The 288,358-nt window shown below is 42.2% G+C and overlaps 3 protein-coding genes and 2 pseudogenes across 28 annotated transcripts; 2 read left to right on the top strand and 3 right to left on the bottom strand.

The window, feature by feature from the left end:
• Positions 1-14,035: 14,035 nt before the first annotated feature.
• On the bottom strand, positions 14,036-43,583 carry Nxpe1 (neurexophilin and PC-esterase domain family member 1). 6 transcript variants are annotated; one of them, XM_027412079.2, is made up of 8 exons: positions 43,278-43,583; positions 25,653-25,945; positions 24,870-24,969; positions 24,461-24,569; positions 22,794-23,584; positions 20,107-20,168; positions 15,438-15,653; positions 14,036-15,210 (listed from the first exon to the last, which is right to left on the bottom strand). In XM_027412079.2, the coding sequence occupies exons 4-8, from the start codon at positions 24,557-24,559 to the stop codon at positions 14,675-14,677; spliced, it is 1,704 nt and encodes a 567-aa protein (XP_027267880.1). In that variant the 5' UTR covers positions 24,560-24,569; positions 24,870-24,969; positions 25,653-25,945; positions 43,278-43,583; the 3' UTR covers positions 14,036-14,674. The 6 variants fall into 6 exon arrangements, with proteins under 6 accessions (XP_027267880.1, XP_027267879.1, XP_027267882.1 ...); XM_027412078.2 differs by having other exon boundaries at positions 25,698-25,945; XM_027412081.2 differs by lacking the exon at positions 43,278-43,583 and adding an exon at positions 42,796-42,918 and having other exon boundaries at positions 25,698-25,945.
• Positions 43,584-51,045: 7,462 nt separating this feature from the next.
• On the bottom strand, positions 51,046-283,007 carry LOC100768856 (NXPE family member 4). Of its 21 annotated transcripts, none has more exons than XM_035443658.1 (13): positions 282,747-283,007; positions 280,763-280,900; positions 94,207-94,424; positions 90,532-90,699; positions 81,494-81,640; positions 81,290-81,401; positions 60,189-60,262; positions 59,487-59,661; positions 58,625-58,727; positions 55,064-55,797; positions 54,542-54,603; positions 52,926-53,132; positions 51,046-52,504 (listed from the first exon to the last, which is right to left on the bottom strand). In XM_035443658.1, the coding sequence occupies exons 9-13, from the start codon at positions 58,709-58,711 to the stop codon at positions 51,969-51,971; spliced, it is 1,626 nt and encodes a 541-aa protein (XP_035299549.1). In that variant the 5' UTR covers positions 58,712-58,727; positions 59,487-59,661; positions 60,189-60,262; positions 81,290-81,401; positions 81,494-81,640; positions 90,532-90,699; positions 94,207-94,424; positions 280,763-280,900; positions 282,747-283,007; the 3' UTR covers positions 51,046-51,968. The 21 variants fall into 21 exon arrangements, with proteins under 21 accessions (XP_035299549.1, XP_035299547.1, XP_035299546.1 ...); XM_035443656.1 differs by lacking the exon at positions 280,763-280,900 and adding an exon at positions 81,965-82,068; XM_035443655.1 differs by lacking the exon at positions 280,763-280,900 and having other exon boundaries at positions 59,487-59,673.
• LOC100770283 lies at positions 73,971-79,820 on the bottom strand (annotated as a pseudogene).
• LOC100769133 (NXPE family member 2) lies at positions 109,154-132,646 on the top strand. The gene is made up of 6 exons (XM_027412062.2): positions 109,154-109,219; positions 110,946-111,054; positions 123,778-124,514; positions 127,747-127,805; positions 130,706-130,921; positions 131,555-132,646. The coding sequence occupies exons 1-6, from the start codon at positions 109,197-109,199 to the stop codon at positions 132,088-132,090; spliced, it is 1,680 nt and encodes a 559-aa protein (XP_027267863.2). The 5' UTR covers positions 109,154-109,196; the 3' UTR covers positions 132,091-132,646.
• On the top strand, positions 162,017-162,758 carry LOC100765322 (annotated as a pseudogene).
• Positions 283,008-288,358: the final 5,351 nt, after the last annotated feature.

Raw genomic sequence — 288,358 nt, 5'->3', positions numbered from 1 at the left:
TGTCAGCCTCTGTCCCTCCACCTTACTCAGAAATCAGAGCATTAAAGAACGTCCTGGGCTAGCGAGATGCCTCAGTGATTAAGTGCTTACTGTACAAGCCTGATGATCTGAGTTTGAGCCCCACACCCCAATCCATGCAAAGGTGGAAGGGAAGAGCAAACTCCACAAAGCTGTCCTTTGATCTCTACAGATGTGCCCATGTCCAATATTAATCTCTCTCTCTCTCTCTCTCTCTCTCTCTCTCTCTCTCTCTCTCTCTCTCTCTCACACACACACACACACACACACACACACTTATACTAATAAATACAAATTTAAAAAGCAGTTCAAAGGACCATCCTCATTATGAACACAGAACTTTGTTCCCGGTTCATAGGTGTTACTCTGTTTTGAGTCCTCTGTAAAATGTGCTGTGTCCCTGCACAAATTATTTATTATTATTATTGTGTGTATGTCTCATAAGTGTGAGGGGATGCATGCCATAGTGGCAAACTTGATGATCTAGGTTCGATCCCAGAGATCTACATGAACCATTGCCAGTGCATTGATTTTTGACGGCTGTACATGCACTGTGGTACATATAGGCTCCTCCTTCCCTCCCCTACCCCATATGTAAATGTAATACAAGAACATTTTTCTTGATTTCTGCAATGACCCACTGTTCAATGGTGTATTGTTCAATCTCTGTGTGTTTTAATAGTTCTGTAGTTTTTCCTCCCTCTTGATTTCTAGTTTCATTCTATCATAAGTAGATGAGAAGTTATTTCTATTTTTTTCCTATATTTGTTAAGACTTGTCATATGGCCTAAAATATGGTTTGTTTGGAAAAAGCACCCCAATGCTCATGACAAGATTACGCATATTCTGCTGTTGGGTGAAATATTCTGTACATATCTGTTAAGTCTATTTGATCTACAATAGAGATTTACAAGTAGTTTCTTCTTTTTTTATTAATTTTTAAATTTATTTTACATACCAACCACAATTTCCCCTCCCTCCTCTCTTCTATTTCCTTCCCCACCTTCCTTCTACCTCCCCCCATCGACTCTTCCTCCATCTCCATTCAGAAAGGGTAAGACCTCCCATGGGCATCAACAAAGCATGGCATATAAAGTTGAGGTAGGACCAAGCTCCTCCCTACTGCATCAAGGTTGAGTGAGGCATCCCAACATACGGAATAGGTTCCTAAAAGCCAGCTAATACACCAGGGATAGGTCCTGGTCCCACTGCTAGGGGCCCCACAAACAGACCAAGGTGCACAACTGTCACCCACATGCAGAGGGCCTAGGTCAGTACCATGCAGGCTCCCTAGCTGTTGGTTCAGAATCTGTGAGCTCCCACTGGCTCATGTCAGCCGTCTCTGTGGGTCCCCCATCATGATCTTGACCCTCCCTTGCTCACAGTCCCTTATCCCTCTCTTCAACTGGACTCCTGGAGCTTGGCTCAGTGCTTGGCTGTGGATCTCTGTATCTGCTTCCATCAGTTACAGGATAAAGGCTCCCTGATGACAGTTGGGGTAGTCACAAGTATGATTACATGAGAAGGCCAGTTTGGGCATCCTTTCCACTATTGCTAAGAGTCTTAGTTGGGGTCAACCTTGTGGATTCCTGGTAGTTTCCCCGGCACCAGGTTTCTCCCTAATTCCATAATGGCTCCCTCTATCAATATATCTTTTTTATTGCTCTCCCTCCCCTCTCTCCCCCAACTTGACCATCCTCATCCCTCTATTCCTTCCCTACCCCCCATTCCCACCCCTCTAACCCCTTGCCCCCAGTTTACCCAGGAGAGCTTATCCATTTCCCCTTCCCAGGGTGATTTATGTGTCCCTCTTAGGGTCCTCCTTGTTACCTAGCTTCTCTAGGGTTGTGGATTGTAGCCTGGTTATCCATTGTTTTACATTTAATATCCACTTATGAGGGAGTACATACTGTGTTTGTCTTTCTGGGTCTGGGTTACCTCACTCTGGATGATATTTCTAGTTCTATCCATTTGCCTGCAAATTTCGTAATGTCATTGTTTTTCCCTCCTTTGGAGTAATATTCCGTTGTTTAAATGTATCACATTTTCTTTAGTCATTCTTCAGCTGAGGGGCATCTAGGTTGTTTCCAGTTCCTGGCTATTATGACTAAAGCTGCTATGAATATAGTTGAGCAAGTGTCCTTGTGGTATGATTGAGCAACATTTGGGTATATGCTCAAGAGAAGTATCACTGGGCCTCAAGGTAGATTGATTCCCAATTTTCTGAGAAACCACCATGCTGATTTCCATAGTGACTGTACAAGTTTGCACTCCCACCAGTAGTGGAGGAGTCTTCTCCTTACTCCACATTCTTTCCATCATAGGCTGTCATTAGCATTTTTGATCTTAGACATTCTGACAGGTGTAAGATGGTATCTCAGAGTTATTTTGATTTGCATTTCCCTTATAGCTAAGGATGTTGAACAATTCTTTAAGTGTATCTTGGCCATTTGAGATTCTTCTTTTGAGATTTCTCTGTTTAACTCTGTACCCCACTTTTAAATTAAATTATTTGGTATTCTGATGTCAAACTTCTTGAGCTCTTTATGTATTTTGGAGATCAGTAGTCTGTCAGATGTGGGGGTGGTAAAGATCTTTTCCCATTCTGTAGGCTGCTGTTTTGTCTCATTGACAGTGTCCTTTGTCTTACAGAAACTTCTCAGTTTCAAGAGGTCCCATTTATTAAGTTTCCATCTCAGTGTGTGCTACTGGTGTTACATTTAGAAAGTGGTTTCCTATGCTAATGCGTTCAAGGCCACTTCCCATTTTTTCTTCTATCAGGTTTGGTGTAACTGGATTTATGTTGAGGTCTTTATCCACTTGAAGTTTTGTGCATGGGGATAGATATGGATCTATATGCATTCTTCTACATGCCACATTTGTTGAAAATGCTTTTTTTCCATTGTGTATTTTTGACTTCTTTGTCAAAAATCAGGTGTTCATAGGTATATGGATTTATGTCAGGGTCTTCAATTTGATTCCATTGATCTATGTGTCTGTTTTTATGCCAACCAGACTGTTTTTATTACTATAGCTGTATAGTAGAGCTTGAAGTCAGGGATGGTGATCCCTTCAGAAGTTTCTTTATTGTACAGGATTGTTTTAGATATCCTGGGTTTTTTGTTTTTCCATATGAAGTTGAGTATTGTTCTTTCAAGGCTTGCAAAGAATTGTGTTGGGATTTTGATGGAGATTGCATTGAATCTTTAGATTGCTTTTGATAAGACTGCCATTTTTTTACTATGTTAATTCTACCTATCCAAGAGCATGGGAGATCTTTCCATTTGTCTGACACCTTCTTCAATTATTTTCTTCAAAGACTTAAAGTTCTTGTCATACAGGGTTTTCTCTTCTTTGGTTAGCGTTACCCCAAGGTATTTTATGTTCTTTGTGGCTATTGCAAAGGGTGATGGTTCTCTGATTTCTTTCTCAGCCTGTTTATCATTTGTATATAGGAGGGCTACTGATTTTTTGAGTTAATCTTGTAGCCTGCCACATTACTGAAGGTGTTTATCAGCTGTAGGAGTTCCCTGGTAGAATTTTTGGTGTCACTTATGTATACTGTCATATCATGTGCAAATAGCAAAACTTTTGATTTCTTCCCTTCCAATTTGTATCCCCTAGATATTATTTTGTTGTCTTATTGCTTTAGCTAGAACTTCTATATTGAGTAGATAGAGACAGCCTTGTCTTGTTCCTGATTTTAGTGGCATCACTTTGAGTTTCCATTCATTTGATATTGGATGTTGGGCTTGCTATAAATTGCTTTTATTATGTTTAGATATGTTCCTTGTATCACTGATCTCTCCAAGACCTTTATGTTAAAGGGGTATTGGATTTTGTCAAGGGCTTTTTCAGCATCTAGTGAGATGATCATGTGTTTTTTTTTTCTTTCAGTTTGTTTATATGGTGGATTACATTGACAGATTTCCATATGTTAAACCAATCCTGCATCTCTGGATGAAGTCTACTTGGTCATGGTAGATGATTTTTTTTTTTTTTGTGGTAGATGATTTTTGATGTGTTCTTGGATTCAGTTTTCCAATATTTTATTGAGTATTTTTGCATCAATGTACATGATGGAAATTGGCCTGTAATTCTCTTTCTTTGTTGCATCTTTGTGTTATTTAGGTATCAGGGTAACTGTAACCCTATAAAAGGGGTTTGGCAATGTTTCTTCTGTTTCTATTTAGTGGAACAATTTGAGGAATATTGGAATTAGCTTTTCTTTGGAATTTTGGTAGAATTCTGCACTGAAACTATCTGACCCTGGGCTTTTTTGGGGGGGGGGCAGCTGGGAGATTTTTAATGACTGCTTCTATTTCCTTAGGGGCTATAAGTCTATTTATACTGTTTATCTGGTCTTGATTTAATTTTGGTATGTGGTAAGTATCTAGAAAATTGTTCATTTCTTTTAGGTTTTCCGATTTTGTGGAGTACAGGTTTTTGAAGTATCACCTAATGATTCTCTGGATTTCCTCAGTGTCTGTTGTTATGTCTCTGTTTTCATTTCTGATTTTGTTAATTTGGTTATTACCTCTCTGACTTTTGGTTAGTTTGGATAAGGGTTTACCTACTTGTTAATTTTCTTTGATTATTTGATTATTATTATATTTGATTAATATTGATTATTTTCTGTTGTGTATTCCTTGTAGGTGAGTTTGCTTCTTTTTTTTCACTAGAGCTTTCAGGTGTGCTGTTAAGTTGATAGTGTGAAATTTCTCCAAATTCTGTATGTATGCACTTAGTCCTATAAACTTTCCTCTTAGCACTACTTTCATAGTGTCCCATAAGTTTGAGTATTTTCATTGAATTCTAGGAAGTCTTTAATTTCTTTCTTATTTCTTCCTTGATCTAGTGGTGATTCAGTTGAGCATTGTTCAGTTTCCATGATTTTGTAGGCTTTCTGTTATTTGTGTTGTTGTTGAATTCTCCCTTTAAGCCACAGTGATCTGATAATGGAGTTATTCCATTTTTTTTTTGGTCTGTTTGTTACTGAGTATGTTGTCAGTTTTAGATAAGGTTCCATGAAGTGCTGAAAAGAAGATATATTCTTTCATGTTTTGGTGGATTGTCCTATAGGTATCTGTTAGTCCATTTGAGTCATAATATCTGTTAGTTCCCTTATTTCTCTATTAAGTTTCTGTCTGGCAGACCTATCTATTGGTGATAATGGGATGTTGAATTCACCCACAATTAGTGTGTGGGGTTTGATTTGTGATTTAAACTTTAGTAGTGTTTCTTTTACAAATGTGGATGCCCTTGTATTTGAGGCATAAATGTTCAGAATTGAGACTTCATCTTGATGGATTTTTCCTGTGATGAATACAAAATGTCCTTCTCCATCTCTCTTGATTAATTTTAGTTTGAGGTCTATTTTGTTAGATATTAGTATAGCTACATTAGCTTTCTTCTTAGGTCCATTTAATTGGAGAATCTTTTCCCAATCCTTTACTCTGAGGTAATGTCTGTCTTTGAAGTTGAGGGGTGCATTTTCATATCCATTCTGTTAGCCTGTGTCTGTCTTTTTATAGGTGATACTAAATGATATTAATGACCAGTGATGTTGATTCCTGTTATTTTTTGTTTTGTTGTTGCTGTTGGTAGTGTGTAGTGTGTTTGTTTCCCTCATTTTGAGATTTGCAGGTGTGAAATTATCTATTGCCTATTTTTGTGCAGCTTACTTCCTTGGGTTGAAGTTTTCCTTCTAGTGCTTTCTGTAGGGCAGGATTTGTGGTATTGTTTAAATCTGATTTTGTCATGGAATGTCTTGTTTTCTCTGTTTATGGTGATTGGAAGTTTTGCTGGCATCTGTGTTCTCTTAGTGTCTGCAAAATATATGTCCAGGACTTTCTGGCTTTAACAGTCTCCATTGAGAAAATGGGTATAATTCTGATAGGTCTGCCTTTATATGTTACTTGGCCATTTTTCTTTGCAGCTCTTAGTATTCTTTCTATATTTTGTATGTTTAGTGTTTTGATTATTATGTGACAAGGAGATTTGTTGTTGTTGTTGTTTGTATTTTGTCCACTCTATTTGGTGTTCTGTAATTTTCTTGTACTTTAGGTTGGGAAAATTTTCTTTTATGATTTTGTTGAATATATTTTCTGTTCCTTTGAGTTGGTACTCTTATCTTTCTTCTATCACTATTATTATTAGGTTTGGTCTTTTCATGGTGTCCCAGATTTCCTGGATGTTTTGTGTTAAGGATTTGTTGGATTTAAGATTTTCTTTGACCAATGAGTCTATTTCTCTATTGTATCTTCAATGCCTGGGATTCTCTCTTCCATCTCTTGTATTCTGTTGGTTATGCTTGCATCTGTAGTTCCTGTTTGTTTACCCAGATTTTCCATTTCCAGAATTCCCTCTGTTTGTTTTTTCTTTATTTCTTCTATTTCAATTTTCAAGTCTTGAACTGTTTTCTTCAGCTGTTTGTTTTTTCTTGGCTTTCTTGAAGAGATTTATTGATTTCCTCCATTTTTTTGTTTGTCTTTTCCTCAATTTCTTTAAGGAATTTTTCATTTCCTTTTTAAGGGTCTATATCATCTTCATAAAGTTATATTTAAGGTTGTATATTTCTGCTTCATCTGCATTGGGATGTTCAGGTCTTGCTGTTGTAGAACCACTATGTTCTGGTGGTGCCTTATTGCTCTTTATGATGTTGAATGTATTCTTGTACTGCCATTTACCCATCTGGGTTTGAGATAATTATAGGTACAGGTGTTGATTCTTTCGGGATCTTTGTTGGATGGTTCTTTTGTTCCTTTATTGTCTGTTTACTTTATTGTCTTTTGACCTAAATGGCCAAGGGTTCTGGTGATTGGTTGGTTGTCTGATCGCGTAGGGTGTCTCAGCTGAGGTTTGTGGGGGTTTGGTTTCCTAGATCCAGTTCTTCTGCCTGGTATGGGCTTTGCTTGTGCCAATGGGGTCTGTTGGTTCAACTGGCGTGGATTGTGCCTATGCCTACGTACTCTGTTCTTCCAATTAGTGTAGGTTTTTGCCTGTGCCTGTTCTTCCAACTGGTGTGGGTGGTGCTTGTGCCTACAGGGTCTGCTGATCTCGCTTGAGAGGGAGGTTGCTGGGACAGGTGGGATTGGGCAGCAGAATAGGGCTCTTCTTCCAACTGGTATATGTGGAATTTGTGCCTCTAGAGGCTGTTGATGTTGCCAAGGATGGTTGGCCAGGGGGAGATAATGAACAGGTTTGGTGAGTTTGGGCTGAGGAGTGGGTCTTAGAGGTCACAATGGGTTCTGATGGTGGTGGAGCCGCCTGCCTTTGGGATTCTGACCTGCTGGCCCACTGCTGGGCATAAGTAGTTTCTTTGCTGATTTTGTTCATCCACATGATTCAGCTATTTGTGAGAGTACAGTAAGGTCACCCACTGATATTGGAGTGGAAAATAATTATCTATGTCCCAAAGTGTTTGTTTTACGAAAATGGATGTCTATATATCTACAACTTTTTTTTCCTTTCTTTTTTCCCAACTGGATTTAAACTTTGTAGAAACGATGCATCTCTTCTTAGCTAGCATGCGGGCCTGGGACTGATGCTATTATTGGGCCACCTGCACTCTCTAGGCTCACTCTATGTTTGGAACATGGTGTTCTCATCCCCCCAGGGAACTTGAGTGGAGCTAACAATATACCTAGTACCAAGTGGTCAGCTCTGAAATCATATACATACAAGTTACTTCTTATGGACTGAGTGGGTTGTATTTATATATTGAGATGCACATGCGAGCACACACACACACACACATACACCACCACCACAACAACAACAATTAAAGAAAAAGAGACCATAAATTTAAGAGAGAACAATGAGAGGGTACATAGGAAGAGGGAGGAAAGGGTTGGAAGAGAAACAATGTAATTATATTTTAATCTCAAAAATAAATTAAAGACCTTTTAACTTGCATCTTTTTACACTAAAAATCTAATTTCCTTAATATCATTAAGATAATCATTTATTCTATCCAACAAAATATAAAAACACTTGCAAAGTAATACTAATATTGGGGCTGGAGAGATGGCTCAGAGGTTAAGAGCACCGACTGCTCTTCCAGAGGTCCTGAGTTCAATTCCCAGCAACCACATGGTGGCTCACAACCATCTGTTATGAGATCTGGTGCCCTCTTCTGGTGTGTAGATATACATGCAAGCAGAATGTTGTATACATAATAAATAAATAAAATCTTTAAAAAATAATACTAATATTATTTTTAATAAGAAGATTACTGTGGAAAGTTGGTATTTTTCTGTTCTGTTTTTAAAGATTTTTTAGAAGTGTGTGTGTGTGTGTGTGTGTGTGTGTGTGTGTGTGTAGGTGTCAGTGGAAACCAGAAGAGGGTGTCAGATCACTTGGAGCTGTAATTGAAGGTGGTTATGAGCTGCCTGAGATGGGTGCTGGGAATTGAATTCTGGTCTTCTAAAAGAGGAGGAAGTGCTCTTAGCCACTGAATCATCTTTCTAGGTCCAAGTTCTAGTTATTCTGAAGATATATTTCACTAGAGGAAGTATTGTCAAAGTGTCATTCTTAAATATGTTAATTCCAGAGAGAAAACCAACGAAGTGTTTTGTGTCAGCACACTAATTTGCATTGGATTTGTAGTCACACTGCACATAATGTGGTCCCATCAACAATTGAGTGAATGTACTACAGTGGTCCCACCAGATCATAATGGGGTTGAGAATCTCCTATTGCTACTGATGTTGGTGCTATCATGCAATTTTAGCCAGACATTGGTATCTGTGGTGATGGATGCCCTTATGAACATACTCTGCTGTTGGTCTTACAAAAGTCTAGCAGTTAAACACAGATACAACTCACGATGATAGTACTAACCATGTTACTGGCTTATGTGGTTAATATGCTATCATTTGATAGTATTTCCTTGTATTTATGAAAAATATAGTTTATTATAAAACAACACATGTGTTGTACTGGCATTGGCCTCAGGTGTTTCATGCTTACCAATTGCATGAAGAGGCCATGCTGACTGACTGACCTACACCACCTTGGTTTCTGTGTACACTCTGATGCTTGTGTAGCACAAGCACCCCTGGAAACATTCCTCAGAGTGTAAGCCTGTTCTTAAGTAGTGACTGTATTTATTTTTCTTTTTAAAAAGAATAATGTACTACATTTTTATGTATTTTGTGTGTAGGGGCGGGGGCACCATGGTGCATGGGTTGAAGTCAGAGCATAACTCTGGTTCCCACTGTCCATCATGTGGTCAGATACTGAACCAGTCTCTTCCTTTTTTAAAAAAAATTCTTGATTTAATTTGTTGACTATGTAAGCCATGAGGTTCCAGAATGAAAACTATATAACTGTGTATTGAAGATGTCTTATTTCTACTCACAAATTCTCCAAGTTTTTACAAACTACATTTTATCCATTTCTCGTTTGTTTCCCATTGTTTCTTGTTGTTAGTATAAGCAAATGCATTTAATTGTATCCTTCCATTTTTATTACCCAAGAGGTTGCACAGTACACACTGCAATATTCTTTCCCCTGCTTATCCTGGAGGTTTCATTGTTACAGTTTATAGAGTTTCCTATTCTCTTTTTATACTGCACTGTGTCGTTTGGAAAGATGCATCATAATTCATTTCACTGGTCCTCCATCAGATGCACATTTGATTTGTCTTCCCATTTTTTTACGATCACTAATCATGCTCCAATGGATAATCTTGCACATAGTCATTTCGTGGCTTTGCTAGTAGCTTTCCAAATGCTGGGCCAAAAGGTAAACAAATACATATGTAATTTTTCTTAACGTTCCCAAATTTCCCTCTATAGGCATCATGCTGTTTTGTGTTTCCATCAGCAATGCTTGAGAGCACCGGCTTCTCCACAGGCCCATCAGCACAGTGTATATTCAAACTTGGATTTCTGCCAGTCTGATAGATGAGAAATCTCTCAGTTCAACTTTAATGTACATTTCCTTTTTTAAAAAAAGTGCATTACTTTTTCTGTGCATAAAGGCCATTTTAATTTCTGAGTTATAAACATACAGGGCTAACACATATTTATTGTATGGTTAATTTTTCTCTCTGGATCTTTTTCTTAAAGAGATCTCTAAATGACAGATATATTTGCTTATTTTTAAGGAAATAAGTTACAAGTGCTTCCTGCTCCACTTGTCATTTATCTTTTGGTTGCTTGTAGTTTTCTAAAGGCTTTATACTTTTTTTTAGAGCTATTCATTCCAATTTATCAATCTGGATTTCATGTCAGTCTGGAAACAGAAAGTGCCCTCTATTCTGTGTTTTACAGATGTCTCTTCTTACTTTCCAGCTTGGTGTCTTCTTCTTCTTCTTCTTCTTCTTCTTCTTCTTCTTCTTCTTCTTCTTCTTCTTCTTCTTCTTCTTCTCCTCCTCCTCCTCCTCCTCCTCCTCCTCCTCCTCCTCCTCTCCTCCTCCCCTTCCTCCTCTTCTTCCTTCTCCTCCTCTTCCTCCTTCTCCTCCTCTTCCTCCTCCTTCTTTCTTCTTTCTTTTTTTTTCTTTGAGACAGGGTTTCTCTGTGGCTTTGGAGGCTGTCCTGGAACTAGCTCTTGTAGACCAGGCTGGTCTCAACTCACAGAGATCTGCTTGCCTCTGCCTCCCAAGTACTGGGATCAAAGGCATGCACCACTGCTGCCTGGCTTCTTCATTTCTTGATACAGAGTCTCTCCATGTAGCTCTGCCTGTCCTGAGGCTGGCCTAGAACTCACAGAGATCAGCCTGCCTCTTCCTCCTGAGTGCTGGGATTAAAGGCCACCACTCCTAGCTATGTTTTGTTCTTTTTCATAAACAGTTCCTAATTTAATATACTCAAACCAATGAGTATTTTCCCTTTTGGGGACCAAATCTAAGAATATAGTCTGCTTTGAGGCCACTGAGATACTGGACTATTTTATCTTCAACAATCTGAGAATTGCTTCTTTTCATTCAAGGACCTGTGTGAGTTTGTCGACTGGTATTTACCAGTCCTTGAAGATCTAAGTATCTGTAGGTGGTGTTACTGTGACATGGCAGGGTGAGATTGATGGTTTGGGTGCTGTCAGGGTTATGTGGAGAGTCACAGTGACTGGAACTGCATTGTTGTCACGTGCAGTGGGGTGAAACCTAACTCCATGGACATTTACATATTCTTAAAAAGCCAACTCTTTGCCTAGGATGTGACACAATTTAGTAAGCTTCCTTGCTTTGTTTTTCACAATTACAGCTTTATTCTCCCTGAAATTTATTTCATTTTTGGAGAATAGTGTAATGTAGGAAAACTTCCTTGTGTTCCACTTTCCAGAACTTTTACTTACTTATTGATGTGTTGGTGTGCATATGCGTCTGTGTGGGTGTGTGCATACATGTGTGTGAGGGTGCATATGGAGGTCTGAAGTTGACATCAGGTGACTTCCTCAATCTCTCCCCACCTTATTTTTTGAGACAGGGTCTCTCACTGCATCCATCCGTAGCTCACCGATTTTGCTAGGTTGGCTGGCCAGTGAACTCCAGGGATCGTCCAGTCTCATCTTCTTCAGCACTGGGATTACAGACATGCACTATTACATCTGGCTTTTGATGTGGGCTCTGAGGATCCAAATTCAGGTTCTCATGCATGCATAGCAAGCACTTTGCTGATATGTTCCCAGCATCTTCCCTGAACTTCTAATTCAGGAAACAGCCTTCCTCATTGCTCACCAGTGCCCTGTTTATTACTATGGACAGGGCTGCTCCTGCCCTTCTGTTCTGCCATATTGGCACAGTCACACAATTCAATAACTTTAAACAAATCTTGGTATTTGGAAAGGAACTTCTTTAACCCTATTGTTTTTCAGCAATATCTTACGTTTTGGGTTCCTATATTCCCTTAGAAAATTTAGAATGATTTCACACACACACACACACACACACACACACACACACACACACACACACACACACACACACACACATCTATTCAGACTTTGACTAGAATTGCATTTAAACTATAGGAGTGTCTAATTCTTTTGTTTGGGAATAGTGTGTACCCAAATCTTCTACACCTCCCTTTGTATGTATTCCTCACCGTTGAGTTACTCAGGCAGACAGTTTTTTTTTTTAAAGATTTGCATTAGTTTTTAAGTTTTGTGCATATTTATAAGCATAATGTATGGTTCACCATGCTAAATATTTAAAAGATAAGTTACCATGGGTCAAAAAGTACTAAATAACTATGATTTAATACACTGAAAGGTATGCATAATTGCTATGCAGATACCATACAATTTAAGTCATATTGTCTGATCATCTGTTTCTACAAGGATAACAATGTTAAATTTCGTGTTGAACTTGTGTTAAGCTACAACCTGAAAATTTCTATTTAGCCTCTTTTTTTTTTCTGAGAAAATAACCAACTAACTTAGGATTATGACTTCTGTTTGTCCTCTTTTGTCCACACTAGCTTGGAACTCACTTTATAGATTGGGCTGGCCTTGAATTTGTTGTTATCTGGGAGGAGTATTAGCTGACATCTGTTTTTCTCAGCCTGGATTCCCTAGCTTGATTTCTTATTGAGGAGCAACATCCAAAAGTCTGTCTCCTATTTCCAACCTAAGAAATGATCTAGAGGTGCTCTTGATGATAGAGGACCGTACCTAGGATGTTTGAGGTCCTGGGTTTTCCAGCGCTCTGGACAGAAAAACTCATCTATACTCCTTTAAATAACCCCCCCAAAACTTACCTGTAGACTCAGTAGATTTGTGTGGAATCACATCTTTCTTCGTGTCTCCCCAGAAAAAGCCTAACACAAACATCCTAAGAAATGACTGTTGTGTTTCATTCAGTAACACTTTTTATGGTGTTTATTTTTTAAGTGCCTTGAGTTTTCTCCTATTTTCAGCTTCACACTGGTTTCCCCTTTAGTCTTTGAGCATTTTTCTTTGTTCAATTCTACCTATTTTGTTGTTGCCGTTTGTTTCAAATAAGGTATCTGCAAAGCGTGACCTAGAGGCTGAACATGTTGCTCTGTGTTTAATTTTGCTTACTTATTTATTATTATTTATGTTAGTTCCTGTGGTCTAAGAATGGTTTCTACTTTTTAAAAACAGTTGAGGAAAGGCAGAGGGAGGCAGATCTCTGTGAGTTTGAGACCAGCCTGGTCTACAAGTGAGTTCCAGGGCAGCCAGGACTGTTACACAGAGAAATCCTGTCTTTTTTTTTTTAAACTTTTTTATTAATTTATCTTTTACATTCCAATCCCAGTTCCCCTCTCTCCTTTTCTCCCACTCACTCCACTCCCCCTCTCCTCCCATCTGTTCCACAGAGAGGGTAAGGCCTCCCCTAGGAAGTCTATTAAGTCTCCCCCATCACCTAGTTGAGGCTAGACCAAGGCACCTCTCCACCCCCACACCCCTGTGTCTAGTCTGGACAAGGTATCACTCCATGTAGAATGGCCTCCACTAAGTCAATTTGTGTATTAGTGTTAGATCTTAGACCCACTGCCAGTGGCCTCATATATTGTCCCAGCCACACCATTGTCACCTATATTAAGGGAGTCTAGTTCAGTCTTATGCAGGTTCCCCATTGGTCAGACCTAAGTCAGTGATTTCTCACTACTCGGGTCAGCTGATTCCCTGGGTTTCCCCATCATGGTCTTGACTCCTTTGTTCATATTTTCACTCCTCCCTCACTTCCATTGTACTCCAGAAGCTTGGCCCATTGGTTAGTTGTGGGTTTCTGCATCTGCTTCCATTTGTATCTGGAAGAGGGTTCAAGCTTCTCTGGGGTTAGGGATTATAGGCTGGGTACCTTTTGCTTTATGTCTGATATCCACTTATGTGTGAGTATATACTATATTTGTCTTTCTGGAAACCCTACCTTGAAACCCCACCCCATATCAATTTTTAGTATTCATTACTAGTTTGTTTTTCAGATTTCATTTATATATCTATTTATACACACTCATATGTGTGCATATATAACAATAATAAATAAAAAGAGGTCATGAATTCAAGAGAAAGCAGGGGCATGTGTGGATTGAAGGGAGGAGAGAAAGCAGTGAATGATATCATTATATTTTGATTAAAAATAAAATACATTAATAAAAAGTGACAGTGTCTAGATAGTATATAGATCTGAACAAATATTATTTTAAAATGTTGACCCAAATTTTAGTTCGTTTTATTTTTTATATTTTATTTAAATAACATTTTTCATTTATTTTATATACCAACTAGTTTCCTCTCCCTGCTCTCCTACCATCCCCACCCCTTTCCTATCTGCCTCCTCCCCATCCACTTCTCCTCCATCCCCATTCAGAAAGAGACAGGCTTCCCATGGGCTTGCACATTAAGTTGAGGCAGGACAGAGCTCCTCCCCTTGTGTTGAGATGGGACCAGGTCTTTAATCAAGGAACTGTCTCATGTAGCCCAGGCTCTCCTTGACCCGACTATGTAACTAAGGATGACTGAACTTCTGTCCTCCTGAGTGCTGGAATTACAAGCATGTGCCACTGTGCTCTGCTTGTGTGGGCCCAGGGCTTCATGCATACTAAGCAAACACTCAACCGAGTTGCATCTCTATTACAAGGCAGATTCTTTTAAATTTGATTTTCCTGAGACCCTAAATTGAATAAAACTTCACTGATGAAACTCATGGCATGTCTGGTAGACATTGGCTTCTAGTGATGTAGCTTTAGCAAATGTAATTTAAAAACATGACAATCTGATTTCTAATCACTTCGTCAGGTGGGTGGAGAATATTGCTGCCACATGCAATGGTCATGTCCCAGGCATCAATGAAACCCACATGAAGGTCTTTGAAAATATCCTTCATGGTTAGATACTGAATATAACCATGGAAGTCTCCGAATTTCTCTGTATCCAGGTACATCTCCCTGATATTCTCTGCCTTAATGATGACTTTGGTGTTAGGGCCTCTGAGGAAGAGTCGTTCAATAGCCTTTTGGATGCTGATGACTCTACGGATGAAAAGTTCCATGGGGAAGGGTCTGAAGTGCTGGCCCAAGGTGATGACGATGACAGTATCTTTGTCACCTGGTAGGCGGTCAATTTCCTGAGGAATATACCCATCATCTATCACAGAGTAGAGCTGGACCGTGATAAAAGGATGGCTGTGTTTTTTCCATTCAACCAGAGTGTGCCTGTCAGCATCCAGAAGCAAGTGTTTCTTATATAGTCCAGTCCCATGAAGATCAAAAGGCTTCAATGCTGACAAGAAAACAGAGAGGATCTTTAACTAGAAGGTAATGATGAATAAATGTTAAAAGGAAGAGCAATATTTATGAGAGGGAGATTAAAATATATATCTAAAGATGCAAACCTAGAAGGTAAAATAAAATAAAAAACAAAGCAGCCCTGGCAGAGGAGGGAGCCCACACTCAAAGCACTGTTGGGTCAGCTTGGATTTCTGAAAGAATATGAAAATAATGACATACTGTTTGCAACTTTTGGAAAGTAGTTGATCCATTGGCGAAGCGTCGAGTCTCCCAGGAGGTAAATGAGTTTTCCTTTTAAACAGTCATTTATCTGACTCGAGTTTAACAGATTCTGCTTGCACTGGGCTGTTATCCACCTTCCTTGGAAGGTGTAACCGCTAGGTGTGGGAATCTCTGTCCCCATCTGACATTTCTGTGTCCTGTTTTCTTCACTCTCTGGTAAAAGATATTTGTGGAAAGTAGTTTTAATGGCATGAGTCAAACACCCAGTTCCCCTCCCCCTTTCTTTATCTTTTTCTTTTTCTAACAACCATTTCCCATGCTACTTTATTTTTTGACTACTAGTATGTTTTAGGCACCCCAACTCGTTTCTTTTTCTCTCTTTCTCTCGTCTTCCCTTTTTCAGGCAGGGTCTCACTATGTAGCCCTGGATGGCCTGGAACTCACTGTGTACCAGGCTGGCTTTGAACTCAGAGATCTGCCTGCCTCTGCTCCTGAGTGCTGGGATTAAAGTAGTGCACCACCATACCAGGCTCCTCTTTTTTTTTTTGTAATAGTAAAAAATATTGCAAAGTTATTTATTCTTACAAACAATGGAAAAAATACTGTGATATGAAAATTCTTTTCATTCTGCTACTCAATCTTTTGAGAGATTCTGGATCATCTCAACTCCTCTCTCCTCATTTTCTCCTAAATCTAGTCATTAGTTCAGGGTAATGTTTTTTCCATTTCTTTGCCATTCCCATTGGTTCTTTGGTGACAAAGTCTTTTCTCTAAACCCGAGTAATGTGATAGATGCCAGGCAGTTGATATCCTCATCAGCAAACCTTATCATTACCTCTGTTTCATTAGTGAAAGAACAATGTTATTTAACAAAGGCTTGATGCTCAATACTTAACATCATGAGTGCATTTGAATGCTTTAGAATGAAGTGCCCCAGCTCAACAGGGTCTCAGTAGGATTTTGCTAAAAGTGGCAAGTTGTACCTCACATGGACTAATAACAATATGAGCTGCTTTCTCAAGTTCCATTTACATGACATCACGTTCTGCCTTGCTAGACATCCTGGAGGCGGGGCACTTGATGTTTTATCATAGTACAGCATGGCTGCTCACATCATACTTTCTTGCCATTCTTGAGTGCCTTATACATGCACACATGTTTGCAAATATATATATATATATATATGTATATACATATGTATATATATATGTATATATATTTGCGCACACATGTGTGTGTGTGTGTGTGTGTGTGTGTGTGTGTGTGTGTGTGTGTGTGTACAGATACTAGGGTTGGATCCTAGGGTATCATGCATGGGAGTCAAGCATTGTCGCACCCAGGTACATTCTTATCCCATAGCCTAGGTTTTGTCACATCAGCATCCCTGTACTAATATCGATGTTTGTGTTAGTCAGGAATGCTATAAGAAAGGTCAGCAAGCATGATTTACATGTAGAAATGATTTCCTACTCATGGAACGGTTTCCAAGTGATCAAGCCCGGGCTAATGTACAGTGTTGGGGATCACAGTTTCTTTTATCTCGTTGTTCTGCTCATTCGGATACAGTGTCATCCCAGGCTTAATGGGGCAATATTTTCTCACATTTTAGATGCAGTCCAACCAGGAGGAAGGAGAGAACTAACAGAGGAAGAGAAGTTGCTTTGCTTTTAAACACAGGGCCTAGACTTTTCTCGTATCACTTCTATTCATGCTTTTAGAAAAAGTTTAGCCATGGAATTCAGTAGCCATTAGAAAGCTGACCATGAGCTGGGCTGGAATAATGGTTTCTATTACCAAGCAAAGTGAAAGGAGTACTGTTATCTCTCTGCATTACCGTCCTCATGTAGTACTTCCTTCAAGGATCTGGCAGTTTCTGATTGTCTGTGTCCTCAAAACAGACTGTTATTAAATGGATGGACTATATGGTTAGCCCTCTGTGGCATCTAAAAATTTGCATTTATTTATTTTATATGTGTGTTTGAATGTATGTGTGTGTATATGTGCCTCAGTGTGATGTGTCTGTAATGGTCAGTGGTCAACAAGCAGGGGACAGTTCTTTCCTTCTACTATGTTGATCCCAGGAATCAAACTCAAGTGGCTATGATTGGTGACAAATGTCTTTCCCTGCTGAGCTATCTCACTGGTCCCTGCTTAGCCTGCTCTACCCACAGGCTCTGTGTCCATGGATTGAAACCATCATGCACGAAAGATAATCAGGAAAAACATCTGCATGTAAATACTTCTTTTTCCTCATCAGTGCTCCCTCAACAATATTGAGGTGTGACTACTTACCGCATTTTCACTACTGCAGGTATTAGAAGCACTCTAGTGCTGATTAAAGTCCATAAGAAGTTGTGCATAGGTTATATACAACTGAACCTATGTAAGGAATTTGAACATCTACATATTTAGGTATCTAATGTGGGTCCTGAAACCCATACCCCAAGGGCAGCTGTTATTTGTAACCTATGGACAAAGTGGCAGAAGGAATTTTCCAGATGTAACTGAGTACGTGGGCTCATGATGAGGATTGTTCTATGTTATCTGGGTGGGAGGCCAACCCCATCTCATCAGTTGAAGATGGAGGCAGCAGGATGTACAAGAGAGACATAGCACGAACATTTGACATGGTTGTGGCTCTGGCGACTGAGGGTAGGCTACAAGGAATGTGGGCAGCTTCTATAGACTGCAGAGGGCACAGTTTCTTTTCTTGATGGAGAAAGACATGCAGTCAGCAGAGTCTTGACTGCAGGCAGTAGTGTGGTGGTTTGAATAGGAATGACCCCCATAGAATCATGTATTTGAATGCTTGGTCCATAGGAGGCCTTGCTGGAGGAAATATGTCACTGTGGGTGTGGACTTTGAGGTCTCACATATGCTCAAGCCATGTTCAGTGTGGCAGTCTCTTTCTGTTGCCTGTAGATCAAAATGTGGAGCTCTCAGCTCCTTCTCTGGCACCATGTTTGCCTGTACTCCACCATGCTTCCCACCACGATGACAATGGACTAAACCTCTGAACTGTAAGTCAGCCCTAAGGAAATGTTTTCCTTGATAAGAGTCAAGACACTGTGGTCATGGTGTCTCTTCACAACAGAAACAGTGAGACTGACATTAAGCATCTGAAACATCAAGCTAAAATAGTATGTTTCCCCCTTAGTTTTCACCACTTTGTTATAGGGGCACTAAGAAGTGAATGCAGAGAAACTGCCATCTTTTCAACGTGAGGTCATTATAGATAGATGCAGAGAATTTTCTTCTATTTCCATACACTATGTCCCTTGGTGACATCTCTAAGCGTCCTCCCCTAGGTCACAGTTGTTCAGTTGTGGATGAACTTTACTCTTCAAAGCACTTCTTCCTCATTTGGACTGTGGCTTTAAAACTCTACCAAAAATGCCACTGAAATCTCTACAGTGATGTTTAAGAATTACAGCAATTTAGGCTCTTGCTGCTTCTAGCCTCATCCTTGGTTATATTCAGCAATATGTCTGCCAGACTAGCCTATTAAAGATTGCTCATGATAATTTTGCTCATTACTAGAGTTTATCTGTTCAAAAGTTGTTGATGAAAAAGTGCAGGATAACACACTAAGTATCAATCGCTCTGGCAAAGAGTACTTTGTTAGAGAGTGCAACACAAGGTATTTCTCCTTCATCTCAATTAACATCTACAGAGGCAATTTGAATTTGCTCTAACAAATTCCTTGCATGAATGATTATTCTATCTGGCAACTCTCCCATGGTCTTTATGAGATTTCTTTCTTCCTTTCTTCCTCTCCTCATCCTCTGACTGCAGATATCTTTCTGGGGTTAGCCAGACACTCATTTGGAGTGGAAGTTCTGAATATGGCTTCTTCTCAGAGTTAGTAGGTTGAATGGCTTTTACATCATTGGCTTTCCAAGTCTTTAGTTTTCTCCATTTTTCTACGATGTCTCATTATCCGCCAGACCCTCAATAAGTACTTATTGAATAAATAAATGAATACTGGCAATAAATCCGTATGTGTTGCCAAGTGTACTGGTGTTATTGATAAGCTAAAGTGGGCTTTGTGGGAAGTTGTTTTGGAGATAAGGCAGTATAAATATTCTTTCCTATGTAATGTTGCTTTGTTTTTGCCACTGAACATTTAATAAGGTGAAAATACCACACAAACTTGGTAAGTGGTACAGCTAGATTTTAGAGATCATGCTAATGGAGATTTAGAAACTAAATGTACAATGCTGAAGCCACCATTATCCATCATAGACATCTGCACAGTAGCTAGGGCTCTACAATATGAATCCTTAGGTGAAAGTACGAATGGCCACTTCTGATATTTTCACCTTTGGGATGAATCTAGATGAAGTCTGTTATCAAAAGGATATGAAATAATTTCTTTGAATTGATTTCTATCTTTAACATCCAGCTTGTTTAGTATAATGGATACTTATTAGGAATTATATTTGGAAAATTACCCTTAATACTGAAAAAAAAAACCCATACCCATTGCAAGAGACAAGCATCAAGAAGCACCTCCCACTGGGTGTGGTGGAGCACACCTCTAAAGCACTCAGGAGGCAGAGGCAGTTAGACCTCTGTGAGTTTGAGGCTAGTCTGGTATATACAGTTAGACCCTGTCTCAAAAAACAAGAGAATAGAAAAGGAAAAGAGGGTAGCAGAGACTTACTGTTACATTGAAAGACACTAATATACTTAGGGTTCTTCATCATTTCAACTCCTATGTTGGACCTTTAAAAAACAAAACGACAAATTAGCCTGTCATCTGTCATAGAACACAGGCAACATGAATCACCCGTTTGTAAGGGAGCAAGAGTCCATTTGGAACTTCTGATAATATGACTACAAACTATGATTTAAACGGACTCTGATGGGGCTGGAGAAATGGCTCAGTGGTTAAGAGCGCTTGGCTGTTCTTCCAGAGAACCTGAGTTCAATTCCCAGCACCCACATGGCAGCTCACAATTGCCTGTAACTCATGTTCCTGGGGATCTGACACCAATGCACATAAAATAAAGTTAAATAAGTTAAAAAAAATAAAAGGTCTCTGAGGTATTATAAATGAAGTAGGATTTGGGAAGACTGTACCTATTGAGGGTACCTGGAATCCAAGGCATTAGACTCATTTGCCACATGCAGTCAATGTATGTCTAGAAGCTTTAGATTTTGAAAATAACCATAAAATCTGCAATTAAAAATTGCTTCCACATCATCTACTCAAGTGTATATAGTCTTATCCTTAAATCACAATGAGCCTCCTCGTGTCAGTTTAAGACCACCTAAATTTCTCAATACAACAGACACGGCATCCTCTCCTAGCAGGTGCACACCTGCTATCATTTAAAGTCAACCACTCTCCCATACTTTACCTGAGGAGTCTAGACCCCTTATGGTAGCACATAGACCTCTCACCACAAGGCCCCTGCTTCTCTTTTTAGTCATTGACTTCTGCTATTTCATTTTCAACTTTTTTTTTTTTAACCCAGAAGCCTTGTTTTATGAAGAGTGAAAGTTATCTGAAGGAAGATAGGCCATCTGTTGGGTTGCTCTGTATCCTTAATACCAATCCAATGATTGGTAGAGAATAGAGTTCAGTTTGGTGCATGAATTAATGCTGTGGACATAGGGTAGGCAGGGGGTAGGAGAAGACTTGGTTAGTTGCATAATTAGAAATAAAAGGGAAGTAATAGAAACCCAGCTGTGCTCTCACTCACTCAGAAGGGGTGGGGTGGGAGTGGGGGTGGGGCTGCACCCCAGGAGCTCAAACTAGGATGCCCAGGCAAGATTCTTCAGTGTGTTAGTTTTTTCCGTATTTGGTGTTTGCTCTTACTTCTTGAAAACTACTAAACTTTGAAAACTACTAAGGAAGGAGTAGCTGAGAAACCAGAATTTTACTTTGTTACAAAGTAAAGGAAAAAGAAATGTGTGTGTGTGTGTGTGTGTGTGTGTGTGTGTGTGTGAGAGAGAGAGAGAGAGAGAGAGAGAGAGAGAGAGAGAGAGAGAGAGACAGAGAGAGACACAGAGAGACAGAGAGACAGAGACAGAGAGAGAGAGAGACACAGAGAGACAGAGAGACAGAGGGAGGAGAGGGAGAGGGAGAAGAGTGGGAGAGAGGGGGGGGGGTCGGGGGAGAGGAGGGGGCTGTGTGGGGAGCTGTAGATTTTGCCTGAATGTAAACAGAAAAGGATTCCAGATGCAAGGGTGTCTCAGGCCTTGGCTCACAGCTCTGAGGCATGTGGTGACAGTCAGCTTTGCAAATCTTCAATGTAGCCCCTGAGGAAACTATAATGGTTTATTTTCAGCAGCGAGGCATTTTCCACCTCCATGGAGAGCAAGGAGATCAGGAAGTGGAGTGTTAGGAGAGGGAGAAAGCTGTGCCTGGCCACAGCCATGATTGACAGGAGGAGGCATGCTGACAAATAGGTTTGAGGAGCCTGTTCTGCTGAGAGCTTGCAGAAATTGCTAGGCCACAACTTGGGGAGGATGGAGGACTCTTCTACCCAAAGATGTGCACATGGCCACGTCTTTTCAGGAGATGAACTGATGACTGGTGGGAGCTGACTTCTTACCAGGATTGCTCAGGCTGAGGTATAGAGAGTAGAGCAGAGCTTTGTGGCTGTAGCACTGCACACCTGGCCTATTCTAAGGCTTTGACTATGTTTGCTGAATAAATGAATAAAACCTGCTCTGGTATGCAAAGGAGGGAAAGAGAGAGAGAGAGAGAGAGAGAGAGAGAGAGAGAGAGAGAGAGAGAGAGAGAGAGAAGAGGGAGCGAGGGAGAGAGAGGCTGAGAAAGCATCAGAGTAGAATATGACAGGCAAGACAGAGTCCCACCAGCTAGCTGTCACAGTAGTCAAGGTGAGATGAGTCATCCTCTAAAGGGCAGTCTGAACTGGCCTTGTAACACAAGACATGGAGATAAATGGATGAACAAAAGATTTGAAGAGGCAAACTGTACAAGGTGTGAAGGAGGAGGTAGAGTATCATGTAATATTGAAGCATCATTTTGGGAGAGAAGGTGAGACATCTATGAGCCATAGCAGAATAGTTTCACATGGAAGGTATTTTGTAAAACCTAGATCAGTAGTAAAATATTCTGACTGTGAACAGGTCAGCACTGGTTGTCAGGAAGAAGCAGAGGTATATACTTTACTCGGTTCCCTTTTATCAGGCAGCCCCTTTTGTTGGGTATGTCAATAGAAATGTAAATTGTGACATGAACAGGGGCCCAGTAAAGACAACATAGGTCTTACCGGAATCTGGAGTGCTGAAAACATCAGAGGGCTTGCTCAGTATTGAGATGGGCAGTGTAGCTCTGCCTGGGGGAACCTCTCATTGTACTGAGAATATACTCACTTCTGGAAAAGATCTTTTTCTTTGTCAGTAAGGAAAGAAACAGCTTGCTGCTTGGTACACACATGGGTCAGGGCCTCACAGGGCATGTGTTGAGGCTTCATACAGTAGAAGACTTCTTCACCACCACTGTACAGGTATTTGCAGAATTCATTGCTTGAATTTAGGGTCAGGCCACACTCAGTTAAGACCTGGGTGGTGCCATTAACAAATTTACCCTTGAAGGCAATTCTGTCATAGCCTTGGTTCCTTGCTCTCCAGAGGGCTGCCACCCCTTCGCTGGGATGAATGAGTAGGATAGACAGGGCCACCTGGCCTTCCCAGAACAGAGTGAAACTGACAAGGTAGGTGCCATTGTTGAAGTCTGTCACCTTTCCAGAAGCACCAGCCTTCAGGGCTGGGGAGGACATCCTGGCCCTCAGGAAGTCCCCACCATACTTCTTCTTGTTTCTTAGGTAGTCCCTAGCTTCTATTAAGATGTCTAGCTGGTCCCCTTTACAGTATTTGTCTCGAGGGTTGAGGATGGTGGCTGTGCTGTGTGTGGCACTGGTGGTGGTATTGAGGTGGGTGAAGGGTCTGGGTGGGATCTGCTGGTTTAGCTTCTCCAGGATCTCCCTAATTCTCAGCTCCTTCTCTGTTGGTGGCTTGACCCGTCTTGTCACTGTGGGGATCTCCTCTCTTAACTTAGTCTCTGTTGGTAACCTTGACTGGTTCATTGGCCTTTCAGGACAAGAGGACTTCATGGAGGTGTTCCAGGAGTAGAAGGAGATAGATGTGTGCAGAGTCGTCCAAAGCTGAAATGACAAGATGTGTAATGCACTGTAAAAACAAACCTGCTCCCAGCCATTTTTATTCACAATGAGTTAGAATTTTTCAGAAACATATTAACTCTAAAGTAAGAGCTTGGAGAGTAAGAAGTTGATGAAAGCGAGTTTGCTCTTCCCTCTCCTATACATCTTGCAGCCAGTAACTACTTTCCCACTGGACAGATGGCTGAATGTTTCTGCTGGTTAGTTCAATTATTGCTAATGTGCATAATGAGAAAAACTGTCCAATTGGTTTTATGACACATTTTAGTCTAAAACTTGATTAGGACAATACAGGGAAGGTGAAGGCTTTTCCTACCCATGAACATGGCTTAAAGACAAAAATCCTCATTGTGTCCTAACTTATCTGACTGGAATTGCAGTTGTCAATTTTTTGTTTGTTTGTTTTGTTATACAAACATGCTGGCCTCAAACTCACAATCCTCCTGTTTCTGTCTCCTGGGTGATGGGATTACACATACCTGATATTTAAATACAGGAATACCACAAGGAAAAACATGACAAAACATGTATGAATTCCTATACAAACCTTTTCTAACATCACTTAATATCCAAAAACTATAAGGCATACTGGTTACTAAAAATAACCATCACATGGAAAAAGGTAGCAGCAGGCTGGATTTAGGTAGCCAAGGATATACACCCAGATTCAGTGACAAGTACTTTTTTAGTGTTATGGCAGTTGGTGGCCTTAGCAGGAGCCAGTTAGGGTGCCTGTGAGAGGTACAAGACTGACTGTAAGGCACTGAGGATGGAAGAGAAGTGAGAAAGTAGTGATAGTCAGTGAGGAGACAGCTCACACAGGTAGCAGCTTCCTGTCAAAGTGGAAAAATGCATTCCTACCTTTGTGGAACTTTGAGAAATTTCAAAAATTATCCAGGTAATTATTAAAAGTGACATGAACATTAGCAGCATTTTCTGACACAGTATATTTGAGAACATGATCAGTATCCTAGGAAAGAACACAAGAGAAGGCACCAAGATGAGGAGGGAGTCAATCCCTTTGTCTACCCTGTAGACCATTGTTTACTCAGACTTTGTTTTTGAAGGGTCTCCTCCTCCTAAGCCCTGAAATGGAAGTCAGTTGCCTCCCTGTATGCTCTCTCCCTTTGTTCATTTCCTATAGAAACTCTACTCTTTCACTCACCGCTGTCTATGTTAATTAGCCAGCAGGTTCTTTGGGGTGTGGACAGAAGCTAACTGATGGGACCCTGAGAATGTGCTTATGTTACAAAAGTGATCTGTAAGATACCTTTAAACAAAGCTGGTCCTGTAGTGACTCTTGTTTTGCGGAGCACCAAGTATGAGTCTTGAAGTGGGAATTCTTTTGCAGGGAAGGAGTCTAAATTACTCTGCATAGAAGACAAATTCAGCAAGGTCATGCACTGCTCAAGGAAATGGTAAGAGAGGTGGCAGGAGGAGGTGCTGAGGAGAAGGACTGAAGCAGGGGGAAGTAGCAGCTGCCCACTCCTCCCAACCACGCCCATTTCAAAGTGTTCTTGGAAAACAGGAACAATGCTCACCAGATGCAATGCACACAGACCCCCCTGTCTGTTTTTTTTTTTTTTATTACAACTTTTTTGGGCTGTCTGAAAAGCTTTTGCATGGGTGCACTAACTTCATAGGTTCTAAAAAGATTCTATTTGCATCTCATTGATACAGAGAAAAACCAGGTAATACACAGAAATCCAAATATAATTGACCTGGAAGAAACGAATATATTCTAAAGAGACATTTAGCAAGCCGGGCTGTGGTGGCACATGCCTTTAATCCCAGCACTCAGGAGGAAGAGGCAGGTGGATCTCTGTGAGTTTGAGGCCAGCCTGATCTACAGAGTGAGTTCCAGGACAGGCTCCAAAAACTACAGAGAAACCCTGTCTTGAACACCCCCCCCCAAAAAAGACACTTTAGCTATCAGACTATTAAAATAACAGACCCCCCCCAAATTGAAATTTTCCCAAGAATGTCATGCCAGGAGAAGAAAAGCCTGGGAAAGCAGGAGCAGAGGACTTTTCTCTCTAAGAAAGACACTTACAGCCTTACTGGGACAAGGATGGGTCAGTGGTTGGCAGACACACACCTTGACTGGGATTGCTTAGATGAGCATATCCATAATACTCCATTTAAACTTTAGTGTCCTTCTGGGCCTTGAAGATAGACTTCGGTGCAGTCACTGGATGTCTCTGTCCCTCTTTTCAGCATCTCTGCATCGAGTCCATCTCCCTTTGATGCTTTTTTCTATTCATTTGGCTGCTTTAATTGACTTCTCAAGGATGTGTGGCTGATCTTGGCTTCTTGGGGTACAGACTGTGACTTCAGTAACAGAGTCTAGAGAAAAAAGTCATGTTAGAGCGAGCTAACTCTTTTAAGCAAGATACGATGGCCAGTTGCAGTTCATTCTAAACCACTGTCCAATGATCCACTTGTGACTTGCCAATTATGGAAATATGATGCTTGGGGGAACTTCTAGGAGGACGGAACTCTGTGTCTGGATGGTATGAAGAGGAAACGAATCCGTGTCACTCATTATTTTGTACATTCCATATTAAATTACTTCCTGAAAACCAGAACCTGTCAAATAAAGCAATGGAATTATGTCTGTCTCTGCATTGTATGCCTTGCATCCATTGTGTCACTGACAAGCATAATGCTTGAGTAATTAAGAGAAAAAGCATAATCCAGCTTTTCAGACCAACTTCCACTTCTACCCTGAAACAGGGCCCTCTTTGGTTGTCTAATGGAGCCTAGGTACCTCTTTTCTAAATGACATTTTCAAACATACAAAGTAAAATATAGAGAATTATAGCCAAACTCAATTATACTGAAGTGCAGTAATTAACATTTTAAACAGCCTAGCTTATTTAGTCATATATCAATTTTTCATCAGCATACCAGATAACAAGCAAGCAGCTATTATATTTAAAATAATTTTGAAGCAGTTACAAGTATAAGCAGCATCTCAAGACTTTTTTTATTTTACTTTATTTTTTTCTTAAATCTGTATGTATGGTGCTTTGCCTGCATGTATGTCAGTGTCCCACAAGTGTGCAGGACTGGTCCAATACCAAGTTTCTATGATTATTCAACTCACTAGTTCAGCTACCCCCACCCAGATTAAACAATACCCAATGACCCTGGAAACAAAAGGAAAATTGCAGTCCATATTGCCTGGCTTGGACAGAAGGGCATCCAGGTGCCCTGCCAGTCACCATGAAATATATCTCTCCTGCCTGTGAAGAAACCTGGGACCTTTGATTCTCATGAGTCTGATTCTTCCAGAGAAACAGCTGTATACTGTTTTGGACCCGAAAGATGCGTCTTCAGTTTTCCATTGGCCGAGGTGAGTCAACCCATCTTTGCTTTGAAGTGGACAGACCTGGATCAAGTTGCCTCAGGGATTTAAAAATTCTCCAACCTTGTGGGTCTAGGCCCTATCCCAAAGGATAGGACAGACTCTGATAACAACCTATGGAAGGCCTCACCATCCAGGGGAAGCAGAAAGGGTATGTGATAGGTAGGATTTTGGTTGGGGTGGGTAGTAGGGGAGGACAGAGAGACAAGGGAACTAGGATTGTCATGTAAAACAATCTTGTTTCTAATTCAAATAAAAAAATTAACACATAAAAAAGAAATGCTAAAAATGCTACTTACATAAATATGGCAATATAAAATGGCAGGAGCATGTTTAGTGTCACTTCAGAAATTTCTGGAAATTCTGCTCTAATCCCAAATGAAAACAAATAATTTGTTTCTATGAAACTCAAAAAAAAAAAAAAACAAACCCCCAAAATTCTCCAACCTTGTGTGATGAGACACTAAATGCTGACTTCCTGCCCTTCTGTCAGAGGTTTCCTGGGACTGTACTTTAACAATGTGTAGATGACATTCTCTTAAGCTCCAAAACTAAAACTAAAGAAGGCCAGTGAGGGACTACTGCAAGAATTACCTTGAGGATATTGGCTAAGACAGCCCAACTTTGTACATCAGAGGCTACCAGCTGAGGGGAGGCAAAAGGAGCCTGTCTCAGTGTAGGATTGCTGCCATCCTTCAGGTCCCAACTCTGAAGACTAAGAGACAGGTTAAGCTGGACAGTGGTGCACACACCTTTAATCCCAGCAGAGGCAGGAGGATCTCTGTGAGTTTGAGACCAGCCTGGTCTACAAGAGCTAGTTCCAGGACATCCTCCAAAGTCACAGAGAAACCCTGTCTCAAAAAAAATAGAGAGAGAAAGAGAGAGAGAGAGAGAGAGAGAGAGAGAGAGAGAGAGAGAGAGAGAGAGGTTAAAAAGTTCCTAGGTGTGGCAAGGTATTGCTGTACCTGGATACCAGAGTTCACAGAAACAGCAAGGCCTTCATACACCAGCAAAGATGTATGTGTGTGTGTGTGGGGGGGGGCACTGAGCACCTAATCTAGTCTGAGACTAAACTTGAAAGGCATTTGAGGCTTTAAAAGCAGCTCTAATTTGGCTTCAGGCCTAGCACTTCCAGATGTCTCAAAACTTTTCATCCAACAAAGCAAAAGACAAAAAGCTTTTTAATGCAAACTTTGGGACCATGGACACACACAGTGGGATACCTGTTCAAATGATTGGACCCTGTAGCCACGGGATGGCCCACCTGTCTAAGAGCTTCGATGGCTACTGCTAGTTTAATGAAAAACAAAACAAAACAAAAACAAAAACAAGCAAACAAGTTAACTGTGGGTCAGGATCTTACACTTACAGCACTTGATGCTGTTATATTTACATCTCATGATCTTATACTTACGGCACCTCCCCAGAGGCCCTCCTCTGAGGAACACCAGAATTCTGACAGTATGTGATCCAGTATCAGGCTCTACTTTTGGACTATTCTTGAGTCCAGTTTGAGAAACCCACCACTGTCAATTCTGCTGCCTTCTGGCCTGATGACAACCCGAAGGTGCTAATCCATGACTGTCAGAAGATGAAAGACAAAACCAGGTATGTGGGAGCTGCAGTAGTTACCCCAAATCCTGAAAGGACTTGAGACTAGGCCAGGTACTAGACTAGGAATGATCACCCTGACCCAGGCTCTCAGCTGGAGGAAAAGGTAAGTCCACCATCGTATATACTGACTCTAATGAATTTCAATAGAGTTTGTCTCAATACATTCTTTCTATCTGCTGCACCCTGTATAGGGAGGGATTCATACACTATGAGATTATGTTTGGAAGATCTCCCCCATTGCTTCTCAAGCTCAGAAACCAGAAGTTGATGGACTCTCCAGTTCCCCACAAAGGCTATTCATTGGACTAGTTGAGAGAACCAGCTGACCTTTGAATCTACAACCAATTTGCTCTTGTTTGAATTTGGTGACACTGCTTGTGTCAAGCAGGTAGCCAAAGTGGTGCTGGAACCAACTTGGAAGAGTCCCTACATAGTAATGTTCTTCACTCCTACAGTCATGCGAGTAACTGGCATCACACCATGGATCCATCACATCCAAGTCAATAAAGCAGAAGCTACAGCCACTACTGCCTAATGAACTGTATCTGGTTTATGGACCCATTAAAATTTATTCATTAATGTATCACTGGGCCCTAGGTCCTTCACTTCCTGTCCTTATGCCTCCTCCTGAGTTTTATGCTTTGCCCTATGGATATGAATATAGGCTCATGGTTCAATCCCCACCACTCTCAGGCCTGGACCTGAGAACTGAGGAAGATAGATACAAGGGAAATGATAATATAACCAGAGACCAACAACCCACATTCAATCTTGACCTTTGCTCACTGATGCCTACTTTAAATGTCTGGTTGTACAGGAAAAAGGAAAAAACATGAGAATTGATCTTTTGAGACAAAAATACAGAGCTTGCAATTTTCTGCATGTCCTGAAGCTGGCTCTCCTAGTTGCCAAGAACACAGGATTTTCCATTGCAAAAACTGGGGTTGTGAAACAGAGGCTTCCTGGAAAAGTCAAACAATTCTGTCCTTTTGGAAACAGAAAACCCTGGGGAGTCAGATTTTATGCCACAGTAATGGAGCCTAGGGGTAGACATAAACCACTCATAAAGGTCCCTAGACCTTTGGGTCCTACCCATGCCAAGGTCTCAAACAACTCTCCCCTCCAAAGTACTGAACACAACTAGTACTTAACTACCTCCTGATGTCCTGGTGGCCAAGGGATCCCCATTCCTGTTTTTTACTCTTGACAAAGTCCACCACTTAGTTAATCATTTTCAGCCAAAAATTGGCCAAGATTGCTGGTTATGCTTAACTCCTCAGCCCCCATACTACATAGGAATAGGAGCTAACCAGACTGTCAGCCCATTGACTGACAAAACTCACTGTGACTAGGGGCAGCCCAAATTAATGTTAGGAGATGTATAAGGGGCTGGAACTTGTCTAATGTCCAAAACCATTACTCTAGGCACTTCCTCTTATTCTGATGCCTGTTATTCTGTCTTGTGGGTTAGCTCATCTTGGCAATAGCAGTATCTGGGCCTCAGGGACTACTTGATGGGTGCGTACTAATGGGTTGACTAAATGGGCCTCTTCTGATGCTTTCCAAACTGAAAAACCCCTTCCATGCATCTTAGTACACATTCTGCCCCAGGTATACCTATATAATGGAAGTGGGGGAGTACATTTTAATATGGATCCTGGACTATTAAAAAAAAGAGCTGTGCCTGTCCTCATTTCACTCCTAGTTGGAGCTAGCATAGCTGTCTCAACAGCCATAGATCATGGAAGATAAAAAACTTACAAAACTAAGTAGAAAGGTTAATCAGGACCTAGAGGAATAATGAATTTCTGCTTCTGAATTAGAACAACAGTTAGATTCCCTTGCAGAAGTGGTCCCACAAAAGAAGTGATCCCACAAAATTGGAGAGACTTAGACTTACTTCTCATGAGATAAGGGATACTATGCATGGCTTTGGGAGAAACCTGTTGTTTCTATGTTAATTGACAAGGAGTAATTAGAAAAAAACATTGCCATGGTTAGAAAAAAAGTAAAAAAGAGAAACAAAGACATAAATAAGACAATTGATACTAGTCTCACTTCTCCTGTTCCTCCTAACTAACTACTCCAGTATCGATACTAGCTAGCTGGGCCTTTAATTCTTACTCTGATTGAATTAACAGCCGTTTCCTGCATCTTACAAATTATGTATCAATTCAGTAAAATTAATGGCCTGTGGTATTTTGAATGTAATTGACCCCCATAATTTCATAGCGAGTGGCACTATTAGGAGGACTGGCCTTGTTGGAATAGGTGTGGTCTTGTTGAAGGACATGTGTCACTATGGGGGTGGGCTTTGAGGTCTCTTTTGCTCCAGATTCACTCAGTGTGACACTCAGTTGACTTCCTCTTGCCTGCAAGATGTGGGACTCTCAGTTACTACTCTAGCACCATGTCTGGCTGCATGCCTCCATGTTCCCTGCTGTATGACAATGGACTAAATCTCTGAAACTGTAAGCCACCCCAATTCAATGTTTTCCTTGTAAGAGTTGCCATGGTCATGGTGTCTTGTCAAAATAATAGAAACCCTAACTAAGACATCACCCTTAGGAACAACTATTTAAATCCACAATTTGACTCATTCATTAAGACCAGTAGGGAGTGTAACAGGACCCCAGACCCTACTAGGTCCCCAGACCTTAGTACAACTGACTCCATGATGGAAATGCCATTTAGGCTGTAAAACTCAGCATGTAGATAGCACCACCAGCCAAAACAAAAACAAAGACCTAATCCATCAAAGTCCACAGTTCTGGAAAAGTCTCTAAATGTACTAACCTTGCCTTTTGGCTTTTGTAGTTCTGCTTCTGGATAACTGTTCTTGTTAACTGAAGTATGTCACTCCACGACTTTTTTTGTGTGCTTAAAAGCTCACCCTGAGAAAGGCTCAGTGCTACACTGGGATCCCGAACACCTTGTATAGTCATTGGTCATCTAATAAAGAATTTCTATTGGCTTAAACCCATTTCTGAGCAGTCTACTCTGGTGAATACCACACAACATTTCTGAAGATACCACTGAGGTCCCAGAGCCCAGACCAGTGTTGGAAGAACCTTCTGATCAGAGATTGCAATGTATGATAGCCTGGTAGTTTTCTCTAAGGTTGGCAACATGGAGAACTCCCTCCCCTCAGCAAAAGCTTTCTGCTTTCTACCCAGACTTATCTGGAGGATGTCTCTAGGCCAAGGTTGCCTGACTTATCTCAAGGGTGACTCTTGACATAGATACCTGCAAATGTTCTTCCCTTGATGACACACATGGTAAATTAAGAAAGTGTTCTACTAAATAGACAACTCTCAATAGAGGAATCTAAAATGGCTGAAAGACACATAAGAAAGTGTTCAACATCCTTAGCCATCAGGGAAATGCAAATCAAAACAACTCTGAGATACTATCTTACTCCTGTCAGAATGGCTAAAATCAAAAACACCAATGACAGTTTATGCTGGAGAGGATGTGGAGAAAGAGGAACACTTCTCCACTGCTGGTGAGAGTACCAACTTGTACAGCTACTTTGGAAATCTGTATGGCAACTCCTCAAGAAAATGGGAATCAGTCTACCACAAGATCCAGCAATTCTACTCTTAGGCATATACCCAAAAGAAGCACATTCATACAACAAGGACATCTGTTCAACGATGTTCATAGCAGCACTATTTGTAATAGTCAGAAACTGGAAGCAGCCTAGATGCCCCTCATCTGAAGAATGGATAGAGAAAATGTGGCACATTTATACAATGGAGTACTACTCAGTGGAAAAAAAAAAACAATGGAATCTTGAAATTTGCAAGAAAATGGATGGAACTAGAAGAAACCATTCTGAGCGAGGTAACCCTGTCACAATAAGACAAACATGATATGTACTCACTCATATGTGGATTTTAGACATAGAGTAAAGGATTGCCAGCCTACAATCCACAGTGCCAGAGAAGCTAGGAAATAAGGAGGACCCTAAGAGAGACATATTTGGTCCCCTAAAGAAGGGGAAAGAGTCACGATCCCCTGTGCAAACTGGAAGCACAGGAAGAGGGGGGAGGGAGCTAAGAGAATGAGAAGGGAAGAAGAGGAAGGATGCAGAGGTCATGAGGGAGCAGAAAGGTTGAGTCAGGTGAAGAATCGAAGAAAGGGTATGTGATAGGTAGGGTTTTAGTTGGGGGGGTGGTAGGGGAGGACAGGAGGAGGAAGGGAACTGGGATTGCCATGTAAATCAATCTTGTTTCTAATTCAAATAAAAATGATAAAAAAATAAAAAAGAAAGCGTTCTAGCCATTTTGATAGGACCCTACTGCCACATACGAAGTCTTGTGATAGGAGGATGCCACTTAATGCAAATTAGTGTTTGTCCCCAGGCTCCCCAATCGTATATATTCCTTATAGTCTGGAATAAAGCTGAGCTGATTCACTGAAGTCTGTCTCCCAGAGGGCTGTATCTGTTACAAAGCTTTCTGTAACTGCTACTGCCTCTTGATGTGAGAAGTCACTAGATCCCTCCTTCTGTGCCAATGTATGAATGTGTGGCGGCCACCCTAGGTTGTTTTTGTTGTATCTCTCTTTCTCTCTGTTGTTTTCATATTCTCTCTCTCTCTCTCTCTCTCTCTCTCTGTCTGTCTGTCTGTCTGTCTTTCTATGTTCTCTATCAGTTTTGTTTCCCTGTATTGACCAGTGGTTTTCTCCGGTGTGAGACCCTCCCTCTCCCTCTACCTGGTGTAAGGCCTGTTGGGGATCTGACGCCCCTCAAGCCCTCTTCCTGTCCCATTCCAGGAGCAGGAGCAGGAGTGTTTCTTCCTTTGTTGCTTGACTCCTGCTCACAGTCAGGGTTAGTCTCTGTGTAGAGGTGAGGAGGGGCCTGGCCTCTCATCCCCACTGCCATCTAAGGGCAATGCACACAGGGAGAGAGAAATAGTTCCCCCAGGTGAGCATTCCCTCTGTTCTGCTCTGCTCCATGCCTGCTCTGAGCAGCCCCAGGGAAGGGGAAGGAAAAGAGAAAGTTCCACTCCTTTCTCTTTCATAATTTGTGTCTGTTTTTCAACCAGTGATTCATACAAACCACCATTCTCTAAAAAAAGTAAAAAACAACTGAACAAACAAAAAAATCAAAGCAATGCAAGCAAGCAAGCAAACAACTGCCCCTGGCCTGGCCAAGGAGACTGCTGTCAGGCAACAGAGCCTGGACAGAATAGATTTTCCCTTCTGTCCAGCACTGACCAAGGAGGCTTTAAACAATTTATTTTAAAAGAAAGATTAAGTAGCTGCTAAAAAGATTTCCTTTGTCATTTGGTCAGTATCAGATATTAGAAAAAAGTTGTAAAAGTTAAAAAAAATTAAAGTATAAGCAGGCCCCAGTTGCTGGAGGTAGCTCAAAGGGTGTTTAACAAGAGAACTGACTGAGACAAGACCCTTTGCATAAACTGAAAGCCACTATCACCTTCTCTGATGATAAGACACAGACCGACTCAGAAAAATGTTGGTGTCTCACCCTCTGTCAGAAGTTCTGTCTCTAATCAAAAGATACAGTTGAACTATTTCTCAGATTTACAACAAAGATTCCTGGGAGTAAGGGCAGAAACCAACCCCCCAGGACTGGCCCAACACCAAGCTCCTATAATTGTCCAACTAGTCAGCTCAGCTACTCCGATCCAGATTAAACAATACCCAATGGTCCTCAAACAAAAAGGAAAATTGCAGTCTATATTGCCTGGCTTTAACAGACGGGCATCTGGGTGCCCTGCCAGTCACCCCAAATTATGGCTCCCCTGCCTGTGAAGAAATCTGGGACCTCTGATTCTCATAATCCTGATTCTTTCAGAGAAACGGGTCTTGGACCCAAAAGATGCACTCTTCAGTCTCCCATTGGCCAAGGTGAGTCAACCCATGTTTGCTTTGAAATGGACAGACCTAGAGGGAGGTTACAGTGAGCAACATTACTGGACCAGGTTGTCCCAGGATTTAAAGACACTAAATGTAGATTTCTTGCACTTCTGTCAAAGATTTCCTGGGAAAATAGATTATAAAAGGGCCACCGAGGGACTACTGCCAGAGTTGCAGACTTTGGGCTACAGAATTTCAACTAAGAAAGCCCAACTTTGTACACCAGAGGCTGCGTATCTTGGCTCCCAGCTGAAGAGAGGCAAAGGAGCCTGTCTCAGAATAGGATTTCTGCTATGATTCAGATTTCAACTCCAAAGATTAAGAAACAGATTCCAGGGGTCCTTAGTGCAGCTGGATATTGCTGCCTCTAAGTACCAGAGTTTGTGTAAATAGCAAGACCTCTATACACCAGCATAAAGGGCGGGGGGGGGGGCAACTAAACCCTTAATCTGGATTGAGACTAAACAAAAGACAAAAGAGGTTTTAACCCAAACTTTGAGGCCATGGAAATGCCCTATGATATACTTGTACAAACTATTGGACCCTGTAGCCAAAGGATGGCTCACCCGTTTAAGAGCTATGGAAGCTGTAACTAGTTTAATGAGATAAAAGTTAACTCTAGGTCATGATCTTATACTTACAGTACCCCATGATGTGGTTGGAGCCCTTCTCCAAGGAGTGTTTAGAATGCTGGCTGTCTAATGACTGTGGGACCCAGTACCAGGCCCCATGCCTGGCCTACCTTCGAGTCTGGTTTGAGAAACTCACCACACTGTCAATTCAGCTATACATTTGCCTGATGATCCAGGTGCTCATCCATGACTGTCATGAGATGAAAAATGAAACCAGGTACATGGGAGCTGCAATAATTGCTTTAACCAAAACAATTTGGGCCCAAGCCAGGTACCGCAGTGCACACAGCAGAACTGATTGATTTGACCCAGGCTCTCAGACTGGGGAGAGGAAAGTCCACCATGATAAACAACTGTCAGTCAGCATGCTTTTACTGTCTGCTATGTCCTTGATGTGATCCATAGAAAGAGGTCTTCTCACCTCTGGGAAAGGGACATTAAAACATCTTGGCCCTCCTAGAGACTGTTTTGCTTCCCCTATGACTTGCTGTCCTCCACTGCTGGCCGCTGACCTGGCTGCCTGACAAATGGTCCTAAAGACCACTGGAGCCTAGTGATGCTCTCATGACATACCTTGACCCAGTGCTATGTGAGATTCCATGCTAAAGAAAAGAATGGGGAAAAAAAAGAAAAGGACAGGAAAACCCATAGATCAGAGGACACCAAAGGAAAGATCATTCTTCCAGAAACAATTGGCAGGAGTCTGGTAACTGACCTTCACCACGACACCCATCTGAGATCAGCAAAACTTTCTGAGTTGCTCAGACCAAGGTATGTCATACTTAGACTGGACAGCCTGGTGTGGGATGTCTCAGCCAGATGCTAGGTTTGCACTCAAGTAAATCCAAAACAGAGAGCCCTTACCTAGGAAACGGTCAGAATGAGGGCCCAATATCCCATTGAACTCTTGGAAAACAGCCTGCTGGAAGAGGATAAAAGTACTTGCTGGTTTTTATATTTTCACATGTGGGAAGAAGTGTTCCTTACCCAGACTGAAACTGCTCCTATATAGTAGCTTAAAAGGTTCCTTCAGGAACTGGTGCCCTGATTTGGCCTCTGCCTATCATTGGGGTCTGACAATGACCTAACTTTGATAGCCTAAAACTCTCAATTAATAGCTAAAGTGTTAGGCATAGGTTGACAACTTCATTGTGAAATAGACCTCAGAGTGTTGGCCAGGTTAAAAAAAAATAAGCAAGGTCATTAAACAACCTCTACAAAACTCTCATTGGGGTCCAAAAAGGATGGATAGGCCTCCTTCCTTTGCTTTGGTCTGCTGTACCCCATATAGGAGCGATTTACCCCTCATGTATGAGATTATGTTTGGAACACCCCCACCCTCACTGCCTCTCAGGCTCAGAGAACAGCAGTTTCTCAAGTCACTACAGGCACCACAGCCCTCCATAAAGTGTCAGGGAGAAACCCAGCTGACCTCCAAATCACCACAAGTTTTCTCTTGTTCCAGTTCAATGATACTGTCTGGGCCAAGTGAACAGCCAAAGGGGTGCTGGAACTAATCAGAAGAGGACCCTACAAGGTGATTCTCCCCACTCCTATGGTGATGAAGGTAGCTGGCATTACATCATGGATCTACCACACCCAGGTATGGTAGAAGCCACAGACACTGCTGTCAAATGGACTGTCTTCCAGACTAAGGACCTATTGAAATTAATGTTTTATTGGTTCTGGGGCTCTTCCATTCCCTGCCCTTCTACCTTCTCCTGACTTGTGTTTGGTATGAATACAGGGGTATGGTTCAAGCTTCACGGCCCTCTGTCCTGGATCTGGGAATTGAGGAAGACAGATAGATGGAAGGTATTCTAGTGCAGAGCAGCAACCCTGTATTCATCTTGACCTTTGCTCACTGATGTCCACTTTAAATGTCTAGCTGTACTGGAGAAAGGAAACATATGGTGGCCTATCTTTTGAGATAGGAATACAGAATTTACAATTCAATGTGCACCCTGTGACTGGGTCCCCTAATTGTCAGGAACAAGGGAGTTTTCAATGCAAAAAAAAAATGGGTTTGTAAAACTGAGGCTTCCTGAACAAATCCTTAGGAAAGATTCTGGCCTTTGGGAAATAGGAAAAACCTGGGAAATCCGACTGTATGCCATAAGAAGGGACCTTGGGGATAGAGTTAATCATTCCCAGCCAGAATTTGACCAGGATTGCTGGTTATGATTAGACCCTGGTTATGATTGGCCCCTGTACTACAGGCAATTAACCACACTGTCAGCCCATTGACTGACAAAACTCACTGTGACTGGGGGTACCTCAACAGATCTGTTGTGGGGTACTCATCAGAGCAGACTACTAGGATGCTGGTTTAAGCCAATAGAACATCTTTATTAGCTGGCCGGCTGCTACACTGGGTGTTTGGGATCTCAATGTAGCCTCAAGCCTTTCTTGGGATAAGCTTTTAAGGACAAAATCATATCCACATATGGTTTTAGCTGGTGGGGGGGTGGTAGGGGAGGAGGGGAGGGAGAAGGAACTTGGATTGACATGTAAAACAACCTTTTTTCAAAAAAAAAAAACCTTGTTTCTAATTCAAATAAAAATGCTAAAATTGGAAAAAACAAAAAAGAATGTGCCAAAACACTCAGCCTATAATATACTCTTTAGTGAACTGCTTTTGAGGATCCATCATCATTTGTGGCATTTGTCAGTTCTTTGTTCCTTTTCACTGTTGAACAGGACTCCATTTTATCGATACATCCTATAAATAGTGTGCGTGTGTGCACGAGCATGTGTGTGTGCGCCTCTGTGTGTGTGTGTGTGTGTGTGTGTGTGTGTGTGTGTGTATTCATGTGCACATGGTTGTGCATGTGGGTGCATGTAGACAGCAGAGGTCAATGTTTAGTGTCTTTCTCTGATCTGTTTTACTTTTTTGGACAAGGTCTCTCACTGAACCTGGTTCTTGCTGATTTGGATAGACAGGCTGGCCAGCAAGCCTCAGGGATCCTCTTGTCTCTTCCTTCCCAGGGCTGACTTTAAGGTGTGTGCTACCATGCCAGGATTTTTACGTGGATTCTGGGATGCATATTCAGCTCCCAGTACTTGTGTGGTGAACATTTTACTAACCAAGCCATTTCTGCAGCCCCACCTTCTACATTTCAACCTTTTCATCATTTTATGAACGTATGAATTATTGCAAGTCCAGGAAAGCTTGTATGAGTTTTCATAAACAGTTCTCTACATACACAAAAGCTTTCATAAACACTGGAGTGGTTGAATATTTTACTGCAAAAAGCCTGCTAGACTTTATTGCTGTTAATCTGTAATAACGACTCTAGTAACAAACACTAAGTCTGCTGCCTTGTCTGAATGTGTATAGACTTGAGTCTATGTACTTAATGATTTAGTATGTTGTTTTTGTTTTGTTTTGTTTTTTTTAAACATGAATCTTTATTGGCCACAGGTACTTGAGAGGCCTGAAGTGGGAGGATGGGTGGCATTGGTGCCAGTCTGACCGTAACCAAGTCTCTCAGTTTTCTTAGACTACAAACAACGAAATGGTTCCTTTCAGTGGGTTACAGATGACATCCCTTGTCTGTCAGCTAGGCTAATTTCTGTGAGGCTTTGTGGTGTCCCTGAGCACCCAGTCAGGGAGGCGAGACCAACCACCTTCTCTGCAGGTCACCAGGTTCTTCCTGTTTCAGATTTTCTCCTGGGAGTACCCCCAAACGTGCCTTCTCACTCTCCAACTGCCTTCTGTCCTTATCATGTATTTCCTTCATGGTCACAATTTTCTACAGTTTTGTGGGTGACTTGGAGGGACCAAGGCTGATGGACACAGGTTAATTGGCTGAGGAAAAAGACCATGTAGCTCCCACCAACCTGACTCCCTTCCTCAGGGACCCAGTTTCATCCAGAGTCTGTTAATTTTTAATTTTAATATGATTTATTTTTATCATCCTTAAATGTATTCAAATTAATTAAAAAAACTGTCTATACTTTCAAAAGTTTTCTACTAGGACACGGTAGTCCCACAAAAACAACTTGTCTTTCCCACCAGGAATTTTCTCATCTGAATTTGGCATATTTTATCAACCCACCTGCATACCTTCATGTTTCTGTTTGGATTTATTTGTCCCTTCTATGTTCCTCCTTCAGCCTTTTTGATTTTTCTATGTTAATCAGGATTTAAGATTATTCTATTTTCCCAAAGAATTTGGAGTGCCATTTATACAGGCTACTTAAGTAATTTCTAGTGTATTTGAGAGATTTCAACTTTTTAGTTCCTCTCTCTCTCTCTCTCTCTCTCTCTCTCTCTCTCTCTCTCTCTGTGTGTGTGTGTGTGTGTGTGTGTGTGTATGTGTGTGTGTCTCGTGTGCACACATACATGAGCTCTCATGCCACTGTGTATGTGGAGAACAGAAAACAAATTTTTGTTTTTCAAGACAGGGTTTCTCTGTGTAACAGTCCTGGCTGTCCTGGAACTCACTTTGTAGATTAGGCTGACCTAGATTTTTTTTTTTCTTGGACAACTTTTTATGAAATAATTTATTTATTTTTACTTTACGTATATTGGTGTTTTCCCTGCATGCATGTCTGTGTGAGGGTGTCAGATCTTCTGGAACTGGAGCTACAGACAACTGTGAGCTGCAATGTGAGTACTGGGAATTAAACCCCCTGGGGTCCCTGGAAGCACAGCCAGCGCTCTTAACCATTGAGCCACCTTTCAGCCCACCCACCCCCCTGCCATCTCCAGAAGACAATTTGAAGGAGAGAGTCAGTTCTTTCCTTCTAATGTAGTTTTCAGGAAAGGAACTCAGGGCATCAGGCACAGAAGCAAATGCCATTACCCTCTAAGCCCTCTCTCTAGCCCTTAGTTTCTAAAATAAATTTACACTTAAATATTTCCCAGGAGGTGAAGGAGCTTATAAAATTATACTACATTTACATTGAATTATCTCACAAGTTTGCTGTTGTTAACATTGCCAGGTAATTATTTTATTTATATACTATAAATTATTATTTTTGTAGAATACTTATTCATCTAGCTTCTCATTTTTCATTCTTCTTACATTTCTGTTTTATCACTTAGGGATAATTTTTCTTCTGGTTATCATCTACTTAAGATATTTTATAATTTAAAAACTTCTGGTGACAGATTCTCAAAATTGTATTTTCCCTCTTATTTTATTTTTATACTAAGGGCTATTTCTGTGTTGTCAGGTGTTTGACATATTTAAAGTGCATTGCTTCTTTAAGAGTTTACTTTCCTTTCCTTTTAGATCCCTAATCACTCTGTTCTTGTCTGTTTTTTTCTAGAATCTGGATGCCTCTGGTTCCACTGTCTTGGTTGCTCTCTGATGTTTCATTCTGACTGAAAATAAAATTAGTTTCTTTTTCATTTGTTCCTACGAGGAAGTTATAAATTAGTTTAAGAGTTTGGAAATATAACCTCCTACATGTGTAGATATATACCATACACACATGTGTATGTTTATTTGGGTGTATATGTATGTTCAGTATATTTATTTAATTTTATGTGTATAACTGTTTTTCCTGCATGTATGTTTGTATACCACTTACATGCCTTGTGCCTAAGGAGATATCAGATTGCTTAGAGCTGAAACTACAGATGGTGTTGAGCCACCATGTGGATGCTGGGAACTGAACTCTGGGACTCTGGAAGATTCAGAAGAGCAACAAGTGCTCTTAATCAGTGAGACACTGAGATATCTATATAATTTTTAAATTAGTTGAGAATTTCATAGTGCATGAAATGTATTTTTATCATGGTCATTCTCACACTGTGTCTTCTAACTACTTTCAGATCCACCCCCATTACTCTTCCAACTTCATGTCCTGTTTTTAATTTTATGTTTTTGGAACCCACTGAATCCAACTGGTACCACCCATAAACTCACAGGCGTGGGACCATCTTTTACAGCTCCTTAGACCTACTAGGGGCCACACCCTTAAAGGAAACAACTCTTCTTACAAAACCCATGGGCTGTCAATAGCTCCCCAGCTAGTGTTGTGGGCTAGGGACACCTCCCTGCTGTCAGTTGATGCTGACAGGCTACATAATTTTATATATATGTATGTATATACATATATATTATTTAAATATATGCATATATTTCTTTTAAAATATATTCTTATGGCTGATATATAGAAAATCTTGTGATTTATTTTTGTAGGATTTCCCAGCAACACACATTCAGAGCAGAGACGATTATAAGTAACTTACTGAATACTTTATTGGCCTCACCTTCATTGGTAGCATAAATTTTTCACCAAATGTGCATGAACGAACATCTGGTGTCTAATATGCAGTATTTGCTCCTTCAGTGAGTGTTATTTGACTGAGGAAGTTATTTTCTAAAAGAAACACTTCCCTGTTTTTAACACTGTTAGAAGTTGAGCTACATTGAAAGGCCCTTTCTGATTCATCAGGGTAGTTACATAATTTTTAAAAATGTATTTTCAGGTGTGATGGATTACATTAATATGCTTTCTAAAGTCAAAGCATATTACCATTGCTGGCTGAAATTCAGCTGGGTCATAATGTAAGTTGCAATTTCAATATGACCCCGATGTTGGTGAGACTATAAATTAATACAGTCATTTTTGGAAGTGTATGCCGCTGTCTTGTTTGTCTGCTCTGTTTTTTTCTCCCTTTTTTATTTGAATTAGAAACAAGATTATTTTACATGTCAATCCCAGTTCCCTCTCCCTTCCCTTCCATCCCCCCCCCCCAACTAACACCCTACCTATCCCATTCCCTTTCTGCTCCCCAGGGAGGGTGAGGCCTTCCATAGGGGGTCTTCAGAGTCTGTCATTCCTTTGGGACAGGGCCTAGGCCCATCCCGTGTGTCTAGGCTCAGGGAGTATCCCTCCATGTGAATGGGCTCCTAAAGTCCATTCCTATGCTAGGGATAAGTAATGATCTACTACAAGAGGCCCCATAGATTTCCGAGGTCTCCTCACTGATACCCACATTCATGGAGTCTGGATCGGTCCCATGCTGGTATCCCAGCTATCAGTCTGGGGACCAAGAACTCTCCTTTGTTCAGGTCAGCTGCTTCTGTGGGTTTCACCAGCCTGGTCTGGACCTATTTGGACCTCAGGTCCAGGTAATTCACTGTGTGTAGATCACAAAAGATCTCTCACTAAGTTGTTGACTATGTAATTCTATATATGAATAACATGGACATTAATATGTATTACTAGTTTAAAAAATAGTTAAGAGAATCTCCTGGAAGACCCAAGCAAGCATTCCGAGGCCATCCCCCCAGGCACTAGTTCAAGGGGAAGTGCTAGAGTGGAAGAAGTACCAGTAAGGTAAATCTTCCGGAGGATTCTTTGTGTATGTTAAACACACTCACAAAGCAAAACATCCAAAGACAAATTTTAAAAAGATGCGTCTACTTTTCTGACTCAAGAAGACAACCTCCAACAGGATGGAACCAGTCCAATAGGATGACTCCCTCCATTTAGAAAGCTTTCCAGAATAATTCTTACATATATCCCATTACAATACTATCACAGGAGAAAAACCAAGCTAAGCAGCATGATCAACTGCAAAGAAATATTACTGGTATTGTTGCTTCCCCCCCCCCCCGTTAGATGCTATGAGCATCTGTTAGTGCCAGATACTGCATGCACAGAGAGCACTGGAAGGCACAATCCCTCCCAAGTCTAAGTGAACCCATGATTCTGCTTGAGTTACTTACAGGAAGGCACATGGGTGGCTCAAAGGCAGCCATGCCACCGGGGTACCCACCGCAGCATGGGTGCTGAATCCCATAAACGTGTCCCTGGAGCTCTCTGGTCTGACCTACACGCAGCTCCACTGGGCCACCAGTAGAGCTTTTATATTGCTTTTATAACTTTTGGGAGGAGCCTTGCAATCTTGCAGCTTTCTGAGATTTTAGAACAGTTTTAAATTCTGGCCCCAAGTCCTAGGAACTCCCTTCTAGAAAGAAAGGTTTTAATTTGAAGGAAACAGTTACACCACACTTTGTAGCACAACGATCCAAATATTGTAAAAAAAAAACAAAAAACAAAAAACAAAAAAAAACCAAACAAAAACAAAAAAAAGCAAAAAACAAAACAGAACAAACAAACAAAACCAAAACCAAAACCAAAACAAAGCACATGGAAGAGTCAGTCTTTCTTTTGATACTCAGTCCAAATGAAGCTCTTTGAAACTCACCTTCCTCCTTTTTTTCCTATCTGGAACAGCTTTTTCATTTCCACTTGGGGCTGTAGTTGTTCGGGGAGCTGTGTGATACTTCTTCCTTCGGTGGCCTATTTTAACGTTCAAAATTAATGTAGTAAACAATGAAGGCTTTGCATTTGTGCAATGTGGCAAAAGCTTTGTGAATAAAAGGGAAAGAGGAGCAAGGGTGAGGGAGAAAAGAGAGGGGGAAGAGAGGGAGGGAGGGAAAGAGAGAGAGGGAGAGGGAGAGAGAGAGAGGAAGGGAGAGTGTGCAAAGCAAGTCAAGAGAACAGAGCAAGACCAGAGCACTGGGAAAGTCAGACAGGAAGGAGATGACTCATCCGTTGTTCCCTTTTTCTGCATTAAGTTCTTTCCAATTACGGTTCTTTTGTCTCAAGTCATTACAACACCCAAATGCAGGGGGCACGGGGGGGGGTGGGGCTAGAGATCTGTCTTGATTTGGTGACAAATCCTAACAACTAACAGTTGTTTCCATGTTTGTGAACTGAAGCAAGTAACCTTCTATCTACAGCAAAAGGGACCCTTGAATGTGTTAGATCCAGTATGACTTTAGGAAGGGTTACCAAATGGGGGCTACTTAAATACAAATAAAAACTCAGCCACCCCGCCCCCAGAGTAGGTAGTCTCTTAGCTCTGCAGTCCTTCCTCTCCTTGGGAGGGGGGTGTCTGTAGTACTTGCCAATGCAGTTTACTTTTGTTTGCTCTGAACTTTTTTCATTCTTCAGTCTATGGACAAAAAGCAGCTACATGCTAGTCAGCTTCAGTTGTCACAAAGCAACAAGCTGTGAAGCCTATAGAGTTTTTGGACTCGTCCTGACAGCCTGGTGAGGGTCTAACTTACACCTAGTCCTGACAGGGACACAGAGAAGGTGTGGGTTGAAGGAGAATTTCAACAAAAAATTTCTGTCTTATAAATCATTCACAGGACTGCTGGAAGAATTTGATCAGGGAAATGGAAAAGGCTGGGTCTTTAAGGAAGTGTAGGGAGGAAATTTCCATGGCCATTGCAGCCTCTAGCAGCACAGGGACCTAGAAAGGTAATGGTAGACAGAGACACAAGACTCTGGGTTCACTTTAAAGAGTGAATCATTTTTTATTTTTTCCATTGCTGTTTATATATTGTTTTGTTAGCTACTAGAGAGCATTAACAGCAAAGCTTAAGCGAGCAGTGCCTTTAACCCCTTTTGCTGAGTTCTTCCTCTGCACTTTGATGGCTTTGTTTTGTCCTAGGCATTCTTCCTAGGCTTTGCAGTCAGAAGGCCAATCTAGGTCAAAGTTTGTGCTTTTGTAAAGAATTGCTTGAACAAGAAACATCTGGACTCCAACGAATAAATATAGAAGGAGGAGGGGGTGTGAAATAGCAATAAAGACATTGGAGTAAGTCATAAACATCACACTATTAACTATTTATCTAAAAAACCCACTATCATACATGGAATTTTGTATATTAATATATGTATTAATATACAAATATATATATATATATATATATATATATATGTATATATTACATTTTCTCATCTGGACTGACAATGCTCCCTCCAAGAGCCAAAGAGCACCTAACAGAATACCCAATACCAGACATGAGGAGCCCTCTTTTGAGTTGTTGGTCAGGGCTGTCCAAGAGACACCCAAAACATATGGCCTATTGCTATTGCCCTTAGTTACTTCCCAGAGGTGGAAGGTAAGTTGCTATTGCAGAAGACACCATGCACTTCAGAAATAGGACCCAGAGGTCCCCTGAGCTGAAACTGACCTCCTCGAGAACTAGCTTTTATAGTACCAGAAGATGATTTGCAAACTTCCAAAGGAGGGAAGCAACCAACAGTCCTACCCTACTGATGTCTATGAACCACCACAACAACTAGTATGGCACAATAACCCAAAGGGCACAGTAGTGGCACACATACCTAGGCAGTAACCAACAGCTCTCTAACTGGACTGAAGACCCACTCAACAAGAAGTGCCTGATACTAGAAACCCAACCAATTACTCAATGCTGGTGAAGTCATGGATCTTGGGGGAGAACCTGTAACCATTACTTTACTAAACTAGAATAACCCCTAACAGCTATCTATAAACATTTGTTCTTATCCCCACAGATAAGTGAGGTCTTCACTCCTCATCAAGAAAACTGCTCTTTGCAACAGATGGAGACCCTTACAGAAAACCACAACCAATCAAAATGCAGAGCTGTAGAGCCCAGTCCCAGTGGATATATCTACAACACAGTTCCCCCTTACTAAGGCTCAGGGAACATTCTAGAAGGGGAAAATATTTAGAAAGATTGTAAGAGTCAGAGGATCAGGGAGTCTGCTCTGAAATCGTGTGTCCTGGTAATGTCAAAAGCTACACTCATAAAGTCTTATCAACATAGTAGCTCAAATGTCAACTGAACAAGGAAGATACTAAAGAAAATGCCACCGTGGTGGTGAAAAGCCCCTGAGGCCTCAATCCTACAGAAAGAAGTCCAGGCAACTGAGAAATGCTGGGAGTGGAAAAAAATATTTCTCAGGGAAGAGTAGCCAATTGGTTATCCAATACCAAATGGTCAGTCCTGAAATATGCATGTGCCACATTGTATAGACTGTTATGCAACAGACAATATACAACATTGTATAGACTGAGCAGGTTATATTTAGGAATATAACTGCACTTAATAAAAAAAAAAGAAACCATGAATTTGAAAAACAGCAAGGAGGGATATATGGGAGGGTCTGGAGGGAGGGATGGAGAAACAATGTAATTATATTATAATATTAAAAATTAAAGAAAAAAAGGAACTTCTTAAAGCAAGGACTCAACTTCTCCAAGCACAAGGATCTCCCTCCCACCACCCCTTAAAACCTCCTGAGATGAACGTCCCTTTTTGAAAGCAGGGACAACTTTTCTGTAAGGTAGATTCTTTCTACTTTGTCTGCTCAGTTGGGCTTGCATGAAACCACCCTCCCCATCAACCTCTGTCTTCCAGTTTGTTCTGCTACAGGTGGTTGGAAGAAGGACCTCCAGGCCCCAGTAGTGACTCTAGCTCATTCCTCTCTGCAATGTTTCTTTGGTCTTGGAGGTGGTGACATAGATTTCTGACTTTCTTCCACTTATGACTGAGTGTTGGGCCACATTAACAGTTACCAGTCATAACCACTGTGACTGCATGGGTGTATGCAGCAACCAGCACCATCTGCGGAAGTGAGCTTTCCCTCCATGCTGCAGGCTCATGGCACTAGCAATCTATGTGTGCCTTTCCTTTTTTCCTTTTAGCAATCTGACTATTGTTATGAATGTTTCCAAAAAATTGGAGTTTTTCAGGAGTCTCATGCTGGGATAAGCAAGGGTGGTACCATCCAGAGGAAGACTATCATCCAGAAAAATATTTCACACAGTTCTGACCATTTATCAGGCCACTTTGCACAAAATACTGAAGCCCAGATAGTGATGGGTGGGACCTTATCTTGACTGGGACTGCTTAGCTATGTGCACCTCTCTGGCCTCTGTTTAAACTGAAACCTCCACTTAGGATCCTGAAGATGAAGTAGAGTTGAGAGGATGTCACTGAGTCACCTTGTTCTTCATGGGGGCCCCTGCTCTCCCTAGCCACAGGTCTTTGCCTTGGCTCACAGTATCACAAGTTCCTTCCTGTGGTGTAGGATTTAAATCTAACCAGTAAGCTGTTGGTGGTGCTCATAATAGTCAGGCCACCATTGCAACAGTGTACAGTTCTTATCTGGAAGGTTGAGAGTGTGGCATAAAGACTTTAGCCAAGTAGAACTACTGGTGACAAGTTTCTCCCAGTAGCCTGTGTAGGATCTGTCAAAGTTACATATCAGACAGACTTCCTTTCCTAGGATCTCTCTTTACCATTTCTCTAATGGCTAACGGCTGCTTCTTTTCCAGACCACTTGAAATCCTCTCTGAGACTACTGTAACTCATTAGTCAATGCCACACTGTTATGGCACCCTATTCCATAATATACTTTAGCATAGTGCTATTTTAATTAATTCATTCGTGGATACATGTGCTCTGATCGTATTCACTCCTACTCTTCCCCTAACTCCTCCTTGATGTACCCTCCCCTACCCAGCTTCATGCCTTTTTTTTTTTGTTCACTGAGTCTAATTTGTGCTTGTCTAACACTCAAGGATGTGGGTTCATGCACTGGAGCATGGAATAGTACTTTGTTTTTTAAATCATTACATAATGATTTATAGTTTTTGTTAAATATCCTGTCCCTCCATTAGTTGGTAAAGTCTCAATGTTAGATACTTTAAATGCTTTTTTCCTAAAAAGTAAAAACATTTATTTATTTATTTATTTATTTATTTATTTATTTATTTATTTATTTGTGTGTGTGTGTGTGTGTGTGTGTGTGTGTGTGTTTGTGTGTGTGTGTGTGTGTCCATGAGTGTATGTGTACCATGGGTATGCGGGTGTCCTTAGAAGAGGGTATCAGAGCCAGGTGTTGGTGGTGCACACCTTTAATCTCAGCACTCAGGAGGCAGAGGCAGGCAGATTTCTGTGAGTTCGAAGCCAGCCTGGTCTACAGAGCAAATTCCAGGACAGGCTCCAAAGCAATACAGAGAAACCCTGTCTCGAAAACAAAAACACAAAAGAGGGTATCAGATCACATAGAGAGTTATGGGTAGTTGTGAGTGACCTGATGTGTGTTTTGGGAGTTGAACTAGGTCTTCTGCAACAGCAGTTAGCACTGCTAACTGCTGAGCCATCTCTCCAGCCCTCACAATATCTCTGAAGATTAGAACAGTATTTGTAACATGGTAGGAACTTAGTAAGTGTTTTTGACCCCTCCCCGAGTGTACAGTAGCTCTGGACTGTGAACGATGAGTCCCAGGCAGATGTAGAGAGACTGTATCATCTCCTGCCCTAAGGACATAGGATACAGATTTAAAGTGTTCTTCTGTACTTGTTTTCTTCCAGTGCAGTGAGAGTAGGTCTGGGTCCTATAGTTGTGAGGCTCAGTGAATAGTGCAGAGTTAAAGAAGAATATAGTAATGAAGGTCTTGATGAAAATTTCATTGCCTTATTCAACCATTAAGATGAAAAGTTAAAAATGTTAACGTATACACGTAGGTGATGATAATCAGTGTTGTTGATTGTAAGTAATCAAAATAGCTTTAGAAGTGTATCAAGGTTTAGAATTACCCTTTCAAACCAAGGCTGACGCAGAAGATGGACACACACAGGTAAAAGTGACTGATACTTTGGTTGAAGAGGCACATTGGAACCTATACTCAACCTGCCAGACACCTCTCCTGACTCTTGCATCTCTAAACAGTGTCCCAAGGACTACCTACAGCTACAAAGAACAGTTTTGTGGTTGTGAATCTTAAACTAATTCCTTCATTCAGAATAACATGGCCTAAGAAGATGACCCAACTTATCCAAAGTCTCAAAATTATGGCTTGTAACAGGACCAAAGTCTTTGAACTCCAGCTCACTGTATTTCACTGTTACCTCCTGTTCCTAGGTGATGAGGCTATAGATTCAGCTGGAATCTCACAGAGAGAAGTCCTATGGGATAGTCGGAGGACTTTTGAGATCCTGCAGCCTTATTTGGTATTCTGATAGTCTATGACAGTGGGAGATAGTCTATCATGTAAAAAATCACCTGGAGCCTGTAGTTAGTGATAGAAAAGGAAATGAGACTCTTTATTCGGAGAGTTGTTTTATATGTACTCCACTAAGTTGATTTGGCATCTTGATGTAACTATTGAATGCAAACAAAATGGTTTGAGTTTTAAAAATAACCATGCTATAATCCATAGCCCTAGAGAGGCTAGGTAACAAGGAGGACCTAAATGGTGGATGGGGATGCATGGATTTCCCTGGGAAGGGGAAATAGAAGAGATCCCTGGGTAGACTGGGGCCAAGCAGGGATGGGAACATGAGGGATTGGGTTGGGGTAGTGGATGGAGGGGGAGAATAATGAAAGAGATGTCTTCATGGGGGGCACATTTTGGGGTCAGGTAAAAACCTGATGCAAGAGAAACTTCCATGAATCTACAAGGATGATCCCAGCTAAAACTCCTAGCAATAGTGGATAGGTAGCCTGAACTGGCCATCTCCTGATTGGTAATGTCCTGAAATGTGATCAGAGAGCCTTCATTCAATGAGTGATGGAAACAGATGCAGAGAACCATAGCAAAGTACTGGGCCAAGCTGGGAGAATCCTATTAAAGAGAGGGAGGAAGGATTGTATGAGCCAGGAGGGTCAAGGTCATGACAAGGGAACCAACAGACACAACTAACCTGTTCTCACAGGAGCTTAAAGTCTCTAGTCAGACAGTTAGGGAGCCTGCATGGGACTGACCTAGCTTGTGTGGCAGTTGTGTAGCTTGAGCTACTGGTGGGACTCCTTGTGGTGGGAGCAGGGCCTGTCTTTACTTTCTTTTCTCCATTTTTTATTTGAATTAGAAACAAGGTTGTTTTACATATCAATCCCATTTCCCTCTCCTTCCCCTCCTCATCTGCCCCCCCCAACTAACACCCTACCTATCCCATTTTCTGCTCCCCAGGGAGGGCGAGGCCTTCCATAGGGGGTCTTCAGAGTCTGTCACATCCTTTGGGATAGGGCCTAGGCCCACCCCCGTGTGTCTAGGCTCAGGGAGTATCCTTGTATGTTGAATGGGCTCCCAAAGTCTATTCCTATGCTAGGGATAAGTACTGATCCCCTACAAGGGGCCCCATAGATTTCTGAGGTCTCCTCTCTGACAACCACATTCATGGGGTCTGGATCAGTCCCATGCTGGGGACCAAGAGCTCTCCCTTGTTCAGGTCAGCTGTTTCTGTGGGTTTCACCAGCCTGGTCTTGACCCCTTTGCTCATCAATACTCCTTCTCTGCAACTGGATTCCAGTTCAGTTCAGTGTTTAGCTGTGGGTTTCTTCCTATAGCCTTCACCCAGCAGCTGGTGGAAGCAGGGCCTGTCTTTAATGCTTTGGCTGGCTTCTAGGAACCCATTCCTCATACTGGGCTGCCTTGCCCAGCCTAAAATAAGGGGAGGAGCTTAGTCCTATCCTAACTTGCTATACCATGCTTTCTGAACAGAAACAAAAGAGGAGTAGATACAGAGGAGAGGTGGCAGGAGGGGATGGGGCAAGAGGAGGGAGGGGAAACTGTGGCCAGGATGTAAAATAAATGAATAAATCTAATTAATAATAATAAAAGAAAATACAGTAAAAATTTTATGTGTATTGGTGTTTTGCCTGAATATATGTCTGTGTACCACATTCATGCCTGGTGCTTGGGGAAGCCAGAAGAGAGAGTTAGGTCCCCTGGAAATGTGTACTGGGGATCAAACCCAGGTCTCTTGGGAGAGCAACAAGTGTTCTGAACCTCTGAGTCATCTCTTTAACTACCTTTACTCTTTTTAAAAGGTATTTTAGGTTCAGTGAGATGGCTGGGTAGGTAAAGGCACTTGCTACCAAGCCTGATAACTTGAGTTCAATAACTGGGACCCATGTGATGGAACGAGAGAATTAACTCCTAAACATTATTCTCTGATCCCGATATGTGCACTGTGGTATATATATATATCCCCCCTCCAAATAAATAAAGATAATAAAGAAATTCAAAAGATAAAGCTTGGCAGTGATGGCACACTCCTTTAATTCCAGCACTCAGGAGGTAAAGGCAGGCAGATCTCTGAATTCAAGGCGAGTCTGGTCTACAGATGGAGTTCCAGGACAGTTAGAGCTACACAGAGAAACCACGTCTCAAAAAAAAGCAAAAATACATAATTTGTAGTATATTTATAAAAAGCAAACTATAATTTTGTATTTAATATATAAGAGTAAAAATTCACCAAAATATTTTCCATTATCCATTCCTATTTTAGTGTTTCCCATTTAAAATTTTTATTTATTCTAAAATTAGTTACAAAATACTAGGTTTCATGGTAGTGTTTCAGTGCATACTTTGTTTTGGTTGATTCAAAATCTGATATTCCAAAAACTCAAAAGTCTAGGAGAAAGACAAATTTCAAAAATCATATAGCCTATCAAAATTAAATCTAGAAAACAGAAACAATTTAAACAGATCCATAATAAGCAATGAGATTGAAGCAGTAATTAAAGGTCTCTCTCCAAAGAAAAGTTCAGGCCTGGACAGATGTGCTACTAAATACTATGAAATTTGTAAAAGAAAACCTAAACAACAGTTCTCAGACATTTCCACAAGTCACAAACAGAATGAAACACCACCAAAGTCATTCTTTGAAGTCTATAGTGCCCTGATTTCAAACTTGGAGACATGACCAAGAAAAAGGTACAGCTCAATTTCCCTGATAAACACAGATATAAAAATTCTCAGCAAACATATTTACAGATTGAATCAAAGACCTTTGAAGAATTTTATGCAAAACTGCTTCATTTTTCTGAACTCACAGCAGCAGGGAAAAAGGTCTCACCTATAGGAATCCTAACTTCCAGTTGATGAAGAGCAGTGTGGCTCTGATCAATAAAGGTAGGACCTTTCATTGATTCTTTTGAGCTTCAACTTGAAGCAGAAGCCCAGTCTGGGCCCTTTTAGGCTGAACTGGGTGGGTCACATGGACCACAGTGCAGACTACCTCACTGGACTAACTGGGACACCAGCAGGGTACACTGTATCTTTGAATTTCAATGAGTGACTTTCAGAGTTATGTGCTTCCTAGCAAATATAGTTTAAGAATATATTAATTTGACTTCCAACCACATGCTGTGGTGGATGGACATCATTTGTTCCATATGCAATTGTCATATCCCAGGCATCAATGACACCCACATTGAGACCCTGGAAAATATCCTTTAAGGCAAGATACTGGGTGTAACCATGGAAGTCACTAAGTCTTTCCACATCACTGTTCATCTCCCTGATGTTTTCTGTTTTGAGGACAACCATAGTGTCTGGGCTTCTCAGGAGAAGTCGCTGAAGAGCTTTGTGGACATTGAGGGCCCTTCGGATAAAAACGTCAATGGGAAAAGGTCTGAAATGCTGACCCAGAGAAATGACGATGACCGTATTTTTCTCTCCTCCAGTCCTGTCAATTATCCGTGCAATGTTCTCTATCTCTTTGACAGAGTACACCAGTGATCCAATAAGGGGGTAGCCATGTTTTTGCCACTGGATGCTAATTTTTTCATCCAAGTCCACGGCGAGTTGGTGTTGCAGTTTTCCAGTCTCATGCAGATCCACAGACCTCAGTGCTGACAGCAAACAGGTAGTCCCAAAACAAAAGGAGAATACAGTTACAGAGACCAACTAGCCACAAATACAGGAGAAAAGATCTGGTGTTAACAGTCATATACACTCATCACATCCTGACTAAGGAGAAGTTTGGAAAACTACTCAAATAATTGAAGGTGCCTTATGATAAGGGACTTTACCCTCTTCTAGAATCATTTAGGTTATATTGTGCAGGGGATGGCTGTGTCTTTGAATTCAGCCTTAATGGAAGATGACAGGTTGAGAACCACAGTTGGAGGGAAGGATGGTAACATTTTGTGAATAAGGCTGATGGTTTGTCTCTAAGAACTATAACAGAGGAGGAATTTCCTTACTATTTTGCCCCTTGAAATGAAAACATAGTTTCTGAAAGAGATGTGAAAAGCTTATACTGAGACATACTGTCTATTTTGCTTTTGAAGTAGTCCATCCATTGGCGGATTGTGGAGTCACCCATTAGGTGGATGAACTTTCCTCTCAGGCAGTCTTTCATTTTGATTGGAGCCAAACTACAGGAGGCTGGATTCCATGTGTTTTTCCAGACATGCCCACTGGGGATTCCAGATACCATTCCGAACTTGCATTTCTCTTTTGTTGGAACAGCCTCTTCTGCCAAGGAATCAGCAAGATAGAGTCTTCTAAATCGCCACTCTATTCACCTGTGTTTAATACCCTTCTGCCTTTTCCAAAGAACCCTCTAGATAGGTGTATAGATGGTGATGACAATAAAAAGAAGCTTATTAAAGTATCTTTGTAATGGATTATTTTCAGCAAAACTTTCCTCTGATGTGATTTCCTAAGTGATGCCCATCAGTGTTTATTATGAAAGTACAAGGGGTTTGCCTTCTCAGAATAAAAAAGGCCTTTAAGGAAAATGTAACAGTTTGTTAGCCTTGCCGTGAGACCTGCCTCATCAATTCTTATACAGGGCGAGAGAGAGCTTGTTTTAGTCCACTTGGCTCCTGAGCTTGTCATATGCTCTCACTGGGATCTTAAATGTTACCACTAAAGTGTGAACTCTTTGAGATAAAGGGTGGGTGAACTTGGCTTAGAAATTGGCCAATTTGCATTGAGAGAGGCCTGGAGGTCCAAGAAGGGCCAGATCTTCAACCTTAGTCTCTGGGTAATGAAGAGACCGGTGTGTGTGTGTGTGTGTGTGTGTGTGTGTGTGTGTGTGTGTGTGTGTGTGTCTGTGTGTGTGTGTGTGTGTGTGTCTAGGATGGTGAGGCAGCAGGTTTGGGGTCACAATCATTCATCACTCCAAAAGGGTAAATACCATTTCTCTCCTTTTCCCTCTCCAAGTCTGTCTCTGCCTAGACTTGCCTTCAATTTGCTATGGAACTGAGGATGACCTTGAATTCCTCATCTTTCTGCCTCCACTTCCCGAGTTTGTGTATCATGGGTGTGTTTTTATGTGGGGTGCAAACCTAGGGCTTTGTGCCTCCTGGGTAAGCACTCCATACCACTTCTGCAATCAGAAACATGGTTTTTCCTTCTATGTGGAAAACCATCTTAGCAATTAGCAAGCTTTTCATGGTGAATCTAGAGAGACAAAGATACTGTTGCCTTAAATCATTTTAGGTGGTGTTTGTGAGCTGTTCAGAGTAAAAGGAAAGAAAGAAAGGAAGGAAGAAAGACAAGAAGAAAGGAAGAAATGAAGGAAGGACGGAAAGGAAGAAAGGAAGAAAGACTAGTGAATACACATGTGGAAGTTCTTTGTTAAAAAAAAATGGTTTCAAAACCAAGAGAGAAGAATGGTAGTAAATTGGGAATCAGTTTTGACCTTTGCAGGTCATTGTGTTATTGGTACCCTCTACCTGATGAGTAGGTTGGTGAGAGATGTAGTTACTAAAGCATACACGTAAGATCCTAGTGAGTACAGCCATTCATTCACTTACAGATTTTGTGCCTTGACCCACCTTATAAGAACTGAGATAGTGACCAAGTCCAGCAGAAAGAGAAGGACATTTAAATGGGTCCAGTGGTAAGCCCTGCCCACCAAGTACAGAAGCACTTACTGTTGCATTTGGAGACACTAATCACATTGGATTTTCCCATAATCTCCACACCTATATTTGACCTTAAAGAGACAGATACAGAAATTAATCCGCAGTGGCCTCAACTCAAGCAAAATCCCAGAACCTAGACTGGCCAGTTCTGTTAGTTCTCAGTGAGAATCTAATTTCCCTGTCTAGAATTTCAAGTCATTTAGTAAGTTTCCATTTATTTGTTTCTTAGTCCATAGGACTTGTATATATGCAAGGCAGTGTATTGAGACACAGAAAGAAAGTATTAGAATGCACACACATATATTTCTCATTCTTGTAGTTTATACCGAACCGATGTTTTTTGGGGTTCATTGGGAGGATTACTTCTCATAAAAGCTGAGGACTCTGTAGAATGAACATGATCCCCAAATGAATTCACAGGTCTCTTCTCAAAGGACTCTTATAGTCCCTAAATTAATGTGCTTAGAATACACTCCCTGCAGGCTAGATTACCCGCCCCCTCCCTGGAAATGTGAAACAGTAATTACTTACTTTTCAAAGAGGCTCCTCTCTTGCTGCCTAAGATAGGAAACTTGCTTGTTCTTTGAATGCATGTGGGTGAGGGCAGCACAGGGGACATTTGGAGGCTTCACACAATAGAAAGCTTCTTGGTCCTGGGCGTCCAGATATTGGCACAGCTCCACACTTGAGTTCAGAACCAAGGCACAATCAGTGTGGACCTGAGAGGTTCCACTGACAAACATGCCAGTGAAGATGATTCTGTCATAGCCCTGTTTCCGAGCCCTCCAGAGAGCTGACACCCCTTCACTGGGATGCATGAGAAGAATAGACAGGGAGACGGGGCCTTCCCAGAACAGGGTAAAGCTGACAAGGTAGGTGCCATTGTTGAAGTCTGTCACCTTTCCAGAAGCTCCTGCCTTCAGGGCTGGGGAGGACATCCTGGCCCTCAGGAAGTCCCCACCATATTCCTTCCTGTGTCCCAGGTGGTCCCTAGCTTCCAAGAGCACATCCAGTTTGTCCCCCATGCAATGGGTCTCTCGAGGGTTGAGGATGGTGGCTGTGCTGTGCGTGGCGCTGGTGGTGGTGTTGAGATGGGTGAAAGGTCTGGGAGGGATCTGTTTGTCTAGTTTCTCTAGGATCTCCTTGACTCTCATCTCTGTCTCTTGTAGTGAAACTGGTGGGTTCAGAGGCACTGTAGGGCAGGAGGATTTCATGACCAAGTTCCAGCGACTGAAGGACACAGGCAACTTGAACGTAGCCCATATCTGAATGGGCAAGAAATAGAATAGAGAACAAAGAAAAAGTTGATATTTAATGTAAAAAGTTTTGGTGGGTTAACAAACTTTTCTTCTTTATGGAACAATGAGAAGTACTGAAATCATATTACACTAAGATTTTGTGGTCACATCTGTCACACACAGACATCTTCGTTTAAACTATTAGTATAACTCTAGTTTTCAATGGCTTATTTTGGAAAACCCATTCAACCTCAAATAGCCCTAAGTAGGATCTTCTTCAAAATGGTGGTGATATGGGGGTCGAGACAGGGCTGAGCACTTAACAGTGCTTGCTGTTCCTAAAGAGAACCCGAGTTCCCTGAACTAATTGGGAGCATGAGGGTAGGGGGGAAGAAGCTGCTACAATAAGAGCAAGAGAAGAGGAGTAGAGGAGAGGAAATGGAGTGGCAGAAATATTGAGTTGGGGGAAGAATAGAGCTAAGAGAGCAGGATGAGAGATACCATATCAGAGGGAGCCACTATAGGTCTGAGAAGAGATCTGGAACCAGGGAGATCTCCAGAGACCTACAAGGATGACACGATCTGACAATCCAGGCAATGGTGGAGAGGATAACCTAAAAGCCCTTCCCCTAAAATGAGATTGATGACTTCTCTTTATGCCATCCTAGAGCCCTCACCCAGTGGCTGATGGAAGCAGAGACAGACATCCACAGATATACACTGAGCCGAAATCGGGAATTTAGTTGAAGAGAGGGAGGAATGAAGAACGAAGGGGTCTGTACCAGGTTGGAGAAACCCACAGGAACAGTTGGCCTGAACAAGGGAGAGCACATCGACCCCAGATGCTGTCGGCGAGCTCAGTACAAGACTGATCCAGACCCCTGAACTTGGATGTCAATAAGGAGGCCTCTGCATTCCAAGGAGCCTCTGGTGGTGGATTAGTATTTTTCCCTGGTGCAAGAAGGGACTTTGAGAGCCCATCCCATGTGAAGGGTTACACTCTGGCCCTGGACACATGGGGAAGGGCCCAGGACCAGCACAGGAAGATTTGGTGGACTTTGCAGAGCCCCCGCTGAGGGCCCTACCCTGCCTGGGGAGTGGTGGATGGATGGGGTGGGGGGAGGGAGAGAGAGGGAGAAGGGACTTGAAACAAGCTTGTTCCCTAACTAGAACTAATAAATAAATTAAAAAAAGAGCCAAGGTGTAAAAAAAAACAAAACAAAACAAACAAACAAACAAACAAACAAAAAGAACCAGAACCCGAGTTCAATTGCCAGTGGTTAACAACCACCTGTAACGCCAGCAGGAGATCTGACACCATTTTCTGGATGTTATGGGTTCTGCACTCACGTAACTATAAATTAGTTCTATCAACTGACTATCAGGTCATAATTATGCACTTTGAACAGCTATTGTGAGGATTATGGAATGACACAGTGTATGGCTAATTTTATGTCAACTTGACACAAGTTATAGTTATCAGAGAGGAGGGAGCTGTAATTGAGAAAATGCCCCTGTAAGAATGGGCTATACACACATGTGTAGGGCATTTTCATAATTAGTGTTTGATGTGCAAGGGCTCAGCCCGTTGTGGATGGTTCCTGGATGGGAAGTTGGTTCTGGTTGCTGTAAGAAAGCAGGCTGAACAAGCCATGGGGAGCAAACCTGTAAGGAGCTCCCCTCCGTGACTTCTGAATCAGCTTCCAGATTCCGGCCCTATGTGAGTTCCTGTCCTGACTTCCTTCAATGATGGACTATGATGTGGAAGTATAAACCAAATAAACCCTTTCCTCCTCAAGTTGCTTTGGTCATGGTGTTTCATCACAGCAATAGAAACCCTAACTAGGACACATGGGAAACATAAGAAAGGCATTGGACACATGACAGGTGGGACTGTCTCTATTTCTGAAAGGATTTAAAAATATTCTAACATGTCAAATAAAGTAACAGTCAGATGGATCATTGCTATCAAGCACCAATTAGAATTTTCAGCACAGGCAAAGTAGCTTGAATGAACCCAATTCCTGCGTAAATAATAATAATAATAATAATAATAATAATAATAATCTGTGAACAAAATTATTTTTAATAAAAGAGCTCTCCAATAGCAGTGAAAGCTGAATCAGGACAACTGCAAGTTCAAGCCCGAGCTTGAGGTGTGTGTACAGCAAGAGAAGGGCCAACCTAAGCTACAGAGAGAAACCATGAAACAAAACAAAAACAAAATTCTGCAAACAAACCCATAAAAGTAACTAACCACCACTACCAACAAAAGTCCCACTCCAAAGCAGAGAAGTGACCATTGAAATAGGGAAAACAAACAACAAAGTCAATAGCAACAAAGTCAAATGTAAGCTTTAACAGCCTCAGTGGATAGATATTGTGACAGCCTGGTACTGGAGGAGGGAATGGTTTCCCACTGTTAATCACCCACAGTTTTGAAAAGACAGATCATTTCAGTACACAGAAATGAATGCATTCTTTCCTCCAGAAGTTTCCTTGAGGCAGGTGCAAACACAGGCTGCGGACAGTGCGAAACAATACCTGCCCTTGTCCTCAAGCAGCCCAGAACGAAGTTTAAGAACGAAGTTTAATTGCTGCCTAATAAAGCTTGCCATCCCTCGTGATTTCCTGTCTCCGAGAAGCACCCACTGCCCTGAGTCCCAGCTTATAAATGAAAGGTTTGGGCACATTAATAATCGTCAGCTACATCAGTTTATTAATGCTGCTTGGTAAGCCATATTGAGCAAGCCCCATCTCCATTGCAGTTGGTGGGTCATTGCCGCTAACATAATATACATACACAATATCAAGTAAAACAAAACAAACAAACAAAAAAGAAATCAATTCCTACCTCCGATGGGTTTCTGAAAACTGTAAAAGAGACCCAGAGGATAACTATAAACAGCAGCACCCACAGTGACTTACGACTGGTCATCATTTTCCTGGTTTGAATCCTACAAGACAATCACAGACACTCATCACACAATGAGACAGAAATGAAACCAGTGAATGTGTGGCATGCTCCTGGCTCTTGCTATTTTGCTTCTCAGTTCAGTTATTCTCAAAGTGACATTTTGGCTCTTCCGGTTGCCCCTGTTGTCCCCCAGCTGCTGTCATTCCATTAGCTATCAGGTTGGAGCCCACCAACAGCTAAGCTACCAGGAACCTGAAGGAGGCAGGACACTCACATTTAGGTGAATCCCCCAGGCTATGCCACCTCACATTCTCCTTACTCTTAACCACAAAGTGCAGACAAAACACCTCACAAATAATGCCTCTGAGAACCACGAGAAGGTCTAACAGAAGTTGGTCCACCAGCCTTCATGTGGTCCCTTTCTTAGAGCACCTTTCAGCCTTCAAAATAATTGTTTTAAAACTTACCTGTTACTTTCTAAAAATCTGGAAGCTTTAGCCAGTTTCTCCCTCTGTTTATATGAGCATGTGTCTTTAATCTGAAGCCTGAGGTATCTTTTCAGGTTAGATTACCTGGGCGGAGTTACCACTCAACAGTACAGATCCTGGGCATGAGCCCAGGAATATAAGAAAAGGCAAACCATGCTGCTTGCACATCACCCATATAAACTTCCTACCCCTCAAACCTTACTCTCTTCTTAGAGTCACCGTTTGCCTTAGATTCCTAGTTTATACACAAAAGGATTTAGCACCCATGAACAAATATTGTCCCTTACCCCCTCTGCTCCTGGTTTTCATACCTTTAATATAAAGGCCCGATTTGATCTCATTTCTAAGAACTGGGTGAGCTTGGTGGGGAGGCTCCTTCCATGGCCATAGGGTGCTGCAGGCCTTCCTGCACCAAAATACATCACAGGTACAAGCTGCAGGGCACAGGGTAGCAGCTACTCTTCAGTGAGATTCATGCCCTTCACCCTAAGGAAGAATCTGGATGACAAAACTGTAATGACCAAGTCAAGCAGAGGCTGAAATGAGAGGCAGAATACTTTGCACAGTCCAGAAATATGATTGCAATGGATGGAGACATCAGGGGTCTCAGTCTGACAAGCAGATGGCAAATGCTCCTGTAGGGAGTTGAACTTGGGAGTTTCTATCTGAGTCTTGCTGTGAAGACCCAGTTACCAAGATTGAAACACACATTATTCTGTCAACAGTACAGTGTGTGAAACGGTAATGAAAGGGAAACCACCTCAAACATGGTCACATAGAGAAAATAGTCATATGGATTACATCTCCACCTAACAGGGTCACAGAGTCACAGGTTTGAAATCACCCGGAATCTGTGTTCCTGTTCAGATAAAAGAGTCCCAGGAAGAGTAGGTGCCTTGGACACATTCATTGGGTCCATCAAAAACAGCAGTTGGTCCATTGGAGTCCCCTTCATAACTCTTGTTTACATTGACCTTTATAAGGGCTTTTGAGTATTTGAACACGTCACTAACCTTCCTATCTTCTTGTTGGTTTTTGTAGAGTCTCATGTAACCCACTCCGGATCTTCCCGCTTTCACGGTATAATCTTAAAAACAATAACAACAAACAAACAAACAAAAACATTAAACCAGACAAGCTGGACTAAAATCCTCTTTCAGAAAGAAAATCCTGACTTTTCAAGATTGTTAATCATGTTCTATCAAATGAGCCATAGCAATACTTTGTTTCCATACAATGGCTTTTGAAAAAAACTCCTTTAACTTTATGTGGCTGGGTTTACCTCACACCATGTCCAGGCATATGGAGCTAAGTGAACATGGACCATTGTGCTAAAAGACATATTTTGTCCTTTGAGTTGTTGGTCAGGCATTTTGTCATGGCAGCAACAACCTAAATAACTAATACAGAAATGCTGCGAGTCCAGGGAGAAGACTGGTAGCTCTCTTTCACAAATCTCAGGCAGATTTTCAAATGGGTAAAGCTCAAAGTTACACAAAACCAGCTGCATCCATTCTGCACACTAGCCATCCTGTTGTTCTTGATGACAATTGAGCACCCCTGGAAATGAGAAATGAATCTGGAAGTCTATGTGCCTTTTATTTGAACTCACTGAACTTGGGAAATTTCAATACTAGCAGCATGTTTTTCTCTTATTCTGGAAAGGTCACCTAACCTTCTAGTCAGGTAGACAGATCTGCTTGTTCAGATAGTGATGTGGTTGGCTTTCTCAACAACTCTAATGGATTCTGAACCTCAGGAGGCAGAATCACTTGGATGCAGATGTCAGCGACAAGCATCCCATTTGGTTGATAAAAGGATGCATGTTTAAAGTGCAGTGGCTCTCCACAGGACTTACTACTTCTCTGAAGGTGATCTTGCCTAATTCTCAGTGTGACCTTGAATGTCTTCTCTCATGCTGTCCTGCAGAGAACCTTGAAAGGGGTATTTCTATTCTGATTTAGGTGAACACTCATGGGTTATTGAAGATTTGGACCAGCAGGAAGAAGAAATGCAGGCCCAACTGCCCAGGCAGCTCTGGCTGGTGCAGACTATAAAGACCAATGGGTTAGGTTTATCCAGCCTGGCCTGGCCTGGTCTGTTGATGTCTGAGACCTGTATTATTTGCAACTGAGTAAACACTGTCTTGGAATGTAGTGATGATGGGCTATTGTGTAATTGCCTTTTAGAAGCCCTAGTGCAACCTGATCCCTATTTATAGGTTGTAGACAGTTCTAAACGAAATATTCTCTGTTGTCATTTACTCTAGAAAGACCTCTATCCTAGGGAAGAACGGAGAACTTGCAGGTTATTCTAGTTTCATACTGTTTCTATGATAAAATGCTCCTACCCGAAGCAATTTTCGACAGGGCAGGGACTGTTTCCCCTTACACTTGTAGGTCACAGTCCATTGCCAAAGAAAGTCATGTAAGGAACTCAAGGAAGGAGCATGGAGACAGGAACCATTGAGGAGCACTGCTTGCTGGCTTACTCTCTGGCTCCTCCCTTCCCTTCTTAAGCTGCTTTCTTATATTTCCCAGGACCACCAAGTAGACTGGGAACTCCAATATCAGTTAATAACACAATTCTCCCATAGACTTGCCTACACCCTGATCTGCTTAATGCCTCACTGGGAGATTTTCTCTAAGATGACTCTAGGCTATGCTAGGGTACAAAGTTAAGTAGGTCAGGAGGCCCTAGGTTTTGGAGGTGGGATCCTGGAACACAAGGTGAGGAGATTCTTAAATAATCCTTCTTGTTGAAGGATAAGCTGTGTCCAGGGAGATGCAGGTAAAAGCCCAGGTTGGGATCTGAGTCTTCAAGTGTAAAGATTAATAGAGCTGTGTAATTATTTTCTTGCTTTATAATTTCATTCTGATACATTTGGACTGTGAGTTGCAGACTCTTACTAAGTTTTATAAACCTAAACAACAAAAACCAAGAAAACAAACAAACAGACAAAAGCTGGGCATGTTGGCACACAGATTAATCCCAACATTTGGCTGGCAGATTTCTCTGTAGTAGGCTCGGAGGTCTTTGTGCTCACAGACATGCACAAGGGGAACCTGGGGTGTTAAGCACACGTGGTTGTTCCTTTTTTTGCTGTCCAAGGCAGGGTTTCTCTGTGTAGTTCTAGCTGTTCTCAAACCCACTATTTAGACTAGGCTGGTCTCAAACTCAGAAATCTTCCTGCCTCTGCTTCCTGAGTGCTGCTAGTAAAGGTGTGTACCACCACCATTGGGCTGGGTTGTCCTCTAAGGGATGGAACAGACAGAGGTTGGAGAGGATGTGCTTTCTAGACTGGTGGCCTTTTCTTTATCTGTGTGGCCAGAGATTTTATATCATTGAAATGATCCTTGTTAGGGTTTATTGCTGTAAAAAGACACCATGACCATAGTAACTATTTATTTTTTTGAGACAGGGTTTTTCTGGCTGTCCTGGAACTTGTTTTGTAGACCAGGCTGGCCTTGAACTCACAGAGATGGTGCTGGAGAAGGAGTTGCTACATTTTGATAGGCAACAGGAAGTAGACTGTCTCACTGGGAGTAGCTTGAGCATAGGAGACCTCAAAGCCCACTCCCACAGTGACACACTTCCTCTAACAAGGTCACAACTACTCCAGCAAAACCACACCTCCTAATAGTGCCACTCCTTCTGGGAGCCATTTCCTTTCAAACCACATTCCACTTTCTGGCCCCCAAAACCTTGAAGCCATATAATAATGCAAAAATGCATTCAGTTCAACTTCCAAAGTTCCATAGTCTGTAACAGTCTCCAACTTGTTTAAATGTTTAAAGTTCAGAGTTTCTTCTAAGATTCATGCAGTCTTTTAATTGTGATCCCCTATAAAATCAAAACTAAAAAGCAGATCACATACTTCCAACATATAATGGCATAGTCTATAATTACTGTTTCAGAACATAAGGAAGGGAGCATCATGAAGAAATACTGGACCAAAGCAAGACCAATAACCAGCTGGGGAAACTCCAAACTCTGAATCACCATGTCTGATGTCAAAATGATCTTCAGATGACTCATTTCAGCTTTGTTGACTACAACACACTTATTTCTCTTGGGCTGGTTCCACTGCCTGCTAGCAGCTTTCCTTGGCAGTTATCCCACAACTCTGGCATCTCTAATATCTTGGAGTCTCCAAGACAATCCAGTCTTCAACTTCACAGCTTCATTAAATGGTCTCTCTAAGCCTCCATGCAGAGATACCCCTGACACATGCCTGGCCTCAGTAGCTTTCCTTAGTTGCTCCTTGAGTCTAAAGCCAGAACCATGTGGCTGAAGTTGCCAAGTTCTGCTGCTTGCTGGGGCTAGAATATGACCCCCTCATTCAATTACATTGTCATCAGCTTTCTGTTCTGTACCTTCAATGCCTAAGCTTGGCTGTCCTGAAACTGAATCTGTAGACCAGGTTGTACTCAAACTCAGAGATCTACCAGCCTCTGCCTTACCAGTTCTGGGATTAAAGGCAGCACCACCACACCTGGCCCTAAGCTTTTCTTTAATTCTTTTTCATAAGTTAAAAACTTAGCTGGGTGCGATCTTGCCCAGGGGTCACCACTCCCTTTATTCCGTTTCTTAATCTGTTTATCTCCTTGAATACAGGATTTAGCTCCATTTCACTTTCTGGTGCTGCTTTTCTCCTCAAATATTTTTCCTTGCTCATCTTGCTTCTTTTCATTATAGATCTTCATTAGAGTTAGCAGTAGTACACAACACAGTCTATACTAGGCTGTTTTGATATTTCCTCTGCCAACACAATTAATCCAAAATTCTTCACTGTAATTTCAGGCAAACTTTTTAGACAAGGGCAAAAAGCATCCACATTCTTCACCCAAATTATCTCGATGCAACATATTAAAGTTCTTCTCCTTTGAAACTTCTTGAGCCAGCTCCAGACAGTTTTATTCACTCTTAGCTCCACTGTTTTCCATGCTCCTACTAGTCTGGCCCTTTAAGCAGCGCTTAAAGCATTCCACTTCTTTTCTAACCCAAAGCACCAAAGTCAAAATTCCTCCAAGCCTTATAAAAGCAAATATTTAATCGCAGTAGTGGCTTACATTTTCAGAGGTTTACTTCATTATCATTCATGGCAAGGAGCATAGGAGCATGCAGGCAGACATTGTGCTGGAAAAGGAACAGGAAGTGGACTGTCTGGGGGAGTAGGTTGAGCATAGGAGACCTCAAAACCCACCCCCACAGGGACACACTTCCTCTAACAAGAACATACCTCCCCCAACAAAGCCATACCTCCCAACAGTACCACTCCCTTTGGAGGCCATTTTCTTTCAAACCACCACAACCCTTTTCTCAGATATAATGCTACCTTTTAGGAAAGGCTTTAGAATGATCTAAAGGTGTGAGTGAAACAGAGAAAACCTCTATGGCAAAGTAGCCCTTACTTGAAACATTATATAGATAAAGAATTGAAGACCTTGGTACATTGAGGGCAAACAGAATAGCTGTAAACTTTAAATCCAGCCCAATTCCTGTATAAACTAGCACAGCTCCCCACACTAGTGACCTAGCACTAGGAAGCACATGTACATTTAAAGCATAATTGTTTGGTTTAGGAAAGGAGCCGACAAAAAAAAAAATACCCTTCAGAAGTGAGCTTACAGGGAGAGAGGGCCTTGTAACCATGGAGTGTTGAGGTGGGAGAGCAATTGGAAAGGTTGGGGCATCCAGTCAGAAACAGTATGGCAGGGTTCCAAAGGGAGAGAACGGGTCCTCTTCAAATTCCAGAGAGGAGGGTTGCTGTGATGGTTTAGGAAGTAAACCTGTCACCAAGGCTGCTGACCCTAGTTCAATCCCCAGGTGGAAGGAGAGAAGCAAATCCTAAAAGTTTACATGTGACCTCTTTACATGCACGATAGCACATATGTAAGCATGGGTGCATGCATGCACATGCGTGTGCGCGCACACACACACACACACACACACACACACACACACACACACACACACATACATGTAATAACAAATGAAAATAAAAGCCAGAGAAGAACTTTGTGAAGAGAGGCAGCTGAAAATAAGTGTAGGAGAGATAGGTACTACCAGACTGCATGCTGAGGGGCCAGAAGCAAGGAGGCAGGGAAGGAAGGAATCAGAGAGAGAAAGAGAGAGATGGAGGATGTTCTATGATCACACAATAATAATTTACTCAAATCTGTACCGTTGTGTACAAAATGTACCCATTTCAACCAAAAAATGAAACATCAAAAGCAGAGGGCAAAATGACACATTTATATGGGGTGGGGCAAATAAAAGGCCCATGGATATGGGGATATTTCTAACAGAAAACTTAAAAAAAATCACTACTATTATTTGGCAAAGTCCATAACAAGAAAAATAGACTGGCTGGGCCTGGTGGCACACACTTTTATTTCAGGCACTTGGGAGGCTGAGTCAATTGGATCTCTGTGAGTTTGTGGCTAGCCTGGTCTATGTAGCAAGTTCCAAGATAGCCAGGGATACACAGAGAAACACTATCTTAAAAAAAAATTCAGAAACATGAACAAACATTCAAATAATTGAAAATCAAAGGCAAAGAGATAATTCCCAAAGACAACCTGAGGAGAAGGTCAAATTAGCTGTGATAAGAATTATGACAGATTAACAGCAATTAGGAAACAAGACAAAACCCTTAAAGGTTTTTTGTCCTAGAAGCTCATGATGCTGTGCATTTCTGTTGGCTCTTCACCTGACTGTCAAGTGTCAGGTCTTCTGTCAAGACATAAAAGGATCAGCTGTGAGCCACACGTTCATTCAAAAAACAAAAACACAAAACACAGACTGACAGGTCACCATGGAACAGATCCAGGACATTCCTGACATTGTGGTTCGGAGGTGGCAGATGATAATATTGCAACATGCTCTTTCAGAGGAAATGGTACCTTTCCTAGCGTCAAGAATAGAACTAGTCTGAAACAGGAACTACCACCCATAACTACCAACTGCTGCAGCTGCGTATCCAAACTGTTATGTGGTAGACTACGTGTTCTTTATGCATGAAGGATCCTGATGCTTCCGTGACTGTGGCATGAACGACTGTTGGCATATATATGCTGACCCCTCAGAATTCTCTCTTGGTTAGCAGCCAAAGTTTGGGTGAACCCAGTGTTCAGTATTCCTGTGTTCATCTGCTTTGTTTCTTTATGCCCTTTATAAGCAGAGGAGGCTATAGTTGACACTCTGAGTATAGAGTGATGGATGACCCTAGCAGTTCTCCAGTCTCTTCTGATAGACGTCAGGCTGCCTTTCCATGCCTATAGGCAGCCTGTGTCTAGCTGAACTCTTGAGTTTGGGACCAGCTACATCAGCAATGTTCCTGAGTGTAGGTTTACAAAGACGAAATCTTCCTGACTGATGGAAACCTGTGCAATGATCAGTTTTACAGTTTTCTCGTACAGATTGGATTGTTCAGGATATGGATTTCCCCCTTCTCTGCCCTCCCTGCCCTGCCTCCCTCCTAGCTTGCCTACTTTTCTTTCTGCCTTCCCTTACCAATTTCTCTCTCTTTTCTTTCTTTTTGATTCAATGTTAGGGATTAAACATAGAGCCTTTGCACATGTTTGGCAAGTGATCTATTTGTTTTGATACACTGTCTTGCTACGTTGCTCAAGTTGGCCTTGAACTAACGTTCTATATAGCCCAGGCTCATTTTGATTTTGTGATCCTCTTACTCAATCTCCCAAGTACTTGGGATTATAGACCTGCCAGGCTCTGACTGTGCTGAAATGCTGAAATATGGTGTAATCCAGAACCTTCAATCTTTTACTGTAGCTGAAGCAGAGAATCATGCTTCTTAGAAAGTGGAGTGGGCTATTTATGTCTTCAGGAATGTGACTTCTTCTATAAATTCTTATCTGCAATCAGTGATCCATGAGCAAGCAAAGTACTTGGATTTTGCAGATCAAGTGAGATAATTATCTCTAAATCAAGGGAAACTGAAGCCGGTGCTTGGGGCATATTCGTGTATTCTAACTTTTAAGACTAGTGTCATGTCCGTAGAGGGATTATGAAATGTGGTTTCTGCAGATCAAATTGAAGAGGGTCATCTGGACTGTAAACTTATGCCAAGGTATTATGTACGACTCTGGGTCTGAAGGGGGAAGTTTTGGTTGACAAGAGATAGTTCTAAAATATTCCACTCCAAGATTTCAACGAACATCATGATAAGAAAACAAATTCATGGACTAGAGAGATGGTTCAGTGGTTAAGAGCACTGGCTATTTTTCCAGAGGAACCAGGTTCAATTCCCAGCACCCACAAGATAGCTTACAGCCATTTGTAACTCCAGCCTGGGAGGTCTGATCCCCAATTCTGGCATTCATAGGCATTTCACTCACATAGAGTACAGACATACAGGCAAAACACCCACATATATAAAATAAAAAGGTTAAAAAAGAAAGGAAAGAGGGTAGGGAGGGAGAGAAAGAAGAAAGGAGGGAGGGAGAAACTAGAATAACTGGGAATAACAAACCCGATAAACGTAAGTTAAAAAGGAGATTGGGTACAATTAATGTGTAAGTACAGCCAGCCAGCCACATCCATTGGTTTTCTCATTGGTCCAACTAACCAATGATGAAAAGTTTTGAAACAAAAATTGTGTCTGTTTATTGACGTCTTTCCCCCCCTTGGGTTATTCTCTAAAAAATGGAGTAGAGCACTTGTATTAGTCACCTGTGAAGGCGCATCATGGTCAGAAACATCCAGGGAAGAAAGTTTATTTTAGTTAGGGTTTGGGAGGGATGAGAGGCCATCATAGGAGGGAGGAATGGCGGCATACCACAGGCATGGTGGCAGCAGCAGAAAGTCGAAACTCGTCAATCCCAAGTGGGAAGCAGACATAGCTCAAAGCCAGCCCCAAGTGACTCACTTCCTCTAGCAAGGCTGTACTGTACCTTCTCACCCTCCTCAATCAGTGTCACTAGCTGGGGACCAAATGTTTAAATATCTGAGCCCATGGGGATGTTCCATATTCAAACCACCACAACACTTATTTTCCTTAGTATTCCTTAGTGGGAACCACTAATATTACTTTTTAAAAGAGGAATTGATAACAAGACATTATGGACATTAAATGAAATAATAAAAGTAAAAATGTTCAATTATCCAGGTAGAAGGCAAAAAATAAAATAAAATAAAATACACAGCCAAGGGAAGGAAATGGAACTCAGAAAGTGACTTTCAAGATCTCAAACTTCAATCCAAAAATAGGAATAGCAACCTGAGATCTGAATGAGTTAATTCAGAAAGAGACAAATTTGTTCTTTAAAGAGCCAGATGGGGCACATTTTAGGAGGAAGGAGTGACAAGGAAGAAAATGGATGCTTCCATTCAAAAGCACCTTGTGGAAATTGATTTGAATTAGAGTTATCAGTATAGGCTCATGTCTTCAAAGTAGATCCACAGACTTAACATCTGTACAATGCAAGTGTTTGTGCTCATGCTCTGGTCTCTGAGTTGCTTTATAGCAATAATATTCAGCACCAAGATCTTAATTTCTAAACTCTCAATAAAGAAAATCAGAGATCCTGGGAGAAGCATTGGATTGCTTAGGAGTTACTGAAACACACACACACACACACACACACACACACACACACACACACACACACACACACACGAGGTCAGGTCAAATGGCACAGAAGCCTAACCTGGGAGAATCCCAAGTTATTAAAGTTGGCACAGTACAAGTCACAAAGGGAGGGAACATTGGTTTTAGAAACAGTCAAAATATTTTTTAAAACCCATTGGCCTGTTCTGACATAAATGAACGAAGACACTGTAAGTGAGTGAGGTGAAATAGTTGTCTCTTGCAGAAGAATTTTAAGTGACAGTAAGAAGAAAGAAAATGCATACTGGCCGGGTAGCAATAATTGCTGTAGTTAAGATCCGATGCATCTAAAGCTGGTTCAGCAGTTAAGAGCATGCACGAGTCTTGAAGAAGACCTGGTTTTGGCTCCCAGAACCCATGTTGGGTGGTTCAAAACTGCTTGCAACTCCAGATCCAGGGACCCCAATACCCTTTTCTGGCTTCTATGGGCATTTGCACTCCTACGCACACATCCACACATAGGCACACATACATGCACATCCTTGAAAAAGTAAATCATTATAAGAAGTGATCTTGATGAATCCTAAAATTTGTGGGTCAAAGTTTGAGAAGAAGGATATCTTTCTTTCTTTTTTTTTATTCTTTTTTGCAGATTTTTTTACTTGAATTAGAAACAAGATTTTTTGCATGACAATCCCAGTTCCCTCTTCCTCCCCTCCTCCCTTACCACCCTCCAACTAAAACCTTACCTATCACATGTCCTTTCTGCTCCCCCTGGATGGTGAGACCTTCCATAGCGTGTCATCAGAGTCTATCGTATCCTTTGGGATAGGGCCTAGGGCCACCCCGTGTATCTTGGCTTAGGAAGTATTCCTCTATGTGGAATGGGCTCCCAAAGTCCACACCTATGCTAGGGATAAGTACCGAACTACTACAGGAGGCCCAGTAGATTTCCGAGGTTTCCTCACTGAAACCTATGTTCCTGGGGTCTGGATCAGTCCCATGCTGGTATCTCAGCTATCATTCTGGGTATCAAGAGCTCCCCGATATTCTGGTCAGCTGTTTCTGTGGCTTTCACCAGCTTGGTATAGATCACTTTGCTTTTCACTTGTCCTTCTCTGCAACTGGATTCCAGTTCAGTTCAGTGATTAGTTGTGGGTGTCTGCTTCTACTTCCACCAGCTGCTGGATGAGGGCTATCGGGTGGCATATAAGTTAGTCATCAATCTCATTATCAGGGGAGGGCATTTAAGGTAGCCTCTCCTTTGTTGCTTAGATTGTTAGCTGGTGTCATCTTTGTAGATCTCCAGACCTTTCCCTAGTGCCTGATTTCTCTGTAAACCTAAAATGTCTCCCTCTATTATGGTATCTCCATTCTTGTTATCTTCTATTCTTCCCCTGACTCAACCTTTCTGCTCCCTCATGTCCTCTGCACCCCTCCTCTTCTCCCCTTCTCATTCTCCTAGCTCCATCCCCCCTCTTCCTGTGCTCCCAATTTGCTCAGGAGATCTTGACTCTTTCCCCTTCTACAGGGGACCATGTGTGTCTCTCTTAGGGTTCTCATTGTTTACTAGCTTCTCTGGCAGTGTGGATGAAGGACATCTCTCTACCAGTATATTTTTGACTTTCAAAATGGAAAAATGTAATTTTATAGTGAAGAAAATCAACAGATCTTATCATGCCTAATGCATCAAGGCTAATGTCATCAGCACTAAGACATATCTAGCTTCATGCATGCTGAATTGAGAAGGGTGCACTGCTTCTGTGATATTCTTGAGAAAAATATATTCCCTTGGTGTACTCAGCGGATTTGAGGTAGAACAAATTTGGAAGGCATTCTACAAAAAGTTGATTCATCTTCCAAAATGTATGAGCAATCTAGTATGTCTCATTCAACATTTTATTACATTTAATTTGGGGGGGGGAGGGATATGTATACGGTGTGCCTATGTTGGTTAGAGGAAAACTTGCAGGAGTAAGTTCTCTCCTTCCACCATGTGGGTCCTGGGTACCAAACTCAGGTCATCAGGCCTGGTGCAAGCACCTTTACCCATTGATTCATCTTATGGGCCATCTTCCAAAGAGATCATGAAAAATAATCATGACAAGTGACTGTCACAGAGTAGAGGAGAGGAAGGAAACATAGCAACTATTAACAAATGCAATGTGCAATCAAAGGTTGGATTTGGGGATTGAAAAGGGACATCGGTGAAAAAGCTTATGGAATCCAGATGAAGTTTGTAGTGTAGTTGATTAGGTACTAATGCATTCATATGTTTTCTTGATTTTAGACATTGTTATACAGATGGTCATATGGTTGTTACTGTTGCCTGAAACTGTGTGATGTGTGAGAACTCTGTGTGCTGACTCTGCAACTTTTCTGTAATTCTTTAATCATTGCAATCATTTGGGTGGTGACTGCCCCCCCAAGACACATTTGTTAAGCTTTGATCGCCAAAATGGTGTGACCAGTAATAAATGAAGCCTTTGAAAGGTGGAGACTTGAGTTATTATTGTTGTGACAAGAAATACTAACTTTAACAGGATAGACTGGGTTGGGGAAATGGTTCAATGGTTAAAGTGTTTGTCATGCAAGTGTGAAAACTAGAGTTCAAATCCTCAGGCCCCATGTAAATGCTAGGTGGGTGTGGTGGGACATCTGTAATTTCAGGCTTGGAAGGCAGACATGGAGGATCTCTAGGGCAAGCTAGCTAGCCAAACTGGCCATATTAGTGAGCTCTGGATTTGATAGAGAGAGTCTGCCTCAATGAATAAGCTGGAAGAGCAATTGAGGAATATTAAAGTCATTAACCTGTGGTCCTCGAATGTGTGCCTACACACAAAAGAGTTGTCATGCATGCGTTAAAAGAAATGAAGAATAAAAATGAAAATATTTACTTGGGCTCATGGTTTCAGTCCAAGGTTGGCTGGTTCCATTGATCTGGGAACAAGCACAAGGGAGGGCATCATAAAAGCAAGATGGAACAAGAAGCTGCGTATCTCATGGTGGCCAGGAAACAGAATGACAGGGAGAGAAGGGGTCAGGGAAAGCTATACCTTTACAAACATGTCTCACTTCCCTACTTGCTCTAACTAGTCCATGCTTCCTCATTGACCCCACCTTCTAATGAAGTCATTTATCAGTGGTTCAATCCACAGATGAAGGTAGAGACCTCATGATCCAATCACTTCTGTAAAGCCCACCATCTGGCAACAAACAGTTAATCCATGTGTTTCCTATTTAAATCCTAACAGGTCTTGTAGGTCTGTAGATCATTGGAGGAATACTCTTTAAGGGAACTGTGAGACCCCAACTCTTCTAGTTGCTTTTTGGTTTGCTGACCATGAGGTGAGTGATTCATCATGCCACATGCTCCCTGCCAATGCCATCTTGTTCCCCAACCAGAGGCCAAAAGCTATGGCTTCTCCTGATCATCAACTAGAATCTCCTAAGCATTAACCCAAAGGAACCTTTTCTTTTTGTAAGCTGACTGTCTCAGATATTTTATAACAGTGGTGACAGAAAGGTCAGATGATTCACACAGTAATTTGGATGTTAAAATGTGCTAAAAATCTCATCAAATGGAAAAAAACACAGCTCTCCACAAAGTGATCCAAGTTTTCATGTCATCTATCATATAGTCCATAAACATCTCATCATTTACATACATACACACACACACACACACACACACACACACACACACACACACTGGTGCTGCCATCTGTATCATCAAAATTGCCATCGATTCATGGATATGATCCCATGACTTTAAGCTTGTCATTATGTTTTGTCTATATTCTATTTTCCATCAACTAGGTTATATTTTATTATTTTTAAAGCATGCCAATTCTTTTCAGTATTGGGAGGTAAACAAAGGCTCTCATAAATGCTAGGCAAGCATTCTACCATAAAACAATATCCTCAGTCTTTTTTTTCCAGTCTTTTAAAAAATTATTCCCTTTTACAAAAAACAAAGTAGAAAAATTATTAAAACTGCCAAAGTAGTTAATTGGTAGAACATGTATTATTCACACACACACACACACACACACACACACACACACACACACACACACAATTTCAGGTAGGAAGATAGGCTTATTTACAAGAAAACATACATGTAAAATTAAGGCGGATGTCACGAAACATCAAGAAAAAAACCAAACACATGCTACAACAGGTGCCACTGCTTACATTGCTGGGGAGGTGAGAAAACAGGCAGATGCACAAGGAGCAGGCGTCAGAGCAACAGTGCAATGGATCCACAAACTGTGTTATACAGCTAGTCCATGGGCTAAAGACTTGTTCCCCGATGTGTCCTATTTTGGCCCGCGGGGTTCAGTCCTGCAGATTTCAACTGCTCTAAAAGTCTACCCACTGAAAGGGCATTCGATCACAGTGAGCTTAAGTAAGGAGTTACAGATGCTACACAAAACAGTCACCGGTCAGCAGTCTGCTTTCAGCTACAACCCTGCAAAGGGAAAGTCAAACACCAGTGTAGACACTGCTTCCACTTGTAAACCTAGAGCCACTGAAAAACAGCCAGCATTACGGGGTGGGGAGGGTTGGGGGAGGGTTGGGGGAGGGTTGGGGGGGGGGAGGGGTGGGGGAGTGGGAATATATGAGAATTTGTGAGAATTTCTGGGCTTAATTTGAAAGGTTTTTTCCCCTCCTCCCGATCTTAAAAATGAATAGATGTTCTAATTTTCTGAGTGAACAAAGGAGACATTTATATCCCTGGCTGGCCTAGGAGTAAAGTCCCTGACATTTTTAAGTCAGCTGAAAATCTGGAGCAAAGAGAGTACTAAAATTTCCAAATACCATCTTGTGGAAGTTTGTTGTTCCAAAGCCCTTAAAGAACTAACTTGAAGCAGTGCAAAAGGAATGAGAGGTCAGTGTAAACTGACAGATCCGTCATGTGAACAAAGGCTTCCTAAAGCTGCTACATTTCATACGAGAGGAACTCAGACACTAACTAGGGTATGGAATTTTATACTATCCCATGCGCATTCTCCCACAGTGGAAAAATCAGGAATGAGTCTTAAGTGGTCTCTTCATCCAAAGTGGTAAACCTGGTCTCTATACTCACAAAGATAGACAATTTGTTAAGCAGACTATGGAGGCAAGACAGTAGAACCAGCTTCCTGTGGCCACAGACCACTACCCTGACTATAGCTAAAGAAAACATCAACCATTACCCAAACCATACCCATTTCACTGTATGAAAGAGTGAAGTTCATCACTTTAGTATTTTAAAGGAAGTTCGTAAAAATAAGAATTCAATCAAACAAGTTATAAGGATGGGAATACACCCAGTTACACCTGGCACTAGACACAGCACAAAGCCTGGCCTTGGAGAATCTCTATTGACAAGGGCAGATCAAGGGAAGCCAAGAGCCACTGTAACATTTTAGTATCCAGACAGCATTGTACAACTATTCCCAGGGGCAGGACACAATCCACCGAAGATGCATTATTCATTTTTCTGTTCTTTTTTTTTTGCTTGAGAAGCTTGTTTTGGCCATTCCAATGTACTTCAAAAATGATTCCGTGTTGGTTTTGTTCAGGAAGCAACAGCACAAAAGTCACCATCAGGTAAGTGAGAAGCAGGTTGGGGAGTTGCCGTCCCACCCAAGCAACCGCAGCATGAGAAACTATCACGGTCATGAAGCACATTTTAGTCTTTTCTCCCTTTCTCAAAAAGAGACACTTCCACCCAGCCCACAGCTCCATGTCGAGCTTTTACTAAATTACTGCAGATTTCATGAAATCTTTGCTCTTGTTCAGTGGTCCATTTATTAGAGCCCCAAATCCTTGGTGCTAGAATGGGGGCAAGGTAGTGAGCCAGGCACAAAATCATAGCAAAACACAGCACAGATGGATGGAGATACTCCGGAACATCAGGGAAACAACACCCGTGATGGCACGTGGCTACCAGGCTCCTTCCATCCCTGCAGCTGCTTTTTTAGACCCGCAGTCTTCACAGCCAGCAGATTGCTGCTGCGGTTATCTCCCTCCGCTATTGTTAGGGACTCGTGGTCTCAACAAGCAGAAATACACTCTTCACTGACATCTGCAAGTCGACTGGAGCCGATATCCTCAGTCTTATAAAAGAAAATGTGGCCCAGACTGGTCTCAAATTCAGGATATTGCCAAAGTTGGCTCTCAACTCTTGATCTTCCTGCTTCTACCCCCCAAGTGCTGTGATTAGAGGCATGTACCCCAATATCTGGCTCTGGATATCTTATCTTCTAATTTTGTTGCTGTCTTTTTTTTTTTTTTTGTATAAAAAGAGACGTAATTGCAGAACTGGCCATTGAGGGTGGGAGACAGGAGGAGGATTCTGTGAGATTACGGGCCATCTAATCTAGCTGAAATAGCAAACTCCATGTTCAGTGAAAAACTGTCTCAAAAAAAAAGTGAGCTGAAGAATGAGAGAGGAAGACAGCTAATGTGAGCATGTGGCCTTGATATACCATACAAAAGTACATGCACCTGGACACCCATCCAACACACACACACACACACACACACACACACACACACACACACAGAGAGAGAGAGAGAGAGAGAGAGAGAGAGAGAGAGAGAGAGAGACAGAGAGAGAGAGAGACAGAGAGAGAGACAGAGACAGAGACAGAGACAGACAGAGACAGACAGACAGACAGACAGACAGAGACAAAGAGAGGTCCCCTAACAGTGTCCTCATTAGATCATCCATTGGTACCTTGCCACAAAAGGAGGACAAAATTCACATCATCATTATTCAGCACCAATTAGAGGCATTTTGGTGGCAATAGTCATCATCAAAGACCCCTGAAAGTAGAGGAGAAACCCACAGGTGCTGGTGCAAATGAGTGTGCCACATCTAAACTTTATTTCTTTATCAGTACCCATGAGGATACTACAGTCATTTTGTTTGAAACGGTACTTCATTGTATGGGACACTTTAATGCATTTTGGGATGTTAACCTTTCTTTGCCTCTTGCCCTAAATGCCTGTAGGAAACCATGGCAATCCCTAAGATTCCCACACAGATTACCAGATCTCACCTTTTGCTGAGAACCTGTAGTCTAGATGATGAGATATGCAGAGGAAACAACTGTTTTGGAGGAGAGGTAGAAGTGTCCCTTGAGATAATTTTGATGAGAGAGAATGAGGATGGAAGATGGCAGACACAAACAGAGGTTCTTAGCACGAAAGAATCCTTCTAGATCCATAAATTCACTAACAAGGGCATAAGATAATGCTTGAAGTTTGGACTATTACCTTTCAGAGATGTTACCATAAAAACAGAAACTCTAATGCTGGCTGTGACCTATGGGTGAATATGTAGATAATACAAGCTCTGAGAACACAATCACTGTATAAGAAAGGGGAAAGATAGCTGGGTGGTGGTGGTGCACACCTTTAATCCCAGAACTCGGGAGGCAGAGGCGGGTGGATCTCTGTGGGTTCCAGGCCAGCCTGGTCTACAGAGTGAGTTCCACGATAGGCTCCAAAGCTACAGAGAACCCTGTCTTGAAAAACAAACAAAAAAGGGGGCTGGGGAGGTAATTGACCATACAAAATAGGAATCAGAATCAAGCCTGGGTATCATTACAGAGTGATGAGGCAGAAACAGAAAATGTAAAGCAGAAACAGGTGTTCAGAGGGAAAAAATAGTGATGGGGAATGTACTTCTTTGTTTGTTTATCTTATTGATTGTTAAATAAAATACTGTTTGGCCAATGAGACAGGAAGTTAAACAGGACTAGAAGTCAAAGAGGATTCTGGGAAATGTAGTAGAGAAGTGATGATCCAGTCAGGAAATGACATATTTAAGTGGAGGAGGAACAGGAAGGGTCTCCTTTTCCCCTTCCTCCTCCAGTGGCAGGATGTGATCCACCCACAAGGAGGGACTCCAATAAGGCGTCCGATAAGATAAGTCTTATAACATACATAGATTTATGATAATTGAGACTGAGCTAACAGATGAGAATCCTAGTCATTGGCCAAGCAGCTTTGAACCTAATACAAGTTTCTGTGTATTCATTTGGGCCTAACTTAGGCTGGCGGCTGGCATAAAGCTCACACGTGGTGGTGGGGCTCAGGTGGCTTTTGGCAGAAAGATTTATCGTAACATAGTAGAGAAGTCTTAATCTGAAAGTCAATTAGGGAGCTAGAAGTTCAGATTAAAGAGTTCTTCAAGAACCCAATGAAGAGTAGAGTTGAGAAAATATGATAGGCCAGTTAAAAGGTATGGCACAGAGGGGGAAAACATCAGTATCTACCTATCTATACTTTGAAAAGGTCATTTATATTTTTGGTATATGGCCATTTCCATGTATGTATGTGCGCCATGTGAATGCAGTACCTTTGGAGGACAGAAGAGGGCACTGGATTTGTTTGAACTGGGGTTACCAACAATATTGAGCTACCACGTAAATACTGAGAATTAAACCCAGGTCCTCTGCAAGATCTTTAAACAGCTGAGTCATGTCCCCAGCCCTCAGCATCTGTATTTAGTGGAAATCCCAGCAAAGTAAGGGGAAAGAAACCTCAAAGAAACAGAGAGCAATTCATTATTTTCAAGTATATTTGAAGATGAAAAGTAGCTTCCATACTGAGTCACAAAGGACATCTGGACAACTTGCAAATTCCTCATTTAAATGTAAATAAGAATGAAAATGCAAAATATTTGACAATGAATAATGATGAAGGCCTTGTACATGCCACCAAATTATATCAAAAAAGAAATACATATATGCAAATGCTGATATTAAGTAGCAATGAAAAAAGACTAAAATTGGAGTGAGACAGAAGATTTGCATGGCCTCCATGCAAGAAGAAAAAAAAATAAAACTAGTTACTGAAGTCAAGGTTAGAAAATAACACAGTGAGCAGGAGAAGAATGGAAATAAGGATGTCATGTATAGGACAAGATACTAATAGCAGATAAAATAATAAGAAACAATCAGAGTGGTCAATAGAATACAAGCCGATTCTTAGAGAAAAAATGGAAAGGGGTGAGCAATTTTCAAGTAAAATTGAAATCAAATAATTATACAAGTAATTGGAGGTGTAAAAAAGGGTCTACCACATATGACATAGGGAATTTTTTTCTTAGTCAAGACAGAAAGTTGGAATAACTTTATGTCAACAATTTGCAAAGTTTGACATGGAGGATATATTTTTTGAGGCATAATACTACAAGATTGATTGGATAGTTATTCTGTGCATAGCAATCTCCTTACAGAGTCTAGTCATGGAAAGAGAGCATGAGTAACTTCTACAATGGAGAAATCTGGGCATCCCTTCAGTCAGGTGATCAACCTTGTCATTGAGGGGCAGGGCAGGAAGGTGGGCGAGCTGAAGGAAAACGGGGAAGATGTCTTTCCTCCTGGAGCTATTAAGTCTCCCCAAGGCTTTTTAATTTTTTTATTTTATTTTAAATTTTTATTTTATTTATACATCTATTTTTTTTCCATTTTACCCTTACAGGTCCTTTGCATAAATAGTATGTCTTCCAGTTTTGTGTTTTTATGGGATTCCCAAGTGTGCCAACAAGCGGGTCTCTATGTCTGTATCTGTTTCTTATGCATTTTCCTGACCCCCTTTCCTTCTGTTTGTTTGTTTTGTCCTATTCTAATGTGTTAGCTTTTGTTTTCTCTTTTATGTTATTTTATTATTATCCTTTAGAAGCCTGTTTGTTTTCTAATGACAGACAGAAAGGGGATGGCTTGGGATGGGAGGGGAGGAACTGGGAGGAGTGGAGGGAGGGGAAACCATGTTCGGAATATATTATGTGAGAAAAAAATGTTTTAAATGTAAGGAAAACAAAGAATTGGAACATGATGAACCCAGTCTTCTGCAAGGTCACACAGAGGCAATCCACCTTCTGTCAAGCAACGTTTCAAATGTGAATGTTTATAGATGGCTATAAACCGTGCTTATGGCCTAAGTTCCTGGTATCTTAGAGGATGCCTTTCTTCTTTCCCAGTTGTAAAACTTCAACTTACAGGGGATCTGTTTTTTAGAAAAGACTATACACTTGGTTTACAGGGAAAATGTCCTTGTCCTTTTGTGTACCTCTTGTTAGTTACTGTTTCTATAATCATATCCCTTTGATCTGTCCTTTTGTGCACTTCTTGTTAGTTACTGTTTCTATAATCATATCCCTTTGATCCTATTGAGAAAAAAATCAAGGTGGGAAACCTCTTAAAACTCTTTTAGCAGGAAGAAATCATATATATGGCGGTTATTAGGAAATTTAGGCATTCTCTCTCTTAGGAAGTCCACACTCACACCCAGTGCACACTCAGCTTCTATCTTCCTGTTGATCATCATGACTAAATCTGGGTTAAATATTTCTGAAGAGTTATTTTATTTTTAATTATGTGTACCGTGTGGATCTCTGTGTGGGCATGTGCCCTGTGTGCTGGCACCCTCAGAGGGTAGAGGCTTCAGATCCCTATGGAGCTGGAGTTACAGATGGTGGTGAGCCACTTATCTTGGGTGCTAGTAATCAAACTAGATTCCTTTGCAAGAGCAGTTACTGCTCTCCAACTCTGAGTCATTTCTCCAGCCCCAAAGGGTCTTTCCTTAATACCCCCAACTCTGCTTCACACTGACTGAGTTCTTTTCTGCAGTAGAGTCAAGAATCCCATCTTCACCCCAGCAGAGGTCTCTGAGAAGTCCTCAGTGTGGGGTTGTGTCCCCAGCTCCTGATCCTGTACCCCTGACATGGCAGTGATTTGTCTCACGGTAGGATATGAAAAGGGCACTTTACTTTTCTCGTGCTCTCTCTCCAAACCTACAAACCCAGCATAATGAAGAGAAGAGCACCAGGCAAATCCTGAGGGACAGCTCACATAAAATATCTGACTAATGCTTTTCAAAAGAAGTCATCAAAGAGGGCGGCGGGGGGGGGGGGTAAGCCTGTGGGTGGCTCTTCCTCTCTGCTTCTTGGCTGCCATAATGTGAACTGTTCTACAATGCCTCACTCTGTCTCCCATATGAGCCCAAACCTCTGAAACTATGGACAGACAGACACGCCTTCCTCACCTAATGTGTTGATGTCCAGCATCTTGTCACAGCGATGGAAACATACTTCAAAAGGACGCCGCTATTGTTTTAAACCATTGTTTGTTGCACCGAAGTTAAACATTTTAATCTAGCTAATTGCCACCATTTCTTCATGTCTTCCTCCACAGCCCCAGTTCAAGAGCCAGGTTTAAGTCTCTCTTGAGCAGAGGAAGTATGGATTCCAGAGCCATTAACAGCCGCCTGAGGCCTTTCCCAGCCATAAACCTGCAATTTTCTCGGAATCTCCCCAGAAGTCCTGTCTACAGGGAAAGTGGCACCCAGTTCCACCTTGTCAGATTGTAATTCTACCCAAGGCTTCTCCAAAGCCACCTTCTGTATCTCTCATAAAGAGAAGGGTGGAAGAAGGATTTCTTAGCAACCTCTTGAGATGTAACTGAGTGTCATCAACATGGTATATATGGATAATACTAAGATAATACAGGCTACTGCCACTAAAAGAGCCTGTAACCACACTTAGGTCTCTCTTACTTTCCTGGACTCTCCCTTGGGGAGCACATACTGCCCCTTGGATGGGTCTTTCTCTTTCTGTCAGCCCTGAAGCCTATATTAAAATCTCTTCAATTACATTGCCAGCTCTGCTTCACTCTCCTTCCTAGTCCTGAGATTCCTTTCAGTGTTGTAGCTGTGAGTTCCAGTTTGGCTGGGCCAAGGTCCCTAAAAACATAGGGGAACTCCCCAGTATGTGGCAGTGTGGAGCTGTGTTTCTGTGCTCCGACTGCTGGCAAAACCATCTAAAGCTCACACTTACTTAAAGAAAAAGAAGGGCTTTCTGCTTTCTTTTCTTTTTTCTTTCTTTCATTTTTTTCCTTTAACCATTTCTATTTCTTTAATGTCTGCTGCTTTATGTAAAGCTGTTTACTTCTCCTTAAGCCAATTTTGGCATTGTCCATTACTGTTTTAGAAAGTTGTCTTTTCTACTGGTTTAAAATCTACTGGCTAATGTGTTTATGATGGCCCACACCCCGTCTCCCTCCCATGCTTCTTCTGTCTGTGCCTCCCTCTATCCCACATCTTTCTCTTTCTCAATCAGTCCTTAAGAGAATGATATTTTAATTTTTTAATGAATCTAATTCCAGCTTTGTCAACCAAGCCCCCCTCCCTGCACAAAACCCAACTGGTCTTTGTCCCTAATTCCGTTTGGTTATGTTTAAGTTTACCCTTAAGATTGACCTAATGTGGGGCCTCAACACTGCCAAAGATATGATTAGAAAGTAAGAACATTCTGTCATGCTCCAGGGGGAAGAGGAGTAATGAAGATTAAATGATAACTCTCCAACAGTGAAAGATGGGAACACATGGACTAGTTAATGCCCTTATGTTCTAGAAGAGTCCTGGGGGGGGGGCAGGTTGTGAGCCTCCTCCTCATCCCTCACCCTGTGCGTCATTGCCATCGGGCTGTCCATCTTTGTATAATTTATGATAAACCCTAATAGTAAGCAGGCTGCTTACCTGAGTGCTGAGAGTCATCCAGGGGAACTGTCACACGATGCAAAGCACAGCTCTTGCTTCAAAGGGAGCAGGAGACAGTGCATGCGACCCAGGGACACAGCTTCGGGTTGTCCTGAATAATGTGTTCCAACGTGGGAAAGGTATCATAAAGGGTTTTATAGTTACAGAACAAGGGCAAGCCACAAATCAAATATTTTCAAATACCTCAGTAGAAATGCTGGATAGGGGGTGACAGGAAAGCAGCAAAACAGCTTCTTTGCACTACGAAGGTGCTCTCTGATGAGAAATTCTTAGTTTCGGTTGATGGAATCGAGTGGTCTGCTAAGTTAATACATCCCAGAGAATTTTAACCTGGTAATCAAAAGATCATTCTGACACAGGTGGGCAGTGAGGGTCTATTAAGGGGACTTAAGCCAGTCTGAAATAATTTTGACTCTGATCGGCAATGTTACAAATCATCACAAGCATGGAATTCCAATAAGTCAATTATCCTGGTAGAATCTGTAGACATACACGTGGCTCTCCTTGCCCCCAGAAACTTCGGTTCACACTAACATGAAGAGAGGGAGTCTGGATATCTCAGTGTTCAGCAGATAGGTCAGACACATTGGATGGCCTTGTGAATTTGCAACTGTGGTAAAAAGTGTTGGCAATCTGGTGACATGGAATCCTTACCTGGGGACAAGGCTGGGGTGGAGTGTCTATGCTGAGTGATTGTCAGAGTCACAATTCAGTGGTACTCTTGTATATCCACTTAGTGTCAGTGACTTCAGGCCTGCCTGGTGAATGACATATATTTGGTGTCAGAAGAAAACCTGCACTCTATCTGTTCCTTTTTGGCTTTTAAAAAATTTCTTGCTGACCAGTTGGGATTGTCTGTGTTCTTGCTCCTTTCTACCCTGCCACTATCTATCTTTTCTTTTATTATTGACATAGGGTCATGTCGTGTATGGGTGGTTTGCCTGCATATGTCTGGGTACCACATGCAGTCCCCGTGGAAACCAGAACGTGGTGTCAGATCCTCTGACAATGGAGTTAAAGATGGCTGTGATCTGCTATGTTCATGCTGGGAATCAAACCTGTGTCCTCTGGTTAAGAGCCAGTGCTCTTAACCACTGAGCCATCTCTCCAGAACCTATTTTTAAAAGGATGTTTTTTTTTCTATTTTATTTTTTTGAGGATTTCATAGGTAGTACTATATTTACATCATTTCCGCCTCTTCCTTTTTCTTCTCCAACTCCTCTCATGTCTCCCTTTTCCTTTCCCACTCATGACCTCTTATTTAATTACTGTTCACACACACACACACACACACACACACACACACACACACAGAGAGAGAGAGAGAGAGAGAATGAGAGAGAGAGAGTGAGAGAGAGAGCGAGAGAGAGAGCCTGCTGAGTCTATTGTTGTTCCTATGTGTCTGTGTTGACCACTTAGGAATGGATAACTCTCCAGGGCCTCTTCCCTGGAGAGGACTGATTGTTCCCCTCCCAGAAGTCATTAATCATCTGCTGCTCTTCATTTAGGGGCAGGGCCTTGAGAGATTTTCCCCATCCATACTGGCATGGAACTGGTTTTGTTTAGACAACTATATTTTTGAGATGGAATCATTCTGGAAGTTAGTCTCATCCTGAAGAGAGGAAGCAAAGGGTATATGGTAAAAGAATTGACTTGCTGGCAGCAAACAAGGATGGGGATGAAGGCTGGTCAAGAATCTCTCCATCTTTTGCTCTACAATGTCAATAAAAAGTACCTGTTTAGCTCATTCCATTCTGTTGGTGCCAATACAAGCCCAGTGGTGCCAATCAAACACTTTTCATCTGAAGCCTGAAATCAAGATGATTTTGTAAAATTTGAATTTTTTTTTTAAAGACAGAATTTTACTTTTATAGTCCAGGATGTCCTGGGACTAGTTATGTAGCCTAGGCTTGACTCTAACACATGAGGAATCTCCTGTGAGGCTGAGATTATAGATTTGACACACCATTCTTGGTTCTAAATTTTTGGTTTTCTTGAAGGCATTGAACAAACACAGATGACAGTGAGGAGCAAATGCTGCTGTAGGCCTTCTGATTAGATGTCTCCTCGTGTCTTTCTTAGTCACTATTCTATTGCTTTGAAGAGACATCATGACCCAGGCAAACATAAAAGAAAGAGTTTAACTGGGAGCTTGCTTACAGTTTCAGAGGTTTAGTCCATTACCATAAAGGTGGGAAATTCAGAGGGGAGCATGGTGATGCTCACATGCTGGAGGAGTGGCTGAGAGCTTTATATCCTGATCCACAGGCTGAGAAAGAACAAGACACTGTATATGGCATGAGCTTTTGAAACTTCAAAGCCCACCTCTGGTGACACACTTTCTAACTACTCCAACAAGGGGGCACCTATAAGAGCCTATGGGTCCATTCTTGTTCAAACCACCCCAGCTAGTCTTCTGCATTGTTTTACTGGTTGGGCACATGAATTCTCAATAAATTGGTTTCTAGGACTCACAGAATGACAGACTGGATTTATAACTTACAAATTTATAAAAGTATTTGGAGAAAGATTTTTAAAGTGTAAAACTTCTAATTCTCAATTTAACAATTTAAGATTAGAAATGAAAAGGAATCCTAAATAAATATTATAAACAGATTTACTGGGCCAAACTCCTGGCAGCAGGACTGTACATAGAAGAGGCAGAGTCCATCTGCACATGGCACTTTTATTTTCCCAGTAAACTCATTGTATTATAGGCAATAAGAAGTCCACATTTCCTTTTCTTGGGGCTTAATGTATTGTCTAACCCCACAAGGCAGCTTTAAAAAGATTACTTTTATTGTATTTGCTGTTCATATTCTATCCAAAATCCATTCCTTTGTTGTTGGCAGTGCTCTTGTCTGCTCTTTCTACCTGCTTCTAGGAAGCTCAGGACTCCAACTTCCCTAAACGAGGAATAGCTCATGTATTTGTGAGTTAGAGGGACAGTTTCTGTAAGTCCTGAAGGATGTGCTCCAGTGAACAGAAGGAGGAGATGGAGTAGGTGCAGAACACAAAGACCATGGAGACCAAGCTCTGCTCGGTGATGGTGGCATCAGTGTATGTACCTGTAGAGGCAGCATTTGCAGCTGGACAGTTGACCTACATTGGCTCTCAAAATACAGTCACTCTCCTTTGCTCTTTATCCTAACTGTTTCTAGCCTGAGGTGCCTGCCTCCTACACAGAAAAAGACACAGCCCATGCTGGTCACCAGCTTTGATGAGACACACCTTAGTTGAAATACATGTTCTACTATACACAGCGCAGCTTCCCCCACCCCCATCAATGGATCAGTTTCCAGTGGTTCTCATTATCTACAGTCAACTGCAGTATTGTGTCCTTCACATCATCAAAAGTAAGCTAGAGTAAGATATACTGAGGTAGTAGGAGAGAGATCACGTTTATATAATTTTAATTGTAATACATTGTTGGCAGTGTCCAGTTGATTGTTAGCTGTTTTGGTTGGTATCTTCCTGTGTCTGGTTTATAAAATGGACTTTAATATGGGTATGACTTCATGCATATGAAAACAAATAGTAGTTGTTCTTTAACTTATGGTGGGTTTAAGTCTCAATAAGCCCACTGTAAACTTCAAATATCATAGACATAAATATATTGATTTCAACTAACTTATCAAGTATCCAAGTTTAGCAGCACGGTACATTGCAGAACATTAGCTCTGTCCCTCCCTTTTCTTCTCCTTTAAAAAATATTTATTTAACCATGCGTGTTTATGTGTGACACATGTGTGTCTGTGGAGGCCAGAGACGCGAAATTACCCTAGATCTAGAGTTACAGGCAGTTGTGAAAAGACTGAGGTGGATGCTGGGATTCAAACCCTGGTCCCCTGTAAGAGCAGTGTTTATGTTTAACTATCAAGCCATCTCTCCATCCCCTCTTCCCTTTCCTGTTTTTTGTTTGTTTGAGATGGGGTCTCACTGTATAGCCCTGGCAGGCCAGGAACTCACATAGAGGAGGCTGGCCTTGAACCCACAGAGATCAACCTGCCTGTGCTTTCCATAAAGCCATATACCTGATACTTTCTTTATGGCAAAAGTAAGCCACTGGGCAAGAAAGTGCCCTTTCCTTGACTGCTGACAAAATAGTGTCCAAATTGGACAAACAGGACACAAAAGAGTACAAAACCTTGCCAAGACAATGTAGGACAACCATTCAGAAAATCCTGCTCCACAGAAAAGTCTGTCAGAGATGCTAGGCCCATAGGCTGAAGATGGATGCCCCAATATTGTAGAGGAAACTTGGGTGACTATCCAGGCAGCCAGCTGTTTTTATCATTTATCACAACTTTTGGAAGTTGCTCGCTTGTACTTCCTATTTACTCAGTTAATATTTCCTTCTTGGGTCTCTGAGGCAGTTGAAGGCTGTTTAGTATAGTTATAGTTTTCCAAACTCAGAAAAGAGTTACATATCTTTACTAAAGATATGTAAAGTGTAAAAGGTTGAGAGACATTAAAAGATAACTTGATAATGCAAATTACAACAAAAAATAAATTACATATAAGACTTTGGACTCAACAAGATAGAATAGATAATGAAGTATTTTCTCTGAATTTGTCAAATGCAAATGAACTAGATATTGTTGACAAACTTATTGCCTGTATATATTGTATATACTTATTATACTTACTGTACACAGTTTTTCTTATGTTAGTTGTAGCCTTCTTTTTGTATAAGGCAAAAAAGGGGAATTGAAGTGACAAATTATTTATGATTTATTAAAGCTTGTTTGAGGATTCAGAAAGCAAAGACATCCACAAGCCATAGAAGCCAGGCACACACCTTTAATCCCAGCAGCCAGAAGCTAGGAGGTGGTGGTGTTCACCTTTAATCCTAGGACTCAGGATTAAGAGGTATATGGATCTCTGTGAGTCCAAGGCCACCCAGATCTATATAAGATTGATCCAGTCCTAAAGAGAAACAGCTCACACAAAGATGATCTCAGAAGCTGGTATCACTCACCTTTAATACCAGCATTATGGACAAGAGCAAGGTCTCAATGTCAGGCATTTATTCTCCAGCCACACTGAAGATTCTCCAGCCACTCTGAGAAGAGGCAGCAGGATCAGTCCATTCAGCCTGAGGTAGTGGTAAAAGCTAGTGGCTCACTACTTTGCTCTTCTGTTCTTCAGCTTGAAGTTTGGACCCCAATACCAGTCTCTGGGTCTTTTATTTTTCATGCTACAGCTGTACCTGTCACCCCAACACTGTGGGTGATAGAGGCAAGGATTGCTGGGGCCTGCTGCCTAGCTCAAGGTTAGTGACATACTCTGTCTCAAGGGAATAAGACAGTGAGAGAGGTAGAGTAGGGCCCTGGCATCCACCTCTGATCTTCTCATGGGTACAACACACACGCACGCTCGGGCACGCACACACACACACACACACACACACACACACACACACACACACACACACATGCTGGTAAAACTGTATACACATAAGCATCCCCCCCCATATACATACCTATGTGCTGGTATAACTGCTCATATGGCAGCATAACTGTGCATGCATATGTATGCACTAGTACACACATATATACATATTATGTGTACTAGTGCTGGTATAACTTCACACCCATATGCAGGAGCCACACCCACGAAAGAAACCACAGTACTCTGATTCACGTTACAACTGTTGTAGGTTTCACAAATAGGAGTAGAGCTTGGTATAGTAACACATGCCTGTACTCAGAACACTCAGGAAGCTGAGCTGGGTGGGGTGAGGGTGTTTCCACAAATTCAATACTGGCACGGGCTTCAGAGTAGGATCTTATCTTGAATGCTACTCCCAAACCCTCAAAAGCCATTTACTTTCACCACTACTTTGAAATGACAGTAATTAGACACACCACTAGATATTACTATGCAATGTTTTAAATAGCAAAGGCATGTGTTTCTATGACCAAGAGTAAAATATGTTGAAAACTCTACTTCAATGTAAAACTTCCTTTTGTAATTCTACATATCTAATTCGCACATTTAAGAACACTGTTTAGGTGTGTGGGGGTGGAGTTCACATGTTACAAAAGAGTTCCACGAGCCAAATCAATAGAAACAAGACATCTGGTTTAGTATCTACCCTATTTTTCTACTAACTGTGATAAATACAAGGTTCCCATTTACAAGTCAATCCCTGATCCCAAATTTATAGCTGGAACAATTTTTTTCTCATTAATCTTATTCTCAGACAAAAGTAGAGCAGATCACAGTAGTCTTAGCTGAAGGTTATTCCTCAGAATTGGTTAACTTCAAGAACACATGGTTTCCTTTCTTTTTAAATTGTTTTTAAGTGTATGAGTGTTTGCCTACATGTTTACATGTGTACCCTGTGTGTATTTGGTGCCCACAGGGCCAGAAGAGAGTATTGGTTCCCCTGGAAATGGAATTATAGATAGTTAGTTGTAAGCTGCTGTACGGGTGCTGGAAACTGAACCAGGGTCCTCTTGCAGCAACAGCAAATGCTCTCCACCCCTGAGCCATCTTTCCACCCCCAACATGTACTTCCTTTAACGTTTTATTTTCTGCAAAATTTATTCTATTTTCCTTCCTAGGACATCCATGCATCTCCCCTTGAGTCCTCCTTGTTACTTAGCCTCTCTGGGTCTGTGGGATATAGCATGATTATTCTTTACTTTATAGCTAATATCCACTTATAAGTGAGTACATAGCATGTTTGTCTTTCTGAGTCTGGTTTAACTCACTCAGGATGATTTTTTTCCCTAGTCCCATCCATCTGCCTGCAAATTTCATGATGTCACTATGTTTAACAGCTGAATAATATTCCATTGTGTAAATGTATCACATTTTCTTTATCCAGTCTTTGGTTGAGGGACATCTAGGTTGTTTCCAGTTTCTGGCTACTATAAATAAAGCTTCTATTAAAAATAGTTGAGCAAGTGTCCTTGTGGTAGGATGGAGCATCCTTTGGGTATATGCCCAGGAGTGATATAATTGGGTCTTGAGGTAGATCAATTCCCAATTTTCTGAGGAACTGCCATATTGATTTCCAAAGTGACTGTACAAAATAGCATTCCCAGCAGCAGTGGAGGAGTGTTCCCTTTGCTCTACATCCTTTCCAGCATGAGCTGTCACTTGTATTTTTGATCTTAGCCATCTGACAGTTGTAAAAAGGAATCTCTCTTGTTTTGATTTTCATTTCCTTGATGGCTAAGGTTTTTGAACATCTCTTTAAGTGTTTCTGAGCCATTTGATATTGCTGGGGATGGGAGCAAAAGAGAGCAGGTATGTGTGGGGGTTGCAGGGAGAGGATGAAGGTAGAGAGTACTTGGGGAGAGACCAATGGACTTGGAGGGTAATTGAGGTTCAATGGAGAAACCTAGTGTAGTGGAAACTCCCTGGAATTTATGAGGGTGACCCTAGTGAAGTCTACTAGTAATGGGGGATACAGAGCATAAACTGGCTATCTTCTATAACTAGGCAAGGCTTCCAGCAGAGAGACTGGAATATCAACCCAACCACAAAACCTTCGACCTACAATCTGTCCTGCCTGCAGGATGTGTTGGGGTAATGGTGGGGCAGAGCTTGAAGTCTCCAACCAATGACTGGTCCAACTTCAGGCCCACACCATGAAAGGGAGCCCATGCGCAATACTGCTGGTGTGGCCAGGAACCAGAGGCTGGACAGCCTAGAGACCCAGGATAGAACCAAATACAACAACTGGAAAAGAAAGTCAATTAAATGATTTCTAGTGATATTCTGCTATACTCATAGGTCGTTGCCTAGCCCAATTGTCATCACAGAGGCATCATCCAGAAACTGAGGGAAGCAGATAGGGAGACCCACAGTCAAACAATAGGTGAAGTCAAGGAATGTCAACAGAAGATGGATGGGGAAGAATTACAGGAACCAGAGGGGTCAAGGACACCACAAGAAAACCCACAGAACCAACTAACCAAGGCTTATAAGTGCTCACAGAAACAGAATCAGGAACCATGGAGCTTGTATGGGTATGAGCTAAGTTCACTGCCTATATGTTATGGTTGTATAGCTTGGTGTTCTTGTAGAACCCCTAACCGTAGGAGCAGGGGCTGCCTCTGACTGTTTTGCCTGTGCTTGGGACCCCTTTCCTCTTACTGGGTTGATTCACCTGGTCTGGCCTTGATATGAGAATTTGTGCCTAGTCTTATGTATCTTATTATGCCAGGTTAGGTTGAGATCTCTGGGAGACCTGCTCTCTCTCTCTCTCTCTCTCTCTCTCTCTCTCTCTCTCTCTCCCTCCCTCCTCTCTCTTGAAGGGAAACAAAGGAGGAGTGGATCTGGGGAGGGGTGGGGGTGGAGGAAGGGACTAGGAGAGTGGAGGGAGGGGAAACTGAGGTCAGGATGTAATGTATGAAGGAAGAACAAAAAAAAATAAAAAAATTATTATCTACCCAGGGATCCTGTCTTCCTAACACATTTTTGTTTCATTTAAAATCGGCTCCAAAGGGCTATGGATAGCTGCCTCTGGCATTGCCGTTCCCATAGTAATGTAAAACATCTGGCTAACCCACAGGCTGGTAGTTTTGCCTGACCTCTCAGAAACCAATGTCCTAGGCAGACTCAGTAACTTGAAACCCTGAGAAGTTAGGACAGCTGGAACACAAATTGACTGAGGACTGAAGAGGTCAGGAAGAAAACGAAACTGCTGTGCAAGTGGGTAAAGAATAATCAGGCTGTTATCTTGCATGCATTTGCCATGCATGTGTTATGTTTAATGACACATGTTGCAGATCAGGTAACTCTCTTTTCTACCCAACCCATAAATAGCCTCAGGATTGTCAATGTGGCCCTTCCAGAAGCATCTTGTTGAGTCTTTAAAGGTTACTTGATGTCTTTCAAATCATGCATGCCCATCCCCAGCCCTCTCATTGGAACTAACATTTTAAAAGGAATCATTAAAGGCTAGGTAGGGTTCCTTGGCAGTGTGGGTACTTGTGAGTTTTTGCTGACAAGTACCTAGAGCCTCTTCAGTGCCACCTCCATTGAGGTCTCCAGAGAGTCTGTGGTTGAGCCAGAGATAGGAGAAACCCTCTTGATGCGGCACAGGCCTCGGGGAGCCAAGGGGCTGGTTTGAGAAGAAAAGCACCCTCCTAGTACCCATAAGCCTAAAAGCAAGCACTTATGCTAGGGGTTCAGGGGGTGGGGCATAGCGAAGCAGGCACAGCAACACACTGTGACTCCTAGGCACTATAAATACTCACTGTGGCTGGGGAAATGGAGAAGAAAAAGAGCCGTAATTGCCTTAAAGACATACAGGAAGCCAGGCTGGGGAGAGGCAGGAAACTAGCTTGAGATGTGACGGTGAAAACTTCCTAATGCTGGGGTTTGGCGGTATGTGATAACAGCTTTACTCAGAAAGATCGTTCCACCTGCAAATGTCATAAGGAAACAGATGCAAGCCATAAGTCTGATGACGTCCCGGTGGCCTGCTAGATATATAGAGTGAGGACATGGCTGCTTTAAGGTAAGGTTGAAGAGGAGTTGTTTTTTTTTTTTGTTTGTTTGTTTTGTTTTGTTTTTTTTTCTCGTAGATACAAGGGAGTGCATGGCCAGGACATCTGGAAGAGTCCAAAGCAAAGAAAGAAATTAGTTGACCGAGTTTGGCCAGGAGAGAGATGATAGAGAGTTGGGGAGAGTGAGAGAGAAAGAGAAAGAGGGGAAGACAAAAGAGAGGACCAAGAGAGGGGGGGGGCAAGAGAGTGCATGGCAGAAACAGCAGGGTTATATAAGAATGAGAAGCTGAGAAGTGAAACCCAAGAGCTGCACAAGTTTAGGGTAGAGGGCAGGATGAGAAGAGCCACAGGTACTGAGGGAGCCTGGAGACCAGCGTGCACTTTGGTATGCTAATAGGCGTGCACTTTGGTATGCTAATAGGCACCACGGTTATCCATTTGTCCTGGATTTCTTTTGGACTGGACACTGGAGAGATGAGAGGCTTTTATATAGACTGGTGTAGAAGACCAGCAAAGGAAACCTGTGTTTACAAGTGAAAGCATGCCTGACTGCCGCAGAGTGGTGCTGGAGACCTCCTGGGTGGGAGCTTCAATGGGGAAGGTCAACAACAGGTGTTTCTTTCATGGCTTTGGCTCTGAGATATTAATGAGAGAGGGATGTTTATTGCAGGACCTGTGACAAGTTCCACCCATTATTGTAATTAAGTTTTATAACAAGTCATGTGACTACTTATTTGATGTTGCTGGTTTTCCCTTAAATTTGCTGGTAGGAGTGGAGGGATGACTGGCAGGGGTGAGGAGCTCCAATGATGGCTCATATCAGATGCCAATCTTCTGATTCATGGTTGCTTCCAGATACTGTTGAGGATTCTGAAGCTCATAGAACTCCACCAGAGCAGATCATATATAAGTCAGTTGACGGGGGTGGGTGGGGGCCGGTTAGGGAACCTTACATGCTTGAGTTCTCTGTAGTTGGCAATGGTTTTCAGGGTCTGGGGGAGTGTCTGGAGAGGAAGAGTTCCTTCCCTTCTTGACTTGGAGAAGTAAGACAAGGAGGGGAAACTTGACGGATTCTGAGGGCTCTGACCTCATGAATGGATTGATCCTGTGATGTATATTTAAGGGAAATTTAAGATTCAAAATATAATAGATTACTGAGAGGTGGTGAGAGATAGGAGCTGGAACCAATTGGAATAAAGTGGGTCTCTGACGAGTAACTGTATCTTGTCCTGGCCCCTTCTTACCATCCATATACACTCCTGTTTCTTTGAGATTCTGCCTCACCATAAACCCAGTTGTATGGAGGAAAGTGACTGTGGGTGAAACCCAATAAAACCATGAGTTAAGATAATTATTTGATCCTTCCAATTGTTTCTATCATGAATTTGGTCACATTAATGGAAAAGTAATTAATATAACCCTCAAGCAAAAGTTAGTGAACGAAATTCAAAAAAGTATGGAACAGATAATCATGATGTTTGATCTTCGCTGCCAACTTGATTATATTTAGAATCTCTGTGGAAACACACCTCCGCAGGAGTGTTTCCAGAAAGGTTTAACTGAAGAGGGAAGACTTTCTCTGAATGTGAGGGGTACGGTGTCATGGGATGGGGTCCTGGACTAAATAAAAAGGAGGAAAAAAAAGCTGAGCGCCAGCCTTAGCTGCTCATTGTTTCCTGACTGGTGGATGTAATATATACAGCTGCCTCATGCTCTTGCCATCATGCCCTCCCAACCGTGGTGGACTGTATTCCTTCTAAACTACAGGTCTGTGTAAACCTTCCTCCCATACATGGTTTTTGTCAGGTATTTTCTCGTAGTAACATGAAAAGTAACTGGAATGTGGCTTATCCTAGAGTCAAGTCTTGTTCAGAATTAGAAAATGAGTTAGTGAAATCTCCATACTCCATATAACAAGCTCAGGAGACATAAAACATTATTTGGCATAATTTAGTATTTCTCATGTTAAAAACTTGAGATATACTAGGCATAGAAAGGAATGTTCTTAACTTTATAAGTAAACTAAGAAAATTCATTTTAAATGTTGTGTGCACGTGGGTAAAAGACTGAACCCATTCTACTGGGTCTAGGACAAAATCAGCAGTGTTGCTTTGGCTTCTTTTAGCCAATATCTTATTCAGAGTCTTACTAAGAAATGAAGTAAGGAGCAGATGCAGAGATCCATAGTCAAACATTAGGCGGAGCTCCAGGAATCCTGCAGAAGAGGGTGAGGAAGGATTGTAGGAGCTAGATAGGTCAAGGGCACCACAAGAAAATCCACAGAATCAAATAACCAGGGCTGGTTGGGGGCTCACAGAGACTGAGCCAACAATCAGGCAGCCTGTATGAGTCTGAGCTAGGTCCCTTGCATATATGTTGTGGTTGTGTAGCTTGGTGTTCTTGTGGGGCTCCTAATAGTGGGATCGGGGCTTCCTCTGACTCTTTTTGCCTGCTTTTCCAACCTGTCTCCTCCTACTGGATTGCCTTGTCCAGCTTAAAATGAGGGGAAGTGCCTAGTCTTATTACAACTTGATATGCCATGTTTGGTTGATATCCCTGGGAGGCCTGCCATTTTCTGAGGCGAAATGGAGGAGGAGTGGATCTGGGAGAGAGGGGAGATGTCAGGTGTCAGGAGGGGAAATTGCAGTCATTTGTAACGTATAAGAATAAGGACTGGAGAGACGATAGATCAGTTGTTAAAGGCTAGGCTCACAACAGAAAAATATATATATATAAGATAAGAATAAAAAAGACTTAAAATGAAACAAAAGACAAACTGAGGGGAAAAGAGAACAACTGTTTTTCTTCACAGACAACATCACTTTATATAAAAACCCAAAGAATTCATTAAAAAGCAAAGAAGACAACCAAACAAAATGAAACCCAAAACAACCAGCACGATTTAATGTCAACAAGACTAAAGTTGGTATAAAGTTTTACTTCTATTTTGCCAGTCATCAATTTAAAATTGAAGTTAAAAGTACAGAGTGATTCAGAGTAGCAGCAAAAGCATGGCAAAAGCCAGTAAACATACAGGCTCTGGATGCCACACACTAACGCACAAATCCTGGCTAAAGTTCCCACAGGATGAGAGGCATAAGTAAATGGGACATACTTATGAGTGGTGAGGTTCAGTGTTAGCATGACATCAGTTCTGCCTGTATAAGCCTACAGAATAAAAAAAATTCAATTCAAAACCCAGCAAGTTGCTTCGTTATAGAAATAAATAGCCTGATGATGAGATTCAGGTAGAGAGGCAGGGAGAGTGGAAGGGCCAGTTCTGAGACACAAGAACAATGCTGATGAACCCTGAGAAGTTCTCTGCCCCCAGGGTGCTGAGACAGAAGACAGGCACTAAGCCAGACAAATTGACTCTGCCTCCCAGACAGACAGTTAGCCCAGGGTCTGAAATAAGACACTCACCTTACATTCTGGCAAGCTGCTTGAGCCTCCTCATGGGCATGCATGTGCCCCTGTCACATCATAGCCGAGGGACCTCCAAAGCCCAACACCCTGGACTTTATTTCTTTGAGCCAGTTGGGTTATCAAGTATAACTTGACTCCAGAAGGGACGAGGATTTATCTTGAGTTGCCCATACCTTTCTTCGACTCAGGACATGGTATTCTGAATGCCTGTTGTCCTAGAATTGAGTAAGATTTGGACAATGTGAATTGGCTGAGGCTCTGCAGGGGCCTGCTGTACAGGCTCACAGCACCTGATCTCAGGACTTTCCATAGAGCTGTAGTAACTAGGCCAGGGTGGTATAGGCAGAGAGACAGACAGGAATCAATAAAACAAATAGATACTCATGCACATGTGTTATGGTCAGCAGATGCTTGATAACTGCAGAAATAGTTAAATGGTGAAAATTAGTCTTTTCAGGAAAATATACTGGAAACTTAGGCATCTAAATGTAAAAGAAATTAATCTTGACCCATGTTTACCCATACAGAAAAATTAATTCAAAATGTACCATAAAATTAAATTCAAAATTAAAAAAAACAATTCAGTACCAAGCCTGGAAGAAAACCTTTGTGATATTGGATTACACAACAATTTCTTTGATATGACACTATTAATATTTAAAAATTTTATAACTTGGGACTTAACAGATATAAAAGCTTTGGGGTTGGAAATGTAATGCAGTTGGTAGAACGCTTGTCTAGCATGCATGAAGTCCTGCGTTCAAGCCCCAGCGCTGAATAACTTGAGAGTGATGGTACATTCCAGTACTTGGGAAATGGAGACAGGAGTATCAGAAGTTCAAGGCCCCACATAGAAAGTTCAAGGCTAAGCTGGATACTTGAGGACTTGTTTCAAAAATAAAAACCAATTAAAATTCCCTTTAAAAATTACTGCCAAGAACACACACAGTATTTTCTCCAAGACCTGAGGATGTGTATACTTCCAAACACTCAACAATAATGAAATGACCTATTTGAAAAAATGAAGATATTTAAAATTATGTCTTCAAAGAAGATATACATAGTAATATGATACACATAATAATTAGAATATCAAGATGGAAGGAGGATTATGAAGGGAGAATAAGATCTAAAGAGATGGGAGAGGAAATAAAAGGACAAGACAGAGAAGGAAAATCATTACATGTTTTCTCTTATGTGTGGAGCATACACACACACACCCCTCCCAAAACAGAAGGAGAGCTAGTGTGGGAAATTACCAATACGGAGCTAGGTAAAAATACAAGGAAATTTAATAGGGAAAAGCCTTACTTACAGAGCGACCTAGCCAGCCGGTGAGCAGCAGTCCGTATATATGTCACCTTGACCACACCCTGACCACGAGTGGTCAGGCACACCTGTAGCCAGCCCCTAAGCAGGCGTGGCTACAGCATCCCCTACAGGGAACTATTTAGGCATGGAAGGAGACTTGAGGAGGAAGGGACGAGAGAGAGAGAGAGAGAGAGAGAGAGAGAGAGAGAGAGAGAGAGAGAGAGAGAGAGAGGAGAGTAGTTGAAGGGTTAATGTGTGCACAAACATGTATAAAATGTAATAATGGAATCTGTTATTTAGTACACTAAAAAATTGAATTCAAAGAATGCTCAGTATCTACTTTCATTAGGGGAGTCACAGTGAGATTATTTATCTATTAGAGTATTAGCTCCCAGCCTGCATGCTGGCCTAAGCCTTTAATCCCAGCTCTCAGGAGGCAGAGGCAGGAGGATTGTGAGTGTGAAGCCAGCCTGGGGTACATATGGAGAGTCTGTCTCAGAGAACCAAGAACAGGGGAAGTGCTGTGGTAGAGTGCTTGGGGGGAGGGGAGGGAGGGAGGGAGGGAGGAAGGGGAGAGAAAAGGTGAAAATAAGAAAACAGGGTCAGGGAAATGGCTCAGTGGGCAAAGGTGCTTGCTGCCCTGACAATCTGAGTTTGATCCCTGGGACCCATATGGTGGATGGAGAGAACTGACCCCCAAAATTTGTCATCTCACCTCCACATGCACACATGTGCACACAAAATAAACACACAGAGTTAAAAATTAAAAACTGAAGGAATTGAAATGCCACTTTCCCCTAACAGTGTCTCCAATTGCTTGTCCTTAATCGGCTAACAATGATGTATATCCAGAAATTGTCCAGAATTCAAAATGTTTGTGGTTTCTATCCTTCTAAAAGATGAGCTTTGTCAAATACTGGTTAATCAGTACTTGATGTATTGGTGTTAAAAATGAAATCATAGAACTGGAGGGAAGGCTCAGTGGCTAACAGCACTTGCTGCTCCTCCAGAGGTTTCGGATTCAATTCTTAGCACCAACAAGGTGGCTCACAACCACCTGTCACTCTAGTTACAGGGGATCTAATGTCCTCTCTGGCCTTCCAAAGTCACCAGGCACACAAGTGGTGCATAGATATAAATGGAAGCAAAACACCTGCATACATAAGATAAATAAATACATAAAATTTGAAAATCTGTTTATAAGTGAAAAGCTCAGAAAATGTGATGCTCTGAAAGCATGAGAGAGACATGTACTTTCAGAATGACTACTGCAGCTTCTCTGAAGCCCACATAGGTGACATCAAGTATTAGGAGGACAGAACATGAAGAACCAGGACTGACTGCTAGAGTCAGCGTAGGTGGGAGACAGGGTAGTAGGTTAGAAGAAATTATAATTGGAATCACTTAGACACAGTGTGTAGGTGGCAAATATCCAGAGATGAAGTGAAGCTCAAGGGTTGGACTGTGAAGGATAGATAGAAGTTCCTCATTGGAAAGAGGCCTGAACTAGACCAAACTACCATTTAGTGAACCCTTACTATGCACTTAGACCTTGTCTTGCACCAAAACATTTATGAATGTGATAAACCTGCATGCCCACATTATGACTTTTATTTTACAAGCAAAGATACTGAGCAAGTGACAGGGTCAGGAGAGGAACTCACAGCTTCCTCATTCTAATGCGTTTGTCTTAGACACACTACCCTGCATCTTAGGAGGAGCCACTAAACCTTTTGAATCTTTGGTTCTAGAGTGCATTTTCCGGACTTCTGAAATTCTCTCCACCTCTTCAGATAACCATTCTACTCTTTCATGGGGCCATTCTCCTTCTCTGGGTCTTGACATATTTTTGCATTTTGACCTCAATTTTATATGTGTGTAATATACATACGTATATGTGTGTGCATGTGTATAGCACACGTGTGTGTGTGTGTGTGTGTGTGTGTGTGTGTGTGTGTGTGTGTGTGTGTGTGCATGCACGTGCTTGTGCGAGTGCTCGTGCATGTCACAGCAGCATATGTTGATCAGATGACAAAGGAAGTCATGTAGGTTCTTTTTTCATGTAGGTTCCAGGGTAAGTAGAAAGTGCCTTTATCCACTGAGCCATCTTGCCAGCCCCACTCTGCCTTTTGCAGTCTATTTTTACTGCCTTGCAGTAGATTCATCATCCCTTTACACAATGTCACTTTTCTGGGCACAGAAGCATCCTCATCTATACAATGTCTCTTGCTAAACTGAACTGTATTCCTTTTATTGTTTTCCTCAACAATGAAAGTCCCACATCTCTGTAATTGCCTTTATTTTTGAAGTGGGGGATTTTTCGTCTTCTCCTTGAGGTAATTCAGTTCAATAATTACCAAAATACAGAGCTACAGATTAGCTGATTCATTTCAAAATGTTATCATCTGTGAAGTGTCAAGAAAAAGGTCTCCCCCACACCCATATTGTTAGAACTCTACAACTGAAGCCCACGGTACTGCACCTCTTTTAAAAGCATTTATATGGCTATGCCAGTTAACTTTTTGCTTTTGTGACTGATGTCCTGAGGAAGGAAATCAACCTTCCAAGGAGAAAGGTTTATTTTGGCTCATGGCTTCAGTCCATGTTTGTCTGGCCCTGTTGTTTTTACATTATGGCTAGGAAGAAAGAGCGTCATAGTGGGGGCACCACATGGTGGATCACCTCAACACAGCTGTGTGTGGAGGGAGGGAGGAAGGAAGGAGAGGAGGAAGGGAAGGAAGGAGAAAGGGAGGGAGGGAGGGAGGGAGGGGGGAGGGAGGGAGGGAGGGGAGGGAGGGGAGGGAGGGGAGGGAGGGAGGGTGGGAAGGAAGAAAGATTGTGAATGAGGATAAGCAGGAGTGAGCTCTCCAAACTCTAGTGACAAGATACAACCTTTCAGGCAAATCCCCTGTGGCCTATTTCCTCCAATTAGGCTCCTTGTCTCAATAATGCCACCAAATAATGAGTTCATTCATAGCTCAACTGATAAGACCACCAGCAGCCAAGACTTTACTCAGTTACAAAAACATTAACAAACAAAAGCTGGTATGAGTATTTGGGCTGTAACAAGGGCCTTAATCCACAGGACCACTTTGCAATTGGGTTTCATGACCTGAAAACTCAGCCACGGTCTAAGCAGTTAGTCTCTGAAACAGTCTTGAAGACTAACATTGCTGATATCTGCGTCTAAAAATTCCATATGAATTTAGGATAACACCAACCTATCTTGAAATACTCTTTCTATGCTTATGTTTTCTTGTATTTAAGTCTTAAGTGGAACTAAATTCTTATCTAAATCATAATTGGCAAGAGCACCAAAGTACAAGCAAATACTACCTTTCATTCACTTTGTTCCTCTATATGAAATACAAGCAAATAAGTCACACACCTACACACCCCTGCACAGGTCACCCCCTTACTAACAGTCTCTAGGAAGAAAGAGAAAGAACAGCTGAGCTCTCATCCATAGAGTCTATTCCCTCTTTATCCTTTCATTTGTTTAATACAATTTTTTGAGCATTTATTACATGCCTGGTATTGCTCTACTCTACATGTGCTTTGATGACCAGAAGGTCCAGTGGGGTATTTAAATATCAAAGACAATTTACATGATGCTAGATTGTGACTGACTAAGAGTGCTGCGATGGGTTTTTCTTTTTAGGAACCTGAAGACAGCTTTCTGAACTCTTATAATTTATTCTTACTTTACACATTAAAAAATAACATAAGAGTGTCATGGTACACATAAAACAGTTTTATAATATAGTCATATTTAATAACTAGACATATTTCTTCTGAAACAACAATTTGAAGTATAATTCTGATACTTCCAAATAGTAGTTCAGTTGGAAATCATTTCTTAATTAAAATATGCTACAAATGAACTGTTCATAAGTTCTCTGAACTCCTCTACAGTTGAATCTCTCCTCTTGAGGAAGGCTTCTAACCAGTATAATCTGATGGGGCTGAAGTGTGTGGGTCAGTTCTAAAAGAACTGCAGTGTCCCCTGGCTTTGTTCTTGGATGTTCACTTTGGAGGAAGCCTGTTATGCCATCATAAAGATGTTTGCATAGCCTGCGGAGGGATCCGTATCACCATGAGGAACTGATGCCTCTTGCTAACATACAGCCAAGAACCCTGACTTCTGACATCAGCCATATGAGAGTGTCATTTTAGACACAAGTCCCCTTGCATTAGCCAAGGGCTAAGGGAAGAGGTGGCCACCTTCAGCTTCACAGGAATCTCATGAACTACATTGAGGCAGAGCTATTTAACCAAGACAATCCTGAATTCTTAACCACACACATTGTGACATGTTTTAAACAACCAAATTGTACATTTAGATACACAGAAGATATTAAAAAAAAGAAAGATGCAGCTTTTGCTTTAGAGTTACATAGACAAGCATAGATGAACACAAAAACTGTGGTGATGTGATGAAAATTAAGATAGGTTCCCTGGGGGAAAAAATCCAACCCCACATCCAACAGAGGGCTGATCTCCAAGATTTACAAAGAACTCAAGAAGCTACTCTCCAAAACACCAAGAAATCCAATTAAAAAGTGGAGTACAGAACTAAATAGACAATTCTCAGTAGAGGAATCTAAAATGGCTGAAAGACACATAAAGTGTTCAACATCCTTAGTCATCAGGGAAATGCAAATCAAAACAACTCTGAGATACTATCTTACACCTGTCAGAATGGCTAAAATCAAAAACACCAATGACAGTTTATTCTGGAGAGGATTCGGAGAAAGGGGAACACTCCTCCACTGCTGGTTGGAGTGCAAAATTGTACAGCCACTTTGGAAATCAGTATGGCAACTCCTCAGGAAAATGGGAATCAGTCTACCACAAGATCCAACAATTCCACTCTTAGGCATATACCCAAAAGAAGCACATTCGTACAACAAGGACATCTGTTCAACAATGTTCATCTCATCATTATTTGTAATAGTCAGAAACTGGAAACAACCTAGATGACCCTCAATTGAAGAATGGATAGACAAAATGTGGTAAATTTACACAATGGAGTACTACTCAGCAGAAAAAAATAAACAATGGAATCTTGAAACTCGCAGGCAAATGGATGGAACTAGAAGTAACCATTCTGAGTGAGGTAACCCAGTCATAAAAAGACAAACATGGTATGTACTCACTTATATGTGGATTTTAGACATAGAGTAAAGGATTGCCAGCCTACAATCCACACTGCCAGAGAAGCAAGTAAACAAGTGGCTCTAAGAGAGACATACATGGTCCCCTGGAGAAGGGGAAAGGGACAAAATTGGGAGCATGGGGTAGGGGAGAGGGAACTAGAAGAATGAGAAGGGGAGAAGAGGAGGGGTGAGGAAGACATGATGGGGCAGGGAGGTTGAGTTGGAGGAAGAACAGAAGAGAGCAAGATAAGAGATATAGTAGAGGGAGACATTATAGGTTTAAAGAGAAATCAGGCACTAGGGAAATGTCTGGAGAGCTACAAAGATGACACCGTCTAACAATCTAAGCAAGAGAGGAGAGACCTTAAATGTCCTCTTCTCATAATGAGATTGGTGACTAATTCATATGCCATCCTATAGCCTTCATCCAGCAGCTGGTGGAAGCAGACACCCACAGCTAAACCTTGAACTGAACTGAAATCCAGTTACAGAGAAGGAGGACAGATGAGCACAGGGGTCCATACCAGGCTGATGAAACCCACAGAAACAGCTGACCTGAACAAGGGAGATCTCTGGGTACCCAGGCTTATAGCTGGGAAACCAGCATGGGACTGATCCAGACACCCTCCCCCCCCCCCGGGAATGTGAAGAGACCTTGGAAATCTATGGGGTCCCTTGTAGTGGATCAGTGCTTATCCCTAGCATAGGAATGGACTTTGGGAGCCCATCCCACCTGGAGGGATACTCCCTGAGCCTAGACAAAAGGGGGTTGGCCTAGGCCCTATCCCAAAGGGATATGACAGACCCTGAAGACCCCCTACAGAAGGCCTCACCCTCCCTGGGAAGCAGATAGAGTATGAGATAGGTAGGGTATTAGTTGGGGAGGGGGCAGGGGAGGAGGGGAAGGAGAGGGACCTAGGATTAACATGTAATAATCTTTCTAATTAAAAGAAAAAAGAAAAAAGAAAAGAAAAGATCCCCAGCACATAGAGGATTCTGAAAGATGTCTTAGAAATGACAGTTGAGGGCTGGGGAGATGGTCCAATGGGTAAGGCACATGCTGTGTAAGCATAAGAACTGAAATTTGATCCCCAGAACCTATGAAAAACCATGTAGGCATGGCAGCTGCCTGTAATCCTGGCACTCAGGAGAGGCAGTAGCCAAGGAACCTCAGGCAAGCTGGGTAACTAGATTAACCAGTGATGAGCTCCCGTTTATACTGAGAGACCTGCCTCAATAAATATAGTGGAGAACAACTGAGGGAGACACCCAATGCACACACACACACACACACACACACACACACACACACACACACTCAGACACACACACATATGCACATATATTACCTACACATGCCCCCTCAAAGAGATGACAAAGGGGTTGGGGGAAGAGGGGTTGGGGTGGGAGAGGAGTGTAACTTGGGAACAGTATTCTTTCCCAGCACATGCAAAGCTCTAAGTTCAATCTATAGAACTGCACATATAAACAAACAAATCCTGAGTGCATCCAAGTGGGTAGATAAGCATGCCTTTTATTAAGCTAATCCCTTTCATGCCAGGCTAACCCTTGTGATTTTGGAGTACAGACTGTGAGGACTTTATCTGGTTTGGTTTTTTGTTTTGTTTTATTATATTTTTTTTGGTTTGTTTGTTTTTTTCATTAGAATCTGTCCCTAAGAGCATTATAGTGAGACTTCAGGCTGAAGGAGAGTAATAGACTTCTCTTGTCAGTCTGCTTCCTGTCCCTGCTGGTGAAAACTGAAGATCTTATTGTCAAAACCTGGGTGGGTCCCAGCAGCTTAATCTTGACCACCCATCCCTAACAGACCAGTTACAGAGACAGGTAATAGTGAAATGCAGAGAAAGGAGATGTATTCAGTAATCATAAAAGAAAAAGAGACATTTCAACAGATAAAATAGCAATACCACAGGAGTTCACATAATTGTGAACAATTATGTCAGCAAGTTTGACATTGTCTAAGAAATAGACGAAGTTCTGGAAACACACAAACTAACAAAACTGAATCACAAATCAGTAGAAAATCTTAATAAAGTTGCTCTAGGTGAGGAGCTTAAACAGCAATCAAAAGCCTCCCTGAAGTGACTGGAGAGAGGGCTCAGGGGTTAATAACTCTGGCTGCTCCCTCAGAGACCCTGGTTTGATTCCCAGTACCCACATGGCGACCCTACCCATTTGTAACTCTGCTTCCAGGGACCTGATCTCCTCTTCTAGCCTCTGTAGGCATTGTACCCATGTGGAGCACATGTAGACAAAATACTCATATACATAAAAAGCAAACAAAAGCCTAGGACTCTATGGCTTCATTGCTGAAGTCTGGCCAATATTAGACAAGAAATAATGTCAAACAACTGATGAAGAGGTATGGCTAGACATTGACACCGTCACAATGGCCTCTGTAAGAAAGACAGAGGGTAACTATTGCAGTCAGGGAGGAAGGAGAATTCTGCGCAGCCACTGGTAGGAAAGCAGTTTGGCTGTTCCTCAAAAAAATGAAAAGCAACTACTCATGGCCCAGAAATTCTGTTGCTTTCTATGTATGCAAAGGCAATACAGTTAGTATGCCAAGGAGACATCTGCCTTCTCATGCTCACTGCGGCACTATTCAAGAAAGCTAAGATGGAGAAATCGCCTAAGTGCCTGCCAATGAATTAAATTGTTATATACATATGGCAGTGCATGTTTACCCTTCAAAAGGAAGAAAATCATATCGTTCACAATAACTTGAGTGAACCTGGAAGACTGTGCTGAGTGGAGGAGTGGGCTAAACCCAAAAAGATAGACTACCTGCTCTTATGTAAATGTGGATTCTAAAACTGTCAGATTCACAGCAGTAAAGAAGAGGATGATGATGGCTAAGAGTTGATGGCTAAGAGTTGATGGTGGCCACGGGATATAGGATTTCAACAAGCCAGGATGGATGAATTCCAGAGACCTCCTGTACAACAGGGTGACTGTCGTTGATAATGACGTATTGTATACTTGAGCATTACTAACACAATAGGTCTGTACTTTTTTTTTTCAGTGTTAGGGACTGAAGTCAGGGCCTTTTGCATGCAACTCAAAGACTGTATTATGAATACTGTGAAGTCCAAGCTCATGGGAATAGGTCTTAAATGCTCTTATCACATTGATGAAATGAACTATGAGAATATCTTAATATTCTTTTAGCTCTCATTTAATCATATATATATATATACATACATACATACATATATAATATATATATATATATATGTATCATGACCTTGTACAGTCTTTGTCAACTGTACTGTAATGAAGCTGGCAAAAAGAGTCCTGGGCCCTCTCTCATACAAGTATTCTTCACTTAAACATGGGGTGGTGTTCTGAGAAGCATGAAGCTGAGTGATTCTGTCACTGTGTGAACATCATAGTGTGTACTTATACAAACCAAAACAGGTATGGCACTGTCAGATGACATAATCTTATGAGACCATCATTAGAAACTGCCCACTGTTGGCTGCAATGGCATTATGTGGTATATGGCTGTAGTTCTCATACTTCATCAAGCATGTACCAGTGGATGAGAACATGGGGTGTGGAGGACTGGCAGGGTTGATGGCTTTTCTTCATTTCCCCAAATTATCTTCTGAACCTCTGTGCATATTTCCAGTGGGCTGTGATCATAGCCATGAGGTATATGCAGTTATGTGACTGCCTGCCTGGAAGAACTGGCATAGATGCAAATAAATAAAGGCTATATATGCATTTACATCTATACATATAGGTTAAAAACATACATGTGCATACATATCTGTATCTATCCATATATATATATATATATATATCTTTATACAAGGAGATTTAGATATGGATTATTGTTGCAGAATATTCCTTTACATTGTGTGAAGATGTGTCACTATGATTGGTTCAATAAAGAGCTAAATGTCCAGTAACTAGGCAGGAAGAGATTAGGGGGGACTTCTGGGGACAGAGAAGACTCAGTCAGGAAGAAAGGCGGGGTTACCAGCCAGACACAGAGGGAGCAAGACATGCAAGAAGGGAGGTAAAAGCCACGAGTCACATGGCAACACACACAAGAATAAAAATGGGTTAATTTAAATGATAGGAACTACTGTGACAAGCCTAAACTGTATAGGCTGAGCTTTTATAATTAATAAGATTCTTTGTCATTTTTTTTGTGAGCTGGCAACCCAAAAAAAATTCATCTACATGTGTGTGGTGTCCAACATGGGGCTCAAATACCTAAACACAGGGCCTAAGAAAGCTAAGAAAAGTTTTGGATAGGGACTGATATAGCTTGCTGGTTCTGTAGTGTCTCGGGTGGGCTGGTGCTCAGCAGCATACAGAGGTGGAGCCAGCTGCCAGCTGCCAGCTGCCAGCACCATGTGCTAAGCCAAGTCACACCATAGCTGACATGGCAGTTTGAGATTTGTCTCATGCAGTCAGAGAATGCTGTAGGTGCTCAGTAAAGACAGATCCAGATGGAAGAAAACCTCTAGACAGTTTCAGTGTGTTGAAAAAATGTGTGTAGGCTTAATAAAAGAAAAGAAAATGGGTATAGACAGATACAAAAAAGTAATATAAAAAGGACATAAAATAATATAAAAAGGATATGCCACTAAAGATGGAAAATACACAGGGAGTCTGGATTCTATATGGTGTTTTATTGACTTTAAGTTTTTTGATTATTGATGAGTGGATGACAGCATCTAAGAGACAGAGGATTGTATGAGGGATTGCTGAATTAAACAAGCTAGATACTTTAGGAATGCCTTAACTTTTAAAATGGAAGTCAGAAAGCACATTGTCTTGGTGGAAAGGTTATGCTTTTGTTTCGACAGAAAACAAAAGGCTGTGGATTCCTTCAAGGTTGATAGAGATAAGGTTTGATTGGGGAAGACCCTCTGGAAATCCTGGCTATAGACATAAACCTAGAAAAACTACAAGACTGATGACATATACTTTACCTGCTCAAACATAAAACAAAAGAATATCTTTGGCTAGCTTGTGTACAATGCACAGCCCATACTTGTGTTAATGCAGATATGCATGTTACCTTTGGAAGTTTGTGTGTTTTCAGAGCTGGGGGACCAGACACCAATGAAAAGAGGTGGCCCGGGTGATCCAGCCTCTTAGAGTGCCTCTGCTGCAGTTTCCTCAGAGCTTTGCATCCACAACTATCAGGGGTTCAGAGAGGAGGCTTACAGCAGGCAGATAGGGATAGCTAAAGAGTTGTGATCTGAGGGCCAAAGGAAATAAATCAGCTCACACATGCGTTCCTCTCATGGGTCTTTATTCTTCAAGAAATATTCTTCTCCAAAAGTTCTCTCTCTAAAGCTCTCTTTAAGAATTCCCTCTGTCCCAGCACTCGGGAGGCAGAGGCAGGCAGATCTCTGTGAGTTCAAGACCAGCCTGGTCTACAAGAGATAGTTCCAGGACAGCCTCCAAAGCCACAGAGAAGCAATGTTTCAAAAAACAAAAAAACAAAATGAACAATCAAAAAAGGAATTCTCTCTAAAAGCTTTCTCCTCAAACATTCTTTCTGTAAAAGCTCTCTTAAGATCTAAAAGTTCCGTCTAAAAATTCTCTTGAGATCCTTCTAAGAAATCTTCAAAAGTTCCTCTTCTAAAAGTTCTCCTAAAGTTTTCCTGTCCCACAAGACTTCTAGTTTTTATATCCATAGGCACATTCAACAACACTCTGACAATAGGGTATGCATATCTTTCAGAGCCAGGAAGGCTGGTAGGATCTTGAGAAAAGCAGGTGCCTCATGTCTCTCTCCCTGGATGTGACTTGCAAAATGTCCTAGCCGACTTAAGTCTCAGGGGGGATGTAACTTGCAACACTGGCAACACATGCTGTTAACTCATTAAAGAGCTATATCAAAGGGGAAAACTAAGGCTATAGTGGGAGATCTGGAGGCTGCAGCTCTTATTGCTGATGGCAGGTGAGAAGGAATTTCCTTTCTCTGGAGCCTATTTGAAAATACAAACACCCAGTATATATTCTACATACAGCCACATTTGTAGTAACAAATATTCTGGAGTTGATACCTAGAATATTAATTGCTACTTCTGTAATAAATGATAAAGGCTCCCAGCACAAAACAGTTTCAAGGCTGCTGTCTGAGATAATCCAGCCTCACAGACTATTCTAGCCAGGACTGCAGATAAGCCTTGTGCTTTCTCATTGCACAGAGACTGGAACAACAAATGTTACAGCTAGCTCTCCCAGGACTTGACCACTATCCTATTTTTCTCAGAGGCCACCAAAGATGTCATCACTACTAGACAACCGGAAACTGTCTAGAGAGCATGATGCCCACATTCCCAAGAGGTGGAGTGGGTTGTCTTTGGTTGTTCGATGGGTTATGGATGTTTGTCATCATTTAGGGTCTTGGTCACAAGTTGTTACTGGTTATGGTCAGGGAGAAAGCTAAATGAAAGAGATTAGATCCAGGGATCTCTTTCTGAAGGTAAAAAGGAGGATACAGTATAGAAATGATGGAATAAAAGGGTGGGTTTTTGACTCTACTTTTGAACAACCATTAGTTTCAAATATTTTACATGGTATGGGATTTTGTATATTAATACAAATTTAAGGTTATTTTGTTAGAACATACTGTACTCTTGTTTACAGTATTGTCCTATGCAGCTCATTTAACAATATAATGTTAATTTCTAGTCCTTGAAAATTATTATTACAAACTTTTTAGGATAATAAATGAAGGTTGGTAGTTATTCACATATAACAAACTTGTAGTCATGTTAAGTATATTTTCAAGGTTAGAGAGAGAGCTTAGATAAACAGATGGTCTTCAAACCTACATAATCAAAGACCTACAGAATATGGCACTTAAGATGTTTAATAACCTAAGGCTTTTCATGACAGTGAGACATGCCTGTTCCTGGCAGCACCAGTTTACTTCAAAAGAGGATGATGGGCATCTAAGAACCTCCATATGGAGTTTGTTTTTATTTGTGGCAAGGTTAGCCACTGGGCGAAGAAACTGCCCTTGCCTCAACTTCTGACAGAATGCTGTCCAAATTGGATGAGCAGGACACAAAAGAAGACAACTGACAAACTTTTTCAAGACAAGGTAGGACAGTCCTTCCAAATTCCTGTTTCACAGAAAAGTCTGTCAGATATTTCAGGTAAAAAAAAATTTAGGTTGGTAATACAAGCTATGATAAAAATGGTTTAGGCGTAAAACTTTGGACTCACTAAGATAGGATAGATAATACAGTACTTTCTCCAAATTTGCCAAATACATGTGGGGTTGGACATTGTAAACATAATTCTTACTTAAAAATTGTTCTTATTGTATGTAGTTTTACTTCATTAAAGTTAAAATCTTCCCTTTTTGTTTTGACAATACCTGATAGTTTTTCTTAATGTATATAGTATTACTGTGTTAGAGTTAAAACCTTTCCTCTTTATTTAGATAAAAAGGAGAAAATGTTGCATAATATTCCTTTACACTTTGTGAAGATGTGTCACTGTGATTGGTTTAATAAAGAGCTAAATGGCCAATAGCTAGTCAGGAAGAGGTTAGGTGGGACTTCTGGGGACAGAGAGAACTCAGAGAGGACAAAAGGTGGGCCACCAGCCAGACACAGAGGGGAGGTAAAAGCCACAAGTTACATGGCAACAGGTAGCTAAATATAAATGGGTTAATTTAAATGATAAAAGCCGATGGGGCAAATCTAAGCTATAGGCCAAGCTTTTAAAATTAATAATAAGTCTCTGTGTCTTTTATTTAATTTTATTTTTTGGTGAGCTGGTGGCCAAAAGAAAAGTCCATCTACAGATTACTCTTCTGAAGAGTCCACGCCCTGTGGTGCTAGAATGTCCCCCGACAGTTAGTTCTCTATAGCTACTTAGCATCTTTGGTGTCGTGTCACCTGTGTCCTTCATAGTCCTCTCTTATACCATGAAGGTTGCAGTGGGATTGAGATCTGTAGCTGCTCTAGTTGTGGTTTCAGATTTTTTATTGAAATTGTTGGAATGTTTGATATAGATGATAGTTTAGAATACAGGAGAGCAGTTTACAAACTCTTGAAATACTACTAAGAACCAGGCATGTAAGTCTTAGGCAGACCCATGGCCCAAGGACTGCTTTTTCTTCTTTCCAATGTTTCAGATACCTCTGCTGTGTGGGAGGTGAGGGACTATAGACAGACTGGACAGCCGAACAAAACCTGAGGTGAGGGAAGCCCAGCCAGTCATAAGCACGCAAAGCCCAGCTGGAAGTGAAGAAAACCTGACAGCTCATACCCTGCTATTATGACCTCTGTAAAAGCAAACCTCAGAGCTTCCTCCCCATCTGTGGTGAACAGGTTACTAAGACTGGCAATCCTTGTATGGCACTGTGCCTGCAAATTGAAAATGAGTCAGCTTTTGATCAGTGAAGCTTTATATAGAGACTCCAACGCTGAAAGGAATGTAAAGAGCCTGTGCACTGGGGAGCCTCTCTGGATAGCTCTAAATGGTGTAACAGAACATGAGACCATGAGGAGGGTGCTCAGCCACAGGTGTGTATTTTCCAGTCTTCCTGTTTGGCTTGACTACAAGGGGGCAAATGGAAGGACTGCAGACTGACTGGGGTTTTGCTGCAGAGGATTGCAAAACCATGTGATATGAACATACCTTAAAGTAGGAAAGAAGGACATGGAACCAAGTAGAATAGCAAAGAAATATTACTGCTTCACGAATAGTAAGGATTAATGTTGATTTGTGTCAACTCTATGTGAATAGTATGTGTGCCTATGTGGAGATGTGCTGGGTTGTGATCCTTCGCCCACTGTTACTCTAATAAAAAACATGTTTGAAGAACACTGTCAGAATTTAGCACTTTGCCTCATCCTTTTGGGATTCTGGATTTGAAAACAAAACAAAACAAAAGGTAAGATGAAAACTTTGGCAACATAACACTGAGTTTTTCAGAAACTTTTGTTCTTTGGGAGAAATTGTTGATCAACTATTATGATATTTTTGGGTCCTGGGGTGCAAATAATGGGGGGGGGCAGACCAACAAAGTCTGAGACAGAAGCAAACTTTGTTAAAGAAAAAATCACCGAGGGGCACAAAAAAGGTTATCAGCTAGCTGAGACCGAAGTTAGAGTTCTGGCTTCTGAATCTGTGGTAGTGGGGGCTGGTGTTGGACTTCTCTTACAGTAAAATCAAGTACCAGGTGTGGTCAAAGAGCTTTCATAACCTCGAGGTCAGGCGAAAAGTCACATTACATTTTAAGTTTCAGAACTTTTGCTTATAGGATGTTAGGATGTTAACTTAGGATGCTTGTGAAAGCCTGTGGCTGATACAGCCACTTTTCTCTTCGCTGTCCTTGAAAGAAAGCAAGGCATAGAGTAGTGTTATGTAGGAGAACAGTTAAAAATTAAGGGAATACATCGCCGAGAGTCCTATAGAGGCAATAGTTAGAAGACAACCTTTGCCTACCGTACCTGCCTAGCTGGGAAGCAGGGAGAAGGAAGACAACTGTTAAAGTTTACCTCTGTGCACAGTGGCTGCCGGGATGTCTGCTCTTAAGGCAGAAAGTGGTTATTAAAGGTTAGCAGTGGCTGCTAGATTTTTATTTTTGTTTTTTCAAAATGTGTTTGGGCTTACAATTTTATATGTCTATATTCCTGGACCCTTCAGTGATATATAAAAAAAAAGTGAAGACACAAGTCTTTAATCTCAGCACTAGGGAGGCAAAGGAGGCAGATTTCTGTGAGTTCAAGTCCAGCCTGGTCTACAGAGTGAGTTCCAGGACAACCAAGCTTACACAGAGAAAGCCTGTCTCGAAAAAAGCCAATCAATCAATCAATAAATAACATAAAATATAAGGTAGAAGGAAGCTGCCTTACAAAATGGAATTAGTAAATAAGAGATCTATTTATTACGGAACTTGGGAGAAAGACACTCATCAGAGCGGCATGGGACTGGAAGAATTTCAGGGAGGAGTTGCTTCTCGAAAATGATTGCTGACTTGACTTGGAAATGAGAAAAGCTTCCAGACCGGTTCTCACACAGCCCCAGGACCTGTCCTGAGTCAGAAACCTGCAGCAGTCTCTCCGCCTGTTTCCTTCTCTGCCTCAGGGAAAAACTCCCTATCTGATTTCTAGTGGTGACTTGGAAAAATCCAGGAGTGTGAGAGCCCACTGTGGAAATAACTGAGGAGCAAACAGAGCTCTCAGAGGTGTCCAGGGTGGTTTTTGTTTAACGTGTGATGACTTCTGCTGTCCCCCTCACTCCTAGGACACTGCTCCCTTTGTTTCCAAATGCTGCAGCCCGGAAGCTTCTCCTGATGATGCTATTTGTCTTAACTTTCTGGGTATTCTTCATGGCCTCAAAAAACCACATAGAGGTAAGAATGGTTTCCTATTATAGAATTTCCCAGGGAGGGTAGGGGCTTAACTTGAATGCTACTCTGAAAGTGTAAGAAGTGCATATTAAAAACATATCACCCTAGCAAAGGCACTGTAAGAAGGATCTCTATTCTACACCACTCCTTTGCACAATATTTGTACATTTTCGAGTACTGCTTCTTTCATAGCAGGTGGATTTGTGCCTCTTTTTACTGCTTGGCTTTGCCATCTGCCTCAAGATTATCTCTTCCTATGGCCTTAGAGGCTGAAATCCAACTATATCTGTTTCAGTCCTTTCCCTCCCTCATGGAGGTATTATTATATTATTCTTTGTACAGTCCACTTACTGTTGCTTGGATTTTCCCCTCTCTGCAGTCTTATTTACTTTGACTCCCCTAATCATCTTCATCTGACTCCTCAGCTGTTATCTTCTTGACACCAACCCATTCCACCTCCACCTCTTGGTATTTCTCTTGCTCTGCTTGACTTCCTTTTTGCAGTGCTTTTCATTTGCTACTATACTCTAGAATTTACCAGAAATTCATTCCACCCACTGATTGTTCTCTATCTTCATCTACCATATGATAACCTCTAGGACAACAAGGATTTTGGTATTTTGGTATGTACTTACTTGTTGCCATAACCCCATGTCAGACACATATCAGATGTTTAATAAATAACTTGTCAGTAACAAAGAAAGGTTTTTCAGTGATCTGACATAGGTGAGAAGTAACCATGATTTGAGAGAAGGCACTAACAATGAGGGAGAAGAAAACTCAAGCAATTTAAGACAATTTGTAATCAAATGCCATAGGCCCACACCTTGGCAATTACACAGTCCAAAAGTACAACCCATCCATAAAAAGGTGGAGAAAGATATACCTGCTGCAAGCAAGGAGGACGCTGGCATCATTTGCAAAGCAGTGTTTTCCCTGAAAGATGGACACGAAAGGATCCTATTCAGGAAGCCTATACTTATTCATACAGAAAAGTCTGTGCAGAAACAGGCATATTCTTAGATGGCCCAGTTTTAAAATGTAAATTCCTGAGCATGCTCAATGTACAGTCCTAGATCCTGTGTTCAAAATGGAAAGATGGTGGACACAAACACTTCTGTGCTTTCCCACTTTAACTTTGTAATAAGCCATGTTTACTCCACATTGTCTTGAAGAAACAGTCAGATCCACTTGGTGACCCTGGCTGATTTCTCATAAGCATCTCCAAGGTGTTCTAGTTGAAATGGAAACAAACAACTCTGAAGGTGCATACAGCCATTTTTAATTTATTTATTTATCATGTATCCAGTGTTCTTTCTGCATGATAGAAGAAGGCACCAGATCACATTATAAATGGTTGTGAGTCACCATGTGGTTGCTGGGAATTGAACTCAGGGCCTCTGGAAGAGCAGCCTGTGCTCTTAACCTCTGAGTCATCTCTCCGGCCCCATACAGTCCTGTTTTAAGGGAGGATTTTTTTCTCCTCTGTAAGCAGAGGAGTCCTAGTAACTGAGTGGAGTGGAACAAACATGTGATTCCAGCACATGGGAGGCTGAGGCAAGATCATGCCCTTAAGACTAGTCTGAGCTGTGTAATGAATCTGAGATCAGCTTTGGCTACCGTCTTAGTTAGGGCTTCTATTGCTGTGAAGAGACATCATGACCACGGCAACTCTTACAAAGGAAAACAGGTAAGGTGGCAATTTACTGTTGAGAGGTTCAGTCCATTATTATCATGATGTGCAGGTAAACACGGTGCTGGGGACATCTTGATCAGAAGGGAACTGTGACACTGGGAGTAGCTTGTGTATAGGAGAACTCAAAGCTTCCTCTAATAAAGCCACATCTACTCCAATAAAGCCATACTTCCTAATAGGGGCACTCCCTTTGGATATAATTTCTTTAAAACCCACCACAGCTACATAGTGAATTTGGGACCAGATTGCAGTGTATAATACAAACTTATCTCAAAACAAAAGAACAAAATGGTACCTTGGGAGCATTAGTCAGGGTTCGCCAGAGAAACAGAACTTATCTGTCTGTCTGTCTGTCTGTCTAGAAAAGGTATTTATTAGAATGGTTTATAGGCTATGATCCAGCTAGTCCAACAGTGGCTGTTTACCAGTGGAAGGTTCAAGAACCCAGTACTTGTTCAGTCCATGAGGCTGGATGTCTCAGTTGGTCTTCAGTATATGCTAGAATCATGAAGAAATAGGCTCTAATGCCAGTGAAAGAAAGCACTGGTGTAGACAGAGGTTCTGTCCCACCAGGTCCCACAGATGCTTTAGCCTCAAAAGAATACACAGAGATGCTATATTAATTATAAAACTGTTGGCCAGTGGCTAGGGCTTCTTATTGGCTAGCCCTCTCTTAATTATTAACCCATTTCTATTCCACTTGGTTTTATCTTACTGGAGAAGGGTCTGGACCTGTTACTCCTTCCTCAGCTACATGGCATCTCCCTCAGGTAGACTCTGTCTGCCTATTTTTCCCAGAATTCTTCTCATCTCCTAGTCCCGCCTATCTACCTGCCTCTATTGGCCAAACAGTGTTTTATTCATCAACCAATAAGAGAAACATATAAACCGAAGGACATCCTCCATCACACTGGCTACCAAAGGAGCAAAGAGGCGAAGAGAGTGCAGGCTTCCTTCTTCCATGTCCTTTATATAAGCTGCCACTCATGAAGGAATGGGTGCTTCTGTATAAGATGGGATTACATTGAATTTGGGGAAGAATTATTAGGATTCTTTCTGAAGTCATGGGAGTATTACTGTAGTTGATATCAATTTACCCTCAGTATCTTGAGTCCAGCTGAGATCTCTGTTACACGCAGAGCAATTCTACAGTCCTCGGGCTGACAGTAACTCCTTTGGCTTTAAAGTATAGACATCAATATTTATTATTACAAAGATACATTTTGTTAGCCTCAGCAGTGAGAAGAAATTAGCATTTTTGTCTGCCATATCAAAAGTTACCCAAGGAACCTCCATGGTGGCCTGTAGTTGTTGCTTGAGTGAGCCTTTCTAGTAAAACTTGGGAAGTTTTTCAGGCTTTGAGGGCAGCTGGCCTTGGAGTGGATGACCTGCTTTTGGGGGGGGGGCAGGACATCCTCCCTCACAGTGGTTTTCCTCCTCCCATTTTCAGAAGAGTCAAGGCTCCTTTTCTCTCTCCCACCCCTCTGCATTCCACTGAGGACAGTTATTTTCTTGATCTCTTGTTTCCCCACAGCGGTGGCAATCCCTTTAGCATCCTCGTCTGCTTCTGTGGGCTCTCTTTGTAGAGTTAAGTTCTTACCCGCCTAGAGAAGTGTGCTCCTCCCTAGAGCCAAGCCTGTCGACTGGTGTTCTTCTCTTGCCTGTAATCATTTGCTGTGGGCTGTTTGGACTGTCTTTATTTTAATCTCTATGTTGAAAATGTCAAAAGCCAAAACGCAAAGTTGACTACCTGAGTGTATGTGGGGATCTCACTGTTTGCTTTTGTATCTTCTTTTCAATGTCAGAGTGGACTGATTGATGAAATGTATTAAGTATTGGTAAAACCAAACTTGGCAACTTTTTAAGATAACATTTATTTATAGCAACTTAACCATGCACACAATTGTACTTTAAATTTTGTCTTTCATGTGTCTTTTTGGCAACTTTTTTTGGACCTTCTGCAGCATGCTTAAGATTTCTGGTTTTGTTTTTAATTCCTTCTGTTTCCTTTTGGAACAGTCCTTTACTTTAGAACAAAACTAGTTTACCACCTCACATTCTTTTATCTAAATGCATTCTTTACACAAAAATATATTTCATACCTATAACTTTTTATATATCTTTTCATTCTATGTTTCCTTTTTGTCTTTCTTAACTTTTTTGTTACAGAACCGAGGAAACCTTTTAATAAAATGTAACTTTATATTCTGATGAGAACAGGAAGCTGAAATGCAGAAGGCTTAAGCATTGCATCTTAAATATCTAAGGGTTGGTAAAACACAATAGCAGTTTGGAGAAAATTCTGTTTTCTCTTAACAACAGATTTTGATGAATTCTTTGTTAAGGTTTGAGTCCACTTGAAATAGGCCTTAGAAACTGCCTTAGGAAAGGGTATTGACCCTTCACTTGGGTCCACAATGCAACCCAAAGTGGGAGGAAAACCTGATGTCCAGGAGGAGGACCAAACTTGAACAGCAATGGGGATGACCTTCAGTGTCAAGAGAGAGGCTGGAGAATATCAAACACAAAGCAGCCATCCCTAAAAGGTTTTGGATTCTAGAACAGCCTGCCAGATCAGGTTCGCTCACCTGGGTATCACCCAGAGCTGGACACCTCGACAAATTCTTGAGGAGCTGTCAATCATATGTGTAAGAGAGTTGCTTATAATGTTAAGGATCAGTTCTTGCCCCATGACTTGGGTCCTAGAACCCTGGCTAGGGGCAGTGTGGGAATGAAGAAGGGACTGGGATCAGGTGGGCCTCTCTCAATCCTGCCATTTCCACTCTTCTTACTGCCATGCTACCACTGAAACCTGGAGCCTTGGCATGTTTATTAGGTAGAACATGGGGGAGGGTTTAGCTTGTCTTGGTAGAAGGTCTCTGTAGATCAGTTCTCAGGTTGCAAACACCAGGTGGAGGAAGCTGTGGTTGCTAGTCTTTGTACACACCAACCAGTCATTCATAAACACTCATACTCCCAAGGAAATCTTTGCCATCCCTCTTGAGCCTGGCCCATGTAGGCGATGGCTTTACCAATTACCATAGGCCAATTAGTTTTAGAGTCCTCTACAGGCCAGGCTAAGCCCATGTCAAAATACACATTCTATCAGGACTTCACTCACAATGGGTTTTCTCCACTCCCCCGACAGGTTCTTGGGGTAGCTTTCAAGGGGGTCCTAGCTTCACAAAACAAAAGCAAAGGAAGCAACATAAGATACAAACCCAAAGTGCAGAGCAGAGAAGAGTGGGAGAGGGAGTCAAGGAACCTCGAAACCATGCTTTAGAGTTAGTGTTTGTGTGGGTCACTGGGAAAGATGCTGGGAACAGGAGCAGGAGCCACAGCCCCAACCTGCTGCCTCCTACACACTGGGTTCTTTTCAGAGACCTCTATTTAGACTGAGTCAGAATCCATGGCTTTATAGCAGAAAAGAATTTGGGAATGAGGCAGAATGGTGTTTCAGTCCAGGAATTAGTAGAAAGGGGACTAGCACACACCCCATTGTGGGCATGGGCTTCTCAAGAAGGAGTCCTCCCACATTCCTGCTGAAAATTAGTTTATCAGAATATAAGTTTTACAATTCTTTACTTGGATAAAAAGTTTGAATTTGATCCACTGTTAAAGCATTTCACAATATTTAAACTGTAAAATTAAAAACCAAACTTTAAAAATAAAGAAAATAAAATCACCATAATCTCCTTGGTGTCCTTTTACCTCATCCGGTCTTCAGGATGGAAATGCCTTCAATCTCCCTAAACTTCAATGGTCAGTGACCAAGACAGATTCCTTTTGATTTCCCAGATCTGCTCTGAGGCTTCCTGTGCCAGGTGTCTCCAGGCAGACCCCTATGGGGACAGAGTTTTCTTGAAGTTACCCCAGATCCCTACATGTTGTTGCATACATTTTAACCCACCTAGTCCTTCTCAGTTCTGTTACCATGGCTCCATTAATAAGTGAATGGTTGGGCCAATGAAACTTCTGAACAAAAGTTTCAGAGTGGCTTAAGAATTTTCATGAATGTAGCCTTTGCAAAGAGAGTGAATTAGTCTCCAAGACAGGGCTTTCCCTTATAGGCTGAGGGTCTGGTTCCAGGAAGGAGAAAAGCATACCTAGGATGAAGTGCCATTGCTCACTGGCCCTTCCTAACAAGAACTGAGTAGCAAAAGCCCAAAGGCCTTCAAGAAAATGATCCTATCTGGGCTGTTTAATCCTGTAGTCAAACATGGTGGATTTGTGTGTTGGTGAGTAAAAAGCCATAAAGAAATAAGAGATTAAATAAAGATATATTTACAGCAGATAAGGGAAGCGGCAGGCTATTTGCAAAGCAATGTTCTCTCTCAATAAACAAACATGAGGATTTTATATGGGAACCATATACACATTTATATAGGAAATCACAGGTAAGGCTGGGCACATTACTTAGCAAGCTCATATAAAGTCATAGATCATGTGTTCAGAAAAGAAAGAGTAGATATGAACTTATGTTGGTATGCTTAACCCAAGGCTTCCTCGAAGGTCAGAGGGCTAGGGAGATGATATGGTTGGTAAAGTGCTTGCCATGCAAACATGAGGACCTGAATTTGGTTCCTCAAAATTCATTTTAAAAAGAAGAAGAAAAAGAAGAAGACGAAGATGAAGAAGAAGAAGAAGAAGAAGAAGAAGAAGAAGAAGAAGAAGAAGAAGAAGAAGAAGAAGAAGAAGAAGAAAGGTGTGGCAACATGACTTGTAATACCAGAGCTGAAGAAGATAGGAATCTGTGTGAGTCTGTGTGTTTCAGGGAGACAGAGAGACTGTTTCAAAGAATAAGGTGAAGAACAATTGTGGGAGACTCTTGACATTATCTTCTGCCCTTCACATGTTCCTGCTCCAACATATGTATGCATACATGAACATGTACATAATATTTACACACACACACACACACACACACACACACACACACACACACACACACACACACACACATCAGAGTGACAATGACTTTAGCTGGTGCACTGTTTTCCCAATATGGTTTTGTTGGAGGAAAAAAGGAAAGAAAGAATATATTTGAAGGCATAGGCATTCATTATCTTTTAATGGGGCTGTAACTTCAAAAAAGGGCCAGCTCATTGAGCAATTAATGAATTGATAGCAAATTTGATTGACTGTGGCAAGTGAAGATTTGGGGCTAATCAGGCACTATATATGAGGTTTGTACAAATTCACAGATGGTGATATCATTTATTGAGGTAAAGTAGGAGGAATAATCTTGGAGGACAAAAGATAAATTTAGATATGAATGTTTACCTTTAGAGTCTTTTAAAGTCACCTAGGTAGAGGTGTTCCTTTGATACACAATTGAATATGCGAGTCTGCTGTTGAGGAATGCATGATTTAAAAAATGGTTCTTAAACATTAGAGTCTAATGACAGTTGAACTTGTGGAAATCTGAGATGTAGAGCGAGAACAAAGTGTTGTTAATAAGATGAAAAGTGAGAACTAAGTCAAATAATGGGTGGTGGCAGAGAAACTGCCATCAGGGGTGGGAGAGAACTCTCAAGACACTCAACTTGTAGGAATGTGGAGTGAACAAAAGAATATGATAGTAGTTAAAGGAGAATAAGGTGTTCAAATATTGGAGATACCTAAGGACCAGTGGGATGTCTCAGTCGGTGTAAAGGTTCTTGCTGCCAAACATGATGATTCGAGTTCCATCCCAAGGACCCACATGGAGGGAAGAGAGAACTGATTCCCTAAAGTTGTCCTCTGACCTTCAAGTATGTAGAGATACTTGAATAGATTTAAAATCTTATGGAACTGATACAATAGAAGGAGATATAAGACAAAAAGGAAAATGTACAGCTATATTTAAGTTAGGGAAGAGAATAGAAATAGATTTATAATAGTAGTATTGCCATAGGTCTGAAAGGGGTCAGACACAAAGACATATAGGCACTGAAGGATCTACAGCCATGGATACTAATGGTCTACCCGGAGAATATCATAATCTTTAGTGATGAAGATTAGGAGCCAAATTCTTAAAAAATGATCAACTAATGGGAAACAGGATGAGAAAAAAATAAACAAGTGGGGGATTATGTAGAGATTTGTCTCTTTAAGTCAGATGTATTGAGGAGCATGAAACAGTTTAGGATCTATGAATCAAATGGTACAAATGAACAAATGAGAACCAGAAACATTGCTATGTATGAACCACAAACTATTCAGTAAAGAAATCAAGACAACCATCTCATGTGCAGAAGCATCAGAAACAATAACATCTTTAAGGCTATATTAAACTCCATAGATAAAAGACCAGCACACTACAGAACCTGGAAAAGCTGTTGCTGCTATTGATGCATAACTTATTGCCATTATTGCTCTTTTTATATAAATATAAATATATACATATATAAGCTAAAAAATAAAAACAAAAAAAGACCAGTGCACTAAAAATTATAAATCATTAATGAAAGAAGCTGAAGATGGTACACTGAATAGAAAAATAGAAGGGATGTTAAAGTTTCCACACCACCCAAGACAATGTGCAAATTCAATGTAATTTTAGTACCTATCAGAATTCCAAAGATATTTTAATAGACATATAAAAATCTATGAAATTTGAAAGCATCATTAAAATCCCCGAACCATCCAAAATAACAAAAGCTGGAAACATTTACGCATCCACTCTCAATTCTACAAAAAAATATAGTCATCAAAACAGAATAGGGAGCCAGAAACAAATCCATGCCAATTGTTCTCTTATAAAAATGCCAAGGACATACAGTGGAAGAAGTACAGTGTTGGGAAACCTGGAAATCTGTGCATAAGAATGTAAGTGGACCCCTTTCAACATCATGCACAAAATTCATGCAAAATGAAACAATGATCTAGAGGCAAGATTTGAAGTTATAGAACACTAAAAGCAAACAGCGGTAGTTTCTTGATATTGTTATTGGCAAATATTTTGTATAGAATTCCAAAGGGATATGAAATAAGAGCAAAATGGGATTGCACCCTAAATCTATGCAGCCAAAGAAACAATTCACAGAACAGTGAAGTAGTGTATAAAGTGGGGAAAATATTTGCAAGCTGTGCATTGGATAAAGGGGTTCATAACTACATATGTAAGGAACTCAAAACGCAATGCGAGAAAATAACCCATGCATAGAGGGCAGGAATAGAGATCTTTCAAAGGAAAAAATATGAATGACTAACAGGCAGATAAACCCTCAACACAAGTAATCACCAGAAGGATGTCAATTAAAACTATGATAAGACATAGCCTTGTATCTGTTAGACTGGCCGTTATAAAAAAAGACTAAAGTTGGGTGATGATGAGGATGAGGCACGAGAGGAACCTTGTGTACTGTTTGTTATATGATAAGCTAGCTCATGCATTATGGGAAATATTATCAAGATTCCTTGAAAACTTAAAATAGGGGCTGGAGAGATGGTGTAGTGATTAAGTGTATTTGCTGCTCTTGCAGAGGACCTGAGCTAGGCTCCCACCACACACATTGGGCAGCTCATAATCATATGTAACTCCCTCTGTAAGGGATTCAACACTCTTCTGGCATCCAGGGGCCTCTGAGATCATTCATATACACTATAAATAATTAAAAATAAAGTAAATCTTTCAAAATTAAAATATAATTACTATGTGATTCAGCAATTACACTTTTAGGTAATTTCAAACAGCCAAGGTCAACCTAAATATCCATCAGACTAAATATCCATTAAGGAATGAATCGACAAAAAAATATATGCTATATCACACACACACACACACACACACACACACACACACACACACACACACTTAAAAATGAAAGACATGCTAAGTGAAACAAGCCAGATCCAGAAAGACATACTCTGCCTTATCTCACTTGTAAGTGAAATGAAAACAAACAAACAAACAAACAAACTGAACTTAGATGTAGAAAGTAGAATAGCTGTGAGCCAGGGCTACAACCAGGATACTAATAGGGATGAGGAGATGTTGGTCATAGAGTACAAAATATCTTCACAAATACATTCCAGAGAGTGGGTTGTCTAGCAGGTGACCAGATAACAATGATATATTGTGTTACTGAAATTGTTAAGAAAGATTTTAAATGTTCTCACAAAAAAGATAAATGTGAGATGATGGATATGTAAGTTATCTTGATTTAATTGTCTCTCAACATACACATATATCAAAACATCATATAATGTATCCATTTTATAACAATATAAAATATACATACCTTTTGCCAATTAAAAACAATGAATTATTTTTAAATGGTTTTGCTACCTCAGTAAGCTTTAAGCAATCAATCCTCACCTTCCTCACTCTATGAAACCATTCTTAATGTCCCAGGCAAATTTGTTGCAATCTCTTTTCTGCACCCATGGCAGCTTTGCATATTTTCTAAATTGCTTCTTATAGGGTAAGTTCACATGCTTGTTATTTTCTGTACATTTGGTTTCCTGAGAAAATTGTTGTAAACAACATTTTTGTATTTTCCTTTTGTTAATACATTAGCAATAGTTAATTACATTATTAGTGAGATCAATTAAAATAGCACATCATCTTTATTATAATAATAGCCAATAGAGTAAACTTATTTTGGTAAACATACTTTAAAAATTGCCTTTTGCCTTTTAAATTGTAGCATGTTTGTGCATGCCATGGCAATCATGTGGCAGTCAGAGGACGTCTTGTGGGAAACAGTTCTCTCCTTCCACAGTGGGTTTTCGGGCTTGAACTCAGTCGTCAGGCTTGGCAGCAAGTGCCTTTATCTGCTGAGCCATCTTGCTAGCCCAGAATAAACATTTCAATACACCTGACAGGATCTAAATGGCCAAAAGGAATAAAATATTTAAAAATAGACTTTAATATTTAAAAAGTGAAACTATAAAGAAATAGTCAAAGATTAGAAACAAATCATGAGAGAGTTGTTCAAAGCTTCAAATATGAATATTAAAATTTTTCTAAAAATGTCAAGCAATTTTAGAAAAGAACATTTTCTGTAAAACTGAGAGACTGCCATTGGCAAGACAGTGGGGGGAAAGTGCTTACTGCACAAATTGGATGACCCGAGTTCAATCCCCGAAATCTACTTGAAAGAGGAATGAGGGAACTGACTCCAGGAAGTCAGTCTTCTCACTTCCACATGCCCTATGCCTCAACTACTCTTCATACACACACAACTATACCAAAACCCAAGCCTCCAAACCCAAACCCTGAAGGGGCGACATGTTAAAATGACTATCATATGACAGTCTTATATCAACTGAGAAATAAAAAATTAAAATTCAAATGAAAAAATTAGATGCAGAAAACAGAAAACTTAAAAGAGAAAAGATAGGAGCAAAACAGTATTTAAATAAAAATAAATTTGAAACACACTGATATTAGGATTAGTATAATTTTGTACAGCAGCAAAATTCCGACTTCATCTGTTTAATCTTCAAGTAGTTGTGCTGACAATACTACACAACTAACCAAGAAATATTTTAGCTGATGGTTTTGGGGAGGGAGATTTGGTCTTCTGAGATGCGTGAGGATAATTCCCTTCTCTGGCTGAGCAAGCTGCCATCCAAAGTCATCAAAGATGCCAGCAGCATGGTTCTTTCAATTGGGCAGCTTTCTAATTCTATGATATACATGATATCATACAATTATTTTCACACAATTACTTTGTACCAGAACTATTTGAAAACAGGTGAAATATCACATTGAGGCTACCAAAAATCAAAACTCAAATAACCCATTGGACAAACAGTAGATTTCTGACCCTGGCCCCTCTGTGCCATTTTAACCTGCTGTCACAGGGACCCATTGGGTAAATATATGCCTCTGGAGGCAAGGGAGACTCCTGGGACCTGAAAGGATGGGAAATTGGGGATTACATTTTCTTTCCATTAATTCATCATCCAGATGCGTGCAGTGGTATTTAATGACTGGTAAGTAAAAATTTCATTCAATTAAGCCTTTTTCTCTTGGCATTCTAGAAAAAGGTCATTAGTTATAACCCTTCTATTTTGCATGCTATAATGACCAATGAGACAGATATAGCATGAAAGTTAGTCTTATATGCTGCTGGTGACAATTTAAAGATTTACCTTTGAACATATTTGGCAGCCACGCATGGTGGTGCATGCCTTTAATCCCAGTACCTGGGAGGCAGAGGCAGGCAGATCTCTGTTGAGTTTGAGGTCAGTCTGGTCTATGGAGTGACTTCTAGGACAGTCAAGGCTACACATAGAAACCCTGTCTCAGAAAAAAGAAAGAATATATTTGGCAGTCAAAAATGTCACCTTTGACTGTTTGGTACTTACTTCAATAATGTGTGATTGTGTAATTTCATTTCCAGGAACCTACCATAAAGAAGTAATGCTATATATGAAAAACTTGGAAATATCCAAGTGTTATATAAAATGATAACAAGTAAATATATTACAGCTGTTAATGTCATAGGACCCATGGCCCATGGTGTTTTCTTGATGGGGTACAATAAAGTCAATAAAAATAAAGATCACATACATTATTTAGCAAGCTTTAAATAGTTACAGTATATTGTCCAGTTGCAAAAAATGTTAAGACTATATATTTGGTGTAATTACAACTTAGTAAAAAATACAAGTGAGAGGTAAGAGAGGGAACATAAAATATACAGTACTGTAAAATAAAATTTAGACAAGAATATAATTTTAAATATTTGCTTTGTTTTCCAGATTTTGTATAATATGGTACGATGATTTTCATAATGAAAAGATAAATGCAGGGATGGGAGGGTTAAAAATCTTAGGTTCAGCAATGAAATACATATTTATTATACCTACTTAATGTTAAGCCAATGGATGATTCCAAAAGAAAGCACCTGCCAGCAGCAGTAGGCATATTACGTGGAAATCAATTCCTCGTTCCCTAACCGAAAGCGAATTAGAATTGATATCTAACAGGTAATCTCATCATACTGAAAGGAATAAAATTGGTCATCCTAATTTATGTTGAAAGCAAGCTTTTTTAACTGTTGTTAGTAAATGTGTCCTTTTTAATACTTCAGTTTTTGTTCCACTTTAACAACCCCGTCACCCTGAGACAATGGCACATCTTGAAGAAGTTCTTGCACTCTGAAGGGCTTCAGAACACATCAGCCTCACCAGCAGATGAAGAGCTGGTGATGGTCACGGAAATCCTGGAGAAGCTAAACCGACAGATCCCACCCAGACCCTTTACCAACCTCAACGCCACCACCAGCGCCAAAGAGAGCAGAGCCACCATCCTCAACCCTCGGAGTACATACTGCATAGGTGACCAACTGGACATCCTGCTGGTAGCCAAGGACTACTTTGGTCACAGGAAGGAGTATGGTGGTGACTTCCTGAGGGCCAGGATGTTCTCCCCAGCCCTGAAGGCAGGCGCTTCTGGGAAGGTGACAGACTTCAACAACGGCACCTATGTTGTCAGTTTCACTCTGTTCTGGGAAGGCCCCGTCTCTCTGTCTGTTCTTCTCATGCATCCCAGTGAAGGGGTGTCAGCTCTCTGGAGAGCCAGGAACCAAGGCTATGACAGAATAATCTTCACTGGCCAGTTTCTTAATGGCACCTCCCCTGTCTTCACTGAATGTAGCCTGACCTTAAACACAAACGCAGAGCAGTGTCAATACCTGGATACTCGGGATCATGAAGCCTTCTACTGCATGAAGCCTCCACATGTTCCCTGTGAGGCCCTGACCCACATGAAAACCGATAATAGTGATGTCTCCTACCTGAGCCTTAAGGAAAAGCTCCTTTTCCAGAGGTAAACATGGCTTCAAACTCATTAAGGGCTACCAAAAGGTAGACTTTGGATCTGATCAAACTGTTGAATACATTACTTTGACTAATCAAGCTGCCATGTCAGTGTTGACTAAGTTATAACTAGGTCCAAACTACAGAGGTAGTTTAGCTGGCATTCTGGGTTACCTCTGGGACCCCTGGCTGAAAGGAATACAGCCGTAAAGTGCCTTACACAGCGTATATGTCTTGTTTTCCATGGTGCATGGTAATTCCAGATTCAGTAATTCTTTTTTATACGCCAGTATTGCTTGTAATGTATTCATGAAATGCTGTCCCACATACTATTAATTAAATGAGTAGGATCATTACTCATTTACTCTACCCTTTAATCCAACCAATCATCAAATCCTATAAATTGTACCTCTGAACTGTCTCCTAAACCCACTCATTTCTGTCTGTCACTGTTGCCTTTCTCTTGGATGAATTCTCATCAGATTTCAATTAGACTGTGTCAGCGATCTCAGGGGCTGCTCTCTGTGCTCTCTCTCATGTTTCTAAAATGCATATATGTATCTTCTTTGCTTAAGACCATTGCTATGGTGGTACAGCTCTAAAGATGAACTCAGATTCTAACCTGTTTATAGACTTCTTCTTTCACTTTCATGCTGTTTTCCTCTCTGCCCATCAAGCTGAACATTTATTTCACCATTTGCATTTCCAACCAAGCCTTGGGATGGCTGCTCTTGTCTCCATGAAGTGTTCTGTGTCACAGGGAGAAGGGCTCTAGTCCTGTGTTCCAATTGCATGCTGTTCTTTCCCAGTATGACATTATACCGTTCATGTTTGGAGAAGCAAGAATTGTGAGAATATATTTTCCATGTCCATGCGTCCATTCATTCAGTCAATCTATAAATAGCACTTTCTATGTCCCACACAGAGTTCTAGGGAATGGTCATTCTCATGAGACAGAACGACAATGAACAAGTAAGTGAATCTGTAGCAGGAAACCCAAATGTGACCTTGACACTATTTTAAAATAGTAATCTGGTCAGACACTGGGCCCCTGTGCCTCCACGATCACGTTTCCCCTTGAATTCCCTTTTCAACTTCACTTCTTGTTTCTCTCATCAAGGTCTGGAAAAAAATCCTTTACCTTATTTTGGCCAAAGAGGTTGGTCTTTTCCAAACAAAAATTTTACTAGTAAGTAATAAAATAAGGCTGGTCTAGAGCAGCAACCCAAATGAAATAAAGAGGCAAGCCAAATGAGCATGGGGGAAATATTCTCAAGAGAGGGAGGGGCGACCAAGACCGGAGCATGCTGGGGGCTTCAGGAACTGTTAGTAGGGCAGGCAGAGCCTCAGAAGTCATCACAGGCTTAGTTTAGTGACATTAAGAGGGCCTCCATGTGTGCGTTGAATGAAAGAACATGTGAAATGCAACTTGAAAATGACAGAATGGATTTTTTTTCCTCAGAAACTTGAATGTGTGTCCCTTAGACCAGTTCGAGTGGTTCCTAGGCTGAACTGATGACTCGTTTTAAGAGCCTTCAGGTCCATAGTCTGGGAACTGCTGCTGTTGGAAGGCCTTGTTTTCATATGTGTCCAGGAGAGCAAACTGGACAGAATAGAGCCCGGAAATTCAAGTTCAAATGTGACAATTGACTCTTTCTACAAGACTCCCTTTTTCTCCCTCCCTCACCTTCACTTGCCCCCCTCCCAATGCATGGGGAAAACTACACCTTTATCTTATGGGTCAGTTAAAAGAGGCTGGGCCTTCTTGAATATCTTTAATTTGAAAAAAATGATTATTAATGGTGCTGGAGAGATGACTTGGTGGTGAAGAGCAGTTAATGCTCATGAGAGGACCTGGGTTCACATCCCAGCACCCTCATGGTGGCTCACAACCAACTAGAACTCCAGATCCAGGGATCCAGTGTTATCTTCTGGCCTCCATGGGCACAGATATATATGTAGGCAAAATACCCATACACATACAATAAAACAAAAATTAAAGTACAAACAGAAAATTTAAAAAGTCAAGTGATCATGAGGATATAGGAAGAACTCTTTTTTGTCTTGACTTTCCCAGAACCATATCTTATTCCCAGAGTAGGGGTCCTTTGTGTGTAATTTCTGTCTTTCTCACTTGGTACAACTCAACCTCTCTTACTAGGCTAGACATTTAGAATATTGGAGAAAATGAGAGTGACCTCATTCCCACTCTCAAGGAGATATCAGACAATGGAAGGCAGACTCCTGGTAGACTTGGGAAGGTGAAAAGAGGATGAGGATGAAGCTGGAGGGGTAGATATGTTTAGGAGGCTGTATGTGGCCTGATCTTTATTCTATAGGCCATTGAGGAAAAATCATATAAAGGGTTTATATAGGACTGGACTCAACCAAAGGACCAGAAAGGTAATATAATATAATAGCCTATAATACTGTTGTCAAAGTGATATCCTTTAACCAGTAGCTTCAGCTTCACTCAAGAAGTAAAAAAAAAAGTTATTTTTAATTTTTTAAATTTATTTTTATCTTATGTGCATTGTTGTTTTTGCCTGTATGTGTCTGGGTGAGGGTGTTAGATCTTGGAGTTAGACAGTTGTGAGCTGCCATGTGGGTGCTGGGAATTGAACCCGGGTCCTCTGGAAGGGCCATCAATGTTCTTAATCACTGAGCCATCTCTCTAGCCCCCAAAACCAAGTTCTTCAAGTTGAACTGAACCAGAAGTTCTGAGAGTGAGGCTCTTCAATGGGAGTAGCGCTATCCCAGAACAAGGTGGGTGAGGCCCTGAATTACTACAGGTGGCAAAGATAAAGAAGGTAGTTGGCATCAGACAATCATACAGAAGTGTCAAAACCTGTGATATTGTGGCATGGTGGTGTGGTCTACAAATATGTTGGGCCACATGTCTGTCTTGGGATTCATGAAGCATCAAGTGGGTCATGCTTGACAGCTAAAATTAGAGGCCGAATAGACAGAGAGCTAGATAGACACATACACAGATATATGGATAGATGTGGTTGATTGCAAATAGATAAGTGACACCATGGATTTGCAGATTTCCTCACCATCAGCAGAGAAACCATTTTCTAAAAGAATGACCCATTAATTTCATTAGAATGTCTTAAGTGTATCAAAATAACAGCAATCTCTTGCCGAGAATTAAGAGTGCTTCAATCCATCTAAAGCACAGACTCATTCTTAAAGATCTGGACAGATGTTAGGCTAACTTATTTTCTCATTTCTTGAAGGTTCAACATAGCAGTTGAAATGGTGAAGAATTTGGCCATCACAGTCTCACCATGTAACAGTAAGTCCAGTGTGCTCTTGGTAAAGTGTCCACAACTTGCTAATGTAATAACTGCCTTATTTTGAGACATCTTTATTCTACCTTAAACATTTTGAGCTCTTGTTTTCTGGGACAAATGAGCTACTCTGTTTTGTTTTCCAAGACAGGGTTTATCTATGTAGCCTTGACTGTCCTGGAACTCACTCTGTAGACCAGGTTGGCCTTAATCTCATAGAGATCCGCCTGCCTTTGCCTCTGAGTGCTGGCTACTCTGTGTTTTAAAGATGGGATTTTATGTTTGGAAAATATTTTTAAATATTTAAATAGATTTATTTTACTTTACATGTTTTATTTATTTAAGATATTTATTTATTATATTTATTTATATAATATTTATTTATTTATTTTATGTGCATTGGTGTCTCACCTACATGTGTGTCTGTGTGAGGGTGTTGGATCACCTGTAACTAGAGTTACAGACAGTTGTGAGCTGCCATGTGGGTTCTAGGAATTGAACCCACGTCCTCTAGAAGAACAGCCAATGCTCTTGACTACTGAGCCATCTCTCCAGCCCTACTTTGTGTTTTTTTCCTACGTATATTCATGTGTGTGCAATACCAGAAGAGGACATCAGATCTCTTGGAACTAGAAGATGGTTGTGTGCTGCCATGTGGTTGCTGGAATTGAACACAGGTTGTCTGCAAGAGAATCAAATTCCCTTAACCACTCAAAAAATATTTTCATCATGAGTAAGATATGAAAATCTAGGGAATTGTAGCTGCCCCTACTCAAAATATTCAGACTCTATGCATTTACATTGAGGGCTATCCTCCAAAGTCAACAGTTGGGTGCTGGTACTGTGCTAAAGAATTTCCAAAGAGCTGAAAAAATCAGGCTATTTCTCCCTTGGATTCTAATTTCCCTTACAGTCAAATCATTTCCCTTAAGATTCTATGAACTAGCAATTTCTGTGGCTCACTTTTTAACACATGGACTTCTGTGGCTGGTTCCAAGTTAGCTTATAAAGTGATTCTGTTGCCCTGGAATTCAAGTGAATTTCAGTAAAGCTAATGACTTCTTTACCAATCAACAGGTATATATTGACTCATTACCCCCTTTTTCACTCACTCAGCAAATATTCAGCAAGGGAGGACTTACAGTATAGAAATAATTTCGCTAAACCTTGGGGAAAGCATAGATGGAAATAAACCATGGGTTCAGATCTGCTGCTCAGTCTGTGAGAGAGACTTCTCTACTTGGACGTCCACTAGAAACAGTCATTTTACATATCAATTCCCCCTGTTCCCTCTCCCCCAATCCTCCCATGCCCCCTACCAGCCTCCCCAACCCACCCCCCACCCATTTCCCAAGGACAGTGAAGCCTTCCATGGGGATCAGAAAGTCTGTCATATCATTTGGGGAAGGCCTAGGCCCTCCTCCGTGTATATGGGGTGAAATAGTATCACTTCATAGGGAATGGGCTCTCAAAGTCCATTTGTGCACTAGGGATAAATACTGAGCATGACCAATTTTTATATGAAAGAAAGTTCTGAGACTCTTGAGGCAACTACAGTTATCACCATAGATGAGATCACATCTCATTTCTTGCCTAGACAGTGATGTGTATTAAAATCAGCAAGTTTCTCACAAAATAATGCAAGGATGTTGTTGTTGTCATTATCATCATCATTAAATTAATAATTATTAGAGTCACTAACATAGCTGATATATGTAATTTAATGTGGATAAATGTAAGTCCCCAAACTTATTCCCTCAATCCCAAAGATGAAAGTAGATAATGAAAACATGCTTTTCAGGTAGCAAATATAAAGCTTCCTATTCTAGTTTTATCTGTTGCTGTGACAAACACCATGACCAAAAGCAACTTAGGGGAGGAAGGTTCATTTGGCTTATACCTCTAGGTTCCAGTCCACCTTTGAGAGTAATGAGAGCAGGAACTAAAGTAGGAATCTGGAATCAGACCTGCTTAATATTCCGCAAAGTATTACTCCTGACCAAGGAATTCACTCCTCATCCAAGGAGGTACAGCAGGAGCTATGGAAGAATCTGCTTGCTAGCTGTACACACAGCCCAGGACCATCTGTCCATGGAATGGTGGCACCTGCCTTGGGCTGGTCCCTCCTACATCACTTAATAATGAAGGGAATCCTACACAGACATGCCCACAGGCTAATATGATCCTAGTGACTTCTCAGTTGAGATTCCCCTTCTCAGGTGATTTCTAGCCACTTTACTCTGTGTCAAGTTAAAGCTAGCTAGTACACCTACCTGGGTGGAGCACTCAGTATGAATTGATGAAGACAGCTTAGGCTGTGTCAATAGTGGAGGGTTAAGAACAAGGATTCCACGGTCCTGTTATTTTTCCACAGAAGGCAGATCACAGTGAGAATGTTATGTCTAGTCTCAGACACAAGGGAATATTTAAAGGGTTATTATTATTAACCAGAGAACATAATTTTGGCACAAACACTGTGTTTAAGCTCTTTCATGAGTTAACAGTGTGAGAATAAGGAGACTTGAAGTTTCACTAAGGCTAATGTAATTGTTGAAATATTCATTTGGATTTCTGGGCCCTGTTTACAGTTTCTTCCCAACTTTGGTTTGCTGTCTTGCCTCTGAGTGGCTCTGGGGACAAGGTACACCCAAGCAAACACTGCAGAGGCTCAAGAGAAAATAGATCCCTGCTGTAAGAAGAACTACCCATTGAGAACTTTTGATTCCTCCCTTGAACATGATTTCATTAAATAAATATTTGTAGAAGAAAGGGAGGCAGACATAGAGAAGAAAACAAGGATAGAAGAAAAAGAGGGAGAAGAGGATGATGGGTGTATTTTAAATATTTAAAATAGTTTGTGATTATAAAAATGACTGAGTCTGGAATTTTTATTTTCTATTGCTAGGGAACGAAACCAAGAAAAAGAAATGTCAAATTGGAATGAAGACTCCTTTCCCCAGTGGCTATACTTTCAAAGGAAGGTGGATTTCAACATTTTGCGAACAGAGTGTGTTCAGTGACATAAAGGATATAAATAACTGCTTGACAAGAAAACTGATTTACCTCATGGGTGATTCCACACTGCGCCAGTGGGTGTACTACTTAAACAAAGTTGTGAAAAGTATGTTTTATTTTTGGTTTGCAATTATAGTCAACTGTTAAGGAGTTTTAAGTAATAACAATTAGAATTCTTTGTTCTCCTTTGATTTTTATCTTTCTATTACTTTCATTATGCCAACCTTTTGGTTTAGGCTGTTTTTGTTTTTAACAAAAGATTTATTAATTCTTTTTCTTTATTTCTATAGATGTTTTTCATAAATATATATATCCTATGTACCATGTGCATGTAGTGCCCATGAAGGCTGGAAGAGGTCATCAGATACCCTGGAACTGGTGTTCCAGGTGGTTATGAATGACCTTTTGGGTACTGGAAATCTAACCTGGGTCCTCTGGAAGAATAGCCAGTGCTCTTAATTGCTGAGCCATCTCTCTAGCCACAGGCTTTAAGTTCTAATAAAAGTTATATTTTAGTTATTTAATCACAGATACTAGCACTATCTTTTTTATTCATATATTCTGATACAAATGTCAAAATTTTGTGGAGGTTTTAAGGCATCTGATAGAAATTCTCTACCTTGTAAAAATAGCAATTGTTTAGTTAGACATCATCATGGTCAGAGTCTTGCAGATTGTGTACATTTTAAAATATGCTACTTCTTTTCATTAAGAGATCTGTTGATTTGTTTCTCATCAGCTCTGACATTTTTTGACCTTCATGGAACTGGGATGTTTCACACTCATGTCCTTCTGGATACTAATCGACATATTTTGGTACAATGGAAAAAACACAGCCATCCCTTTGTTACTAAAAAGCTGTTCTCTGTGAAAGATGACAACTATATCCCACGAGAAATTGACCAGGTGGCAGGAGACAGTCACACAGCAATTGTCATTAGTTTTGGCCAACACTTCAGACCGTTTCCCATCAACATTTTCATCCGTAGGGTCATCAACGTCAAAAAGGCCATAGAGAGACTGTTCCTACGGAGTCCGGACACCAAGGTGATAATTAAAACAGAAAATATCAGAGAAGTAAATGAAAATGCAGAGATATTCAGTGACTTCCATGGCAGCATTCAGAATCTTATTTTAAGGGACATTTTCAGGGACCTTAATGTGGGTATTATTGATGCTTGGGACATGACAATTGCATATCAGAGTGAGGATGTCCACCCATCTAACAGCGTGATTGAAAGTCAGGTTGCCATGTTCTTAAACTACATTTGCTAGAGGGTCTTAAGGTACAGAAAATACCTCTAGCCCTCTTGCTCTCTCCAGTCTCATATGTACCTCATAGACAACACAATCTAATTTATGGGTAGATGGAAGTTTCTGTCCTGCCCAGGCCTGAAGCTGTTTAGTCTCAAATAAATACACAGAGGCTAACTGTTTGACCAGTGGCTCAGGCTTCTTATTGGCTAGCTCTCTCTTAATTATTAGGTTACAAAGAAAAATGACTGCTGAACTTGCCAAGGGACAGGATGGTCCTTCAAGGTTCCTACTTCATAAAAAAGTCTGCCAGACATTCTGGGCCTATAGACTAAAGAGGGATGTCCCAACATTACAGAATAACTTTGGGTGACTGTCCAGACATCAAGATGTCTCTGTCAATTTTAGAGTCTATATATTATCCTTCTGGGGTCTTTGATATAGTTGAAGACAGATACTTATGGTTATACTTTTCCTGAGTTATGATAAAAGATAAGTTACGTATAAAACTTTAGACTCACAAAGATAGGATAGATGATAGAATATTTTCTTTAAATTTTGCCTAACGTTAGTGAACTAAATATTGTTAACTATAGTTCTTGCTTGATAACTGTTTTGTTATATATAATTTTACTATGTTAAAGCTAAAACCTTCCTTTTTATTTACACAGAAAAGAGGAGATGATGGGGCATGTCCTTCTGTATGCTATAAATATATGTTTCTCTTATTGGTTGATGAATAAAGTAGTTTTGGCCAATGGACAGGCAGTATTTAGCCAGGCAGGAAATCAAAACAGGGACAGAGAGAGGTGGTAGGTGGAGTCAGGGAGAAGCCATGTAGCTACCAGGAAGGTAGGACACCCAAGCATTCTCTGGTAAGCCAAGACCACGTGGAGATACATAAATTAGTAGAAATGGGTTAATAATTAAGAGAGAGCTAGCCAATAAGGAGCTGAGCCATCAGCCAAACAGTTTATAATTAAATAAGCCTCTGTGTGTTTATTTGGGACTACATGGCTGCAGGACCGGGAAGGACAGACTTCCATTTACATTTATAAAGACATAAATATTGAGAATTGCAGTTAAATGTACATAGCATAAAATTTACCATTCAAACAATTTTTAATCCTACAACTGAGTGGTGCTAAATGAAGTCCTATGCCATACCACCATCATTGTAATCCATTTTTGAACCATTTTCTTCATCCCAAATAGAAATAGCAAACCTATTTGTTAAATAGCCGATCACCACTTTGCTTGACCCAAAGCCCCTGGCATCTACAACTATACTTTCTGTTTCTGTAAATGTGACTTTTTTAGACATCTCATATAAATGAAATAATAAAATTCACATGAATTTGTGTCTGGCTTATTTTACTTAGCATAATGTCTTTAAGGTTCACCCATGTCAAATGTATGAGAATGGCCTCCTTTTTAAAGAGTGAATATAATTTCTTTCTATGTATGCACTGCACTTTGTTTTTGTGTTTATTTGTTGATGAACATTCAATTTGTTTTTGTCTTTTGGGCATCGTCTATCACAAGGCAGTGAAGAGGGGTGTGCATTTAAAGGCTTGTTTCCATCTCTAAGCTTGATGTTTAAATAGTAAATCACCACTATCCATCCCTTATTTATTTACTTTTGGTTTTTTGAGACAGGGTTTCTCTGTAGCTTTAGAGCCTATCCTGAAACTTGCTTTGTAGACCAGGGTGGCCTCAAACTCACTGAGAACCTCTTGCCTCTGCCTCCTGAGTTCTGGGATTAAAGGTATGCGCCACCACTGCCTGGTTCCATCCCTTATTTTTTAAAATGTTCTTTTATTATTTATGTGTATTTGTGAGTGTGTCTGTTAGTGAATGTCAGGTATGTTTGGAGATGCCTGCAGAGGCCAGAAGAGATCTTCACGTCCCTCTGGAGCTGGAGCTACAGGTTGTGACTTGTCCAAGGTGGGTGCTTGGAACTGAACTCTGGTTCCCTGAAAGAGTGGGAAGTGCTCTTAACCCTTGATCTACACCTCTAGCCACCATTATCTTTACTTTGAAGGAATGTGCAGACCAGAAACACATATCTTAAGTAATCTGTTCAGAGAAAATGTAATGCATAGAAGAAAACTTTTCAGGAGCATGATAGCAGTTGTCTTGCTTAAAAAAATTCCTTAATATTTAATAACCAGTTGTTGCTTAGATTCCACTATGATTTAGCAGCCATAGTCCAAAGCCCACAGACTCACTGAGTAAAACCAACTTTGCTTCTGATTCTAGCTGACCCAAGAAGTGTAATAGGGGAGTCCCTAGAGGGACTGCAGAAGACTTCATAAGCTTCATCCTAGAATTTTTCTCTTGGCAGAAAACACAATTGTCTACTTCTCAAGGTATATTTTATTAAGGAAAATTACCAAGTTTGGGGTGTATTTGTGAGTGAGAAGAAGTAAAATTATAATGTTATAACATTTGAACTAGACTCTAAACAACTCACAATAAAAATATAAAAATCAAATTTTCTTTCGTTCAGATTGATTTTATTTTTAATAGTGTGTGTGTGTGGGGTATGGGTGTTTACATATGAATGCACATGCCAAAGAAGTCAGAAGAGGGTGTTAGATCCCCTGGAGCTGGAATTACAGATGAGTGTGACCTGCCAGATGTTAGACTAGGAACTAAACTCACATCCTCTGGGTCTTTCCCTTCCCTTCCCTTCCCTTCCCTTCCCTTCCCTTCCCTTCCCTTCCCTTCCCTTCCCTTCCCTTCCTTCTCTCCCTGCCTGTGTGTGTGTGTGTGTGTGTGTGTGTGTGTGTGTGTGTGTGTAGGTCAAAGGGCAACCTTGGGTGTTTGTCAGGTGCCTTCCATTTTCTGCTTTTGATATGGTTAAGCTTCCAGTCATTGCTTTACTGTCTCATCACTGGAATTGTAGGCCACTACACCATTAAAACAGAAGGGTTCTGCGGAATCAAACTCTGGTCCTCACACTTGCAAAGCATGCACTTTACAAAGCATCTCCCAAGCACCTCAAAATTTACTCTGTATTGAGCTCCTGATTGGTTCTCATTCTCCCCATAGGAGGCTTCGGTATAAACTTCATTGGTCTTTCAAACATTGTATTTTCATCTTCATACCAAGGTCTCCTCAGATCCTTCATCAGGGTTCTGATGGGATATGACCTCTACTCGCCTCACCCTGTTTCTTCTGGAGCTTCCCTAACTCACTTATCATAGGCCTTCTACAGACTCCATTTCTCACCCTAACAACCTATACGCTCTAATTTATGTCATCCCAGAATAACTATTACTTCTCTTCCTCCACATTAGTGCTGTATCACATGATAGTCACATGTCATTATTAAAATTAAAACATAATCCAATCATTCTTCAGGATCCCGGGTCCCATTCCGAGGGATCAATAGCCACAGCAGTAAGGGCTCCTGTACCACAATAGTGTTTACTTACATTTTTCTTTAGACGGTATTTTTCATGTTTTGTTAGAATATTTGCGTGTTTTTTTTTTTAAAACAAATCTAGTGTGACCTGAGGAAATGGCTCAGTTGGAAGGCTACTTGACCAACAGGCATGAGGTTCTGGTTTGATCATAAGCACCACATGGTGGCACATGTATGTAATCCCAGCATTCAGGCCATGGTGGCACATGCATGTAGTCCCAGCATTCGGGAAATGGAAGAAGGAAGGTGAGGAGTCTAAAGGTCATCCTCAGCTATATAACAAGTTTGAGGCCAGCCTGGTCTATAAGAGACCTTGTATTGATCAATCAATCAATCAATCAACCAATAAATCATGTAGTGGTAGTTTAATTTTTTGCTGAATTTTTTAAAAGCTATCAGATGTTGGTGGAAAAATCCTGACTTTTTAAGTCATTTGTTTCTTATTTGTTCTTTTAAAAGACATCCTGGGATCTAAATAGCTCATAGTGTTCTACCTTGGAATGATAGCTTTAGGTTACAGTAGATATTGACTTTGCTGTTAACATATAATGACTTGAGAAAGCCATTTGAATTCATAGACATATTCTTTACTGTTATTATAAAGCCTTTTTGGAAAACCCATTTTTGCACAATGGAGTGAAACGAAACCAGAAATCAATAGCAGAAGGAAAAAGCATCTCATGATATGTAGAAGTTAAATAGTGCACTCTTAAACAACTGATGGGTCAAGGAGGAAAACACAAGGGAATTTTAAAACTATCTGGAGACAAATGAAGATGAAACCATAGCATGTCAAAGTGTCTGGAGTAGAATGAAAGCAATAACAAAAGGGGGGGGCTCCCAGCAGGAGATGAGACAGTCAACCACCTGATTTCATGTCTCAAAGAACTAGACAAAGAACAAACTAAAGCCAAGTAAGCAGAAGGATGGGAAAACAGTTTAGGAGAGAGACCAATGAGACTGTAGAATAAACATAATAGAAAGCTCAAAACAGTAAGTTGTTTTTGCTGAAAATGTAAAAACAACAATAAAAGGAGAGAGAGAGAGAGAGAGAGAGAGAGAGAGAGAGAGAGAGAACATGAAAATTAGAAATAGAAAAGAGTACATTAGAACTGATGTCACAGAAACAGGGCCTATGAAGAATGACTACAAACAGTTATGTTCTGGGTTTCAGTAAAGAGCACTGGCTGCTCTTGCAGAAGACCCAACTTCAATTCCAAGCACCTACATGGAGGCTCAACAAGTATCTGTAACTTCAGTTCAGGGGCTCTGATTTCTCCTTCTGGCTTCTGTAGGCATCAGGCACATCCATGGTGCACATGCATAGAGACAGACAAAACACATACACATAAAAGAAATACAATCTTTAAAAATGATTATTTAAAATCAGTTATGTATCAGTAAATTATATAACTCTTTTGTAATTCTGAAAATGTTGAGAAATTCCTGAAAATATACAACCTACTGAGGTTGAATCGGGAAGAAATAAAAAAATTCCAAAACATACTTAAAACTGGAAGGACAGTGAGACTTTCAGATAAACAAATGTTAGGGCTAGCTGGTTTCAGATGAAATACCACCAAACGTTGAAAGAATGAACACCAATCCCTCTCAAATTCTTTCAATGAACAGAAGAGGAGGAAGCACCCCCAAACTCACTTCGAGAAGCTAGCTTCATCCAGACACAAAGCTAGACAGGGACTTAACAGAGGAAGAAAACTAATGGCCATTTCCCCGATACACATATATTTAAAAACAGTTTCCTAGAAAACTGAATCCAGCAAGATAGTAAAAAAACACACATGATAGGCAGGAGATGGGGAGGGGATTCAGCTTGGGACAAGAAGGTTGACACGTGAACATCTGTCAGTGTGGGGGCACCGTGTTAACAAAACAGAGGACAAAGAGACATGATGCATTTCAACTAATGGGAAGCAAACATTTGACAAAGCCAACACCCCTTGCAAGAGAAACACTCTAATTCTGAATAGGAAGAACACATCTCAAGGAGGCAGTTCTGGAAAACGTCAGACTAAACAATGCTCAGTTGGGAACAACTCAAAGTTTAGTCTCTAAAGCCAGGAACAAGACAGAAATTGTCAATTTTTACAGACACTATCATATCAACACAGTGTTACAAATTTTAGTCAGAGGTATTAGAAAGGAAAAAGATCAGACTGTAGGAAAAGAAAAGAACAAGGCTACCACTGGTCAGAGCAGACACCGTTTTATATTTAGGAAACCTTGAACATTCTGAAAAAAACGTTAATAAGAACTAGTAAAGATAAACAAAAACTATTTTAAGTGTGAGACCCTGTAACACTGTCCGCTTTCCTGTTAGCATGCTTATTAATATTGCCATTGTTTGGGTCTTGTTTAGGTATCCTGGGTGTAACTTCCTTGTCATTTCTAGGAGACACAGTCTCATATTTGACATCTGGGCCTCTAGCTCTTATAATTCTTCGGCCCGCCTCTTCTACCATTTTCCCTAAGTCTTAGGTGCAGGAGTTACATGGCTGCCACCAAGGGCCTAGGAATACTGATACCTAGAGCTACTTGGAAGCTGTGATGCGGGCTGAAGAATCTCAGCCTCGTACACCTACACTGAAGCTTTAACACTTAGATCTAAGGGTCCTGCTACTCAGGCCTGGAAAACATGCTTTAGCAGAGCAGTGGCTGTGGTGGGTTTAATGATGATCTAAAAACCATTGATAGCTTTAGTCCTTTGTAGATGGTAAATATGAGCGGTGGCATAGACTGTTGCTTCCACCTGCCCATTGCTGCTGTTTACTGAAGCCAAACTCAAAGACGAGATTGCCTGAGAACAGAACTTGAAGAGCTCTTTGCCCACCATAATTTGTCTATTTGTCTATTCTACACACACACACACACACACACACACACACGTGTGTGTGTGTGTGTGTGTGTGTGTGTGTGTGAGTGAGTGTTGTGAAATATTATTTTAACTATGTAAAATGTGTTACATTTGTTTATGCTTCAAAATATTACTTTAACTATGTGAAGGTGTATTACATTTGTTTCTGCTGCCTTTATTAATGATGTAAAGATGTATTGCATTTTTGTGCTGTATTTGTATAATGATGTAAAGATGTGTTGCATTTGTTTCACCTTGCCTGCCTAAGGCACCTGACTGGTCTGATAAAAAGCTGAATGGCCAATAGCCAGGCAAGAGAAGGCTAGGTGGGGCTGGGGAGCAGAGAGATTAAGTAGGAGGAGAAATCTAGGAAGAGAGGAGAAGAAAGAGGAGAATGTGGGAGAGGGGGACATACTTGGGGCCAGAAGCTAAGCAGCCACCAGACAGACAGACAGGAGAAGCAGGAAAGTAAGACATACAGAAAGAAAGAAAGGTAAAATGCCCTGAGACAAAATGTAGATACAGGAAAACATAATTTAAGTTATAAGACCTAGCAAGATAAGGCCAAGTATTCAAAACTAATAAAAAGATTCATGTCATGATTTGGGAGCTGGTTGGTGACTAGGATATATATATATATATATATATATATATATATATATATATATATATATATATATATTCCTTAAAAATGACAATGCATAAATGCATGAACACTAACCATATCAAGTTTAGCAAACACATACAAGAATATGTATTGTGCCAGGTGGTGATAGTGTATGTCTTTAATCCCAGCATGCAGGAGGCAGAAGCAGGCAGAGCTCTGTGAGTTCGAGACCAGCCTGGGCTACAGAGTGAGTTCCAAGACAGGCTCCAAAGCTACAGAGAAACTTTGTCTCGAAAAACCAAAAAAGGATATGTTTTGTATGATTTCACACTTATGAACTAGGTATAGTAACTAAAAATCGCAGGAATAGGAAGTGGGTAGAAGGTATTACTGGGGGGAATATAGGAAGAAGGTACTACTGGGGGGATACAGGAACTGAAAGAAGGTATTATGAGGGGATACAGAAGCAGAAAGAAGGTATTACTGGTGGTGGGGGCGGGATACGGGAAGCAGGAAAAAGGTATTTCTGGGGGGGGAATACAGAAAGTAGGAAGAAGATATTACTGGGGGCATACAGAAAGTAAGAAGAAGGTATTACTGGGGTTTATAGGAAGTAGGAAGAAGATAATATAGGGGTGATAAATATTCTCTGGGTGTAGAGCATTGTCAGAGGAGAAAGTTCTAGAGATTGCTGCAACAATGTAAACTTACTTAATGCCACTGGTCAGCAGTTAGAAACGGCTAAGGTGGCACATTTAATGTTGTATTTCTTACTATAATAATAATTAGTCTCAAACATGCTTTTGCTCTGTAGCAGATGAACCTAAATGCAGAAACTGAGCATTCTGTTTCTTTGTCTAGCCCACTGAAATAAAGTGGCTTTAGTGTTGTTCAGTGACTATTGATGACCTGACATGACACTTTTATTCCCATCAGCTTTGGGGTAATTTAACCTGAGGCATCCCCGGATGATAAGGGAGCACAGGCATTGGCATTCAGGTACACATCCTTGCTGGACATGCAGCTGCTGTAGTAGTAGGAACAAGCCCAGCATCCCTTTCTAGTCTACCTCATGGATCACAAAATGACTTACATGAAAATTCTTGTACAGCAGAGGTTTTCAATGACAGCTGAATGCAAAAAGCCAGCAAGCACTTCAACCTCTTTTACACGCTGCACAGGAATCAGATTTCCTCCATGCACTGAATGTCAATCATTTCCACCATATGAAGCGAATATGTTATAGTCCGCACGCTTTCATTCACTTTATATGCTGTGAATGTTATGTTTGTATAACAGTGATATTTGAAACCAGAATTTTACAAGAGTTCCTTCTGATGTAACATTAAGAGTATGTGTCATTGACTTTTTGTGAGCCAGTGGTCTGAGTTGTATCTTTCCCCATTGTCATGAATGCAAGGTCAAAATAATACTTGGGTAATTGCAGCCTTTTTTTTAAAAAAAATTTTACTTGATACATAAAATTCATCGTTTTGTACTGGCAGACAGTAACTTGTCCTTGCTCTGGAGAAAGGCAAATTGCTTTCTCAGAGCAGTGGCTGTGGTTTGTCTAACGATGATATAGAAACTGTTGATAGCTTTAGTCCTCTGTAGATGATAAGACTTTTATACAGTGATAGAGATCTGCCTCCTGCCAGCTGAAAGACGAAGGCAAGCCCTGAATTAGCTCATCAGCAAAGGTACAGAGAAGTCCAGGGCTGCTGTGTGCCGACGCTTAACAGACATTGTCAGGCTTCCTTCCTGCCCCATGTCTTAGCACTGGCATTTTCTCTTGGCTTCCCTTTTCATAAAGATTTGTTGCTTGTGGCAGAAGGAGGGTTGCATGAACCCCATGACTTAGGATTCCAGAGAGACAGAACTCTCTCGTCACACCTAAATATAGATAAAAGTCACAGGGAAAGACTGACTTTCCCAGTCTGGGTCACATGTCCATGTTGGAACCAAGGACCACTGGCCGGGGGGACGGATTATTTTGATTATCAAGCCTAGACCATATGCATGCCCTGTGGCCAGATTCACTGTCAAAAGTGAAGGGAGGGATGTAGATGCAATTTTTTTTCTTTTTCTGTACAAGCTACTCAATAAGGTTTTACAAAAACAATACCCAAAGGGCAAGTAGATTAAGTGTCCAAGAAGATTTATTTATGGGGATTTGTGGTTGTTTTTTATACTTTTTCATTTTCCTCAATTGCACAAAAAAATTACTACACTTATATTTAATTTGAAAGGAGACTCTTCCCTTCCCAAAGTTAGAGTTGAATTAACACTTCCAGCTGCTTTTACATTCAAAAATCCCCTCTTTAGCTTTTTATTTGTTTACTAGTGAGATTATAATAGTCACTAATACAATGCAAATGTGCACAGAAAAAATATTGTATAAAAACATTTATGGAGACCAAAACAGTTCAGTACTACTATGGTCAAAATTAATAAAAGAAACAGACTTTGTGATTCATTTATGCACCACCTTTAGAAAGCGATTTTGTGGAGAATATAGAGAAATAAAGGAATTTTATAATTAAACTTAAAGACAATGTTCAAGTGTTTTTGTTTGAGGATGGCCAGATATCTCCAGTAGCTAGCTGATCAGCAACATAGGCCATACTTGAGAACTTTGTCTTTTTCCCAGAAGGGTGTTTTCAGGGTTAACCTCCCTCCTGTGCTTGGATACTCAATGATCTGACAAGCTAGTGTTATTTTAATTAATTTGTAAGTTAGTGTGCAAAATAATGGATTTCTCTATAATATTTTCACACATACAGAGCATAGGAATCCTCTCCAGTCTCATCCTTCTCTCCCCAAGGTCCTCTCCCTCTCTTACATGGATTCCTTCTGCCTCTCTCTGTCTCTGTCTCTGTCTCTCTCTCTCTCTCTCACACACACACACACACACACACACACACACACACACACACACACACTTTCTTTAAACCATTAGATTGATGTATTCCATCAATCAATCAACAGAGTGTCTTCACTAGTAAAAGATGGAATCAACAATTTCTCTTGTCTTGTTCTTCATCGCTTGGTGCTAGTTGCCACCTGGCTTCAGATAACTAGTAACTACTGGCCAAGTCTAGGCTATTAGCACGTTCTTAAAAAGAAAGAGACAAAAATAAATTTAAAACTCCTTTTAAAGTTTCATAAAAATGAAACAAAGAAAAGGATACTACTGGCAAGTCCCAGGGGATTTACCCACTGTCCCCTCATGGGCAGCATTTCTGAATGTTGGTTCGGAACTCTTTGAGGCTGGTGAATCTGGGTGCTCCCAGGATGGTCCTCCCTCTTTTGGAGGAGGACTCTTCTCTAACTCCTTTGGCTTTACCATGAAGATCAGCTACTGAGTTACCTCTAACCCCACTTACATAACCACCTTCCATCTCCCAGCTTAATGTCCCACAGCCAACTTTACAGATATCAAAGCCCTACTTTGACTTCTAAGAATTTCTTCGGAAACCCTCTATGACTGATTGCAACATGAAATCCTGAATGTGGACTTGAGAAGTCTTGTATGTGATCAGATCTGATGCTGGCCCGCTCCTGCACACCAATGTCTCAGCTGATGGCTTTGAGGCATCTGGCATGGGGGAAGGATATTATCATCAACTGCTTAATCCTTCCTCAACTGAAATTCAATCTTCATTGTTCAATGCGTTTGGGGACTGCTAGTCACTTGACTTTTATAGATTTGGTTTCTCATTTGTCACTCTAAAGATAATTCCGTATGCTTTTGAGGCACAAAGGTTTGGAGACAATAAACCTAGGTATAAGTTTATAATAAAGGACCTGGAGGGGACTTTCCTGCTTTGCCTGCCCTGGCACTGTACTAGTGTGTGTTTGAAGTGTTATTTTTATTTTAATTAATTAAATGTGTATGTGTGTTTCGCTTGCATGGATATTGGTGCACCACATGCTTGACTGGTGGCCCAGGAGGTCATAAGCAGGAATTAGATTTCCTGAAACTGAAGTTATGGACAGCTGTAAATCTCCATACGGGTGCTGAGAATTGAGTCTTTGGCCCAAAAAGAAAAAAGAAAAAAATGCTCTTAACCACTGAAGCCATATCTCCAGCTGTAAAACTTTATTTTTTGAGATGTTTCATGTGTTCTAGGCTAGACTTAAACTTACTATGTTAATTATGTTGAGGATGATCTTAAAGTTTAAAAAGAATCCCCCTGCCTCTTTCTCCTGAGTGTTGGCATTACAGATGTGTGCCACCACACCTAGTTTATTGGGTTCTGGGGATCAAACCCAGGTCTAGTGCATGTAAGAACCCCATCCACTGATCCCCAGGCTCTGGAGGAGACTTCTTATTCTCTGCCTCCGTCTTCTAGGCAGCTTGCTCTGATTAGTTGGGACTACAGGTATACTCTGTAGATCTTCTCCTGGATCTGTGGTGAATAATAGGGGGTCATCAGAAGCATTTGGTCTCAGGAATAATTTCAGATCTGAGCAAATTGGCCAGGGATTTATAAGCAACACAAGGCTGGGAGAAGAGGAAACTGGATAGGTTGACCTAAAGATAAAGCATGTCCATGGAAAACATGTTCATTAAATACACTTTCAGGGATACATTTTATGGTTATTTTTCTTGGTGTATAAAATCCTGGCTCAGAACCAGTGAGGAGATAATTCAGTGGTTAAGCGAGCCTACTACTAAGCCTGGCAACCTCAGTTTGATTCCCCAGAACTCATGTGGTAGAAGGAATGAAGTGATTTCCCAAAGTTGTCTTCTGATCTACACACACACACACACACACACACAGAGAGAGAGAGAGAGAGAGAGAGAGAGAGAGAGAGAGAGAGAGAGAGAGAGAGAGAGCATAAATAAATGTTTTTTCTTTAATTAGTAAAATACCTAGCTCAGTTGCTTGACTATCAAGACCATTTGGTAAGTAATGGCTGAATGGCTGAATGGATATCAGATCCATCAGTCAATAAATTAACATAATCATGAGCATCATAGTGTTAATAGACTGGGCCTGAACATTATGGGCTCATTCCCAGGTTTTTCCCTTAACAGTTTTGTATCCTTGAGCATTTTTTTTTTTTGATTTTGGAGGCAGGGTTTGTCTGTGTAGGCCTGGTTGTCCTAGAACTCACCCTGTAGATCAGGTTTGTCTTGAACTCACAGAAATCCCCCTGCCTCTGCCTCCTGAGTACTGGGATTAAAGGAATGTGCCACCACAACCCAGCTTGCACTGGCAAATTTTGTAACTTCTGCATCAACTAAAGAATGGCTAGTACCTGCCTTTTAGGAAAATGTTAAACTACCCAGGCAAAGAAGCTTGCAAAAGACAAGCACTCTGCATCTCATGCTATTATTCTTTATCACCAATGTCAACATTAATATTAAGGACTCATTAATGTCTAGCACATGTCACATTCTTAGTGCAGTCTATCAATCCAACCATCATTTCAAGAAAAGAAATCTTGCAACAATATAAAAGTATCATTCTAACATCTAAGAATGCCTGGCTTTAACATATAAGATGCACCACAGTGAACTATTTCTGTTCTTTATTTAAATAAAGTTATAGATTAACACTGTGATGGTTTGGATGAAAATACACCTATGTAATGAGTCTTCTTCTGTCCCACCATCCAGCTCCCAAATAATGACATGGAGACTTATGAAAGCTTGGCCTATAGCTTAAGCTTGTTCTAACTAGCTCTTACAACTTATAGTAAAGTCTATGTTTTACCATATGGCCTTTTACCTTTCCTTCATTCTGTATGTCTGACTCACTCTGTGACTGCTATACTTCCTGCCTAATTATTGGACATTCAGTACTTTATTAAACCAATCACAGCCATATATCTTCACACAGTGTAGATATACCCCAGACATGCCCCCATAGGCTCTTATATTTGAATACTTGATCCTTATTTGATGGAACCGTTTGCTGGAGGAGGTTTGTCATTGGGGGTGGGCTTTGAGGTTTCAAAAGCCCAGGTCATTCTCTCTTAACTTTCTGGATATCTACCTCATGCTTGTGGATTGGTTATAAGTGCTCAGCCACTGCTCCAGTGCCATGTCTGCCTGCATGCTGCCATACTCTCCACCATGATGACCATGGACTCCAATTCTCGGAGCTGTAAGCCCCCAAGTTAAATGCTTTCTTTTGTAATTTGCCTTAGTTATGATGTTTTGTCATGGCAATAGAAAAGTACCAAGACAAGCATATAGAGTAACAGATTAGGATGACATTTACACACACACACACACACACACTCACCCACCACCCCCACCCCCCCACCCCCCCCCACACAGAGAGAGAGAGAGAGAGAGAGAGAGAGAGAGAGAGAGAGAGAGAGAGAGAGAGAGAGAGAGAGAGAGAGACGTATATATGTCATTCTCATTTGCTATCTTTTACCTATTGTTGTCCCAGGATGCACTGCCACTTCTGGCCTACTCTCTGACTTCCCCAAGGTGCCCCTGAAACTTCTGCTTTCTTATTATGTACTCCATCATATTCATACTCCCTTTCCCCACACTTAAAAGTTTTTTCTGTCCCATGATCTCCTTTTGTAACTTCATGACCTCAGATAATAAGTAAACAGACACACGATATTTCTAAACATAGTTCTTTGTTTTGGAGAAAAACAGGATGCATTTGTAATTCTGATTCTGGCTTATTTTTGCTCAATACATGCTTCCTCTTTTCCATATGCCAAAAAATAAACTTGTTGAGAAAGAAGCTGATTGTTGGGGGATATGCCATTTACAAGAGCAAAAGCAATAATTTGAAATAAATTTAACCAAGGAGACAAAAGTCTTTCACAATGAAAACTTTAGGATGCTTACAGAAGAATTAAAGAAGATTAACGAATTGTAGAGCATTGAAAGGCCTCCCATGTTTATGAATTGGCAGAATTAATATTGAAAACATACTATAGTACCAAATGATATCTAACTACATGAGTTTGTGCTCCTCTTGAATGTCCTTGTGTTCCCAGCAAATTCAAAAGATCACCTTGTTAGATATAACTATTTTGGTTCATAGCATTTTCTTTTTTTTTTATCCAGCAATTGAGATACAGCATTTCCATGCTTTCCTGGATTTTAGTGTTAATGATGAGTGAGCTGATGCAATCCTCATGGTTTTGCTCATGTAGGTAAGTTGATGGCTCTCTCCCTTACTGTTTAATATTGTTTCACAGCTTTGTGTTTTGACATCTTTATTGTGTCATAGGGAAGTTCTTTTTCTGCTAGGCTCATTTGGATCTCTAAATGCCTCTTGTGTTTGTCTTTTCTTACATTTGGGGGCTTTTTCTGCTATAATTTCATTGAACAGCTTCTCTCTATGCCTTTAGTATTCTCTCTCCCTCCCTCCCTCCCTCCCTCCCTCCCTCCCTCCCTCCCTCCCTCTCTCCTTCCCTTTCTCCTTCCCTCTCCCTCTCTCTCCCTCCCTCCCTCTCTCCTTCCATCTCCCTCTCTCTCCCTCCCTCCCTCTCCCTCCCACCCTCTCCCTCTCTCTCTCCCTCTCTCTCTCTCTCTCCATCCCGTGGATTCTTAGGCTTGGTCTCTTGATTGTATCCCAGAATTCCGAGAAATTGCAATCATGCTCTTTTTCCTTTTTCTTTTTGATGTTCAAATTTAATATTTCCTTAGCTATTTTCTCTATCCCTGATATTATTTCTTTTGGGCAATTCTTTTGGTGACACTTTAAGTGTGTGGGTTTTTTTTAATTCATTTGGTTTTCATTTCAGCATTTCTATTTTTCTATACAATAAATTTCTCAGCCTCTTTTCTTTTTCATTCATTGCTGACCTTTTTGTATCAATATTGCTGATTGTCTCATCTATCTTACCGACTTTGTCTTTATGGTAATGACTTCCCTCTTGGGCATGAGTTGAATTCATCCATTTATTTGTATGTTGTTTGAGACCACTGAGGATATTTACCAAAAAACTTTAAAACATCTCTACCTGGTATTTTACCTACTTTGGCATCTATGAATTTAATAGTTGAGAAGTGGTGACCTCTTAGAGAAGCTTTTCTAAAGCCTCTCATGGTCATGTTTCTTACGTATTCACGTTGTGATCTGCTCATCTGTTGATTTGGCTATCATGTCCAACTGTGTGTGTGTATGAGTGTGTGTGTGTGTGCCTTACTGAGCAAACCAGAAAGCTAAAAATCATTTACAGTTCACTAACACATTACCAGTAACTACAGAACCCAAATGGCAAGGCTACTGTAGAAGGTACACTATGGAGCTAAACATTATTTCAGGCAAGTATGGAAATCATAAATGTTCCAAATTAAAAACTGTGAAAGGGGAGACACAGAAGAAAAGGGGGGCTAAATAAAGGAAGGTGAGAGAAGAAGAAGAGAGGGGAAGAATGCTGAAGGGAGGAAAAGAGCAAAACATTAGAAAATAAGGGCTTCCCAATAATGGAAAAAGTTCAAATACAAACTCAGAAAAATAAAAGAGAAAGAAGAAAAAGAAAATCATAAGTATTTAAAAATAAGGCAAAGTCAAAACACTACTATTGGTTAGGAAAGGAGAAATGTCAGAGCTGCTTCTGCATCTTTGAAAATTAGAGGCTGCTAATTAGACATAAAGTGAACTTGTGGGCACTTGTTTGTGCCATGGTTTATGCTATGGCTGAGTCTGCACTGAATGCATGTCTAATGTCTACCACAGCTCGCTCTCTCTTCCTTAGCAGTTTTCCTTTGTGATTCGGGTGTCTCTACCAGCCACTCTTTACACTCTGTGGACTGGGCACAGTCTCTCACTCTCTTCAGACTCCCCAAGCTATATATACCGTGGGGTGGCGAACATTTTAGCTTAGCTATCCCCCTAGTGTGTTGGGTGTGGGAAGCAGCTGCAGCACTAGGTCAGCACAGGTGTCTCTACTTTCAAGGCTTCAATGACCCTGTCAGAAGGGTGCCACTGAATGTGTCAGGTACACCCCTGGAACTTCAGAGTTCTCAAGCTGTAAGATGGTAAAAGACAGACAGGCAGTTCCAGCCATTAATCTACCTGTTTGTCTCTGGTTCAGAGCTATCAAATGCTAGGGGAGCTTTGGTTGATGAGGTCTATCCCCAATCTCTTCCCCTGGGCACTTCCCTGCTTAAGCAGAGCCTCCTACTGTGTGCTCTTTTGGGCCATTTGTATCTAGTCCTTCTGCTTTCACAACTGCTTCTCCAGGCATTTTCTCACCAAAGGGCTGTGGCAGAACCAGCTGAGGCTGCCTGGCCTGTGGTCATTTCCTGATCTCATATCCTTAGGGTAGCTCAGTGTGTGTGTGTGTGTGTGTGTGTGTGTGTGTGTGTGTGTGTGTGTGTGTGTATGTATGTGTGTATGAATATGTCTATGTATGTATGTGAATGTGTGTATGTATATGTGTATGTTAGCATGTGTGTATATTAATGTGTCTAGATATGTATGTTAATGTGTGTGAATGTGTTTGTATATGTATATGTCTATGTGAATGTGTGTGAATATGTGTGTATGTATGTGAATGTGTATGTATACATGCTAATGTGTGTGTGAATGTATGTATACATGTATATGTGTTAACGTGTGTTATGTGCACATGTGGGGGCAAAGATTGACTTCATTTATCATTCTCTGTTTCTCTCCACATTACTTTTTGAGACAAAGTCTCTCACTGAACCTAAGGCTCTGTGTTTGGGTTAGATTGGTCTCTAGTCCACCGTTGTCCTCGGGGGATGAGTTCAACATTTTTATTTTTCTGCACTTTCTTGCTCATCAGATTAAAGGAGAAAAGGCTGAAATGGAGTCAAACTCAACCTGAATTATAATGAGAGATGAAGATTCTAAATGCCCATGCCCTGCCCCTGGAGTGTTCTCTGCCTCGTAGCCATGTACAGCCAGTGCTCGTCTGTGTAACTGATCCCATGCTTAGATTTCTATATCTCACGTTAGATGGCGGAGAAATAATAGTAATTGAAGCAAGTGCTCACTGTATGTGTTATGACTGGGGTCAGTTTGCTTCCTTCTGAGGTGGTGGTGAGTAGTAGTGATAGCCTTTCAGCCTTTGTATCTCTTTAGTGACTGAAGTGAGAACAGACTCTCACAGAGCCACCAGCCTTCACCCCACCCTTAAACATTAGCTTACTCTGACACTCCTTTGTTTTTACCAGTGTCAACTTTATGATGGGCAAATTGACATAAAACCCTGCAATAAAGCTTTGCTTTTACAATTAAATAAAAAGGTTTCAGTTTGGCTTCGACTTGCTGTTTTATTGTTTTTGAATTAGTTTACAGCTATGAGCAACTGCATATTCTACCTAATGTTGACTGACTGTGGCTTTTGGCTTGGAATATTGTGTTGCTTTTACTGGGACAGAAACAAATGTTCATTCACTCCAGACAGGACACCAATGATGTAACAACAATAACAACAATAACAAAAAAAAAATAGTTCCACCCAAGTTTAGTTTGGTGAGCCAATGAGTTTATTGGATTTACTTATGGGATCCTGGGTGAGGTGTTACAGGAGTCCAGGTGAGGGGTTACTTACAGAAGCCCAGGTGGGGGGTTACTTACAGGAGCCTGGGTGAAGGGTTACATTAACCTATGTGATCCCCCCCAAAAAAACCTACATCATCAAAAAGTCCCACTCCACAATGGTAATGGTCTCCTGGAAGCTACATAAATGCAACCCCCCATTCAGTTAACCTTCACTTGTTATATGTTCAAGCACCTCCTGAGTTAGGGGGGAATCTGCAAGAGGGAGGGAGTGGTTGGGATCTAAGGTGAGAGTCTAATGACTTTTCCCATTTCAACCTTCTGAGAGAACATCTCATGGATGTAACCACAGGTGCCCGTTAAGATGGTTACAGCCAAATTATGCCTAGAGGACAGTGGTCCACAAAAGGAGAACTGCTTTTTCTATTAGCATAACACTGGAAAATATAAATTTTCACTAGAATCAAAATAATCCTTTTACAAAGAATACAAAATATACAAATGAAGCCAAAGACTGCCATTTCATAAACTCAGTAAATTTATAGTTCCTTCCTTCCTTCCCCCTCTCTTTTCTTCATCCCCTTTCCTCTTTCCCTCCCTCCATTCTCCTCCTCAGTTTGTCTTTTTTCTCCTTTTTCTTTTAAAGAGTATATGGAATAGTTGTAAGTGTCCAAACGCAGCATACAACCCTCTCCTAAGTTGTGTGCACACTGTACAAATGGCCCCGTTGCTGTTTTATGCTTGCTTTTGATTTCCTTATTCTCTCCCCATTTCTGCAGTGTCTAGTTGACATTTATTGCAATCTTTTCCTCCTTCCCTGCCCATAATATCATAAACATTTCTCTTTTTTCCCTGCAAGCCAGCACTTAGTTTACTCTATCCTGATTGTTTTCCAGCTTTCAGTAAGCTGCGGGTGCTTTTATGTGCAATGCTTAATCCTCTCTTGTGAAGGGAGATTATTGGTAAAGAACCAAGAGACTCCCTTAAAATTGAGACTCCCAAAAAGCCCTGAAGAGCGGTGGCAGCTGTTACCATTGTCACTACCTTATTTATCATCGCAGAGAGCTAGGGTTGACACTTAATGATCTGAATGTTTGTGTCTCTCCAAACTTGGCAAGTTGAACCCTAATCTGAAGGTATTAAGACGTGTTGCCTTTTGGAACATGGCTGGTCATGATATCAGGACTTATGAATGGGATCTATATCCTTATGAAGAAGTGGTCTGCAGCTCCATCTTGCCACTGTGGGCCTTCATCCAAAATGTTGAAGCAGAGTTCAATAGCCTTCATATTTGTGTTCATGTGTGGATAAAGAGTGGACAGCCATATATGAGTCAGAAAGAAGGCATTCAGGAAGACACCAAGCCTGACCTTGATTCTGGAGTGCCCAGATTCTAGATTTGTGAGAAAGCAGTAGCACATTAGCATTTCTTGTGAATCACCTAGCGTAAGTTCTGCGACAGAGACAAGTATGTGGCTGTAAACATTCTCTTGAATTGCTTCTCAGGAATATGAAATTTTGCTAATGGAGGCAAACTCTTCTAACAACAATGTTGCAGTCAACAAACATGGAAAGAATAAGAAAAAGTACAGTATATTTAACTCCTTAACTCAAAGTTGTCAATTCACCATGATCATCATTAATAGATACTAAAAGTAATTACGCATTCCACAGGGTGCTGTTAACTACAGATTACTTCCTGGCTATGAGAGGAGAGGGTATCTATGTAACAAGGAGGTTAGGTTGCTACCACCTATTGATAGATCCTTTTGGCATCTCTGAAATGGGTCCATCTTGCCACTGTGTACCTTCATCCAAACTTTTGAACTAGAATCTGACTGATTCAGATTAAATCTCTATTTTACAGGAAACTTAGAGGTAAAGGAAATCATTACACAATACCATAAAGAAATAAGAAAAACATAGGATGTAGGATATTCTGAAGAACAACAGCTTCACATGAGGAAACTTCTGGAGGTGAGGGATATACTTATTAACTGTAGTTATGAGTCATTCATAGTGTTGACTTATATCCAAACTAATCATCATACACATTAAGTATGGACAGGTTTGTATATGTAAGTTATAACCCAATAAATTTGTTAAAACAAATACTTGAGATATTATTTCTAGTTACTGGAATAAGATCTGCTTTGAACTTGAAAAAGATGTTTTGGAGAAAGTTGGGAAAAGCTGAATATTATAAATAAGTGTGTGTGTGTGTGTGTGTGTGTGTGTGTGTGTGTGTGTGTGTGTGTGGTCTTGTATAAAATTCTTTCATGATATATTTTGATCATGATTTCCCCTCCTCCAATTTATCATAGATCCTCTCCACCTCCCTGTCTACCTAATTGTATTCTCTCTCTCTCTCTCTCTCTCTCTCTCTCTCTCTGTCTCTCTCTCTCTTTCTCTCTCTCTCTCTGTGTGTGTGTGTGTGTGTGTGTCTCAAACCAAATAAACAACCACAACAAAACCCAACAAACAAACAAACAACACCTCACAAAAAGACAAAAAGAAAATCACTGCAAACAAGCAAAAGGCCAATAAGATAAAAAAAATGCCCCTGCAAAAGAAAAATGAAACAAACAGTCCACAAAAATATCACTGAGTTTATTTTGTGTTGGCCAACTATTCATGGGCATGAATCCTGCCTTGAAGTGTGGTTGATATACCTAGTGCAACTCCATTGGAGAAAACTTATTTTCTCTTTGCCAATGTGTATCAGTTGCAGATAGTTTCTTGGCTAGGGATAGGAGCCTGTGTCCACTTCCCAATCTCAGTGCTGGGACCCTGTCTAGCTTGAACCTATGCAGTCTTATGTGTGCTGCCACACATAGTCTCTGTGAGTTCATATGTGCATCAGTCCTGTTGCATCCAGAGGACAGTGTTTCCTAGGGTTATCAATAACATCGCCTCTGACTCTTACCATCTTTCTGCCCCTTCTTCTGTGTAGACCCCTGAGGGGAGGGGCTTGATGGAAGCATTCCTTTTAGGACTGGATGCCGTTAAGTCTCTCAGTCTCTGCACATTATTTAGTTGTGGGTCTTTATGTTAATTCCCACCCACTGCAGGAAGTGGCTTCTCTGTGTATCTTAAGGACAGCAGCAAATGGTGAATATGGAGGCTCACGATGGTCAAGGTACTGAGAGTAAGTGACTAATAATTGTTTCCCTCTAACTGGGACACTAAAATCACCCCCACCAAAGCATTGGAAATGGTGTGGAAGAGGAGGTGAAAGGATGCAAGTGCTGAGTGGAAGAGAAGAAAGCTGTTTTGTCTGTGCCATGGCCGTGACACTCATGTACTCACAACAGATGTTGTTTCTTGTATAGGAGCTATAAGACAATAAACATTTGGTTACAGATCTGGAGGAGTTCATGAAGCCCTACCCCACCCAGGGAGCTAACAGCCAGCAAGGGCTGCTGTGGGAGAGGAAGTCACTGTCTTCAGTGATGTAGTTACTGGTGGGTACTAATGCTCCAGTGGATAGTTTCATAACCATGCCAATGGGAGTGGTCCTGGTTAAAACCAGTGGGTTCCAAAAGAAAAAGAAAGCAAGTGGTCATGAAAGTGGATGGGAAGTTGAGGGGAAGAAGGAAGGAATAACTGGAGGTGGAAACAGGATGAGTGGAGGTGGTAGAGGGATGAGTGTGACCAGAATGTACTCTATACACAAATAAAATTGTCTAAGAATAAATTAATTAAACAACAAAAAGAATTGGGGCTAGAGAGATGGACCAGTGGTTAAGAATGCTTACTGCTCTTCTAGAGGACCCAAGTTCAGTGTCCAGAACCAACATTGGGTTTCTCAAACACACACACACACACACACACACACACACACACACACACACACACTACAAAATACATCTTTTAAAAAAGAGTTATCAAATTGGGTTAGCAAGTGTAGAGCAGTTCTAGGAAATTACCTCACTGACGCATACAATCCATTGGGTTGTTTCTCTAGTATGCCCACATGTATTTGCATGTATGTACTACATATGTATGTATACACATAAATTTGTGCTAGAGGGAGAAACAGCTTATTCAACATGTATGACTTATTTAATGATCAGCGGGTACTTTTTGGCAATAAGTAAACATTTATTTTAAAGAATGATGTTGCCCCTTGTAAGATTTAAGAAGAAAACAACATATGTAATCTATTTTAATCCACTAAAAAGAAATTGTTTTTATTATCAGCATATTAAATATATAAAGAAATCATAGTAAAACATTGCTTTTGGCGTTCCTCATTTATGATGTTTTATGACAAAACTCTAAAACAAGGATGTATGTATTTATTTGGGGTAAAGCACCATTTTCTTTAAAAATATTTTAGCCAAAATTAAATAAATAGGGAAATTTAGCAAGATGGTAATTGTTATAATAAACATCTGGTTTTATTATGTCATACTACCTGTTGGTTGTATACATGCTTGAAAATGTTAGAAAATAAAAACTGGAAATTGCGTGAGGAAGTGAGATTCTTGTGGAATAAGAAATTGAGCAGCCAGGTAGTGGTGATGCACACCTTTAATCCTAGAACTTGGGAGGCAGAGGCAGGTGGATCTCTGTGAGTTTGAGGCCAGCCTGGTCTACAGAGTGAGTTCCAGGTCAGCCAGGGCTGTTACACAGAGAAATCCTGTTTTGAAAAATAAAACAAAACAAACCAAAAAAGGAAAAAAGAAAGAAAGGAAAGAAGGAAGGAAGGAAGGAAGGAAGGAAGGAAGGAAAAAAGAAAGAAAGAAAGAAAGAAAGAAAGAAAGAAAGAAAGAAAGTGGGCAAAGTCGCTTCCTACCATTGCTTCTTTCCTATAGGTCAGAAATGCACATGCACATACCCATAGGGGCTCTAGAGGAATCCCCAATGGAACTGTGATAGATAGCAGAGGGAGATAGTTAGCAGTGTTAAAGCTTCATGAATTCATGACTAGAAAAAAGTCACAAATTATTTCTATTTTAAAATAAAATAAATTATATACCCACAAAAGTAAGTTCCAACACAGTAGAATGGTACTACTGTTCAGGGTATACTTTGTCCTGTCTCCTCCTTCTAAAGAGTTAATCATTCCTGTTTTATTTTTATTTTTGATGTTTTTGAGCCAGGACCTTACTGTGGAGTCCCAGATGGCCTTGAACTCACTCACTAGCCCACGCTGGCTTTGAGCTTTCTCTGATTTCCTAGGTGACAGGTATCGGCTACCACTCCAGACTTTGTCTCTAATTTAGTCCATTATAAATTCAAGCCCATGTCTCAATCTACTTACTGATTAAACTGACACTGAAGGAAGCCACTGAGTGGCTGTTGGAAAAGATGAGGTGTCTCCATCATATAATTTTCCATTATGGTGAAGTTTACCATTATATTATTATGTTTGGTGCCTCTGTTATCTTTATGATCCTTAGATGGTATGGTGGCTTGACAGACAATGGCCCCCAAAGGGAGTAGTACTATTAGGAGGTGTGGCCTTGTTGGAGTAGGTGTGTTCTTGTTGGAGGAAGTGTTTCACTGTGGAGGTGGACTTTGAGGTCTCATATATGTTCAAGACACTGCCCAGTGTCTGAGACCACTTCCTGTTGCCTACAAGTCAACATGTAGGACATTTGGCTGCTTCTCCAGCACCATGTCTGCCTGTATGACACATCATTTGTAAGAGTCAGTTCTCCTTCCATCATGCAGGCCCTGGATGGAACATGGGTTCTTAGGTTTGGTGGCAAGCACCTGTGCTCACTGAGCCATGCCCCTGGCCCATGTTATCTGTATCTGTTTCCAAACATTACATTGTCAGATTCCCATTACTTTTTCACCACCTTTTGCCCCCTCCACTTGAGCAACCCTTTGCCATATATAGAGAGAGGCCCAGCTCTCATTGGACCATATCAAATGAAGACATGTTTTGTTTTCCTTTTCCTCTCATTGCCATATTTTAAGCAAATGTGAGTGTGTTAGTCAGAAACCTTCCATCTAACATTGCACCTGATCTTAAGTAAAAGTTGTTCGTGATTGTCCCCAGTGGGTTCCTGTGAGTGCAGCTGTCTGCCATATGTCCTGCTGTCTCTCCCACCCTTGCCTTTTGGTTAATGGTTACTGACAAGTGATGGTTGCTGAGCAGTTTGGAGGAGCACTGCTGTGGCTTTCATAGCTTTATAGTATCGTTTGAGTAATATTGTCTTCTGAAAGTCTTCCTTCCTGGTGCTCTCAAAGCTATTGGCCCTCAGGGTTACATGACAGTGCAAGTATAATGTTTCTACAGTTCTCTGCTGTTTTATTGTATTTTAATAAGAGTAGCACACCTCTTGAACCCATGATTCACAGAAGGACACCATATGCACTAACTATATTTGAGATCCAGCTCAGACAACTAGATTTCCTTATTGCAGTCAATGTAGTCATGCCGTCATAGAATTTGGAGTTAGAATGGAAGGCAAAACATTTATTTTAACTTTGTAATATGGCACTATGTTTCTTGGTATCCATGATTTTCAAACTTTAGCCTGCTTTATAATCATATAGAATTCTTTCCAACAAACGTGTCACAGTGTGTCACCGCAGCATCCATTTTTAGACCCAACATAAAATGTTGAAAACCTCAATCATACTCCATCACCTTCAGCAGGGTTATGATTTCCCTATTTGTTTCTTATCTCACTAACCCCAAACCAAGCACACCACACAGCTGTTGACCATTATGAAACAAAGCTCAACATCATGGTCATGTTAGTAGGTTCTCCGATCACAAATGTTTTATTTAAAGCAACAAACTCACACCCTTATCAGGAGACCCAAAGGGTAACATGTATGGACCTTAAAGCCATAGTCCTAGATGTTCTCCCTCCCCCTGTCATTTTCCACTGTCTGGTGGAACTTCTTGTTGCCTCTAGGCTTTCTGACAGTCTCCTACCAGCACCTGGTTCCTCTCTGTGACCTGTGAGTAAGCCAGTTGCATGAATTCTTCATCTAACTCCTCCTTAGGCCTCACCTGATAGTCACAGGCACCTCTCCCTGCCCCAGGAGGCTCTCCAAATGAGTCCATATCTTGACTTATGGTCACTCTGGATAGAGAGACCTCAAGATCAGATTAGAAAGAAACTAACCATGAAAATTACAACCAAATGTTTCCTGCAAGGCAGGTCCACTGACAGCAAATCCCTAGCTGCTTTTATCTGAAAATGCTTTACCTCCATTGACAGGCATTTTAGCTGCGTACAGAACAGATACCTTTTTGGAAGAAATAGATTTTTTTAAAAAAAGAACATTTTGAGATAATGCTTGCTATTCTACTTTCCAGTTTCCATATTTAAAGAAGTCAGTTGGCATTAGAATCAATGCTCACTTGCTACATCCTTTATCTGTCTTCTCTGACTGCTTCCAGTACCTTCTCATTTTCAGGAGGTACTATCCTGTACGTGAGAAATTTACTTGAAATGTATCCTCCCCGAGTCTCTATAAAAGCTCCAAACTCTATACGTGTAGAAGTTTCTCTGTGTCTAGGATATTTATGTTATTTATTTATTTTTAACCATCTGTGTGCATGCATGTCTCTGTGGGGGTTGGGTGTGAGCATAGGGTGCCCATGGAAGCCAGAGGGAGTGTCAGGTCCTCTGGAGCTGGAGTTGCAGGCAGTTGTGAGTTGTCTGATGTGGGCGTTAGGAATTAAAGTGCAGTTCTCTGCAAGAACACTACATGCTCCTAACCACTGAGCCATCTCAATAAACGGTGTTTTTGATTATTTTTCCCCTTTATTCTCTCTATTCCTCTTCTGGAGCACTTCTTACTAGTTTTATTAATGTCTATCAGTTTATCTTTAGTTCAAAAAAATCTCCATTATCTTCATTCCATCATTGCATTCAAGGCCCACTGAACAGGAGGGGAATTACACCTGGTATTAGAAGCCTAGCCTGCTGTCTGGGGCTATTAAGGTGGTGGATCTTAGAAGAGAACCTCTAATGTCACTTTGCTGGGCCAGCACACTACCCTACTAAATCCCGACTCTCATCCTTATACCCACAGGCAACTGTGACTATCTCATCCAAAAACCTTCTCTTTGCAATTAATGGAGAACTTTGAGGAAAATCACAACTGGACACAATACAGAGATCAACAGATCATATGGAGCCCAACCCTAGCAGAGACGTCTACATCACAGCTCCTGAATATGGCTCAGGGAACATCGAGAAAAAGGAAGCAGAAAGATTGTAAGGACCAGAGGACCAGGAAGCTTGCTGTCAAATGGTCTCTCCTAGAAATATCTGTATAAACGAGAGCAGAAGAATGGGAATATCAACAGACAGACTGATGTGGAAGGGGAAGTCTCATAGGGTCTCCCTCCTGGAAAAAGAACTAGAGGCAATTGATGACTGCAGAGAGAGAGAGAGAGAGAGAGAGAGAGAGAGAGAGAGAGAGAGAGAGAGAGAGATTAGCTTCTCCCAGGGGTGAGCCCCCTGACTGGTAATCCAATGTGGAGTAGTCAGTCCTGAACCACACACACACACACACACACCAAAAACAGAACTAGCAAGTTGTATTTGTATACTGTGTACCTCTCTTTGCTTCATCACTCTCCACATCTGTTTTTTTTTGAGAAAAGGTGTCAAATATATGCAAAAATAATAATCAAAGAAAAAGAGGCTATATATTTGAGAATGGAGGGTTCATTGTATAGAGTGAAGAGAAGGAACGTGGTAGGCTCTGGAGGGAGGAGAGGGAAAGGGAGATATTATGTAATTATACTTTAATTAGAATGTATTAAAATTACTGTTACCTTTATAATAAAACTGTTGTATCACACAAAGAACAAAACATTTAGTGTGGTGTGTGTGTGTGTGTGTGTGTGTGTGTGTGTGTGTGTGTGTGTGTGTGTTTACCACGCACAAGCCATGGCAATGGTATAGAACTTAGAGGACAACTTGTAGGAATCAGTTCTCCTCTTCCACCATGTAGGCTGTAGGGCTTGAACTCAGGTGATCTGGCTTGGTGGCAAACACCTTTAACTGCTGCGTAATCTCAATGGCACCTGTGTCCAGTAGCTTTTTTTTTTTTTTTTTTTTTTAAGAAACTAATCTCTAAATTTTCTATTTGAAACACAGTTTCTATTTCTGTGCTGGTATTTTCTTTCTTTCTTTCTTTCTTTCTTTCTTTCTTTCTTTCTTTCTTTCTTTTTTCAGAAAGGGTTTCTCTGTGTAGCTTTGTAGACCAGGCTGGCCTTGAACTCACAGAGATCCGCCTGCCCCTGCCTCCCGAGTGCTGGGATTAAAGGCGTGTGCCACCACAGCGAGGCTGATATTTTCTATTTTATATGCTATAAGCATAGTTTTTCTTCATGTAATCCAGAATAATTTGAAGTCTACTCATTGCGATATCTGAGTCACTCTGTCTCCACTGAACTTTGTTTCCTTGGGACTGAATCACTCTTTCCTGTTTCTAAAAACAAAAATGGAAACAAAAACAAGCAATCCCATTAAGAAATTCCAAGAGCTATGGATAGATATGGGTGAAGTGCATATATGCAGCTAGTAGAAAAGCACATGGATTGATGCTCAATTAGCCAATGGGGAAGTGGAAATTAAAACAGGTGTGACACATCGCTGCATGCTGACAAGAATAGCTGAAACCGAGTAAGAGGAAGAATGGGAGGAAGGGGAGGGAGGAGAGAGATGGCTTCTGGAGAGGATTGCTTTATATACTGCTAATGGAAACTGGAAAATAGTTTGGTGGTTTACTGATGTGGGATGTCCTTCTGTATGCTGTGAATATGTGTTGCTTTTATTGGTTGATGAATAAAGCTCTTTCAGCCAATGGCCAGACAAAATATAGCTAGGCAGGAAATCCAAACACAAATACAGAGAGAGGGGAGGTGGAGTCGGGGAGGTGCCATGCAGTCACCAGGGAAGCAAGATATAAGGTAACTCTATGTATGAAAGTTCATATCAGCTTTATTGTTAATAACCCCCAATTGGAAGAATTCTAGATGTTCTTCAGTGAGTGAAGGGATAAACACACTGCTGTACATACATACCAGAGGTTACATACAACTCAGTAATGAAAACAGACAAGCGATCACTACACAGAAACTTGGGGAACTCTCCAGAGAATCACACAAATAGGAAAAAAAACAAACCCAATTTAAAAATTTACACATAGTTTTATTTATGCAATACTCCTGAGATGGCAAAAGTATTAAGATGGAGAACAGACAAGAGATTGCTTTAGTAGATGTGCAAACAATCACACATAAAATTATATGAAACTGAGAACATACATGTGTGCACACATAAACATGTTCAAGTAAAATTGGACAAATATGGAGTTAAGATCAGTACATTGTCTCACTGTCAGGATCCTGTGAGTAAAATACACCATCACAACTAGATAAAGGATACATGGAGTTTCATTGTATTATTTGTCCCAACACCATGTGAAAAGATAGATGAGTCTATGCCAGACACATCAAAATGTGGTCACTTCATTCTCTGAAACACTTGTTAACTGACTGAGTCTCCTAGACTGATACATCAATGTTTATCCTGTTATTATTTTTCAGAGTTCCTCTTTCATGCAAACTTTATTTAGATACAATTTACATACAGGTAATAACTTTGAAATTATATAATTAAATGCACGTTGACAAATGCATTACCAATAATCTCCATGTGAGGCACCTCCCATAATCAGTATTTCCTCATTCCACTGGCTTCAGTTGCTGGCCTTGCAATAAAAATAAGCTTTGTACCATTTTGCAAAAGGTGAGTCCATCTTTGAAGGGCACCATGTGGTCCTTCGCTGCCAGCCTCTTCTCCTGCCCAATCCTCCTCCTCCTTTCTTACAGGTGCCAGTTCCAGGAGAAGCTCCCAAACCTCTATTTGCAAACCTTACATCTGAATGTGCTACCTTGGAAACCTAATCCACAACACTGATGTGCTGTAGTTTTATTTTCAAACATAAGTTTCATGGCTTGGATATTAAATATCTCCCAAAGGTCCCTGTGCTGAAGGCTTAGTGGACCGAGGTTAGGTTACTGGGTGTGTGCTCTTGGAGGAGTCCTGTGGATTATGCTCATTGCTAGTAAAAAAGCCAATTGGTTGATAGCAGGGCAAAAAAGAGATTGGACAAGATAGCCTGACACATAGAGAATGATGGGAGGAGGAAGGGCAGAGGATGCCAGTCAGCTGCCAAGCAAACAAGACATGGAAAAAAATGAGGTAACAAGTCATGAGCCATGTGGCAAAGCATAAATAGAAATATGGGTTAATTTAAATGTAAGAGCTAACTAGTCCTCCTCCCACCTCCTCTAGCAGGAAGGTTGAGTCAGGGGAAGAATAGAGGAGATGAAGATACCATAATACAGGGAGACATTATAGGTTTAAAGAGAAATCAGACACTAGGGAAATGTCTGGAGATCTACAAAGATGACACCAAATAACAATCTAAGCAACAGAGGAGAGGCTACCTTAAATGCCCTCCCCTGATAATGAGATTGATGACTAACTTATATGCTATCCTATAGCCTTCATCCAGCAGCTGATGGGAACAGAAGCAGACACCCACAGCTAAACACTGAACTGAACTGGAATCCAGTTGCAGAGAAGGAGGACCGATGAGCAAAGAGGTACAGACCAGGCTGGTGAAACCCACAGAAACAGCTGACCTGAACATCGGGGAGCTCTTGGTACCCAGACTGATAGCTGGGAAACCAGCATGGAACTGATCCAGACCCAATGAATGTGGGTGTCAGTGAGGAGACCTCGGAAATCCATGGGCCCTCTTGTAGTAGATCATTACTTATCTCTAGCATAGGTATGGACTTTGGGAGCCCATTCCACATAGAGGGCTACTCCCTGAGCCAAGACATAAGGGGGTGGGCCTAGGCCCTATACCAAAGGATATGACAGACTCTGAAGACCACCCTATGGAAAGCTTCACCCTCCCTCGGTAGCAGAAAGGGTATGGGATAGGTAGGGTTTTAGTTGGGGGATGACAGGGAAAGAGGAGAGGGAGAGGGAATGGGGATTGACATGTAAAACAATCTTGTTTCTAATTCAAATAAAAACAATGGGAAAAAAAGAGTTAACTAGTATCCAACCTGAGCTCTCTGCCAAACATTTATAATTACTTTAAGCCTCAGTGTATTTATTTGAGAGCAGCTGTGGGATAGGAAAATTTCTGTCTACAGAGGAAGTGTAGGAGGTATAAGAATGTTGCCCTCCCCGCCTCTGCCAGCTTCCATGCAGTCAGCAGCTTTTCCCAGCACACACTTCCAATCATACTGTACTTCACTCCAAGCCTGGCCCAATGGATCAACCAACAACGGGGCAAACACTCGAAAACTGTGAGCCAAAACATGTCTTTCCTCCTCAAAAGCTGCTAACCGCAAGTCTTTTGTCACAGCAAACAGAAAGCTGACTAACTCCCAGGGCGTTCATTTTGATTCATCCCAATCTTTTATCCCATCCAGGATTTGTTGTACAGGCTCAATCTGAATAGTTGTCATTCTCCTATCACGCAAATATTCTCTTAAAAATCTAAGAGGATTTCTTTTTATTGGGGAAAACACCAAGTGACGGATGATGCTGGTGCAGCAGGAGGGACCAGAAGACCCAGGGGGCCAAGGTTAGAAGGCTGGGGCAGCTTCTGAGGGGGATTCCACAGTGGTCTTAGGGGCTGTGGTCATGATCAAGGCTGTTGGTGGTCAAAGCTTCGGGGCTTGTAAAGCTTGTAAAGCTGAGGATCAAGTCCTTGGAGGAAATCTACCTGTTCTCTCTTTCCATCAAGGAATCTGAGATTATTGACTTTTTCCTGGGTGCATCCCTAAAGGATAAGGTTCTAACGATCATGCCAGTGCAGAAACAGACTCAGGCTGGCCAGCAGACCAGCTTCAAGGCTTCTGTTGCTACTGGAATCTACAATGGTCATGTTGGTCTTGGTGTTAAGTGCTCCAAGAAGGTAGCCACTGCCATCGAGGGGTCATCATCTTGGCCAAGCTTTCCATTGTCCTGAGGGAACAAGATTGGCAAGCCCCACACTGGTATGCAAAGTGATAAGCTGTTTGGCTCAGTGTGTCTCATCCCTGCCCCCAGAGGCACTGGCGTCGTCTCTGCTCCTGTGCCCAAGAAGCTGCTGCTGGAGGCCAGTATTGATGACTGCTGCACATCAGCCAGGGACTGCACTGCCGCCCTGGGCAACTTTACCAAGGCCACCTTTGATGTCTTCTCTAAGACCCACAGCTACTGGACACCCCCCCACCACCACCTCTGGAAAGAGACTGTGTTCACCAGGTCTCCTCATCAGGAATTCACGGACCATCTGTGAAAACCTGCACCAGAGTCTCTGCACAGGACCCAGGCTCCAGCTGTGGCCACCACATAAGGGTTTTCATACAAGAAAAGTGAATTGAGTCTGTTAAAAACAACAACAAAACTAAAAGTAACTTTTATGATTCTCCTATTGGATAGATTTCTAAGTAGCTAGATCAATGTCCCTTTTTTTCTTTCTTACACTTAAAGCAGTTCTTAGCTTGCTACTTTGATTTAATTCATTGACCATGAAGTCTGTCACATAGACCTTAATATCCAGAATTGCCCACATACTTTATTCATTTCTTATCTGACCAGTATTTCTCTGCTTTTTCTTTTAATTCTTTTTTTCCATTCATTTATTTAGCTCATAAATAAAGGCATGCACAATTATGATACACAATACAGTATGTTCACAATGGCATGGCTAAATCAAACCAATTAACATGTTATATCACACATATTCATCATTCTTTTCATTCTTTTCTAAGTAATCTGTTGAGTTCATCATTACCTTTTTTTTTTTTTGTAATGAATTTCCGTAGTGTCAGGTGTTTCTTGATCATGTATTCACTTTCATGTAAGAATGTTTCTATCCTATTTTCCTATTTTCCTATTATCCTATTTTCATTTTCCTAGTCTATTTTTTATAAATGCTCATAAAGAGATAAGGAGCAGGCCAACCTTGCCTCAAGTGATTGTAGAAACTGAAAACCCAGTTATACTTCAACAAGGTAATTGACATTTTAGGGGGCATGGGTTTTATAATTGAACAATACACCATCCTTCCCTTCTTGCTCTGGTAATATCATTTGTTGGTTATGGCACAGAGAGCCAGAGGCTTTGCCAGCACTAGGTGTGGAGTTAATGACTCACTTTCCCATGCATTGTTTACCTATTAAATATAGGATTAAGGTCTCTTTATTCCAGAAGACACCAAGGTAAAATGCAGGCCAGAGCTAGGTTATAGAACCCAGCCAGCGCGGCCCCAGAACAAAAGGGGCCAGGGTCCCCACGTGCAGCCCCTTAAGAAGCTCTCTTACGTCACCCCGGCTTTCCTTCACCACGCCCTTATGGGCGAGTCCCGGGTCCACCTGGTACCTGTCCCAGGACTATTGGGCGGGGCTAGGGTGTCTCCCTACAATTAAAAGCTAGGGTGTCTCCCTACAATTAAAAATTCCAGTTTTTACACTGTTCACCTTTAAAGATACAGCTACTAAAAGTTCACAACCTCTAATTTGCTTAGAGAGTTGGTTATAGCGGTCCTGTGTTTTTGTATCCTTATGATCTGGCTGATTCAGTAAGTTTGGTGGCTTCTCTGGCAAATAAACACCTGTCCTTACCAGCATGCTGCTAGCAGCCCCTAGCAGTCCTCTTCTTATGCTTAGAGACCTTTGCTTAGTATTTCTGAATGCGGGGTAAGGATTTTTTTCAGCTTGTTCAAAATAATCTTTTGTGAAAACGCTTCAAATCTGATCTGTATTTTCCCCCATTTTTTAAAATTTAAATGACAAACAAGATTGTTTTACATGTCAATCCCAGTTCCTCTCCCTCCTCTCTTCCTCTGCCCCCCCACTAACACCCTACCTATCTCATACCCTTTCTGCTACCCAGGGAGGGTGAGGCCTTCCATGGGGGATCTTTCAGAGTCTGTCATATCCTTTGGGATAGGGCCTAGGCCCTCCCCTGTGTGTCTAGGCTGAGGGATTATCCCTCCATGTGGAATGGGCTTCCAAAGCCCATACCTATGCTAGAGATAAGTACTGATATATTACCAGAGGCCCCATAGATTGCAGAGGCCTCCTCACTGACACCCAAGTTCATGGAGTCTGGATCAGTCCCATGCTGGTTTCCCAGCTATCAGTCTGGGGTCCATGAGCTCCCCGATGTTCAGGTCAGCTGTTTCTGTGGGTTTCACCAGCCTGATCTGGACCCCTTTGCTCATCACTCATCCCTCTCAGCACCTGAATTCCGGTTCAGTTCTGTGGGTGTCTGCTTCTACTTCTATCAGTTGCTGGATGACGGCTAAAGGATGGGATATAAGTTAGTCATCAATCTCATTATCAGGGAGGGCATTTAAGGTAGCCTCTCCTCTGTTGCTTAGATTGTTAGTTGGTGTCATCCTTGTAGATCTCTGGACATTTTCCTAGTGCCTGATTTCTTTTTAAACCTATAATGGCTCCCTCTATTATGGTATTTCTTATTTTGCTCTCCTCTATTATTCCCCCATCTCAACCTTCCTGCTCCCTCATGTCTTCTTCTCCCCTCCTCTTCTCCTCTTCTCTTTCTCCTAGCTCCCTTTCCCCTCCCTCATGCTCCCAATTTGCTTAGGAGATCTTGTCCCTTTCCCCTTCTCCGGGGGACCATGTATGTCTCTCTCAGGGTCTTCCCTGAACGTGCCCAATCTCATCTGATCTTGGAAGCTTAAGTAGGGTTGGGCCTGGTTAGTACTTGGATGGGAGACTGATCTGTATTTCTAAGAGCAAAAAGAATTATCTTCTTATTCTCTATTGTTTGGGTTCTTCTCAAATCCACACCTTAGTAGTAGTTTTCGTCTTCCAATGTTTCTTACAGAAGAATTTCTGATCTCTTATCAATGAATTGTTTGTTCTCTCACATAAGTCAACTTCACATATCCCATACCTATTCAGTAGCTATGTGGCTGTGGGCAGATCACGTCATCTCTCTGAGCATAGGTTCCTTGGTGGCAAAGTATTGAGGTTCAGGTTGTATCCATTTCCTAGCAGTAACACAGTACTGTGATGAGGTGATTGTACATGCCTTGGATTGATACTCCAGAATCAGGATCAGTACATACTAAGAATGTCAGTAATTATAGTGATTATCATCATCATCATCATCATCATCATCATCATCATCACATAACCACTGTCATCATTTTGATTATACCATCACCATCATCATTAACTTTTTCATTATCATCATCACCACCACTATCACCCTTATTATTGTCCTCACAATTGTCATCATCCTCATTGTCATCACCATTCTTATGTGCAATGGCAAATATTTTGCCCGACATAATGGAAAAACAAGTAGCAGGCATTGATGGGGAGAACTTCTAATAGAGGAAGTTAGGCAGAGCACTCTTTCCAAAGTCTTTCTTAAAAGCAACGTTTCTATCTACTGAAACTTTAGCTGAGCATTCCTACACTGGCACCATTGTTCAATTTGTGATGCTGCTGGACAGAAGGCTTCTAAAACCTGCTTACTGAATCCTTTCTCTGGAAGTGATAACCTGCCAACCTCTGAGTGCTAGCAATTTACAAGGTATTGATTTCTCTGACTTTTGCACTCCTTCCTAGAAAACACACACACACACACACACACACACACACACACACACACACACATTGTAAAACTTGTTTCTTCCTTTATACAATTGGATTTCTCTTATTTTCTGTGTTCTGACAATAGTCCAATTTCGATCTTTGCCCTAGAATTTTAGCACTCTGTTTTCCTTTTAAACCTGTTCTTTCAGTACTAATATCAGCTAATGCTCCAAACTCTTCTCTGCTGATATCGGTAATACCCCAATCCCTTCTCCACTGGCATCATCTGCTGCTCAAGCCTGTCTTCCTCAATATTGACTGATGTTTCAAATCCCCTGCACAGAGGGCAAAGTAGAGATGTCTTTGGGACACTAACTGGTATTATTGATGAAAGAATTAGCTAGAAAAGAAACATTGTAACACATCTCTGTAGCAAAAAAAATAAAATAGTTTTAATAAGGCATTAAGGTTAGTTTAAAATACAACTTAGAAATATAGTAGGCAGCATTTCTAGGCAACCTGGACCAGCAGGTCATTCTTCAGCAACATGGTCCTGAAAGAAAAGGACCAGGAGATCAAAGATAATGAGACAGGTAAGTTTGGGATCGGGAGTCTTGTATAAACCATATCTTATGCCAAGCAAGCTTACTAAGAAGTACAGCATCTTGTATTCCATTTCCAGGAGAGAAATGAGAATGAGGTCAGCAAGAAATGATCACACAATGGGCGATGTCAGGGAGAAGTTAATAAAACAATGTTGCACAGGGGGGAACTCACAGGTTTCTTAAGAGCATTACAGACTGAGTATACAGTGGCCTTGGGACTGATAACTATTACCCCATGAGCTGGGAAGGGTTGTGTTCTTAGAATCTGAAGTCGCAGTTCCAAGGCCCTGGCACTAGGCCATTACTGGCTCAGCCAAGCATATACCTGGTTTTGAGAAGCAACTGTGTTCTATCTCCATCACGGCCTCAGGGGATAGCTCCCAAGGCCCTGGCCCCAGGCTGTTACTGGCTCAGTCAAGCATGCTTCTGGGTCTGAGAAAGAGCTATGTTTCTTCTTCATACATCCGGGCCGCAGGAAAGCCTTGGATTAGCCCAGACCTCAACACTTGGGTTGTTATAGAGGGAAAGTATTCTGCTGAACACTCTGTGAGTGGTCCCTGTCACATATCCCATACCTATTCAGTAGCTATGTGGACCACTCACTTTGTGAGTGGTCCCTGTCTTAATGCTAAACAATCCAGGAGGCAGTTTCTACCCTTATTTTCATTCTCTGGATGAAAAAGAAAAGGAAAAAAAGGAAGATACTCAATTTAAGTAATTTAGGAATCCATAACCTTTTACACGGATAGAAATTATCTATTGTCTGAGGGACGTGGTGTAATGCAACAGCAGAAGTGGACTGCTAGCTCATTGAGCTCTCTCCTCTGCTCCCAGCCTGTCTCAAATATGTGTTTCATTCCAGTAGACGATGTGGGGTGAGGAAGAAGTGGACTTCTCAGACCTACACCACTGGGGTAAAGTCAAATGTTGCTCAGCAGACTGTGCTGTCTGGAAAAAAAAAACTGACAGGTGAAGTCAAACCACCTCTAGCTTCTTCCCTGTGTTCCTTCCCAGATTCTTTGTCCCAGCAGTGTCCTGGAACTCTTGCCTAGCCTTCCACACTCCCTACAAAAATGCTTTTGTCTATAGGGAACCATCAAATAGATGCTGTTGTGACAGCGCCACAGCCGAAAGGGCTCATCCCACAGTCTTGTTGACCTCACAGTGTAATGAATGCCAAACATAGACATCTTGCCTGTTGGTCCCATGATTTATTAGGAGGATTATAGTTACAGGCATAGCTATAGGCAACTATGATTGTGTCCCAAGGGGAGAGAAAGATTCTCAGTTCCAGTCAGTTCTGGGGAAACAGCTCTTACAGATTTCCAGTGGGAGAGGACAGTTCCATACTGTGTGATCTATCTGTGTCATTCAAGGCTACCTTGCATCTGGAGACTGGACTGAAGCTGCAGGAGGGAAGAAAAAGAGCAGGGGTGGGATGGAGCGTGGCCTGATACCTGAGAGAGTGGGGAGGGCAGCTAGAAGATCCTCAACTTGTAGATTCTCAAATTAGATCTTATTAGTATGCATACTATGCTACTTTAGATAAGGAAACTCAACTCTGACCTTTCCTAACTGTGAATTCCAGTGTTCTGATGGTGAAACAGAGATTGCAACCATGCCTATTAGTATTGGTTTTTATAATATTATGTGTAATTAGGGTCAAAATAGTATCAAACAAATTGGAGGGATGAGAGGATGATCAAAATAGGGTGAGGTATTGTAACAAAGAAGTTAATTGAGAAGAGTATTTTAAAATCAATTTGTTCTGTACAGACCTTAAGAATTTACAAAATGTCCATGCAATTCATACATTTATAAATGTAGACAGTATTGCCCACTTTCATGGAAGAGGCTCAAGTGAGTTACATGTCTTGATTGAGGCAGAAGCAATCAGTAAGTAACAGATGTAAGAAGAGTTTCAATATGACCCTTCATCTATATCCCATTAGTTTTAAAAATCTGCTGTATGGGCAAATATTTTAGACAAACTTTCTATTCAGTAAGCATAAATCTTGCTTACCAAAGCAAGGAAAAGGGGTGTGACTCCCCACTTCTCTATCTGTGGATTCTGCTTCCCTTTTCGTCCTCAGGTCCCTTTGCATGTGCATGTTTAGCTGGTTTTGTTAGTCTTGTTTTGTTTTGCTTGTGAGACAGAGGCTCCCAGGCCAGTCCAGGTTGGCTTGGAACTCACTATGAACTCAAGCCGCCTGACACTCACAACATTTCTGCCTCAGCCTGAGTGCTAGGATTGAAGGCTTGTGTTCTCAGACCTTGCTTCTCCTATTAAAAATGCAAAGGAATATTTATTATTGTAATTATAAAATGGAACAGCAATTATTATGAAAGCTGTTCACTTGATACATAAAATAATTTATAAGTTCAAAATAGCTAAATAAATGAGTACAAATGAGCAGTTTTCATAAAACGAAGAGAAATTGTGTTAGGTGGATAACTTTAGGAAGTTACCCTTTCTCTACAAATAAATATTCATAAGAATTTAAAGCAGAATAATAAAATTACTGTGCCATAATTATTTATAGATTTATTCGATGTACATTAAATTAAATAAGGTTTAAGAATGTATTTAAATTTTAATTATGCAGTTCCATGTAAGCCGTGCTTTTTTTTTTTTCTTTTGCACAGTCTTGTGGGGAGTCCTTCACATCTTGAAACTATGAATTAAGAATGTCAATTCTGTGACCTCTAGATTTTATGGAAAAAGGCAACTCTAAAATTAAATATGAAAAGTAGGTAATAGGGCTGGAGAGATGACTTTGTCAGTAAAGTGCTTGCTGTGCAAGCAGGGAGACCTGAATTTGATGCCTGGAACTTTTAATTAAAACAAACAAGAGCTGGAGAGATGGCTCAGCAGTTAAGAGCACTGGCTGCTCTTCTAGAGGACAAGGGTTCGATTCTCAGTAGCTCACAGAAGCTCACAATTTGTAACCCCACTTCCAGGTGATCTGACACCTTCTTCTGGCCTCTGAGGGAACTAGGCACACAAGTAGTGCACAACACCCATATTCATAAAATCAGGTAATAAAAATATAAACACACACACACACACACACACACACACACACACACACACACACCAAGAATAATACCGGAGGTGGATGTCTAGTCTCCACATACTTATGTACACACATGTAATACAACTTTAGTATTATGTATTTAGAGGCGATGATCTAGGCGCCTGGTATGTCCACTACTATTTGAATACTGATGTTCCCAGGCTTTCTTGAACAACAGCGTATATTCATAAGCTCACACGGATGTACCACAGGGCTCTGTCATCACCATCCATTGCTGCTGCTCTTCCCCTACATGAACATTCTACTACTCACCACCAAGTGTGTTTGTTGTGTATCCCATCGGTGTGCAGGTATACGTGAGTGAGCATGCATGTGGAGGCTAGAAGTCAGTCTTTGATATTGCTCCCCAGGGACCATATCCAGCCTGATATTTTTTTCAGACGGAGTCTCCCACAGGCCAGGAAGTTGCTGATTAGGCTGTGCTGGCTGGCCTGGAAGCCCCAGGGATTGGCTTGCCCATGCCTCTCTAGCTCTGGGATTGTAGACCTGCTCTACCACATCTACCTTTTGTTTCTGAGAGATTGAATTTAGGTTCTCATGCTTGTAAGGCAAGCACCTTACCAACTGTGCCATCCTCCCGGTCCCTCTCCTCACTGTTTTTAAGCAAACTCCCTTCCATTCTGCACCTGGGTTGCGGATGCTCTCTTCTTCATACTCGTGATCCCCCACTGAAGGACCTCTTTCTCACTTGCCTGGTTGCTATCACCACTGCTGTCCGCCTACTAGGCTCTATGATAAGGCATCTTGCACATGGTTAGCTTCTTCATCCTTCCCAGCCTCTGTCACCCTGTGCCCAGATCCTATCACATTTTACCACAGACGCTCTTCTCAGTACACATGGGCTCTGACTTTCCATCCTGGGGTCTACCTTCCATGTGTATTTTCTCTGACAACCCACCAGCTTGACCACTCATGAGGATTCTCTCCTCACCCTCCCAAGGTTCTGACATCACTTGCCCAAGGATTCCTCAGCATCCTTCCTAGGGACCATCTCCTCCCCACATTTCAGCTCGGATGTAGGTGGCTATCTAATGGAGAAGCCTCTTGATTCAGCTCAGATTCCATCTCCCTCCTCTGGGGACACTGAGGCTCCCCAACTCTTGTACTAAGTGCAGACTTCCCCTTTCTACTGGCCTCATGGCTTAAGATCACTTTTCTTCCTCCTCTGGGGACACTGAGCCTCCCCAACTCTTGTACTAAGTGCAGACTTCCCCTTTCTACTGGCCTCATAGCTTAAGATCACTTAAGATCACTTTTCTTCAGGAAAGGGGAGGAAGAGAAGTAAAAGAGAAGGCTCATAGCTTCTTTTGAGACAAATTTCTCCTATCTGGCATGTTTCTTTGCATTCTCACTCTCACAGTTTCTTTCTCCAGGCTACCACACTTCTGCAGACAAATTTTGCCCTTAATATCTGCCATGAGTAATTTCATACAATTGAAAAAGATTTACTGTGCAATATATCCTTAATTTGATCCCTGCCCTTAGGTAATATAATCTGCTGAGAGATTTTATTGGCATCTGCCTTAAAATTGCTTTCAGAGTTAAATTTTACTATTTGGGGGTACAGAAGCAATTGCCTTTCTCAGTCCCGCAAAGAGTCAATCCTTACATCTCCACTTCCTTTCATTTCTGCTTTCAAATTGGGATATTCTTCCCTGGGCTTATTTCTTCTAAGACCAAGCCAAACATGACAAATATTACAAAGCAAACCTTCCAACACCCTGTTTTCCCCTTGAGCTTTTGTTTCACTCACACAACAATCTACTTCCTAAGTTACGTGAGTGACAGTTTTGCTAAATACTGGGTCACCATGACACATGACCTTTCTAGTCTTGGATATCAGTTTCCTTGCCAATGGCCATCTGCAAAGGCAGCAGCGTGTGTTTTGGATTGTGTTTTGCAAGTGTGTCCAATTTTTAGTAATGAAAGCTGCATTAATCAGAATAGACTAATTATGTTCTGATAATAAACAATCCAGCATTTGTTTTAAATTGTCTTTTAATTTCTTTTCTAATCTTCACAATGAAATCAAAGGTGGAGCTTGTACACTCTTGCAGTACAGTTATTTGAGTCCATATTGGGATCTGTAGCTCTCATTTGGCCAACTGATTGTTTTGTTTCTGAGAAAATGTCTCAGTAGTGCGTACTGCCCTATGTTCAAGCTACAAGCCTTGAACTTATGTAGCTGAGGATGACACTGTATTCTTCATTGTCCCGACTCTATCTCTTGAGTGTTATGATTACAGTCAAGCACTGTCTTGGGCTCTGTGTAATCTAGGCAGGCACTCTATTGACTGAGCTATATCCCCATCCCAATTTCCGAACCTTTCTGCAACAAAAGTTGATTTACTGATTGCATTACATGTCTTGCTATGGTGGTGGGACTGGAGTATAGGCTCTACTTCACATAAACACTCCACTTATGACTCAGGCTATCAAAGATGTTGCCATTGAGACTGGAGAGGTGGCTCAGTGGTTAAGAGTATTTGTTGCTCTTGAGTGATCCAGGTTCAATTCCCAGCACCCACATGGTCACTCACAACCAACTATAACTCCAATTCCATGGGATCTTATATTCTCTTCTGGCTTTCACACACACCAAGGGCACACATGGTGCACATATATACACTGAGGCAAAATACTCGCACATAAAATAAAATGAATAAATATATATATTTTTAAATGTTGTCATCTGCCACCATATCACCTGAAATTACCAATCCCTGGTTGTTTCAGAATGGGGCAGAGACTGGAAGAGAAAGAAATGTTTATTTATTGCAGACTAGACTTAACACGAACCCTTTTTGTCATAATTCAGTGTCAGAATTAATTTTATGATCCTAACTAACTGCAAAGGTACTAAAAGTATGGTCTTTTTTTGTTTGTTTTTTGTGTTTTTAAAAATGGAGTGTGCTGGATGTCTCTACAATTTTGTTCAAAGGACTACAGAACCTGGAAAAGCTGTTGCTGCTATTGATGCATAACATATTGCCATTATTGCTCTTTTTATATAAGTATATATATATATATATATGCTAAAAAATAAAAATAAAAATAAAAAAGTATGGTCTTTCACACACCATAATGGAGACAAGATTTTGACATGTTCTAGTAATATCTTCTCCATGTAAATTTTATTATCAGATTCCAATTGTAAGGCTCAGTCTACCATGTGTTGTTATTTAGGAAGTATCTTTTTTTTTTACTTATTCAACAGGCATTTATTGAGTACTTATTATGTTCTAGATAGTCTTCTATAAGCTACAGATTATACATAGTAGTAAATAAAAAATAAAAGCCCTTAAGCAGATACATTCTACACCTATAATATGTGAGATGGTGATAAATGCCATGGGGGAAAACTCAGGCAGAAACAACATGATTCTGGCAAGGGTATAGGATTCATAAACTTAAATATTTCTGTTGGAAATGTCTATTAACTAGTTCACTGTGGTATGCTGAATGGTAATCCCCCAAATGCCCATGTCTTTATTCCTAGAACCTGTGACTATCTATGTACTGTGGTTTGATAGAAAATGGCCCCCATAGGCTCATAGGGAGTGGCAGTATTAGGAGGTGTGGTCTTGTTGGAGTAGGTGTGACTTTGTTGGAGGAAGTGTGTCACTAGGGGGCGGGCTTTGAGGCGTCAAATGCTCAAGCAGGTCTCATGTGACATTCACTCCTGCTGCCTGCCAATCTGGATGTAGAACTCTCAGCTCCTTCTCCAGCACCATGTCTGCCTGCTTGCCTCCATGCTTCCCACCATGACGATAATGGGCTAAACCTCTGAAACTATAAGAAGCCCCAATTAAATGTTTTCCTTTATAAGAGTTGCTGTGGCCATGGTGTCTCTTCACAGCAATAGAAATCCTGACTAAGACAGTATGTCATCTCACATGGAAAATGAGCCTTTGAACAGGTGACCAGATTAAAGTTCATGAGATGGTGAGCCCAGCGCAGTTACAAAACAACAGAGTCAGATTCAGAAATAGAAGTATGACTATGGAATCTGATAAAGAAAAAAAATTGAACATGTTATGCTACCAGCTTTTGAAGTACAGCAAAGGACCTGGGATGAAGCAACATGAGTGGCCTCTAGAAAGGCAAATTAGTGACCACCAAAGGAATGCAATGGTCTTTCTGCCATTTGACCTCTGAAATCCCTCAGCTATGGAACTATAAGATAATAAATACACATCATTTTAAGACACAAAGCTTTGACTGTCGTGTTACAACAGCAATGAGAAACTGAATAAGGGAGGTTTGAGTGAAGAACTAAAGGGGGTGCGGGAGGGAATCAGGTGTATATATGAGGGAGGAGCATTGGTCAGATGAAATACAATGAAAGTTCCTGAGACAGCAGTGTGTCTGCCATATACAGGGGGCATGGTTGAAGCCAAGTGAAAGAGGAAGAATCTTCTTGACACAGCCAGGTGATGGTGGAGGATGATCTGGGGTGCTGAGGGTGCCATGATGACTCTGAGTTCGATGGTAGACACTGGAGCATCTTGCCTGGCAGATTACATTGGTGTATTTCATATTTTAAGAATCAGTGATGCAGAGGCAGGGAACACTGAGCAGGCACTAAAAATTCTCCATGTGAAAATGATGAGATGATGAGAGTGGTCAGGGTTGAGTTCTAGTCTGAAAACAGATTGTAGGAGATTCACTTATAGATTGGACATGAGATGTGATAGAACGATACAGAACGACTCAGATTTATGGCTGGAATAGCCAGGTGGATAGAACACCATTTGCCAAGGTGAGAAAGACTGTGTAAGGTTGGAGAAGAGCAAAGGTTTAGTTTTAGAAGCTGGTAAGATGACTCAGTAGTTAAAAGATCATACTGCTCTTGCAGAGGACAGGCCCATAACTATCTATAACTTCAGTTTCAAGAGATCTGACACCCTCTTCTGGTCTTCAAAGGCTCCTGCACTCACATGGTGCACGCACATAGACTCAGGCACACACACACACACACACACACACACACACACACACACACACACACACACACACACACACACTTTTAAAACTTGAATTTTAAATATAGGTTTAAGTTAACTAAGTGGAGAGACTAGTTTCATGTCCAAAAGGAGGCAAGCTTAAAGATACACATTTTCTAGTATCCAGTGTGTGTGTGGACTGTAGCCATGGTATTGGATGAGATGATCAAGGGAGATCAGATAATGAAGATAAGAGGTTCCAGCCTAGAACACACCGGACTTTGGAGACCAGGGAAAGGAAGCATAACTAACAATAACAAAACAAAATGAAACAGACAAACAAACAAACAGAGAGGGTACGGTGGTGAATTAGGAAGGGTACAAGAGACTGGTGCATTGACATTATTTGAAAACCTTTAAGGTTGAGTCAAATTCTAGTAAAAGGTGAAGTGATAGTCAAAGCACTAACCATCAGCAAAGTAAAATGTTTAAGTCTATAATATGAAGGGATTCCCTCCCCACCGCTTGGATTGAAGCTAGGGCCTCATGCACATGCTCTACCCCTGAGCTACACTCCAAGCTCCTCTTTATTTTCTAATTATGCTCAACGGGCTATACTACAGTTCTGTCACATGACATCACTTTAGCACACATGATTCATTTAATCTTTGCAGTAACAGTCAAATCACTCACTTATCTTTAGAAATTGCTTATCTGAGGGGATTACCCATATTTAAATGATGGCCCTGTCCAAGCTATGCAATGATAAAGAGAACAAAATCAAACGTGCAAAAAATTCTCTGCTAACTTCACAGTCATTGATGACTTGGGGTGTCAAATTTACATCAGTAGTACTTATCAGGGTGCCAAATTCTCTCAGCTTCGGTTGCAAAGCAATTACATTCAAATGTTCTATCTTTCCCAATCTTTTAGCTCTGATATTACTGAGATTTTGTATATTAAAAAAAAAACCTTTGTTATCAACTAAATCAGGGAAGTCAGTTCGCAATGTCATGTTTAATTGGTAGATATAAACCGTCAGGCCAAGCAAGAGGTGGGGTACTATGGTAGTCAAGAGTCCTGGCTGTGTGCTGGCCCAATTGAGTTTTAGTCACATTTCTAACAGTCAGATTTTAAATTCCTTAGCCGTGCCCCCATTGTCATTATCTGTAAAGATTGGGAGGAGGCTAATTACAGTATTCTAATGACTTAGTTTTTATCAAATGGGGAGCAAAACACATATTGAGTGTTTTCATTTTTATTATTAACATTGCTGGTAATTCATGTGAAAGGTGGATATTTGGAGTTTTTAATGACCCTATACAATTAAATGGAGGCGGCATTTGACAGTGACCCACACATTGGGAATCCCTGATCTCAAATTGCCTGTAAAGGTCCATCCATGATCACTGCTACTCATTTTCTCTGCCTTTGAGAGGCTAAGTCCAAAGAGGTTACAGTCCTATGTGGGGCCATTGAAATGGATGTTGGGATCAGCCACAGAAGCGCCAGGTTAGAGCTTTGGAGGGCAAATGAGCTTTAGACCAGTGTTTGCTTGAATACCAGCATCACCAGGCTACACAGGCTAAGGGCCTATTAGATCCAGGATCTAAGGCTGGCTCAAGCCACGATGTGTCTGGTAGCATTTTGGGAGCATGAACACCAGAGAAGCCTCCAAAGAGGGTACCACAAGGATCTTTAGGGTTGTGTGTGGTGCCTAGCAGAGACTAGATCGTGCTCTTCAGATGTGTCTTCCTGGGGGATTGATTGGGTGGACACATTTATCAGTGACCAATGAGAATGAAAACAGGTCTGCTTTCCCTGCCCACCCACAATGGCCTTGATTAATTCTTTAATTTATACATTCTGTGGAGGTGGGAAACAGACTTCAAGGAATGGCTGTGGCTGAGGAAAGCTCTCAGAGGATGCAGAAATGTGGTCATTTGTAAACACTTTAAATTTTAAACGAGCAGTGGAGCTGTAGCGCTGCATGTGTCTGGATATCTGCTCCGTGCTACGTTCAAGTACATTGAGCTCCGACTCCTGGACTTTTGTGAAATGGAGGTTGTCCCTGTTCTGGTGGGCTGATGGTGATGTGAGCCTGCCTGAATGGAACCGGTGACTTTCTTAAGCAGTTTTGATCAACAGATGGACAGAGATATATAAAATGGGGATGGAGATAGGTGACCAAGGGTATTTTCCTAAAATAGGAGAGACAGCAGCACTTTGCATGTGGGTGTGAGCTTCTGCAGCCAACCTGCCTCTGCCCCTCAGCCTGAACTTGTGTGGGGATTGTCCAAGGCTGTGTATTTTTTCAGATTTTTTCCCCCATTGCTCTCTCTGTAATCTGCTAGACATTCCTCAGCGTATTATTTGTCCTCTCTTGCCATAGATGCTATCTTGATTTATTTCTGGATATCTCTTCTCCCTCTGTTTTTAGTATCAACTCGACATGATAAATCAGTAAGTACCCATGTAGCCTGCGTATCCTGGATGTGTGCTCTTTTCTCTGCCAGAAGACCAACATTTCAGCCTCTTAAACCATGGCCTGGAAAATCAAATGCTATTCTTTAATACTGCTTTTGCAAATAGATCTATCTACCCATCTATCTATCTATCTATCTATCTATCTATCTATCTATCTATCTATCTATCTTCTTCCATCTATCTATCTATCTATCTATCTATCTATCTATCTATCTATCTATCTATTATTTTTTGAGACAGGGCTTCTCTGTGTAACAACCTTGGCTGTCCTGGAACTCACTCTGGAACCTGGCTGGCCTCAAAATCAGAGATTCACCTGCCTCTGCCTCGTGAGTGCTGAGATTAAAGGTGTGTGACACACACACACACACACACACACACACACACACACACACACACACACACACACACACACACACGGCTCTTGTTTTATCTATCATCAATCTGTCTATCTTTCACCTATCTATACCTATTCATCCATGTCTGTTTACCTATACCTTTATTTACAAGCCTGGCTGTTTTTTGGAAAAGAGTCCAAACTTCTGTCATGCTGACCTGGATACAGATCCCAGCCTCACCAATGACTACTTCAGTGAAACATGATTCCTCTAAAACGGTGGCAGGTGTGGAGGTGGGTAAGGTGGAGAAGGAGGCAAACCCATGCACATCATAGTAGTATTATTATGGGGGAATCAAATGAAGGGGAAAAGTGAAATTCTTAGTCTTTAAAGGGTCTTATTTACATCCCATAGTAAAAGGTTTCTACCTCATTCTAAGCATCATAGCTTTGGCTTTCTAAAATGAGACAACCCCTCATATGTCTAACTACTGATGCTTGGGTGTTCAGCAGCCAGTACTTCTTTCCAAATGGAATGCCACTTTTAACCACATCATGAATGCCACAGGAAGGTATAACATCCTAAAGTGTGTGTTTTCTGGTGACCTTCCCAGATATATGTCCTATATATGGGAGTGAAATAACTCTATTTGCAGAAATGTGTCTTTGGAACTCTAGACCTTAAACGAAGGAGAAGTCAATCACTCTTGTTATTTTTAGTTTCCTTTTCCATGAAGCACCGAGTAGGTTCAGAGAGCATAAAGATCACTTTTAAGTATATGCAAACAATAGCATCAGTCCCAGATTTCTTTGAGGAAGAAATTTTGAAGACTTAAATGATGTAGAAAAGTACCTTGTTCTCTGTCCTCAGTAGCAAATTCCAGCAGATTAACCAACATGTCAGTGCAGGGTTAGTAGGTTAGGCAGTTGTGGTGGTTTGAATAAGAATGGCCCCCATGGGCCATTTGTTTTGATTGCTTAGTCATCAGGGAGTGTAACTGTTTGAGAAGGTTAGAAGGTGTGGTCTTGTTGGGGAAGGTGCATCATTGAGGGTAGGCTTTGATATTTCAAAAGACCAAGCCAGACCTTCCCTCATTCACTCTACAGAACAGGATATAGCTCTCAGTTACTGCCTCAGATCCTGTCTTCCTGCCTATTGCCATGCTCCCTGCCATAATGATAATGGACCAAATCCTTGAAAATGGAAGCAAGCCCCTAATTAAATACTTTCTCTTATACAAGTTGCCTTGGTCAAAGTGTACCTTCACAGCAGTAGAGCAGCGACTAATCTAACAGTCATGCCTATCCCAATCTCTGTCTACACTTGACTTTCTGAACTCTTCAAAGCTTGCCTTCCAGCAGGTAAGGTCTCAGCATCATTTTCAAGCCTGTGTTGCAACTAACCATTATGGGTCACTTGGTGATTACATGCAAATACAACTTAATTTTGTATTACATTCCTTCTTGGGGCTGGAGAGATGATTCAGCAGTCAAGAGTACATACTGCTCTTAGAGAGGACCAGCACAGTGGATGATTCACAGCTGCCTGTAACTAACTCCAGGACACCTAATGCCTCCAGCCTCGGTGGACACCTGCACCCACACACAGAAAGCACACACATACACATGATTAAAATTAGTAAAATTAAATAACTAAAAAGGCCCAGAGAACTTACTCATAACACACAGGAAACAATCAGTGGCTCTTAGCTTTATTTTACTATCCAAGATGGTATCAACTTAAGTACATACCATATCCATCCAGAGAAGGTTCTTCCTGCATCAATTGTACCTTTGCCACCCTCCCACATCCACATATTTTGCCAGTGGGGTTGGGCAAGACAACTTTAACTTCAGTAGTATCACAACATCTTGGTCAATTTCTTGTTACTTTTTTTTTTCTTTCTTCTTTTGATAGGTCTTGCTATGCAGTCCAGGCTGACCTTCACCTCATGATTCCCCTACCTCACCTTCCTTCCTGAGTGCTGAAATGACTAGTACACGCCACCCTCCCTTGCTAAAACTCTTGGTTTTAGTCAGTGGGGCAGAAACCATCTTGGTATCATTTCTGTTGGTGACAGAAAGTCTTCTTCCAGTAGGTTAACATTTTTCCCTTTCTCAGTTACCTCTCCCTCCTGAAGTTTCTAAAATGTTTATGCCATTTTTTCTCTTGAGAATAATAATTAAAAACAAAAGATTACAGAATAAAATAGCCTTGTGGAGAGGGACTGGGAGACAGCTACTCTTAACTCTAACAATGGCTTTCTATGAGAGGATTTCAAGCCAGTTTGTCTTTCTGGCAAAGGGTACCAGAGGCAGGCACAGCATGAAACTCCCAGTCTTTTCATAAAAAAAGGGGGGTTGGAGTTCTTAGGCACCAATGGATGTCAGAGATGAGCTAAGAACAAATACTCACATAGAAGGAGCAGTGACATTTAATAAAGTGATTAAGCAGTGACATTAAATGAATTCTCAGGCTATTTTGAAGTGATTAATGTGGGTGGGTGGAGGCCAGGACTCACTGGGGAAAGATGAAGATGTTTTTCTTTATTAAAAATTACCAGCAATAATGACGGTAAAATTCTCACAGGGCAGTTTTGTTTGATTGTCCTGGATGGTAAACAATGCTGATCATTAAAAAGTTTTCTCCTCCAGGAAGCTGAGGCAGGAAGATCACAAGTGCAAGGTCAGTCTGAGCTAGGTAAGTTAAGAGGCTAGTCAAGGGGCAAGACGTGGTCTCAAACAACAAAGCCTTTCTTCTGCATTGGGGTAGGACGACGTCCCTTTCACCTCTGAAAGAATGAAACTATTTATGAGCAGATTCTGAGCGTTTTTGGAATTGTTTGGAGGCAGTCTTAGTTATTCTGCATCTCTCCTATTTCCTAGGTGGCTTTCACATCAGCAGCACTGTCCCCCAAGAACACAATGGTTAAGAACCTACTTCCAGGATAATTGGGGGGATTCAATGTGGTCCTTTATGCCAAGTGTTCAGCCAAAAGCTGAAAACACGGGAATTGCTGAAACATGTAAGATAGCTTGGTCATCATTTACTTCTGTCTTTACTATGACCCCCAGGGAGAGCAGCTCTGTGGAATGAGCCTGCCTCTGTGCTCTAACCAGCCACCCTGTGTCAGAAGTGCACTTGTGCTTACCAAGCCTTGCTTGTTTATGTACTACCTACCATTTTAGAAACTTGTTCAATGAATCTGACCTGGGCAGAGTTTACAGGTGAATGAAAGATGAATAAGTCCCATTCAGGCAAAACATTTTTGCCTCACCATTTTTGCCTCACCATTTTTGCCTCTAGGGAAACAAGTGTCTAAATCTGTTTCTGTTTTAGGTGGTGTAGTATATAAACCAGAGAGGATATTTGGCTCACAGTTTGGGGGAGTAGGAAGTTCAAAGACTTGGTCCCATTACCCACTTGGTTTCCTTTGAGGGTTTTGTGCTGTCCCATAACTTAGTAAAAGGAAAAATTATGAGATCAGACTTGCTTTATGATAACCCGTTCTTGTGATAATGAACTCACTCCCATGAGAGCATCATGATTCCCTCTTACAGACCTTGCTTATTAAAGGGTCCACGTCCCAACACTGCCAGAATGACAACTGAATCTCACCATGAGCTTGGGAAGATCCATATTCAAACTCTGTCAAGAGGCAATGGAATGACACTTTTGGAAGCTCAAGTGGGATTATCTGGTCCTACTTCCTACTTGAAGAAGGAACCACAGCCTCAGCTTTCATTCCAAACATCCCTCTGTCCCTCCTTTAGCAATAGAGCTAGGAGGCCAAATGGATCTGAGAAAACCTTAGTGAGAAACCTCAGGTTAGATTCCCTTCCTGGAACAGTTCATTCCAAAGCCATGGAGGGGTCTTAGATAATTATTAAATAATACTAATTGTTAAATAATCAAATAGTTTAGTAAAATGTAAATACATGTAACACATTTACATACTTTATATATTTTTGTGTACAAATAATTTAAGAATATACAAGACTACATTGTCTATGTTTCTATACATTTTAGTTCTTTTTCAACTTTCAAACACATGTTTTTCTAAGAAACACTGCTTATGGAAGTCCTAGAATCTATGCTTAACAAGACATTGTGTCTATCTTCTAACACCTTTGGTTTTCTTCATGGGACTTTTAAGACAGATGGAGGATGAAAACTCAGGCCTGTATTCTGCAACCTTATGAGCACTGGGTACAATGATGGGAATGACTATTCTTTCCTCAGCTCCATGCCCACACATTCCTGTGTTGAATCCTAATCACCAATCAGACAATATTTGGAGAGATTGTGTCATGAGGGCAAGGCCCTCATAAATGGGATTAGTGCCTGTAGGAACTTACATATAGAGCTCAGTCTTGCGAAAAGGATGTCCTGAGTGCTGCCCTCAGTGTATCCTGTATCTGGACATGGCCTTCTATAGTCTATGCCAGGCATTGTGTTCAAATTGGTCTGTCCTGAGAAAGTTCCGGGAAGGGCTGCTCTGTTAATATTTAGTATGTGCTTACTGACGTTTACTTTCATCTTTTTCCAAACTCAAGCAACCTTCCCTGGATTGTTGCTTTCTTTGTTACAGTCATGTTTAGAAGTACACTGAAACTGAAGTAAAGCATTAAACTGTAGTCCACCCCATTCCTTAAGGTCCTCAAATCTCAGCACTTGCAGACAGATTTGCACAGGTCAATGACAGTTGACAGTACCCTTCTAAACGAGGTGCCAGGAAGTTTGCTGATCTCCCTGCCTGTGAGAACAAGTGAAAAGCACTGTCTCTAAGGAGCCAGACAACTAATGTGGTAGTTGATGTCAGATATCTCAGCTTCCAGAACTGTGAGAAATAAACTTTTTATTGTATGTGAGCTACTGAGTCTATGGTACTTTGTTATAGCAGCACAAACAAGAAAAAAAAAAAAAAGACTTGGATATGAAATGGCAGGCATTCTTGGGACTATTTTATACATTTGTGGTAGAAACAGGAAACAAAGAGATTCAGAAGTCCCTTAAGCATTTGAGCCAAGACAGAGAGAACATGGATGAATAGAGAAGAGTCCAGCCTGCCAACATCAAACATCCAACAGACGGTTCACTTGGCATCAGTATCATTTTCATTTTTTTCTGTCCCTCACATGAAATTCCTTCCTCCTGCTTTCTCTCTCCTTGTGTGAAAAGAGAGAACTACTTAACAATCAAGACCATTTCAAGGCCAAGACAACCAATTAACAGTAAGACTTCACGAAAATTGCAAACATCCTTCCTCCAATGCAAACTTTTAAATCAGGGGGACAGACTTCCACATCCTTCCTTAATAGAGCTTGGCCTCCATCCGCCAACATTAACCACTCTAAAATGGCCCGAGAACCCATGTAATGTCACCGCCTAATCCATTTAATAAGGGTCATTGGTCCTTGACTGTGAAGATGTGTTTTGTTTCCCATTCCCACCTCTCTGTCCCACAGTCTGAGTTTAAAGACATTTGTTTTCTCCTCAAGGACGATTGGAGACCTCTGTTGAGCCCCAAGTCTTTGAAACCTCACTAAGGTCCAAGACACTTTGAAATAGGATCCATTTTGGTCAGGGTTCCACAATGTGACTGAAGTCTCCACAAAGATGCATTCAGCCCTGGACCTTGACTGGTTTTCTACTCTCCTTGGTAGAGGTTGGAAGTGAAAACACAGCTCCTTGCAAACTAACATTTTGGGAAGATATTCAATTTGTGGCTTCCTTCGGGAGCACACTATCTTGAGCCATCGGCAGAGACAGGGACCAGTAACAGGCTTTCCCACTGGCCAAGTGTTAGGAGACTGGTGATAAAAAAAAAAAAAAAAAAAGCAAGAACTTTGTGGCTTAAGAATCTTATATGTAAAGAGAGGAGTGTAGACAAAGGAGTGGATGAAAGTTTGTGAGGTGAAGATGTCTGCCCAGAAACACGGTGCAATACAGTTTGGAGCTGCAAAGACTTGTCTGGGACTCAGGAGGGAGAGGAAGGGTTCACTGAGTAGTGCCTCCTGAGGCCTGTTCTGATGGATGGGGAGGAGTTTCCCACATGGCATCCCTGAACTGTGCTTGGGATGGGGCTGTAGTGGGAAGCTATTGACTGGACCCGTGTGCTTTTCAGAGCTTGCCTATCATGTATACTAGGAATGAGTGTGCGCGTGTGCAGGTTACAGTGTGGTGTGTGCTTAGGAGCTTCTCTCTGTGCACATATCGGAGGCTGTCTGCAAGGCAATGAGGCTTATTTAACATTCACTGTGGGACAAATAAGAGAAAATTAAAAGAGCAATTTTAGGAGGGAATAATTGTTTTCCATACACTATAATTACAACTGCCTGTAAATGCTGCTATCATAAACGAATCTGCCATTTAGAGTTCTCTTAAATTCTTTCCCGTAATGAACACTCGCTGAAGGCAGGAGACCTCGGCGATGCTCCAGCTGGGGAAGCTGGGCCTGCACTGACCCCTGGCGTCCGCCTTGGGCAGAGACCTCCACCGCAGGCACAATGCCTGGGGCTGGGACGGTAGCACTCTCTTGTCCTTTTCTGTCCTTGGCATTACAAAAACGCGGGAGACCCTTGAGGCAGAAGTAACTCTTAGATTCTCAGCCGTCCCAGGTCCTCTGAGGCGATTCCTAACATTTGTGTGGGCACTATTTCTCTTCAGCTGTCTTGCTTCACCAAATCGCACCTCTCAACTGTCACTCCAAAACCTGAAGGTCGGTTCTGATCTTGCCTACCATGGGGGCAAGCAAGCCAGTGTCCCTCAGCCGCTGAGACTTGATGAAGGTGTGCCTCTCTCTGGCTGATCTCTCCATCCATCCCTGACAGCCACCAGCCACCACATTCCTTCCTGGATGGTACACACCAGCCTCCTGAGTGACTTTCTTGCTTGAGACTTAGTGTCTCCAGGGATCTTCCACTTTTAACTCACAAAATGTATTCCTTCAGTAACCTTTGATGAACCAGAAAGACTTCTGTTAATTGCTTTTAATAAGTCACAGCATGAACTTGGCTGTATCACTTGGGCAATCTCCTCTTTGTTAGGCTTGGGGCAAGAATGGTGCTTTTCCATCTTTCCAAGCTGAGGATTTTCACTATCAATTCCCTCAGCACCCCACCCTTTCCCTTTGTTTCTGAGAAATCTCTTGAACCAAATAAACTCGATGATTCAAATAAAATCATTTTCTTCTTTTCATGAAAGACAGAGCTGACTGATAATTGGGGCATCTGGTCAGGAGAAGATAACCAACATTATCATAAAGAATGAACATAATCCCAGCCAAAGGCAAAACAACACTCAGATAGTTTATCTAGCCAGTGCAGCCTTATCAAGACAAAATCTATGGTCTCTGTTAGCTATTTGGGAATACTGAGAAAAGCACATAGATAGGTATTGCAGCTATCCTAGAGTCTCTGTGATAGTCTGAAGAAGTGACCCTTGAGGTTACACCTGCTCTGAGATTCCAAGTTTCTCCAACACTCACATCCCACAGTCCTCTTGGCATTCTCTAGAGTGAGCAAAGCCTTCTTCTTTAATTGCACCTGGTCCATAAATAAATATTCCATCTCCAATGCCAGCTCTAATTAATTAAAGTTGGGAGGAGTTCACCATGCCACTTGCAAATTGAGCATATATGTAAAGATCTCAGAACAAATTAATTTCACATAGATTTAATGATTGATTATTTAATGCATGGTAATTAAACATTTGGGGGAGGGTATAAAGAGTCTAATTAGTATTAATTTTTACATTGCCAAATTGTATTTTCAATTTCTCTTTTTCTTTTTGGCCCATTAGTTATCTGAACATTGCCATTTTCCTTTGATGTTATATACCATTCGTCCTCTTCCCTCTTCCCCCTCTTCTGACTATGCTAGTCATTCATCTCAGGTAAAAGACTATGTTCTCCAGCCAAGTTGTCCCATACATTTGATAATCCTTTTTCTCCACTATGCAAATCTGGCTTGTTAAAGAATAAGGGAACCAAATTCTTCCCAGTTAATCAATTAATATCAACTTCTCTCTTTACTCTGTCTTTTCCCCTTTCTTCCTCACCTCTCCTTTTTTTCTCCCCTCTCTCCAAAACTCAGTATAGAGTTTTTTATGGTCTCACAAGCAGAGATGGGAGAACAGTATGAAGTAAATGACTGTTCACTTCAGTATTAAGAATGATGAGGTCAATTGAATCATGTTGACTCTATGCTACATAAGAGCATTAGATTAATATTAAGTTTGGGTATGAAGTTTACACTTATGTAGGATGAATATGCCTAGAGATCTAATGTGCAGCAGGAGAACTATAGTCAAGAATATCTCATTGCATACTGGGAATTTACTGAGTAAATTTTCAGTATTTTTTTAACCACAAAAAAAAAGATACGTGAGATGATAGCTATGCTAATTTGCTTGGTTGTAGTAGTTACCTCACTATGTATAGGGATATCAGTGCCATATACCTTAGAGCTGCACAATCTTAAACAACCCAAACTATTAATTTGTCTGTCTAAAATAGCAAGGTTATAATTCATAAGGGAAACTCTTCGCGTTTATGAAGTGAATGCTTTCTGCAGCTTGCAGATATGTATGTGTGCGTGTGTGTGTGTGTGTGTGTGTGTGTGTGTGTGTGTGTGTGTGTGTGAGCGTGTGTATATATGTCCCTCCAATATAACACAGAGAGATAATGTGGTAAGATGCCAGCAATTAATGAATCTGGGTGAAGGATCTCTGGGTGGTCATTATTCTGGTTTCCAACATTTCTGCAGCTTTCAAACTTTTCAAAACATGCCTTGAGAAAAAGCCTCTTTTGGAATCACTTGGATGCTATCGTGTTATTATTTCATTCCTTTTCTTTCCTTAAACCTTGATTCATCCTTGCTGCCCAAATACCAGGAGGTGGCTTTCTCCTTGTATTCAATCAGGATGGGCCAGGTTATGCTGCAGTGACAATCTGAAAATCCCAGGAACTTAAACCATCAAAGGCTTCTCTCCACTCATGCTATGTGTCCATTTCAGATCAGTAGGAGATAAAAGCCATCTTTGTGAGCATCTCAAGTACCCTCATTCTCACCTCTTAAGGTGCCATGTCTATGAAGTGGATTCCCCCCTTTATTTTCAAAGGAAGAGGTTTCTTTCCTCTTATTTAAAGATAACTGCTTCGCATGAACTCTGGACCCCTATCTCTTCTGGGATTTTGTTCCCACAATGTGTGTCTAGTTCCCCCTTCTCTATGTTTCTAGCCCTCTTCTCTCCATGTATTTTAGTTTCTCTGTCTCAGAAAGATCCTCTGTTTGATTCTGTTAAACCTGCTAAGTTCCTGCTCCTCATCTTTCCTTTTGCTGATGTCTCTCTACATTTCCTGACATGCCAATCTCAGTTTTCACACAAGCTGACATTTGCTCCCCAATTACACTGACTCGTTTTCTTGAAAAACGAGTAGCCATTTTAGTTCCCCATTCTGTTGGTCCTGATCTATCCAGTGAGATGCTGAGGACTGTGCCCCCATCCATCACATCCTCTCTAACTCTGATCTTCTGTGGCCAACTGTTGGGGTTCTCTTCCTATTCTCTGAGACTGCTGGTTCTCCTTCAATGTATCATTTCTCTCCTGTTATCCCACTTATGAGAACCCTCAAGGGACCTTTCTGCATCGGCCTCCCTCCTTCCCTCTAACCACTTTCCCCGAGATTTCTATTACAGCTCTCACATAAACTTCTCCAGCCTTGATCCTGCCTCTGCTATTCAGCTTCATCATCCCAACTGTTTCTACGACTTCCCCATTTGTGGGGACTGCCATTGCCTCCAAGGAACACACGTTCTAACTTCCTCGCCTCTGATATTTAATTTTTCCTCCTTAAAGGCCTCCTTTTATGTCTAGGTTCCTGGTCCAGTATCTTGGGAGTCTTTGACTTCTCCCTTTTTGCTCTCCATCTTCACTTTGGATATCCAAGACTTAGTGTTTTCCCAATGGTAAGCCCATTGTTCTTGTCATACACACCTTCTTTAGCTTTTTTAGATGCCACGGTCTGATCAGAACTATTTCCTGTTTGTTGTTTCCCCCAATTGTCAGTCAGATTGCATTCCTTCTTCTGTGGCAATGCCCTGTCACTGACCAAGTCACACAAGCGTCAGACCCAGATTCCTCAATCTAGATCATAATTTGGCTTCATCCAGATGTTTAGCCTCCATGTAGCCTTTCAGGCTCAGGCCCACTTGGGTCCTTCTCTCTCTAATACTGTTTCTATGTGCGGTTCCTGTTCTCTCTTCTCACTCTTCACCTTTCCTTCATTGTCTTTATCACGCCTTTCACCTGCTCCTCCCTTCCCCTTCATTCATCTTCCTCACCCTCTCCTTTGAATCTTAGCCTTCCTTTAAGGTCTTGCCACCTCCTCCACGAAGGCTGTTAATTATTCAGTGTGCATGGTTCTTTCTTCCCCAGCTACCTCGTGTGACGTTCTGCACAGAAACAAACATAGTGATGGGCACATGGCCGGATCGGCAGACACGTGCGAGTTGATCGATTTCTCTGAGATCTGATGGATAGTTATCCTCTTTTCCCTCCTACCTAAGGAGGAATTATATCTGAAAGTGGCTGGAAAATATTTTTTTTGTGTGTTCTCCTCAAAACCATATGGAGAGATTTGTTCCCTTGAAGCATGGCTGGTGATTTCAAAGTCCCAAGACAGCGCATTTTCTGTAGCAGCCACATCTATATTATTACACTGCTACATAATCCCATATCACAGAACTCTTTGCATTGCCTTTCTGCCTCTACACACTCGGTTCATCTGTATTTTCCAGCTTGGCCATTTTGCTGATGAATGGCAATGTTTTCGCTTATGTTAACCCATTTAATCCCCTGTGCAGTTCTTTCAGGGTTGGTCACGCTGTTCAATTGACGCTGTTTTCCTGCACAAAAAAAACGGTACAGCTCAAAGCATTTCAACTGGTTCAAGGTCACAGAGATAAGAATCACATCCAGTTGTTTTGCTGTCTTTCAAAGTTGGTTCCAAGCTCTTTCTGTTGCTTCAGGCTCTTTTTTCCCCCCCAGTTGTTCTTCCCCTTGACTCCACAGTATTTCCATCCACCAGGGAGCATTTATTATATGGAGTCTAATAATTAATTTATAAGTCTTTTCCCCCTCATCAGATGGTGAGCTTACTCAGAGTAGAAACCAGGTCTTATTTAATCTTGTATTTTCATTGAACAGACCCAGATTTGTCTAACTCAAGTCATGAATGAATGAATGGGGGATATTGTGGTTTGATCTGCCCTCATCTCAGGGAAAAGAGACTTGAAGCAGACTGTGAACTCAGCATGGTTCATTGTATGAAGTGTAAGAAAACTGGCCAAGCCCCTTTCTCTTAAACATCTTTTATCCATCTCCTTCTTTCTTAACAGCCTAGTATCCTCAGAAACACACATGTCATTGACATCCTTGGTCCAGACAAGGGGTCACAGTTCAGGAAGGCTTAGGTTTGCATCTCCCTTCTGCTAATTATCAACTGCCTCGGTAGATCTGAATAGGTTATTAAAGTCGTAAGCTTCAATGTTATCTCTGTGAAATGAGTATAACCACAGTAAAAGCTCAGAGTTTTGGGAACCCAGTAGAGTTACTTATTGGAAGCCTTCCATCTTAATGCCGAAACATAATAATTTATTTATGGAAAGTAATCATTGTTGTCCTAAGGAGGAGTGGTGATGTGCTTAGGAATCACGTGGCTGTCACAGTGGGGCTCACAGACTAGCGAGGTGTCTGGTTCAAGCCTGTCCAAGGTCTTTCTTTGGTAAACTGAAGCAGAGGAGGCAGGTAGCATTTCAGATCGTCTGTGCCGTGACTCCTCTCATGTAAACTTGAGTAAAGTGGGGAAGAGAGGGGCTTGTGACAACTTCATAAAGTTGGGACAAATGGTAGGTGACCATTTATGTTCATGAAATAGGTCCTTCATGGGTCCCTGCTTCCCTCCTGCTGTATTGTGCTGTCAGTTGAAGTTCATGTGTGTGCATGCATGCATGTTACTTTCTTAATGGCCTGAACGGCTATTCTGCATCCAAAGATGGAGAAACAGTACATCACAGGTAGTATGGCTGAAACCTCTTCAGCTCATTTGTAAATCCATCTCCTGGAACAGACAGAGACACAGAATTACCATCTCATAAATGTTCCAATGTATGTCAGTGCAGGGTTTGGATGTAGACAAAAGGTGGGCTATATCTCCATATAAATGATCTCTGGGAAAAACTACCATCTGCTTCCCTCATCATGGAGTGTTCCTCTAATTAGTCCATTTTACAGGTAAGCAAACTGAGGTGCAATGAGATCAAACTGAACACCAGCCTAGTTAGAAGAGAGACTGGAGAGGTCTAGGGGAAACTGACCAATGTCTGGTCCTCAAGTCAAACTGGAAAAAGATGGGTATTTGGTATTACAAAAAAAAGAAAGAAGAAAGAAAGGAAGAAAGGAAGAAAGAAAGAAAGAAAGAAAGAAAGAAAGGGAGAAAAAAAGAAAGATGAAGGTTCAAATCCTAGCTCCTTTTTGGTACACAGTTTATTTCCTCTAAATCTTGGTTTCTTTTCTGTGCAATGAGGACTATGATAACTCCCAGAATAATTAATTATTCATCTTTTTAAAAAATGCATATTGAAGACCCATTATACACCAAAAACTAAGACTGTCAGAATTAAGCTGTATTGCAGTGTTGACCAAATGCTAGACAGGTGGCAGATGCCCAATCAAGGGTTCTCTCCTCTCAGGACTTGGAGCTTTGGCTGACCTTTCTCCAGGTCGACTCCACCTCCCCCCACTTTAGGAATGAATTGGAGCTGGAGAACTTGCTGACTGACTTTACTGCCTGTATTCCTGTCTAACCCCCCACACACACCCCACACCCCCAGCACTCTTCCCTCAGGGCTTTTGGGACTAGAATACCCCACTAACTCTGACAGATGATCTTTGAGGGGAGAGAAGTCTGTGACACTCCTGGCCCTAAGTGACAGCCCAAGGATATTCAAAATGATCTTGCTCATGCTAGATGAAGGCGACTTGTCAAAGGGGGACAGATTGTCTTCGAATCAGCTCCAGGGAAGGTTGACAAGTGAACCAACTGCCTTACCCATTCTAGGACTAGCCTGTGGCTTTCTGCAAATGTGACAAAGATACCAGGGTCATGGGGAGAAAAATGCCTGAGAAACAGGTGAACTGGGAAGGAGGGCCAACCGGAAGAAGGGGTGAATCAGTCAGTAGACTCCAAACTCTCGACGGCCTCAAGTGTGCACCCCATCATTCTTGATCTGAGTACCTTCTCTGCTGTGACCGTAGGCCTTCTCTTCTACCCCTTCCATGCAACAGCATCCATGGATGGCTCTCGTTAGCACTCTGCTTCTCTTCCCATCACAGCGACAAGCGCAGGGAAATATAACAACATAATCCTCTTCACACCACACAGTCCCCAAAGGTCCTTATTCAGAATTCTCCATTTATCTGGTCATTAGATCTAATTAAATCCATCCAACTTAGAGCACTGATGAGTGGCACCACTTTCTCTCACCAATTAAAATAGAGAAGATTAAAGAATGCCCCCGACACTTTGTCCTTGTGAGGGTGGTGGCTTGGGAAGATGCACTGGAGGAACACAGAAGACTGCCCTTTATCTCTGAAAACACTGCTGATGTCATGTGGGCTCCTGCCAGGAAAATGTACCCTTCATGTGGCTTTTTCCAGCTGTGGCCCACAAATGTACAGTAAATAGTTTGTTGTTTCCTTCTAGAAATATCCTTTTCCAAAGGTGGTTTAAAGAGATTAAACAGAGGATGTCTATGAGTAGTAATAAAAAGGAAAATAGAATTTGAGCCAAAAAGAAGGTAACATATATTAATCCAAAATATTGTCAAAAACATTAATTCTAATTAACATAAAATCTGGTTGGAGCTTCCTAGTAGTTAAGGCAAAAAGAGCAACATAGCATATTACCATAGCTGTAATCATTTTAAGGGGCCAAATTCACTATGTCTTCTACTTTTAAGGGATGGAAGAAAATTCTGGCTGTAAGTTCTGACAGGAATTTCTCCAGCAGTGTTTGCATCAGAGATGTTCAGTGAAAACAATGTTGTCAACAGTATTGTTTAAGTCCTCTGCCTTATATCTGATAGGCTAGATGCTGGGTATCTGGGGCATGGAAACCATATTTACGTTTTTTGAAGGATTACTTTGTCTATATAAGGTTCAAATTATGATCACAGCATTATCCATTACAGTATAGTACTCAGGCCAACTTAACATATCAGCATCAAGCTGGGAGGAGAGGAAAGCTGTAGACTTCTTTCTATAAACCCAGTTCCCATAGGTGCTCACTCACCTGCCCTGCCATGTCCCTCTGATATGGTTGGCTTCACACCAGTCACTGGACACAGGGCTTTCCCTTTTGAGAAGCATGGGTATCTCTAGAGAATCAACTTATTGTAATCCTATTCTTTTCTCAGAGCTGTATTGAGCCACACCTTGCTTTTAATCCCTCTTCAATCTACACTGTGGTGTCTTAATTCAGAAGCTATGCATGGAGACATTCTCCTAGAGTTTCCACAGTAAAACATCCCATTGGGGAATGGGGGACAGAGGAAGTAGAGAGGTAGCCTTAGTTTACTAATCCTAGAGAAGAAAGGGAGCCAGGCTTTTACTCAGCACAGTTCCCCACCCCTACCCCACCCCACCCCACCCCATCCCCAACCCGAGGGAAGCATACTGCCCAAGAAAATTTCCAGAGTGCAGGATGACCACTTCTATTCTTTCCTCCTACTTCTACAAAAGATTTCCCTGTAGAGTGGCTTGTATTGCTGGTTAAGCTCTACTCTGTGTACTCCAGTCTATCCTGAGCACCCCAAACCCTCCTGCTGGGTTTCTGCTGCCACAGACCCACTCACGCTGCTGCATCTTTAAGATATGCCCAGTCAAGAGCTCCTCTTTGCCTTTGATTCAACACAGATATCCTTCAAAGATCCTTCTAAAGAGTGGTCCTGATTCCTTCCTGTGGTCTTAGCCCCAAAACTTGACCACTTCCTGGCTCCTGAGAGGGCTCCTTCTCAGGATCCTAGATTTTCCTCTGCATTTGAGGGTAAGTTCTCCACTCATCTCTGAGAAATCACTAGGTGTCATGGCTCTTTGTATATGCCAGTATGCCTGGGATATCAGATGCCCAGATATTTAACTGAACAACCGTGGGGGCATGTCTGTGGCCAAGTTTATGGATGAGATTAGCATTTGAATAAGTTGTCCTCACCAAGGTGTCATCTAATTGGATGGGAGTCCGCATGAAGCAACAGTTAGAGGGAGGGAAAGATTGTTCCCTCTGCTTGATCACTTGAACCAGGGTATCTTTGATTTTCTCCTGCCTGCGGCTGAGGTTTACAGCCTCAGCTCTGTGGTTCTTAGACCTTGGGATTGAGGCTGAACTACAATACTAGCTTTCCTGAGTCTCCAGCTTAGAATTCAGACCATGGGGATTCTCAGCCCCCTTAATTGTATGAGTCAAATCCTTATAATATAATGTTCCTTACTGGTCCCATGTCTCTGGAATAGCCTATTACACCAAGCCCTGCCTCAGCTGCCCTTAAAACTGTCCGGATTGAACCCAGAAAGCCCAGCAGTTTTCTGTCTCATAGGCCAGACCCTGTTGAGGCCAAGCTCTTGCTGTGCCAGTGTGTTTCTGGTTGCAGGTTGGGCTCTTTGCTTGTCCTGCCATCCATTCAGGGTTACCAAAACAAGAAGGAAGCAAAGCCCAATGGGAATGCATGGAGGGGGGATTGTTAAAAGTCCCTTGTATGATGACAAGCGTCCAGTCCTTCCCAGCCAAAGCCCTGGAATCTTCCTGGGCACAGTGGCTCCTCCCGATGATTTCAGTGGAGAATTGGAAAAGCTTGGCAGAGAAAGATGAGAAAAAAAAAAAAAAAAAAAAAACTTCACATATCGGTTACCAGAGAGAACAGTGAGTTGGCAGTGGAGCCTGTGAGTCTTTAAAGATGGTTCCTTGAATTCTTGGGTTTTGTTAATAAAGTGGGGGCCCGAGGCTTATTTGTGAGGACTTAGTGGGATGACACGTGTGAGGGTGAAGCACGGTTCTCCTCACAAGGGAAGATGCTGCCTGAAGTTCAGCCCAGTCTCCTCCTCCCTTTACTCTTCTCAGGTTTCTTCTTTTTCTCCACTCCCTGTCACAGCCCCCATCCTCCAAGGCTCAGAGAGAAGCAGGCACTCCCAGCAGCAGTAGGAGACTCTGCTCCACAGGGGGCGCTCTAAGATCAGAAAAGGGACCTTGGGGAAAAGTGTGTTTTCAAGAGGATTGTGAGCAGGTACCAATGGCTGGACATTTTAAAAAAAATGACTTTTATGAAATCTTTGCCTTGATATGCTATCAATTTTCCCAGATGCCTTTTCAATATCTGCCTACAGAACTGTATGAAATTATAGTAAGTCCTACAGCTGAGGGATGAGGATGTGGCGGACATCTGTGGCTTGGATGAGAGAAGCTCGAGGTGTGCTGCTGCTGGTAAGGTCTACTCAAGGAGGCTGCCAAGCTGCAAGCCTTCCCAAGGCAGGGGTGGGGAGGGAGCTCCCTAGCAGAGAAATGCCTGTATCTGGCACCTGTCACCAACCCCCCCCCCCCCCCGCCATGTACCCCAAGCAGGGCTCAGATCCATCCGGGCTGCAGACCTCAGACAGCACAGGCCTTCATCCACTAAACAGACTCAGGGACCTCAAGATGGGGCGAGGACAGAAAGAAGGGAGGAAGAAAGAATGGGCCAGAGAATGTGCTAGGTGACTTCTGTAAGTCAGAATTTACATGGATTGACCTGTACACCACAGAGCTTCCTGTGCCTCCAGAGGGCCAAAGAACAGGCCCCTCATTTCACTTATAACCTGTCGGGATGGGCAGGGCAACCTGAGCACACCCCCTGCTGAGTCTGTGACAGCTTTGCTAGTGGAAAGCTATGTCTGGCCTACAATTGACCCCACCCACATACAGTAAACAGTGAGTGGAGGCAGACACATCTCTGCCAGGAACCCAAAGCATCTCCCTGTCTCTATGGGAGGACAAGAGGCAGCTCAGGAGAACCTGTGATAAGTCTGCTTCGGCAGAGGCCTTGGAAGGGTGAGGTACCTGGACTGATAGGGCGAGCATCCTAAGACCTCTTGCCTCACAGCCCACTTCAGAGGCCTGGGGGAGCTCGAAAGGAACAGGGTCCACAGCCTGTGTTCCAGCAACCTGTGGGGCTGCTAACTTTATAGTGCTTGTCATCTTTTGTGTTTTGTCCACCTGCCAAACCCATTTCCACCGTGCACTCAGAAGTGGGAGGCTGCGAGGCTCACATCTGTGGCTGATAACACACGACCCTGTGTGAATCGAGGAGCTAAGAGGCTTTGCTTTGCTGTTTTGGAGAGACCTTTGGCTCAAGGCACTGCACTAGGAGGGCAGCAGATACCGTCAATTACAAACCTGTCCTTCAAACCCTGGGGCTCGGTGTGCCTGCTTCTGTCAGACAGGCATGTTCACACAAGCTGGGGACATGCTTCTGTGTAGGAGCCTGGTGCCAGGTGAAGCTCAAAGACCTGACAGTTTCTCTCTCTCTCTCTCTCTCTCTCTCTCTCTCTCTCTCTCTCTCTCTCTCTCTCTCTCTGTCTGTCTCTGTCTTTCTCCCTCCCTCCCTCCCTCCCTCCTCCCTCCCTCCCCCCTCCCTCCCCTCCTCCCTCCCTTTCTTTCCTTCCTGTCTGTCTTTTTCTTTTTTTCTTTTCTTTTTTATGTTTCTGGGGGCTTGGGAGATGGCTCAGTAAATAAAATGAGAAGGTTTATATGGCTGAGAAAGCAAGGGAACCTGAGTCAAATCCCCCAGAACCCACCTAAAAGCCTGGGATGGTGGTGCATTCCTTTTACCCCAATGCTGTGGAGGTGGAGATGGGGACCCTGGGGCTTGCTGATCAGCCTGTAGCCAAATAGAACTCCAAGTTGACAAACAGACCTTATCTCGGGGAAAAAAAGTAAGGTAGACAGAAATGGGGGATGACATCCTACACCCACACTGGCCTCCATACAAATAGATGCAAATGTGCTTGTACACACATAAGGACACAGATAATTCCATAAATTGTTTGTGGAAATAATTCTGAGCAAATAATTCCATAACTATCACCACACAAATAAGTTAGAGACCATTCAAAATATAAACTGAAAGATAAGGTATTTATATTTCTTTCTCAATTAATCATACTTACCAATGGGCTATGTGTACTTGTTGGGCACTATATAACTTCTCAAATGTTGGACACTGTCTCTTTGTCTTCTATTTCACATTGACTTTGGGATGGTACTTGCTTCTTATCATATCAACCATAGAAAACACCTTCAAAAGACCGGCCTGGAGAGCCATGCCTGGTACCCTCTGGACACTTCTACTCCAATTATTCCACATCCGTTAACCCAGGGTCCTTCCTTCCCCAGCAACTGGGTATTGTGCATCTTCTGTATGAGTGGAATAGAGAGGCTCTGCCGGGCCCTCTACCCACCATGTGTGTGACCTTGGGCAATATCTGGCTTCGGTGCTTCGGATCCCACCTCTGTAAAGTGAGTTCAGTAAAATGATGGCCGTGGTGAGACTGAAATCCAGCTGTATGCGCATCAGAGTGTTGTGATTCTGAGTAAACAATGCTGCAAAGAGGTGTGATGAGACAGTCACAGGCTCTGCTTCTGCCCGACTTATAGTCCAGGGAATGAGGTCTACATCAAGCAGGTATCTAGCCAAACACTTAACAGGCTCCATTTGGGTGTGTGTTTCAGATATACATATATAGGAATTTCATGCTGATACCTTAGAATTATTCCCAGAGCACAAACATTTAAATAAGATCTTTAAAGATGAGTAAAAGTGAGGGAAGCCAAGACCCAGCAGACAGTGTCCCCAAAAGAAGAAACCTTGTGGGGAAGATCCCAATAGTTTGGCTAGTGCTAAGAACAGGCGCGCACTTGCGCGCGTGCGCGCGCGCGCGCGCACACACACACACACACACACACACACACACACACACACACGGGAGTGGGGGGGGTGGGGTGGGGGGTGGGATGTCAAGGAAGACAGCATATACAAGATCATCCAGGGTTTTGGTAGCACTCATGAAGGAAACTTCAATAATTTCCAAGCGTGGTGGGAAGCCACTGATGGCTTTCAAGCAGAGGAATGACACAATTTCATTCATTTAAAAGATCACCGTACCTGGGTATGGTGGCATACACCTTTAATTTCAGCACTTGGCAGTGGGGGCAGAAGGCTATCTGTGAGTTCCAGGCCTGCCAGGACTATTATAGTGAGACTGTCTAAACAACAGCAACAATAAAAGAAAAAAACCAAATAAACAAACAAAAAACATCTTGGCTGCCAGTTGGAAACCGGGCTCCTAAGAACAAGTGAGAAAAACAAAGACGCAGGTAAACTCCTATTTATAAACTGGGAAAGAACAGGATGGAAGAGGGCAGGTTTGAGAACTGGGAGCTAGAACAGCTGGTATGGATTGGTGATCTAGACAGAAGGAGAAATCAGGCAGAACCCCAGATGTCTGCTAGAGCACTGAGCAGAAGGAAGTAGAGGGTGGTTTCCAGTAAAATTACTAGGTAGGGGATGGGAGAAATAGCTCAGTGGGTAGAGTGCTTGACTTTCATCTGAACAACAGGTTTAAAGAAGAATGCTGAGTGTAATGATGTATGCTTGCAATTCCAGCACTGGGTGGGGGGGGGGGCACAGAAGATTCCTGAGGCTTGCTAGTCAGGCAACCTGGCTGAATTGGCTAGCCCTGGATCCAAGACAGAGAGACCAAGTCTCCAAACACCCAAACCAAAACCAGAACAAAAACCTGGCCAACCTAACTACAATGACAAGAACAACAAAATAGCTAAACCACCAAAACATGAACAAGCCCATAATAAGATGCACAGCTCCTTAGGAATGGCACCTGGAACTGTTCTTTCATCAATACATGCACCTACACACATGTAACATGTATACTTATAGCATGAGAACACACACACCACATACACACATACCACACACACACATCACATACACCACACCACACACACACACACACACACACACACACACACACACACACACAGTAGTACAAAGAACAAGTGACAGGCTCTCCAAAACCACTTTCTGCAAACACTTCTTACAAAATAGGATTTCTGCATTTCTCTTTTGAAATGTCCAGATAACTATCTTAGGTCTTCACTTTATTTTGCACAATGGTCAGAGCATCAGGGACTGGAGAAGACCTTTACTGTGGCAAAGATCACCTTGTGGCATTTGAGTTCTTTCCTGACCCAAGGCTTCATCTAGAAAACAAATTTCTCACTGTCCTGTCCATGACCAAGCCAGATAGACTGTGTCAGGAGCTTCTTTCCCTCCACTCTCTCCAGCCATCTTTCTGTCTTGTATTTAAGGGGGGGGAGTTAATGTGATATTAATTAAGGTACATGGCAATTTCTTCCCCTAATTAGAGTGGAACCTTTCTCCTGAACACTTTGAAGAGCTACTCTGCGGATAGAAGAAACTTCTCATCCTCCGTCAGGGCATTGTACTGTTTCTTCACATTTTTCGCGTCAGTCAGAATAAGAAACTCTTGGATAATGAAGGGACGAGCCTTTAACTTGGTCCAGTCCAGTCAGCCAGGAGCAGGGTATGGCAAGCCTGCTGGACCAGTCATAAGCAGTGTGGGAGTCAGATTTGGATGCAAACAGGTCTGTGGGCCGGAAGGTAGTCAGGTGAGTTGGAACTGGTGGTAACCGGGGTGCTGGGATACTTGTGTAGGAGGACTGGGGGAACAGCAGCACCCACACCTGTAAGGGCTCATCTCCACAGGCCAGCTCTTCTCTGTGAGCCAATATCCTCGGTGGAAGGTAGAGTGTGGACGGTTTGTCCTTCCTCCTAACTTCCCAGAGATGGTCCCTAGGTTTTGTGTGGACTCAGAAGCTACCCTGGGAGTCCCAGAGCTCGGGCAGTGGCAATGATATAATGAGAAAAGAGACAAAGTGAGGGCATGCATCAAGGGTGGCAGAGGGAAGAGTCTAAGGCAGGAGAGTGGCCACCCCTCACCTGAGAAGACTTGTTCAGCTGGAGACACGCCTGGCTTTTCTAACTCTGCCAGCTCCTCTGATTTATTCTTTTCCTCCCTCCAACATTTCTTCTTTCTGCCTCCTCTAAATGCCATCAAGGTGGGAAAAGAAAGAGAAAGGACCTTGTCCCCTCCTGCCTCAAACCAATTTCTTACAAAGACACTCTGGAGAGAAAGCAGAGGCCACTGGTTTTTATCTGTGAATCTTAAGGCAAGTGTTCTCCCTGTAGGTATGGAGAGCTAGTGAAACACAACCTGTAACAGCCCCCGTGTGCCCATCTCCTCCCCAGCACGGCGCCACCTGGCCATTGTGTCAGACACTTTAATTGGATTATTGCTGCTTTTCCACCTGTCTCAAGATGAAGGTTGGGAGAGACCAAGCTCTCGGGGAAGCATGGGAGGTGGTAGAGGTGGGGGAAGGGAACACCATCCTTTCTTTCCCAGTGTCTCTTTAACAGTAAGGTCTGCAGTCTCAGGTCAGAGAGGCAGGGCAGGCACAAGGTTTCTTATTTCCTTGGAAGCCCTGACAGTGAGCGTGGTACCAGTCTTGGAGGAAATGGGAGACAGAACTGGGGGAGAAGGACAGGAAAGGTGGGGTGTTGCTGAAGAGTTGAGAAGGAGAAAGAATGGAGGCTGAATTCAGTAATTTCAACTCAACTCCATACTGATCCAGTGAGCCCCGACTGCCTGGCACTGGGGCTGGAAGGCAGGCAGGCAAATAGGAAGGAAGGGAAGAAGAGAAGAGGAATGCATCCCTGGCGGTAACTGTGTCCTTGAACAAAAGACAAGAAGCAAGCCCAAGCTCTAAGACAGCAGTTCTCAAACTATGTGATGCAACTCTTTGCAGGGGTAGGGGAATGGACCGTCAAATGACCTTTTTACAGGGGTCATCTAAGACCATCTTTGTAGCCAATATTTACATTATGATTCGTAACAGTAGCAAAATGACAATTATGAAGTAGCAACGAAAATAATTTTGTGGTTGAGGGTCACCACAGCATGAGGAGTTATATAAAGGGTTGCAGCATTAGGAAGGTTGAAAACCGCTGTCCTAGGAGTATCAGGAAGACAGACTTGGTCCTGACTAGGGTGACCCGATAAAAGCCAGGGAGATGTTATGTTTTCCATGGCTTAGGTTACAAGGAGAGGGAAGAGCAAAGAAGAACATTCCAGGCAGAGGGACAAGAGATGAGTGATGCTGAGGAGTGGAGCCTGGCACACCTGTTTGGGATGGGGAAGGCAGTGCTAAGGCAGAAAGGGGTGTGGGGTGTGTGTGATGGGTATAATTGTTGCATACATACTTGTTTTCCTGGCTGAGTGTGGATTTTCTCTTGTGTCATGGGAGCCAAGGAAGACTTATGAGGTGTGGATTGATGGCTTCAGAGCTATATTTTAGAGGAACAATTCTGTTCCCTCAGACATATACTTCCTAATTCTTTATTCCTGCCACATGGCTTACAATCCCCCCAAACAAGTAATGTTTAAGCACACTTCAGCGTGTACCTTAGTAGGAATCTTGAGCCTCAATACCAGCCTTACTTCCCACTCTTTCTGAACCTGGCCTTTGCTTATTTGTAGCTGCTCAGAATAATTTCTGCAAATCTCTCAGAGAGCAAAGCACAGGACACACAATTTTAATTCTCAAGGATCATCTTTGTCCCTCATGGTTTTGTCTGAGACTAGGGGTTATTATAACCTGATCAAATATACCAATAGTGGGAGGGGATATTGCCGGAAAAGCATGGGGGAATGCTAGCAAGATACAAGGTTAATTCGGGGATGGTTTTCTTACATGGTGGCCTTGTGGTCATGATTCATGGACAATGGTAAAATGATTTGGCAGGACATGGGGAGTCAGGCAGTACAGGGAGAAGCCATCAAGGTAGAAAACGTCAAGTCCAGCAAGGGGGAAGGACCATTGTATTGAGGAAGAGGGAGAGACAAGCATGCTCTGACAGAACTTGGAGACTAGAGGCTAGTCAATGGGGCTATGAATTCCAGTGATGCAAGATTGGAGCGTGGTGTCCAAATAAAGGGCTCTTTCTGCATCTTCTCTGCCTATAGCATATGTGGGCTCCTTTTATTCTTCTTTCTAGGGGTGCAGCCCCACAGGATGGAAATGAGAGCTCTCCCTATTCAGTAGATGATGAAGTTAGTTATGGCACCTTCTGGACTTGACCGAGGCAGGAAAGGTGCTCCTGCAAAGGAAGTGACCCTGCCAAATGGATAGAGGTCACACGTGCACAGCTATTCTGCAAGCAAGGCCTGTGTGATATCCTGCACTCTTTGTGCTTTGGCAATGAACCTGTGATGGCTAGTTACAAGAGTTAAGATTGAGTTTTAGACATGTTCTGAATACCTGAAAATGTCCTTGTACTCTGATGAGGCAAATTTCACTTGGGTGAACACCTAGATAAGAAAGTCGGCTTAATAACCATGCTGTTTTACTATTAAAACAAGAAGCCAGCTATGTACCATCTAATGTTCAGAGAACATTGAGATTCCGGAACAATGAAGGGTAATGAAGTCTCCAGCACAGATTAGTTTTGTTACTACGTTTTTTTTGTTTATTTACTTATTTAGTGTGTATGAGTGCATGCTTGAGTGCACGTGAGCATCATGATGCACATTTGGAGGTCAGAGGACAATTTGCATGAGTCAGTTCTTAGGGATGGAACTCGGGTCTTCAGGCTTAGCTGCAAGAGCTTTTACTCACTGAGCCATCTCACTGGCTCAAGGCAAATTCGTTCATCCTCATTTTACAGATGGTGAAACTCAAGAGAGGTTAGCTCATCTTTCCCAAATCCCTGCACATCCCAATGGTGGAGGAAAGTCAACCCTTTTCCTTCAGAGGCTAACTTGGACACATCAGCTGCTACAGATGCCATCCTTGGTAATACCAGCTCCTTGCCATCTGAACAAAATAGGGTTCATGACTGCTAGACTCCAACACCTGATTCTTTTTGCAGGGCTTCCTGAGGTTGGGTCTTTAGCACTGATGAAAGCCAGATTCCAGCCGCCAGCCATAGGAGACACCTGCAGGTGTTCTAGCCAATCCAGAGACCTAGAAAGAAAACCCAAGCATTCTTAACCTTTAAAAAGATCTTAGCCTGTGGACAGATAAATTAACTCCAGGGCTCTGGGGAGATTAAACCTTATTTTATGGTTTGCTTGTTAAAAACGCATAACTCCAAATCTCACCAGAGATTGCAATTAAGATAGCACTAGGGTAAAGCTATATGAGAAGTATTATTTACTCTTGGCTCCCTGCAAAGTCCAAAACGACAATGGGCTTTTCCATTTCGTAACCTGCAGTCGATCTGAAGCCACCTGCCTTTGTACCTAAATGCTTTAGGACACACACACTTCTCTCTCCCAGCATAGCTGCAGCCACAGTCACACAATCCTTTGTGATTACCCAAAGTAACCATAAAAAACAAAGTTTCCTGGGAGATCCTGTTCAAGAGACACCATGAACAATTTCTAATCATCTGCTTCTCTTTTGCTCCCATCTGAGGCATTCCTTTTCTGCATTCCACTTTGAATGCCTAGATGATACCAGCCACAAATGGCTCCCTGATTCCTAGCAATGGCTAAGGAAGAACCACACCACCTGAAGCAGACTGATCTTGCTAAAACATGCCTCCCACAGAGGAACATTTTGGGTCTTCTCAACCATCACTATTTTTTTTTTTTTTTTTTTTTTTTAGTTTTTCGAGACAGGGTTTCTCTGTGCAGCTTTGGAGCCTATCCAGGCACTCGCTCTGGAGACCAGGCTGGCCTCGAACTCACAGAGATCCTCCTGCCTCTGCCTTCCGAGTGTTGGGATTAAAGGTGTGTGCCACCAACGCCCGGCTCATCACTATTTTGAGACAGCATGTGGAGATTCGGTTTCCTTGTTTTGTTCAATCAAAGAGTATCACTGGGAGCTGGCAAGATTGCTCAATGTGTAAAGCACTTGCCACACAACCAAGGATCTGAGTTTGAATCCCCAGAAAATGGAAAGCATGTGCCTGCAACCTTTGTGTTCTTACCCTGAGAAGAGAGGCAGAGACAGAAAAGTGCCTGGAAGTTCTCCAGCCAGCTACTCTAGAGCACGCAGTGTCAAAAGGCAAAAAGACCCTGTCCCGAGCAGGGTGGAAAACAAGGACTGCCCCACAGGGTTTTCTTCAGACTTCTACATGTACACTGAGACACACGCCTGTACTTACAGAAACATATACATACATAAACCACACAATACCATATGCACATCCATATACATAGTACACATATATCATACACACATACATGCACACATCACACACAAAGATTTATAAAATTTATTAGGTTCTGTTTAGATGGCTCTCTTTGGGATTCTTATCATGTCCCAAAATTGACAGTTGGTGGTTTTCATTTTGTGTATATATAGAGGAAATACACGAGGAGTGAGAACCCAGCTCTGGGTGAATTCATCCTAGGCTCTGCAAGGCAGGAAGCAGCTTTTCTCAAATGAATGTTTTCCATCTTAACATTCACCTGAGGCTATAATTTTTTATTATTTTTACTTATTTGTTTATGTATGTATGAATGTATGTTTGTTATGTATGTACCTATGTATGCATATATGTTTGAGACAGGGTCTTACTATATAGCCCAGGCTTAGCTCAAACTCTCAGTAAGTCTCTTAAGTGTGAGATTACAGGTACGAATCACCATGTCCCATGCCACCTGGGACATTTTATTAATATTTGGATTCTAGGTTCTGCTCAAGAGTTGCTCAGCCAAGTGGTTGTTATAATGAGAAACATGGAGTGTAGAGGAAGGAACTGTGAGCTGGTGTTTGCACTAATCTCTACTATCTCCTAGCTGTTTGATCTTCATCTAGTTAGTGTCTTACCTGCTTATTTAACTTCTCCTGTTTAATTCAGCTGTTATGATGATGTGTGTCGAACACTTTCTCTTACAAAGTATCTTCAAGGTCACACAGCTAGTTAGAGGCTGGGCGATTCCCACTGGGTTCATGGGCCCAGACAACTGGTCATTATATGACAGTACCTCCTAGGTTATCACTCCCAGCCCTTCTTAGAGTGGAGAAAAGGATACTCATGTGCTAAGTGAGAGGAAGACCAGAAGCCCTTCCATTCCTTGTTCCCTCCATCCTGAGCTTAGCCCCAGCTCCTGAGTTACACAAAGCCTTGGACCAGCCCTGTATCCCCCCATCCCCCCACCCCCACCCCACTCCTGCTTCTTCTCTGGTGATTATCTGTGGCTGATTTGGCCAAACTTCTAAGTCTGTTGCCTGGCAAGCCCCAGCACATCTGGAGTCCTGCTGTGGTCTCAATTGCACAGCTGTCCACGGCAAAGATTCGGTCATCAGAAAGCCGAGGCCCAGTGGAATCCAGAGAGCAATCTTTATATGGATCAACTCTTTATACCTTTGTGTGGATTTCGCTTCTCTCTCACAAAGACAACGGAACACGTTAGCAGAGTTCATACTGAGATGTGAGTGGCTTTTATAACCAGCACGAGGATGATTTCCACAGAAAACCTCTTCTCTCCCGGTGACAGACCTGAATTTTTGCTAAGGGGTGGGGGTGGGGGGGGGAAGCTCTCTCTTCGAGAGCATTTTGTGTGGACCCAAGTGCTTTGAAATGGAGAAAAGCTAGAAGATTCCTCTGAGGTAAAGAGACATTGCCAAATAGCACAGGCCCCAAATTTAGATTTGTATAGACCAGCACAGTAAAACGGTTTCCCAAAAGCTTAAGGAGGCAGAGCCAATTTGTAGCTTTTCTTTTATTTTGTGCAATGGGGTAGAGGATATTGTTTTGGTGGTGGGGAAGATTGAAACCTGCAGTGAGAGGAAATGAAAAACCCAAATCTCTGTTGGAGGTGGAGATAAAAAGCAGAAAAGAAAAGGAAGGAAGGAAGGAAGGAAGGAAGGAAGGAAGGAAGCAAAACTGATGAGTTTTGCTTAACTCCCCAAGGAGAGAAGAGCTAGGGGGTGAAGAAGAAAGTGGTCACAGTGAAGCTCTGCTGTGCTGTGGTCGATTAATCAGGCCTCTCTTTGGGACAAAGGGCACTGATGTTCAAAATGGTGACCTGGGCACTCCAGGGGCCCAATGCCGCTTCTACATTTACAAGGACCAGTGAAATTGCACCCCACATCAGACCTCAGAAGCTCAGAAGTCTTCTTGTCCAACACCCTGCTTTTGCAGATGAGAAAACCGAGGCCCAGAAATCATAAGGATGGTGGATACAGAACTGAGAAAAGGACTCCCAACCCCAAAGCTCCAGATTTGCACAGCTGTTCCCTAGGGTGCTGTGGACATCATGCTGACAAACTGCCTCTATTACTCTACTTAACCGTGGATAGTCTGTGGAAAATAACCAAGTCACTTTCTACTTTTATTTTTTTTTTTGAGGGAGGGGGTGGGGGAATGGAGACATGATCTCACTGCGTAGGCTGGGACTCACTATGTAGACCAGGCTGGCCTTGAACTCACAGAGATCCTATTGCCTCTGCCTCCCGAGTTCTGAGTTAAAGGTGTGTGCCACTACACCTGGCTACCGAGTTACTTTTATTTCCCATGTTATTTGATTGCACTGAGCTGCCGGCGGCTTTGTAAGATGTTAATTCTATTAGTAGTTTCATCCCTCTGGGTTTAGTGTATCTGTAGTTACACGGTGCTTCCAACACGCCGCTTTCTTTATGTGAAGGCCAAAGGGCGAGCGGTGAGCCGGGAGGATGGTTTCCTCCCTCCTTGGCTGGGGATTGTCAGTGACCTAATTATTAATTTTACCTCCCTCCCAGTTTAGAGGCCTGGACACAACCAGAGCTCGTCATGTTAGCTGTCAGTACTGCCATTTATACTCGCTATCAATAATCCTGAGCTCTGACAACTTCCTTTATTTTTAGACTTAAATCCCATCTTATAATATAAATATCACACTCTAGGCAGGACACCAGTAAGCAATTATTGCACTTCCCAGGTGAGGTGGATTTCTTGGCTTCGCCTCTTGATGAGAAGCTAGGACATGAGATGTGCCCTAATCACTCAGAGACGCTGGGGCAGAGGATTATTATACCATTAGATGGACGGGGGGGTGGGGGGGAGAGACACCTGTTCTACTGGCAGACTGCCAAAGCCCTTCCCTCTAGACAGAACAGTGAAGGTGGGGCTGGTTGTAAGTGTAGGAGAGGGGAAATATATGAGCAGGAGAACCCTTAGCAAGGGCTGTGTCCTCCTCCAGATCAGGGCAGTCCTGAATCTGTGCTGTGCTTGGCCATTTCCAAATGTCTTATCCCCTTGGCAGCATTTTGGATTTCTCTCTGGAAGCTAAAACTTTGAAGAAGGTCATCTGCAGCACATTTCAGTCTTCCCATTATGGAGATGAGGAAATGGAGGAAAAGAAAGGATGCGAGCGGGGCAAAGCAGGCTTTCAAATTCAGATTTGCCATCCCTGTCTCCCCTTACCCCCACATCTATCCACTTAAGGTGGACTTCCTCACAGCCTCAGCCAATAGATAAGATGAAAATGGGTTCTGGCTTCATTCATTGATGCAACATTTGTGTTCTCAGTAGCAATAGAGGGAGCGTAAAGCATCACACACATTCTATTTAAAGGTATAACAATCGCTAAGTCACCTCAAAGGAGATGTTTTTGTTTGCCTCCCCGCCCCCAGTGTATTTACTTATGTATGTGTGTGGTGTAGGCATCTGTGCCCAGGTGTGTGGAAGTGTACACATGTGTATGAATTTGTGTGGAGAAACCAGAGGCTCAATGTTTTTGAGATGGGTCTCTCATTGAATCTGGAAGGCATCAATTCAGCAAGACTAGGCAGTCAGCAAGCCTAGGGACCCCCATCTCCACCTCCCCAGGGATGGGGTTACAGGGGCTCACTGAGAGGCCCTGTCTTTTTATTTGAGTCCTGGGGACTGAATTCAGATGCTTGTTCTTGGATGGATGGCAGGGATTTCCAAGTAAGCCATAGCCCAGATCTACTTTTCTTATGGTACAGCAGGATCTTACATAGTCCATGCTGGCCTCACATATGCTGTATTAGCCCAGGATGACTTTGAATTCCTGCTCCTCCTGTTTCCACCTCCTAAGTGCTGGGACTCCAGGTATGCTTCATCTTGTCCACCTCAAAGGAGAAGCTTAATCTAAATTCAGCTATTCTGGATTTCAGAAAAGCAACTAAGTCAAATCAGAGAAGAATTCAGAGAGAGAGAGAGATGCTCAGATCACAGTTTCTGGAATGCTTTATTATTTCAAGAGCCCCACTGCCCTCTACCCTTCGTGCCCAGTTCTCTGCTCACCCAGCTTCCCGTGGCCTGCTGTAGGAGGAGCCCGCCATGTCATTTCCCAGGTTACATAATGCATACCTACAGCCCTGAATCTTCCCCTCACTGTCTCAGTCCACCCACATGTCCCTTAACACTCATCACACTGATGCCCATGACACTTGGGTTCTTCCTCTGCAGTCCTGGTCTGCTAAAACTGCACTGTGGAGGTGATGCATGGTGCCCGTGAGTCACAAACACCCCAGAACATCTGCCTGCCCCCAGGCTAATGTCTTGGTGCCTCCCACAACTCCACAGCCCCTTCTCCCTGCACACTCAGCAATCACTCCAAACTCTGTGTCACACTTTCCCAAAGCACTCTCTGACAAGTTTATCAAGTTGAGAGATGACACTGTCAATGGGCATATTAAAAAAGGGGGGAGGGGGAGAGAAGGCTGGGGAGCCTCCCATGATGCTTCAAGGACACGTAGCACACTCCCAAGGTCATTCAGGCAAGCTGGGAGAGGCATCCTCATTCTTCACCATCCTTGATTCTTAAGTGAGCCTCCCCACCTCTGCCTGCGGGCACAGGATGCAGCTCCCCCCTGCTTGCTCCAGGATGGGGGACCTCATGCTTGCTTCGGTAGGAGTTTGCTTGGTAAGAAAATGGCTGAGCTGATAATGCCAGCAAAGTCACGACACCCGAGACCTCTTACAGTTTTAAGATCCAATCAACTTTAAAATATTACCGACTAAGATGGATTTGAGCAAACAACTGATCCCGGTGTATTTACTGAGAGTATAGGCACCCTGCTGAAATATTAATCTGGGATGGGAAGGAGGGGAAAGGAGGGGTTGGACACACTGGGCTGCCCAGGGATTTTATAAAACTCCTCTGACAAAGTAAGTTTAGGGAACTATAGCTACCATGCTATTACAGAAGGGATAAATCTATCTATCTATCTATCTATCTATCTATCTATCTATCTATCATCTATCATTTTCATCTATCTTGTTATTATCTACTTAACCATCTACATACATACCTGTTGTCTATCTATAATCTATGTATCTATCCATCTATCACTTATCATCTGTCTTGTTATTATCTACTTATCTATCTACATACATACCTGTTGTCTATCTATAATCTATCTATTATCCACCCACCTTTGTCATCTGTTGTCTATTGTCTATCTTAATCCTGTACGTCACATAATTTCAAGAACTGGCCATCCATGCTGGCACATGCCTATAATCCCAACACTCAGGAGACTGAGGCAGAGGGATTGTGAGTTTGAGGTTAGTTAGATCCACTTGGTAAGTTGCTGACTGAATAAAAATTAAATGATAAAAATTAGTAAAATGAAAAAATTCCAAGAGTCACTAAATAGAAGAAACTGGCCAAGTGGCCTGACTCCTAACTCCGACCACTGCTCTTAACTCACTTCTTCGGTATTGTTATTCACTATTCTTCAGCAGTTGCTTGGCACCTTTCTTCTTGGCACTCCCTCCCAACTCTTTTCCACTCTCCACTGTCACACCACCAATGGTTTTCCTGGAACTTCCTGAGGCTCTTCAATCTCTGCCCAGGAAGTGTCTTGACCACAAGATATTCCGAGTGAGAAGTCAGACTCTCATTATGACAGTCAGGGACTCCGAGGTGGGGGTGAGATGAGGAGAGGACAGAAGCTGAGAACAATATTGAGTTCTTCAGCCAGCACACATGTCTGACACAGCAACGTCAACCCCCCTGCCTCCCCTGCCCATAGAAGCATCAATAACATCAATAAAACAGCTGCCCCCACTTGGGCCTTGCAGTGCCTTCACAAGAAGGACAAAGAACAGCCTCTTTCTGTCACAGCAGAACTTGCTGCTTGTACTTAATGAGAGAGGAGAGGGGGAAACCAGTCCTACAGAGCCTGAAAAACACCAGCCTGAAAAACACTGAAAGGTAGGGCCACTACTATAAACCAAAGCCCACTGAAGGGCAGGGCCACTACCGTAAACAAAAGTCCAGAGTGTGCTGAACTGCTGCAGATACCCTGAACCTAGGAACCTGTGTAGGAAGCCCTTGAGAGAAGGTCCCCACAGATAAAGAGTCTATGAGAATCAGTCATGCATCACATGATATTTTGGTCAATGCACACTACAAACATAATGGTGGTCTTCTCAGAATGTATCTGGCATGCAGCGGTCATGCAGCCATCTTGGTTTGAGAAAGCATACTCCTTTATGTTCTTCTCAAAATGACAAAACTCCTAACGGTGCAAGTCTGACAACAACCGCCCCCATTGATAAGTGACATTACCACTGTGCTTGAGTCACAACAAAAGGGAATTTGTTCTGAAGACCGTGGCTCAAGGGTTCCTGAAATCCACTCTGTGCTGCTCACACATCTTTCTGACTCTACTGTTCGATTTGTCCAGAGGCTTGGATTTGTGATTGATATCTCTGCCACCTTCTGGTTCATTCCCAGGGTCACCCATATGCCAGGTGTGGCCTTGCTTTCTTTGGATCATACTCATTGCCCCATCTTCCTGTATCATTGGATAGTGTGTGGCCTCTTGCTCCACTAATTATGACAATGAATCATAAATTCTTTTATTTACCTCTTCCTTGGTTTTTCAACTCCTGCCAATAGGGACCTTCTGTTTTCTAGACCCTGTGTTCTCTGGTTCATGCTTCAAGCAAATGATGTTCTAAACATACTGGATATGCAGAACAAGGCCTTACACTTCCCTCAGCCATTGCCAATAAACACTTTCCTTCTAAGTTAAAATCAATTAATCTGTCAATCCATGTTAGGTCAATGAACAAAATATTAACTCAACAGGAGAGATAATTCAAACAATCTTATTGTACATCAAAATGACTTCAGTTCAGGACAATAAATCATGAACTTAAAGATTGCTAATACTTTAGATTATAAATTTTCTTAAAAGTAAGCAGATATATATATATATATATATATAATTAAGATATGTATATATCTTAATTAGCTTGAGCTAGCTATTCCACAAAATCTATACATATATGCTATTTGCCAAAATACATAGTTTTATCAACTAAAACATAAAACACATATATGTAATACTGGGACAAACCAGAAGAAATCATTAATAATCAACCCCTTTAGAGTTACAGAAATGGCAATTTTATAAAGTTCTACAGGAATGGCAATTCCATGTGGTTCAGCTCAATTTGTGACAGAGATACTACCCTCAAGAGGTGAAGAATAAAATGAATCTAGCACTCAGTGATCACCTACTATGTGCTGGGAGCTTTACAGGTGTCATGCCCTTCAGTTTAGTCTTCATTGACTTCTAATTCAGAAGAGCAGGATAAACATGAGAGAAACAAAATCAATATTAAAGATGGCTGGTGTGGTGGAATAGGAGAAGAATCCTGGTTGGCTGATGAAGGATTCTTGTGGTCAGGTGTCCTCCTTCTTCTGTGTTTCTCCCCATCTTTGCTTACCTCTATTATAGCCTTCTTCGTGCTGCAACCTTGTTTGACTTACTGGTCTGTTCCCCTTCATTACTCTACCTAAGTTTCTGAAGGGCAGAGGCCATGCCTTCTCATTATATCCCCTGTTCAGACTGATACCTGGTGCGAGGTTGTGCTCAAATGTTTGTTCATAGAAACACTCAGAGATAACCATGTAAAGAACTCCAACAGCAACTCAAAAACTTCCTCACATTCTGGTGGACATAGGCTCTGCAGCCCTCATAGGGCACTTAAGCACTCAGCATGATCCAGAAACAGAGAATCCAAAGGACTGGACCAAAGGGGAAGGAGGGCAAGATCCAAGAGTGATCACAATAGCAAGTCGTGGTCAGTCTCTTTTCCATTTACTGTGTTTCTTTTGATCAGCACACCCTGCTGTTATTCCAGATTACACAGACCTCGCCTCAGGAAGATGACTGGCATATTCATTAATATCTACCATTGGCTGAGTGCACCACTAGGCATTCACACCCCTTTTACAGATGGGGAAGTCATATCTTACCCAATGTGAGAAGCTGAAGTTCTGTGTGTGTGTGTCTTACTCTAAAATTCATCCCCCTTTAGCTTTAAAGGTTTATTTTTTAACTACGTGTATGTGTACCAGTGTGGGGATGTGTGCATGTGAAGGCAGGTGCAGGTGGTTGTGAGCCACCATGTGAGTGCTGGCAACTGAACCCAAGCTCTCTGCAAGAGTAGTGTATGCTCTTAACCACTGAACCATCTCTTCAGTCCTAATCAATCAATCAAACAAACAAACAATCGTCTTAATCACCGGGCATTAGCAGTATAAAATCCAGATGGTGGCTTCAGTTCCCTGGAGCATCTGGAAGTGAATCTAGAGTCTCTGGTGGCCCCATACAGCATCAGGACCAGAAGTACACATGGGAGTCTTCTCCATTTTTGATACCCTGCTCTGCAACCACTGGGACAAATCAGGCATGTTGGTTGGCCCCTCATCAACCAAACTGCATGCCAGGCGGTTCTCAGAGCCTTTCATTCATCATTCTCTGTGAGGGATTAACTGATTGGGGTTGATTTATAGGGGTAATCAGGAACCTCTTGCCAAAAGAGCCCTAAATCTTGGTGTTTGTTCCCTTCTTGTCCGGGAAGAGCCTCCACTGAATCTAGAGAACCACTCTGTGGATTTTAGCAATGCCCTCCTGACCCCTAGCACTGCATTTTTTTTTCCTTCCTGATCTTTAAGGAGGCGTATCTCCAAAGGGAAGGCAGAGTTTCACAAGGAGGAGATGGAGGTGGCAGAGAGAACAAACCCTGAATATGCTAAGAGCTCTATTCTACACTTTGAATGACAGTGAAGACACATCTTGTCAAATTACCACTTCAGTCAAACACGGCTAACCCTCCCCAGCGTTGACAACAGAATGATTTCAATTCTAAGAAGGGTGAAAGAAGCCAGGAATTAAACCTTGGGCTATTAACACTGTTCCCATTTCACTGAGTGAAGACAGGTTCCCATATAATCTTATGCAGTCTTCCAAATATTTTGCTATTTGAAGCTGTGGTGAGAGAAAGGTCCATGGTCAGCAGATGCCCAACTTTTCCAGCTGAAAAGAGACTCCTCAGGGGAAGCTGCCTTGGGCCACTCAGACTGCCCAAGAACTATGGAATGCCAATAAAATGCAAGGAGGCGGTGCCCTCCCTTCCAGCTCGCTTCTGCCTCCTGAGCTGGCACTGTGCCTCTCCAGCTCTCTGCAGTCCACCACCACTCTGGCTGCTCACCCAGGCAGAGTAGCAAGCTATGCCCATTCAAGATGCAGTGCTGAAATGGGAGTGGAAAGGTTCAAGGTCAGACCCTGGGGAGGGGTCATCACATTTATCAGAAATCGTGTGAATGAGAGAATGGATGTGGCTGTATGAAAGTTGAAGTGAGACCCACGTTCCATGTGAATCTGGAAGGAAGGAGACAGGGTGAGGGGACTAAGCTGTGCTCTGCTCAGCAGCTCCCATGCAGCATGAGCAATAGGGTGCCCAGTATATTTACAGGGAGGCACCAGAACCCCATTTCACCAGAGGACGCCTCTGAGCCCCACGGAAGCAGCCCAGCCTCATATTGAAATTTGTACCCTAATGGCCACTGCTGACACTACTGGACCTGTCTGCTTGCTTTTAACATTTGGCTTCCTGCAAATTCATATTTCTAAGAGGCTCTATAATATATTTCTTGCTAGCTTTGATTCTGCCCCCCCTTACCTACTCCTGTCTTTGGGTTTTTGACTTTGGTATTTATATCTTTTAATTTCTTTCCTATATAAGTCTCTTAATAATTTTCCCAGCCAACAAACTAGTTTTCTTCTCCTCTTCCTCCTCTTTTTCTCTGAGACTGGGTTTCTCTATGTAGCCTTGGCTGTCCCGGAACTTGCTCTGTAGATCAGGCTGGTCTCAAACACACAGAAATCTGCCAGCCTCTGCCTCCTCCAGAGTGTTAAGATTAAGGGTGTGCACCACCACTGCCGTTAAACGAGCCCTTTTTGATCCAGGGTTATTCTAGTTGTGATTTACTTACTATCTCAGTGGGTTCAAGAGAACCCCTGCCCTTCACAGGAGAAGCAGCAGCTAAGTGGTACCAGCTTTCTCTAGATGATAGTCCATCTCTTTAAGCCCAAGTTCACCAGGAGGCACTTACTGTTATCTTCCTAGACATTTGGATTTGGGAGAGCTGTCAAGATTACTGAATTTGATGCTTCTCCCATTCAGTATGTGAATCCAGTTATATCAATGATTGCAAAATAAGACATTTACCATCAATTCATCCTGCTAAACACTTCACAGGTATCATTTCATTGGCTGCTGATACCCAGTTCTGTGAGGTACATACTGTTGCCTTCACTTTACAGTTTAGGAAACAAAGCCCACCCTCTTCATCCCAATTCCACACTACACTCCTTACATAGGCCTTCAAGCTTCTACAGGGATGTTGGCCATAACTAGGAAATCATCCTATTTACTTTTGGAGCCCTGGCTTTGAGAAAGATGCTCATGAGGCTGAACTGACAACTCTCTCCTCATTTTTACCCACTGTGCTGGTTTACAACTTAGTAAGCTAGTACAAGCCTTAATTTTAACCTTCTCCACATGTTTCTCTTGAAATTTGCAAAATATCTCCACCTTCAACTTTTCCTCATATGTCTTCTTTGACAATACCTGATTATACAGCGCACCTTCCATTCTAATGTGCCAGGGCCTCAAAATTGTATTGTAAATTCACATTATTATATTGTGTTTTATGGATTCCTATAGTTTTATTCTCTTTCATGATAAACTTCATTAGCTAATCAAAAGACTTATAAGACAAGGTCCTTGCCCACAAGGGAAAATTCTTCATTTTTCTTGGATGAGAAACTGCAAGGTAATACATTCGGTGTGCTGTTTATTGGATGGAGCTGACTGTAGATATGATAGAAAATCCAGTTAAAAGGAGTGAAGTTGTCAGGAGCTATCAGGGGAGGCTTTGGGAAGGCTTGTGGCTTAACCTGGGCTTTGGCAGTGGGAAGCCCTGGGAACTGCAGAACAGGCGGATCTGGATGGCAAACTGTGGGGATAAATCAAAGGTGTGTGCTGAAAGCATGGCTCTGCACAGTGGCCTGGCTCATGAGGAGGAAGGAAGAGCGAAAGATGGGGATGAGGGTGGAGGCAGAGAAATTTTGACTGTAGAGTTGAAGGATTCATGCGTGTGTGATCCTAGAATCAGTGAGAGAGACACGGATTATTTTAAGGGCATTTCCTATAGTCCAGCCTTTCATATATCTCCCTTTTGCAGGCCCAGGGTTTCTCTGCAGGGCATCTACGCCAATTTCTATCACCATTCCGATTTATTCCCAGCTGGCTTTTCTGTTTCTGTCGAATTCAATTCTAGACCCTTTCTTTATTTTGCCCGAATCCCACTTTACCTGGCAAGTGTTGAGATTCTGCAGTGAGCCTCTTCCTTGCCTGCCTAGATCGCGCTCTCAGATGCCTGCCTGCCTCCCTCCTGTCTCAGCTGTGTCTCATGCTCCTGCCAGACACTGCAGCACAAATAAGTTAGGTCTTTCTTTTCAGTCTCTTTTCTATTTGCTCCACATCATCTGCAGAGGAGAATTCCCACGTTCTCATTTCCAGGCATCTCCTCTGTGAGCAGGAAGTTGTTTAATTATATCGTGGTCTCTTGCCCCTTGCATTTAGTGATCATTCTACATGGAGTATCCAGTCCCCCAGTACTTTCCCTAGCAGTAATATCCTTCAAGATGGCACCTGATGTGGTTTCTAGGGACACTTTTTTTGTCTACCCATGCTGAGTTAGATCATCTTCTCCTTCCAGATGATCTTGTCCATTTCATGAACACGCATGCCCTGTGCAGATATGCACCTAATACCACCTTGGTCAAAAAGACAATAGAAGGGAATGAGGTGATCTTATCTCTATTGGAAAGCCATCAAGGACTTAAGAGAATCCAAGCTGGAGAAAATGTTTGAAAAGAAAGTAAGTAGGAATCAAATGAAGCGCAGGTATTTGGCTCTGGGAACTACAGAAAGAGGCCAGCTAATAGATGAAATCTGTTCCCTCTGTATTTCACCACCGCAGGATGGAGCTGGACTCCAAAAGCTCCCACAACTATATACAGAATTCTCATTTATGGAGAAACCATATATTAGGGAATCTCTATTATCTATTTCCCCCAAGTCCTCTGACTTCTTAACTGATATGACTAAAGTCTTCCTTGAGGGAGGGGGATGTATGAATTGACCATTAAGAATTCCAAAGAGTGGCTCCTCAGCTGAGGACCCTGAAAATCCAGGAAGTGACTATGAGTGCACAAGAACGAACCACCACCCTCCTGACTCAGAGCAGCAAGGGGAAGTGCAGTAGGAAGCTGAGTATACAGCAAGATAATATCTAACAACGGTTTTCAGAATTCAGTAGCTGATAATAATTGCTCGCTTAAGTGTCCTAAGGCTTTAATTTGGTAAGTCTGTAATCAATGGCAATTTTTGCCTGGAGGTAGCGGGAGGCTGAGTGACAGATAAGAATAGTGAGCTGCAGTGACTTACCCATTCTGGTAGTTGAAGGAATGAACAGAAAGCCTCACATGTTTGCAAATGGGAAGCAGAAAAAGGCTGAGTCAAGGCTTTGTTGGTGAATATAGGGAAGAGATTCCAGGAATTGTAGAGGTGGGCTTTGTTTGTTAGTGGAGATGGCTATTCTCCCACTGTACCCATCCTCCCAAGTCTTCAGCTGGTTCCCCAATCATCTGTTTGAAGCTCTACTCAAAGAAGAACCTTTCTGGGGTTATGGAATGTATATTTTCTAGAAGAATCCAAACGCAGGTGAATCAGCCCCGTATAACTTCATATGTAATTCTTAATGCTTTGTAACTTACTGGCTCTGGACTCTATGTCTCCTAGATTCGAAGGATAGATGGCTTCCTAGTTCTGGATTAATTCTTTATATCCATATCTCTCAACCTTTGCAGCTCTGTCTCAGCTTTTGCAGGACCGCGGTGCCTAGTAACATCTCTATGCTGCCTGGATGTGTGTGTGTGTTCACCTCCACTGGCATTCAACATAGTCCCTTAGTAAAAGCAGTCTTTTTGAGTTAGGTTGGTACCTTGACATGTAAGCTACTTAATCTCTCTCTACCATGTAACCTTGCATGTGTTTGACCCAGCTTAGACTATGATAGTGAGTGAGAGTCCCAGCACCCAGTCAGCAAGCTGAGGACCAAACCCAGGCTGATCTTCTCCAATAGGTTTTCAAGAGAGCTCATTGTATCTCCTGCCTGTCACAGTTTCAGGGCAGGCAGAAGAGAAACATGCTTCCGTGTCATGATTTGGAATGTACCCAGTTTTAAAATGGCTTTCTTATACTTCTGTGTTCTGCCTCTACCAATCACAGGGAGTCATAGTGATGCAAAATACAGAATATAGGATTTGGATTCAAAAGATCCACATCTTTGATTCTTGGCTCCTTCTTTTTTGTTTTGGTGACCTGGGGCAGGCTGGTAGGCTTTCTAGGCCTCAGTTTCTTGTAGGAGCCAAAGGGGAAGTAGTTGTAATGTTCTGTAGCCAGGAAGGTAGCTGTAGTCTACAACAGTTAATTACACATTTCAAATAGCTAGAGGAGGCAAGTCTGCAGGTTCCTAACAAATACAAATGATAGTATTTTAAGATATGGAAATGCTTATTACCCTGACTTCATCATTACATCTTCTATATACATGTTGAATTATAATACCATGACCTATGAAGAGGTACAGATATTGTCAATTAAAACTAACATGAAAGACTTTTTGAAAGCCCCAAAGCTATGTTCACATGCTCATTTTTTGTTGGTCTTCATTAATTCAGTCCTGGGAGATTTTTTACCTTCCAGAACCAAGTTTTCATTTCAAATTCTCAAAGGAGGGGTAAAATTTTATGCATATAAGCTAACACCTTGTGGCTCAGAATCAGAAAACAAGCATTGGAAGAAGATCTAAAGTGATACTCTTGGAAAATTTCAGAAGCTCCTAGCATAAAGAAGTGGTTAACCTTTTCTTGAAAGTAACACAAAGGTCCCTTATGAATCCTTTCTGTGTCCACATGTAACAACATTAAACCAAAGCCACAGTGAACTACTGCCCACTTACACATAACTTCTGTTGGCTTACTTACAGAGAAAGAGTACAACAAAGCTACAGTGAACTACTACCCACTTACATACAACTTCTGTTGGCTTACTTACAGAGCACGAGTAAACCAAAGCCACAGTGAACTACTACCCGTTTGTATATAACTTCTGGTGGATTATGTTTACAGCAGGTAACCCATAGAACCTCATTTATGTCAGGCCTTCTTCTGCTGTCTAAGGATGTGGAGAACATATATTTCTGACCTCATGGAGAAAATGATCTACCAGGTGAAACAAACAGGTGGTATATCGTTTCTGACCCAATGATCCAAGTACTCAGATGAGCAAAGAGTCATGTGATATAGGACCCATCAGAGACTGCTTAGTTCAGACAAGCCAGGTTAGATAAGACTTGCTAGGGGAAGGCTCTCTTGAGCATCAGTAAGGTAAGGGGTGGAGAAGGAGATGCAGAGTGGTCCAAGCCGACTGAGTAGTCTAGAGAGAATATGGAGGGGGTTGGAATGTCATTAGTTTGAGAAATTGAAAATGAACTAGTACAGACTAAGCACAGAGTGTGATGGGAAGTTGGAGAGGTGAATAGAATATGTTAACAGGCTCCGTGTCACATTCAGACCTTAGGCAGGAAGCAGTGGGTCACAGAAAGGTTTTATGTAGGAGACTGGCATTCACCACTGTATGACTCACAGTGTATTAGCATAACTCTTGATTTGACTGATCTCCCTGCCCACTCACTAGGCTGCGAGCTCCATGAGAGCTGGAGAATATCCTATTAATCACTGTATCCCAAGTGCCTGGCGTAGAGTAGGCACTATATTAGTGTCAGTGGAAATGAACAAAACTTATTGCCCCTTCTTCTGTACCTTCTGCCATGGCTCATGGGATAAACTGGCATGAAATTGGGAAGGTGAAATAAGAGTTTAGTGGAAGCCAGGACGTGTCTTGTCTGCCTCTTACAGCTGGGAGCACACCTCAATCCTTACTCCTTTTGGGTCCTCAGGAAAGAAGAGCTACCTTAGGCTTCTCAAGAAGATTCTGGAAGAAGGGTTAGTAAGGCATCTTCTGTTGGGTCTTGACGTCACCAGTTAGTTCCCAGCAGGTACTGTTTCATCACTCCCTCAAGTGTTCAAGGTGCACAGGGCTCACTAGCCTGGGGTACCAATTTTTCTAAGCTCACACTTCCTCTCAACACACCTGTCCAAGCAGACATGCTCTAGGAGACACTTCCTGTTAAGCATCATTTGCTTATGAGATGGGCTCTGCTTGTCACGAGACCCACATGCAGATGATGGGCTTTCTAGTGAGCATGAGACGACAGAGGAGATCTCCTTCCAGCAACTTGATCACTAATGTTCTCGAGCTTTATTATGGATAACACTGATCCAAGGATTCCACACCAAACAACCAGATATCATTGTAAGTTCTAACATGTCAGAGCCAGACAGGTCACTTTAGGTGATTGCTAGACCCACTATTAAATAATTGAAAAGACAATGTTTCATCCACGGACATGGAAACCACAGTTAAACTGAGGCACGACCAAAGCTGAAGTAAAAGGAGCATCAGATGGCAACTGTGCAGTGTCCTCTTTCAATCTTGTTCCTGTTTGTGTTATTCCCGTTGCTTTTAATCTGAGGATGCTGTTCTGATATACATTCCCATTTTAATAAGGTTTAATCTCATTGCAAACTCGCTCAGCAACAGTCTGATCTTTGTGAGCCTTAGTGATAGATGGCACCTTCTAAAACAATAAAGTGGCCATTACTGTTAGGTGAAATGACCTAATTCCAACCACCATTCCTGGGAACTCTGACCAACTTTTAACGATCTTTCCTTGCGACCTTCACCTCTTTTGTTGCTTTAGGGCTCTTGCTTTTTCAGTCCCTCACTGCTTGCCATAGTTTACTCTCTACATCTGTTACTTGGCCCTTCAGCCTGTCTCTGCCTCTGCATGTTTCTTTGTGTTGTTCTGTCCTTTCATAACATTTTGTTCCATCCCTTGATCTTCCTGCCTTTCCTTTATTCATCTCTGTGTATCTGTTCTATGTGTTTCCCCACCTCCTGGCTGCCCCTCCCTCCAAGGTAGACAGCCATGAAAGATACCCGGCATGGCTTCTCCACACCAATGTGTTGCTAATGCAGACTCCTTGCCGCTCTCAGTAGAAATAGCTTTTGCCTTTTGTTGCCAAATCGGAATCTTCTCAGCAGTGAAAATGTGGCTTATGAAAGGAAGTACCTTGTAATTAAATAAATGGGTAATTTCAGTGTTTTTTATTTCTATTTTTCTTCCCAGGGATTTTCTTAGTAACGGGAAGGAATAGATACCAGTGTTTTACTTCCCACTGATGGAGAAGATAAAATAAGTCACTCTGTATTTAGATTTTATTTGGGTATTTGTGATAATTAATAAGAAGGAAACATCTGTCCTAGTGATGGAGACGAGAAGGCATGGAGGGGGAAAAACCTGGCTGCATTAATAAAGACTGTTGGGGAAAGACACAGTTGGCAAAAATACTGGCTGAATTATAATTGTGGAGAAAAGTTAAAGAACAACAAGGGCTTCATCAAACACATCAGAGGATAGCAGGGTCTTGAGGAGTCAGGCTCAAGGATGAACAAGATGATGATGACACATGTCAAATATAAATTGATGGATACTTTGTAGGGTGGTGGAGCCCAGGAGAAAGCAGACATATGGAGTCATGATGAAGCTATGTCCCATAATGGAGCTCACTGGGTGGGAAGAAATTCAGCCAATGTGAATTGCTACTGCTTTCCACCCTTCTTCCAGACCCAAGATAGAGGAGAACTGTGCAGGTCGTGTCCAAGTAAACAGCATTACATAACTTTAAGGCCAGCAGAGAATTCCAGAGCTGGGCAGTGGGATTGGTGGCTAGACAGAACATCTATACGTGCTAAGAAGACAGAGGATCTGGGGTGCTGGCTCATTGCAAACAAAGTTGATAGCTTCCACCTCACTCCTATCTTTGTTTTGTTCCTCCTCCCATCCCTAAAAAAACAAAGACAGCAGAGTTTTTGTCTGTGACTTCTGGATACTTAGATGCAACAAAATTCTCAGTGTTTGTAGACTAGTCCTTCATAGAGGAGCCATGGCTATCTCTTTGCAACACAGAGCAAATAGCATCTTTACTCAAGAAGACTGTGGTTTCCTTGCATGAGCTAATGTCTGTCCTTCAGAATAAAGCATCAAGCAATCCAAAAGACAACAACAAAACCCTCATAAGACTATAATGTAATATTTCTCTTTCACAACTTTCATAAAGTTTCAATATCACAATGAAATGCCTGGGTAGATACTTTATCACTGGTAAAGCTGCACCATATTAAAATGCGACTCTGTAATGAACTTAAGGATCTTGGCAGCCTCTCATTATTCAAACCTTTTGCTCACCTGCTTTCCTTAGGTCTCCCCACAAATGACTTTCTTGGCCATATTTTATACTGTTGTTTACAGTAGTGCAGTTTCCATCTAGTAAAACAAGCTTTTAAAAACCTCATGCCTGGTATAAAGTTGACTCTGTCAAATCTTTACCTTTTGTACTTTTAAAAATTATGTTTCTTGTACAGAAGTAGTGTGGTCTCATGAGTAAAGATTGACACACAGATCAGAACTCTCAAGTTCATGTCCAAGGCCCACTGATGTCACTTGCTGTGTACTCTTGGATATGTTACGTAATCTCTCAGGACCTGAGTTTCTAATACTGTTAAAAAAGAATATGCCCCCCCCACCTCACTGGGTTTTTGTTAACATTAAATTTGGCTAATTAAGATCTGCTGTCTGCATTATTTGTAATAGCCAGAACCTGAAAGCAACCCAGATGCCCCTCAACTGAAGAATGAACAGAGAAAATGTAGTACATTTATGCAGTGGAGTACTACTTATCGGAAAAAAAAAAACAAAAAACAATGGAATCTTGAAATTCGAAGGCACATGGATGGAACTAGAAGAAACCATCCTCAGTGAGGTAACCCAGTCACAAAAAGACAAACATGGCATTACTCACTCACTCATATATGGATTTTATACATAGAGTAAGGGATTACCAGCCTTCAATCTACACCACCAGAGAAGCTAGTAAACAACAAGGACCCTAAGAGAGACATACATGGTTCCCCAGAGAAGGGGAAAGGGATAAGATCTCCTGAGGTAATTGGGAGCATGGGAGGAGGGGAGAGGGAGTTAGGAGAAAGAGAAGGCGAGAAGAGGAGGGGAGAGGAGGACATGAGAGAGCAAGAAGATGGAGTCAGGGGAAGAATAGAGGAGAGCAAGATAAGAGACACCATAATAGAGGGAGCCATTATAGGTTTGAAGAGAAATCTGACACTAGGTAAAGTCCAGAGATATACAAGGATGACCCCCAACTAACAACCTAAGCAATAGTGGAGAGACTACCTTAAATGCCCTTCCCTGATAATGAGATTGATGACTACCTTATATGCCATTCTAGAGCCTTCATCCAGTAGCTGATGGAAGCAGAAGCAGACACCCACAGCTGAACACTGAGCTGAATTCCTGGAATCCAGTTGCAGAAAGAGAGGAGTGATGAGCAAAAGGGGTCAAGACCAGGCTGGAGAAACCCACAGAAACAGCTGACCTGAACAAGGGGGAGCTCATGGACCCCAGACTGATATCTGGGAAACCAGTATAGGACTGATCCAGACCACCTGAATGTGGGTGTCAGTTAGGAGATCTGGGGCCTCTGGTAGTGGATCAGTATTTATCCCTAGTACACGAATGGACTTTGGGAGCCCATTCCACATAGAGGCCTAGACACATGGGGGAGGGCCTAGGCCCTGCTCCAAATGATATGACAGACTTTTAAGATCCCCCAGGAAAGGCTTCAACCTCCCTAGGGAGCAGGAAGGGGAAGGGATGGTGTGGGACAGGAGAGGAGGGGAGGGAGAGGGAACTGGGATTGACATATAAAACAAGCTTGTTTCTAATTTAAATTTTAAAAAAATCACCATTTTAAAAAAAAGATCTGCTGTCTGTGCTATAGTAAATACTTAACACATCATAAGACACACAGTTGCAGCTGTTGCTGGCATGTTATTGTGGTGTTTGATGCAGCTCTGTAACTTAGTCAGTTATCTAAGTTATCAAACTTATTATCATTGATCTTCATGTAGAATTATGAGAAATAATCTCTTTGGATCTCCTTTATTGGCAAGTGAGAGGAAGCCAACTGAAGAGATTTATTCAGTTAGCAAACACATACTGAAGAGATTTATTCAGTTAGCAAACACATATTGGGGATTTCTCTTGCTGGAAACTGTGTGTGTCTGCGTGTCTACATGTATGTGTCTCTGTGTGTGTCTTGTGTTTCTGTGGTGAGTATGTGTGTGTCTATGTGTCTGTGTGTGTGTCTATGTGTGTGTCTATGTGTGTGTTCTCTCTCTCTCTCTCTCTCTCTCTCTCTCTCTCTCTCTCTCTCTCTCTCTCTCTGTGTGTGTGTGTGTGTGTGTGTGTACCTATGCGTGTGCCTGTGTGTATCTGTGTGTCTGTCTGTGCACTGAGGTTATGGTATTGAAAGGGCCTGATGCCGAGTTTAGGGTACTACATTCTTATACAGAGAGACAGAAAAATAAAGGATAATAACAAGAAAATAGCAGCTTTGATAAGAAATTAAACAACATACTGTACAGAATGTTATTAAGGAACCAGCGATAACTTGGATTTGTGGCACAAGGCAGGCTTTTCTGAGGCATTCTGATGATGAAAAGAAAGCAGCCATGCAGGCTCTCTGGGCAGACGAGCGAATGCAGAGGCCCGAGGCAGAGAACAAGCCTGACAGTTTTGAGGAAAGAAGACTTAATTAAGGAAGACGAGCTGGCAAGGTGGACAGGAGCCAGATCATGAAGTCTTATGGACCATGATGAGAAAGTCTGGATTTGATTAATTATTGGGGAAGCAATTGTGAGAAATTAAGCACAGGCGTGATACTGTCTCACTCAGATTCTTAAAATGCGGCATGCAAAGATGGGGAGTATACTTCAGAAGTTTAGGAATATTCATGGGAAAGCAGGCTGTGTGGACGATCAGGCGGAAAAAGAGGAGATGGAGACCAATCACGGGGGTAGAAGCAGCAGCATTTGGGGATGGGTGGGATATCGAGGATACAACATTAAGAATTTCCCGGGTTAGTGTTTGGTTTCTGGCAAATAACTTAAAAATGTGCCAGGTATTACTCCCAGCACTCAGGAGGCAGAGGCAGGCTACACTCTGTAAGTTCCAGGATAGCCTAGCAAGGGTTACATAGTGAGATGCTATCTAAAAGAGCAAGAGCAAGCAGAGACAGAGAGAGAGGGGGAAGGAGGGTGAGGGAGGAAGGAAGAAAGAAAGTAGGAAAGAAATTGGCGTCTCATTTGCTAAAACAGAGATGGGACAGACAGTGTGGATGTAGGGGTCAAGCAGGTGAGGGAGGGGTGTGATGGTTAAACTCAATTGTCTACTTGCTGGGACTGTAAGATAGGAGTCAGTAAATGACACTTCTGGATATGTCTGTGTCTCCAGAGATGATCAAAATGGAAGACAGTGACTGATGGGGACAGGATCTCCCTGAATTTGGCAGCACTGTCCAATAGACCGGGGTCCCAGTGGAACAAAATCAGAAAAAGGAAGAAATCAACCAATGTGTGCACATTTGCTTTTCCTGAGCAAATGTGTCATTGCTGCTTGTCCTCATCAGGGAACCACAGACTCCAGCTTCTTGAGCCTTTTGGCATGCACTCACATCAGCCACTCTTCAGGGAGTTTTCATCTTTCAGTTTCAGGCTGAAGCCATGTCACTGGTCCTTGCTCCATGACTTCCGATCTTTTGGACCAATGAGCTACCAGGTGCCTTCTCTGGCTCCCAAGCATGCAGATGGCCATTGCTGAACTATCCAGCCTCCGGTCTAATAAACTCAGATATGTATGTATATCCATTCTATTGGTTTTGTTATCCGACACCTAATGCAAGGGGTGGGTGTTGTGTGGCACATGGCTAATCCAAATACCTACCAGACAACTATGAGGCATGGCTGAACAGGAAGCCAGATATATGGTGTAGAAGTCAGGGCTAGAGCTTTAAATTTACGACACATCCAGCATAGATGGTATTTAAAGCTGTGGGACAAGGTGAGATCACCAAGACAGTGAATAGATAAAGACAAGAAAATGGTTTGAATCTGAACTTTGGGGATGCCAAGATTTAGAAGCCAATTAAAAGAAGACAATCTAATAAAAGGAAATTCATTAGGCCAATAAACAACCCAGTTTGGGAAAGAATGAGGCTGACCTCGGGCACAATAGGACTTTAGGTCTACAGTGCCATCAGGGCTATGTCTGTCTTTCTCCCCGACTCTGGTTCTTGCTTGCTCTCTCCCCATCAATCTTTTAACCAAACCTATTTTTATCTGTGGTCTTTACTTCAGATTTTTTTTTCTGTTTGAAGGAAACATAGCCACGGGCAGCTCTGACTCCCGTGTGAACAATGCAAGAGAAAAGTTGGTCTTTTCTCCTCTGGAGTTTGAAATATCCTAAGGAAGACTCCTGTTTTGTCCTACCTTGGACATTAGGACGATTTGTGGAGCTAGTCCTAGGCCAAGAGAACAGTGTAAAGGAATTGACTAGCCAAGGCTGGTCACATACACCATGGGGACATCTAGGTTGAATTTTTTCCCCAGTCAGCCCTTGCTGATGGAGTCACCGGGTCATACTTTCTGTCTGGGTCTATCTTCCTAATCATAAATGCACGTGTTTGTCCACACCTGCAAGCATAGTTGACATGTCAGTTTATATCTTTTAAATGTAAATAAGTAATTTGCTCTTACCTAACATTGAGATTGATGCATTCAACACTCACACCCTGTAGCTAAATCCTCACAAGAAACACACAGGCTCACCCAGAGCACTTTCATCAGGGCACTAACCCCACTCAAGGTAACTCTTTTATCGTGCTTATTTACCCCCCAAAGGTCCAACTGCTTAGACCTTGGATTAAAATTCAACAAGTGAGCTATGACAGGACACCAGCCTTCAAGCCACAGAAGGCTTCACAGCTGCTATACAAAAGGGCAGTCTCAAGGGGATTCCTAAAGCTGTTCCTGCAACACCACCATTGCAGTCTGCAGTTTCTGAGACTCTGAAGTTTTCATGGTCTAATGTTTTGCTCTTTAATAAACTTCCAGTGTCATCAGCAGAAGGATCCTACTACCTAGAACTTTGAAAGGAGCCCAGGTCAAAACTCTCTTCTCCAAGAAGTTAAAGAAGGCAGCATCAACAGGACTGTTAGGTTGTTTCTCATTGTTGACTCAGTGTTCATCATGACAGAATTAGGTTTGTGATGCCTCCTGGAGCTGTTTAGGGGGGTGTTGTTCATTTTGTTGATGCAGTTTGTTTTGGTTTTTTAGATAGCATGTTTACTTTTTATTTACCTCTTAGAATATTTTGTCTTAAAAAAGAAATTGTCTATATAGTAGAATCACAATAATGAAGAATAGAACCTACTCAGAATGAGGTCAACAAGGTAATCACAGAGTGAGTTTCTGTGCTGCTCTTCTTTCAAGCATAGAGAGTGTGATACTGTGTGTCCTTGTGAGATGATGTAGCACACCTGGGGATCTGGATGGAAGAGGAAAACCCAAATGAAGGCTTAGGTAGGCAGAACCACAGCTGGGCAATCTCCTTAGGCAACACTCGTCCCCAGATCAAATGGATCAGATCTCTAGATGCTGAAAGAGTTCCAGAAGTGTGGGATTCCCCCCAAGAAATCTCCAAGAAGTGTTGCCTTTTTATTATATGCTTCTACCTCCTTCTCTGGAGCATGGTGGATGGAATCCAAGCAACACATCTTTCTTGCAGCAACTGAGGAATAGCCGAACCAGGCATAGCCAGAGCTGGATCTCTATAAGTATGAGATAACGGAGGTGATGACCCAATGTGATTCTCACAGGTATCTCCCAAAGGATAACACAAGCCTTGGGTTGCTTTAGGGGACCCTAAGGGGCTGGAAAAAGAGAAGAGGGAAGTATGCAAATGCAAAATATAACGAGAGTGAAGACGATCTTTAGTCCGTAAGGTTAAGATATCTTTATTCAGATAAACACCGGCCAAGCATAAGCCAGAGCATAGGCCAAAGAGAGCTCCCACGTGTCTGCTGCCTCCTTAAGAACTCCCCATGAGACATCCTGAACCTCCCCTGACCACGCCCTGACAGGCTTAGTCAAGCACACCTGTAACTAGCTCCTAGGAGGCGGGGCTACAGTGTCTCCCTACAGCAAAATGCTACAACCAGGCTGTGGGACAGAATGATGAAAAACAATTCCAGCTATGCAAGATGGATAGAACTAACAAGTAGCTAGGCACTGATGGGGAGGCCTCTACACAGGTGGCAGGGCCCTATCTCTGGGATAAAAGTAAAGTACCACTGCAATGCCAATATGGTATCATATGGGTGAGCTATGTAGCCATAGTTTTTGAATGAGTGAGTTTATTAAATATATAGCAAGCCAAAATAAAATAAATAGTAAGCAATGAATGCATGCATGGATGGATGGATGGATGGATGGATGGATGGATGGATGGAAATATCAAATTGGGAGCTTAAAAACAGCCCATTGATATTGACTGGGGAAGCCCCTTTAAGGCAGCTGGAGTTTCCAATGACTCTTGGACAGAGCAGACAGTACTCTTAAGTGAGGCTTCCAAGTTAAAGAGCAAATAGCAACATATAAATAGAGATAACATCATCAAATGGGCTACTCACAAAATCGAGTAAAAGTCTACTGGGAAACTGGAGGCAGTTAGATAAAGTTTTTGACTGAGCACTTTTAGATGGCTGCACTTTTTATGGCCGAGCATGTGTTCACCATTCTCTGGTTCCCAACTAGGGGTGCAATTTGTGAGCTTCATGCTTCTGCTGCTATGCCTCACTTGCCACAATAGACTGTATCCTTGAACTGTCATCCAAACACACCTTTGCCTCCTTGAGTTGCTTTTGTCAGGCATATCATCGTAGCAACAAGAAAAGTAACCAATAGAGCCAGTGTGGAAGGCAGCATTACACCGAGGCATCCTTGACTCCATTTATGGGAGTCATAATCTTGAGAAAGTCACTTGACCTCCCTGGGCTGCTGCTGCTTCTTCTGTAAACTAAGAGAGTGATGTCCACTTTAGAAAACTGCTGGCAGAATTAAGCTGTAACATGCTCAGCTCAGTGTCCGGGACATGGAAGATAGTAAAAACATGATAGGCTGTGATCATAAAAACAAGTCGCAGCCAGTTTAATCAGAGAAAAGACCCAACCAAGAAAAAAAAAAACTGTATCAGTCAGATTAGCATTGAAGGAAAATTGATTTCTAATCCCATACAGTTGGTTTTGAGCTCCTTCAATCCTTCTTGCTCCAGGCCAGGATTAGTCCTAGCACCCTGAGCCGAATTGAGTCTAGAGAAGGAGCAAGTGGCCCCAGCTAGGGATGAAGTGTGCAGAGGCTGGAGCCTGGGTGATTACAGGACCACATGTGGAGATTTTATCTGTGAAGACACTTCCTAAAAAGACTGATTCCATTTCAAAATAAGGACTTCCCAATAATGAGCATTAGTTTCAATACAGAACAGCTGGCATCAGAAAGGGGCAGGCTGCCTTGTCTAGCTAGAAGTGGCCTAGCACAGGATGGATCCAGAGTTATGACAAGAGAAGCCCCTCAATGGGGAGACTGACTGGCTGACCTGCAAGGCATCCTCAAAGGTGGAAATGGCAAGGTATCAGCTTCATTGGAATTCTGCTAGCTTCTGAACATAAAGCCAAGTCTCCAGCAGTGTCTCGGGAAGGGAACCTCGTCAGGTAGACTCCAGTGTCTTGAGAGAATTGCCTTTCCTAGGGGTTAATAGAGATGGCGGCCCTTCGGCAGCAGTGTTGGATCTGAGAGTGGGGTGAGAGGCGACAAGAGAAGAGAAAATGGGAAAACCAGGTGCAACATGGTATGTCTGCAATTAGCCTGTACTGTCTATTTTCATAAAAATAGACTGCACACTTGAAATCTGAAAGGTAATCATGTAAGATAGCAGAGCCTGACTATAGATAGCCAAACTCCAGGCCTTATAGCTGTGCCCTGGTGAGAGGGACTGGCAGAGAGGTGCCTGGTGGAGGCCTGGGAGTCAGGACCACCCTCCCTCCCTCATCCTTATTAATGCCAGCTCCTGGGGCAGCAGAACATCTTGAATTTATGCCCTCATCCACTATAATTGCTGTGCTCATCACAGGAGATCCTGCCGTAAGAAGAACAATTCCATAGACCGGGCTGCTGCATCCACCCAGTGGTTAGAATAAAAATGTGTAATCACAGGGTCCATCCTGGGGCTGCCTGGAGACGGCCCCCTGGCACTGCCCTCATTCAAGGAGCTGTTTTTCTAGGGTGCCTTCCCGGTAGCCACTCCCAGCTTCCTTCAGTAAATCAGGTAGTTCATCTCTGTCTGTATTCCCAAGGGGCTGGAGGAGGGACTGGGCCAGACTGGGTTTGTAAACAGAAGCTTGGGAACCTCCAAATGCCTGCCTCCTTGGAAACAGGCCCGTCATCTGATGACATCTGTGGTCTATAGCTCAAGCCAAAGCTCTTTGCACAGGCTTAGAGGCTTCCTCACCTGCTTGTGTACATTTGCGAGCAAGTGTACCTGTGGGCCGTGGCAGTGGATCTTGCCGGAATGGTGCCTGATTATCTGTCAAATGATCGGCATGTTTCAATAAACAAGGGTCATCTTAGAATATGGCTTCTTGCCACCATAGTTTCTTGAACTGATACACAAAGACAAACTCCTTTGAGGTGGGAGAGTTACATGTAATTTTACCTCCAAAAGAAGGGAAATCCTAGGAAATACATGTTTATGGGGGCAAAATTTTCCACAAAGCCATTCTGATCAGGCTACTTATTTTTGCTGTGTGCATTTCAGAAATTTAATATAAAGCTTGCAGCTTGCACTATTACTAAGGAAGACGGGAGAAGAGGTCCAAACCTTATTCCCGACTCCCATTCCATCCCATGCTCTATCCACACTGAGCTGACAGAAGAAGCAGGTACATTCATTTATGGGTGACTTGCTCTCCTCTGAGCCTCAGCCTAGGGACCACCTCTAATGTCAGTTTTTCTGGCTCCTGCCAACCCTGAGCTATTTGTATAAGATGAAGTGAGGCTTAGACAAAAGCTGAGTCATGTCCATCCATCCCCCACTTTCCAGAGCATTTGTTTTGGCTTTATAAAGAGGGAAAACATCCTGGGAATCTAGCCTAGTTTTCCTGCATTTGATTCATCCTCCTGGAAAAACATATAGGCTTTGGGGCAGAAAACCAGGCCCATCCAGGCTCCATCCTTTATTAACAATAATTAACCTTGGCCAAACACTTAACTTTCATTTACTCATCAATGGGTTACAGTATCGAGGCTGGTTCCCACCACAGAATAGATGCTTGGTGCTGATTTCCTTATGAGATCCAATTCTTCTCCTTCCATTCTTATCACTCTTCTAGACTGAGCAGATCCCAGGTGGGGGCTGTGACTTGTAGATCCCAGGGTCTAGCTCAGCACTAGAGTCCCAGTAGGTGCCTGCCACACATTATCTCAGCTCATCAGTAACTTTTGAATTTTAAAATCTGAATCAGCCAGTCTACACATATTTATCATATGCCTTTAGTGAGGCAAGATAGCCTATTAGCATAAATTGTTAGATAAGTCCTAGTGACACGTTGGAGGAAATAGAATTCCAGGTTGGGGACACACATGGCATGGTGACAGATGGGAAGAGGATAGTGAGTCTGAGGTGCAGTGGAAGACAGTCAAGGTGGGTGCCGTGGCAAAGTGAGACTGAAGAAGGAAGAAGACTTTGAAGTCAAATCCAAAAGCAACAGGAAATTACTGCAGGTTCGTGGAGTGAACATAAACTAGGTAACAGAGTAAAGATCCTAGACACAGGAAGAGTGGCTGGAGAGGTCCTGGGATCTGAGGCAAGGAGACCGGTTACACGGGAGAGGAAGGATGCCAAAGTCAGGGAGAGAGGGTGAGGTGAGGTAAAGGCGTTCCAGGGTTTATAGCTTCAGGCTACTCCTCAGGTAAGGGTGACTTACAACAAATCTTGTGACTCAATGTGACTTATAACTAATCTTGCCTACCAAGAGGAGGGTGACATTTTTACTTTGGAAGAAAAACAGTGGTGGGGGGGAGGGATATGCTGTCAAGGACCTCACCCTTGGACATACTGGAGTGAAGAGCCTTGAGGTGTTGTCACAGGCAGTTGGAAGCCAAGCCGTAGCTGGCAGTAGGGTTGGTTGAGGCAGAGCCACAAGGAACAACAAAAAAGGGATGGCTTGGTCTTAGATTGGGGAAGAGCCTGAGTAAGACGGGAGGATGGGGGAGGAAAAGGAAGGATGATGAGAAGGGGTGTGTAGGGTTGAAGTAATTTCCCCTTTTCTTCTTCCCCACAGCACATGAGGCAGGAAAGTCAAGGATTTCTGTCAACTGTGAAAGCTTCCACAGCAACAAAGATGTCAGCTCAGGAGCCAAACTGCCATATCTGTTTTAATTGGAGCCCCCTCTGTGAAGGTTGGGGTAGGGATGAGGGGAGAGAGACAGAGAGAGAGAGAGAGAGAGAGAGAGAGAGAGAGGAGAGAGAGAGAGAGAGAGAGAGAGGAGGGAAGAGAGAGAGAGAGAGAGAGAGAGAGAGAGAGAGAGAGAGAGAGAGAGAGCACCATCCAAGATAGAAAGCACGATCCCCCAATCCATCCCCAGCTGGTGAGTCAAAAACTAGCCCTGGGATAGCAGAGACCACACTGCAGCCTCCCACAGGGGACAGGGTAGCCCCTCCTCATTGGTGCACAGGCTGTGGCAGGTGAGAAGCGAGGAAGGGGTTCTGAACTGCATTCATTCTCTCTTCCTTCTTTATCATTTATTAAAAAAGTAAAAACAAAATCCTTTTTCATTTTTCCTCTGGTGCCCTGACTACCTGTCAAGCCCACAGAGTTCTGGATGCTTCGAGGCCAGCTCAGCCCAAGGAAAGCCAGGGCACAGATCTATCTAATAAAGGCTAATCCCCTGCCAGTGCCTGGGCTTTGCAGGTAACCCAGAGAGCAGTGGGCGAGGCCCTTCCTGCCTCTACCCTGCCTGGGACCCAATAATCCTGAGCTCTCAGGAGAAACACAGGGTTGTGCCCAGGCAGTGCTTAAGAAGAAAGAGATTTAGAAGAAGCAACAAAAAATTACAAAACAAACCCCAGATCTCTTTGTGTGTGTGTGTGTGTGTGTGTGTGTGTGTGTGTGTGTGTTTACATGTCCAAAAGCACACATGAGAAAGTGAAGAGATTAAAGACCAGAGTTTATATGAGGAGGGATGAAGAGGACAGAGGACAGGAGATAAAAGAACAATAGACAGAAGTGGTGTCTGACACACACACACACACACACACACACACACATACACACACACACACACACACACACTTGAGCATGCAAGGTTACCACTGAAATATGTTTAACACTTGTTGTTTGTGACTGTTCTTCAAAATCCTCAAAAATTTGTTAAAATGGAGCTTAAATACTAGGTTGAGAAGTCAACAAATTCGACTACTATTTTACAGATGCAAAACCCAAGGCATGGAGCTCAGGGCAGCTGAGAACCTGTATTACAGTTGCAAGATTTGAAGGTAAGACTTGCTTTTGAAGCTTGCTTTCTTCTCTTAGCTGTGATGTCTCATAGACACAATCTGATCCAAGTAGTTTGTTTTTGTCTGCTTGCTTGTGCTTGAGGCAGAGTCTTGCTATGTAGTCCAGGATGGACTTGAACTTCCTGTGTAGTCAAGGTTGGCCTCCAATAGTTGATCCCCCATCTGTCTCCTAAGAGACATCATGTTGGCCTCTAGTGCTTTTCTTAAGAATATAATTATTTTATGTGCATGTGAGTTTGTACAAGTGTAGGTCTGCACCACAGACATGCAGGGTCCCTTGGAGGTCAGAAGAGATGCCAGGTTCCCTGGAACTGGAGTTACAGATGGTGGTGAGCCACCATGTGAGTACTAGCAATGGAACCTGGGTTCTCTGCAGTGTGCTAAGTGCTCTTAACCTATGATCCATCTCTCCAGCCCTTCTAGTGCTTATTTTCAACCACTCTTGCTAAGCTACCTCTCAATAATAAATTAATAAGAGAATGAGCAAAGTCTATGCAATTATTCCTATCAAAGGGTGAAACATGACATTCTTTTCCCAGTACATCAAATCCCTGAACTATAAAAGCAAAGAGACCATCTTGTGGCTCTCTCGAGTCCTCTCTTGTTTCAGCTTGAATCACAGGTTCTCACTAATGTTTAGCTAAGGGCCTGGTCCCTGTGCAGCTTCTCCACTATACTGTTGGCAAGTAAGCCTTCATCCACAGTTAGTGGCCTGTATGCTTGCACTGATAACCACCAATTAGCATCTGTGATGCAGCAGGCAGACCCTGTACTAGGCACAGGGGAGCCAGCAGGAACTCTTTCTTTGGAGATGTCATAGAAGACTCAGGCAAGTCCACAAATAACTGTGCCCCAAGAAATATGTTGAAAGAGTGCAAGGCAGGATCTAGCTCTGGGGTGGAGCCTCTAGGAGGACTTCAGGCAAGAGGCAAGCATGGAGTTGGACCTTAAGGAGTCAATACATTATTGAGTGCTGGTGGTGCATGTCTTTAATCCCAGCACACAGGAGGCAGAGGCAGGAAGATCTCTGTGCATTTGAGGCCAACCTGGCCTACAGAGCAAGTTCCAGGACAGTCTCCAAAGCTACAGAGAAACCCTGTCTGGAACAAAACAAAGGAGTCAATATATTTTGGCTATGCAGAAATGGAAAGGACCAAAAACAGCGTTCCCAGAATTAAAAAGAAGAAAAAAATGGACAGGGAATCCCTTCTGGACACAAGGGACTAAAAACTGTTTCCATTTTTTCCCAGTTGAGCATCCATTCAGTTTCGGTTCTCCCCAGCAGGCCACTGAGGGTGGGCTTGGGTGCTGGCACTTTCCTACATGAACACAGAGTGTTTCACCTGCATACTTCCTGTGAGCTTCATGACCACCTTATGCAATAAGCACAATCATTTCCCTAATTTGTCAGATGAGATAGAAGCCAGGAAGGTTAAACAGCTTATCAAAGACATACAAGGCAGTAAGAAATGCCACACGGGGGTGGGGGGATGGGTAGGAGGCTGGACCACAGGCAGCCTGACAATGAAGCCCATCCCACTAGGGACAACTGTGCCTTCTTACCAGCTGAGGGGGTCTATGGACACTGGCTAAGGGGGACTGCTTCATCTGTTCCTCAACTAGGAAGAGGGTAGGAACTAAAGACTGTGTTAAGGAAGGGACACAGGCTGCCGACTGGGCTAGAAAAAGCATGGTCCGGAACCCAGGCAGGAAGCCCTGAAATCCGACTGTGTGCTAATAATACTTGGTTCCTAAAAGTTTCTAGGGACTTAAGAATGCTTGTTCCATCAATCCAAAGCGCTTAAGGTGCCGACCATCTGTGCAGCTCTAGTGACACTTAAAGATTCACCAATCAGCACCAAGACTGCTCGTTCCAAAGCAATGTCCTAAATCTCAGCACTCTATTAAGATCAATGAAGTCTTCCCCCTTTCTCCTTCCTAGTCTTCTCCCTCCTGTCAGCCACTCCATTTCTTTCTCTCCTCTTCCTCCATTCTCTCTTTGTTCTCTGTGGTGTCCCTCTCATTGTAAGCTCCCAGGAAGCCACTAAAGGTCCCAGCAGCCTTGATTTTGTTATTTTTATCACGTTTATTTATTTATTTGTGTGCATGCTCATATATGCATGCATGTATACTTGCAAGGAGGAAGGTCAGGACAATTTGCAAAAGTTACTCCTTCTACCATGGAATTGAACTCAGATTCACAGTTTTGTTGGCAAGCACCTTTATCCACTGAGCCAGCTTGCTAGTCCCTCTGTAGTATTCAAAGGGAAATTTAGCAACTAGAGATTTCAAAACCAACAGACTCAGAGTTCCCAATACCCAGAAACTCGATGTTTTGTTTCCCATGTATCTCATTGGCTTCAAAGACCAGAGCAAGTCTGGGAGTTGGGTAAAGTAGATTGGGGTGGCTGAGGCACTGGGATTTATAATAAATGGTCAACTCCTGTTTGGCCATGTGAGCCAGTCCACGTGTCTGAGCCATTCACGTGTCTGCCAGGGATAGGATCTAGGGCAAGAGGAAGCAGAGCTGACTCATCCCAGCTCGAGCGTTCCTGTTAGGGAAGCTGCTTGTCTTGAGGCCCAGCTGCCTCAACCTGGCACCTGCAGCCTGGAGCAGCTCCCCGATTGCTGCACTCTGCAGCAATAGCAGCAGCAGTAGCAGCGCCCAGGCCCTTATAAGGAGCAGCTGCCCCTCCCACTCCCTGCCACCTGGGCACCTGCAGCTCTGTGAAGCAGTCACTTCCTTCCAACCCCGCCAGCTTCCTAGCAGAGCTGCCTTGATGAAATCTGGGAGCTATTTTGAAATTTCCCTTTTTGAAAAAAAAAAAAAAAGTCCGGACTGATTAGTTGATAATTACATGTTGGAACATCTGCTCTGACTTGTTTTATTTTTTCTATTTTGGAAAATTGGAATACACTGAAGTTTTGCCTTCTGGAGTTGCCGGCCTGGCTCTTACAACATGAGCAGCCCTCCTGCTCTGAAGCACCTGGCTCGGCCTGTAGCCCAGCTCCCAGGGAAAAAAAAAAGCACAACTCTGCTTAGGGTGGCACTTCTGGGTCTCTCCACCCCATCACAGCCTGGGGAAAGGTGAGCCTCCATTTATCCCACCTGCCTCCAAAGTTTGGGGGCCCTGTGAGAGCACAGAGCCAGTAGATGGCAGCCAGATTGGAATGGGTGTGTCAAAGACCATCAGCCATCATTCTGTGGTGACCAGTTTCCTTCAGGCAGTTGCCCAGATGTTGCCTGTCCCCTTGGGGAAGAGGTACTTCCCACTGTCCAGCACAGGCTTGCTATTGCTGAGATATTACTGGGCCTGATTTAGGTTTGCCTCTGTCGGAATGCTGGCATCTCAAGCCACTCCACCTCTGCACTCCTGGTTGCTGCTGTCTGGGAGTGACTGCTCAGAGCCCCGAGGTGTTGCTGACAGGGCTGAGGACTTGCATGCCTGTTGTTATCTTCCTACCCAATTTCTGTCTCTGAAATGCTGAGTTGGTTCTAGGGGCTTGGTGTGAGGGAAGGAGGAGGACCATCAGAGCCAGTTGGATCTAGACTCCTCCCTCAAGGGCTCCTATGGCTGCTGAACTTCAGTCCTGACTCCTACTGTTAGCCAAATGACCTCACAAATCCAAGACACATACATATGTCTCTCATTTTTTTTTTTTTACTTCAATGGCTTTCTAGCACCTTTATATTAAAATCCAGAGTCTTTGATTTGGTATTCGGGGCTCTCCCGCACATGAACTCAGCTTCCCTAGCCAGCTCCATCTCCCTCTGCTTCCGCCCCATCTCAGACTCCAGGCTCCCCGCATCTTGCATGGACTTCAGTTCTTTTGGCCTTTCTACCTTTTCTTGTCCATTTCCCTCCTGCAAATGCTGTTTCCAGGGCTAGAGAGATGGCTCGGTGGGTAGGTATGCTGCCCATACATGAAGACCCCAGGTTAGATCCCCAGCACGCATGTAAAAACCATGTGAGTCTGTAATCCCAGCCCTGAAGGCCTACACAGGTGGATCCCAGAGGCTCTTGGGCTGGCCAAATCTCAAAGCAGTGAGGTCCAAGTTCAGTGAGAGATTCTATCCCAACATCAGTCCCTGGCCTATACAGGCATCAGCATGGGTGGATGCTCATTTGCACCAAAGTGCCTCTCTTGGTAACACTCCTCCCCTTTTTCTGGCCACGTTTCTGTCCTCTTCCCTCCTCTTCATCAGAAAATTTTCTGTTTTGTTGCAAGTCTTTGCTTAGATGGAAATGTCCCCAGCAACCCTCCCGTGCATTCCCCATGTTCCCCTGTACCGTTCTGAACTCTTCCTCAGTAGCTTCAGTGACACTAGCTGGCCACTTAACCACTCTCTTGCCCCAGACGAAAAGCCCATGGAAGGACAGATACCTCCCTTTGCTTATTATGCTGTCTCAGGCAGCTAGCACAGTTGCATGGAGCACCTAACATATGGCGGTGCTCGATAAATGTTGGAGAAGTAGAAGACTGAATAAATGAATGGACAGATGGAGAATCGCTCAACTTATTAGGGAGATGGCATTTGCACAAATAATACAATATTGGGAAGTGTTATGGTGTGCATATCAGACAGGATAGGCTATATTATGCTGCAGTAACAATCAGCTCCCAAATCCCAGTCAGCAGCTCATAAAAAACAAAGGTTTATTTCTTACTCCTACCCATGGCTCTCAGGGGAATGCAAACATAATCCATTCGACAACCTTGTGTAAGAACTGCAGCCTGAGGGAGGCTCTCTGTGTTTCCACCATTGTTAGGCAGAAGAATGAAGGCACAATGAGCCCTGTACTTGTTCTTAATGTGTCCACTGTGAAGTGACACATGTCATCTGTTTTAATTTTAATGTCCAAATCAAGTCACATGACCCTGATAAACTACCAAGGTCAGGGAAACACACTCTGGCTGTTTGTCCAGAGGAGTGCTGGAGATGTCTGCTGACTAGCACTAATGCTCTTCATAGGAAATCTGGGAAGAGAGCATACTCCCCAATAAAAGTGTGAAGCAAGGCTTTCAGAACAAGGCGGCAGGGGCTAGAGAGATGGCTCAGTGGTTAAGAATGCTTGCAGCTCTTCCAGAGGATCCAGGTTCAATTCCCAGCTCTCGACTGACTGTAACTCTAGTCCCTAGGGATCCGCTAAAAGCATGTAGTATACAGACACACATACAAGCAAAATATCATACACATAAAATAATAAAAATAAATCTTAAAAAAAAAAACAAGGTAGCACTTGATGTGGGCCTTGGAGGAGGATTAAGGTTTAAGCCACTGAGTTCTGGGCTGAGCTAGGAGCCTTCTTACAAGGCAAGCAAAGGCTCCCTGTGCCCAGCATCATTCAGATAAATAAGGCAAGGTCCCCTCTCATAGGGAGTTTGTGCTCCAGCAGGAAAGATGCATCCCGAATGTGTACAAACATTCATAAAATATGCATGACTGTGATGTGCCCAATAAAAAGCAGTGCAAAGTAAGAGAAATGGCTCCCATTTGGAAGCCATGGGCTGTACTTCTTAGAGATGGGTGAGACTGCAAGGAAGGGAGTCGGGGGAATTAGGACCAAAGTGGGGAGAGCCTTGAGAATGGCCATCATAGAGCAAAGTAAAACAGAAGTTCCCCGAAGGCTGGCCTGTGTCCTTGATGTAGGGGCAGTAGGCCAACGGGACGAGATGGGAACTCCTAGAATTAGGCACTTCCAGAAATAAGAATAAAGGCAGTGTCTTTGTCTTTTTTCTTCTCACAAAAGTCCCCTCAGAAGCTTTTAGGGGGTAGGGAGATGGTTCATTCAATTAAGCACTTGCTCTTGCAAGCATGAAGACCTAAGTTCAATCCCCAGCGCCCACAGAAAATTCAGATACTGCTTTACATATCTATAATTTTGGAACTGGGGAGGTGGGTGACAGGGGATTGCTGAACAGTCCATTTAGCTGAATCAGTGAGATAGATACAGGTTCAGTGAGAGATCCTGACTCAAAAAATAAGGTGGAAAAACCATTGAGGAAATATCAACCTCTGGCTACCACACACACACACACACACACAGACACACACAGACACACACACACAGACACACACACACACACACACACACACACACACACACACACACACACACACACACACACACACTAATTCTCTCTGCTCTGCCCTGGAAATCACCATTACAGGGTGGTGATCTTTACAGGGTCTCTGGGAGGTACCCCTGGAGCTTTACAATTTACAAAGTACCTCAAAGTTTCACTAGGAAGAGCCTCATTCCTCTTGCTGCTTTTAACCCGTGCATTTGCAGTCTTGGTAGCTATGTCCCCCTCTTCAGACACTCCGGAGGCATGAAAACCCCCTATTTTGAAATGAAGTCCAATCCAAGGAACTTCCTGTTCCATCTGGAGACATTTTAAGCCCCCCCCCCCCGGATTCAAAACCATCATTTGCAAGGACACAGGAATGGGTTGGGCTAGGCCCGGTCTCTGTTTTTCCTGGATCCAACTGCCACTTTCGTCGACCTTGTTTTATTCCTCTTATGACTTGGTCATTTTTCAGATCAATCCAGTCTCAAAACAATATGTCAACACCAGGCATTGTGGTGAGGGTGACACCAATGAGGGAGGTGGCAATGATTATTATTAGTTTTCGTTTTGTCAGGTTTTATTTTGTTCTGTTTTGTTTTAGTTCAAATTGCTGCTGCCGAGGACTTATTTCCTGAAGCCAGTTTCCTGCCTCTCCCTCACTTCACACCTTGACTCATTTATTTTTCCCATTTCCCCAAAGACCTTTTGACACTTTGAAAAGTGTTTTACTTAGATACAATCCCGCTCTCTTACCTTGTGTTTCTTCCATTTCTCCCTTCTCGCCTTTTATTAATAAGTCATAAAGAAAGTGTTTCCAGGCAAACATCACTCACTGAGTAATAAAACCCAGGGCAGAGGACAGAGCTATACTGAGAAGTAGAGGCTGGGGAGTGGCTGTTTCCTGGTCTCAGAGCAGCAGGGGAGCCTTTACCTGACAACATGCTTCGCACAGGTATGCAAGAAGCCAATAAAAGCAAAAGGCACTATGCCACGTGGCTTTATGGGGCCACCAGGACCCCCTTACCCCCTAGCCAAGAGGCATAGCCAGCTGGGAGGCGTCAGGGATATGCTTGCGATATCCTTCCATGGTTGTGTGGCTAGAAACTACAGGCACCATGGATGACAGGGTTGGAAGGCAGCGATGTGAAGCCTCTGCTCTGGTTTCCTCAGATGAGGCTGCTGAACTGAGGAGGATAATGACTCAGCCCAGATGAGTCTGTAACAAGTAGGGTCTTGATCACAGTCTATGTTGACAGCTTTCTCCACAGACTCTAGTTGTCTTTTATGGCATGAAGTGATAAACCCCAGAAACCGACTGTTAGGATTTGACTCCATCATGATGGGTACCTTGGTCCTCGGGGTGATGGTTTGGAGAATTTTGCTTAGAAGGAGGTTCTTCGGTCATTGGGACATGCCTTTGCAGGGGACTTCAGACACTTAAGTCTTTCTCTTTCTTTGCTGCTGGTTCAAGAAACAATCAATGGCTTGCTCCCACATTCACAGCCCCACTATGGCCATCTATCTACCTGGAGGTGATGCAGCTGAGAACTGAGACTATGCAAGTGCCATGCTCTTGAACCCACCCCTCAAACTGAGTTACATAAGCCTCTCCCAATTCATACATAGCCTGTGTCCGGTGATTCATTACCAAGATGAAAAGCTTACTGACAATGCCACCCCAAGTCATCTCCTGGCTGTCTCTGACTTCCTGCAGTGTCATGCTGACCTCAGCCCCTTGCTCTCCTGGACTCCAGATGCACATAACAAACTGTGAGACATTTCTCTCTCAATGACTCATGGGCACTTGGGCTCTTTACCTCTTTTACAGTTCACACTGTTAGGATTTCCCTGGTGACTAAGCCACAAAACCTCCAAGGTTTTATTACAGTTCTTCTCCCTCAGCAACCACACTCTACACTGAACCCTTTCTCAAGGCTTCCTTCCTATGTCTTGAAATGATCCTGCTTTCCCACAAAAGACATTTTCCTACAACTCAAACCAGATCATGTTTGGCTTACGTCTAAAAAGCTAATGAGCCCACGAGAAGGTAGCTAAGATCTGGAGGTGAGATGATAGAGATTGTGAAGAAAATGACTTTACGCCAAGTCCAGCCCTGAGCTCTCAATCTAGTTTGATGAATGAATGGATGAACAAATGAATGAATGAATGAATGAATGAATGAATGAATGAATGATGAATGAATGGGAGCATGAAAAAGCTGAGCAGTGAAATGGAAAGAACACAGACTTGCCAGTGTTCCTCAGCTCTACCACACACTGATACTTCAGGGAAACATGGAACTACCCTGAGTTCATGATTCTTAGTACTGTTTCATTTAGCCCAGGAGATTGTCATGAGAACACATGACAGACAGGATAGAAGGAGCTATTTAAAATGCCAAGCAGCCACCATGCATAGTGGTGTCTACCTGCAGCCCCTGCACTCTGGAGGCTGAGGCTGGAAGACTGAGAGTTCAAAGCTAGCCTGAGCTACTCGGTGAGCTGAAGGCCCGCTTGAGCTACATAGCAAGACCCTGTCTCAAGATGAATGAATGAATCAAATGATAATCAAATGAAAACTGCTATTACATCATAATTCTGCCAAGAGTCTGAGGACACTTACTACCCGATTCAGTGAAAGGTGAGTCCTATGTAAACCACCTTCTTGCTTTCAGAGTAACAGAATAACCTAACCATCTGAAATACCTTCCTGTGTAGACTGCTGGTGTCTGAGGCTCCACAGGGCCTCAAGAAGACTTGCTTTTGAGTTGTTGTGGTCCCCTGCTTTCATCTGCTGATAAAGAGGAAGGGCACAACTGAAAGTCTGCTCTTTCCTGCCACATAGTACACTAATTTTGATCCATCAACCTAGGTGGTTCATTTTTCTATAAAGTGTAATTAAGGAGCCAAAGGGACCTTATTATGTAAAAAAGAGACTTAATTATCCCGCAGGGCTGGCTCTGCTCCACACTCATCAAAGGACCCAGGAGTCTCAGATTAAAGCCTGGAGCTGGGTGCTGTGGCCAACTCTTTGCTTGTTTCCAGAGTAGTGTGTTCAAAGAGACGAAAGCTCTCAGGCCACAATTTGGATGAACTCTGGAAGGCCTCAGCCCCATTCTCTAGGTTTGTCCAGTCACCTCTTGAGGCCAAAAAAACAAATGTAAATGGGAAGGTCCTAAGAAGACTTGGGTTTCCTGCCTCCCCTGTGAGCAGTTTGAGTTTCGGGATTTGAGACGGAAAATGAAATATGAGCAGGGGTTGCTCTGGGGATTCCAAAATTGGGGCTATAAACTCCGGGGCATTTGGATGAAAACAAAACAAAACAAAACAAAACAAGTGCATAGGTGTAAACAATTTGAGATGACAAACAGTATGACAGCATGATAGTTACTGCTATTTGGGACCACTGTGCTATTCATGGTGATGGTAGCTGCTTCCTGCTCAATCTTCTATGACTTCCTGTTCATGTAAGACTCTCCATTTTGGCAGTGGGCAAGTCCTCACGGTTGGCCCATCACAGACCTCCCCAGCTTCCTTTTCATGGCCCTGAACTATGCAGAAATCCGAATGCTTCATGTTCTCTAATATATTGATTCACTTTCTCATTATTGACACCAAATACAGGAGAACCAACTTAAGGCAGGAAGGATTTTTGGCTCACAGCTCACTGTCCATCATGGTAGGAAGCAGAGGGGACAGACATATGCAGCTCCATATGCAGTATTGCCTGAAAATACATCAATGTGAGTCACAAGGACAATTGAAAACCTAGTAGTTTGGGCTGAACACTTTATTCAATAAAATGCTTGCATGTCTCGAATGAGCCCCTAAGTCCCAGCATCAGAACCCATGTTAAAAAAAAAAAAAAGGCTTGTAATCCCAGTGCAGGAGGCAGAGACTCTGTGTGTGTGCACGCACATGTGCACATTTGTATACTTCAGAGAACAACTCTCAGGTTCTTTCCTGCTTCCATGTACAATCTGGGGATTAAACTCAGGCTTCCAGGCCTGTGTGCAAGCACCTCTACCACCTGGACACCTCACCAGCTCTTGTAGGTGTATTTTTTAAAAGGTCAAATGAAACTGGTTAATTCATTTTAATGCTTAATGTTATTTAATAAGCACAAACATTTGCCATTCTAACGTATGGCACTCAACACGTTTCAGCCACCCCAGAGCCACAAGTGCTGGCTGAAGTCGTTTTGCATGGCACAGATGCAGCAAAGGAGGTCTACACAGTGGGAAGACATCAGAGCTCCTGGTTGGATGACTGGGTCTCATTTGGCAGAGGGAAGAAGTTCTCCCCAATCACAGGGGAAAGTCCTTCTGAAAGCAGAGAGGAAAAAAGACCCTGGTGTTCCCATAAATGCCTAAGGAAGCAAACACATGAGAGTGCTGGGGACAGTATGACAAAGGGAAGTTGGCAAGGGAGGCTTTGAGTTCTTCCGAGGAACCCGAAGGATCCACAAAGTCTGCATTGTGATTTAGAAAGAGTCTTGGCAAGTCAGTGGAGAATGGGTGGGTGTGAGGAAGAACATGGAGTGCCTAGTGAGTTGGAGAGGCAGTGATGGAAGCCAGCAGCGCACTTGCAAGGCGCACTGACCAGCTGCAGGAAAAACAAGAAAGGATTTCAAACCTTTGAAGTAAGTGGAAGAGTACAGAGAGGATGCAGAAGAGAAGTTGAAGTCTTAGAGAATGATGGAGCCACTCCATGTAAGGAGAGCAATTACCCATGTTGAGGAGATACCTGGAACCACATTTCGATGGTGATGTGAGGAAGAGAGGCATGGATTAATCCTGAGGGTGGAGGCTACTGTGACAGCGGCTAGCTTGTGGAGAGGATATTGCTCCAGGCTTACCCTGTGTGCGTATGGTGATTTCTTTACTGCACTTGCAACATCCCTTGCTTAGACTCTGGTGTTTTAGAAGACGCTAAAACACCGTTTTAGTCTGACTGTTGTCACCTTATATTGTCCCTCCCTTAAACACAATCCTTTGACTTTGGTATGATCAGTGATTAAATAATCAACTAATTTATTAAGTCAACACAGCCTCATATGAGTATCTCACATTTTTACTCCTTGGTTGTAGTATTGTTTTTCATCATATTCCCTATTGTATTCTGGGTTCAAAACAGTGACATTCCTCACCTAGACTGTTGCCATAAGCTGCTCCTCTGCCCCAACCCCATGCTTCTGCCTTCAATTCTCTGTGGCCTGTTCTCCACACAATTATACGCAGATTTTGACTAAAATGTAAACCAGATGCCAATTTTCTGTGTAAGCTCTCATCAGGCTCCCGCTGCAGAGAAAAATCCACTGCTTCTGTTTTGTTATTCTATTTGTTTGTTTGTTTACTTGTTTATTTTAGTTAGCATACCCAACAACAGATTCACATCTAAGCATTTTTCTGGTGCAAATAGGGATAATTTTACTTCTTCTTTTCTATTTGTATCCCTTTTCATTCTCTTGCCTTACAGCTCTAAAACTTCAAGCTGTATTAAATAAGAGAGGCAACTCTGAGCAGCCTGTGTGGCTCTTGATTGTAGAGAAAATGCTTCAGGTTTTCCTCCTTATGGTAAAATGTCATAGCTCGCCTTTGTTGTGCTGCATCCTGTTCCTCCTATTCCTAGTGCTTTTTTCTATTAGAACCTAATTATGAAGAACTTGTAAATGAAAAACAGCACATACAAAAATTAACCAGACACAAAGTCTACATGTCTCAAAGAACTTAAACGGTACAAAAAGTAGAGGCTGTGAGAGGGTAGACACTAGGGGTGAGGAAGGACTGGGTACAGGTAATGAACACTTGAGTCATGCATGAGGACATAACGCTAATTGTTCTCTAGTTCTAACTCTGTCATGGAGTGTCTCCTTTTGGGTGATGAGTAAGTGCACAAAAAGTATATTAGACCAAGAAAGTGTAAAATCTCATGTGAAACCCCACAGCTTCACTCAGAATGGCTATTCTCACTGTATCCGCAGTTCTTCAGAGCTTTCTCATGAAGGGATGTGAACTTTGTGAAAGGCCTTTCTTTCCTTTGTCTGTGGAGATGACCTGTGATTTCTGCTCTTGAGTGGACTTACTGCTATGCTACATTTTAATTTACTGACATTCATATGTCAGACAGGTGTGTCCCCCCCCCCCCCGCATGCATCCTTGGAAAGAAACTAACTTGTGTTCTTGAATACAGCTTGTGTAGATTTTATTGAGATGTTTTGCCTCTCTGCTCAACAGGGAAATTCACAGTGTTTGTTGTGTCCTTAACAGAGTTGGTGTCAAAGCAATGCAGGCATCACAGGTTAGTTCAATAGTTCTTTCTCTTTTAGGCAGCTTGAGGAGCATTGGTTAAAATTAGAACATATCCATCAATCTGTCTGGTTCTGTTTTCCACTGTGGGAGACTTTTTATTGCTGCTCCAATTTCATTGCTTGTTATGGTTCTATTTAAGTTCTTCGTATCTTCTTGATTTAATTTTGGTAGGTCATATGTATTTAGGAATCTAGCCATTTCTTCTAGACTTTCTTTTTTTATTTAAATATAAAATTTCAAAGTATTTCCTACTGATCCTCTGCATTTCATAGGAATCCGTGGTTACTGGTACCTTTCCATCTCCAATTTTGTTAATTTGGGTCTTCTGTTTCTTTTGGTTAGTTGGGCTAGGGTGGGTGTCTGTTTTAAGTCTTTGTTTGATGGTTTCTATGTATTGTTCTTCTGGACTCCATTTCCTGTATGCTCTCATAGCTGTAAACTTTCCTCTTCAACCCATATTTTCTGTATCCCAAAGGTTCTGGTAAATTGTGTTTTCCTTTTCCCTTGACTCTAGGGATACTTCAGCATCTTCCCTGATTCCTCTCATCAAAGACCCAATAGTTATTCAAGAGTGTTTTATTCAGTGTCTTACAGTTATGTAGTTTCTCTTGTTATTTATTTCTAGTTTTGTTCCACCACAATATGGTCAAATATAAGAAATCATCTTGATCCTTTTCTGCTAGTTAGGACTTGCCTTGAGGCCTAAAATGTGATCTATTTGGGGGAAAGTTTTATTGGCTTCTATGAATGTATATTTCTAAAGTGTCAGGTGACATATTCCGTTAAGACTATTTGACTGAAAGTAGAGATTAATTCTGAAGTCTGTTGTATTTGTCTGAATGATCCAGCTACTGCTGAGAGTTGGTTATTGAAGTGACCTGCATTATTATACCTGTTCCTATATATTCCTTTATGTCCTATAATGTCTGTTTTGTAAACTTGGGGAGGGTGAGCTGACACTTATTATTTAGTTGTTTTCCTGGTTGGTTCAACTATTACTTGCTCTTCTTGTTTACACAGATTTACTTTATTTGTTAATACCGTTTTTTGTGAAATCCATGTTTGAGTGTGGGTACATGTGTGTCATGGCAAGTGTGTGTATGTAGAGGTCAGATGATAACTTTATGGGGGGGGGTCTCCTTCAAACAGGGGTCCTGAGTCCTGAGAATCAAACTTGGGTTGTGAGGCTTGCATGGCATCTTGTCACCCCTGCTGGCTCTTTTCTTTTATTCCCACATTTCCATTAGGTTTACTGAGTTGGAAACAATTGATTGTTTCTTAGTTCTCCTTTGTTCACTTATTCCTCTCTTGGCACTCACAATTGAGATTGCCTTTCTCCTCCTTTGTGTGTAGGATTCTGTTAAGAATTGGATGCAACACTGGCTTGGTGGGCATGAATTGCTTGAAATGTCTTTATTTCTATTTTGTTTTAAAAAGATAACTTTTCTGAATATAGTAACTCTTGTTGGCAGTTACTTACTTCCAAGGCTTGAAATACATCATTCTTTGTTTTCTTAGCTGTAAGGGTTTCTGCCGAGATGTCTAATGTTATTGTGAAGAGTTTGCCTTTGTAAGGGAGTTGGCATTCTCTCGAGTCTTTTAATGCTGTTTCTTTGTTTTGTACTCTTAGAATTTTGACTACAGTGTGTTGTGACAGGGTTATTCTCTGGTCATGTCTATTTGGGGGTTCTAACTACCTTTTTGTTCTTGGATATTCATTTCTTCTCCTGGATTTTGTAAATTCCCCTATAATTTCTTTGTATTTCTCTATGCCTTTTAGTTTCTTGTCTCAATTTCTTCTCCCACCCCATGAATTCTTAGGTTTGGTCTCTTGAGAAGACCTCATAATTCTTTCAGTGTATGGCCATGCTTATTTGTTTTTCTTTTGATGTCTGGCTGTAATATTTCCTTAGCTTTTTCTTTCACTACTAACACTCTTTTCTGGCTGATTGTAGACTTATTGGTGATTTTAAAGATTTTCATTTCATTTTTAAACTATGTATTGTATTTAAGAGCAGGTTCCCATAGAGGCGAGAAGAGGGCATTAGATAGATCCCATAGAGCTGGAATTACAGGTAGTTGTGAGCTGCCCTTCACTGGTGCTGGGAACCACACTCCAGTCCTCTGAGTTTTATGCTTCATTAATTGCTGAGCTATCTCTCCAGCCCCTTATTGGTGATGTTCATGATTTTGCCTTTTATTTGACTAAAGTTTTCGTTCCAAATGCTTGTTCTTTTATCCCCCAAGATCTTAGTTCTCTTGATGAACTCCTCATCCATGCTTTTGACCTTCTCTTCCACATTGGTTTGTAACTGTGTCCTGAGATATTTTTCACCATTTATTTGTCTGTTTTCTTTCTGTTTTCCTTCCTCTTTTCCTAACTTGTTATTTTTAAAATAACTTTTTATTGTTTCAACCATTTGAATATCTCTGGGTTACATATAGTCTCTGGGTGCGGGGCGGGGGGGGGGGTCATGTTGCTTTTCTTTTTCATGCTTCTTATGTTTCTATGCAGTAGTTGATCATCTGTCCATAGTTTTATTTCAGGATTTTCTCAGCGAGAATCTTCTTTTTTGGGGGCTCAATCTTCAGTATCACTCAGGGAGAAAACAAACCACTGTATGTGACAACAAGTTACAGAAATACGGTTATAATACATTAAAATGATTACTATAGCACAAGTAGCTATAGAATGGAAAATGGCAAAAATAATGCAGAATATATTATAAAGTTAAATTTATTTAGGATACATTTATTTTAAAGAGACAAATGAATTAAATAATGGACAGAATCATGGAAAGGTGAAACATGGTATATAGATAGAGGAAGGGAAAAAAGAATAATGGATAATGAATGGGTAAAAGAAAAGTGAGGCATGAAGAAACTTGGCAACACAATGAAGAAAAATTCAAAGTTAGGTAAATGTAAGTAAAAGAATAAAAAAAGGTAATAAAAATTTTAAGTAAAAATACTAGCAAAGATACAATAAAAAGAAGAGAGGAGAGAGTAGAATAGAAATAAAAGATGAACGATGAATGGCTTCTTTCTCTTCTAAATGTGGAGGTACATGGGAGTTTGTTTTTCCTACAATTTAGACTGGTATTGAGCATAGACTCGTCAAGTATGAGATGTTCGGATCTCTTCCTTTTAGGACCTTCTTTGAGTACCGGAGGCATCTTCTGGCCACATTTACTTAGCCTTGTGGTCCATGGGCCAAGCATATCCTTCTAGGGTAGCTAATGCTCTAGACAACAGGTGTCTCCCAAGTGTGTTGGGGTGAGAGAAGGGAATCCAGCACTGAGTATGGGCAGGAGGGACAGTCTCTGTGCTTTCAAAACCTGCTCAGCATCAGACATTCAGCTGGAGGATGAAGCTGTGGAATTCAAGAACTACCAGTGACTTCAGAATTCTTGATCCCTTTGGCAATGAATCTTGTGGCAGGTAGAAGGCATGAAAGACCTTTCCACTCATTGACCTCAGGCTTGGGGTGATCAGACTCCATCCTTATCTTCAGGTGATGGACTCACTTTCTAGTTTCAGAATGTAGGGCGACCCACTACTATAGTCTTCACTGCCCAAGCCAAATCTTCTGTCACCTGACCTTTTTGATATGTTCCAGATTGGCTCTCCCCTTCTCTATGACTGGTCCTTATAGCTGTTTTCCACTCTGGGTCTGTGGCAGGGTAACCCCAGACCCATTGATGTGTGATTGTTTCTTGTTATCAGATCCCCTGGGTAGCTTGGTTTTAAGTAATACATTTTCTCTCAAGATGACATCCTACTACAACTCTTTGAGACTTCGGGAATGACAAAATAGATGGCTTCTCCAGTGTTGGCTGGTCATGTCAGAGGAGCCATTGTCTTAACAACAGCACCAGCAGCAACAACAACTAGGTTTGAGGCTCACTAGAACTGTGAGCTTATCCTGTGGGTAGGACCCCCTTCTGTTCTTACCATGGTGGGTTGGTTTTACATGAAGCTTCTGATTTTATCCCCACTTCTCAGGAGCCACCGTTGGAGCTGAGTGTGCCTCCTCTTCTCTTAGCCGTTGTCCTTCTGTTTCTTCACACTATCCAGCTGGCCGTCATCCCTTTTGTGATCTCCAATGCTTTTTAAATCTTTGTCTTTGGAATAGAGTCCATTCTCTGTTATCCTGACTCTTCTCCTTCCCTGTCACAACAAGGCAACTTCTAATCTATCTTCTCCCACTGTTCCTTACAGTGGCTGACAGGGGTAGGCTGGGCTGCATGTGTTGAACCCTTTTCACCTCCATTATCTTTGTGACAGCAATACCTGTTTATTCTCCTTCATCTATACTGCTATTTTGCTATTTTTCAAACATGCCAAGAATAACCCCTCCTTGTGTTCACTGTTACCTTTACCTGAAATGCAATGCCAGCATACATGTATGACTCATTTTCTCAGAGGTTTCAGAACTCTCTCCAGTGTTATCTTCTCTGGAAGGCCTTCCTTGGCCATCTTATTCAAACTGAAACCTGACCCACTACATTGCTACTTTTTCATTCTTTCTTTTAAACTTTATATTTATTATCTATCTATCTATCTATCTATCTATCTATCTTGCATACATGTGCTGTGATGTATATCTATTATCTATCTATCTATCTTGCATACATGTGCTGTGATGTATATTATCTATCTATCTATCTATCTATCTATCTATCTATCCATCCATCCATCCATCCATCCATCCATCCATCTGGCATACATGTGCTGTGATGTACCTATGGAAGTTAGAAGACAACTTTTGGGAGTCAGTGTTCTCCTTCCATAATGTGGGCTCAAGGGACTGGACTGAGGTCCTCAGACTTGGCAGCGAATGCATTTATTAATGGAATCCCAACTGCCCACAGTTGAAGGGTGGGCTGGCCAGCCAAAGTACACCTGTTACAACAGTGTGACACAGATAAACTAATTGTTTTTTCTCCTCTTTGGGGTAAGGGCTGCAGGGGTGGGATAAGATGATGGTGAGGACCCTTTTAGTACTGACTTCCTCCTGGACTACAGATGGCACATCATCTGCCTAATACACACAGCCAGTCCTGTCGAGCTACTCTCTACCCCAGCATCACGTATCCCTCTGTCCACCTGCTCTCAGAGCTTATCAAAAGATCCTCACTTTGAAAATGTCGTCCCTAACACCTCGTGACTTCCAACAGTCGCATTTTTATCAGGCTGCTTGTGATTTTGTCCTCCTGGCCCAATGACTATATTTTTCAAGAAAACAAGCTTCTTCAAAACGCACCGTCCTTCTGCCAAGCAGGAGAACGCCACATCATCTGTGGTGGACGCCAGCATTTAGGAGGGAATAATTTTCTTTCATCTGTTCAAGCAAATCTTTCCCCAACACTTGTAAAGCTGATTGCTGCCAATCTAGTGGAGCAAACACAGCCATTTAGAGGGAAAGGTGTTAGAAATCAGAAGATACTTAGAGCATTTAAAAGAGGGCAGACTCCTTTTCTGTCTTATTTTCTGCCAGGTTGTGTGTCCTGCTATCCCCACCCACACCCCCCTGTGTTCCCAACATCCCCAGCATTCATTAAGTCTTCTGGTTTTAAGGAGGTAGGTGGCTTGTAATCATGTGTGTTCTGTTACATAGCATAATGAAAATATGCTGAGATAACATGCTGTCTATGCCCACACATGTGTGTATACTTACTGTGTGCATGGACAGTGTGCATGCAGCTTTTGTATGTGGCAAGAGAGAAAGAGGAAAGAGAAACTCTCCCTTTGAGCTCATTTCCTTTCATCGCTGTCCAGACATGAAAGGAGGCAACACAGACATCTGCTAGGCTCCATCCTGGCCCCCGTGCTCATTCTCCATATCGTATGCACCAGGCACTGCCACTTTTACCTTTTGCAACTCAAACATGGGAAAAGAGGAGGGGGAAAACAGAAATAAAATAAAACACTTCCTCCAAAGAGCATAGCCACGGGAATCGCAGGACTAAGAGCAAATAATGATTTCCTTCTCTGCTTTTAAAGTAAATACTGCTGCACAATGAGCTATTGGGCAGGACAGGTGCAAAATAATAGACTCCTTTTCTGGCCTCTTTGGCCCCCATGGGGCCACTGCTAACTGCATTGGGTACTCAATTTTCTTTTGTTATTTAAAAATGTGTTTGTGGATTCCTGTGGGGGTGGGGAAGGAGGGGGCAAGCCCTGATCTAGACTAACCAAGAGGATTTATAGTTTTGCTTTATTAATGGAAAGCTACCTGTTGGTGCCAGGATTTGTCTTCCCGGGGAGGCTTTTAATGCATCTACCCAATGCAATGGGGCTTAGGAGGGAATGGCCCTGGTACTTAGTCCATTGAGTCTTATGGGGACAGGTGGCATGAATTCTAGGAACAGCTTTACTGGCACAAAGAGAAGTGGGCTTCCCCAGGCCTCAGTTTCCTATGCTATGATGAGAAGAGGGCATGTTTCTCACCTGCCTCAAGATATTTGTTCATGGTAAAAATTATTTTAATCTCATGATGGCCTCAGAATACCACAACTCCACAGGACAGTAAGAGACACAGGGAGGAGTGACATGGAAGAGGTTCCATTCCAGAAAGGTTTTATTCAGTTGTGTAATGAATCCTTTCTCATTCTTCATTCTTAGAGCAGTCCATTGCTTCAGATAAAGCTGGACACAGTCGCTGAACACATCTGGCTGGAGGAGACCCCTGAGCTTGTCTCATTCAGAGCTTCCCCTCCAGACTGGGTATCTCTGTGGCTATGATGGATTCAGGCCTTCACCTCTTGTATTCCTCATATGCGTATGTCATTATCAAAGGAAAAGTCTAGAAGGGAGAAAACTTATAACCTCAAGCAATGATTTCTGGTAATATTGTATTATTGGTGGTAATTATAAATTTAATAGACCCTCTCCTCCTGCCCGCCAACAAAATAATAGTGTTTTAAGATTTATTCTATTTTTAATTGTGAGGATATGTGTGTGATTGTGTGTGGGTATATGTACATGAGTGCAGGTGATTGTAGAGTCTCAAAAAAAAAAAAAAGGGTGGTTACTGCAATCTGCAACAGGATGCATGAGGGTGCTCCTCCTTCCACATCCAGCCTCTTCTCTAAGTTTTTCATTGCAACAATGCCGGTTTAATTAGAGCTACCATGGTCAGGAATTGCCTTGCAGCTTGAGACCTTGCGAGGTTTCTGGTGGGATGCAAGTCTAAAAAGAAACCTTCCTCTCTTTCCATAGCCTGGATCAGCTAGCAGAAACTGAGGGACTGTAGAAGTTTCTCCAGGTCTAATTTGAGTGTACTCTGCTTTGCCTTTTGGAGCACTGTCCCCTTGGGAGCTCTACATCGCCAGGGACTGTCCCCCATCTTACTACCCTCACCCCTAGGTCCTCAGAGCTCTCTGGGAGGCCAATGTCTGCTGTGAAACTGGACTAGGAAGACTCAGTGTCCATAGCAGCTGAGGCCCAGTTAGTCCCCCACACTGTCTTCTCCTTTCTGCTCAGCCTGGGACCAAAGCTTTCTTTTCTCCTCAGGAGGATTCCTAGGGAAGGTGATCCCACTCTATCTGGAAACCCCAATTTATTATTTGTCACCTGGTTGCAAAAATTTGCTCAGTTTTCACTTCACTGGTCTACTTCCCGGCTTCTGTGGGAATAAGGTATTAATTAGTATTTATTAACAACTGTCCAATTTAGTTGAATAAATTAGCAGAAACTGTGGCTTCTAGTTCTAAGGCCAGGGATACTCTGAGGAAGAAGAAAGGGAAAGGTTCAAGGACATGTCCAGAGCTGAGGGCAGTGCCAACAGAGGTCAGGGCTAGTAGGTGCCCTGGTCAAGGTCTCTGGTCACCGGGAGCTGCAGCAGGACATGGCACTGATGGGGATGAGGTAGCAGAGTCCACAGGACACCTGTCCATCTGAATGACAGGCACAGAACCCAGTAAGTTGAAGACAAACTGTCTGCCTCACAGTTTTGCATATGAATACAACTTTTCCATTGGTTGGAGTCCTGCAAGAATAGAATTTCAATATAGAGACATTAAGAATACCAAAGTGTTAGCGGGCAGTGGTGGTGCATGCCTTTAATCCCAGCACTCAGGAGGCAGAGACAGGTGGATCTCTGTGAGTTCAAGGCCAGTCCAGTCTACAGATTGAGTTTCAGGACAGCCAGGTCTATATAGAGAGACCCTATCTCAACAAAACAAAACAAAACAAAACAAAACAGAATACCAAAGTGTCAGGAATTTGATATTTCAAATTTTATTTCTATTTTATTTTAGATACAATATCTTTTTATGTAGCTCAGGCTGATGCTGAATTCACTATGAGGCCCATCTTACCCTTAAACTTGCAATCTTCTTGCTTCCGCCTTGAGAGACTAAGGTCGTAGGTGTGCACCACTATGTCCAAATGAGAGCTGGATTTTATTTGTGTTTCTGCAATGTTCCATCCATGTACCAAATCATTATTAAACTGCAAAGCTAGAGTTCCCTTATCTCAGAAAAGGCAGAGATGATAATTCAAAAATTTAGTCTCATTATGCAATGAATAGAAACTTGAGAAGTACCAGTCCACAGGTGGTTAGCTAATGTTAGATACTGTCTTAGACATGTGATGTAATACTACAGGTAGATGATGGCTTAAAACAAGCTTCACATGTTTCAGGAAGCTTGACACTCAAGGTCAAGGTTCCCAAGTGGCTAGGTTCTGTAGAATAGTGTCTCTGGAGCTGACAGGTAGTTTTCCTCTTGCTTTGTTCTCAAGTAGGAGAGATCAGAGGGAAGCAGCCAGCGTGGTAGTGTCTTTTCTTCTAAGACTCACCTCTCATGACCTAATTACTTCTAATGTCCTAACTTCAAATACCACCATTTCTAGTATTCAACTTCAACACATGAACTGGGGAGGCAAAAACACTCAGACCAAACCAGATATAGTTATGTGTCTCCTCCACCTCCCCATCTGCAGGACTCTCTGCCTGTAGACATGCTCTCAGGGGAGATTTTAGAATGATCCATTCACCCAGCCTATTCTGATGTTCTTGATATCAGCTGCTCCCCTGGAAGAGATTCTTAAAGGATGCCCTTAGCACTGAGGATTAGTTAAGTGTCCCCTTAGACATATGGGAGAAGGACACCAATATCTAATGTATAGCAGAAGAAAAATAAAGTGCTCAAAAAACCAGATAAACCTTTACAGAAACAAATGTCAGGCTTGATGGTAATAAACATGCAGGTAAAAGACAAAGTATACACTATTTTGCAAAATGAAAAGGGCTTAAAAGTATGAACAAATTCAGTTCTAAGACAGAAAGTGAGTCTATGGATACAGTATTTTGTGAATAATCTTTTAAATAAAAGAGAACCTTACGTAAAAACAAAACGAAACAAAACAAATATGAACAGAATCTTTCCAAGGATGCTGGCCAAGGCAAGACACCCATACACTGCTCACAGGGGTATAAAGCGAAGAACCTCTCCTCTCCAGGGTGTACTATCACAGTATGACACAACCGACTCAATGCAAAGATGAGAAGATCCAAAGATAAATTCATAAAACATAAGCATTTAGTGCTTGATGAAGGTGACATTTCAAATTAACGACGTATGGATAAATGACCAAAGGATTTAGTTGGGACAACCGGATAGCCATCTGACAAAGTATTCATTTGGATCCCTGTCTTGCCACTTATACCAGTTCCAGGTGGGTCAAATAAGCAAACAGGACAAAGAAATCTGTAAAGGTGCTGTGAGAAAGCAGGGTGGGTAATCTGTTATAATCTCAGGGTGAGGAAAGCCTTTCTCCAGTGATGTCTTCAATTTTGTCTCCATAAATATAAGATTTATTAGGTGCTAAGCAGCCAGGAAAATATTATCATGTGAAATACAGCCCAAGCTGGTGATAGCTGTGACTAATACTTCCATAAGCAGATTCATCTGCCGACTTTGTGTCTGCGAGGAAGACGTTTTGTGATTCCATGATGTCTTTTACAACACTTCCCATGTGGAAACACACCCAGACACAGGCAGATGATGATCCCCTGGTGCAAAACAGACTGGACATTGTAGTAAAGGAACCTTTGCTTTCCCTCTTTCCTGGGCTCCTGCCTCTGAATACATGGCAAGCAGCAATATGGAAAAAGAAAGTAAAATAATTTTTCTCAATGTTTTCCAGTTTTTAAAGAATTGGAGACCAGGGAGTTTTTTATTTTGTTTTTGGAAATAGCATACTGTGAATGTATGGTATATTGTGAAACTCCTCTAATAGCATCTGGGGCAGTATTCTATACCTGAAACCATTGTGACTGCAGCAGCAATGGACCAGTAGCCATGCCAAGTGAGATGGATAAAAACTCACATTAGTCCATGTCAAGTTCTAGACTACATGAATTTACTATTGGATTTATGAACAAGATGTTGATGTTGAAGGTGGAGGGAAAGCCATGCTTTTAAGTGTTGTTGGTGAGAACATCTACAACTCCTAACGTGAGCTATTTACCAAGTGTGGTGGTTTGAACTGGAATGTCCCCCACTGTATAGGCCATTTGAACACTCACTCCCCAGCTGATGGCACTGTTTGGGGAGATCTAAGGTTGTGGCCTTGCTGGAGGAAGTGGTCACTGGGGTCTGCCTTTGAGAGTTTAAAGACTTGAGCCAACTCTCAGTCCCCTCTCTTCTCTCTGCTTGTGAGTCAAGATGTGAGCACTCAGCTTGCTGCTCCAACTACCATGCCTGCCACCTGCTGCCACACTGTCCCTGCCATCATGGACTCTGTCTGGAATGGTAAGCCCAACTAAATTCTTTTTTCCATAAGTTGCCTTGGGCATGGTGCCTTATCACAATGCCAGAAAAGTAACTAAAACACCAAGGTCTATAAAAAGTAACCTAAGAATGCATGTTCCAGCAAGGCTGGGCATGTAACTCAATTAATAGTGTGCTTGCTGGGAATATACAAAGTCTTGGGTTCAGTTTCCAGCCATATATAAAGCCAGGCGCAGTGGTATATATTCTTCTTGGTTACACAGTAAGTTTAGAGGCAAGCCTGGGCATAGAGACCCTATCTTTAAAAACTCAGTTTCATATGTAGGAGCTTATTTTAGGCCTTCCTAATGATAGGGCACTAGTTAAATGTGTCTAATGTAAACATAACTTATACTATTATACAGCACCTAAACGAATGTGAGTTCTCTTTATGAACTGATATAAAACAATACTAAAAATCAGTTGACAAAACAAAAAAAAACCAACTAAAGAAACAAACAATTAACCGTGAGTTCAGTTCTTCAGCACCCACATGGAAAGCTGGACACAGCAGTGCTGGGGAGGCAGGAAGTGCTTACTGGCTAGTCACTCTTCTGAATCAGTGAGATAGATGCTCATGTCTTATGAAATAAGATGGAAAGTAGACATTGACCTCTGAGTTCCACACACACATGTATACCCATTCACATATATACCCCTATACACATACACACAAATGCACATGTACATATGCATATACTCTCACACAACACTCTAATATGGAGATATTGGGTTTATTAGAGTAAAATTTGTGGGGGAGGAATTTTTATATATAAAATTGCCATTTTGTACATCAAACAGTCATAGCAATTAAACATGATAATGCCATACTTTAGGTAGGGAAGCTAAGTGGCTCGGACACAGAAATATCAGGTAGACGTTTTCAGCATATACATATATGTTTCCCCCTTTACACTTTTACTTAGGTACAATCACTAAGGCACAAGGAAAGATGACTTATTTACATCAAGATTTACAGGACCAAACTAAACAGCAAGCTATAGTGGTTTGGGTAAATAAATTATGGTTTTTCATGATAGACTATCATGAAGCTATCAGAAATGAAGTTATGGAAGGGTGCTTATACAGTGAGTAGTTTATGCTATATGGATAATTTAAAACATAACCTAGAAAATGGAATGTTGTTATATTTGTGTACAGAAAAACATACAATGATGTATAACACAATAAGGCAATATACTTACAAAAGGACAAGAAGTATCTGAACAAAAAATATTTTAATCACAAATATTTCCTGAGTTCTTGTACTTGAGTTCTTCAGGATGCCAGGTGCAGTGACATGCACAAAATATCATGGTTCTCGTACTTACATAGAGTATAGTCTATCAGGAGAGAGGCCAAATGAAGACAGGGTACACATTAAATGAGAAAGAATAGCAAGAGTTGGTTGCATCAAGCATCCCTGAAGAAGCTGCTAAGACCTGAAAGATGCTGAGGAATGGGTCACCCAGAGGTGGATGAGGACTTGTAGATGGAACCATGGGAAGGCTACCCAGAGATGGATGAGGACCTGCAGATGGAGCCATGGATGGGTCCTCCGAGATGAATGAGGACCTGCAGATGGAACCATGGGGTAAGCTACCCAGGGATGGATGAGGACCTGCAGGTGGAACTGTGGATGGGATCTTCCATGGAAATGAAGGGAAGCCATTGAACACAGAGCAAGTGATGGGGAAAAAATTGGAATAGATGGGGAAGGGAGGCCAGACACGGAACACACAGGACTTTAGGCCACTGACAGGACCTACAATTTTATTCTCATGCAGTGTTTTTGAAAGTTCAGCCATCACTGTAACGGTGTCTCCTCAAAACTAACATGTTTCTCTTCTCGATACTTTTAAGATTTCTATCATCTGTGGTGTCTGAAAGTTCACTATGCTACATCCATGAGTGGATTTCTTTCTTCTTATTTTGTTTGGATTGACAGGACTCTTGAATCTCTCTTAAAATATTTCTGGAAAATTCCCAGCCACTGTCACTTCATATTATTGTCTCAGCCTCATTCTCCATGCAGATCTTGAACTAAACAAAGACCGGATCTCATTTCTGTGCTCTCAATCCCTGCTATACCTCCATCACTTGTAACATGTTCCAGATACTGAGTAAGCTTCACTAACTGTGTCTGCTGTTAAACCCATCAGCTCAGCCACGATTATTCTCATTTTCATTTCTAGAAATCTCATTTAGTTCTCTCTCAAATATTCCAGGTTGTTCTTTTGTAAGCTCCTGTGAAGATATTTCAACACCGTTTTTACCTTTGAGTAAATGCATGCATTCCGTAATGCTTCTGTTAACAGTATGGAGTTGGATGGGTCTACTTTTGGTGTCTGTTGTCTAGAATGAATTCCCACTGCTGATTTTCACTCAGTACCTTGTTATTTTCAACTGTGCTTTACTCACTGCCCTTGAGCATTCTTCTGAGACATCTCTGAAACCTAGAAGCATTTTCTAAAAAGGCAAGTTGGGTTTAGAGTTTCCCATGTGTACTTTCAGAGTATGGCCACAGCAAACCAAATTCACAACAATTGGTGGCATTTCAGTTCAAAAGAATTTATCTCATACATTAATTAGATGACCATTTGTGCTAGCAGTTTCTAGGGGAGAGATTCTTTTCTGATGCCCTGATCTTCATAAGGCTAAGGACACATTTTAAACTCCTGAGATGGCAATTCAACCCCTTCCTTTGATTTCTCCCCTCCAGCTTTCTATGGGAGATGACTATCTTATTACACACTCCACCCTGAGGGCATCTTGGGAATTTGATCCATGTCTGCATTGCCTCATGAGTCTATGGTTGGTTTACCCATTTCAGGAAATGCTGAATGGGTCAAACTCACTATTTAACTACCTGGATTCTTAACTTCCCTTACCTTTTGATTTGGTGGTTCTTTATCCTATAATTGGTAATTCAATGTTTTTAAATGAAACTTTAAAAAATACTATTCAGTTTTAGTTGTGGTCAGCACAGGGTTTTCCAAAGAACTGAGCTGGTCTTAGTTTGAGAAGTCAGTTGGACTTCTCGAGGCAGTTGGAAGCCACTAAGGCATTAGGCAAAAGAGTGACATGATCCAACTTGCCCCCCCCCCTCTCTCTCTCTCTCTCTCCTACATAGTTCTGACTGGCCTGCATCTTACTAGGTAGACCAGGCTAGCCTTGAACTTGTCATGGCCCTCTGGCCTCTGCCTTCTGAGTACAGGGATTACAGGCATGGGCTACCACAACTAGTGGTTTTTCAACTTTTTAAGGGTTAGTATATAATGGAATAATGCGGTGGATGAGGTAAGAATGAAGTCAGGAATTGTGACAGATGGCTGTCGAATAATATGGGTGAGAAGGTGGCTGGGCTACAGTGTGACAGAGAATGAGGAAAGACATAGATAAGTGGAGCTGTGTTTTCTAGATTAGATAAAAGGAAGTGAGACAATTGTATACTGGAGGAGAAGGAGGGGCATCATCCAGAGTGATCCCTACTTTCTGTCTTAAATATTCATATGGATGATGTTGCCATGGGTAGAAGTACCAGATATAGGGTAGATAGCACTGGTTTGGTCTAGGATAGTATGTGTGTTTCATATGTCTGTGTGTTTGTGTATACATCTGTGTATCTGTGTGTATGTGTAAAGTTTAGAGCTCAGTCAAAAGTTTTCAATGCTTGAGAATTATCTATGATACCGAAGTATAACCATTAGTAATGGCTAGATGGTGAGATTAAGATAAACTTCTTTATCACATTTTCACTACTAGACATGTGTTTTGTTTTGTCTTTTTTAAATTTTATTTTATGTGTATTGATGTATGCACGTATGTGTATGTATCTCTTGCATCACCTCTGTGCCTGGTACCCACAGAGCCCAGAAGAGGGTATCAGATTCCTTGGGGCTAGAGTTAGAAATAATTATGAGCTATGTGGATGCTGGAAATTGAACCCAGGTTCTCTGGAAATGCAGTCAGTGCTCTTAAATGCTGAGTCATCTCTCCAGCTCAAATATATTTTCTTTTTTATAGAAAAAAAAGTTATTTAAAAATAAAGGAAGGTGGGCCAGATGGCTCAGTGGGTAAAAGACCTTACCACACAAATCTGATCCCCAGAGCCCATGTAAAGGTAGAAGGGGAGAACCAGCTCCACGAAGTTGTCCTCTGACCTCCACATGGACACTGTGGCACAAGTGTTCATATGGACACATCACACACAGGCACAACACAAACACACACAAATACACACACAAAACAATAATAATAATAAACTAGAAATAGTAATAAAATGAAGCCTCTGCACACTAAGTAACTTCAAAGTTTTGTTTTGTTTTGTTTACACTGGAGCTATCATGCAGAAGTAGAGTTCTTTCCTAGCTTATGTGAGGCTCTGGCTTTGATCTCTAGCACTGCTAAAAATACATATTTTGGGAAATAGAAACTGATGACTTCCATATTAAGCTCCCTGTTTTTGTTTTGTGTATATTATTTGTGTGTGTCTGTGTCTCCTACACTGTAATGTAATTGATGTATCTGTAGTCAGTTCTCCCTCGCGTCTGTCACATTGCTCTGCACACAGTGAGTGCTGGATAAATGCTGAGTAAATGGAAGCCTCTATGTGATGAGGATGCTCAGTAATTATATTCTTTCTGAATCTTAGATCAGAATGCCCAATGATGGTATAATCACAAACCACTATTTTCCCCATTCAGACTGTCCAAAGCAATGGTAGACAAACCTTACCTTTCCTTATTAAACTTAGTATGTGTCTTGGTTAGGGTTCCCATTGCTGTGAAGAGACACCACGACCGTGGCAACTCTTACAAAGGAAAACATTTTATTGGGATGGCTTACAGCTCAGAGGTTCAGTTCATTATCATCATGGCAGGGAGCACGGGGATGTGGTGCTGGTGAAGTAGCTGAGGTCCTATATCTTACAGACAACAGGAGGCCTACAGAGAAATGTGGTGGTATCCTGAACATAGGAGACCTTAAAGCCCACTCCCACAGTGACACACTTCCTCCAACAAGGCCATACCTACTCCAACAAGGACAAGCCTCCTAATAGTGCCACTCCCTATGAGCTTAGGTGGGTCAATTACAATCAAACTACCACGTTGTGTTAGTCAGCTGCATGCCACTGTAGGGAAATGCCAGACACAGTACACTTATGGAGTAAAAGAGACCTAGTTAGTTCCTGTTTTCAGATGATCAAAGCCTAAGATCAAACAAGCATCCCCATTGTTTGGCCTCTGCGAGCTGCAGGCATAACTGTTATAGTGTGGATCTAGAATAGTCCTTAAAGGTTAATGTGCCAAATTCTTCATCCCCAGCTAGGAGCAATACTGAGGGTTTAGGTTTGTTGGGAACCATTGGAGGCTGAGTCTAGTTGGTGGAATCAGGTTATTCAAGACTATGTCTTTTAAAGGTACATGGAGACTTTGGTCAGTCTCCTCCCACCTCTATCTCCCCCTTTTTACATCTTCTCCCTCTCTTTCCCCTTCTTCCTTTTCTTCTCTTAGCTCTTCTTCTTCGATTGTTCCTTCTCCTACGTCCTCCTCTCCACCAGATCATTGTTCTTCTACCCGTTCCTCACCACAATGCTCTACCTCAGTCCAGAGTCAAGGGACTATAGACTGAAACCACAAGCTAAAACAAGTCCTCCTTGTGAGGTGCTTGGGTTGGGTATGTATTATATAGCTAGTGCAACAACCTGTCTTGGTTGGAAACATGTATAGAAGCAAGCAGTTGTATTGTGACCCAGCACACAGAGAGGAAAATGCACAGGCTGTTTGCTCCTTTTGAAACACTCAGGGGAACTCAAGTGGTCACCTGACAACCTCTATCAGGTCTCACTTTGCAGCAGTGCCACCCCAAGCTATGAGTTTCTATATATGGGCCCGAGTGGGCACCATCATGCAAGCCACAGCACTCAGAGAAGTTGGATAGAATGCTGAGCATAGTGGGGAAACCTAATGTCTCAGTCAGGCTGCAGCAGTACCAACCATAATGTATTTGTTTGCCTCCAGGCTTTGTGACAGCCCAGATGGTCTGGAGACCTCCCCCTGCTCAGGACCCCCAGACACAGCATGGGCCTGCCTTCCCTCATAATGAGCCTCCTCTTTCTCCCACAAGAACGAACCGTAATGATGATATTTCACTCAGATTCTGGAAGAGAATAGAGGTTGGTTTCCTCTTGTTTTATTGTCTTAACTATAGCATAAGTCTAAACTTTCTTAGATAGAGCTACTTCTCTGGAATCACCAGGCCCCTCTCTTGTTAATTATGTACACACTGGTGTGATTCTCAGGGCCAGACCAAGGGAAGGCCATATAGCATAGTCAACTATTTAAAAGTCAAATTCACCCAGTCTCTCAATGGGGTAGTAAGCAAGATATATAACACAGATCAGAAACTGACAAACAGGACCCGGGATCCATAACTCTCTCCACCTCTTCTCCCCTTTCTGGAGTTTCCTCTTACAGCTGCAATCTCAGCAGTGTACAGCAAGAGACTTCTCAGAGTTCCTGCAGAGAGGTGCTTGGTACCAATTCTGCTCCAATGTTCCTCCCTTTGGCAGCTTCTCAGAGGGCCTTGCCAACACCACAGGCTATCTGGGGAGAACACCCAGCTGGCCATCCTGAGGAACACCACCACAGAGACACAAAGCCAGGCCCAGCCAAGCCGAGGCCAGCTGTTGCAATGGTGCTTCAGGGAGCGGAGGCCGCTTTGAGCTCTGTGTCAGCAAGGCACTGAGCAGCATCTGCAACCCACAAAAAAAGCCAATGCATAATGCAGACATGTGTGCCATTGCTTTCTGACTCCTTCACTGTCCTCCCAAGATATGTAAAATAGATGACCGGTGCATGCCTTCTGCCCACGGCTATTTCCCGGTACTCAGGCCACTTAAGAGTTGACACCCTGTATGCCACAGAGGAGTCTGTGCATGGCAGAACAGGTAAGGCGCTCGGTTTTCAGGTAATTGGTGTCCAAGCCCAATTCTCTACATTCTGAGATCTCCCTAACTAATGGCACTGGAGCCCAGGATGAGGCTGAGAAAGGAGCAGGGATGCTCGTGTAGCAGGAGTCCTGTCTTGACCTAGGAGTGGGTACCAAAACCCCATCTGCAGTTATTCGCTGCTCCCCCAAGAGCAGCTATCCAGTGATCCCACAGCTCGACTGAAAGCAGCAGGAGAAATGTCAAATACTTCATTAAAAGCAGCAAGAGACTCCATTGTAAGCCCACGGCTCTTGCCCATCAAAGATCAGACGCAGGGATCCAAATCGGCTCTGGTTTCAATCAGAGACCAGATACTTGAGAGGGGCTTTTCGGTATGTGTCCTTTCTGTGTGCGGCAGGAAGCCCCACTCTGGTTCTCCTGTTTCTATCTTATTTTTATACCTTATAGAGCCCTTCAGGAACTGCTGCTGGTAACACACATACACACATACACACACACACACACACACACACACACACACACACACACACACACACACACACACACACACCCTCATTATGCTGAGGCAGGGGGAAGCAGTCAAGCACTTCAAAAGCTAGGCACAGACTTGAATTTTCAGGTTTACTGAATTCCACGAAATGCTGTCTCTCCTCCTGAGAAAGGTTAGTGTTTGGAAACAACTTTTATCTGACCAAAGAAGACACAAGAGAGGGGGAGGGGAATGGAAGGAGGGCAGGAAGGAAGGAGGGAGGGAGAGCGGGAGGAAGGAGAGAGAGAGAGAGAGAGAGAGAGAGAGAGAGAGAGAGAGAGAGAGAGAGCGGAGTTAGCTGAGGGAAGTGATGGAGGGGGGATTGTTAATTTCAATTGATTTTCTGATAAGGTTTCATATCCTGAAGTGTGCTTCAAATCTGAGAAGTGACATCTGCCGAGATCGCCCGTCAGTGTCTGAATTCTCCTGAATGTAATTAGATCTGAGACAAGATAGAAGACTCGCTACGGTGGCCCTGAGGGAGGAAATGGTCTTTGAAAAGAATTATGTTAATCAGACTAGCCTTCTTCTTGCATCTGCTCTGCTGTTATTCTGGGTAAAATTAATAGGTCTAAGGAAGGAGCCGATCATAATGACAATCTGGTCCGCACAGCAGGAGGCTTTATAAAGAGCTGAACTGTGCCTTGTTGAGAACACTTAAAGTAATTAGTTACAGGGCTACTCACTTTCTTTCCTTTTTAATAATAATAATGGTTATTAATGTTTACAAATTAAAGAGTCTTGCTCCAGATGAAAGGAGTGCTGAAATGGAGACTGGCATGAGAGCCCTGTACCTTTCTGCCTCCTGTGGAGGGGCTTGGCATGCCCGATGACACCCTTTGTCCACAGGATCCTGCTGCCTCCCCTTTCCCAGGGCACCTGGAGCTTGCAAAGAGGGACTAGGAGTCAGGGGAGTGCAAGGCAGAAGTGGAGATTTCAAGCCTTCGTATGCCTGCTCCCTGGCACAAAGTAGATGTTCAGTAAGTATTGGTTTTTGCTGGTTAGACAGTGGAGAGAGCAAGAAAGAAATAGTGGGGTGTTTATTTTGTTTGTTTGCTTGTTTGTTTGTTTTTGGAGGTAAGGGGCTGGAGAGATGATTCCATGGTTAAGAAGCACTTGCTGCTCTTCCAGAGGACCCTTGCTCAGGTCCCAGCACCAATATTAGAGAGCTTATTATTGTCTATAACTCAGGCACAAGGGAGCCAATGCCCTCTCCTGGCTTCTCTGGGCACCCACACACATGTAGTAGACACACACACACATATACATATATAAAAATAATAAATCCCTTTCCTTAATGAAGGAAGTGAGACTTGCCAGGTGGTGGTGGTGGTGCTCACCTTTAATTCCAGCACTCAGGAGGCAGAGACAGGCAGAACTCTGTAAGTTCAAGGCCAGCGTGGTCTACTGAGTAAGTTCCAAGACAGCCTCAAAAGCTCAGAGAAACCCTGTCTCAAAAAAAAAAAAAAAAAAAAGGAGGAAAGACTTGATTGGGAGGTGGAGGTGGGGAAGAAGGGCAGGAAGACAGGAAAAGCTTTCTCATGGCCTCACCAAAAGGATGCAACTTCAAAGCAGGTACAGGAATTGTGTTGTAATTTGTGTTCCAGCCTCTTCGCTGTCAGTCTATAAACCAGGGGTGGGCATACTATAGCCAGCAGCTAAACTCTACCCACCATCTGTTTGCATGAAGAAAGTTTTGTTGGCTGAAATGCTCATGGTGTCTGTAACTGCTTCTCCACCACCCTGTGTTTGAGTAGCTGTGGCATTCCAAGCCTAAAAATGTAGCAGGTGGCCTGTCACAGAGAGCGCTTGCTAACTTCTGCTGCCATCTCCTAAGATGAGTATATGCTAAGATCCTTGAGTAGACTCAGAACATCTCAGAAGGGGAGGAGTAGAAGGATCCTAAGAGTCACAGGACAGGGGAGGCTGCTGAAATCCAGAGTCTTCTGCACCTGGCAGGGATGTTGCCTCCAGTAAGTTCCAACAGCTCTGACTGCCTGCACAATATCACACTACTCAATATTCATCGAAGGCTTCACAAGATGTCTTAATTAAGGTTTCAATTGCTGTGTAGAGACACCATGACCGCAGCAACTTTTGTAAAGGAAAAACATTTAATTTGAGTGGCTTACAGTTTCAGAGGGTTAGTCCATTAATCACCATGGCAGGAAACATGGTGGCATGCAGGCAGGCATGGTGCTGGAGAAGGAACTGAGAGTTCGACATCTTGATCCTCAGGCAGTAAGAAGTGAACTGTCTACCACCCTGAGGGAAGCTTGAGCAAAGGAGACCTCAAAGCCCACCCAAACAATGACACACTTCCTCCTACAAGGCCACACCTACTCCAACAAAGCCACACCTCCTAACAGTGCCACTCCCTTTGGGGGCCATTTTCTTTGAAAGCACCACACAAGGCCTTGCCCCTAGCTAAGGAAGCTATTGGCGGTTGTTGATGGCTACTGGGAAGGAAGAATCACATTTTTAGGGGGAGGTGGCTACTCAGGATTTTCTTACATTCCTATTCCCATACATACTAAGTACATAGAGACAGCATTAACTGGACTCATTAGATTTTACACACACACACACACACACACACACACACACACACACAGGGTTTGGGGAGGTAGAGAAAGTTTACAAGGAAATACCATGGGGAGTTAGAGAGGAGTTGAGGGTAGATATGATCCAGATCCACTTTAAATGGGTATGAAATTTTCAAAGAATAAAAGAGAAAGGTAGACAGTTCACTTCTTACTGCCTGAGGATCAAGATGTCGAACTCTCAGCTCCTTCTCCAGCACCAGGCCTGCCTGCATGCCACCATGTTTCCTGCCATGGTGATTAATGGACTAACCCTTGAGTAGAACTAGTGTTCTAGAACAGAGCTTCCCATCTGCACAATGTTTCAAGACCTTTAGTGAAGAAAAGCACATGTTGGGGGACAGCTGTCAGGTCCGGGTAGGAGGGCAGATGAAATAGTGTTGCACTTCTATCTGTTTAACTTGGGATTAAGTACTGAGAGAACAGAGGAAATGTGTGTATCTGCCTCATGTTCACACGGAGGGGGTGGTAGGACACAAGAGCAAGGTTGGGACCTAATTGTCTTCTGACAACTCAGTGTGATGTGGTGATATTGTTTGAAGATCAGAGAGATGAAGGAGAAAGCCACAGTCACACTTTACGTTGCCAACTTCTCAGCTGAAAAGAGATGGAGTTCCTGTTTCCTCCCGCCTTTCTCCACCCAGTCATCTCACTTCCTGTCTGTCTGTTAGCTAGTGGCAAGCTCCATCCTCTTGTCCTGATCTTCAGACACAATTTATTTGTACAAATAAGATATCTCCACAGTGTGAGACAAGATCTGAATTAGACCCAAGAGCTTCCTTCCACTGCCTGTCATCTTACCCATCGTTACACTCAGGCCCAGTCTTCTCACTTGTAAAATGTATTTGGAAATACCGCTTTATAGTTTTGATGTGTTAGGCAAGCAAAGCATATCAAAGTTCTTTGACCACTATACAGACTTACTCAAACAGTCCACAGTCATTACAATAGTCATTATATAATAATGCAATGGACCTTGGGAAGCTGGCATTCAGTTGCAAGAGTTAGTGCCCCCAATAGCAAGTTACATGCCTTAAATTCATTTTCAGTAAAGTTGGGTATATTAAGGCCACCAAGCTTGGGATCTATATGCCTAAAAATATTTTATAAAGCCACAAGAATTCATTATTTTGCTTACAGGTCTGACGGTCAGCTAGGACTCTGTAGATCTAGGATAGACTGGTCTGAGTTGGGCGGCAGCTTGCAGGTATGGCTCATAGAGGAAGTGTATCTTCATGTTTCTTAGATGAGCGGTTTCCCAAAGCATGAGCTTTTCATGGTGAGAGCCAGGCATGCCTAGCATGTGCATGCATCACAACTATATATAGCCCATTTGCCACAGTAAGAAACAAGAAAGCATTCTTTTACCTCAAGGCCAAGACAAATCAAACAGTCACATGGCCGAATTCAACCCTGACAGATTTGGAAGAATATTCCTGCATGGAGGTCAATTGATGACAGTATTTATTGAGAAATTGTCTGCAGTCGATCAAAGCATTAGCTGAACAATGTCTGGCATAGACCCAAGCTACAAGATCCAGTTGCTTAAATATGTTTCCATTTTGATGTATGCTAATGGACAGATGTGGGGGTGGGGCTATAGCCAACCTGGGAGCAAGTTACCCTTGACCTCATAGTTGCTTTTTTCCCCATCTGTGAACTATATACTCAAGCAAAGAAAACTGCAGCGTTTCTCCAATAACTCAAATGCATTGATCAATTTTATAGAAAGGTCTCAACTACTTAAGAAGAAATTAGGGCCTTTGGGAGAAATACGGGTCTAATAATGACAGAGTAAGATTGAAGGTGGTGATAACAAGAAAGTAAAAGGAGTCCAGAACCAAAGTCAGATTTCAGCAAGAACTGAGGTCACCTTAAATAAGAATGACAGCCATGGGCAGGGGGTCCAATTAATTAATTACACCTTAATTGAAAAAAGCTGCCTCTGTTCTTGTATTGTCCTCACTGTCCTCTAGAACTACAGGGAGTGCTGTGGCATCTGGGGAAGGGAAGGGACAGAGCCAGTTTCTGTCTCCCTCTCTCTTCCTTCCAATCCACAAGAGGTAAGAGAAAGGTTACCATGGGATCAACAACTTCATAAATATGCAGAAGAAAGACAAATCAACCTGAAATCCAAAAAAAAAAAAATTAAAATATAAATAGACTTGTTTGTTTCAAGGATTTGCAATGAATGCTTGACTCAGTCTGAAGATTAATCAGTGACGGGTAATTATGCTGACACACATGCGCACACACATATTCATGCACACAAAGATAACTCTGGTCCCCTCTGAAGAACACAAATGCAAAACCAGTGTGGGTTTTCTGGTTCAAGCAGAAGTAAAGTCATCTGAAACTCCTCATTGGGCTTGAACGTCCTTCTCATACCTGCTTCTGTGTCTCCAGCCAGGATGGCCACAGTGGGTGTCACTGGGATCTAGGAGCAACCTCCTCCTCTTCTTGCTCTTCCTTCTCTCCATTCCTCCCCACTTCCCTTCTCTATTTTGTCTCTCCTGAATTCTCCCTGAAATTCTATTTTCTATTCCCAAAAGAGATGAGTGAATCTTCAACTCATAGACATTCATGTTCTTTCCTTCCCATGCAAGTTCTGCCATAAGCAATGAGTTAATGACATTCAAATTCTGACCCCCAGGGACTCAGCCTAGAACAAAAGCTGGGTGTGGTGGCTCACCCTTGTAAATTCTGTGCTTAGGAAGCAGAAGCAGGAGGATTGCTATGAGTTTGAGACCTGCCTGAACTACACAGAGAGTCCAAGGCCAGCCTGAGATACATAACAAAACAAAACAAAACAGACAACATTTTTCTCAATTAGGGATAGTTTTGATTTTCCAGGAACATTTTACAGTGTCTGGAGACATTGCTGATTATCTTGGGTTGGGTGGCAAACCACCAGAATTTATTGTACATAGGCCAAGGGGACTGTTAAATATCTTACAATACATACAAAAGCCCCCAGACAGAACTATATGTTCATAGTGAGGTTGGTTGAGAAACCCCAAAAGAAAAACTTGACCCAGGAGGAAAACCAACATATAAATATATTAATGGGTGAGTCCCTTCCAACTTTCAGTTGTCTCTTAGCTTTGCTGTCACATTTGAGTCATAGGAAGGAAACATATTTCCCCTAATATGCTATTTCTGAAGGCATCTTAGTATTTGATCACCCATTTAACTTATCCATCCTCCTAGCAGTCTTTATTTGAAGTAACTAGTTAATCAACCAAAAGCAGGAAACAAATCCACACTCAGCATAATAAACCACAAAAGACCACAGATTGAATATTCTATGACAGTGGTTTTGCTTAATGACCACGGAAGTGTGCCAGCTTCCTTCTGCCACTAGCATCTTTAATTCCCCATCTGTTAAATGGAGCCATATTCCCACTCACTGCATTCTTCTTCAAGGTGGACACTCAGGAAATACTCAAGGGAGACTCTCAGGCCTACTGTTGGAGGTAAGAGATTGAGAATGGAGGTGGGGGTGATTGCACCTTGATGGAGTCCCCTCTGGCTTTTGTAGTCTTAGACAGGTTCCTCACTTATACAGTGAGGATGGTACTTTACTAAGAGTCAGTTTACTAAGAGTCACTGGAGTCACTGACTGAGTGGTGCATGCAAGGTACTTAGAACAGTGCCTGGTACATAGCAAGTGCTTGAATTACATTATCCATCACCCCAAATAACCATCATGATGACCAAGTGGCCTGAGGCTTACTTGGAGAGCAACAGTAAGAAAAGCGTTCAGCAATGGGACCTCTAGGGAACACCTTTCACCACTGTTAAGACTTTCAACCTCAGCATTATTGGCATTTAGAATCAGGCCATCTTTTGTGGCTGTATGGGAATGTCTTTAGCACTATAGAATACACAGCATGAATAGAGGTCCCAGACCTCTATTCCACAGATGCAAGTGCCCTCCCCAGTCCAAATGTCTTCAGACATTGCTATGTGTCCTCTGGGATGCAAAATTAATTTAAGAATTAATATTTTAAATAATAACAATAAAAGCCACTGACAGTTATACTAACCATATGTAAGGAGTTACCCTCTGATCATCTACAACTTTCCTTTCAGCTGAATACAAAGGCAACTTGCATGTGTTGCGTGGAAACAAAGATGTTTTGAAAACAAACTCATTCTGCAAATTTGAGACTCTTTCTCAAACACCCCTCTAAGGCAGTGTGTTTCGAGTCCACACAGTGACCATGAGCTCTGTGCTGCAAATGCTGAAGAGAATGCATCCCTTCTCAAGAATCCACAATTGTGAATCTCTTGATTAATGCATATATCCCACCCAATTATGATGTTAGTATAAACTCGACTTTGGAAAGATAACAATATAAACATATATTAATCAGCAATCACAGATCTCTATCAGACTTTCGGTCAATAGGTCTTGACTTGAGGCCTCATCGCAGTTACTATTGAGATGGCTGTAAGCCAGCCGAGCATGGTCTCACAGCCTCCATTCTCCCGTCTAGAAAGAAGGATAGTGGATAGTGATAGGAGCTAATGTAAGAGAATTCTTAAGTAAATGAGAAGACATTAGTACAGAGTGAGGCACAAATGAAGTATCCAATAAATATTAGCTGCTGTTGTTAATGAAAAGAGAAAAATCAAGTAAAATAGAATGTTAAAACAAGACTAACATGGGGATGGAGAGATGGCTCATTAGTTATGAACATTCAGTGCTCTCATAGAGCACTTGAGTGTGGGTCCCAGCACTCACATGGTGGCTTAAGTCCATAACTCCAGTTTCAGAGGATCTGGAGCTCTCTTCTGGCCTCTTTGAGCATCAGACACTAAGCTACTAGTGTCTTCATCAAAGTGCAAGAGTCTTAACAGTAAGTACAAGCATACACACGCCTCAGGCATGACAGAAGTGGAAAAGCTGATAAAGAAGAAAACTGATTCTACAAGTTACTCCAGGAGAGTATCAGAAACAGAGAGTAAACTAGACTTTGGGCAAATGTGAACAGTGAAGCAGCTCGGGGATTGTGCTTTTATCTGAAAGCTAAGGTTGGGTCAGTGTTCTAGTTACTATTAACTGCATGACAAACCACCCTGAACTTAAGTGTTATAGAGTGCAACATTTTATTTGAACAGATCCTATGAGTCTGGAGTTTGAGCAGGGCCATTGATTCAACACGCCTTGGTCTTCACTCTGCTGTTGGAGCAAAGCAACTGAAAGCCCTGTCTGCAGGCTGAGATTAACAGGTTGCATAATGACATGTCTGGTGGTCAGTATCAGCTGGCACTGTCAATCCAAGCACTACCCCTAGCCTTCCTGTGTGGTTTGGGTTCCTCATGGCATGGCAACTGGGATTCAAGAGCAACTGTCCCCCAGATAAGCCTTTCAAGAGAAGCAGGTAGATGCTGCTGACCTTTCCTGACCTTGATGTCACTGCTTTCTCTAGGTCACTTCTTGATGGCAGTAGCACAAAGTCACCTTATATTGAAGAGCAGCATGTGATATGAGCTAAGAAAACCTCACTGCACTCATCTTTGGGAAACAGAATCTAGAAAGGCTAAAGAAAATGGTAACCCATGAGATTGCATAAGACAACTAGAGCTGAGGAAACTCCTGAGACTGTTCCAACTAGGACAGTCTCAACACTGCATCAGCAATATGTTTCACCCTGTTCTCTCTATGTGACTTCTCCACAGAGAATTTTCACACCTCCATAACTTACTCTCTGAATATTAGGATGGATGGATGTGGTACTGTAGGTAGCTTGCGTTGACAGGCCAAGTCTAGAAATCTCTATAGAAAGCCTGAAGCAAACAGAATGAAGAGTCTTAAGCTCTTCCATGCAGGTGCACATGGGGAAGCTAGAGAGTTCCACTAAGAAGAGCATTACATCTCAGAGCCTAGTTATTAGGTCTAGGCAACACATTCATTGGCAAAATCTTGAGATGACAAAACCATAGCCATGCATCCAGGAGACAGAGAGTCTACCACCACATATTTCTACAACCTGGAGCACTGCCAAGCCAACTCTACACTGAGTATGGATTGCTTAGTCAAGAGTGACATTGGACAGCCTCGTGCACTCATCACTCTGCTTGTTTTCATCATTGGATGACTTAGCTGCTAATCCATGTAAAACTCAATTGAGAAGAAGGTACCAGCAGAGGCTGTTCCGAGAGGCTGTGGTTGGGAGAGGAAAGAACCCTAGAGGGACTTATGGGAAGAAAGGTCCCAGGGCTGTAAATAGCAGGGATATATCACCCTCATAGTGTACTCATCTCTTTCATCCTTCGATGGGAACAAGCAGAAGTGATCATCCGCAAAATCCAGTAATGTCTGTCAAAATACAACTGACTTAAAAAAAATAACATTCCATCAGAGAACCATCCCTGCTGGGAGGGACCCAGGTACAGCAGTTACTGTCTATAATGCCCATTTGGCAATTATCATACATTGTCTCATACCTTGTTTTTCATCTCGTGTGTATTAGAAGACTGATGAATTGGCCTCATATGCACAGGGAGACTCTACAGCAGGTATGATGAGCTCTGGGAAGTTCTGCATACTTCAGATGTGCAACTCAATGTCCTAACTTCCTAGTCATTTAGTTATTTATTTTTCTGGACTGTCATTCATAAATACAATGCCACGCTTCTACCATCTTCTCCCTTACACTTCATATATATTTCCTGTCCACTCTCCCAATATAAATGAGACTGATTGCTCAAGACCAAACCAATACCATGTTCATTAAAGCACTCTCTAGACTCCTCTGAGAGTTATGTGCCTCATGCTCATCTCCTTTCCAGAAACTCCTGTCAACTTTCCATTCCCCACCCCCTCCCCACCCCACCCCCCGACACACACACCCCTTCATCAGGGTCTGCCATCTCTTTTTATTTAACACTGTATGTCTGTGCTGAGCTTTCAACTTGGCTCTGAGTTCCTGGAATAGCAGAGACCAGTTTTTGTTGTTTCCTCCATAGTCTATGCACAAAGCAAGCTCAGCTGCTAGGAGCTTCTGGTAGCTGATCCATGCCTCCCCTCTTGTCCACTCCCCATTTGATGTAGAAGAGACTTAGGGAAGGTCTGGCAGTCTTAAGCTTCACTCAGAAGCATGGAATGGGGTGAACTAGCTGCAAGACTGAATCTGAGCATTCAGGAGGCAGACACATGCTGACCTCTGCACAGACACCAGCCCATGTGCACCCTTGAAAGAGTCATATAAAAGTGTGTGAGGGCAGTGACAGGCTGCTTCCTTCAAGGAGCGCACCCAAAACATGTGTCGTTCTAAAGATTTTCCCCAGAGCCCCAGCTGGCAGATAAGAGCTAGGATGGCCCCTTGTGTATTCTGTAAGGAGACAGAGAAGTTTGGAACTGGTAATGATTATCTCATGATCTCAAGGAATGAACCACCCAAGGCTCTGCTTGTGCCATGACTGCCACCCCACATCTCTCTCCTGAGCACACCTTCAGTAGCCAAGTGTGAATGAGTAGTCCTGGACAGAAGCTAACTGTAAAGATTGACTGGTTATGCAGAGGGGTTGGGATGCTGCAGTTTCTGGGCCAAATTATAATTGATCTTGGGCAGTCTTTAGCTTACTGAATAGCCATTCCTTGCCCCCCATCCGTGTGGGAACTACCATCCTGCCAAACAGATAAAGACTTTTGGAATGTTTTAACATAACAAAATGCCAATTTCCCACCAATCAAAGATCTAAGAGTGTTGTCAGATCACATCCAAGGCCTATAGCAGAGCTCTTTCCATATGGCCTACCTGATGTCACCACCAGTGTATCTGAAAAGGGTCTTGATGTATGACTCTTTGTTCTGTCACTATAAAAAGTTCAGTGCTACCTCATCAGAACATGATATTTGGGGAGACCTGTCAGTGTCCCTAGACCATAGTCACTCATATGTGGCTCCAGAATAAGCCATGTCTTTTATTTCTTTGAGGTGAAAGCTGTTTTGTCAACACTAGTAACCCCAAAATGAGGCAGATATGGCAAACTTTGAAGGGTCTGAAACTCCAGTATCCACTTCTGTACTAAGAACAGAAAACTGTGCTAATCCAAACAAAAGGAGAGTCAGGTAGACCAGACCCCTCACTGGTGTACTTGGCTCTAATCTTCTCTTGTGCCTTTCTTGCAAAGGGGCTTGGTGAGCATTCTTCATGTAGGGTAGGGGTTGCCAATTTCTTCCATAAAGGGCCAGCAGTAAAATATTTAAGCTTTCCAGGCTATTTGATTTCAGTTAGAATTGTCCATCTCTGTCATTAAAGCATTAAAGAAGTCATATTTCAAGTAAGCATGGCTGTTCTAATAAAAACTTTTATTTATAAAAAGAGACGGAAGGCTGGATTTGGCTTGTGACCCCTGATCCCGGGCAATCTGTTTCTTAGCCTTATTTCGTTCCTGTGGCCTCACTTTGACTTCCATAACCCAACCCATTTCAATTGCTTCTCCCCTTCTCGCTCCATCTATAAGCTACACATTTATTTTAAGTCGTTGGATTTTTCCCCATGAAAATTTCATAGATTGCTCCAACCTGTACAGCTCCAGAGAGTGTTTTGTGCAGCCCTGTGGCACTTATGGCAAGTGCCACAGAGTTTAAAGTCTAATTATTTCTTAGCAGAACATTCTTGAGGGAAGGGAGCATGTCTCATGTGGCATATATTCCCTACCCTTCTCATATTAGGGCTGGGCACGTAGTATGCCCAACAGATACTTGCTCATCGATTAATTGACAAATAGCCACAGCAGTGTCTGTTGGTTCCTTATCCTGTGATAGGCTGACTGATGGCCTTTCCACAGGATGGGGATGCAGACATCTTGGGGAAGGGGGGATTATTCACTCAAGAACTTGACAGTGTTGTTGAAAAGAGGAATTTCCTCATATCCAATAGAGGCACTGCCAATGTGATTAAGTGGTGGCTCTAGAGATGAGATGATTCCGGGTTACTTAGGGTGGCCACCCTGAAATCCCAGGAAGTCCTTACAGGAGTGAAGACTGAGAAGCCAGGGTGACGTAGAAGACAGATGCAGAGACAAAAAAGAGTTTTAAAGAGCCTCAGCTATGGCTTTGAAAATGGAAGAAAGGTGTAGCTAGCAAGGCCACCGATTGGAAACTGGACACAAATTCTCTCCTTGAGCTTGTGTAAGAACCAGACCTACTGATTTCTGGGTGGAAGCCCAGTGAAAGTCATTTCAGAGTTCCATTGCCTGGAACCCTATGGGAATAATGCACATATGCTGCTTTCAGCCATTGCATTTGTGGTAACACGATGCAGAAACAATAGGAAACTAAACTAATGCTTGCTGCAAGACGAAAATGCTACATGATTAAAAACATCAAGAGACATTTGTGTGTCAGAGCTCGCCGGACTTTTCTAATGCCACAAACACATACCTAAGTAAAACAAATTAAGGCTGGAGGTATGGTTCAGGGGGTAAAGATGCTTGGCACCGGCCTGTCAATCCCCGGAAACCACATGATGCAAAAAGAGAACCAATTCTCACAAGTTGTCCTCAGACTGTCCTATACATGTGCACACTATATAAAATGTAAAGAGTTTTTAAGAGGAAAAAGGGAACGAGTGAAGGGAGGAGAGTTCTGACACACTCAGAAGTCATAGCCCATCACGGTGGGGACGGTGTGGTGGAACTAAACAGATCATACTCAGGCTTCCTCCTTTCCCTCCTTTGATTCCATCCTGGCTCCCCATGGACGGCAGTACTCAAGATGAGCCTTCTTGCTGTGCTTCATTCTTTCCGAATGTACCCTTAAAACACACCCAGTGGTGCATTTTACCATCTACCCAGGCACTTCTCAATCCCGCTGACAGGAACGTGGACCATCACAGCTCCTGGACCTGGATGCCAAACCACTGAGAGCATTTACACTCCACTCAGGACATTCTGTATACAAGCCACTCTTCAAGGTCTAGACAAAGAAGCATTGGTTGTGGAGATTTGGGTCTAAGGTCCAACTCAGCAACCTGCTATGTGACTTTGGATGAGTCACTTAACCTCTTTGACATTACTGCCCATTGACTGCAACGATTATAAGAGATCTGTCTAGCCCCACTTAATTGGCCCCCCAGTGAGGGATATTTGGCCTCTGTTCATTTAGACTTAATAAGACATGTACTGCAAGCTTGTAATAAAGCTACCCAGTGAAAAACCCAAGTGGCAACTCTGTCATCCAGATTTCTGAGGTATCTGGGACATCTCGAGTCCTCCGTCTGTGGAGGAGAAGCAGCAATCACTCCTTGGTGACTTCTCTAGCCAAAGATGCTAATGGGTACAGGGCCCAACAACAAGCGTGTATTTTCAGAAGAATGGGTTAAGAGTGTTTCTAGGGGTGGGATGGAGGGTGGTGGTTATATGCCTAGATTAATCATGGAAATCCTGTTTGTACACCCAGACTATCATTACAGCCATATTAACAGTGATGGTAATATTGATGGCATTCATTCATTCATTCATTCATTCATTCATTCATTCCATTCATTCATTTTGAGACAGGGTCTAGTATATCCCAGGCTATTCTGGAATTTACTGGGTAGCCAGGGGATGATCTTGAGCCCCTGACCTTTCTGTTGCCACCTCCCAAGTACTGGGATTACAAGTATGTCTCCCCATGTCCAGCATGGTGACAGTTTTACAAAACTAATACAATTTATCTTTTCCAATGCCAGAGAAGTCTTAGCACCCAGGGCCAACTGCATTACATTAATTTTGCAGGCTCTGCTGGGGTGGCTTCTTAATGATGTTCCTGCCAAATGTGTCCACTCTCCTCTGTCCCTTTTCCTCAGAAGTACTGCCAGCAGCCACTACTGCCACACCCTTCTTTCTCTCTACCTCCAACTCTTTAGGTTCATCTATCTACAGTTTCTCTTCTATTAGAAAACAGAACATTTCGCTGCCGGCCCATGGCTAGTCATTCCCCAGTACTTCATCGGGTTATGCCATCCTCTCTCCCCACTTTGCCTTGCACAGTAACAATTTCCCTGCCCTGCCTCTTCCCCATAGCCTACTGCATGCTCAAGTGTCTTGCATGCTAATATGTCAAAGCAAATGAAAATCTTTTGCTACATCCTTGAACTACCTACCGGATGTTGCTTCCCAACCACTGCAAATGCAGTAACTGTCACCCTCTTCTCTCATCACTACCCAGTCACCCTGGAACATCTTCCTTCAAACTCCTGTTAAATAATTAACTCAAATTACTCTCTGCGGAACTGTTCTTAATTGACAACTTCAAAGGCTCCTTCTCAGTTCCTTCTCTTCGGTGACCTCTCTGCTTCTACCATCCGCCACTCCAGCTTGCATGTTAGTGACCATTCTGCAGCCTTCTGTGTTTACGATTCCATTTTCTCAGCCTTTGCCTTTCCTCCCCACTCTCCCCAGAGGTCACTGGGTCCCACCTTTAGACTTTACTGCCCTTTTCCCCACCACCACCCATGTTTTACTGCCCCCTTTCTGATCACTGTTTCAAACTCCAGTTCTACTTTCCCAAATAAGTGCACTCTAGACATCACCCCATGGACATTCAAATGGTGTGCTGAAAGAAGCCTAAATCTGAACTCATGATGACTTCTATGAGAAAAAAAATGATGGTTAAGAAAATGGTGTTGGTGGCCCACGCCTTTAATCCCAGCACTGGGGAGGCAGAGGCAGATGGATCTCTGTGAGTTCGAGGCCAGCCTGGTCTCCAGAGTGACTACCAGGACAGCCTCCAAAGCTACACAGAAAAACCCTGTCTCGAGAAACCAATAAACAAACAAACAAACAAATAAATAAATAAAATATTAAAAAAGGGCTGTTCATGTTTTTATAGGCTCTAGTTCCAGGCTCCACTCCTCTCTGGTTTAACTGTGTGGTCCTTGGACATGCATGTTTGTGTCTCCATCTCCTCATCTATAGCAGAGGAAAATAAAATTAACTGCTTTGTAGAGGTTTTGAGCAGGTTTTAGGAGTAATGTGCTGAAGTCACATTGTTACTGCCTGGAACATAGTTTTGGTCAATAAATATTAGTTGCTATTACACCTAACTTAAATTTTCCTGAAAATAGCAAATCTTTTCTCTGTCAATCAATCTCAGGTTGTCATCCTGACTCCATCTTGCTGTCAACTAAAGTCATGCCTGCATTACATGGGACGTTAGGTCTAGACCCCTGTGGATGTAAGAATTCAAGGATGCCTAGTTCACTTACATTAAATGATAGGGAATGTGCATAAATAATCTCTAGATGACTTATTAAATAACCAAGACAATATAAAAGTTATGTAAATGGTTGTTATACAGGATTACCTAGTAATCACAAGAAAAATGTAAGTCTAGCCCTTGTTCAATACTGATACGATTTTACTCAGGCCCATGGTTGCCTGATCCTGTGAGTGTGGGATGGAAGATGTGTAGAGTCAAGTGTATTACATGCCTTGCTTCTATTTACAGCTTTCTACTTATTTTACCTTCTTGTTAGCACCACGTGTGGCCTGCCGCTGGCTGTCTCTAGTGTTCTGTCTCCTCTCGCAGACCTCCTGCACACCTGATAGTTTTATCTTCCAGAAGCACAGACTCCACACATTATTTCTCTGCCTCCAAACCTCCAATGGCTTCTTATTATATTACAAATAACGGGTATTCAAGGCCTTGTATGAGCTTGTCCTTTCCTGACACTGTTTTCTACCATTGCTCTGTAGGTATTGCACACTCCACCGAAACTCACAGTACCACAAGCTTTTCTGATGTGTCCCCTCTCCTGTGTCACTCACACTGCCCTTAAAGCCCACTGCAGCACTTCATGACCTTAAAGATGAGTCACAGCTTCTTTGAAAAACCTAATGAAAGTTTACATTTCTCCAACAGAGACATAAATGAACCAACACATTCGGGTATAATGTTAGAGGTCCATGGACTACCTCACTCCAATTTTCTTTTGCCCATCTCGGAGTTACTTTTTCATCAATAAATTCTTAAAGGAATATGAATATATTTTAGAAAACCCATTATATTATTTCCTACATTTCTGTTTGTAAGCTTTCTTTAACATTTTCTTTGATGTTATTGTGGAATGAGTTTCTAATTAAGGTTCAAAGATTATCAATATTGAAAGCACATGGGACCTGGACAAAAAAAAAAAAAAAAAAAAAAAAAAAAAAAAAAAAAAAAAACCAAAAAAACAAACAAAAAAGACTCTTGGTGACACTCCAGACCACCAAGAATAGAATCTGAGAAGCTGATGAGGGAGATCCTGGGACTTGGTCCCATGTGTTGACCCCACTGAGGACACTAAGAAGCGGTAGTGTCATCCCATGAAGGAACTTATGTCACAGAGATAAAATGTAGCAAGATAGCTTCATTGCCCCACTAGCCCTTCTGGTCATTGGCATTGGCAACAGGAGATGTATTTCTCCTGCCAACTTGCACTAATCTAGTTGGGTTATTTCTCCATCAGCACCTTCTGGAGTAGGACAGAGACTGGTATGTGCTCAGCATCTGGGTCACTGTGCTGCCCCTCCTGCTACTGACTTCTTGTTTCATACCCCAATCCTGCCATGGTGAAGAGATTTCTGCTGTATCTTGCTTTGGTACATCTTAACACCTTTACAGAGGAGTCCAGCTTGCCTGAATTATGATAGTAATTTGGGTAAATGCCTTATCACCCCTTTCTGACTGTGATGCTCTTAAGGGTAGACTAAACCAATTTCCAGGTTTGGCATACCCATTGTATTGCCTTATTTCACCCAGACAGATGAGGCCTATTCCCTCCCCCTTCCCATTTTAAACAGGCCAGAGAACATTACAGCTTCTATTTTTTCCTCTCTACCACTGGCCCATGTTGCAATTCTCACTTTTTCTATTAATCTCTTCCCAAGAAGTTCTAATGTGTACTGACCACTCCACCTTTAAAACGCTCAGAGCACTTACAAACTATTTCAAATTTTTTGACCTAAAATTATATGGCACAATGGTTTCTGTTGTTGTTGTTTTTACCCACAAGGATTCATGTGTGGAGAGGCTGGGTTCCCAGGGCAGTGATACTGAGGTTGGGGACCTTTAAGAGGCAGGGCCTAGAGTGAGGCAATCTAGTTTCTTTCCTGTTGCTGTGATAAAACATTCTGGCAAAAACAGCTTAGCGGAGGAGAGGATTAATTTGGCTTATACTTCCAGGTCACAGTCCATCACTGAGAGAAGTCAGGGCAGGGACTGCAGCAGAAACCATGGAGGAATGCTGCTGGCTGGCTTGCTTTCCTATACAGTGCAGGGCTGGTGCTCCCACAGTGGCCTAGGCCCTTCTGTGTCAAGTAATAATAAATCAAGAAAATCTCACATAGACATGCCCACAAGACAATACCATCTGGACCATCCCTCAATTGAGATCCTCCACCTCAGGTGACTCTAGGCTGTGCCAAGTTGACAATCAAAGCTGTGTAGGACATGAGGTAGCAGAGGCATGATCACTCTGCTGATGGGATTAATGGTAATTTCCAGACTGGTTTGGTTTCACAGCACCACACTGTTCACATTTTCCAGCCACTAGAATTTTAAACATGACCCAGTGTCAGATATTTGGTTACGGAAACACATAATAGGCCAAGACAGTAGTTAAGTCCATAGATTCTGTATCCAGGCAAACTAGATTCTAAAATTCCATTCTAGCTTTAAATAACAGCATGGGTTGAACTTAGCTCTGGGACTCAGTTCAACATCTATAAAACAGAAGCAATATCATATACATACATCTTGTGGTGCTTTTACAAGACTTCAATGAGATAATGCATTTAAAGCCCTCAGCACAATGTTCAGGATATATAGTAAGCACTCAGTAAATGTTAGTTTTATAGGACTACCTTGTATAAGTCAGATTAGGCTAAATTATGCTATGGTAAGAAGTAACCTCAGACATCAGTCTTGACAGAAGCATAGGCTATTTCTCACTCTTGCTAAAAATCTCAGGGTATCGATTCTATATTGCTTGGCTCCAAGAACCAGGCTGACAAAGGACAAGGTACTGTAACATTGCCAGTCACAATAGAAAAGAGAAGTGAGACCACCATAAAGCAAGAATTGGCTCTCAGAGCTTTTGCAGGAAAGTGATAACTGTCACTTCCCCTCAAACCCATTGGCCAGTCACACAGCCACACAGAGGAGTCTAACTACACTGGGACAAAGGAGGAGTAATTCTACTCTCAGACAGGAAGGGGAAGAAACAGTTGTAAGAGCTTCATTTATGTTTGGTTGACTGTTTGCAGTTATAAGACTGGCATGTCTTGGTGGCCCTGAGAAGCCAGCACTCAGTTGAAAGTGAATTCATATTGTATGGATGGATAGTGGGTGTTCGTCATGTCTCTATATTTTGAGTTGAGTGATTGAAGGAGAAACTGTTCACGATACCTGGCAAGTGTCTGAAAATGTCAACTGATAAACTGCAAAGGACCACAGGTCCCTGCTTCTTAAAACAAATGAAGCCATCCACCAGGGATATGTATTTCACCTGAGCATCTTCAAAGTCCATCTGTTATGGCTATTCTTGGTTATCAACTTGACTACATCTGGAATCAACTTAAGCCTAAGTGACTGGGCACAACTGTGAGGGTTTTCTCTTAATTAAATAATTTTAAGTGGGAGTACCCACCTTTGATCTGGATCTTCTGAGATGGAAAGACCCACCTTTAATCTGGACCATGCCTTCTGCTGGCAGCCTATATAAAGGACATGGAAGAAGGAAGCTTGCTCTCTTTTTACCTGCTTGCTTTTGCTCTCACTGGCAAGTGTATTTCTTCACTGGCATTAGCCTACTTGTTAGAGATTACAGCATATACTGAAGATCAGCTGAGACATCCAACCTTGTGGACTGAACAACCACTGGATTCTTAGGACTTTCTGTTGGTAGAAAACCATTATTGGACTAGCTGGACCACAGCCCACAAGCCACTCTAACAAATCTCGTTTTTATATTTATAAAGAGATTCATTCTATTTGTTCTGTCCATCTAGAGAACCCTGATTACACCACCTTTGCCTCAAGATATCCTATTAGATAGCTTGGCAAGATGGCTCAAGAGGATGGCTCAGTGGGGAAAGGTGCCTGCCACCAATCCTGACTATCTGAGTTTCCATCCCCAGAACTCCCATGATGGAAGAAGAGAACCAACTCTCGGAAGTTGTGTACTCTGACTTCCACACATGTATTGAGGCATGTGTGCAACCTTCTGAGACACATACACCCATGCAAGCAAAATAAACAAAATACAATGTAATCAAAATTTTAAAATGATTTCCTATTACTTTTTCTTGTTGGTTTTCTGTAGAATTTGTAGTGCCAATACCAGTTTTAGCTATAGATCCACAAACCCAAGGCCCATGTAATTCTTTATTTTTCTCTTAACAGCAATTGGGGAATGATGCCTTTGTGTTACCTCAGGGATAAGCATGTACCCTGTGAATCTGGGAACCAAGTAGATCTAGTTTGTGGAAGGTGGTTCTTTAAATAAATACATGTCAAAGAGAGGTATCTGTAGCCTGGAAGTGTAAATCTCTAAAGAAAATAAAACTTTATCCCCCAGGGAACTTTTCGGTATGTCTCTATAATTATTCATTATCGATTGTCAAGCCCCAGTTTTATCCCTAACTTTGAAGGTATTTCTTTCAAGTCACTCTCAATTTTGAAACTCACAGTTGAAATTCCTTCCTGGGGCACATTCCTGGCCCCACTCCTTCTGTAGCTTCATCAGAAGCTCACATCCCTGGAGTATTTCTTCTGCCAACAGCAGATTACACCTCTATTGGGAATCAGTCGCTTCTCCAGAGCTTTCTTCCTCAGTCAGCAGTGATCATATGTTTCACGTGACCTGGCCACCAAGTCCTCCCTGCTCAGCACTAGAAAGGGATTTCCAGTGGGGCAGCTCACTCCTTTCAAGTTCTCTCCCTACTCAGGGCTTACACTTTTCTTTAGAATCCCAAATGGGATGTGACGAAGTCATTAAAGCTGCTGGTCCAGGGACTATGGGATAGTCTGGAGACCCATCAAAGAGTTCCATGAAAGGGAAGGATGCCGGCCTATTTACTCACTCTTTCCTTCCATTCTTCCTAACTTTCTCCATTTGTTCTTATCAATATTTCTACTGAATTATATGTCAATCAACTTTTGAAATGAATCCCTTTAGCCACCAGCTCTTTCACAGCCTGCTTTTGATGTACACTGTGTGCACTCAAATGCTACATGCCTCTTTCCAATGCAAACCAGTAGCAGGTCATACTGCAATTTAAATGCACTTACAACTATCGTGCTGTCTGTTACAAATCAGGAGAGCTAGAAGAAAGTTCTCTGCTTTGTTTTTAACTTCCACATCTGTGGGGTTTAACATATGTTATAACACATAGAAAGTGTCCATTTGAAGTTATGATGAAAGTATGAGGGTGTGGTGTCAAACAACCAGCAAAGCCAGCAAACTTTCAGAGCGCAAATTTCTATACCCACTGCTTCCACGATCTTAGATGATGCACGTAATTATTCTCTGCCTTAGTTTTCTCACCTATAAAATGGCTGCATCAGGCTTCATTGGAGATAACATGAACATTTAAGGTTCCTTAAGCAGAGAAGGATAGAATATAGGGGACCAGGTACTTATAAAATTGTTGAAAGGCACGGGGAACAGACTCTAGCCTCAGCCAATATTAAGAAGTTCCAAAATGCCATCACTTTACCAGCCAACTAAGAGGGCACTTACATCTGCCAGTCAGAAAGCGGGGGAAACAGGAGGCCACTGTCCAAACTTCTGAACGCAGGATCACATCACCACAGGAGTAGTCCAAGAACACGGGAAACGAAGAGATTTGAAATCTGCCATTACCACCGCTGACTCCAGAGTCAAACTGTTAGACCATCTGGGTATATATCAGAAAACCGAATAGCACACTTCAAACTCCGTATCACCCTACTTAGCTCAGTGAGGAGTTCCGGTTCTGACTTCCAAATGGATGAATCAAAATCACACGAGGACTATAAGCTGCAAGGCATTCTGGGAACTGTAGTTTTTAACCAGCCACTGCAGGATAGGAAGTAATCCTGGAGGGGGTGCAATCGCCATTGACCACGACCGGCCACAGTGTGCTGTATAGGAGTTAACTGAGACTGATTATGTAAAGTGCCTTACATAGTGCCTGTTTACATAGGGGGCATCTCGTAAATGTTATCTCTTGTTATCATTTTGCCAAAGAAGACCTGTCATGGTAGTTCTGATGGTGATTGCTACACACAGTTTCCTGAGTGCTATGGTGGGTGTAAGTATCCATCCAGTTCAATCCAACAGCCTCATACAGTGGGACTCTGTTATTTTTGGTACAGGGTAGTGACAGAGTCCGCATCCCTCTTTGTGTTCCACATTCCTGGATTTTTTTTTTTTCAGATGACTGAAAATGAAGGCGATAATCCACTTCCTGCCTTCTGATGGGATGCTGAACACGCAATGGGTTGCAGGATAGCCTAGCTTCCTTGAATGCATGGGCTTGCGGTTTAGACAAGTTTTGTGAAGTCATTGTATAGATATTGGCCAAGGCACACCGTTTGCAGGTGCTTCATCTGATGGCTCTGAGGCTGGGGCTTGTAGGTGTGTGTGGCACATGCCCATTTCAGCACCTACATTCTCCCCGCATTTCCAACACCTGACTTCTTCCCCCAGAGGCCATTTCTGGTTCTTCCTCTTCTTCAGGCAAATCCTCTCCTATGCTAGGCCATATATATCAAGGGTAGTCAGGCTCTTGAGGAATTTTCTGCTTACGTAAGGCAACAGTTATGATGCTTTCGAACAAAATAGAGGGAACAAGCACTGTTGTGATTGGAAGTCACAGAACATGCCTTACAGTATAAAAAAAAAATACAAACTGAGATTTGAAAGCAAAATGGGAGTTTTCCAAGTCAAGTGAACTTAGGAATCAGTATAATCCATGGAAAGAAAGGCATGTACTAAAAACATGCCTCCCCACAGATTAGTGGTTATAAAGATAGATAGGTGAACCTGAAGTCTAATTTCTGTTCTCCTGATTATTGGAAGTGCACTGAAATCCAATTTGACCTCCAGAAAGGCATTGTTTGCCCTGAATATGGTACTTGCATTGTCAGTCTGGGTGCTCTGAGGTCCATGGACAAGCTGTAAACAGGTAAGATACTCTAGAGTGATGAGGTGTTCTCCCTGGGGTTTGGATCTTGAATGGATTGAAGGAGCCTGAAGCTTTGGTTTATTGAAGTGATGGTAGGCTCTCCACTGCTGGTAGTTTCTGTTACTTGGGCATCTGTCTTTTGTGAGGTTGTATCTGCAGGTTTTGCTCAATTCAATGTGATAGGCCATGTTTCCCAACAGCTTTAGTTTTAGCCTGAGTCTCTGTGGCTTGCAACTCAGGAACTTTATGGAATAGAAAGGACAGGCTTTGAGCCCATCTAGAAATTTTCAGACATACTTGCATGGGCAATAGGATAGGAATTGGAGCCAATTTTAGCTGCCACCCCCAGGACAGAATGCTATATAGATTGTTTATGTATTTTTGCCTTGGGGGGGATGGGCAGAAAGATACATCACCATAGATATTTCACAGGATATGATTACACGTGATCTTTATTGTGTTCATTGTGCCTTCTGATGCGTTCCAGAATTTCTATAATAAACTGTAATGGGAAAAATACTAATAAAAACAATAAAATACATGACTGTTCCACCTCATAGGACCGCTGTGAGAACCAAATTAAATAACGTGTGTGAAAACCCCTGGGAAATGGAAGGCGTAAATGTGAGTGCATCTGTCTATGTTTGGAGCTGGTGCTGTTTTCAGAGTCCATCCTTGGTAGGCAGGACTACACAGACACAGCCTTGCCCCTAGGCAGGCACAGCTAGGGTGCTTTACCTAATGCCTTTTGTTTATGGATGTCTCCCAGCACCATCACTGCTTCCAGGGGAGCTGTCAAAGTGCTGCCTGTTAGGGATGTCTTTGATGCTGGGGAACTAATACCACCTATGTTCTTGTTCCAACATGTTTGAACTGAACCAACTCAAAAGAGCCATGGCATGTCCTAGAGAAGTCTCATGGAGCCAGTTGCAGCCAAGAGAGTCTTCTCTGGAACCCTTCATTCCAGCCTCTGTATTCATGCTGGTAGAGCTGGACAAGTCTCTGTATCCAGAGGCCAGAATCCTGAGTTACCATCAGCTACCACATAAATAATACTTGGAGGAACTTCAAACGAATGCTCTTTGAGAGGTCTTCTTTGACAAGGCCCTTGGAACAGTAGCTGCCTATCCTGGGTCCTATTTAGGACTGGGGAGGCTGATGGTTTCTGGGACCTAAAATTAGACTCTGACATCTTTGCATGAGCCTTTTGAATTGTGGGCATCCTTGAAAATCCAGGCAGATTTATCCACGAAGGTAACAGGCAATATTGAGGATGTATCAGCAAGCAATTAGCGTTAAGGGCAATTTAGAGACATTCAACTGATGAGTAGGCAGCTCAACTCAAGTTCAAATCCATCTCTATTTGTCCTTAGACCTTGAGGAAAAATTAACTGTCTTACCACTTGCATCCCCATGCTGCTTTATGCATACCTCATTGATAGCATTTATCACAGTCTGCTAAAGTTATATGTATTTCCTTATCTTTGTTCAGGAGGCTGTGAGTTCCTAGGGGCAAGGAATAAGCATTATCTACATATCAGTTCCTGTCATGTAACAATAGCCTTAGTCATTGTCTGAGACGTACACTATTCCTTCATCTAGTCATTCAACAAATTTTATGAACTAGCTACCCTCGGCCAGGAACTATGGGCATTAGAGTAGATGAAACAGAACATCAGCCTCCATGGACTTGACCTTCCTGGGGGTTGGTGGGGGAGCAGCACAGATGTACCGTTATAGGTGTCTGAATATAAATGGAGGAAAATTTCATGTGTGGGGGACAACATATTTGACTGTGTGAGTGAGGGAGCAGACCCATTCGAGATTTATAGGAAGACTATTGCCAGCAGATGAAGGAACAAGAATGAATGTTGAAGAATGCTTGGAAGGGGGATGGAGGGTTAGGAGGTGGTGAGATTTAAGGGGTGTATCGGGAAGAGCCTAGCTGACTACAGTGAGAAAGGTAGATCCCATTCTGGGAGAAAAGCAGAACTACTAGGTGTCTGCACAGACAAGATGTGCTCTGACATATGTTTTAATTGTGCCATGGGAGGATTAACTGGAAAGGAACAGGAATAGAAGGAATGAGAGTGATTAAGACCAAATAGCTGCAATGACTTTGGCAGGGGTGGTCAGTTCTAGGATTAGTTAACTAACTGCCTATTTTTGGGTTACCAGTCCATGAAAGAGTTGACGGTAGTAACCAACAAGGATCGGGTGCTGGCATCATTGTGGAACTCTGGGCAGACTGAGGTGGGGTTCAGTGCTCAGAGAAGCTTCTAGATGTCTGGCTGCTGCTTAAAGAGAAGTGAGGAGGGGAAAAGGGGGCACTAGAGGGCACCATGGCTACTTAGTCAAGGGCCTAGATTGCCCCCACTTCACACACTCCCCAAAGCCCCAAACCAGGTGGTACAGGGCCTGGGCTTCTGGCAACAAAAAGCGCTGAGACCTTCGTAACAGAGCTAACAGCTGCTGTATCCCCACTGGCCCTATCTGCCAGGGTAAGACAAGGGGGTAGGAAATCATAGAAAAGAAGATCCTGCTCCCCTGCCTGCCCCCAGCCAGGTCTTGTTCTCCAACATGCTGATGGGGACAGGAACCAAAAGGTATATCCTTGGGGACTTAGCACACCTTCTGTCGTCTCTTGGGTTCTCTGGAAACAGCTGGCTGTGCAGTTTTCTTGCAGAAGTAGGGCCTGTGTTGGCCACCAAACTTCAGGGCTGAGCACCCCTCTGAATCAAGGCCCTCCAGCTCCTAGGTGTCACTTTTATGCACTCCCTGTTACTGACAGCTGCAGGGGTTGACAATGAAAATGCTCACACACGGATCGGGTGTGATTTACTCCCTTTCTATCTTAGCGCTCGTTATAAAGCATGTAAAAGGGGGATGCTGGGAGGTGATCCAAGGCAGACCTTGCTGAGGGTGCAGACCTCCTCCAAAGAAATGGCTCAGGGATATTTACAACCCTCAGAGTGGCTAGCTAGCCCTGCCTGGCATCAGAAGCCAAAGAAATCTGTATCAGCACACCCAGTACCTCCCAATACACCTCATGTTTCCTTCACCAAAACCTTTTCTCTCAGCCCACCAGGGTCTCAATGTTCCACTCCCCCAAGACTTAAATCAGAGCCCTCTGCATCCGAAGCATCTTTCTAGTCAGCCTCCTCATTCTTGACGTGGACACTCAAGCCTGCCCATGTGAGTCTGCTCCCACCAGTTGGGCTCAGATCTCTTCAGTAGTCGGAATAACAGCCCCTCCAACAGGTCCACGTCCTATGGCACCTTTCCTGACAAAAGAGAACCTCAGCTGAGATAAAGTGTCTGGAATGGGAGATTATCTTGGGCCACCTGGCTAGGTCTAGTTTTATCACAAGTATCCTTATAAGATGGCAGGGTCAGGCTGAAAAGAGAAGTGTCAAGAGGGATAGGGAGATAGCTCAGTCAGCAAGTGTTTCCTGTGCAATCACAAAAATCCAAGTTCTATTCCCAGCAACCACATAAAATCTGGGGACTGTGATGTACACCTATCATCCGAATTCTGGGGAGGAGGAGACGGGAGGGTCCCAGGAGGACCACTGGCTAATCAGTCTAGCTGAATAGATAAACTCTAAGTTCAGTGAAGTAGCCTATATCAAAAAATAAAGACTGATAGGGAAGATACTGGAGACTGACCTCCACATGCATGGCGTGGGTACCTGTGCAAGCACATGCACGCACGCACGCACGCACACACACATCAACATACTCAAGTGCACACAACACACACATACACACACACAGGCACATGCATGCATGTACATGCACACATGAGATGAGACAAGAGAATCTGTGGTTGAATGATGTGCTTTTGAAGAGAGGGACCTTGAGGTAACAAATGCAGAAACTCTGGATACTGAATAAAGATAAGAATGTGATTATCCCATGAAGCCTCCAGAAGGAATGCAGACTTAACCAACGCCTTGAGTTTTGGACTTCCGGTATGTAAACAATGTGAGAGGAGAAATCTGAATTGTTTTAAGTTAGTAGGTCTACGTTGGCTTTCAGTTTAACCAGCCCAGCTCTGCATGCTCCTGTCACTGAAAATGCACTCACCCCTTTTACTACTGCTTCATTGTGTCTTGCCTCCCAGCGTGCCATGGCTAGAGATCTTACCTTCTCATTGATTTGGATGCTCCAGGAACTCAGG

This window comes from Cricetulus griseus, chromosome 4, assembly GCF_003668045.3.
Source record: "Cricetulus griseus strain 17A/GY chromosome 4, alternate assembly CriGri-PICRH-1.0, whole genome shotgun sequence".
NCBI lineage: Eukaryota > Metazoa > Chordata > Mammalia > Rodentia > Cricetidae > Cricetulus > Cricetulus griseus.
The sequence above is the reverse complement of the archived record's forward strand: the minus strand, read 5'-3'. Positions and strand labels throughout refer to the sequence as shown.

Coding starts and splice junctions, on each gene's coding strand:
- Nxpe1 (XM_027412079.2), bottom strand. CDS start 24,559: ATGTTCTCAAATATACTGTGTCAGAAAATGCTGCTAATGTTCATGTCA. Junction 23,585..24,460: donor TTTCTCAAAGTTCCACAAAG/GTAGGAATGCAT, acceptor TTGTCATTTCAG/CTTTGGACGACTCTGCACAC. Junction 15,654..20,106: donor TAGTGTCTTTCAATGTAACA/GTAAGTCTCTGC, acceptor ATCTTTTACCAG/AGAGTGAAGAAAACAGGACA.
- LOC100768856 (XM_035443658.1), bottom strand. CDS start 58,711: ATGATGACCAGTCGTAAGTCACTGTGGGTGCTGCTGTTTATAGTTATC. Junction 54,604..55,063: donor GAGAGGAGCCTCTTTGAAAA/GTAAGTAATTAC, acceptor TGTCTCTTTAAG/GTCAAATATAGGTGTGGAGA. Junction 53,133..54,541: donor TAGTGTCTCCAAATGCAACA/GTAAGTGCTTCT, acceptor ATTCCTTGGCAG/AAGAGGCTGTTCCAACAAAA.
- LOC100769133 (XM_027412062.2), top strand. CDS start 109,197: ATGAGGAGGGTGCTCAGCCACAG. Junction 127,806..130,705: donor CACAGTCTCACCATGTAACA/GTAAGTCCAGTG, acceptor TTCTATTGCTAG/GGAACGAAACCAAGAAAAAG. Junction 130,922..131,554: donor CTTAAACAAAGTTGTGAAAA/GTATGTTTTATT, acceptor GTTTCTCATCAG/CTCTGACATTTTTTGACCTT.